This window comes from Mesoplodon bidens (genome assembly GCF_964165515.1).
Source record: "Mesoplodon bidens genome assembly, chromosome: 12".
NCBI lineage: Eukaryota > Metazoa > Chordata > Mammalia > Artiodactyla > Ziphiidae > Mesoplodon > Mesoplodon bidens.
This window is the reverse complement of record NC_138168.1, coordinates 85,734,548-86,022,905: the sequence shown is the minus strand read 5'-3', so window position 1 is coordinate 86,022,905 and position 288,358 is coordinate 85,734,548. Positions and strand designations below refer to the sequence as shown.

General features: G+C 45.6%; 1 protein-coding gene and 1 pseudogene across 4 annotated transcripts; one reads left to right on the top strand and one right to left on the bottom strand.

Annotated features, from left to right (window-relative positions):
• Nucleotides 1-84,919: 84,919 nt before the first annotated feature.
• LOC308625907 (coiled-coil domain-containing protein 86-like) lies at nt 84,920-86,221 on the top strand (annotated as a pseudogene). The gene has a single exon. The product of its transcript is annotated as a coiled-coil domain-containing protein 86-like (transcript).
• A 58,395-nt stretch (nt 86,222-144,616) lies between these two features.
• On the bottom strand, nt 144,617-245,315 carry FNDC1 (fibronectin type III domain containing 1). Of its 3 annotated transcripts, XM_081250946.1 has the most exons (23): nt 245,026-245,315; nt 218,740-218,934; nt 216,327-216,413; nt 215,833-215,901; nt 199,652-199,858; nt 194,951-195,049; nt 193,323-193,440; nt 191,202-191,389; nt 190,376-190,483; nt 187,515-187,703; nt 183,526-186,069; nt 181,653-181,753; nt 179,394-179,505; nt 177,896-178,282; nt 170,331-170,399; nt 168,749-168,892; nt 165,611-165,841; nt 160,011-160,119; nt 155,107-155,186; nt 151,156-151,185; nt 150,228-150,389; nt 148,750-148,872; nt 144,617-145,381 (listed from the first exon to the last, which is right to left on the bottom strand). In XM_081250946.1, the coding sequence occupies exons 1-23, from the start codon at nt 245,132-245,134 to the stop codon at nt 145,266-145,268; spliced, it is 5,577 nt and encodes a 1,858-aa protein (XP_081107072.1). In that variant the 5' UTR covers nt 245,135-245,315; the 3' UTR covers nt 144,617-145,265. The 3 variants fall into 3 exon arrangements, with proteins under 3 accessions (XP_081107072.1, XP_081107073.1, XP_081107074.1); XM_081250947.1 differs by lacking the exon at nt 215,833-215,901; XM_081250948.1 differs by lacking the exons at nt 215,833-215,901; nt 216,327-216,413; nt 218,740-218,934.
• Between the last annotated feature and the right edge of the window lie 43,043 nt (nt 245,316-288,358).

The following is a 288,358-nucleotide window of genomic DNA, read 5'->3' as shown; positions in this document are numbered from 1 at the left end:
GTTTTTATTTTATATCAATTATACCTCAATAAAACTGCTAAAAGAAGAAAAAATCTAAATTGTAGATGCTGTAAAGAAGAAAAAAATTCAGCTCTTACAATTAATTGCTTTGTAAGATTTAAATGATGGGATAATAATTGATTAGATTAGCTTAGAATGGAAACAATTTTCTGCATCTTATTTAAAGCCATGTGACTTCACATGATTTATATAAAATGATTTTAAAAATCTGCATTTCTCTTTCTTTCTAGAACTGATGCTCCTTGACTGAATTATTATTATTACTATTTAAAATTTTCCTTTTAAATGTATATGTACAATACATACAATTTTATTGTGTGCATATGTTTTATTTTTGTATTTATTCTAAATATAACCTATCTAAAGTCTGAGACAAAACTTTTGACTTTCTCTGAGCCATTTCATCTTCTCTTGTAGACAAATGTACCTCACATCGTTGGGTCAATCTGCTTTCTAGTCATAGTTGGTGGAAAGTTTTATCTGTTACAAGTCAGTTCATCAAAACCAGAATCAGAAATCTTGTGAATTCAGTCTTTATTCATTCATATTATGTGCTTATTATGTGACTTTACTTCCATTATGGATATAAAGATGATAAAAAAATCTTTGGATAATAACAACTACCATCTACTTCAAATCAGTAAACAGATAACAGCAATACAATGGAAATAGGTAGATATCATAGAATAGAAACTAAGTACATAGTGTGCAATGGCAGCAAAGAGGAAAGAGTGTTTGATTCTAAGACTTGGGTTGGAGAGTGATTCATGAAAGAACTGATGCTGGAATTGAGTCTTGAATTCATCACTAGATGAAGGGGGTGCCTTTGAGGGTCTGCTACAAATTATAACGGGAATGAATTTGAGAATTGCCTGAGGTCTCTGCTGAGCTAGTTCGTCTCTCTTCTTGGTTGAAATGCTCATTTTCTACTCTGTGTGAATATCCCAGTACTATAGAATTATAGAAATATGATTTTGGTCAGTGATGGATTAATCTCTTTATGCAATGCCATACAATGTCCTGGATTAAGGACATACACACTCTCACAAATCTCAGGGCAACTGAAGACGTAAATCTGTGTCTTGATCTTTGATCTTCTCCTACCTGAATAACTCCATCTTCTAGGTACCCATTTCTATCAATGATTCCATCCTTAAGATTTTTTTGGTGTGTATTTTTTTTGGCTGCATTGGGTCTTCATTGCTGCGTGTGGGCTTTCTCTAGTTGCAGTGAGTGGGGGCTACTCTTTGTTGTGGTGCATGGGCTTCTCATTGCGGTGGCTTCTCTTGTTGTGGAGCACGGGCTCTAGGCACGTGGGCTTCAGTAGGTGCAGCACAAGGGCTCAGTAGTTGCAGCGTGCAGGCTCAGTAGTTGTGGCGCACGGGCTTAGTTGCTCCACAGCATGTGAGATCTTCCCAGACCAGGGATCGAACCCATGTCCCCTGCATTGGCAGGTGGATTCTTAATCACTGTGCCACCAGGGAAGTCCCCACCCTTATGATTTCTTAGGTCGGAAAGCCTCAAGTCATCTTTCATTTGCCTTCATTCTCTAAATCTGTTGTTTTACCAAGATTTCTTTACATAAATTTCTCTGATTTCTCCTCTGGGGCTCCAGTCATCACTCTTGTGTAAATGAATGTGATGTCTTTCTACGAGTTCTGTCTGACTCTAGTTTCTCCAAGCTACTTGCACACTGCTTTCAGATTAATCTTCCCAAACCAGGGCTCTCATTATGTCATTTTTCTGACCCCAGATCTATATTGGCTCCCTATTGCCTCTCATATAAACTATACTCTTTTGTTGGCTATTGCAGAATCACCATAATCTGGTTGATTCTACTTATCTCATCTTTTTTCTATTATTCTTAAACCTGGAATTTCTGTACTAAGCTGGGAAAACCAAAATGTGGATATTTAAACAGAATTTAGATGAGCTGTACTAAGCACCCAGCTTAAGAGGCAAAATATTAAACAACAGAATAAACCCTGATTTGCCTTGCATCTTTGTTTCCCTCCAAGTTGAAGCCTTAATGATTTATAAGAGCTTTTTCAATAGACTGCAGTTTCTGTCTAGAGCTAGGGATTTCTGATGGCTTCCTGCATTTCCTTTTTGTGGCTTCCTTTTGTGATTAGATAGATAGCTATAGATATGATTCTTTGCCTTTCTTCTATTTGCTTCTAAGAGTTAATTTCTTTGATGCGTGTATGCTGGGTTTTGGTAAAAGAACAGATTTAGGTTTCATACTTATTTCTGAGAGTTTGTGTGTACAAGTGTTCACTGAGGATTGTCAGATTGCAAGCTGGTAGGTACTATCCTTCTCAAGACCTCTGAGAGGAGATAAGTATTTGAAGAGAAACATAGAAAACCAGCCCCCTTTTACCTCTCTTGATAAATGTTCTAACTATTGTGGGTCCTAACAACTTGTAATATGTTGTTGCAATGACTGGAATGTGCACAACTGGGAGGAGATTGAAACATATGTTCAGAGTTCCACATATGTTGGAAGTCTTGCTGCCTTATTTTATTATGTAGATAAGCATAATGACATATTATTTTCAGTAGTCTATGAGTCAGATTGAACCCTATTTTTTTATTCTACTGTGTACCCCAGGGATGCCAAATCTACTCAACAGATGTTTAGGGAATGAGAGTCCTGGTAGCACAAACACTCCAAGTGGGTTTCTTCATTCTCTCCTGTGAATGTCACCCTCTGAGTCACTGTCCCTGCCACCCCCATGCCTTCCTCACAACCTATCCAACTCCTGCCCCTTCTTGAAGACCAAGCTTGAACCAGCTTTTCTATGAAATCTTCTCAACTCTTTCATGCCCTTTTCCAAACTCTCTTTTCATTTACAATTAGTCCCTCATGGTTTAGTGCGTAGATTGTCTCCAAAGATGGATACTAGCTTTCCTGGTTCTCTCCCCTTCTTAGCACAGGGTAGGATTTCATTCACCTGCCCACTTAGAGTGAGGTGTGGCCACGTGACTCATTTTGGCAAGTGAGATGTGAGTGGACTCAACATGTGTCATTTCTGGGTGGAACCATTAAGAGACATCTTCTCCCTCTGGCACTGCAATCAGCAATTGGAGATGGCAGTGCTATTAGCCTAGGCCAATGAGTGACTGTAGTGAGTGGTGCCCCCTGCTGGCCATTAGACATGAAACATGGGCAAGAAATGAACCTTTGTTTAAGACCCTAAGGTTGTTGGGTCTTTTGTGTCGGCAGAATAACATAGAGCCTATCCTGACTGATCCAGGTTATTCCCCATCCCTCATAATGCAGTATGTCTATATTTTGAAATTGAATGCTGGGAGGCCAAAGAACTAACTTATTTACTTCTGCTGTAGATCGAATTCTTCTTGTCAGGCATTCACATTTTCTTTGGAGGTCCTGGAATTACTGATGGATAATGAGATTAAATACCATGGACTGATAGGATTCTGTATAAACCTTCCTTTCCTCTAAAAGAAGGCCCTGGAGGAATCATTGTTCCAAGAGACTGCCTCTTCTATTTCTGATAATTAAGGCCAGTGATCTTAGTTAAAGGAAAGTGTGGTGCAAGGAAAGTTTGTGAGATCACTACTTTATAAATTTCCCCAAAGCTTATCATCAGCCCAGATCACAGGTGAAGGATCCATAAATATTTGGATAGGTGGTTAGAAAACACAGACTAGTCTAATGAGTTGTGATGTTTCTCTGGACTTGGACACATTTTTGGCTCTGGTTGTCATGGCGCCCCTCCAGGACTTAACTCTCAGTTGATCAGCTTTCCCTGGATACCAGATGCTTCAGCTGCGGTCCAGGGCCTCCGGGGTACAGACCCTGGTGCTTCCTGTGTAGTCACAGCTGTCCTTTCATTTGGAGAGAGTAGGACTTGCTGGCGAATTGGTAGCTGAATTGCTTAATTTCCGTTTTGGAAAGTCTGGGTAAATCTCTTCTTTGGGTTAAGTTATAGCTCCCTTGAGTCTCAATTAATGCCTCTGGCTTTCTGTCATGTTCTGTGGTTGAGTCTTGTCCTAGGAGCTACCGGGTTAGTACTGAGGCTGTTATACCCATCATTGCTATAAAAATGCTGCAGTCTATGAAGGTGTCACAGGAAAATGTTGCTATGGTGAGCACTCCAAATGCTGGGAAACTCTCTACTCCATCTTCACTTCTGACAGCGTGGTCCCTTCCAATGCCATTTGGATATGCTCATTCCCATTGAATGACCACAGCCATGGTCAAGATCTCCATCTCATCAAGCCTGTACTACTTGTACAAGCTTCCTGGCCAGTCGTTTTGCTGCCACTGGGCTCTTTCCTCTTTCTTCTCCAGGGGCTCATATAGACTGTGCTAGAAAGAGCCCCATTTGGCTGTAAGGAACACCTGCCTTTAGAAGGTGGCACGTCCAAAACCTAGGGACAGGAAAATGGCTGCGTCTCAGGATTTACTGGAACCCAGGGACTTAGAAGCCACCAAGAATCTCTCTTCCTCCTTTCTGCTCATCATGCAACATTCTTCTCTGCTCAGCAAGCCAGAGTATCAGCATCCACATTGTAGGAATGATGGCCACCCAGCGTCAGTGATTCACATCTAACAGCTGCCGCACCAGGGGTGGGTCATAGAAAACATTGTTGCCCATGGAAACCATGTGGATGGAGGTGGATGGCGGGAAAAGGTTCCCAGAAGAAAGGGGCTGCTTGTCTGACAAACAAGAGGTGCCTGTTACCCCCAAGCAACAGGAAGAATCTTCCTTGAGTGCCTCCCACACCTGCCACACGCGAGTCACCAGCCCTCAGACAACCTGCCTGTTTCCATCTCTGAGTTTTATGGATATTGTTGGTTCACCGCCTTGAAATACCCCTGCTCTTTGGGAAGCTGTCTTCCTTTTCTCCTACAAAACTCACCTTCTGCACAAATATTTTCAACCACCTCTACTGTATCCAGAAATCCTTCCCACTCTTGCTTGTTGTAGAGTTGGCTGGGCAAATTAATATGTGTATACAAATATAAATGTCAGCTGTGGCTTCACGTCTCCTGCAGATCTTTGTACAAAAGATTGGAACCCCCAGTTCTCCTGGCTTTGGAAGCTCACAGCCCTCCCGAGCTCGTTACGATTCTCCAAGGGGGTTCAGGTGCCTCTCACACATCTCTACAGAGTTGATTCTGGCTTAAAAACCACCCCCCGTGTGTTCTAACAAACCAGACGAAACCAAACCTATCCATAAGCACTTGAACAAAGTGTACGTGGGCCCAACAGACTTTACCAACGCTGTGTGTGCAGAGACGGAAGGGGGAGGGCCTGCCTCTCAGCAGAACACAAAACTCAGAAGGCAAAGAATTCTCTGCCATTAACCAACGTCTGCTGCTCCACCATCGACCCTGGCCCATCAAGCATCCTGTTGGAGCTTTTCTACTGCTCTTCCCTCTTGCCCTCTTCACTCATCTCTTCCCCCTTCTTGGAAGCAAAACTGATCGATTGCCCCCTTTTCAGGTCATCTTGCTGTTCTCCATGTGAAACCGAAGTTGCGGCCAGAAACTAGATCCGAGCCACATCAGGGGTGCCTGGCTGCCCAGTGTCCAGCTCATGCGAGCTGCTTTCTGCTCAGGTACTCTAATCCCTGGTCCAATAGGCTGTGACTGGGCAGCAGAGCTGGCCTTCTGTATAACACAGAGCACGGGGCACGGCCGCTTATGCAGGAGAGGGTGGGTTGGGACCCTGCTCCCAGAACGGGGCTGCTTCCCAGAGGGGGGTATGGACACCTCCACAGTGGGTGGGTGACTCTGGGCAGCGGGTAGCTGTAAGGAAATAGCACGTGGATGGGCGTGAGTATTAATTTTTGTTTCCTTACTTACAGACAGCCATGAGGGGGTATTCCTGAGCAAGATACAGCCTTTCACCATGCACTGGAGCTGAGTATACATTTCTGAGGAGGGACTGTGGTGAGTCTGCCGGGGAGAAGTCCCAGGCTGAGGCAGATGGGCCAGGCAGGGGGCGGGCCCGGGATGGGAGGTTAGCAGAGCTCTCTGTGGACCCCACACACAGATGCAGCGGAGGAGCCGTGGGACCAGCTCAGCAGAAGGGCTTCCGGCGCAAGCGCAGGAGGACACGGAAAGGAAAGAATGGGATTAGGATTGAGGAGACCGAGAGCTCTGACGGACGCCGGCAGCCTGGCTCAGAGAGGCTAAGCCGAGAAGGACGGTGCCGGAAGAAAGGCTTCTTCGAGATGCCCTGGGGCAGAGCCCAGGCGACACTCTCTAAAGTGGCAACTGGAATGATGGTCAAAGCCAAGGTTCTCCCTGAAGTTCAAAAGGTGGGAACCAGACTGGAGCCCAGCGGGGAAAAGACCCCGCTCCTCAAGGGACCTCGAAGACTGAGAGAAGATGCAGGACTGCAGGGCAGAAGAGGGAAAGAACAGGGGACCCAGGGGAAAGGCGGGAGGGGGACCCTCAGAGGAGTGAGCCCCAGACCTGGCCGCGGAGAAAGCTCCACGGGGGGCAGGGATTGCGCGGGGTTTGTTTTGTGCTCGGTACAGTGCCTGGCACGTCGTAGGTGCTCAATGTACATCTGCTGATCCAAGCGTGAGTGTGCTCTAAGAAGACACATCACACAATTGATGCCGTTGCCAAATGCATTTGGGGCAAGCTCCAATAATGCACTTCTCTTCGGGAAATATTCAGGTCACACTAGCAAGCTTAAAGCTCCGAGGAATCCTGAAGGAAAGAACCCTGTCTAACTTGCCTTAAGCCAATTGTTGCCATACTTATATGGGCAGAGCCTTCCCCCAGCCCAGCTCCCGTGACACCTGTTAACACTTGGAGGAGCCCAGGTTCCTTGGAAGGGACAGAGAGGGACCCAGGAAGGAGCTGGCAGCTGTGCCAAGACCTGAGCTGTGGCCGCTGGGAGGAGGAGAGGGGGGCGGGCAGGATGCGGTGGACAGAGAGGGTAAGTGTGGAGCCAGAGGGGACAAGGGGACATCCTGCCTCCCCTTGGGCGGGTTTGCCAAGAGAAGTGGGGACAGAGCCTGCAACTGGGGAAACAGTGGGGGAAGGATGATTTCACAGGGTCACATGTTCAGCTCACTCAAGGGTGGGCAGGGTCCACGCAGCAGCCCTCGCCCTGACAGCTCACAGCCCTCTGTCAGACGTGGAGGTTCTCTTCGGAGATTTATCACATGGCTCCCCTGAAGCCAAGGAACATTTCCTGTCAAGTTTTAATATAATTTCTTTCTTCCTTCTTTCCTCTCTCCCATCCCTTCCTTTTCCTTAGGAAGGGGGAATTTGTGTCTCTTTTCCCAGTAATGTGGAGACCATGAGAGAAACATCCATCCTCCTGATCCTCTGACTCTGGGTGTATCCTCGTTCATTCATTCAGTATTTGGAGTGCCATCGAGTGGGGCGGGGGAATATAGCCCTCAAGTCTTAGGTGAGTAGCTTCAACCTAGCAATAATTAAATAATAATAAAAAAGAACAAGACAATCTAATTAAATTCCAAAGTAGAAAGTCTACACCAGTGATTTTTTATACTTGATCATTTAGAATCACTAGGGAAATTAAAAAAAAACAAGAAACAAAAAACATACTCCCGAGTTCCATGCCTGAATCAGAATCTCTGACTTTTAACTTTTAAAATTCTAACAGCTTCCCAGAAAATCCTTAGAGCACTTGCCCGGTCTGGCACGGTGAATTGGTGTTTGCAAAATGCTGTAGATGACAGACCAGCCCTTTGAAGTCAAGGATGGAGCAGCATCTGACCAGCTGGGTTATCACGTTTGTCCCATTTGCTAATGAGGAAGGTGCCAGAGAGGGATCTGGCCCTGGGGACCAGCCAGTCATCTACTGCACAGAGACCTGTTCATGTGTCCTAAAACTCTAGACCCACACACTGCGTTTCTGCTCTTAATGCCATGAAAGGGTGCCGGTGACCTGTTACACTTCTGTTTGGTGTCAGGGGCTCCCAGGAAGCTTCAGGCTCCAGACTTGCCTGTTAAAGTTCCATCTGTTTCCTCTTTTCCCCAAATTCACTGTGTGGGGCAATGATATTATAGACTTTCCTGAAAGCTGGGACAGATCATTGAAAATTATTGGGAAAATAACTCAATAATAAAAACAACAATAATTCTACTTCAAACTCTGCCTTCCCTAAGCATGCTTTTTACCTCCAGAGTGTTTTCAAAGCATCTGTGATTGCTTTGGGGCTGGCTTTTATTGTGAGCATCTTCATAACTGATACTTCATCTGAGGCCCCTTTCACTTTTTCATAAGTTTAGTCATACATAGAGATCCTACAGCCATAGCAACTCACTCCAAATAACTCCTTTAGGGTAATTACACAGAGAGAGTCTGTACCAGGTATTTTAATAATATTACTATATTATTGAATACTATCACACTGAACTGCATGTGAACAGTTCAGAAACTTTATTAAAATACTACATATCCTTCTCCGACACACACCTTTTAGTCTTTATTTATTGCTTTAGTTCATTCTTGGATTCTCTTCTCTAGCTGCGGGTAAGGAGAACCGTGGATAAATTCATCCTTTGCTTTAAAGTGGCAGCACTAGAAATGTCTGATTTCTCTCTGTTTGGAAAAATTGAGTAGCCGTGGAAAATCCTTAGGACAGTGTTTGCACAAGGGAGATTCCTCCTGCTCACCCTTCCTTCCTTCCACACTTACTAAATATCCATACTGTGTCAGACACTGTTCTAGATTCTGAGTCAGACACAAAGCTAAACAAAATACAGTCTGTAAAATTATCTGAAGATGCCACAGCAAGCCTTGGGGGATGCTTGCCTGGCTCATGGTTTCTTTTTCTGCAGACTTCTCTGTTCAAGGTACAAAACTCCTGGGTCAGAGATGTAGGATTTTATTACTCACAGCAACAGATGATCAGAATTTTTTTTGCACTAGCTTTGAGCTACAGTTCCCACAGGGCAACCCGAACAGGGCCAGATGACACCCATGACTGCAGTGGCTTGCATTATAGGAGAGGGTTTCTGAGTTTAGAGAACCCAAAACTTTTACAATGGGCAGCACACCTGCCCTTTTCTCCAAAAGAAGGTCTTATCTCTGTCTTCTGAGGCTGTCCAACACCCTTCTTTAAGTCCAAAGAAAAATAAAGCAGCTGACAAATCTGAAGCGAGGTGTAAGTGGATTTTCCCCCTCTGGGTTAAGGACCCAGATACTGTCCCTACTCTGCTCTATCTTCTCCTTCTGACTCTCCACCTAGTTCCATATTCTGCTTAAACCAGGAATACAAACCTTAACCCTAAGTCCTGGGCACCAGTTTTATATCCATTTATCAAGAGCCGGGGTTGGCCAACTACAGTCCACCAGCCAAATCTAGCTTGCGGTCTGTTTTTGTACATCTCTGGAGCTAGGAATGACTTTAAATTTTAAAAAGGTTGTGAAGGGCTTCCCTGGTGGCGCAGTGGCTGAGAGTCCGCCTGCCAATGCAGGGGACACGGGTTTGTGCCCCGGTCTGGGAAGATCCCACATGCCGTGGAGCGGCTGGGCCCGTGAGCCATGGCCACTGAGCCTGCAAGTCTGGAGCCTGTGCTCCACAACGGGAGAGGCCACAACAGTGAGAGGCCCACGTACTGAAAAAAAAAAAAAGAGAGAGAGAGAAAGGGAAGCAAACAAGGAGGAATATCAGACAGGGGCAGTCCACAAAGCCTAAAATTTTATTATCTCGACCTTTATAGGAAACATTTGCCAACTCCTATTCTAGAAATTGAGTCACATGATAGGAGAAAGGCGACCTGTAGAAAAATAGCAGCTACACCATCCCCAGGTTGGATGGGATGCTGGAGGCCTGGGATGACCTGCTGCTTTTTCATTCTTTGAGGAGTCCTGCTCCCCTCTCTGGTAGAAAGTGGACTGTGCGACCCTCTGACCCTCCTCCTGTCTTAGAAGTTGTAGATTTCTTAGGTTATAAAATTATACTCTCTCTGTGTGAATTGAATCAGGAAAGTGAAGAAGAGAATGTGAATTATTGTTCCGATTATGATATGTGATTTAAACAAGTGAGGAGCCTTGACTCATCTTCCTCTCCCGGTCAGGTGCAGCTACAGCATCAATTAGGATTTAGATGATGTTCTCAGATCCAGGGAATGAGTTGCCGAGAGCCAGGAAAATAATACTAAAGTGTCTGAGCATGCATGGAGTTAGTTGGACAGCTGCTCCAATGGGTTTCCTTTGTGTCGTCAACCATCTGAGCTCTGTAAAAATCCTCACTTTTCAAAATCATCCTGGAGTCCCTGAGCCTTCAGATTCCTGCAGTATCTTAGTTTTTTAACCTCTCCATTGACATAAAGATCTAAGATGTTTGCTCATACCTCCCATACATTGAAACATGCTCTCAAAAATATGGAAAATTGAAAAATATGCTTGAGAATATTGATGTTTATTTTATAATGACTGTGGGATACTTTCTTCCTCCAGGCCCTTTCTGAGGTTCACTCCAGCCTCTAACCTTGGCCTTGGAATGTGGCAGGCAGTGGAGTGATGTAGACCACAGGAGACTTGACTTAAAGTCAGATTTTGACTAAATCAAGAGTGTTATTAAAAGAAGTGGAAATTTGAATGATGGTGGTTTGCCACCTTGAAGCAAAATAGTAGTTTTAAATCAGAATATTCTATCATCTTAGAAACAGATGTTAGTAAAATGTGACATTTGAATGATACTTCAGAGGATTGGGATTATACTGAATATTTTTCTAATATTTATCTAATTCTCACTGGCTGACTACAGAGTATAGAAAGACAACTGGTATGCTCTAAGGGCTATGTATGTGTTAACTTAATTCCCACATGCCATGAGGAAGATGCTACTGTGATCCTCATTTGACAGGAGAGGAAACTGAGATACAGAGAGCAAATGGCTTAGCTCACATGCAAAGCCTGATGATTTATTTCCAGAGCTCGTAGCCTTTCTTGACCAACACCTCAAGTTCTCAGAATTCCTAGTTATGTGCTGGAAGAGTGATTCCCATCAATGGTCATAAATTAGAATCACCTGGGAAATGTTCAGAAAAATAATGTGGACTGGCTCTCACTCAGACTTTCCTATTGGGGTTGCTGCTACAGTTAGGGGCACCTCCTAACATGTGATGTGGATGGAGAATCACTCCTCTAAGGGGTTGTCTTAAGGTTCAAGTACATGCAATTGACACTTGGATTCTTATTTCATTGGTCAGGGTAGGAACCCAGGTGTTGGTAATATTTAAAAGCTCTCACATTATTCTCATGCATGCCTGTGGTTGAATATTAGAAACTCACTGCGTTTCGTTGGGCGACATTGAAGAGACATAGTTAATGTCACATTCCATCTAAACATCCTTAAAGACCATTTAATTAGGCAGCTCTTAACCTAAAGGAGCTTTCATGCCTCACACCAGTGTTTAAATCTGACTCAAACCAAAGACCTCTTTTAAAAGGAAATATTTTGTTTTACCAAATTTATACATAATGTCACTCACCCACAGAAGTCAATTTTAAAAAATCAATATAGGGCTTCCCTGGTGGCTCAGTGGTTGGGAGTCCGCCTGCCGATGCAGGGGACGCAGGTTTGTGCCCCGGTCTGGGAGGATCCCGCTTGCCGCGGAGCGGCTGGGCCCGTGAGCCGTGGCCGTTGGGCCTGCGCGTCTGGAGCCTGTGCTCCGCAACGGGAGAGGCCGCGGCGGTGAGAGGCCCGCGTACCGCAAAAAAAAAAAAAAAATCAATATAATGCCCTGGGTGTTCAATAAAGGGTCAATTAAAAATTTTATAATAAAATATTACAGCTTTAATGTTCAATATGTAAGTGCTCAGGCACAACTACATAAAGGGATGTAGTCGGGCTGTCACCCACACCATCTTGAATGTGGCCACTAGGAACACACACTGCCTCGGGAGTGTCACAGCGACTGCCATTCTTGAGCTGTGTTGCTGTGGGTGTTGTGATTTTTTGAAATCATGAACAACTCTTGGTAAAATTTTGAAGACACAACGTACAATTTTCTCGTTGACTTACATGACGGTTGCATTCTTGGAAAAGTCAGTGTCTACTAAAACTGTTAAAAAATACTTTCTAATTGGATGTAGAAGTGGAGTTGGGTTCCAGGATCAGAAAGCTATAAACAAGTTTCTCACCCTCATAACTGTCTGGTGGGACATTGAAAAGTTGTACAAAATTGTCTTCTGTGTTCCTGGTCTCCATCCCCTCAGTGCAGGAACACCCAACCTTCACAGTTATCAAAAGAAAGGCCCTACACATTTCCCAAACATTCCCTAGGGGGCGGTAGCCCTCCACTGAGAGCTGCTGGTTAGACTTGATGACTTAGAAATGACTTTTTTCCAGGCTAAATCCACACGGGTAAGTGTGTTATTGGCAAGCAAATGTCTACCGTCCTCTATGTATAAAGAAGCACGTGTGCTATGGAAGGAGCCAAGCTAAGGGAAGCCGGCCTTTGTCTGGACTCAGACGAGGCTGTCCCCGCACAATGGCACAGAGAGAGGAGACCGGAGGGGGTACTCTGCCGCCTTGGCCGTCCGTGATATTGGTGACTGAGTTATAAGGACACACGCTGATATTTGACCTGAGTCTGCTAGAATCCAATAACTTAGAAGTGGATCTGCCAGAAAATACAGAAGATGAAGTTTTGGAAGCTCCGTTGGAAACTGTGATCTGCTAAGGTAAGCGAGCTATGCTTTCCAATATCTCCATCAAGACAGACTTCCCTGGAGCCTGCGTACATGGGGACATTCTTAGACTTTCGCGTGGAGCCAAACCTTCCCACTTCCTTTCATTCTCTGGCTAAATGAGAAGATGGATGCTTCTGGGGGTTAAATGCTTCCCAACTACTAGGAAATTGTGATGGTGACTTGGTAGTTCATGAATCATGAAGGATTACCATGGGGACTCACAAAGACCCAGAGATGCACACCAAATACAGACACTAAAAGCACATCAGTGGTGTTGAGAGAAGTACCTCATTTTCCATTTTGAACAGTCTCTGTTTTAAGGCTATGAATAATGTCTCCTGCTTTCCAAATCATTTTCTTCTAGGCAGCCTTCATATTATAACACATATGTGCGTCGTCTATTTTCTTTAAATGCCATTTGCTATGGGGGAGAGTTGATTCTTTTTTGGGGGGGCTCTTTCTGTTTTCTTTTTTAATTAATTAATTAATTAATTTAACATTTTTGGCTGCATTGGGTCTTTGTTGCTGCATACGGGCTTTCTCTAGTTGTGGTGAGCGGGGGCTACTCTTCGATGCGGTACGTGGGCTTCTCATTGTGGTGGTTTCTCTTTGTGGCAGATCACGGGCTCTAGGCATGTGGGCTTCAGTAGTTGTGGCACGTGGGCTCAGTAGTTGTGGCTCGTGGGCTCTAGAGCGCAGGCTCAGTAGCTGTGGCGCGTGGGCTTAGCTGCTCCGTGGCATGTGGGATCTTCCCGGACCAGGGCTCGAACCCATGTCCCTTGCATTGGCAGGAGGATTCTTAACCACTGCGCCACCAGGGAAGTTCCGAGAGGTGATTCTTAACTCGTGTTACTCTCACACATTCTGGTGAGGGGTCGGTGGCATGGCTCCTATCTGGGGAAAGGAGTCACAGGTAGTTACGTGCTGGTTCTCTTGGTGAAGCTCCTGGCAGAGCCAAGCCTGCCACTCTGGACTCAGAAGTTCTCGTGTGTACCTTAGGCTGCTTCATTTGGCTCCAAAGGGAGGATTCTTGGGAAGTTCTGAACTGGGTGACGGCAGCATTTTAGGCTGTTCTTAATTCATGCTTCAGAGCCAAACTCAGAGAAAATACATCATGTTGACGTCCACCAGGTCAGAACTACCGATATTTAAAAATCTTTCATGAATACATTTGGGAAATATAATTGCTGGTATAAAATATTCTGGTTTAACCACTCACCATTAAAGGAAAAGCTTGAACTGAAAATCCTGATTTTGGAAGAGAGAATATAAATTTTGAAAGATAGTGGTCTGCTTTGTTGGAAAACACACCAGCTTCAGGATCCAGTAAGCCTGTGTTAACATCTTGACTCCCTTTATTTACCAGCCGAGGGACCTAATAAGTTACTTAATGCTCTGAGTCTCAGGTTCTTCTGTTTTTTGGGGTTTTTTGTTGTTGTTGTTGTTGTTTGCGGTACGCGGACCTCTCACTGTTGTGGCCTCTCCCATTGCAGAGCACAGGCTCCGGATGCGCAGGCTCAGCGGCCATGGCTCACGGGCCCAGCCGCTCCGCGGCATGTGGGATCTTCCCGGACTGGGGCACGAATCCATGTCCCCTGCATCGGCAGGCGGACTCTCAACCACTGTGCCACAAGGGAAGCCTTCTTTTTTTTAAAATTTATTTATTTATTTATGGCTGCGCTAGGTTTTTGTTGCAGTGTGTGGGCTCCTCACTGCGGTGGCTTCTCTTCTTGTGGAGCACGGGCTCTAGGCGCACGGGCTCAGTAGTTGTGGCGCATGGGCTTAGCTGCTCCTCGGCATGTGGTATCTTCCCAGACCAGAGCTCGAGCCAGTGTTCCCTGCACTGGCAGGTGGATTCTTAACCACTGTGCCACCAGGGAAGTCCAAGTCTGAGGTTCTTTACCTGAAAAATATGATTCAAAATATCTAATTTGCAAAGTGATGTTTTGCACAAGGCTAAATGTGAGAGAGAGAGACAGACAGACAGAATAGTCAAAGACCAAACTGTTAATCCTATTACCAGCCAGGAATAACAATTGGGAAATTAATTTATTACACTCTGTTTTTTTTTTTTTGCGGTACACGGGGCTCTCACTGTTGTGGCCTCTCCCGTTGCGGAGCACAGGCTCTGGACACGCAGGCTCAGTGGCCATGGCTCACAGGCCCAGCCTCTCCGCGGCATGTGGGATCTTCCCGGACTGGGGCACGAACCCGTGTCCCCTGCATCAGCAGGCGGACTCTCAACCACTGCACCACCAGGGAAGCCCCTACACTCTGTTTTATGGTTAACCAAACTAAATGTTTATTTAGCTAGGATATTATGTTTTGATAATGGTACTCCCCCAAAGAGAAAGTATTAATGATGTAGATATTATCTGTTACCACAAGTTTTGCATTGCACACTGGGGAGTTAAGTTTGGTTGTCACCCATTCAGGTTTTAACACTTTTGACTGTGTCAAAAATCAATGGTTCTCAGTAATTTGGGGAGAAACATTCCTTTGAGACTCTAATGAGAGCTCACCAAAAAACCCCAAGTGTCTTCAAAAATCCACAAAAGTTTGCATACGATTTTAGGGGCCTCACAGACCACAGAATTCCCTACAAGGATCTCTCTGGGGGTCTGTGAACCTTGTATTTGAAATCCCAGAACACACGCTTATTAAGAGAGCTTTTATTTTGGGGGTTCTCAATTTGGATAACCATTGCCAGAATTTTATTTTATTGTAAGCGAACATATACAACAAATTGCTTGTTAAAAGAGAACAGAGGTCGTGGAAAAAATAAATGTGCTTCCAAATTGTGTATAATCTGTGTTTGTTCTCTGCCAGCGCTTGGTGAGGAAAGAGGGAAACATTTGAGAGAGGTGTTTATGACTCTGGGTGTTTGTAATGAGCTGTGGTTTGAACATCCCTGAAGCAGCTCACTTTGTCTCATTGCTTAGAATGATTTCTTCCAGGGTCTGGCCTCTCGCAAAGGAGAAAGGGGAGGGGGTGGGGATGGGTTTGAATTACTGAACAAGGTGGATTGGGGACTTGGCTTCCTGGAGGCTTCCTTGTTGTTAGGTGGTTGCTCTCGGGAGGGTAGGAAAGGAGAAGGTGTGTAATTGACTAGCTCAGAGAGAGATTTTCCTTCCGTTGGAGGTTCATCTGAACTTACTCCCTGGGAGGATGATGCTTAGTTATCATTTACGCCTTTTGCCAATTGCTTTATCCAGATCTGGACCTGCTATTGGCCTTACTGAGGGAGAGTTTTCTTTGGGCTGAGCTGGAGAACTTCAAGGCCAGTTCTGAAAGTCTGGGCGCTTAGGGGAAATGAAACCTGCAAGTGATCTTGGATAAGGTCACTTCACCTCTCAGTTCTCTCAATGTAAAACTAACTGAAGCAAGACTTAATCATCTCCGCGGTTTACCCATTTGGTGATTTCATCCAGTTCAACAAATATTTATTGAGAGCTATTTGCCAGGAATGTTCTAGGCACTTGGAATAGATCAGCAAACAAAACAAACAAAATTCACTGTCCCCCTGGTGGGCATGGTGTGAGGGTCTGGGAGCGGGTATTGGGAGTTGTCATTGTTCATGGGACAGTGGGTCGTTGAGAAGGAGAGATGGGGCAAAGCTTTCCAGGCAAAGAGAACAGCCAGGGCAAAGGCCCTGAGGCTGGCATGACTGCTGCAGGTGGGGAGGGATAGTAGAGTGTGAGGTCAGGGATGTAATGGGAGGTGGACACAACTCCATACATGTCCAGATTGGCAAATGGAGCTTGGGCTGGGTTTTGAGCCCCATCTACCCCCTAGGCCATGAACGACCCCTCAGCATGGAACAGCCTACAAAATATGCAGAGTACGGGGTGCCCTGAGAAGCCGCTGATCAATTCATCTAAAAAGGAAAGATGAAAGTCACCTTCCTCTAGGTCATGATGGCTTTCGGTTCAACACAATTGCAGTGACTCGGTGTCCACTAGTAAAACTTCTGAGGCCCCAGGACTTTGCTCTTCTTCCATGAAATCCCCTACAAGGGGCTCCTGGGTGTCTCACATGTGCTCGAAAATAACCTCATCAGTCCTTCTGGCTCACCACGGCGTCCTTTTGCTTTGCCATTTCCAAGTTTGTCAGTGTCGCTGAGAACTTGTCATTGACCCCGGGGCATTCTGGTCTGGTCGCTCAGGGATCTTGGCCCAGGGTCAGCTGTCTGTCCCAGGGCTGCACTAGGCTCTCCTGATTGTTACTGGCCCTCTTCCAGACCCTCAGCTGGGACTCTTGCTGCAAAGACCTCCCGAGTGGAGGGTACAGAGAATGATCATTGGAGTCAAGAAAGGAAAAACCTCTACACTGAATCAATTTCACTTTTAACTTTGAACTTTACAACGAATTGGCTGTATAACTTGGGCTACTTACCCAAACTTTCTGCATGTGTAAAATGGAAATCATAATAACATCTTGTCCTCAGGGTACTTTTGTAAGGGGTAACTGACACAGTACACGTAAAGCACTTAGCACACTCTCTGGCACAAAATATGTGCTCAGTAAATTTATTTTTTAAATCTGAATTTTCTGGAACTGTACTGATTTAAATTTTTTCCCATGGTACCTTCAGAAATGTGTTAAGTATAAGTTGGTACAACGTTTCCATAAAAAAAGTTGGTGATGTATATGAAGAGATATAAAAGAATTTTATCCCGTTATACAGTATTTCTTTTTTAAATTAATTAATTAATTAATTAATTTTTGGCTGCGTTGGGTCTTCATTGCTGCGCGTGGGCTTTCTCTAGTTACGGTGAACAGGGGCTACTCTTTGTTGAGGTGCGTGGGCTTCTCATTATGGTGGCTTCTCTTGTTGTGGAGCATGGGCTCTAGGCACTCGGGCTTCAGTAGTTGTGGCTCGTGGGCTCTAGAGTGCAGGCTCAGTAGTTGGGGTGCATGGGCTTAGCTGCTCCGCGACATGTGGGATCTTCCTGGACCAGGGCTCAAACCCATGTCCCCTGCATTGGCAGGTGGATTCTTAACCACTGCACCACCAGGGAAGTCCCCTGTTATACAGTACTTTTGTTTCTTGGCTATGTTGTGGAAATTTTCAGAAGTGTGAACAAAGATATATGTTCAAGAATGTTTATCACAGTATATTTAATAATGGCAAAAAAATGATGGCAATCTAAATGTTCAGTGATACATGTAGTGCATAAAAATAATTATGGTATATGCAAAGATAGAATATTATGCAGCCATTAAAAGTAAGGCTTACACAGAATCTTCAATGACATGAGAAAATCCTTGTGCCATAGCTTTAATTGGAAAATCAGGAAGCAAAATTATATACAGTATACTACTCAACTTGATAAAAAAAATTATCTTCTGTTATAGGCAAAGACTGAAGAGGAATATGGATTAAAATGTAACATTTCTGGATGTAAATGTAAATATTTCTGGATGGTGGAATTACAGATGTTTTTAGTTTCTTCTTTGACTTTTCTGTAGTTTCTAAAATAAACATGAGTTACTTTTTTAAGCAGGAAAAAAGCAGCACATTTTATTTTTAATTTTATTTTTAAATAATGTGGTAAGTACATGTGTACTTATCAGACCATGTGTCTGGAATTTTATTTGGAAAATATGGTTACAGTAAATATAGGTCAACTACTTTCCAAGATTTCTTAATTGGAAACTTAAAAAAAATAAAAAAACTTCTAAATAAATTATTTCCTGGACTAGATCTGGATGTGAAGGGAAAATAAAATTTTAAAGGAAATGGAATAATGCCTTCAACATCCCCATGTACAAATAACTCTCCCCTTTTGGCCTTCAGGACAGTGTTAGGGTAGGGTTTCTTCTGTTTCTTTTGAGAAACAGCTCCAAGGCCTAGAAGAACATCTGGACCAAGGGACAAACTTAGCTTTAGAGAAAAATAGCTATCTTCGACTTTATCGCTGTAATGTCAGTGTGACAACAGGAAATGCGAAAGGAAATTGTTTTATCTCGGAGGGGCAGCCCTTGGCAGGTGTTACTACAACAGGCAACCATATTTCCAATAGTGTCCTTTATTTTTAGAGAGTCCTGAATAGAAGAGCTTGCAGTATATAAAAGCAGCATGATAAAATGATACGGTACAGGGCTTCTCAAATCTTAACACACGTAGAAATTACCTGGGGCCCGGGTTACAAAGCAGCTTTCCCTTCAGTGGGTGTGGGCAGGGCCCCAGATCCTGCATTTCTGTCCAGCTCCCAGGTGATGTGAGTCCTGCTGGGCGAGGACCACACCTTGTCCTATATGAAGGTATAGGACACCACAAAGGCTTTGTATGTTTCCTAGGAAGAGAGGAGGTGGGGGCTGGGATGCTGGCTTATCACTTCATGAAGATCTTCCCAGGGTACTATAGACCATGGTGCTCGTCCAGTGCTCTTAACTTTCCTGTACTGCAGGATCACCCAGTATATTTTAAAAAAAACAGAGTGAGATGCCTGGGTTCCACCTTACAGAGATTTTGATTCAGTTGGTCCTGGGCGTCCTTTTTTCAAAAGCTCTCCAGGTGGTTTTGATGGACACTGAGAGTTGAGAACCCTTACCTGGCCCCTTCCTGACCTACATTGACTGGTCAGCTTGGCTCAGGGGTGTTTCTGCTCCTCCTGGCAGCCCCGGTGCCCCTCCCCTTTCCTCAAGGGACCCCCTTGCTTGAAGCATATTCTCGGCCTTATGCATCTTGATTCCGGAAGAATCTTCAGAATGAGCTAGAGGGTCCTGACCCAGCTCTCCTGCCCCACTGCTAAGTGGGCATTTCCTGTGGTTGCCTCCTGATGGACCCCAAAAGCAGCCAGTTGGAAAGCGTTAGTAGAGTAATTTGGAATCTGGCATTTTTGTGACCCCCAGTCAACACGCAGGAAGGCAGTGGAGGATTTGGACAACAGTTCTGGCTCCGGATCTCGCCGGAAACTCCCGAAGATTCCAAAACTGGATTTTCTTTTAGAGGTAGAAGTTGATAAACACTAAAAACTTAACTCCCTTCCCTCTTTATTAGTAAAATGAAAGATCTGGGAAAGAAGAATTAATGATGCACACAAGAAAATGGTTTACATTCCAAAAGAATGCCTTCTCTGACCTCCAGTGAAATAGCTTTAAGAAAACTCAGTAGGGCTTCCCTGGTGGCGCAGTGGTTGAGAGTCCGCCTGCCGATGCAGGGGACACGGGTTCGTGCCCCGGTCCGGGAAGATCCCACATGCCGCGGAGCGGCTGGGCCCGTGAGCCATGGCTGTTGAGCCTGCGCGTCCGGAGCCTGTGCTCCGCAACGGGAGAGGCCACAGCAGTGAGAGGCCCACGTACCGAAAAAAAAAAAAAAAAAAGAAAACTCAATAATACCCCCGATTGGCAATTACCTTTGGTGGCACAGAAGGTCAGAAAGGAGAAATACTCAGTTTCCTCATTTACAAAAAAGTTGAGCTGTGGAAAAATGAGAACTGCAAAACTGTAGGAGGTGTTTATTTTGGGGTCAGGGCCAAATCAGAATAAGTTTGCATGAAATGAGTTTTTATTTATTTGTTTATCTAGCTCCCTAACTGTTTATGTTGTGGTGAAAACACATAACGTTAAATTTACCACCTTAGCCATTTTGAGTGTACAGTTGGGTTATGTGTATTCACATTGTTGTACAATAGATCTCTAGAATTTTCTCCTCTTGCAAAACTGAAACTCCACAGCCATTCAGCATGAATTCCCTCTCCTCCAGCTCCTGGCAATAACCACTCTACTTTCTGTTACTATGATTTTGACTCCTTTACATATTTCCTATGAGTGGAATCAGGCAGTATTTTTTTGGTGACTGGCTTACTTCAAAATGAGTTTATTTTTTAATGAACACTTTCAGAAATAGTCTCTAGACCAACACAAATTAGTCAATGAATAACTGCAAAGCTCTCAGGAGGGTGTCTCGAGCCGCACGGTGGCTGTGTAAGAGGGAAGGGGATGGTTGACACAGGGTGAGCCTGGTCAACGGGCCCGGTGTGGTGTAGGTGCTGCCGTGAGAGGACCAGGCACGCGGGGTCATGAGCGGCAGGCGGAGGCCACGGCTCCTGCAGGCGTTTGTAAAAAGAAGAGACCAGATGGGAATGCGGCAAAATGCTTCTTTTAAAGAAAAACAAATGAACAAACGGAAATCAGACCCTGGGATTATTTTAATAATCGCACCCAGGGGGTCCTGCCTAACGCAGGGTGATTCCTGTTCTTTTGCCATGTCAACCACTTGAAACTCACTTCCAGGCTCTCTGGAAGGTCACGGCCTTTCCACAGTGAAATCTCACTGTGACTTGTGAAGTCACAACAGAGCATCGTATACAACTTCACAATAAGTTATGAAGTTGGTAAAGAATGGCACAATTTGTCCTCTTTGATTTGAACTTGAATGTGCCATTTTTAAGCTCCCCAGACTGAGCTCCTGGAGGTAGAGTCTGGGTCTGCCATGTGGCCAGTGGACAGGCCATGGGACAGTGATGCTGGTGGAGCACAGGCTTGGCATTAGAGCCACACCGCTATTTTAGGTGAGGATGCAAGTCAACAAACAGCAGATCTTGAAGGAAAACTGGCCTCTCTGCTTCTTGTCCTCTTTGGCCAAGTGCAGAGATTCCAGAAGGTGAGTTCTTGGTATGAACACCAGGAAAATATTTCCTGACCAAGCTCACCAACCCTGACTTGACCAGAGTGATGGCTTAGATGTCAGGGAGGTTGGTCTTTCAGAGGTTGGTGTTGGAAGCCACTGAGATTTTGTAGGCAAGGAGACGTTGCACGAAGGAAGGGAATAGGAAACAACTTACAGAGCACTAGAAACCAGAGACGGGAAATTGGGAAGGACAAGTGGATGTGCATTATAGGGAGATGCACAAAGAGTGGCGGATGGAAGGAGAGGAGAACGAGGAACTTCCATCCGAACTATGGTTATTTTCCCAAAGGTCATGAGGGCACCCACATTGAGTTTAGCTTTGAACACTGTTAAGGGTCACCAACCCATAAGACATTCAGCCCTCTATGCTGCTTTGCCCTCTGGCTTTAACATTGGGAAGGAAAGAAGTCAAAGGGGAAGAACAAATTGAAGTCGCTGGATTAGACCCACAACCATATAGCAACACGGGGCTTGTCTGGATGCTGATTCCAACACCTTAACTGTAAGAAGACATCTCTGAGTCAACTGGGGAAATTTGAATGTAAAGTGGATACTACCTGGTCATGAGGAATCTTTGTTGATTTTGTTAGGTGTGACCATTTCAGCAATCATGTAAAAATCATGCTACCAGTTAGAGACACCTTCTGAAGTATTTACAGCAAAATGGCATGGTATGCGAGAAATGCTTTAAAACAGTCCAGAAAAAAGTGTGTGTGTGTGTGTGTGTGTGTGTGTGTGTCTGCGTGAGAGAGAGAGAAAGAGAGAGAGAGAGAGAGAGGTGTAAAAAGCAAACAAAGATCAGCAAGATATTGGGATAATTGTTAAAACTAAATAGGGGGCAAATGAGGGCTCATTGTCATACTTTCTCTGTTCTTGTCTGTTTTCCACAGACTTGTCTGTGTTTTCCACAGTTTTATTGTGGAAATTTTCCACAATAAAAATATTTTTCCCCCTTGAAAAAGTCTGTATTGATTTAATTACACAACAGCATCAACACATTAACTCCAGGACCCTCTAGACTGCACATCACACTTGGGAACTCGGAGCCACACATTCCATTGACCTGACTCAACGGAATGCACAGCACACTGTAAACAGATCTGCAGTTTATAGTTCTGGGAGAAGCGTCCATGGACACAAGTCTCTGCAGTCAGCCTGGGAAGTTGGAGGCCTCTTCTCTCTGCTGGAGATCTGTTTATTCTTTTGCAATTAATGCAATTTTAAAGATTAATGTATGATACAGTTTACCCAGAGGTCTATATTTTACAGGCGGCGTAAACATTCACCACTGGTGGCCCAGGGTGCTTGCCTATCTTGGGTCAGTCAAGTGAGATTCGTAGATTGGCTCAGAGGCAGCAAATGGAGGAGGTGGGCAGGTCCATCAGGGGCCTGGGCAAGACTTCCTGCGAAGAGTATCTCCTCTTGTTCCCAAAGAACCCCAGCAGGCGGCAGTCTTCCGGCGGGTGCAACCTAACTGTTTTCAGCCATTTTTCAGGCTTTTCCCTCATCTCCACCTCCTCTTGAGCCAGGTGAAAAATCCACTTGGTTCCTTTCTGACCCTTAGAATTTACTCTTTAAGGCTGTTTAACATCTTCCATCTGTCTTTTTTCTTTCCCTGCTCTGGAAACTGTGGTCCCTTTTGCTCCCTTTAGAGTTTTATCTGAATTGCTGGCATTTCTCTGGTTGCAGGGGCCAGACCAGCCAGGCCCAGCTGACACTGAGACTAGCAGCTTACGTTCTGGCATCTTGTAATTTATTTTTATGAACAGCTGATCCAGGAGTACTTTGAAAACATGTAAGTTTCTAGTATACAGTATTAATATCAAAACCTGCTAGTTTCGATACTAATAAACCTCCAGTTTATATTTTGTCTTTGCAGGCTAAGGAGTTATCCCTGGACAAATCATAGACTTCTAGTGGGTAGGAACCTTGGGGAATATTTATTCCAGTACTCTGGTGGGTACTGAAATCTCTACATGCATCGCATAGATCAAGTAATTAAGTCATGAATGATTTCATGATTTGAGCATCTTTTAGGGCTGGAAATGTGATGCTTATATAAGGGCACGTCCAGTGGGCACAAACAAATTCTAACTTACAAGAAGGTGGCAGGTGTAGGGATCAAGCTGCCTGGATTTAGCGTAGATCACAGGGTAAAGAGAAGGGCTCAGTATTTTTTCCATTATTTTTGTATTCTAATGTTTCTTCATGATCAATCACTTACACACATAGTCATTCAGTTCTTTCTTATAATATTTATTTCATTATTTCATTGTATAGACAATAGCCTATGTTTGCATATTAAAAAAAGTCTGTCACTGCTGGTTGAACAAATAAGAAACTGTTAACAGAATTCTTGGCAATAGAAATACAATATGCTTAAAAGCTGGTGGAAACAGGTTTTTTTTTTAAATTGAAGACACATTTTTAAAAATTAATTAATTAATTAATTTATGGCTGTGCTGGGTCTTCGTTTCTGTGCGAGGGCTTTCTCTAGTTGTGGCAAGTGGGGGCCCCTCTTCATCGCGGTGCACGGGCCTCTCGCTATCGCGGCCTCTCTTGTTGTGGAGCACGGGCTCCAGACGTGCAGGCTTAGTAATTGTGGCTCATGGGCCCAGTTGCTCTGCGGCATGTGGGATCTTCCCAAACCAGGGCTCGAACCCGTGTCCCGTGCATTAGCAGGCAGATTCTCAACCACTGCGCCACCAGGGAAGCCTGGAAACAGGTTTTTAAGCATATGTTTTATAAACATTATTAAATCACTTATCTGATAGGTTAATCCAGTAAAATAACTACATTTTTCTTAGGTATATCTTTGAATACCAAAAGGGCAAAACTGTAAACAAGAACTAAATATTAACCATTTTCTTTTTTTTTTTTTGCTATTGGTTAAGATACCATGCAGCTGTTTTGAAACCGACGTTTGTCTGAAAACATAAGTCAAAACTGACCGTTTAAAGCTTTTCTTCATACTTATTTTTATATTAATTTTCTTCATATTTTCTGGCCTTAACTGACTTGTTTCTCATGCACTCTTTGTTAATAGGTTTATGTAACTAAACCAGCTAAAACAGAAGCCAGCTAAGTATTTTCCCTGAAGATTCACATATGAACAAAGAAGCAAATTTTCTTACTGGAGTTGGAATTGTCTGTAGATTAATAAATTGATATACACGTGTATCTGTCTGGGTGTGAGTTTAACCTTTGAGTCAAGTTTCAAGGAGGTGAAATGGATCCCTTACATTGTCTTTCTTACCACCAGATGACAGTGCATATTCAGGACATCAAGTAAATTCCTGCCTATGTGTTGGTTAACTGACAAGATCGGCCCCAGTAAGGTAATGCTTTTGTCAGTTCACGTGCACAGTCCGTAGGACAATGGCTCCTAGTCACTTCTTTCATCATATCCTTCAAATCACATTACCTTGGTGGTAACTCTCTCATCTGCGTGTACCGGTTTCCATGCCTCTGTTTGAGAACAACAATGTTGGGGTTCTTTGTGTAAGAGGAAAACAAGGAAGGGGCACAGAGGAACAAATACGTACCGTAAATCTAAACAATGTGGATGTGAACCCGTCTCCATGTCAGGCAGGCTATTTAAACTCTCAGAGTCTCAGTTTCCACATCTGTAAAATGGAGAGAATGACATCTATCTCCCAAGCCACTGTGAGGATTAGCAGCAGGGTGTCCATGGAGTGCTGTGTGTAACAGCACACAGCATGGTAGTTATAGTGATCGCTATGATTATTCCACGAATGTTACTTGCTCAGGTGCTCAGTGTTGGTGATAAAAAGATGAATAAGACAGAATCACTGTACTTCAGAAGTTTCTAATCAACTGGAGAAAACAAACAGATTAATGCAGTGTGGTAAGTGATCTAATTAAGGATACACCCCCCTCCCCACAAGGAATGTGAGACTTGGGACTTTTGTGGTCACAAGATAACGACCAAAGACAAGAGATAAGACCTAAGCTAGGATCGCCCTGCCAATACCATCACGGTGAACACACGGGGAAGGCTCAAAATGAGGCCGAGTGTAAGACTGTAAGGTGAGAGCGCCATGGCCATCCTGGAGGGGAGGATCTTTTGGGGGTCGGATTCCTGAGAGGAGTGAGCCTTTCCGAGGTCTCAGTCCCAAAAGGCTCCATAAGAGGGGCAGGGATTGGGCTGAGTTTTGAAGTGTGGATTTCATTGCAAGAGTCAGTGGAATGGGGAAGATCCAGATCCGTTGGCTCTGTTTCTTTGACTTTGACCTTTGCTTCCCGTTGCGTTTGTTCAGTAAAAGGATGCTGTCTATACATAAAGGCCTGTCTCGGGGAGCCCCGCCTGAATGTTAAACCAAAGTGCCTTTGTTCAGGGAAACATCCTGACCTAGTTCCACCTGCCGATGGCTGCAAGGAAGAAGAAATGAACACATCCCCTCCCCGAGGCCGGCCATTCCAGGGGATATTTGCAAAACTGATGGCTTTTTACTTTCCTTCCTCATCTCCTCCCCCTCTCTGTTCTGTATAAGAAACTGGCATTCAGACCCGGCTAAGATGGTTTTTTGGAGACATTCATCTTCCATCTTCTCAGTCTGCTGGTTTTCCAAATAAAATTGTGCTCCTTGTCTCAACACCTTGTCTCCCGATTTATTGGCCTGTTGTGCAGCCAGCAGAGCGAGCTTGGGCTTGGTAACATCAGGAAAGGGAAGCTGGACCTTTTGCAGGTGAGATCGGTGGAAGGGGCAAATTGGCAAGGATAGGTTAAGAACAAATAGGTTGGTCAGGAAGGTCGGTTGGCACAGGAGTTTTAAGCACACGGGATGTCTGGCGAGGGTGTTTGGCTTTTATTCCATGGCTGAAGGACAGGTGCAGGAGACACTGGGGGTGGGATCCCAGTTACAAAGCGCTGTGGCCAGGTAGTAATGACACGTATGCTGTTAATGTTAGAGACAGAACTGTGACAGAAGGCGTGAAGAGGGAGGGACAGATCTGGAGATATACTGAAAAAAGAGTCAAAAGGGCTGGGTGTCCAACTAGATAACGGAGGTTCAGGGAGGTAGGAGGTAAAGGGGACTCCCTTTGTCACTGGGCAATTACTGAGAGGGGCTGTGCCTTCAACAGAAAATAGTGACATTGCGGGAGGGGCAGGGAGCTGGGTTTGGTGATGAGATAATGATGAACTTAGTTTTAATGTTAATTTTAAAGTAATGTCAGGTCCTCCAATGAGCTGTGGCCAGAGAGTCATTAGAGATGCAGCAGTGGAGATCAGGAAAGGAGGCTAGGCTGGATACTCAGATCCCTGAAGGAGAGGAGGTGCTGTCTAGGGTCATCTCACATATGCATTCATCTATGCATGCCTGTATGTCTGTCTGTATGTATGTATGTACTCATTTGCTCATTCATTCATTTATTTGTTCTTCATCCACTCTTTGTTTGCTTTTCATTTATCCACCCATTAATTTGTTCATTCATTCATTCATCCTATCTGTATTGGAATCCCCGCTCAGTGCTAGGTGTCATAGTGCTATTGAGAAAAGGGACAAGACACACTCCTGTCCCGAAGAAGCTCACTGCTGAAAAGTTCCAATCTTTGCTTGTAGACATCTTGACTTTTACCATCTCCTCCCCAATTGCTGCCTCAGTTTCGTTTTCTGTACGTATCAGCTGCCAGTGTGAGATGTAGAATCAAAATGCTTCAGATTTGCTGAAGTAATGACCCATGAATGGGAATATGGAGTTATATTTTCTAAACATTCTAGGACTTGTGTTCCTTTTAAATTTAAGACAGATAGAAAGGACATTTGCCAGCACAGAAAAAGCCAGTTTTCCAGACAGTGATCGTATTTGAGTTGGATTTCCAAGTAAGTGGAGCCCAAAGGTATTACCTTCCTGGAAGTTATATGCTGAGGACACACTGTCTTTGGGGCTGAATCCAAAGCAGCCCCCCTTCAGGCTGGTGCGAGCCTGGTCTTCCGTGGGCTTTGGGAGCCTGGGGCTTGGGAGCTGAGTCCCACAGGGTGGATTCGTCTGGAAAAGACTTTTTGGGTTCAGAATCCTATCTTGCCCCCTGTGCTCGATTTTGCACATGGATCTTCTCTTCGTGCATCTGGTCAGTAGTTTATTCCCAAGAACGTGAAGTCATTGTTGGCCAGAGAACTTCAGCCCTTGGAATCTGGTCTTTAACTCCTGCGTGAGTGTCTGGTTGTCCGGATTGCTTGTGTCCTCGGCACCCCCGGGGTTCGTCTCCAAGCAGGCAGGTGTCGGAGACAGAACCATGGGTAGATCAGGGGACACGAGAAAGGACACTTCCAGGGATTTTGGCTCTGGTGTCATGACTCGTAAATATGATCTTCATTTGTTTCATGTGCTGTCAGGGGCGCCTGCAGTGGTGCTTTTTTCCTGCCTCTTTCAAGCCCTAATTGTCTCCACTCCCCCGACCCGTCAGGTTCTGCCCCCCGGGAAGGGGCTGCACACTTGCTTTCCACTGAGCTCTCTCCAAGAGCTTTTGGAAGACCCCCAGCCCCTCTGTGGCACTTGCCAGGGGCAGAGCTTTCAGACTCCAGGGGACACAAATGCCCTTGTATTCTAGGTGAACTTTGCCCCCTTGGAGAGCAAATGCTCAGAATGTGAGGTGACTAGCGCCCCTGCTGTCATGGGATCTGGCGGTGGGAAGGTCTCTGCACGGCGCGGGGCTGCCTGATGCACTCCTTAAATGCAGCCGTACTTCTGTATGTACAGGAGGGAGAGCCTGGCGGTGGAAACCGGCCCATCAGCTCATCGGAGCTGACTGACTTAGAGGCTGGGACTGGGGCTTTCACCCCCTTTGTTCCAACCCCTCACATCACAGCACTCAGCACACACAAGACACATGCCCTTGTATGCTGCTGCTTGAGGTTCAGAGGTCTGTGGGTTCTCTGTGAGGCCTGGGATGAGAAAGGCAGTTAGGATATGCTCTGACTGTCTAGTGCTGTGTAACAAGCCCCCCATGCGGCCTGATCTCATAAACAAGAAGCATATTATTATGCTTATGGACACTAAGGGACAGAAATTTAAATATGGCAGATGAAGGCTGGCTTGTCTCTGCCCTGTGGTGTCTGAGCCCTGACCTGGGGAGACTAGAATATCTGAGGGGGTCCCGAGCAACTAGAGCTGGCTTCTTCCCTCACCTGTCTGGTGCCCAGGCTGAGGTGACATGAAAGTTGTCATGGGGGGCTCCTCCGCCAGAGCGCCTACATGTGGTCTCTTCACATGGCTTGAGCTTCCTTCTGGCGTGGTGGCCCCAGGGCTGTCAGACTTCTGACCTGGAGGCTCAGAACCCCAAGAGTGAGTGTTCTGGTAAACAAGTCTTTTCCTACCTGCTTTGGAGGCCCCAGAGAGTCATTTCCACCACCTACAGGTCAGAGTAGTCACAGACCCCTCCAGAGTCAAGGGGAGAAAGACCTCACCTTTGGAGGAAGGAATGTCAAAGCATTTGAGGCCATGCTGTAAGGCTGCCACAGATCCCAGCTGCATGAAGAGTCTCCCTCAGTATCAGAGACAGGGAGGTGATGGGTGGGAAAGGATGAGAAAGTCCTCTGGCCGTAGAAAGCAGTGAGCATTTTAGAAAGTTGTTCGCTAAAGGGGCCCCAACCCTGACTTCCAAGAGCTCCCTTGTCCACTTCGTCTTCCGGGTGGGAGTAGCAGCAAGGGCTCCTGGGGTGTCGTCAGCAGTGCCACCCCTGGGGACTGCTCAGGATCTGGGCACAGGGGCTTACATTGTCCTTTGAGTATAAGGCTCAGACCTCCATTCACATCAGCCTAAGAATTGTGAAGAATTTTCACTCAAAACTTCCCACCAGAAGCTCTTTCTGGTCCCCCAAGGTCAATATTTCATAGGAGTCCTCTCTGCTTTGGGAACATGACCCTCACAGGGCCTCTCCAGGGCAGCATGGACTCAATGGGGGACTACAGTCAGCAAGGTTTCGCTGGGAAGCCCCTCCCTCTTCCCGAGGCTTGAAGTTGGCTGGAGAAGGGCATTCAGGGGGAATGTCTTCCAAGTTCCACACCCGGCCTGGAGGAAGCTTGTATTTGTTTGATCTTTTATCTGAAGCTCTGTGGGAAGTTTCAGTTTCCAGCTGGGGATCATGGTGAGTGTCTGTGAAATGCATCATCAAGGAACTTCACCCCACGAGCATTACTTTAAATGCCTTAGAGAGAAATGTTATCATCTGTTCATCATCACGACTGCCAAGGAGCTAGAGAAGAAAACACTGAGGCTATTTTGGGCAGCATTTTTTAAACGCAAATCATTTTTAGTTCCCTCAGATTTACCAACTCCCCTTGGCTGTGGGGTCAGATACGGATGCCACTGGAAAAGCATTTTACCATTAGAAGGTTGAGTCCAGGAATGTCCTCAATGGGAGCAATAGGACTTAGGAAGGAATCTTCACTTATGACTCACACTTGCAACTTGACTCTCCCAGGAGAGGCAGCTGATTCTGGTGCTGGAAAATATCTGATGAGGACAATTCTCAGTTCTTCCTCGAGCTGCTTTCCAAGCTAAGGAGCCTTCATCAGCCTCTAGGACCTTAAGTAAGAGGGCTGCTAGGCGCAAGGCTTGAAGCTTCATGAAGAAATACCTTTATCCTTAAAGGAGTTCATTTGTATTTGGAGGGTAATTCAAGATTTAAAAGGGGGACATGAAATCTAGAGGGTAGGTAAAGCAAAGGGAGGTCGGGGGGGAGGGGAAGTGGACCAGGCAGAAGACACGTCACGGGGGAAGAATGGCACGTGCACAAGAAAGCATCTCAGCTCAGTCAGACCCAAGACAATGCCAACTCATTGTTTAATTCCATTGTGAATAAAATACTCAATTCTGATCCATTCAGGTGAAAGAAATAATTGTGCAGTTATCTCCGTAGAGGCAGCCCTTACAGAAATCCTGTGCAGAACTCTAAAATAATTCACCCTCTGTTCACTTCATTCCCAAACGCCCCCGCCCCCAAGCACGCCCAGCGTTGGATAATTAGACCTGTGAGCCTTTGGCAAAGCCACCTTCCTAATGTAAAGTATCCCTGTTGCAAATTCAGACGCTCTTTGGTAAAAGCCATCAGCATCAGATAAGATTGTCAATCCCTGGCGACTTGACTCGAGATCTCATTCTGGTTCCTGGCAGCTAGGTTTCCACACACCTGGAGCAGCAGATTGTTCACTTATTGCATTTTTGGCTGCAGCACAGAGATCAGCCGCTCAGACATCTTTGCAAGTTGCAGGCAGCGGATGCCTGAACCTCCAGGTATGATTTACCACTTCAAAAACTCTGGAGAGGGCTTCCCTGGTGGTGCAGTGGTTGGGAGTCCGCCTGTCGATGCAGGGGACACGGGTTCGTGCTCCGGTCCGGGAAGATCCCATATGCCGCGGAGCGGCTGGGCCCGTGAGCCATGGCCACTGAGCCTGCGCGTCCGGAGCCTGTGCTCTGCAATGGGAGAGGCCACAGCAGTGAGAGGCCCGCGTGCCGTAGAGAAAGAAAAAAAAAAAAAAAAAAAACTCTGGAGAAGAGAGTGCGTCACACACACAAGTAAAGAAATGGCAAGTTCCAAAATCTAAAAGAAATTAGAAACTACTGGTTGAAAAATGGTGAACTTCTAGATAGTGTTTGGTTTTCATCTAGAAATGTACATTCCTGTCCTCTCTGCTAGGCTGTGAGCCCCCCGCGAGCAACACCTCTGTGTTTCGGGGAGAGCTCTGCATGTCCACACTTGGATGGTCCACGGAGGACCTCGGTAATGGCTGGGGCATCAGTAGCAACCTTGTGGTTGGGTCTCACGGTTCAGCCCAGCCAAGCAGTCGGCAGGTTGAGGAAAGCAATTGTGTTTTCATGGACAAACAAGCTTACGCCAGCGGCAGAGAAAGGTTCTGGTCTGGGACTCCCATGGTCCATCCTGGAGACAGAGGGCTGCAGGGAGGACCAGCTCCTCTGACTTTCTTAGACCAGGGATGGAAGAAGGAGCGCGCGTCCTGCCCCGCTGAGGTGTGTGAGCGTGAACATCTCAGCACTGTCAGCAGTGTCTGGGTTTAGCTTCAGCGGGGTGGGAGCCCTGGGGAACCTTCTCATCCCTGGACTGGCTCCTACCATCTGACACTGTCAAGGCAGGCGGGAGTCCTCCGAGTTTCTTTGTGTTTGGGTTTTGGCATCTGCCCCTGGTAAACGGAACGCACCCTACCCTCTCCTGCTGCTGCCGGCGCCTCTGCTCTGCATGGTTCTGGCTCAGGTTCCAACTTTCGAGATGGAAAGGATGTATTTGTTCTTTTAAAAATCACTTCACATTTTAAAAAATTATGGACTTAATAACTTCCCAGCGAAAGTTTTATTTTCTAAGGCCTTCGAGTAGCCCAGTGTGACAGAATGCCTGGAAAAATGAGGTACTTAATAGGCACAGATGAATTGGCAACACATGTTCTTCCTGCTTTCAAAGGCCCTCATTGTCCCCAGAAGGGACATTGCTCAGCTCCTCTGAACACAGGCCCTCTCCTCTCAGGAGGCAATGATCTCTGGGCAGCAGGGGCCATGTCTGACTCACGGGTGCCGCTCCTTTCTACATTCGGGCCAGCCCTCAAAGGACACGGAGCCTGTGAACTAACTGAAGGGAAGGGGCCACCTCTGCCCTGCGCCACAGGCTTGGCTGCAAGCTGTCTTTGGAAGCGGTCCTGATGACACTGAGAAGGGCACTGGTAGCCATAAAGACCCAGCTGAGGGCTTCCTGGTGGCACAGTGGTTGAGAGTCCGCCTGCCGATGCAGGGGACGCGGGTTCGTGCCCCGGTCCGGGAAGATCCCACATGCCGCAGAGCGGCTGGGCCCGTGAGCTATGGCTGCTGAGCCTGCGTGTCCGGAGCCTGTGCTCCGCAACGGGAGAGGCCAAAAAAGAGAGAGGCCCATGTACCGCAAAAAAAAAAAAAAAAAAAAAAGACCCAGCTGCTTGGCATTGTACAAAGTTTTGGATTCTGGGGACGGTAGTTTCCAAAGATGGCCATCCCAATCCTAGCCAGTCCCTGTTCTCTTTTGCAATGTGGCTTTGTCTGTCCTCTCATCTGAAGGTGGAGCCCTTTGCCTGTCTCCTTGAGACTGGCTTGGCCCTTTGACCTGCTCTGGCCAACAGAAGAAGCGATGTTGTGCACAAGGGTACTTTTTTTTCTAAACCTGTGCACAAGGGTACTTTTTTTTTTCCTTGAAGATGCAGGGCTGGTGAGCGAGGGCGAGCTGTGGGCGCCTGTCACATGTGAGCAGCTCTGGTTCCTGCTTCTTCCTGTGAATGGATCACCAGGAATAGGACTTTTCCAGATCTGCAGGCTCAAATTGGACACTGTACAGGTTGGCTTCAGAGCAAGCATTCCCAGTCTCTGGAAAAGAAGGAATCATAATCCTTTGATAATATTTTCCTAAGAGCAATAAATCGTGTGTCCTCCTTTGTATGAAATCTTTCTCTCTCAGCTTGGAGCAATAGCTCAGCTTTTCACATTGCTAGTTAGCAATGTGGCCCTGGGCAAATCTTTTAAATTTAATCATTAAAATCTCAGCCTCAGCCTTCATACCTGTAAAAGCAAGGTAGCATAGTCTGTGCCCTGTGGAGGTGCTGGAAAATTGAGATCGTTGCCACACCTGCAGTGCTGGGCAGGGGCTTTGTGACGGCTGCTTCCATCTCTCCTGGGACCACTCGAGTTCGTCCACCCCATCTGCTGGCTTGCTCCATTTTCTAGACCCAACATCCATGTATGTCTTGGACTAAAATGTACTCTTACCTATCAAAATTCAACTCTGCTGCCATGTTCCTTCGTGGCCCCTGTGTTCCGTGACTTGCCTTCCAGGCAGCGTCCCTGAGGGCTCCTTTCCCCTCCCCCCCGCCTGGGGATTCTGCGGGCGGCCCCGCCCATTCGGTTCATCTTAGCTTTGAAGTTGAGACCCAGACACCCCTCAGCAGGCACAGTCGTTTGACTTCTTTCTAGAGAGAGGATTACCTATACAGAGTCATTCATTTCTTGCCAAAATCCTCTTCTTGTGTGTTTCTGGCCAAGGTTAAGGGAAAAAACAACAGTGAAAATCCTGGAAAAGAGCCCTTCTCTATGTTCTGTGTGATCATGCGTTCATTAGGTCTGTCCTTAACTCGAGTGAGACTCAAGAAGAAAGCCCTTATATAAAACGTCTAGGTTGGAGAAGCCTATCTCCCAGCCCCTGCCGCTCCGCAGGCCTGTCTCTGTTGCACATCTGCCTATTGTCTCCACAGCAGGCTCCCAACCTGCTTATGCTCTCCGCTTCTCCCCCTCTATCGAAACGTGTTCTCAGGAAGGGCTCTTAAGAATCCGTGTCTACTCAGCTGTAAACGACCATGACCAATGTTACGGTAATGAGTATTAATTATGATAGGGGATAAAGCTTGAAGTCAAAAGCATGAAGCCTAACTGCGGAATATCGACCTAGGGTGGCAAGGTGATATTGGATTGACGAGGGGGTGGGGTGAGAGTGACAGAGTCTTGCCACCAGATAGACTGAGAGAGTCTCTTATCACACACACTGCTCACTAACTACCTCCCGGAAGCCTGCTCCGGAGCTCACCAGCAAACCCTGAGAACCTGCACTGTGTTTAATCAGTTGACATATGGTAGGAGGTGCAGTTAGTGACTTTGTCATGTTCCCTTGACCATGTTTCTCCCCGGACCTCTGGACGCCTCTGTTCTTATCCCATGGCACTTTCCACTGTCGGGTGCACAGAACGCTGTCCAGTTGCCTGCTTCTTCTTTTCCTCTCCTCCATGTGTCTGTCTCGACTCTAAGCCCAGACACCCCTGCAGTGGTTTGTGTTGAGACTGGAAACCGTATCTGGCAAGTCCTGGGCCCCAGCTGGGCTCCCTCGTCCACCCTGAGCTGTGGATGTCCCGTGCCTCACAGCCCCAGCACCTGGGACGAGATCTGCAGGGTTAGTAAGACTGGCGGTGGGGAGTTTAGGAGACCCTACTGCAAACCAGCAGAATCAAGGTAATTGAGACGTTAGCATCTTGTTCATGATGGGTGTAAAGAAATTAGTCTTCCTTATCTTCACCTCTAATTTTTATATCAGTCATACATTTTTTCATGTTGATTTTAAAGCCTCGTTCCATGTGGAGATGATTCAATGAAAGTTCCTGAGTCATTCACACTTAAATATGAAAAAAGGAGTTGGAAGAACAATTAACTACCTGGAGAGTATTCTGATGGTTCTAGACCCCGTCAGAGTGGCTCTGCTCACGGATTGGGAGTGGAGTGCATGGACGTCCTAGGGTCCACTTCACTTTACTTGGCTTCTGCTGGTAGAGAAGACTGGGGTTATATGGCGGCAAAAACACATCCCTTCATTCTCACTCCCATATTTAAAATGTGGCTTCTCAACGGTGCAGGGACTAAGACCCAATTTTGGAGAGTTTAATGGATCCTGGGTCTTCCTTGGATAGGGAGTAACTCATTGCAGAAAAGAGGGAGGATATTTTGGTTATGGATCGGGGAGTGAACTTTGATAACATTTAATCTGAAATATTTTCTGTCTTTTGCTAAATTTTTGGTAAATGATGCAAACTGTGCTATCTCAGAGAAAGCGATATTTTACAAAAGGGAGATTCATCTTCAAAAATTACAAATATAGGGGGCTTCCCTGGTGGCGCAGTGGTTGAGAGTCTGCCTGTCAATGCAGGGGACACGGGTTCATGCACTGGTCCGGGAGGGTCCCAGTGCCACAGAGTGGCTGGGCCCATGAGCCATGGCTGCTGGGCCTGCGTGTCTGAAGCCTGTGCTCCGCAATGGGAGAGGCCACAACAGTAAGAGGCCCGTGTACTGCAAAAAAAAAAAAAAAAAAAAATTACAAATATAATGTAGTTCAGGATGTGAAATTTCCTGATCAAAACAAATCTGTACAGTATATTTAAAATATTCTATGCATTTTTCATCTGTAACTGGTGTTTCATTGGCTTTCTTTCTTTTTTATTTTTTTATTTTTAATTTTTTTTTGGTATGTGGGCCTCTCACTGTTGTGGCCTTTCCCGTTGTGGAGCACAGGCTCCGGACGCGCAGGCTCAGCGGCCATGGCTCACAGGCCCAGCCACTCCGCGGCATGTGGGATCTTCCCGGACCGGGGCACGAAGCCGCGTCCCCTGCATCGGCAGGCGGACTCTCAACCACTGCGCCACCAGGGAAGCCCTTCTTTCCTTTTTAATTGAAGAATAGTTGATTTCCAATGTTGTGCCATTGCCTTTCTTAATGCAGGATTCAGGACACCTGCAAGGTCCCCAGAGGAGTCCTGGGTGGGTCTCCAGGGAGCTCACAAGCAAGTCCACTCAGTACCCCTTGGCCTCACCATTTTCTTCCTCTCTTTTCATCTATTCACCCCTCAGCCCATCTTATTGCTCTTAGGCATTTCGAAGTGAGCCTCAGACAAGCAGCGCCCTTCATCCTTATGGGTACTATTAACAAGAGTTCAATATTGGTTCACATTCTTTTGTATAGTGTCAGTCATACTACCTTGAATGTTGACGTTGTCTGGAGTTTTAAGAGAAAGCAGCTCATTTTATTTTTACCTGCAGCCCCCATCTCTCCGCAGGAATCAGATATAAGTCCATGACGCGCTGGACCAGAGACAAGTCCAACAGAAAGAACTGCCTTTTCTCTTCAGCGACAAAGATGCTATGACTGACTGGACACACCTGTCTTTCTGTCTCTGTCTAGGTAGGATGCGTCCTCAGGAAACTAGACCCCTGGAAGCCGCTTCCCAACAGCCTTTAGACCTGAGGATTCCCAGCGGCAGCTGCAGTGGCTGCTGCCCCTGGAATCACTGCCACTCACCCCAGGAGCAGAGAGGAGATTTCCAAAGGCCCCTCATCCCCACAGCTGGAGTTTGTTAAGTAGATGAGTATTTCTCAAAGACTTGGTAGAAAGTCTAGTGAGGGTTGGAATGAGAAGTGGTCTGGTCATTCAGAGGTGAGCTGGAGACACTTAGAAATGATGACTTGTCAGTGTCATAGTCACAGCTATGGTACATTCACCACACCCCACAGCCTGGGCTGAGAGCTTGCCCTGTGTGTCTGTGTCAACTCACTGTGTTCTCACCAGTCACATTCTGTGATTATCCCCTTAACACAGACACGATGAGTTGATGACGACGATCTCGACAGCTATGATATATAAACCAACCAGGGGAGCTGGTCCGGAAAGACTTTTCTGGCAGAGGTTAACCATAAATAAATGGTTGGGTGTTTTAAAATGTAGGTTTTATTATTATTTGGGTATGGTGAGGCCAACAGATCAGGAGACAGTTGCCACTGAAAGGATAGTTTGTTATATGCACAGATCCCAAGAGGAGGGGCCGAGGCACCCTGCACAGGGCCACGTGGGGAAGCACCAGGGCCTTTACTGCACTTTCCACGGGAAGGAAGAGGTGAGGCAAAGCGGTAAACAGGCTTAGGGATGGCTAGTTTAAATGATTACGGAGGGCTCTGGAGTGTAGGTGCTGTCCCTAGTTGGCTGGTGCCCAGCCCTGGGGTGATTAGGACAGGTGAGTGTGGCCAGGAGTGTGAAAGCCCGGGAGAGGAGGTCGGGGTGGGGTGGGCTCTGGATTGGCCGGTTTGCATCGAAAGGCACACACCCAGCCATGTTTAAGACTTTTCTGTCTCTAGGAGTAGACTAGCTCAGGGAGGGGCAGCTTCTCCAGGGTCAGCAAAGCCCCAGATGGCAAAACATCAGAAACACATGGTTAATACAGTGGCGTGGGGCGGAAAGCACCTATCGGGTGAATGTGAATGTCTTATCCCAGGGAGGTAACCCCGAGCGCCCTGTGGGACTCAGTGGTTCCCTGTGAACTGTCAATCATATTCCTTGCTATTTGGGGAATTCAAACTTGAAGGCCTTGAACAAAACTCTAAAGCCTCATGGGACCCAAGCAAGACTGTAAGACTCTCTGTTAAGGATCACAGGGAAGCGTCCCCACATATGGGCCACCGGCTGCTGCCCTGGGGTTACCAGCTGCCCTCGTGCCTGCTGGTCTGTCTGCTGGTCCTCGGAGCAGAGTGGGCTATGGAACAGGAGCGGCACACATAGTCCCCAGGTTAGGGCCTGAGGGACTTCCCCGATTCTCAGCAGCAAACAGCCTCTGCTGCCCTGATCCTGATGCCTCCCAGCTCTTTGCCCTGAGTGTTGGGGTTTGGATGGAGTCAGGTCTCACAGCAGTGATTCCTTTCAAGTTGTTGGTGTGTGTTCATGGTCTGAGAAGGGATTTAGAGCCTATTCATAATTATGAGTCTTTCTGTCCAAGGAGATGTAGCAGAGAGACAAAGATGTACCCAACACCAGGGCACCACGGGGACAACGTGGTTAGGATGTGACCCTGAGCCCAAGGACAGATACTGTCAGGTCCACAGCTTTCCAAGCCTGGAAGACCACGCTTTGCGACTGACCATGTGAACCTCAAGTGGCTTCTGTGTTCCCTTCTGTCATCTGAGTTTGAGCCTTTTTTCTGTCCTTTATCAGCCTCTCTATAGTGTGGAACAGGGAGATAAAGGATGAAATGCGAGTTGCTCAATCTTGGTATTTTAATTGAGAAACTTAGGAGAAATATCTGGATTCTTTTGTGAAGTTCAGTATTCTGTGTTATTCATCCCCACAGAATCACGAAAGTCTTGCTGGCTGGAGGATCACAGAGCAGAAGAAGGAGGGAGACAGAGAGAGGCCCTGGAGGTACTCCAATCCACTTCCTTCATTTGAAGAAGGTTGGGGGTCCTCTTGGAATGCTCTGGCCACATTGCATCCTATCTGTCTGCCCCGTGCTCTGGATCAGGGCCACCTGACCATGGGTGATGGCCTCCTGTTTCCTCAGAGTCTGGTACTGTGCCTGGCACTTGGAATGTATTCAAAAACTCTTCGTTGAATGAATGCATGCATGAATGAATGAATCACTGGCCAAGCTCACACATCTAATCCGTGGCAGAATGCAAAGCAGAGGCCAGGTCGTCTCCTTCCATGTACAGCATTCCATCCTTCTGCACACGGCCTCAGCAATATTTCATGTCATTAAACTTTGAAATGGCTCTGAGGTTAAGGTTTACAAGATCTGATCTCTGACCACCTTCCTGAGGAGCGAAGGTGGCCCTCAGAAGAGGGTTAGTACAGAGTAGCTCTGGCCTAATGGAGAGACCTGGGTTTGAGACCCCCCTTTGTCATTTCCTGGCTGGTTACCTTGGGGCAAATCACCTAACCTTGCTGAGGTTAAGAGACATAGCCTCCAGTTTTTGACCTGTAAAATGGGAAGGTAGTTCTGATCCTGCCCATCTCCACAGGGTGCTGTGAAGTCCACGCATGGCCGTGGATTTGGTCGTACTTTGTAACCTCGAGCGGGCAGGTGCAGGACGGGAAGCTTGGGGCTGAGCTGCCCTCAGCACGGCAGCCACCGTGGTCTGCCCCATCCTGCCTTGAAAGGCTCACGCTTCATGCGCGGATAAGGGTGGTGTCCACATGGTCACCGTGATGTATGGCCATCAATTGTGGGAGATGGAGGAGACGGGAACTCTAAGGTGTTGGGGGAGATCAGAGGAGGGGAGAGAGAGGGGGAGCTCCCTGTGTGCAGCCTGAGGGCTCCAGGAACATCCCAGGGCGGTGGAGCCCATGGTGGGCCTGGAGGACAAAGCCGGCCTCTCTCAGGACACTGGACAGCGAGCAGGATAGCAGGGCCAGCCCCCAAGGCCAGTGTGCTTCCTCATCCTTTGCAGATAGAGCACAAGCTGTGTTGGTAAAAGCCGGTAAAATACTTCTCATCAGCAAAGAAATCACATGTCCAAGAATAAGTGTATCCAACAAGAAATTTAAAATGCTGAGTAGGGGACTTCCCTGGTGGCGCACTGGTTAAGAATCTGCCTGCCAATGAAGGGGACACGGGTTCGAGCCCTGGTCCGGGAAGATCCCACATGCGGCGGAGCAACTAAGCCCATGCACCACAACTACTGAAGCCCGTGCGCCTAGAGCCCGTGCTCCGCAAGAAGAGAAGCCACTACAAGGACAAGCTGGCACACCACAACGAAGAGTAGCCCCTGATCGCCGCAACTAGAGAAAGCCCGCACGCAGCAACAAAGACCCAACGCAGCCAAAAATAAATAAAGAAAAAAAATGCTGAGTAGGTTTTTGCGACCCTCCCAACATTCTACATAATGTTTAAATAATAGGCCAATTAGTCTTTTTAAAAAAGGCATCAGGCAAGCCTGCTGTTGGAATTCATAGAGATCCAACAATGGACCACTGTCTGAACACTGAACTTCTTAGCTTGTTCCTTTGTCGGGTGGTTGGCACAGCGGGTGTCTGAGTGAAGATATCTGCTCAGAAATCTCACTGAGCCACCGCCAAACAGTAGAGCCGTGGAACAGATCCTTCAGATGGCTGAGCATCGTGCTGTTGGAAGTGGGCTGTAGCGTCAGGGAGCGGAGGCAGGGAGGTATGCGCTGAGCGTCTTTCCGTGCACTGAACAACCCCCATTGCCAGTCCTGGCAGGCTACGGATTTACAAGAGAAACACCCATTTACAATCTATAGCCATCCACAGGTGATAATTGAAGCACGCCACCCCTCCAAGTGAGAGGGTGGAGGGCTTTCAATTTAATACGCTTGCCAATGCATTTACTTAGAAAGACAAGAAAGGTTCAGGGCAGAAATCTCTAATTACACTATCAGCCAATCTCAGGGGAAGGAAAGGAAATCTTTGAAACAATTGTGCATTTTTATGAAAGGCAGTTTTTTTACCTTTCGAGTGTGAATTTATAATACATTTCATCTTTCTTTTGGCAGTCATTTCCTGCAATTATAAAACAATATAAAGCCTGACTCTAATTAGGACAGGGTCGATGTTACTTTGGCAGAAGCATGAAAATTCTGAGTTATGGACGAACGGAAAAGAAATAAAGCCTTATTTTCTACACATTTTGCCTGTATTTGCTAAACTCCTCCTTGAATTTAATAATTTTATAACAGGATGCGGATTGGAAAGATCTCTTGTAATCTCAAAAGTGCTGAATGAACAGGTTCTCAGAAACATTCGTCATCAGTCCTTGTTCCTCAACAACATTAACACTGTTTGCCCCTAAAAATAGTTTATTCTCTTGCCTTTGTTAATGCCATTAATCTGTTTATAACCAACACAAAAAGCCCTCAGCCTAAGGTGTCAGACCACTTCTAACTGGTGGATCTAACTAAGTTAACGAGGTGTAATTTAATAAAGACTTCTTTTTAAAATTAAACTTCTGTGTTCAGTTTTGACAAAACCTAAGTTTTCTGCAAAATTTAAGTCGTATGATAAATTATAGAATACATAGTAAAACATCAAATTAGGGAGAAACTGTGGCCTCCCCATGTCCCTCACCACTGTCCATGTCTCTCTTCTCCATCAACAGCACCCAGGGTTTTGGGGGGAACTGTCACCTGTGGGGTTCTCAGCTCAGGACTGGGTTTTGATTGGATTACGCCCGTCAGTATATGTGGCGACTGTGTTTTCTGAAGATGGCTGTTCTTATAGATGTTCTTCTATTACCTTGCCACTCTTCCAACAAGAGGCGGTCTATGTACCGTCCTCTTGACTCTGGGTGGGTATCTCTAACTGTTTCACACAACAGCACAGGGGGGGGTGACAGTGTGTTATTTCCGAGGCTGGGTCATAAAAATGCCAAACACTTACACCTTGCCCTCCTGGGACACCGCCAGGCAAGCAGCCTGACAGTTGTGAGACCTCCATGCTGCGGGGGAGACCCAAACTGGCCCAACTGGAGAGACCACGTAGAGAAGCTCTAAAACTGAATGAAGAGAGCCAGCTCCCAGCACCATCGGACCGTAAGTCTATGAGAGGCCCCAAGCCAGAGTCACCCAGTCGAGCTTACTCAAACTCCTGACCCACAGAAACCATGGACGGTAATGAGATGATTGTTGTTTGAGTCCCTAAGCTGTGGAGTGACTTGCTATAGGGCGACAGATAGCTACAGCACTATGTCTCATCTCTTTGGCTACATTGATTGTTGTAGAATGGACATGTGACCCCGTCCAGTCTAATCATTGCAAGGCTTAAGCTGTTTACTGGGAAGGCTGGAACCCTTTGAGTTTGGTAGACTTGAGTACGCAGCCTCAGTAAGATGCTGTAGCTGTCTGACTGTAGCCAGTGGAGACGGCCTTCGGGTGAAACCAACACACAGAGCAAGCAGAGCAGAGAGAGGGATCATAATGACATCATTGTCCTCTGAATCAAGCTGCACCTGAAGCTACCATTTGATTTATTCATTACCCGCTAGAAGTCATCTACAGTCAAAAAATTTTGACATTTCGAGTCACCATACAGATTGCAGAATTCAATACCTCGTAAGATATCTGAATCTTTTCTATTTTATTTCTGACCCATGACCAGCCAGACATTAGACAATCTTCAGTGACAGGACGCTCACGACCATCTGGAGCATCAATTCCATTCCCAAGCAGCTTCAATTGTTGAGCCAAAATCTGTCTCTCAGCCGTAGTTTTCATGAGGCAAACTGTGAATGTCTAAGAAAGCTATTTATATATAAGAAGAAGAGTAAGTTTCAGCAAGTTCCTTAAGAAAGAATTTTATGATAGTCAAATTGCCAAGATGGAGTAATGTGGACTGGAGGCTGTAATAGCTCGATTGATAACTGGTTGATCACTTTCTCCTTAAAGAGCATTGATTCATTGATCAACTAAATCAGCATCAGATAACAATGACTGAATCCCACAAGATAAAATTTAAAAGAGACAAGCATAACTTTCTGCCCTTTAGTCCTCCCTCCTACCGTATAAGTAGGATAGAAATGAAAAGTGACAGAGTTCAGAGGTAACACATATGGAAAGATTTACTTGTCAAAAAGGCTTGATGCAAGACAAGAGGGTTATGTATCTATTTTAAAAGTTCATGTGGGGCTTCCCTGGTGGCGCAGTGGTTGAGAGTCCGCCTGCTGATGCAGGGGACATGGGTTCGTGCCCTGGTCCGGGAAGATCCCACATGCCGCGGAGCGGCTGGGCCCATGAGCCATGGCCGCTGAGCCTGCGTGTCCGGAGCCTGTGCTCCGCAACGCGAGAGGCCACAACAGTGAGAGGCCCGCGTACCGCAAAAAAAACCAAAAACCAAAAAAAAAAAAAAAAGTTCATGTGATCTTAGGTTGTTTCAGCAGAAGTACAGTGTCCAGAATAAGGCTGGTAATTCTCTTTCCTCTGTGCTGGTCAGACTTACCCTGGAGCACAATGCTTGCTTTGTGGATGCCATATGCTAAGAGAGAAATTGACCAGAGCATATTTAGAAGCAACTGTGGAATAGTGAGAAAAGTTGAAATCTTATCATGGTTAAAGGATATGGATATTTGCCTGGAAAGGACTCTATATAACATCTGGGCTTCTGGAAAGTCTGATTAAGTCACTGTTTTATCCTTTGTGGGGAAGAACCCTGGGGGAAGATTCACAATCACCTGCCAAGTGAGAACTTTAAAGCTACAGCTTCTAACATACATCTGCCTTCATCTACAGGATTGGGAAATCCTTGAGACGCTGATGGGAGCTCCAGAACCATTACCCAGAAAAATCACAGAAACTAAGTAATTTGTGAAATTTTCAGATTTATGGATTCCTCTGAGGTCCACTCATCCCATGTAGAGAAACCCTGCTGATTGATTTCCTTCTGCCTGTTTTCTCTTCTCCATAGAAGCAAATACTGAATATTATAAAGTCATTGCTTGAAACTGCTAAGAGTGGAAGAGCTTCTTTTGGTGATTTTATTTCACTTTCTCACCTTCAGAGCAATGCAAACATTATTCAAACCTTCTCTTTCGCTGGCAGATTTCTTTCATCCTTTCATTTCCAAGGAAAGAAGGCAGACAAAGCAAAAGAGAGGCATGGACATATATACACTACCAAACGTAAGGTAGATAGATAGTGGGAAGCAGCCGCATAGCACAGGGAGATCAGCTCGGTGCTTTGGGACCGCCTGGAGGGGTGGGATAGGGAGGGTGGGAGGGAGGGAGACGCAAGAGGGAAGGGATGTGGGAACAGATGTATATGTATGACTGATTCACTTTGGTATAAAGCAGAAACTAATAAAAAAAAAAGAAAAAAGAAGGCAGGGATATGGTGGCAGTGGCGCTGAGGCTGGGGAGCATGGCCAGAGGGAAGTTGGGACTGGCCAGGGGCTCTTCATGTTTCTTCCCTGACCTCTGACCCCTCCTTCCCTTGTCCATGTTCCGTCCGCCCTTTGCTGGGTCCCATCTTCACCCCAGAATTCTGAAGATTCTGAGACACTCAGATAGGAGCTTCTATGCAATAGCCATGCGGACTCCACCGTGAGGAAGATGTGGGCGTTGGGAGGTGCTCATTACTCATGTAAATTCTGAGCTTTGATAACATATGATTCCAATGAAAATTTTACGTTAACTTGAATTGTAACTTAATTTTTAGTTTTGTCTCTACAAATGGATTATAAATGTCTCATGGGCTGAGGCCTCATGCTGTATTACCTTTGAGCCTTTTATAGGAAATGGTAACATGGCTGATTTTACTGCCTCTGCTGTGTGCAAACTACTGGCACGCACTGCTCACATAATAAAAGATAATAATCCAGGCATATATCCAACAGAAAAAAACCCCATGATCTCAAAGAGGTATCTGCGATCTCACGTTCACTGTAGGATTATTCACAATGGCCAAGACTTGGAAACAACTTAAGCTTCCATCAACAGATGAATGGATAAAGAAGATGTATATTACATATATACATATATGTAATATATATACATATATACATACATATATATATAAAATGGAGTATTATTCAGCCATAAGAAAGCAGGAAATCCTGACATTTGTGACAACGTGGACTGACCTTGAGGGCATTATGTTTAGTAAAATAAGTTAGACACAGAATGACGAACACTGTATGATCTCACTTACACGTGGAATCTAAAAAAGCTGAACTCATAGAATCAGAGTAGAGTGATGGTTACCAGGCGATGGGAAGTTGGGGGGAGGGTACAAACTTCTATTTATAAGGTGAATGAGTTCTGGGGGTCTAATGTACAGCATTGTGATTGACGTTAGTAAGACGTATGATATACTTGAAACTTGTCAAGAGATCTTAAATGTTCTCACCACAGGAAAGAAATAGTAACCCTGTGACATGATGCAGGTGTTAGCTAACGCTATAGTGGTCATCAGTTTACAACATAATACAAGTACATCATGTCAACATGTTGTCCACCTTAACCTTACACTGTGATGTGTCAGTTACATCTCAATAAAGCTGGAACAAAGAAAACACCAAGTGATCAGCTCCTGGATACCTGAGTGTTAGCTAATTACCTTAGGACATGAGAGCACAGGTATGGAGTCACCTGCCAGACCAGAGTTGAATTCTTGTCACAAGCTACTAGGTGTATCACCTTGGGCGAGTTCCCGGGCCTCTCCGGGTCCCAGCTTTCCCATACATAATGTGGAAATCATACTATATCATGAGGCTTAGTGAGGGTTAAATGAGATACTTTATGTAAAACACTTAGCCCAGTACCTGAGGCCCATACTCAAAAAATGTTATTGCCGGGCTTCCCTGGTGGCGCAGTGGTTGACAGTCCGCCTGCCGATGCAGGGGACACGGGTTCGTGCCCCGGTCCGGGAAGATCCCACATGCCGTGGAGCGGCTGGGCCCGTGAGCCATGGCCGCTGAGCCTGCGCCTCCGGAGCCTGTGCTCCACAATGGAGAGGCCACAACAGTGAGAGGCCCGCATACTGCAAAAAAAATATATATATATACATATATATGTTATTGCTGTTTTCATGAATATTGTCTTTACATAGATTTTGGGGAATCTCAACAATTTGTAGCAGAAAGCACAATTTGCTTCAGACCCAGCTGTGTTTGAGACGCCAGCCCCTTCATCCCATTGATGCTGCAATGCAACTTTCTGTCATGACACAAAGGGATTAAGATTCCACGCAAGGAGTGAAAACTCATGGAGACCCTCCAAAAATCCGATTCCCATGAATATCTTACCCAAAGGGAATTGAAATGACTGACTGAGTTTATTCAGGTTATTTAGCCAACTGAAGTTATTCAGTTGAATTCAGCCAACTTCTGGATTTTCTTCATGTTCCGTTCCATGTTCCAATTTGTCCGGTTTTCTTAAACACTGTTTGGCCTCCTTTCATTTGTGAATATCAGGTGCAACCAAGCTACCTTAAGCAAATAAAGCACTCATTCCTTCCAGCCTCCCACCTTGAGCCTAATACATTCCCTTTTTCAGCTTCACTTCCTTGCTGACACAAGCTCGCCCAATGCTGCCGGCCAAGAGCCTAAGTGACAGACATCCGTCACTGGACAGGGACTGGCAGGGGGTGGCCGTGCTCCCCAGGGCCCAGGGCTTTGTCTGATGATAACGCAGGGTGTGTTCAGAGGATTCCAGATCTGCAGCAGAGAATCCAACACAGTTCTCATGAAGGGGAACCTATAAAAACATCATTTGTCTAAAAAAGGAGAGCACTTTGGCAAGGGGACCCTGCTTTCTCTCTGTGTCTGTAACCTGTGGAAACACCCCTGGTCTCTAGGACAGGCACACAGGGGACCTTGTCTGGCGATGGCAACACTGGCTCCATTTGGAATAAAACCCACAAGGAGAAACGTACAGGGGAAACTCTTCAGGAGTGGGAACTGGGTGTGTTTCAGACGTTAAGTCTGCAGAGAAAAATCTGTAGACTTTTTTTTTTTTAAAGAGAAACAAGCCCCTGTAAACAAACTTTTAGAGAGATGGTTTATGAAGGAAATCTTCCCAGAGGGGAAAAAAGAAACAGAACTAAGAAGCAATCAAATGATAACATCCTCTCCCCACTATAGCAGGAACAAAAGCAGGAGACAGAAGTTGAAGAATGCAAGGTTCACTGAAGCTCAGATAGGGGCCCTGGGTGTGCTGAGCAGAAATCCAGCAAGAATTGTCCTCGGTGCTGGTTTCCCTCTGTCTGTGTAACGGCTGCTCTGTGCATGCATCTCTCCTTGTGGCTGAGGAAATCACACCGTGTGACGACAGTGCCACTGGGCTGTTTCCACTCCCACTCACTGTCCTTCTTTGCCCTTGCTTTTTCTCTACCGTGTGGATAGTCACACCTTTTTTGTGTGTGTCTTTTTAAAAAATTGAAGTATATTTGAATTTACAATGTTGTGTTAGTTTCAGGTGTACAGCAAAATGATTTTTTTTGACACCTTCTAAGTAGAAGGGAGAACAAAGAATAAAATTGAAAAGGCAGGACAAGAGAGTGAGCTCAGGGAACATTCCAGGCCCACGGATCCTGGAGTCACACGAGCAAGTGTTACCACCGTGCCTGCTGCTCCCGCCCTCAACCCACCCCGAGGTGGGCAGCAAGGCTGAAGCCGAGGCCCTGGACCAGCTGGGCTCCAATATGGGTGTTTTGCTCACGAGATGCAGGACCTCTGGGAACTGCAGAGATCTGAAGGGTAATGCGCAGTCTGACGGAATCCTTTTGCACACTGAAGTTTAGAACCACTGGCTCTAAGATGCCCAAGTAGTTTGGTCAATTCAGGGCTAGCATCAAGTCAAATTATTTGCTATGTCACACAGAGAAAACAATTCATTTGTTCATTTATTTGATAAGTGCTTCAGCACCTACCCATACCCTTGTGCACCTCCTGCGAAGCTACAAAGCATTTTGCACCCTTAATGTACTTAAAGTTTCAGAGACGAGATACGAGACGAGATTGTTGAGCAAGTGTCCACTCCACCAGGAGCAGATGTCACCCCCCTTCATGGTCCAGGGTTTCCAAGAAAGACACAACCCACACAAGAGTTGGAAGGGGCCAAGCATCACCCCCGTGGAGGAGACAGAAGACTAGCCTGAGCAATGGGGCCCCAGTCCCCCTGGCCAGCAGCCAAGGAGGCCCGAAGAGATTTCCAGAATCCCTGTTGGCTTTAGCCTCAGGGAAGGCGAATCTGAGCAGGGTCTTGAGGCTGTTAGGTAGAGTCTGGGGTGGAAGGAGGCTCACAGGAAGGGCCCGAGACCACGGGCACCCGCAAGCTGAGCCCAGTGTGTGCTCAGGGAGCTGGGAAATCTGTGCCGGGAGGTGAGAGGGAACAGAACAGGGAGGGCCTTGGGCTCCCACTCAGAGTCGGGGGGCGAGGTATGAGCAAGAGAGGGCTGTCTGGACATTGTTCTGAGCTGAATTGCGTCCCCCCACAAAAGAAATGCCGAAATCCTAACCCCTTGCACCTGTGAAGGGACCTGATTTGGAAATAGGGTCTTTGCACATGAAATCAAGTTAAGATGAGGTCCTTAATCCAATATGACTGATGTCCTCATAAGAAGAGGAGAGACACAGAGACAGATGTGCACAGAGGGAGGGACATCCTGTGAAGACACGGGGAGAATGCCCGTGATGATGCAGGTCGGAGCCCATATCTCCAAGCCAGGGACCCCAAGGATGCTGGGAGCACAGACGTCAAGAGGAAGGCAGGATGCAGACCCTCCATGAGAGCCTTCAAGAGAGCGTGGCCCTGTCGACTCCTTCGATTTTGGACTTCTGGCTTCCAGAACTGTGAGAGAATAAGTGTCTGTTGTTTCAGCACCCGGTGCTTTGTACAGGTGGCCTTGGAGATGGACACAGGGAAGGTGGTTGGGTTTGTCCCTTTGAAATGGGACAACTTTGATGCCATGTGTGTGTCAAGTGACCTGCGGGTACTGTGGCCTGGGATGCAGGAGCAGATGTGTCACACACCCCAGGACCTCTCGTGGCACCAGCAAACTTGCTATGGAGGCAATTCTGGTCATGACATTGATGGCTCTTTTCCCTGACTGTCTGTGAGGGAGCACGTGTGTCCACATACAGTGAAACCCACTGATCCCATACCCTTCAATAACACCAGGTGTTCTAAAGGCCCAACCCACTCCCAGTATGTACTGTTTCCCATTGACAAGGTTTTCCTGTTTACACTCTCTTTCTTAGTCTCTAGGAAATATAATTAAATATTCATCGAATACATCTTCAGGAAAACACATTTACCAAAGACCTACGTTCAGCCAAAAACAACAAACTTACAGTAATGGGTCAAAGCATAGCCTAAAAGGCCTTGTAGTTGACTGCAGATGGTCACCGTGTTTGCAAGGACCTCAGTGTGGGGCGCTTCCTGCAAAGTCAGATACGGCTGAGCAACTCGCCTGAAGTCAGACCGGGGAGCAGAACCTACTGAGGGTGACCTCAGTGAGAAAGGGGACTTTATTATATACACACAAGCAGTGCTGGACTTGCCCAAAGGGCACACCAAGAAGGTGCTCAAAGCACAGCAGAACAGAAACAGAATTTTAAAAAAATGAATCTGCTATGTAGTTTTTAAAAAGTAAAGTAATTAGCAGGTGCAAATCGTAACTTTTCAGGACTTCTTTGTGCTTAGCTCATAGTTGAGCTCTATTTTTCTTTCTAGTGACTTGTGCAGCGGTAGGGAGGGCTCAGCCTTCCCTGGTATGGAGTGTCCCAAGGTGGCCCAGATTTTGGGATGTCCCATGGAATTGAGGTGGGCCTTTCGAGGAGGGCTCTTTCCCCCTCGGGTCTGCGTGTCTGCACGTCAGTCCTGGTGGGCAGGCTTCCTCACCGGCTCGGGGCAGGAGGGAGGGAGGATGCTTATCCTGTTCGCACAGCGTGGTTCTACCTCGTGGCGTCCCTCTCCCTCTCAAACACACAGTTTCAGACAAAGGACTCTTTTCCTGCTGGGTCAGGTCCACCATTGGATTAATAAACCTCAGCCAGAGAGAAGTCGAGATGTTCAAACAGAGAGGAGGAAAGACCACGTGGCAGATAACAGTACGGATTCGGGAGGTGGACTTTGCGCCTTCCCATCCTGACTCCACTGTGTCCTGATTATATATTAACCACGTTATTAAACCCCTCCTGCCTCCGTTTCCTCAACTGTCAGATGGGCAGTGAATAGACCCTACCTTGTAGGGCTTCTGTGAGGATTAAATGAGCCACTGAATACTGTGCCTGCACAGGCATAAATATCAGCTAAAATGATGAAAACCCTTCGGAGAGCCCGTCAGCATCTGGATCAGGGAAGCGTGTTAATGGCTCAAGGGCTGGGCAGCTGGCCAAGGGCATCCCCTACCGAGGGCTCAGGACTGGGTCAGGGTCAGCAGGGACGGGGTGGAGGACAGAATGGTGCCGTGAGAGACTCGATGGTCGGTGCAGTTGGACGAGGCACCTCCCCTCCCAACGCAGCTGCTTCATCCTCGGGCAGCGGACTCGAGGTGAAGGTTACGAGAAAGTCACTGTAGAAAGCGGCTTAGGAGAGTGGCCTGAGTCATTCCAAGATAAGACTGCGTGTGGGGTTGGTCGTGTGGGAATTGGGTTAGGACATCAACATCAAAAACGGGCTTGACTCTAGAGAACTGGAGGAATCCTTCCCCCCTGCCTGATGGCATCTTCAGCTTGTCTTGTTTGGAAAGTGAGTCATGAGAGGCAACTCTGGTGACCGGGACCCCTTGGCCCAGACCTCCTTCCTTTGCCAGAATGCTTCAGAGTTTGCAGACACTAAAAGAAAGCAGAGCCTCCTTGCCTTGGAAATGGAGTCCATCCAGACTGCTGAACTTGGCCTTGGTCAGATGAGAGGGGAAAGATCAACTGAAAGTTCAGCCTCCTTCTCAGCACTTTCTTTTCTTTCTTTTTTTTTTTTTTTTTTTGACGTGCAGGCTCAGCGCCCATGGCTCACAGGCCCAGCCGCTCCGCGGCATGTGGGATCTTCCCAGACCGGGGCACGAACCCATGTTCCCTGCATCGGCAGGCGGATTCTCAACCACTGCGCCACCAGGGAAGTCCTCAGCACTTTCTTTATGTGCATTTTCTCGTTAATTTCCAAACCCACCCATCTACAGTTAAGGAAGATGAGGCTCAGAGCGGTGAATTAGTTTGCCAAGGTCACACAGTAAAAGGCTGAGTTGGGCGTGGCTGGCAGATGAGGCTAATAATGCCTTGTCCCCGACTCCTTGGCACGTTTGGGTGGGTACTGGAAGCTTCTTCCAGCCCCACCGGGAACTTGCTCAGCCCGCACGCAGGGCAGTTCAGCCAGACTGGGATGGCCAAGGGGCCACCATGTGAGGATGTCACCAGGCAGAAACACAGGGCTTAATCACCCCCACCTATGAAGTTCAGTGGCAGGTTCTATAACAGGGCTACCAGGGACCCCTGACTGCAGGGCTCAGGCTTAGGATGAGGCCACTGTGCTTTGCTGCACAGGTGCTGTCGTCAGTTTGCTGTAATTCAAAGCCCCAAAGGCCACAGAGGCTCCCCGGCGGGACTGTGTCCCAGTTGCCCACAGTGACAACTTGCTCATGAGCAGACTCTTTATTGGCTTTTCTCCACTTCCTGAATGACCTTTCTTCTCCCGTACTTGGGATCCTTCCTGGGTTCCCCTCTCAAATAAGCCAAGCACTCGGGGATAAACCAGTGCCTCCCCTAAGACGGTGGCTTCCCTGACGGCAGAGGCTCATTGCACCCATCCACCTGCAGGGCCGTAGGGCTCAGATGTGGCTCAAACACCAGCCCAGGTGCAGCTGTGAAGGCATTTCTTAGATGTGATTAATATTTACGATCAGCAGTCTTTACGTAAAGCAGACGACCCTCCAGAATGTGCGTGGGCCTCATCCGACAAGTTGAAGTCCTTAAGAGCAAAGACTGAGGTCCGGGAAGAAGAGGCCTTTCTGCCTCAAGACTGAAGCGCAGAAGCCCTGAGTTTCCAGCCTACTGCCTGCGGAACTCGAACTCAAGACCAAGACGGTAGCATCAGTGCTCACCTGGGCCTCCTGCCGGCTAGCCTGCCCGGCGGGTCTCAGCGCTGCCAACCCCATGAGTGCGGAGTCAGTTCCTAAAAACGAGCCTCCCTCTCTCTCTCTCCACACCCACACCCCCCCCCACACACACTGACTGGTCCATTGAACTGCCACCTTCTCTGTGCTACGGCCACACTCACATACCCCTGTTTCCTTTCTGATGAACTTCATGTTATTTTTTTTTAATTTATTGCAATATTTAGTTTCAATTTTCCTCTCTCTTGATATTTAAACGATCTACTGACACGTGTGTTTGCTGCACCAAGCTGAGTCCCTCTCTGCCCCTTACACAGGACCTCAGCTGTCTCATGAAGAAAGAGGGGTTGGAGTCCTGGGCAAGGGAGTGGGATGATCACAGGGTGCCTGCTGCTTTGTGTCTGATGTTGAATGCCCACTGATGCTCTGAAAGGCTTCAAGCAGCTGTATTCATGGCCAACACTCCCACTTTTATTCATTTATTCACTCACAAGTGCACATCCCAGCTTTGCCATATCGTTCTTGGTTACCAGACACATGTTTCTGACGAAACCCCAAGTTCAGTGATTAGGCTGCTGTGTTACCCATCAGCCCAGCTGGGAAGCTCCTGCTAGGACGGCCATCTGATCTGCAGGCAGGCACAAAGGCTGCACGTAACACGATTGGGATTTTGTATGCTCTCAGCTTAAACCATTTACGAAAGGCTGGAGACAGGCACGGGGCCCCTACTCTCCTCATCTGACACATCTTTTTTTTTTTCAGTTTTTTTTATTAGTTTCTGCTTTATAACAAAGTGAATCAGTTATACATATACACCCGTTCCCATATCCCTTCCCTCCCACGCCCCCCTCCCTCCCACCCTCCCCATCCCACCCCTCCAGGCGGTCACACAGCACGGAGCTGATCTCCCTGTGCTATGCGGCTGCTTCCCACTAGCTATCTACCTTATGTTTGGTAGTGTATATATGTCTATGCCTCTACTTGAGGATATGGGGAGGGGGAAGGGTAAGCTGTGACACGTCTTAATGAATAACAAAACGAGGAAAACAGGCTCCATTCAGTACTTGTCCTGTGAGAGGCGATTTTCTAGTCCCAAATTGACTGTGTCAGGATTTTTCATCTCAGGATCCCGAGGGCACGGTTTTGAAAGCCTCAAGGGATGTTGACATCTCCACCTGCTCCTCCTCAAAAAATAGACTTTTCATTCCAGTAGAGAAAGTTTGTGAGATTTTTTTCCCTACTGAATTGTCTTGGATCCTGAAATCAAAGCTATAACATACTTTATTTACATGGTCCTTTCGTAAACAGATCTGAGGTTTCTGGACCCAGTAGATTTCTCTTGACAGATGGACTACTATGTTGTAAAAGAGAAAACCAAAGTACAAAGTGAGTGCGACTGAGAACTGACTTACGTCCAATTCCTGGGTGGTCCTAACACTGGAAATTCTCCTGTCTTCTCTAAAGATGTTAATTAATAAGGGCCATTCTTGAATATTTACGCCATGCCTGTCCTGTTCTAGGTAACTTACAAGATCGCTAATTTACACCTCAACAAATCTGTCTTCAAACGGGGGCACAGGGAAGCAACTTTAGGGGAGCCGCCCGGCTGGAGCCTGCATCTCGCTTCTGTCCCGGCCTGCCTAAATGCCACTGACTGCAAAATCCATCTCTCCCGTTATTTATTCTCCCTCCGGAATTCCTGACTTAAATTCCCACTGCCTACGGTGCCTCCACCTGGACACCTGACGTCCAAAGGCATCTTCAAATGGACCTTTCCCAGCCTGAGCTCTTCCTCTCGCTCCCTGCTCCCCGATCCTGCTGCTCTGCCAGTGCTTCAGGGAGTGGTTTCCCTGCCACCGGGATGCTCAAACCAGGGACCAGGCACCGCCTCTGCTTCCTCCCCCGAATCACTCCTCACACGGTTTGCCCTTCGTACTAACTATCCCACAAATGCCTCCTTTTGACACTAACCATCACTAGCATAATCCAGGCCACCATCTCCGCAGTTTCCATTCTCTACAGTGTGCCAGGGCTAATCTTTTTAATATACAAGGAAGAGACTGCATGTATTTATTATCTATTGGTGTGTGGCAAATTACCTCAAAACCTACCAACTGAAAACAGGGAACACTTATTAGCTCACAGTTTCTGAGGCTCCGGCATCCCGAAGCAGCTTAGCTGGGTGGTTCTGCTCCTGGGTCTTTCCTGAGGCTGTGGTCATCTCAGGCTTGATTCGGGGGAGGTTGGCTCCCAGCTCCTTCACATGGCTGTTGGTTGAAGACATCAGTCCTTTGCCACATGGGTCTCTTCGTAGGGCTGCTCACGGTATGGAAGCTTGCTTGCCCCAGAGCGAGGGATCAATGAGAGAGAGAGAGGCACCAAGATGGAAGCCACAGTCTCTTTATAACCTTATCTCAGGAATGCCACCCTATCATTTTGCTGTGTTCTGTTCATTAAAATGACTCAGGAAATCCAGCCCCACTCAGAGGGAAGGGATCACATCAGGTGTGAATGTCATGGGACGTAGAGACCACTGGGGGCCTTTGCGGAGCCCGCCTGCCATGCCTCACCTTTGCTTAACACACTCACTGAGCACCCATGGATTGTAGGACACAGTCCTAGCGTGTCTTACAAAGCCCTGAAGTGGGAACCCTGCCCACCTTTCCTGCCTCGCACGTCACCTGCTCTTTCATGTGCACCCACCAGCCAGGCTGACTCACCACGCTCTGTACAGGGGTGCATCCGTGGACTCAGCGTCATGGAAAGCCCCCTAAGCCACAAGATGACAAAGAGCATCCTTCTCCTTACTTAGGCTCAAGTGGCCATTTTTAAGATTATTTTTATCTAACTTTGCTCAATGATGGCAAAAGATTTTTTTCTTACAAAAAATAAATATGATGAATTTTAGAAGGCTTGCTAATCTTAAGAGGAGTATGAAGTTTCCTTTGAACTTAGTAACTGAGATGAACTTTCACCCTTCATCTCAGTTGCTAAGAAGTCATATTTAGAAAAAGCCGTTACGGAAAATGTATGAGTTTATATGTATGGCTTCACATATTGAAATGGTAGAGTTATTTTCCCAAGGTTTAAAACACTCTACCCAAATATCCGGAGGGTGTTAACTTATGTCTCTTCATCCTTTCTGACTTCTTTTCGGTCACAAAGATATTGTCACAGGAGTTGTGTTCTCACTCCCCTCCCTCCACAGATGACAGGGAGTGGGCGGTGGAGGGGAGTTGGCTGTATGCAGAGAACAGAGGGCACCCTTTTAAGCCCCCGTTCCCTGTGGCTTTTCATTTCACAATAAATGGAGATAAAGTGAGGTAAAGAGCGGAAATCGTCTCTTATACACGGCGGCATCTACAGAGGTTCCACAGGCAGCAGGGCTCAGAGGCATGGCTTGCTTCGGGGGCAGGGTGCTGGTAGTACAGCAGCCACACAAAGTCCGTGTAAAACACATCAGTCAGCCCAAGTCACCTGTCAACCTCTGGGTCTGAATTTCTAGAAGTTGGCCTCTGGACCCAATCTGTTCTGCCTACATGTTGAACTGGGCTTACGATCCTCGAGGTTCTGAGGTCAAACTCGTGATTGAGAGGTCACTGTTTGGAGATGAAGGAAAAGTGCCAACTAGGGCCCAGTTCCCATCCTCAAGGGACATAGAGACCACAGGCAGGGCTGGGAGGGAAGGGACAACCCATATCCTTTGGTGCTGGCAGTCCCCGAGCAACACAAGTGAGTCCTCAAATGAAGTTTCCAAGGTGGCCTTTTCTGCCTTCTTAAAGTCCCTGTAGGGTTCCCAGCGCTTCTCCAGCCCTTGGTGAAGCTCCTTGCATCGGTGGCTTGTGCCTCCTGCCCTTCCTTCCACCACCACCTTCCAAAACCTCAGAGCCGGCGCATCAGGGTATGTCCGCTCTGGTTTAAATAGAGCATTACAAATCTTGCCCCCGGTCTCTCTCAGTTTTTTGCCTTCTTCCCCCATGTACTGCTTGTTCCAGCATTCAGAAAACTTTATCAAATATCGTAGTTTATCATTTCCCAAGTATTCCTTTTTGGAGCAATTTGATGCCTCTGCTTGTTGAACAAGTCTCTTAGAAAGGGTGATCAAGCTCACATCACGTCCTGTGCTGTGCTGGGGGGTCCCTTGAGGGTTTGGTTCACTTTTATCCATAGGAATGGTGTTCTAAAATCTATTTCTCCTGATCTGAAGCAAAACTGGGTGCCCTTTCCCCACTCCCCCAACCCCGTCCAATTCAGTCTTAGACTAGCATGAACTTAAGTCAAACTCAATGCGGGCAATAGAGGTTTTACAGTGAAATGGCTGATTTGAGACTCAGGAGAACTCAAGGAGACTGCAAGCGTTTCCTCCATTTATCCCAGACCTGAGTGAAGCTCAGCTGTGAAATAGATGAGCGGTCCCCAACCTTTCTGGCACCAGGGACCGGGTTTGCGGAAGACAATTTTTCCACGGACACGGGGTGGGGTGAGGGGGTGTGTGGGGTGTTCAGGCAGTAATGCCAGCGATGGGGAGTGGCAGAGGAAGCTTCGCTTGTCCACCGCACACATCCTGCTGTGTGGCCTGGCTCCTAATAAATTCATGATCATGATGTGGGAATTTACCATATTTCTCTCAATTACTGGTAGGTCAAGCAGACCAAAATAAATATAAACACATAGAAAAAAATGAACAAAATAATCAACTTGCTAGATTTAGTGGACATTTACAGAATCAGAAATTAGGGAATACACATTCATCTCTACACTCTACACGTGGAATATTTACAAAAATTAGACAGACCTCATGCTAAGCCATTAAGTAAATCTCAATAAATTCAAAGAACTGGAATCATGCTCAACATATTCTTTGACTACTATGTAATTAAGTTGAAATTAATAACAAAAATATAAATTTGAAAACCTCTATATTTAAAAATTTAAGAAGTATACTTCTGAACAATGTATAAAAGAAGAAACAACATTTAATCTAATGTAAAGTTAAAATACTTACAACTGAATGATAATAATAATATATATCAAAATTCATGGGATTTGCCAAAGCAATATTTTGAGATATATTTATGCCTTAAAAGTTTGTATTAGAAAAGAAGAAAGGTAAAAACTTGACAGGCTGAGTAGCCACTGTAAGAAGTTAAAAAAGTAACTCCAGAAAAAAATTTTAAAAGCAGAAAAAAGGAATGAGCAAAAATAAATGAAGTAGGAAGTAAAAAATAATAGAATCAAAAATCACAAAAGGGATTTTTTAATGGATTAATAAAATAGACAAAGCTTTGCTGAGCTCAATCATGAAAAATATAGGGAAGCTGTATATAAAAAAAATAAAAATGAAAGAGTGCCATAAATACAGGCAGAACAGAGATATTAAGAAAGAAAGAATACTATGAACAATATCACATGATAAACATGAAAATAAAAATGGAATGAACAAATTCTAGGAAAATATAACTTATGGAAACATACTCAAGAAGAAATAGAAGACTTTGATAACTCCATTATCCTTAAAGAACTTGAGTGGAAGTTTATATAACCCTTCCTCAGAGACTCAGATGTTTATAGGTGACGTTTTTTTGGTTTTGTTTTTGTTTTTTTTATAGGTGAGTTTTTAAACAAACTATTAAATAATTGTTCATCCAATCTTACACAAACCCTTTCAGATATACCCAAAAGAGGAAGCACTCCCCAATGCATTGTAAGAGGTCACTATAATCTTGATCCCAAAGCCAGACAAGGACTGTATAAAGGAAAGTTGTCAGACAATCTCACTCATGAACAGGGATGCAAAAATCCTAAATAAAATATTAGGAAATCACATATAGGATTGTAATAAAAGAGAGAATATACCAAGATGAAGTTGAGTTTATCTCAATAATGCAAGGGTGCTTTAAAAATAAAAAAATTCTATACATATAACACATTACCTTCTGCCTCTCAATAGATGAAGATGAAGCATTTGATAAAAGCAAAAAAAAATTACAGTAAACTAGGAATGGAAGGGAACTACCTTAATGATTGATGAATGGTGTCTACCAAAGTGATAGCCAACATCATTCCCAATGGTGAAATGCTTGAAGCGTTCATTTTAAATTCAGGAACAAGACAAGGATACCACAATCACCATGTCTTTGATATAGAAATCCTAGCAGCACAGTAAGAGAATAAAGTTACAAGTCATGAGGGTATGAAAAGAAAAAACAAAACTATCATTACTGTTAGATGATATAGTTCAGTCTACATTAAAAACCTCAAAATATCTACAGAAATTTCATTAAAAATAAGTGTTTTTTCAAGTGATTGGATTTAAGATCAATATAAAAAGTCAATTGCATTTATAAAACACCAGCAACAACTTATAGAATATAATAATAGCTACTATTTGCAGTAGCACACACATACCCCCAAAATAAGGCACTCGAGATATATCTAACAAAAGATGTGCAAGAATTGTGTGAAGAAACATTTTAATGCTATTAAAAGATAGCAAAGATCTAAATAAATGGAGAGAGATAACATGTTTTTGTTTTCAAAAAACTATCCAATAAAGAAGTCAATTGTCTCAAATTTCTGTTTCTCAAGGAACACAGCAGTGTTCTTGTACAATTTAAATGGAAAACAAAGGCTCTAGAACTGTCAGTATACTAGCAGAGAAGAAAAATAAGGTCAAGGAAATTGTCTGAAATGGTATCTATATTTAAAGTGAGGATAGCTGAAACAGTGTGGTATTGGCTCAGTGAGAGGCATACTGATCCATGGAACAGAACAGAGAACCAGAAACAGCCCCATGCCTTTTTTGAATTTGAGATATGACACAGGTGGCCGTGCAGATTACTAGAAAAGGATTAACTGTTCCATAAGTGCTGTTGGGACCATTTGCTATTAGATGGGAAAAAATGAAATTGGATCCCGACATCACACCACACACAAAAATCAATTCCAAATGGATGTAAAGCCTTCAATGTGAAAGACAAAAGACTCAAACCTTAATAAAAAAATACTGGAGAGTACTTTTAAGAATTTGGAGGCAGAGAAGTTTACATTAAGCATTAACTATAGAAGAAAAATGGATATAATCAACTACTTTGAAATGAAGAATTTCGGTACATCAAAAGATAGTAAAAAGAAAATGAAGAACATGCCCCCATCTAAAGATATTTTTAGTACATATAAACAACAAATGATAATTACTCTTTGTATATTAAAAATTCCTTAAAGTTGTCAATAAAAAGACAAATAATGCAATAAAAATACAGATATGCTATGAATGGGTATTTCACAGAAGAGGAAGTATGAATGGTAAATAAGCATATAAAATATAGTCAATATCTTTTCTAATCAGGGAAATGTAAACTAAAAACATATGATATATATCTTGACAGAACTGTATTAATAAAAATCAATACCTCTGAAAATACCAAGTACTGGAAAAGATTTAAATGCTGTATACATGAGAGTGTAAGTTGGTAGTCACTTCGGAGAAAAATTTGACATTATCTTGTAAAGTTGAGAATACACTAAACATACTCTACAAGCCAGAAATTCCACTCCCAGGGGTGTGTGTGTGTGTGTGTGTGTGTGTGTGTGTGTACCCTAGAGAACACCTATGTATGTAGGCTGGAAGACAGGTACAGTTGTGTCCTTGATAGTGTTATTAAGACAAAAAAAACCTGGAAACAAACGTTCATTGTCAGGACTGGATAAATGTGTTATATGTACACACACACAGTGGAATGTTAAATAACAAGGAAGATAGGGCTTCCCTGGTGGCACAGTGGTTGAGGGTCTGCCTGCCAATGCAGGGGACACGGGTTCGAGCCCTGGTCTGGGAAGATCCCACAGGCCGCGGAGCTACTGGGCCCGTGAGCCACAATTACTGAGCCTGCGCGTCTGGAGCCTGTGCTCTGCAACAAGAGAGGCCGCTATAGTGAGAGGCCCGCATGCGCACTGTGATGAAGAGTGGCCCCCGCTTGCCACAACTAGAGAAAGCCCTCGCGCAGAAACGAAGACCCAACACAGCCATAAATAAATAAATTAATTAATTAAAAAAATATCTAAAAAAAAAAACAAGGAAGATAAAGGAATTTAGCAACATATAACAAACTGGATGAATCTTGGAAAAAATTCTGAGTGCAAAAAGCAAGTTGAAGAAGGTTGCATATTCACTACGGTACTATTTTTATAAGGTTCAAAAACAAGCCATGTACTGCTTAAAGATACATATGTAAACCTTTTTTTCTTTTTTTTTTTTTTCTGTATGCGGGCCTCTCACTGCTGTGGCCTCTCCCGTTGCGGAGCACAGGCTCCGGACGCGCAGGCTCAGCGGCCATGGGCCCAGCCGCTCCATGGCATGTGGGATCTTCCTGGACCGGGGCACGAACCCGTGTCCCCTGCATCGGCAGGCGGACTCTCAACCACTGTGCCACCAGGGAAGCCCATATGTTTGCATGAGAAACACAAAATCCAGAGACACTGACTTTTATTATCTATTGATCAAGTATCTGTTTAGTTAATTAATTTAGTTGTATCTGCTGGCTGGCTTTGCAGGGCTGTGAAGAATGGGGAGGGATTTAAGGGTGGGAGTGGATTTGAAGGTCATTGAAGGTCATTAAAGATGAAGAGGAAGTGACACTGGTTAGAATCATTTTCATCTGTTGTCTCACTGCCCTGGGACCACTGTGGTTTGGGGTTTCTCTGCTACAGCACCCATATTGAGCCATCCTGCTCCCATCTCTCTTTTTATGGAATATCTTGCTTTACTTCCTTTATCAAAATTGTGTCCATCCTTTGGCTCCTTCCTTCCAGGCATTTTGCTGGGTATCTAACCAGCTAATCTGTGATAAAGAAGTATGAGTGGTGCAATGCGTGACCTGTCCTTCCCCCCAAAACGTATTTTAAGGGAGGACCCAGAGAAGCCTTACTCTCGGGTCATGACCATCCATCCTCGGACAGGTGTAGAAGAATTTTTACTGGGAGCATGGGTGGTGGTGGTAACTTTTGGGGGGTCCCTCAGATCACACCCCATATTTGGCCACATGCAGGGGATGATGGGGAACAGAGGCTCTGGAGGTGGGTTCACACAGTCAAGTGGGTCTCATGGTCCTAGGCCTGGAATTGAGGACTGGCTGTCCTCACCATGTGCTCCAGCCACGTGGTGACCTCGTGTAGCCATGGACTCTGAAAAGTCCCCTTAGGGTCCGGGGAGCTAGAGGTAGGAGGAGTCCCCAGAGAGGCTCCGTTTCCCCCCAGGCCTTTCCTGGGCTCAGCCCTGCCCTGGCCATGGTCCCAGCGCCATGGCTGCTGAAGGAGGACGGTCCTGATGTCCCTGGGTGTGACAGGCTGCGGGGTGGTGGGATGGGGATGGAAGCCCCTGAAAGGACCCCCTGCAGCTGCCTGACTCCTGTTGGTAATTCCCACACAGAGTGCAGGGAGCTGAAGGTCAGCAGCCACGCGAGGGAGGCCTTCCTGCTCCCGCCCACCCCGTCTCAACGGGTGTGTGGGTGCAGAGGTGCTTCTCAAAGGGGCTGCCCCACAGTCCCCAGTCCCAGGCCCAGGGAATCCTTTGGGGCAGGAAAGGTGAGAGGGCCTGAGCCTGGCTGGGTGTCCAGGCCTGGAAGAACCACGTCCCTCCTTCCCAGTGGAAAAAAAATTAGGGGATTACTGAAGTACCACAGAAAACCCAGCCTAATTTTATTTCCAAATTTGGTGTTTCTATTAAAAAAACAAAACCAAACCCACTGAGGTTACTCCTTGGTGGACTTGCCAGTGAAGGTGGATTAACGCTCTTAGTCATCCCTTCCCTTAAGTGCCCTGCGGTTTCCTCAGGTCAGGTCCTCAGACCGTCAGGCTATGAGTTCTTTTGACCCTGCCCTGTTCTTCCCTGGGGTGGGAGGATGTGTTTTGATACGTTATGGTGTCGTGATGCCCTTTGACTTGACTATTAAAACTGCTCTTCGGTCACCAAGTATCTCCCGAGACTCCCTGACCATCCGCCATGCCCCTCACCCTGCTTGGGGTCCTTATATCTGTCACCATTTCACATCCCGAATCCTGCCCGCAAGATGAGAAAATTTTAAATATCATAGCGTGTCCTATATACAAAACTGTACTCCCCGTCGAGTATCTTAGAAACTTTAAAAAAAAAGAAAATTTCAAAGTGACTTTTCATACTCTGTTTCCACCCCCCTCCAGTCACTTGCAGATCTGGCGAAAGGTGAGCTTGAAAGGGGCAACACATGGTGAATCAAAACTCACTTTGGGGCTTCCCTGGTGGCGCAGTGGTTGGGAGTCCGCCTGCTGATGCAGGGGACGCAGGTTCGTGCCGCGGTCCGGGAAGGTCCCACATGCCGCGGAGCGGCTGGGCCCGTGAGCCATGGCCGCTGGGCCTGCGCGTCCGGAGTCTGTGCTCCGCAACAGGAGAGGCCACAGTGGGGAGAGGCCCGCATACCGCAAAAAAAAAAAATCTCACTTTGTAGCACATTCAAAAGGATCCTGTCCCCTCTTAGAGTGAGAGGTACTTGAGCAGTTGAGTCATCACAACAAGAGCCTGTGAACTCTCTGCTTTAGAGACGGGAGGGGGCAGCGTTGACGCCACACACCCGGTTCACCTCGAGGGCTTGCGGGGGAGGGTCTGAACCAGGGAGCTTAGTGCAGATACCCGGGGACATTTTTAATTCCTTTTAAGAGGACGAGCCATAAATCTCTCTGTGTTGTCACACATTTCCAAAGTGAAGGAGCCCTCTCAAGTGTCTCAGTCAGAAGATGTTTCTGTTGGGGCCAGAAAAGCAAACGAAAAGCATGACCATCCCGGCCTCGGCCGAGTGCAAGGCTCGGCCGCCAGCTGCAGTGGACACTCAGGAGCCAGGAGCGCAGAGGCCAGCAGTGACCTCAGCCCTGCTCCTGCTTCCAGCCCGGGGCCCGGGGCCTCAGGGCCTTGACCTTGATGAGGCCCGTGGCCTCTGAATCCCTCACTATGGCCCCAAACCCCAAGGCTCCCCATCCTTGAGCATCTGAGGAGGTCGGAGGGTGGAAACTTCTCACCGTGGGACTTTCCAGTTGGGAAGCCAGGCTCTTCTTCCCGTATATTACAATAATAAAAAATAATTACTGTTGTGATTGAATTCTTGTGCTAACCACATCGGGTCCAGACATCTACATTAAACTAAGCTGTAGAACCTTTGGTAAAGATTTTTCCAGAGCTGCAAAGCTCTGAAAAAACTAGGAAACATCCAACAGCTGCTGCAGCCACAAAAATATTACAGGAATGAAGACATTTCAAATAAGAGAAATGGCTGATTACACACATCTAAACAGCCTTAATGAAGAGTAGTTTCTTTTGGCTAATGTTACAGAAGTGAGGAATGAGCCATTAGTTAAAACTATGAAGATAAAGACCTTTCATTAATCAAGTAGGAGACTGGAGAAGGGGGAGAGAGGATTGGTCCCGAGCTGGGATATTACGTTCAAATTCAGCCTGAAAAGCATGCTGTTTTTGAGTATCCGGTTTAGTATCGTGGAAACTAAAAAACTTTATCATTACCCGATACTTGTAGCAGTAAATAGGTATGGTGGTCCTATCTGAGAGTAGAATATTTAATTAAATGGGAAACCAATGACCTTTTTTAAAAAGAGCACAAACTTGTGGCATTTGTAGAAGTGTCTCTGCCTCTCTTGCTCTGTGCACTCAGAGGTCACCAGGCCCGTGTGTCCTGGGCAGGACAGAAGGTGTCTTAGCTGACCCGGCCACCCCTCCCCCACTGTGGACTCCTTTCACCTTCCCGGGTTATCCTTCTCCTGCATCCTGTGAGATTATTTCAGAGGACACAAATCAGGGTTCTCTGGAGAAACAGAACCAACAGGGTGTATATGAGAGAGAGAGAGAGATTTGGGGTTGGCAAGTCTAAAGTCTGTAGGGTAGACCAGCAGGCTGGAAATTCAGGCAGAGTTCTTATGCTGTAGTCTTGAGGCAGAATTCCTTCGTTTTAGGGAAAACTCTATTTCTGTTCTTAAGGTTTTCAACTGATTGTATGAGGCCCACCCGCATTATGGAGGATAATCTACTTCAAGTCACCAGATGTTGACCATATCTACACAATACCTTCACAGCAACATCTAGACTAGTGTTCTACCAAAAACTGGGTACCATAGACCAGTCAAGATGACACATAAAATTAACCGTCACACCTCGTATCCGTTTCGAGAACATTCCAGAACTCTTTTGAATTCCCAAAGGAATCAGGTCCCCACAGCCACACTTGGCTGAGCACTGTGGAGAGCCAGGGTTGTGGGGGCACAGATCGTGGAAAAAGGTAAGTTAGTGGGATAGTCTTATTAATACTATTTCCCAGAGGCGGAAATGGAAATGTCATTTTCCTGTGTTCAAATTTTAATAAAATTTCCAAATTATAAACACTGAGAGGATACGACAAGGATTATTTAGGGTTAAAAGGATATTGCCATTTAAAATCAGGCAACAGGTTGCTACAGCTGTGAAACCAGGTTATGAAAGTGTGAAACTCTGCCTGTCCTTTGTTCACCCAGCCACGCCATTCACACCGGGTGGCTAGACGTGTGTGTGTGGCTGGAGAGACAGGCCTCCTGCTGCCCCTGGGCGTGGTGAGGCCAGGGCACCACCTGCGCTGCAGCCGAAGGGGATCTGTTTGTGGAAGGCGAGCTGTTTAAGGCTCTCCGGACTCTGTGTTTTGCAAAGCGCCGGCCAGTCCTGGAGAGGTGGGCTCATTAGCCCCAGAGCCACAGTCATCCTGTTGCTTCTGCCTGCAGAGCCCCAATTTTGCTCCATCCCTCTCGCCCTCGCTGCTGTCCCGGATAGGGACACTCGTGACTTCCTGACTTCTGGATTCTTGGTCTCCAAATCCAGGAGAAAAGATTTCTGGGATTCCTTGTTTCTTTTTGGGGGACAGGGTGACGGCGACTCTCTGCCTACGGAAACTTCCTCTTCCTTCCAGGGTGAGTGCTAATCCTTGTCTTCAGCTAAGCTCTCCGGGGCCCTGTAGCCAGGGCTGACCTCCCCCTCCTCTCATCTCCTTATTCTTTCCATCATTCATTTGAAAACCGTCTGATCTGGCTGTTGCTGATTTTTAGGTCCAGATTTTGTCTCTTCAACAAGGTTGGAAACTCTTTGAAAGCTTAGCTCAAGTGTCATAAAACCTGCCCTATACTGCACCCCGCTCTCCTGCAAACACACCCCCTCCCCACCTCAAACACACAAACAGCTACACCCACCCAGGCATGTACACACACACACAGACACACACACAGACACACACACTGTTCCCAGATAGAGCAGAGATATAATAAATACTTATGAGTGATGCTGATGACTTAAAACTGCTTCACAAACTGGCATAAAATTTGACATATAATGACAGTTTTTACAGAAAAGAAGTTTACTTCAGAGCATTATTTTATGTAGTTTTACCACCTTAAAATTGCATTTATTGAGCAATTACTATGTGCTAAGAATACTCTTTATGTATGCTGTCTTGTCAAATCTCACAACAGCCCTGCAAAGTGAGAACTCATATGCACATTATTTAAATGGCCAATGGTGACTTACCATGCCTAAATAATTTGTTCAAGGTCATGCAGCTAATAAATGATGGGATTGGGGGGGTTATACTTCTTTGCAGCTACCAAACCATATCTGTGTACAAAGTACAGTGTTGGCAAGGGGAGGAAACCATGAGAGATTCCCTTCACTGTGATATACTTCCATGTGGGATGGTAGGAAAAGGCAAGTCTGGGATCAAATGGTTTGACCCACATATGCATTGGAGGTTATATAAGCCTAGGCAAAATCTCAAAGTCATATGAGTCTAGAGGTTTAGATTCCTTAGTCTGTAAAATGGGGGTGAAACTAATTTTCCTACCCTGTAAATGGCATCAACATTGCAAAGTACTGACTATAGTTCCAGGGTTTACTTAGAAGCATCTTCTATTTGCTTTCATGGAGCATTCTTGATGTTACAATCTACCCAAGATGTACATTCTACATGAGATTTGACATTTGTCTCTGGATACTTTTTGCATCAAACAAACCTCTTGCCTTTCAGAGGCTGAAATCCGAAGATAGATGAATCATAAGGAAAGTCCGTCCGTCTGCTTTTCCGTTTTCTTCTCAATTCTTACTGTAACCACCTCTGTATCATACAGAGATCACTGCTGGTCTATTATTGTCATTTTCTATTTTAGTCTATGATTTTGTTTTTCATTTGTATCTTTATTAGGAAGTAACTTTTCTTCATGCAGTGCCACTTCTGAGGTAGTACACATTGGAACAGGCAAAGTCTGTCACACTGACATTAGCATAGTAAGTAGAAAAAGTCATTCCCAGTGTATCACTGATCGGTCAACAATAAACTGGCATACCAATGCAAACAGAGAATGGAGAAGGGGGCCCAGAGAAAGGAAGTGGACAGGCCTTTTAGAATTCATCAGGATATGAATACTAGAGTCTCTTTCCCTCTCTCTCTCTCTCTCTCTTCGTAACAAAAACAAGAAGCATTTTTGGGGGGGTAGAGTTCTTAAAGGTCTACTGCACATATGAGAGACTCATGTTTATTTTTTCTTCTAAAAATGGACCACTAAAATCATCATCAAATGGGGTACAGACTATTGTTGAACCAGACTAAGTGTCTGCCCACCCTGGTCGCCTCACCCCACCCTGGTTGAATCCATCCCCAATCACCACGATCAGAGCATCCCCTACTCCTCCTAACCCCCCCTAACTCCTATCTCTCTGTCCATCCCGTACCTGACCTGCCAGGGTATCATGGGTGAGTCTCAGAGGGGCCTACTGGCAACTATGGACACTAAGGCTGTTCTAAGAAGGAGTGTGTCATGGTGGGAGAAGTGTGACTCCAGATTGCCAACTCGTCCTGGTTTTCCTGAAACTTTCCCACTTGTAGCACTGAAAGTCCTGTGTCCGGGGAAACCCCCCTCAGTCCTGTGCAAACAGCTGGTCACCCGACACCATAATCTCTGTCCATTGAAGCAGGCCCTACCCCATATCCAAGAGATATACATTTTTAACTAGAATGGACTCAAATTTGACTGTGTTGGTTCTCAGATGAAATTATGAGCCTAAAGATTTTCTGAAGTCGCTATTTTTTTGTCTTAAAAATCTTCTATGGGGCTTCCCTGGTGGCGCAGTGGTTGAGAGTCCGCCTACCGATGCAGGGGACACGGGTTCGTGCCCCTGTCTGGGAAGATCCCGCATGCCGCGGAGTGGCTGGGCCTGTGAGCCATGGCCGCTCAGCCTGCGCGTCCGGAGCCTGTGGTCCGCAACAGGAGAGGCCACAACAGTGAGAGGCCCCCGTACAGCAAAAAAAAAAAAAAAAAAAAATCTATCTATTTATATATATATATATATATATATATATATTTATCTATAATTAAATATAATGAATTAGGTTTTGCCCCCAAAGGGCTTAAGGATAGTCTATCAATATTTTTTGTGATATATACTTGTGCCTCCTTGAAGGTGATTGTAGAAATAGGAATAGATCCTGAAGCAACGGGGTTTGTTTTCTGATTTTTTCCTCACCCAGCACACTCTGATTGTTAGAGCAAATATCCCTGCCCTCGTGGGGCTGATGCTCGCTCTCCCCACACTAGCTGTGTTCTCATGCATCAGCTGCATCTCATGATAAGCATCAGAAGTCTATTTCCCTTTTGGTTTGATTCTGTGCAGGACTGGCTTCGTGGCATGTGGTCCGTGTCATCACTGAGGCCCCCGCTCAGAAGGGCCTCATGCTTAGATTAATGCCCCGCTCTCTCCAGTCCGGAATTCTTCACACTTTCTGTGTAAGGCCCTCCCCTATTTCTTTAGCACTGGATCCAGTAGCCAGTTCCAAATTTAATCACCCCACCCTTGTGCTTCCAAGATCTCGCCGTTTTTTCTTCCTCATCACATCAGAGGATGTAACTAAAGAATGTGGCACTCTGCCTTCTGTCCTGACCACTCTTCTGTGCATTAAATCTCAGTTTTTATAACCTTTGGGACCTGGATAGCACTTCACAGCCAAGAACTTTCCAACCATCGAACTTCATTGTGGTTTGGCTGTCTGTGGGCATATTTTACCTCATTACTCCAGTTGGCAGAGAACAGGAAGAAAAACAGGATGCCCAGGTTAGGGCTGAAGGCGGCAGGAGAAATCAGATTTTCGTATCTCTGGTCCCCAGACCAGCAAGCCAGACAACCAGGAAGCAGTCAGGGGCCGCCGATGTGAAAATGCTGGTGGCTGGACGCTCAGACCTCTGCAGACGGGCAGTTTATCAGTGCTGCAGCCTGGAGAGGCCGTGGAGAGTTCGGTCTGGCTGCCTCTTATTAATTTGTTTTGGATGCTCCTGTAATTTACACTTGCTGCAGATTTGTGTTTTCAATAAATGACTAGAGTAAAACATATCACAGCTTTACTTGGCCAGGGTTGGCTGAAATCCACAGCTGGGGCTGGTATTCTTCAGGGCATGATAATCTTCTACATTTAAGATACTCACCAAATCTCTAGAGGTAATGAGGGTTTCCCTTACTTGTGGGATTTAATCCATCCTACCTTGTTATCAAGCTTTCTTCACCTCAGTCTGTTTTCTTGTTTATTTGTGTTGTATCTGTGTGTGTGTGTGTATGTGTGTGTGTGATATACATATATATATAGCTCATATATATAAATCATGTATATATAAATCACATATTATACATATATATTTTTGGCACAAAAGAGGTCTCAAAAATGTTTGTTGGATTCAAATCTATATTTTGATGAATCAGAAACACTGTTCTCTGAAAAATTTAGAAAAGACCCTGGCTATCTGCCTCCTTGTTTTCCAATTTGACTTTGTCTTTTGTAGGTCCGCTGAACAGGCATCATTCCCCTCCCTCTGTAACGGTTTTGTGGAGTTGTATTTTCCGAGTGGCGAAAAGCTTTCAGCTCTAAAGTTAGTGATCAGATTAAACTCAGGTGAAATGCCTCAACAGGATATCAGAAAGATCGATTTTCTATTTTGCAGTCTGTAATACCCATTTTAGGTAAATCACAAGTATTCTTATAATAAAGGCTATTCCCCTAACAAAATTAGAGGTGGCATGATCTTCCCTTTTTTAAAAAAACAAAACCCACAGCTTTCTCATAGAGAAAAAAAAAGTCTAGTACCCGTGATCACAATAGCCATTTAAATATACAACGGCAAGGCTCCCCTAGCCCTAAATGTACCCCCTTTCCCTTTTTAGAGCTCTAGACTTTCCTTCTTCATTCTCAAACATTGAAAGCAGTTCATAGATTTTCAGGAAAGATGGCACATTTTCAAACATTCCCTGGAAAGGGTGTAACCCTGCATTTCTCGTGTATCTACTCCCCTTACATCAGCCTGACACTTGCCACCCCAGACATTTTTTACTGCAGTTCATTCAAGGGTGAACCAGAGAGAATTGCCTTCTTACCCAGAGGGGAAAGCTGTGAGCATCAAGGAACAAGCAAGGTGTCCTCAAGGAAGCAAGCTTGACAAATAAGACATGGCTCCATTATTTCTATCCCTTCTCCAAAGCTGTTTTGTTTCTAATCCATTTTTTCCATATGTTATGACTCCTTCGGAAAAGTCTTGCTACTTCCCTAAGAAAAGACTCAGAGTGGAGCAAGCTTTCCAAGCCCACTGCTCAGTGTGTGCAGGCCAACCTGTGGGAAGCCGGTGGTTTACAGAAATGTGATACACTCTCGGCTTGTCCTGTGTCAACTCCTGTATCCCTACGGCTACTTCGCTAGCGTTGAGACTTGCAGGCATCTAAGGAAACACTTTTTGGAAGCCATTTATTCTCTGGGCTTCTTGACTGCTAGGATGATGTCGCCCACACTCCTCTTGTTTTATTCCAGATGTATAACAGTAACACAGACTTTGGCGGTCATTGCTTGTCTTTTCATAGCCCTCCAAATGGTTTGTACTTCCAAAGATGGAGCTGGCACCATTTCCAGCACTGACACAATCGGAGGTCCAGTGCACATAGGGGTGGGAGTGGGGATAGGGTAGGTCGACTTCCATTCACTGGGGACCCCAATAACATTATAGACCCAAGAATATGTCCAGTTGTCAAGTTAGCAGCTTATTTAGCACTTCTTAGGGATCAATGAGAAGAGCTTCAGACTGCTTTCACCAAGTTATGGAAGGGCTACTAAGTGCACTTACAGGGCTGCTCAACTGCAAAGATGCTTGCACAGGTATAGTGATTCTAACTAGCAGTGTCTCCATCATGTCCTACCTCAGTCACCCCACGGGAAAATAGCGCACTTGGGAAGCAAGCATAGCTTTGATACAAATCCCCTAGACCCTTCTTCTAGCCAGATGGTCGACCCCCCCATCCGTGTTATTTCTTACATTGAGGTGCACATATGCTGGGAGTGAAGAGAGTGTGATCTCGAGAAGGCAGTGTATTAGTTATCTGTTGCCGCCTAACAAATGACCCCAAAACTTAGTGGCCTAAACGATTATCCTTTATTATTTAGGACAGTTTCTGTGCATCAGGAATTCAGTTAGGGCACAGAAGGGGTGGCCTGTCTCTGCTCTGTGCCTCCTGGGGTCTCAGATGGAAAACTCAAAGTTGGGGGTTGAAATCATCCGAAGGCTCACAACTCTCATATCTGGTCACTGATGTTGGCTGTTAGCTGGGGGCCTAGCTGGGGCTGTGGGCCAGGATACCCTCATGTGACTCTCACCCCCATGTGGCCTGGGTGACCAGCTGCTAAGTGTGACCACCTCAAGACAGAGAGAGAGCCAGGCAGAGCTGTATGCCTTTACACCCTGGCCTTGGCAGGCCTGTGGCACCCTTCCCACTGTGTTCTACTGGCCAAGGCAGTCACCAAGGTCTGCCCTGGTTCAAGGGGAGGGAACATGGACCTCCCCACCCCACCCCGCTTTGCAGATGTGTCGATCATACTGCCTGAGTGTATGGGATGGGATGTGTATTGGTTCAGCCACCTTTGAGGAATTCAATCTGCTGTGGGTACCTCCATGTACACTGGCTCTCCAGTGGAAGTAGGGGGGTTCATTATCAACATTAAATAGCAAAGGCACCTCCTGAATAAATCCTACTGGAATTCTGTGAGACCTACAGGGGCTCCAGGCCTCCTGTGGGAAACAGAGGTCAGAAAGCCCAACAGTTCAGTGAAAGCCCTAGAAGACCTGGCCAACTGGAAACAGCTGATTGCCCAACTCTTTCCCCAATTATGCTCTTGGATAAACGTCTGGAGAGCACAGGGCTCAGCTAGTGAAGAGCCAGCGAAAGCAACACTGTAAAAACAACGTCCTACATTGGACTGTGCTTGATGTTTTTGTAAACCTTATCCCATCCGATTCACCAGAGATCAAGCCAGTTGAGGTGTGGATGGTCTTTCACAGAGATTCCATGGTTAAACAAGGAAGACACTTCTCTGTCCAGGGATTTTACTTTCTAGTGGGAGGAGACGGACACCAAACAAAACAGAATAAACAAAGTGATAAATGAGTGAGAAAATGCTAGTGAGGGATGGACATTTTGGTAACACTGGCCCAGTGTGGTGGTGGGGATGCACACAGCATCACACCTAGCACAAGTCTTTAAGAATTGTCGTAGCTTCCGTGGGTTCCCACCGCTTAATTCTCTCCCCTCCCTTCCTTAGCCCAGTGTTCTAGACATTACAAAACGGAAACCGATGAAAAGATGAGTAAGAGCTTCTGGCTGTTGAAAATATTTTCACATGGGCTTCCCTGGTGGCGCAGTGGTTGAGCGTCCACCTGCCGATTCAGGGGGACACGGGTTCGTGCTCCGGTCCGGGAAGATCCCACATGCCGCGGAGCGGCTGGGCCCGTGAGCCATGGCCGCTGAGCCTGCGCGTCCGGAGCCTGTGCTCCGCAACGGGAGAGGCCACAACAGTGAGAGGCCCGCGTACCGCAAAAAAAAAAAAAAAAAAATTTCACAATATTTTTGAGTTTCTCAGATAACGCTGCATATAAATGTTCTCTTCACCTGGAAGAAGGTAAGCTGCAACTCCTTGGGAACCTTGTTGAAAGTCTAGGCGTGAGGCTCCACCCTCCCCTGGGCTACCTTTTTCCTTCTTTTCACCTTGACCGATGAGGTGATCTCTCAGGGGGTCTCACCTCTTCATCTCCCACCAAAACCCCCAACCACATTATCTATAAAAGACAGCAAGGAAAACACTAGATGCTCACAGTTTGCTATGCTTATCATTCTTTTAAGGTGGTGGGATTGCGATTTCTAATTTTTGGTAAATTTTATTCATTTCAGCCTTCTTCTTAGTGTTTTCTGCACTCTCCACAAGTTTTCTTCAATGAGTGGGCATTACTTTGTACTCAAAAAAAGAATACACATTTTTTTAAAAAGCAAATACTGTTATTCCTCAGCTTAAAACCCTTCACTGGCCCTTCATTGACTCTCCATTGCCTGAAGCAGAAAATCCAAACCCTCCGGCTTGGCCCCTTCCCCTCCAGGACGTGGCCCCTCCTTAGCTACCTTCTCGCTTCTTTCCGGCTCAGGCTCCTTCCCACCCACACCCCACGCCCTGCCCCAACACCACACCTGCCCAGCCACCCTGGGACCTGCCAGGGCCCTGCCCCCGCCTTGCCCTCTGCTGGAATCTCCCCTTGCTCCCTGCCAGCCCCCTGCACCCCTCCTGGCACACTCTGTGCTCTCTTAGGAGGCATTTCAAGCTCACTTCTGCTGACTCTCCCTCTCCCTCTGACCCTCCTCTCTCACCCAATCTTTTTCTTTCCTTTTTTTTTCTTTAAATTTAAGTATAGTTGATTTGCAATGTTGTGTTAGTTTCAGGTGTAGGGCAAAATGATTCAGTTCTCTCTCTCTCTCTCTCTCTCTGTATATATATTCTTTTCCAGATGCTCTTCCATTATAGGTTATTCCAAGATATTGAGTAGAGGTCCCTGTGCTATACAGTAGGTCCTTGTTGGTTATCTATTTTATATATAGTAGTCTGTATCTGTTAGTCCCAAACTCCTAATTTATGCCCCCCTTTCCCTTTTGGTAACCATAAGTTTGTTTTCTATGTCTGTGAGTCTGTTTCTGTTTTGCAGATAAGTTCATTTTATCATTTTTTTTAAGATTCATCATATAAGTGATATCACATGATAGTTGGTGTGAGGTGACACCTCATTGTAGTTTTGATTTGCATTTCTCTAATAATTAACAGTGTTGAGTATCTTTTCATGTGCCTGTTGGCCATCTGTATGTCTTCTTTGGAAAAATGTCTATTTAGCTCTTCTGCCTGTTTTTTAATTGGGTCGTTTGGGTTTTTTTTATATTGGGCTGTATGAGCTGTTTTGTATATTTTGGAAATTAATCCCTTGTTGGCTGCATCGTTTGCAAATATTTTCTTCCATTCTGCAGCCACATGTAAAAGAATTAAATTAGAACATTCTCTAACACCATGTACCAAAAAAAAAAAAAAACCTCAAAATGCATTAAAGCTGTTTTGTTTCTAATCTATTTTTTCCATACGTTTTGACTACTTCGGAAAAGTCTTGCCACTTGACCAGACACTATAAAACTGTTAGAGGAAAACATAGGCAGAACACTCTTTGACGTAAATTGCAGCAATATTTTTTTGGGTCCATCTCCTAGAGTAATGGAAATAAAAGCAAAACCAAACAAATGGGACCTGATTAAACTTAAAAGCTTTTGCACAGTGAAGGAAATGGCCCAGCCTCTTTCTAAAACAATCTGCATGGCGTCATGCAGCCTTTCAGGGCTGTTTCCTCACTAGAATGGAAGCACCCTGACGGTGGACTCAGTGTCTTTATTACTTATGTAGTTTTTTCTCTCTTTTTGTCTTTGTGGAGTTCTTTGTCCCTAGCACAGTGTCAAACACACAGCAAGTGACCCATACAATTACTCACTGAATGTCTGCCTGAGTTTCAAGATGCCTACATGGCAATTATAGATCACTAGAGTCTTTTTTCTTTTTCCAGTAAAGGCCGCTTGGGAATAAAACCACCAAGAGTCCTACATGCAAAGGAACATCCTAGGGCTTCCCTGGTGGCGCAGCGGCTGAGAGTCCGCCTGCCGATGCAGGGGACACGGGTTCGTACCCCGGTCCGGGAAGATCCCACATGCCGCGGAGCGGCTGGGCCCGTGAGCCATGGCTGCTGAGCCTGTGCGTCCGGAGCCTGTGCTCCGCAATGGGAGAGGCCACAACAGTGAGAGGCCTGCGTACCGCAAAAAAAAAAAAAGGACATCCTAAATACAAATGGCTTTCTTGTGCTGTTGACTGAGCAAGGTTCCCCACTCTACTCGTGCTGCCTTGTGCTCTTCTAGGGGCCCCTTCCTTGCTTCCTCAACAGCCCAGAGAGCTGGGACTTCTAGACTGTTCTTTTCACATGTTTCCCCAGAAAGTTCCCTGGGGACTCTCTGACGGGTATACCATAGGTACTTGTTTAATGCTCATGGCAAGATGAATTTCACACTTAGGTGTTCCATGTGCCAGGAAGTGTCCCGTCAATATCAATACAGGCATTAAAGATGGATGCACGTGGCGCCCCTCCGAGAGTTGTGCAGTTCGCTTCCCGCACTGGGGCATGCGATCGGTGCAGTGGGCGGGGCTTCCACCCCATGCCAGCACCTCCAGGCCCCTGGCCACGCCGCGGGGCTGCCCGCGTGGATCCGGGGCGTTCTGCTTCACGCCAGGAGAAAGTAAGCCAAGCAAGCCAAGCGTTTGAGAAGCACCTGCCTTTCTTCCTTCCCACGTTAAACTCCATGTTCTCAAGGCTCCCCTGGTGGCGCAGTGGTTGAGAGTCTGCTTGCCGATGCGGGGCACACGGGTTCATGCCCCGGTTCGGGAAGATCCCACATGCCGCGGAGCGGCTGGGCCCGTGAGCCGTGGCCGCTGGGCCTGCGCATCCGGAGCCTGTGCTCCGCAACGGGAGAGGCCACAGCAGTGAGCGGCCCGCGTACCGCAAAAAAAAAAAAAAGTCCAGATTCTCGGTTACTTTTGAGTTCTCCTTCTCTGTCGTTTCTCCAGAGCTTTGCCAGTCCTGAGACTGAAGTGTCTCAGAGCGTCACCCTTCAAGAATGTGAAATGATTCTGTCCCAACACGGCTTTGCTTAATAACATACTCTGCAAATTCAGGGAGCTCATTTGGGTAAAACACAGTTTTTCCTTTTCACGTGTTTGCTGCTTTCTCCAAACAGACTCTCGGAAAGACGGCAACCTCATCAATTCAACAATTTGGAACTGAAAATTCTAGAGTCTGGAATTTTGTGTCTCTTCTGATTGAAAAAATAAAAAAAATTCTTTGAAGTGTATGAATTCGTGCTTGGCAGTGCTTTCAGCTGGCATCATTTCATTCTCACAGACCAAGCTAAAGTGGGAAATATTATTCCTCAACGCTTCCCACAAGATTCTCTGCCTTCTAGACCTTCCACACGACCAGGACAGGAGTCCTCCCTAAAACGGAGTTTGGGTTCCCTTCCAGCACGCCGACCACAGAGAAGAATCCCCCGACTGACTCCCCTTCACCTTCCTAACTACCCTCTCCCCATCCAAAGTGACACACGCTGCGGAACACAGCTCCTTCTGAAGTATCGGAGGATGGATGACGGAGCAGCATCCACCAGTCAAGTCTCCTCTGTCCTGGGCAGCGCAAGCATGGGGCAGGAGGTGTGTGACATTTCAGAGGAGGGGACCGTTCCACCCAACCGGGAGATGCATGTGCCTTGCTCCGTCCACGGACTCTGCCTTCCTGTCATGGTGATGATGACAATGGCCAGTCTACATGTCATTTCTGCATTGAACTGTGTGCACAGACACCACTAGACTCCTTTACTACATCCCAGAACAGCAGAAGAAAGTACCACTTGGAGTTTGGTAGAAGTAAGGGTCCACTGAGTATGTTAAAGGGCTGCTTTATCCTAATGAAAACAAACTGGCAACACTTGCTGTCCTAAGAAAATAACATGGCTGGGTTTCCTGAGCATCCTCATCACCCCGTGCTCTGGGGATTGTTTGAGAGTGCCTGGTGGGGACTAAACTATTGCATTATTTTGAAGCTGAAAGACAGAAGAAACTTTAGGAGCCAAAAAGGTTTTTTGCTTTTTGAGGTAGAGATCGGCATATCTCTATTAGAGACATTTGGCCACAGAAAGACTGCCTACGCATTGCCCAGAGGAAACCCTGAATGCAGCAAAGTAACCCAAACAAAGATGCTCCAGGCTGAGATGTTATGTTCAACAATATCATCTGAGCACATCACTGGCACCGTTGCCCCCATAGCTGGGCTGTCTTATGCCTGAGCATTATTGTTCTTAGGGGGGTGTGTGCCTAAGCACTTGTTCCCAAGAACTTGGGAGCTAAAGAAAAAGGCAGTGGGAACATCTGGCTGATCCTCTCTTCCCCTGACCCTGGAGGGAAAAGTATGAGAAGGTTAGGAACGGCGTGGCTCACACCCTGGGCTGGAGGTTTAGGTCTTCTGCATGGTGTTTCCTAAGACTGAATAAGTAGCACTGCAGGAACGGGTGGTGGATGATTGTGGACTTTCTTGCTTTGGAGTGTTTGATGGACTGTGATTGTCCTGTTTAGACCATGGAGCCAGACCACACACTTTAGGTGGGAAGGGACTTTGCCCTGGAAGAGAATGGGTGTTCCCAACCCAGTCACCAGAGGAAAGGTGAATCCTGAGGTGGGACATCTGGGGAAAGAAGGCGGTGAGCGAAGGAGAGTTGCGGCAGTTCTGGTGGTGGGTGGGATCCAGGGCCTGCTGCATGGCTGTGGGCTGGGATCCAGGTGGGGGCTGTCTGATAGGGCACCCCTGGGGTCACGCTGGGGCCTGTGTCTGGACCCTGAGAGCACACCCTCCAGGAGCAGCTGTGGGCTACTCTCTGAGCTGTGCTTTTCTAATCCCAAGGGCTCTTGGTAAAGTGTCACCATGGACAGACTCCTGTCTCACTCTTGATGTGGGGAACATGAGCATCAGAATGGTGGTCTCCCTATAGGGCCACCAGCAACCAAGACAGCAGTGGGAGCCAGGGAATAAGCCAGGGGGTCTTAGCAACTCATTCTGGTGGCGGGGTGTAGAAGGCAGCTTCAAAAATGGCCCACGAAGACCCTGGCATTTACACTCTTATGCAATCCATCCCCTTGACTGACTTGCTTCTAACCAAGAGAAGAGAACAAAGGTGACGGGGAGTCTCCTCTCTGATCAGGTTATATAAGGTTGTGATTCTGTCTTGCTAGCAGACTCCACTGCATTCTTGACTTGCTCTCAACAAGCCATGTTGGAGAGGCCCATGTGGCAGGAACTGAGGTGGCCTCTGGCCAACAGTCAGCAGGGCACTGAACCCTGCCAGCAACCACTTGACCTTGAGTATGAATCTTTCCCCAGTGGAGCCTTCAAATGAGACCCCAGCCCTGGCTGACAACTTGATTGCAGCCTGTGGGAGACCCTGAGGTAGAGGACCAAATTAAACCATGCTTAAATTCCTGACAGAACCTGTGAAGTAATAAATGTGTGTTTTTTAAACTGCTAGTCTGTGATTATTTGTTATGCAAGAACAGATAAACCAATATAGGTAGTGCCCCCAAAATATCCGGGAAGATGTAATTGGGAAATGCTACTACTGGCAGTTAGAGCACCAGGGAATTCCTACAGTGAAAATATGCTATTAAAAGGAAGACAAATTTATTTTATAGTCACAGGGTGATGAGGTTAGAAGAGACTGGTTATTGGAGAAGTTGCCTGTGTAGTATTTATCTGCTAAAACTCCGCTTCTCACCCTTTGCCCAGAACCCACCTCTACCCTCATTGTCATCCCATTACCTGGACCCTGCCGCCCTGCCTTCCTTGTTGGGCCAGTGCCTCAGCTGGACCATGGGCCTGTCTTTGATTTTAGTTTATCCGAATGTGGTTGACTTCCACTTGCTCTTTACATTGCATCTGGTGATCAAGGGCTGCTCCCCATGCCCTACAACCACCCCGTGCTCAGTTCTGGGTTTGGGGACATCATATCCCAAGTGGAACCAGAACTTCAGAGCCCTCATATGTCTACAAGGGAGATTAGACATGGTATGCAACTGTTCAAGAAAGGCTTATAGCAATTAATGTATAATCATTTCAAAATGCGTTAGTAACAGGAGCAAAGAACAAGATTTAAGGGAATATCATACAACTTTTAAATCTGAAGTCTTTGGAGGACAGCCATGCCCCACAGAGGATCACTGTTTCAAAAGGAATTCAGGGTAGAACATGGGACAAAATCCAGGCCAACCCATGCTGGCAACGTCACTTTGGCCTGTGGTCCTTTTACCAGATGTGATCTTTTGGTATCTGTTCATGACTGGTGGCAATTCCAGATGAGACCCAGCATCATGAGAGTCTGGAGAAAGCTCGGGGGAAGTTTGTCATCCAGGAAGTTGCTACCTCCTGTCACTACATACTTCTCAGCTTCACTCTGTCTCGTGAAGACCGAGACCTAATTTCTCAATGCGTTTCACTTGGTTGGAATCCAGCTGAAGTGGAGAATTTGGATATTTCAAAGTTTGAAGTTGGAATTATATCATCTTAATTCTTTATCAGCCTTTTTAGCTTAACTTCTCAGATATGGTACCTGATGGACACTCCCTTCGAAGTTGCCTTCTTGGTGTTGCAAGTTCTGACATAGCTACAGGGTTTGATGAAACACCGAAACACCTTTCAGCAATGAACAAAGTGCTGTGTTTAGGAAATTACCCACATTTTTTGTGTTGTCAAAACTATTTTTTCTACTTAATTTGCTTTATATCAAAGTGTTTGGATTAAGTTTATTTTAAATATAAACTGTTTGGCAGGCTTTCTTTACTACACCAGTCATTTGTACCTCCTCATTCTGAAAAATCATAAAAATACATCACCACCTAGAAAGGAAGAAAGATGAAAGGATGCACGTGTGTGGCCACGTTCTCAGGCTTGGCCATTACACAGACGTTCCTAGACAAAGCTTAAATCAGACAGTGAGGCCTGCAGCACGCATGACCTCCTGCAAGTTTTTGCATATCGCGTTTTTGGTCTTGGGAAGCTGGTTGGTTTCTAGACAAGGAGGGAAGTGAGCTGGGTGAACCTAGGGGTTAACAAAACTGGGTACTACAGGGCGCTGGTGATGTCATGGCTCCAGACTTAGTTCCGGGCCAGAGAATTCCCAGCCCTTCTGTCCTGATAAACTTAGTTGCCAAACCCTGTCCTTGTCCCACCACTGGAATGGGTGAGTCAGCAAAATTCTGTGGAGTAGGGTCTAGAGTGTGGGTGTGCTCATCTGGGGCAACACGAAAGTTCAGACAAAGGGAAAGAGCAAAACTGGACTGTGTGTGCTCAACTTCCTTTCCTTGGCAGTGGGTCTGCAGGGATCTGGCCTTGGCCTGGGTTCTGGGAGCTAGCCAAGCATGGAGGAGGGATATGGCTGCCGACCCAGAGCCCAAAATCAACATTCCAAATCAAACAGGCAGAGAAAGAAGAATAGGAAGGGCCTGGGAACAAAGGTTGCTGCATGAGCAACATGAGCAAGGCCAAGGGCAAGACGGAGCAGAGGGCAGAGACGGGGAGATTCTGTGAGGTGCAGGGACCTCTGTGGGGCCCTATGATCTGGTTTCTGGGTGGAGAGGGAGTGGGAAGGCAGACTAAGCACAGCAAAACCCGGTTCCCAAGCCAGGACTGGAGTCTGAAGAGTTGCCAAGATGGAAGAGAGGCCAGAAGCTGATGTCAAAGCCACAGTCTAGAGTTAGCAAGACAAGACCAAGTTCAAATAAGGACCAGTAGCAAGTGAGATGGGCTGGGTAGAGGGAAAGCGTTGGTCTTGACAGGAAGCCCGTTTCAGTTTCTGTCTGGATGAACAAATCAAACAGTACATGATGTATGGGTGGGTCAGGTAGGTATTGACAGGGTCTCGGCTGGAAGGGATACTTTATGCTTAACATGGTGGCTCCTTGCACAACCAGCAATGGAAAAGAGCATCAATGGCTCAGGACAATTTCATCCTCGTGGTGGGTAAAAGAAACACAAATCATAAGGCCCTGTGACCCTGAGTCTGTTGCTTCCCATTCATTCATGGGGAACAGCACCTACCTATGAGAATGAGCCATCTTTGAGGGCTACAAGACAGAGGCTGGATTTCATGATCTGGCCTGGAGCTCCAGGGGCCAGGCTGAGGTCCTGCAAGGTGGGGGAGGCAGGTTCTGAATTAGGACATTCAGTGGACATGTTCTGGAAGCCTGCTTAGTGCTTGTCATCCAGGCTGAACTCTGGGGATGCTATTGCTGCTGGAAGAAAAACTGCTGAGGAGGGAGGATGCAGACCCATAGGCTAGAGGATTCATTTTTCTTTGCTGAATTTTAGCCATTTTCAGATTTTCCTGCTTCAGTTATTTTGTCATTAGGATTTTTTTTTTTACCCTATTTTTTTCCTCCTCCCTCAGTAGGAAAATGTGTGTCTCACATTTCTCTTGAATGTCATCTCCACTTTCACCCAAGGGCAGGGGTGGATCTGGTTTTGTGGGGCCTGAAGCTTACACAATTTGGGTGTCGTCCTCTTTAAGAAAAAGAATATAAAAATTTTAACATGAAATTAGGTATATAGTGAAAATATTAATTTGGAATGAGAAGTTAAGCCACAGTATGTTACAAATTTTAAAAAGCTGTCAAATAGAAACCATCACTAGACCTAGAAAAATATCATACTATTTTTATTAATTAGCTGCCTGACTGTAATACCCTTTTCCTACTTTTTTGGCTGCATATTCTTTTTTTTTTTTTTGGAGGTCATTCATTCGGTAGACATTTATTGAATGCTTACGGTGTGCCAGGCCTTGCTCTAGGCTCTGAGGACACACCCATGAACAAAACAGCTTCTCTGTATCGTTCCAATTTTAGTATACGTGCTGCCGAAGTGAGCACTTGGCTGTGTATTCGGATCACCTCTTCATATAGCAACAATTTTATACTATTTTTTGTAGAGAAAATGAAAAACTACTTCAATCTTCTTTTGAGCTTGGTTGTTTTACCTTCTGATAGTTTAGAAAAGTTTCCTTTAGCTTCTCAACTCATTTTGATGATGTCGTGTAAAGTTTTTGGATTATTATCAAACTTGGGAAAACCTCTATCAATCTTGCTTTCCCTAAGGGCTGTTATGGACACACTCAACTTTTTGGATTCCTGCTGCAAGTTCATGCCCTCTGAACACAGGAGTTCTTTTTTTTTTTTCTCCTTACTTTTATTTTATTTGTTTAACATCTTTATTGGAGTATAATTGCTTTACAATGTTGTGTTAGTTGCTGCTGTATAACACAGTGAATCAGTTATGTGTATACATCTAGTCCCATATCCCCTCCCTCTTGCGTCTCCCTCCCTCCCACCCTCCCTATCCCACCCCTCTAGGTGGTCACAAAGCACTGAGCTGATCTCCCTGTGCTATGCGGCTGCTTCCCACTAGCCATCTATTTTACATTTGGTAGTGTATATATGTCAATGATAGTCTCTCACTTCGTCCCAGCTTACCCTTCCCCTTCCCCGTGTCCTCAAGTCCATTCTCCACATCTGCATCTTTATTCCTGAACACAGGAGCTCTGATCAATTCTATTCTGCACTGTTCCCAACAAAGAAAAACAAAGCTTCACAACATATTTATAATTCCACACACTGCATTATGCAGTGTAATCCTGGTAAGAGAGAATTTTAATTCTGAACAGGCATCAGGGAGAACTAAATCCTCTACTTCCAATTCTCATTCCTGACGCTGGAGGGACTTCTATGGGGTAATTTCTGATTCTATACATTTGAACCTTCTTTCTCCTCCACTGCTCACGAGCATCCAGGGTCAGGCACTGGAGCTCACATTCATGTCGCAATAATTCCTGAGTCTTTGTACATCTGTGTCTGACCTGGGGGACTCAGCAGGGGGGAGGCAGGAGAATTCCTGGAAGCTGCTCCTACATCAGCTGGCAATGATGTAATTGTGCGTGGAAACGGCTGTGAGATATATTTATATACGTGTGTGTGTGAGAGAGAGAGAAACGATACACATGTATGTATCGCACGAGGCTCCACTCAACTTCTCTTTAGACAGATCACCCACAGGCCCGCTGCCTTTCCAGTTCCACCTGATATGGGAGGAGGTGTGACAAAGGGGGAAGCTGAAGGGCAGAGAGACAACGGTCTTGGCCATGAGCAGCCAAAATATCCTACTTGTGTGCACTTTACCAAAAACATGTGATCTTGTGACCGTGTTGCTGAGGTCCACGCAAGGTTTTGGAAGGAACTTTAGTAAATGCAGAGCCCAAGATCAATGTGCTGGTAACTGGAGAGACAAATCTTTTCTCAGATGTACTCAGGAGTCCCGTTTTCAAGTTCCTAGATTACCTTTTCATTCTTAGAGAGAGCCGTTTTTCATTCCTTCTCTTTTTTTGCCCATTTTCTGATTTTTCTCCAGGTTTTCCTGGTAGGTACTTTGGCTGGCTTCCCACACGGTGATGTAAAGTACTTAGGATTTTTGATTTATGTTTATTGTTGTTACTTGAAAACTGCAAAGTTTTCAAATTCAGAAGTTGATTGTGTTAGTGCAGTACCGAAACGCAGGGAGCAAGCCGCTCATGTTCAGGCCACGTGGCCGGTGTCTGTGCTTGGGCATCAGCTCCTCCTCAAGGATTCAAGACAGTGAGTGATGTGACTATGCTGTGGGGCTCAGAAATGTAAGGTTAACACTTAAGTGGTTACATTGTAAATCACTAGATTGGAAAAAAAAAAAAACCCGTTTGAAGAATTTAAACCTCCAGGAGTTCTGAAATGTTGTAGTGTATATGTTACAAAATAGGAAGTTGGCAAGGGTATGGTTGTGTAAGTCCACCTGTTCTCACCGGGATCCGATGACTCAGGGTGCAGGGGATGCAGACCACTCCGATCTGCGTGGCCTCCTGAGCAACCTGGGTTCACCGCCAGCCACGCACAGCCTGGGGGCACCTGGCCGCTCACAGACCAGGACACGAAGTCACTTCCTCCACAGATGCACCTGCACCCGGGTCCTGAGGAGCGTGGGAGCTGCCCCAGGCCCTGTGGCTCCAGGTAAAACTCATTTAAAAATTAACTTCCAGTATTTCAGTTTCAACTTTTCAAAAAACATGTTAAAAACTATTCAGCTTTACTAATTAACATATATTAAGTTCACACATAGTCTAAATAAATCCTTTCACAATGCACTGTATGGTCCTAGCTCAAAATACCAATTGCAAGAATTCAGAGGCATTCTTGATATTCTGATATAAATGATCTGAGAATTGTGATTCTTACGGTTTACAAAATAGAGGTTAATTATTTAGTAAACATGGATGTATAATAATTTTATGACCTTTTAGGGAAGGGTTACGTATACTTTTCTATACCTAAGGAGGTAAAAGACCTGTACTCCAAAAACTATAAGACTCTGATGAAAGAAATTGAAGATGACACAAAGAGATGGAAAGATATACCGTGTTCTTGGATTGGAAGAATCAATATTGTTAAAATGACCGTACTTCGCAAGACAATCTACAGATACAAGGCAATCCCTATCAAATTTCCAATGGCGGGCTTCCCTGGTGGTGCAGTGGTTGAGAGTCCGCCTGCCGATGCAGGGGACAAGGGTTCGTGCCCCGGTCCGGGAAGATCCCACATGCCACGGAGCGGCTGGGCCCGTGAGCCATGGCCGCTGAGCCTGCGCGTCCGGAGCCTGTGCTCCGCAACAGGAGAGGCCACAGCAGTGAGAGGCCCGCGTACCACAAAAAAAAAAAAAAAAAATTTCCAATGGCCTTTTCCACAGAACTAGAACAAAATATTTTTAAATGTGTATGGAAACACATTTCTTTCTTGAGAAAGAAGAATGGATCTGGAGGAATCACACTTTCTGACTTTTTAAAATATTTTCAACACTAACACAAAAAGAATCTTCAGGAACTCCTTTTGTTTCAAGAAATGGATGTTCTGCAGTGTTTGTTCAAATGAGAAGGGTCTTGGGAGGTAACGTAGCTGGTTCCCCATTTCCCTTCAGGGCAGGACCACAACTCAGACCCCGGAAAAATATTTCCCATTGAAGAACCTCCAAGCAAGAAGATTCCAGAATGCATTCATTCATTTAGTCATTTAACAATCATCTACTTAGCATATTTGGTGCCACAGATGAGATGCTGGGGATGGGAAGATATGGGAACCGGCATGGGAAGATATGGGAACTGGCCTGGGAAGCCCTCCCAACTGACGTGGGGCAAAGCAGTTAGACGCACAGTCCTTGGGAAGATGGAAAGGGTGAAGAGCATCGCACATACTGGCGGTCTGTGGGCCACGTCTGGCTCCTGACGTATTTTGTTTGGCTTGAACAGTGTTGTGCTAGATTCGTTTTTAAAATTATGGAATAGTTGCCAACCTTTAAAAGTCTGGAAAATTCATGCACACTCATGAACAACTCACTCCCCACACACATTTACAACCAGATGTCCAATGTCTTTTTATAAACTCGGGAGGCCTAGAGACAACGGGGCCCACATTTCTGCCTCACTAGGGGCACGTACTTTGGTTCTCCACAGTCCCCCCCCCGCACTGCCCATGGACGCCCCAGAAGGGCCACCTGTGTTACAAGCCAGACAGATGCAAGCAATATATGTAAGGTACATTTTCTAACAGCTACATTTTTCTAAAAAAGGAGGAAGAAGCAGGTAAAAGTAATTTTAGTAATATATTTTGTTTAACCCAATACATCAAAAATGTGATGCCACCGATATAAAGATTATTGAGATACTTACATTCCTTATTCACACTAAATCTTCAAAATTCAATGTTATTCTTACAGCACAACCCATTCAGACTCTCCCCATTTCAGTGCCACAGGTGGGTGCAGACAGGACAGCGGAGGGTTACAGCATGGTACAAGGTGCAGGGCTGGATGGTGGAAGACTGGGCTGCAGAGAGAGGTTTACCCCAGATCATGAGTGGTCTTAAAGGGGTTGCTTTTTGTACTTCCTTTTATCAACAATTAGAAGCCACTGGAATTCTGTTTGGAGCCTTCAGTTCAATGCTTTGAAAATCCTTTATTGTGTCTAACGTTTCTCCTCTCACATTTTAAATCCACTTACTCATGGACTTCTGAATGCATATAGAGAACAGCGGAGCAGGAGATTCTAGAGGTTTCCAGACTCCTTCCTGTAGAGTGCTGGGGATTCCAAGTCGGGACCTCAGAGGGATGGGGGATGGGATAGCTGGACCCGGGCCCCACCTGGACACCAACCGGAGGAGCTTCCTCAGTTTTACATGTTGCAGGTATTATGTGCAAGATCTTACTTATAGAAAGAGCTCTACTGTTTTTTGTCTTTTTTTTTATTGCTTGAAAAACCCTTTATATTATTATCTTCCAGAATACATATAATAAAATAGTCTCTTTCATGTTAGCTGTTTAAGTACTGGGTGTGTTTCCCATTCTCTTCATATGTCTTTTATGGATTCTTCATTTACTTTAAATCCCTTTATCTGGGTTAGTCTGATAAAATTGGGTACCAAAAATACTCAAATTATGCCAAAAGAGGCCTTTAAAAAATATAGTCGCACGTAATGCCTTAAAATCCTAAAGGGGTTATTTAGTTACCATGCATCTTCAAAAATCTCATGTTAATTAGTAATTATGGATCTCATTGTATAATTATAAGATTTTAAAAGTAACTGTTCGATTTGGAAACTCTGGCCGGGCCATGGATACGCCGCGGAGGCGCAGCCGGCGGCTGGAAGGCCCAAAGCCTGAGTCCCCCGGGAACCCCACCTCAGTTCTGCGGGCCAGACGGGCCCTTGTGGAGCTCGAGTCGAACCCAGAAGAAAAGAGGGAGCCCGGGTCTCCTCGGAGGGTGCGGCCACCCGGCCTGGGGTCTCCCAGACATCAGCCGGAGACAAGCCCGAGATCACCCAGTCTATAGGACGGGGGAAGCTTGGGGTGCCCCCGACAGCGGCCAGAGCCGGGCCCAGGGTCCCCCCAGCGTCAGCGAAACCCAGGCCTGGAGTCGCCCCAAAGACAGCCGGAGTCGAGTCCTGAATCCCTCCGACCGCAGCTAAAGCCAAGTGGGGAGTCGCCGAAGTTTTCCCAGGACCAAGAAGAAGCGGACTCGGAGTTGCCCAAGAGTAAGGAGGAGGCCCCCGCGGGGTCCCCCCGACATCGGCTGCCGCCGGGCCCGGGTCACCAGAGTCCTACCCGGGTCCCGAGCCCGCTCAGCCGCTGCAGGGCTGACACCCCAGCGCCCGGCTTCCCCCGGGATCTGCGTGAGCCGAGGAAGCCACCGCCGGCCGGGCAGCCGGAGAGAGACGGCCTCGGGCCAGAGAAGCGAGAAGGCTCTTCAGCCCAGGCCCCAGCGTCCAAGACACCGAAGGAGGAGGACGTCCCTAAAGTCCCGACGGGGAAGCCCAGGTCCGGGCGGGTGCGGAAGAACAGCTCAAAGAAGAGCGTCTCCCAGATGGTCCTGCGCACATCCTGGCAGCGGAAGATGCAAGACGGGCAGGAGACAGAGCGGGCAAGGACTTGGCCCGGCACCTGGAGGAGGAGAAGGAAGCGGCGGCGCCGCGCCGAGAACCCGCAACGCCGCCCGGAGAATGAGCGGAAGGCGGAGATCGTCCAAGCGACCCGGAGCCCCGCCAGGCGCAAGCGGGCGAAGAGGCAGCCGCTGCGCTCCGCGGAGAAGCCGGACGCTGGCCCAGCTGCAGAAGCTCCGGGCTCTGGATGGCCGAGGCCTTCTGTGGCCAACCGCCGTGTCACACACGGCAGCCCTCAGGCCACTGGCCACACGCCTCTGCTGACCCAGGACTCCAACTCCGTGACTCCAAAGCAGGGGCTCCACCCGAGACGGGGCTCTGAGCCTTCCAAAGGGCTCACAGGCAGGTCTCTGTGGCACAGAGACCCAGAGGTAGCCTGGGACCTGTCAGAGACTGCAGGGAGGAGGGTCAGCTCACTCCTCTCCAAGTGCCTTCAAACCATGAAGAGTAATTTCTGGTTCCTCAGGGAGCTGTGACTGGAGGGTGACTCCCCAAAATATGTACGTTCTGTCTCAGAGTCCTGGGTCTAACCCAGGCCAGGAGGCCGGAAGTCAGGAACCCACCTCTCCTCACACACACCTCCCCAAAGGCTGCTTTGAGTCTCTCTGCATCCTCCCACTGCCCCTGTCACCCAGCGGACTGAATCCAGCTCCCCCCCACTTTTCAACACTTAAGGTTAAAATGGGCAGGTTGCAGGGGGCAGGGTCTATCTAGCTCCCCCTTTCCTGTACCAGACTCTGCAGAAGCCCCAGGGATCTGATTAACTCATGCCATCCAGTCTACAGTAGAAATATTTATTGAACGCCTGCTGTGTACAGGCACAATTCTACGTACCAGGGAATACAGACAAAAATCCCTGCCCTCAAGGATCTTTCATTCTGATGGAGAAAGCATAATAAACAAATAAAATGTAAAAAAAAATAACTGTTAAACTTCATTTTTATTAAATAAATCAGTAACAGATGATCAGCAACAGATTTTCTACAAAGAGGAAGTGGAGTATGCAGAATTGGCTTCTAAACCTTCCAACCAAACTGACCAAGCTCACCCACTCCCTTCCCCAAACCCATTTGTAAGTTGATCTCTTAGCAAAAGAAAGAAAAAAGACTTCCCAGTTTTGAGACTTATATGGAATAAAGAACACGCTCTGCCTCTAGACTGTGGCCAACTCTGACTTTCCTGTGATCTGTGCTTCCTCGCTGTGTGGTGAGAGGGTGAACTCACACAGGAAAGCTCTTCTGGATTGCTGGGGACGGACCGCTTGGGAGAGTTTATCTGCCTCCGTTGCTGAGTTGTCTGGTCTCCTTTCTTCCTCTTCTCCTCACAGGCTTTCTTTTTATTTTCATTGATAATTGATCATATCTTAGCTGCCAATCAACTGCAACATTTCATGATGGCTCCAGACACTCCTCCACGGCACCCGGCTGTTTGTTTTGGGGGATTCCCTGAATCTGATGTGTCCAGGCAAAGCCTGTGACAGAAACCCACCCAAACCCAGAAGTGTTGGCAAAGGAATTCCCCAGGGTGTGTTCAGTTGAAGGGCTTCTCTAAACCTCCTCTGTATCCCTCACTGTCTTCTGAAAAGGCACAAAGGGAAGCCACATGTGACTGTAATTTACAATGGCTAATGAACAAGGGCTGGGCTGGGGAAGTCATGCTGAAGGACTCCTAGGCGGACAGCGCTGTGCCCCAATACAGGTGTTCAGACATTCAGCCATTCATTCCACTAAATGCATTAAGGGCCTCATTAATCCAGGAAGGGATGGGCGCACAAGGCATCGACCAGAAAGCGAATCCAAGGCTGGAGAATTGAGTCTAGAGAGAAATATGGGGAGGACACGAGATGGTGCTCCCATGCGTGTCACACCCACAAGCAAGTCCCAGCTAGATTGCACTGATTCCACCCCTTCGCTCTTGCACAAGAAAGTGTAGAAGAATGCAAAGCAGAGTGCTGCTCTTGTAGGCATACATCTGAATCAGCTCTAATTTACATAAAAAAGTAAATCATTTGCAAATTTTAGTACCTGAATATCAGCCTATCACATTCCTTAGAAATGATCCCAACAACCTATGCATTTCGGCAACAAGTTCAAGGGTAAAGCAGACGCCAAACATCCCAGAAGGAAAAGATGGCACATTAAATGGGTATAGTTAAGTAAATTTTAATACTGCGATTATTTGCAAAAAATATGGGTAAGCTTAAATCATCATGGAACAGTGAAGCACAATGGGGCCAGATACAGCAAGGAGACTTTATCCCCCTAAGCCTGAAGGGAGAAGGGTAAAAGGCTCACCAGATTCCTGAGGGAGAAGGAGGGTCACCTGGTGGAAGCTGCAGCCTCTGGGGAAGCCCCTGACATCTGTGGCTCAGCTCCCATCTTCTGAGTTCCTGCTTATAAATGCGGCTGTAAGCAGAGGGCAAGGGATGATGCTGAAGCAGCTCATAGATCCCAGCGCCCCTGGGCACAGAGCAATTTGGATAGTAGTTCAGAGGATTAAAGGGAAAATGTCCAGCACAGGAATCAATTCCAAGAGGAATTGGGTGGGGGGGGGGAATGGGGGTGTTCATCAAAGGGTACACACTTCCAGTTATGATCTGAATAAGTTCTGGGGATGCACTGTCCAACATGGTGACTCGAGTTAACAATACTGTATACTTGAAAATTGCTAAGAGAGTAAAACGTAAATGTTACCACCACCACCATTAAAAAATGATAATTACGTGAGGTGATGGATATGTTAGCTAACCTTATTGTGGTAATCATTTCATAATATATATATACACACATATATCTGTAGGTATCAAATTATCACATTGTACATCTTACACTTACACAATATTATATGTCAATCATATCTCGACAAAGGTGGGGAAAAAAGAGTGTTGTGGAGCTAACCTATAGGTCTGCTTATCAGGTTTAGAGGCATTTAAGGAAGTTGGGATTGAGAGGCTTATTTGTATAGCTGAAATAGGGGTAATACAGTTGACCCTTGAATGACACGGGTTTGAACTGTGCAGGTCCACTTATAATGGCTTTTTTTCAATAAATGCATACTACAGTACTATATGATTCACAGGTGGTTGAATCTGAGGATGTGGAGCCTCAGATATGGAGGGCCAAGTGTAAGGTTATACTTGATTTTCGACTGTGTAGAGGATCGATGCCTCTAACCCCCTCATTGTTCAAGGGCCAACTGTATTCAAGATCCGAGACTTCATGGGACCCAGAGGTATGTTTAGAAGGCTATGGAACCCAAATGCTAGCAGGTAGGGATCTCATTGGGGCATGGAAGGTTGACTTATCACAGCCAGTAGGAGCGTGAATAGGTCTCTCTGTAGGCTGAACTATAATCTAAGCATTTTGGCTCAGGGCAAGGTGAAAGTCTGTTGATATAACTCTGACAGCCATGTAGACTATAACAAATGGGGTAGGCCAAGCAACAAAGGCAAGTAATGTTATGTCTGAACTTGAAAAACATATTCTGGGTATATAAACATACAAAATACATATGTTTGTAGGAATGGGAAAATTACAATAACTTATCCATTTTTCCTGGGGATTTAGGAAAATAAATTGCGTCATTTTCAGGTCCATTGTTTCTGGTAAAGTAACATATATGCACACAGATAAATATACAAGTATTTGCAACAGTCTGAGGTTTGCCACAGTAACTTAACTGTAAAATTTACAGTGGTTCTGCCTCAAAGGCATCATATTTACCATGGGGTGCTGTCTTTACTGAAATGCATTTGGGTGTGTGTGTATTCTTCACTAGAAGAACCGCCACAAATTCAGCAATGCTTGGGTGTGTCAGTTCTGCCAGAATCCAAGGACTTGGACCGATGAAGCTCTCTTCCAGGGCAATAAGACCCCTCACACATATGATATTCCTTTTTTTTTTTTTTTTTTTTTTGTGGTACGCGGGCCTCTCACTGTTGTGGCCTCTCCCGTTGCGGAGCACAGGCTCCGGACGCGCAGGCTCAGCGGCCATGGCTCACGGGCCCAGCCGCTCCGTGGCATGTGGGATCTTCCCGGACCGGGGCACAAACCCGTGTCCCCTGCATCGGCAGGCAGACCCTCAACCACTGCGCCACCAGGGAAGCCCCATATGATATTCTTAATAGAATTCTGTGGCTATCACCTTTGGAGATCACATTTAAGATAGTTATGATTTTTAGCCGTATTTCCTTAAGGAAAAAGTAAAAGTCATCCATAAAATTCACCATAGAACACTTCAACCAAAATAGTTTTTAGGAAAATGAGAATTGACTTTAATAATGGAGAAACTAGTAAGCTATAAAATGAACTCATAATATGGATTTCACCAATTCTGAACTCCTTTGTTGGGCTGTTGAAAGTGACCATGCTACATAAAACAAACAAGTTGTAATACGATAAGGAAGACAACTGAGGCATTCGGGGAAACTATCCACATCTTTTGTGTTTATATAGAACATCAACAGCCATGACAGAGTATTACCTTCAGATATAGTGCATTGAATAGTGTTCTCCCGGAAGATATACTGAAGTCCTAATCCCCAGTACCTGTGAATGTGACTTTACCTGGAAAGAGTATCTGCAAATATAATCATGTTAAGATGAGGTCGTTGTGGGTTAAGGTAGATCCTAAATCCAATGACTAGTGTCTTAATAAGAAAAGGAGAGAGAGAGTTAGATACAGAGAGAACACACTCAGAAGGAAGAAGTCCACGTGAAGACAGAGCAGAGACTGGAGTAAGGCAGCTCCAAGTAACACCAAGCGTTGCTGGCAACACCAGGGGCAAGAGAGGCAAGGAAGCTTCCTCCCCTAGAGCCTCTGGAAAGCCTGGCCCCGCTGACACCTTCATTTCAGACTTCTGCTCTCCAGGACTACAAGAGAATAAATGTCTGTTCTTTCAAGCCACCTGGTTGGCGGGCATTGCGTTGAGTCAGCTCTAGGAAACTGATACAAACGTAAACAAAAGTTTGAACAAACTAACCTTTTCTGTTAGTAACAGGAAGTCACCAGGGCACTTCCCTCTCTGGCACTCCCCATCCCCAGCCCATGACTGAGTCCTTTCAGTTTCCCCACCTTGGTCTCTTGGCTGGTCCATGTCTCCTTCTTCCCAATCACCCCAGTCTGGACCCAGGCTCTGGCACCAACACTGCAGAGTTCTCTCTCCAAACCTCCCTGCTCCCTTGCTTTCCCAGGCTCGAATCCTTTCTCCTGCAGCCAAGGTGACCCTGGCATGGAAATCCATTACACCCCATCCCACGCTCCCACCCTCCCCACTCGCTTTTGTATAGTTTTAACCATTTTGTGCTTTTCACTTCTCACAGAATAAACCCCCAAACCCTTGCTGTGGCGTCTGGTGCCCTATGTGGTCTCATCCCTTCTGGCGTCTCTGGTTCCAGCTCATCCCTCTCTTCTCCTTGCTCCCTGCTCTCGAGATGAGATGCTGCAGCCGTGTTTCTGCTCCCGGAATTCTCCGAGCTCCATCGTCTCCCAGGGCCTTTGCTTATGCTGTTCCTTATGCCTGGAGCAGTCACACCTCCCCTGTGGGCTTTACTCCATGTCCTGCCTATGGAGTTGATCAGTCTTGCAGCCTTTGAGTGCTCACAGCTTCCTGAACTCTGTAATGTTCCTCCCTTTTTAAAAGGAAAAAAACCCCACAAAAGATGTGCATTTAAGTAATCTTGATCCTTTGTACCATCCTTTCTTCTCACTCTTGTTCCATCAAACTTGAAAGAGTTTGTATACGATTGACACAAGAAAATGAATTTAGTTATACAATCCCAGGCTTGTGGGATTACTAAGTGATGAGTGCATTTATTGCAAAAAACATTTTCTCATTAAAAAAGGGAAGAGACCATAAAAAAGATCATCTCTTGTCTCTAAGGCTCTTCGTAAACACCAAGTGTCAAAGGGGCAGCTCTTTACAGCTGTCTGGTCTGCCTCTACCAGGCAGCTTTTCAGCTACTTTGCTGATAAGAAAGTTGGCTCTGATTATTCATGAGACCCAGTCCACAAAAGCAAATTTATAGGAAACTGCTTTAGCTCAGGAACAAGAATCAAGTTTCTGAAAGACACGCTGCTCCCCAGTTAAAGAAACCGGCCTCCCTGGGCAGTGCCGGGGCCTGTCCTCTCTCTGGTGTGTCTCCAAACCTGGGCCAGCTTTGCCCCCTGAACCCCCAAAACTGCCCTTCTGGGCAGCTCCTGGAGTGCAATCCTGTCTAGAAGAGTGGCCCCCAAGACACCCCCTCCCTACCCACTCCTCGTCCTCACACTCAGGACAGTTTACAATTCCTTGCAGATGACCAAACCCACTTCAAACGTCGTGCCGGTGTGTTGGGTGCTGCCATTTCTTTGCGGCAGCTGGAGGTGCTATGCGGACAGCAGCACTGGGGCTCTAGCCCCGGGAGAAGATATGGCTGTGGGGGCCCTGCTCCTTCCAGGCCTCCCCTAGGCCTCCAGGGCGGCTACTTCTGTCCCCAGATGTGCGCTCAGATGTCCACTTCCGTCCGAGGAGAGGGGGCTTCCTGGGAAGGGGCTTGCTGAGGGGTCTATGGGGTGGGGGGACAAAGGATGCTAACAATGTCCCCTGGTATGCTACAAAATAGAGTGTCTAACAAACAATGTCACACGCACAGCTACAAAGCCCCCCCTTAATGATCCCAAATGGTATTGCTTCGCTGGCAGACTGCCAAGAACAGATTTGTATTTTACTTGTTGGTTTACTTGTATTTTATTGGTTGCCTTATATATTACATTTATTTGGCTGGTGCAAATGTATATCCATATGCTCTTTGAGGTTATGTAAAAGATACAGGCCTAAATGAGGGTTTATTGCAAGGACCCTAAGGGGACAAGGAGTCACATGGGATGTGCAAGCTGGGGAGTGGAAGAAGCTTCACAGAAAACCAGAATCGCAGCTCAGGACAGTTGAGAACAAGGTCAAGCGTCTTGTGTGCGCACCTGGCCTCAGCCCCACCAAGGAAGATGGTCTGAACGAGCTGTCTGGCCACCACCCAGCTTCATTCAAGGCCACCTCGTGTCCCTCATTGTCTTTGGCTTGTGACGAGGGCCAGCAAGAGCGAATGCGCTGCTTGGAAGGCTTTCCCCGGAGGGAAGTGTGGCCCGGCAGCCGCAGGCATTCCATGGACGCTTCCATTCTAGTGCTTTGCATTCTTCCAAATACCTTAATTCTCACAGCAAACATAAAAACCAAATATCATTATGGCAGGTTTAAATATGAAAGAGCAGCAGCCTGCAGGGTATCAGGTCAGTTGTGGGTATCGGGAATTGGAACCAGGCTAGGATTTACCCCAAAGCAGAGCTCGGTGGGGGTGGGGGGGTGGGGGGGTAGGCAGCTCCAGCTCTGCAGGCCGCCCGGTGGAGTCCTTGTTATTCACACACAAGTAACTCACTCTTTTTTTTTTTTTTTTTTACATCTTTATTGGAGTATAATCGCTTTACAATGGTGTGTTAGTTTCTGCTGTATAACAAAGTGAATCAGCTATACATATACATATATCCCCATATCTCTTCCCTCTTGCGTCTCCCTCACACCCTCCCTATCCCACCCCTCTAGGTGGTCACAAAGCACCGAGCTGATCTCCCTGTGCTATTCAGCTGCTTCCCACTAGCTAGCTATTTTATATATGAGTCCATGCCTCACTCTTATAAATCCCCACAGAATCGACCGATTCATTTTTGTGTAGCAGGAACTAATTTTCACAGTCGCAAATTGGAGTGGGTAAAATTTAATTTAGTTTTTCATAATTAGCATAATTAGATAAATTTCTGGCTCTGAGCCCCATTCAGTTGAAAACTAAACGTATCCAGACATGATTTTCTTCTCGGTGTGTCTGGGAAACACCGTCAAACGTAGAGATTTCTTCGCAGTTGTGGGTTTAACGGCTGGTCTTAGCATCAGGGTCCCTGTCCCTTTCCTTCCTGGGTTACGCGCATGTGAGCCCAGCAGGGTGGGTATGGGGACGTCCCCATCTCAGTCTTCATCTGCTTCTGGATGCAAGTGCAGGTGAAGCTTACCCTGTCTGGTCCTTGTCATCAAGATGGGCTACGCCAGGTGTGAGGCCTTCCCGTGCTGACTGGACAACCTGTCAGCACGGATCCTGCGACGGCTCTGAGGGGTCCCTCACGCTCCTGATTTGCATCTCTTTGCTCAGGTCAGTGACCAGTGCACCTGCTCACTTGTTCTCTCTCTCTCTTCCTCCCTCTTCCCTCCGAGCCCCTCCCAATTCCCATGCTCCACTTGGGCCCATGGAAACTTCCAGATGCTATCTTCCCATACCCCTCTGGAGGAACAGACACTCCTTGGATCTGACTGTGGCCTCCAGAGCCCTCTGGAGCTGCTCTGACATGCCTGGGATGGACAGTGAGCTTCTGGACTCTCCAGGCTGCATCCTGGGAGCACAGTACCACTCCTGGACACCCCCAGTGTGGATCCCCCAAATTTCAGGGAGGGATTCCGTCAGGTGACCCCGCAGCCCTGCTCCGGCCGAGTCGTCCTTGGCCACAGAACTCCCTGCTCACGTCCTCCGCCCCTGCTTCATCCTCAGCTCTCTGCCCCCTTCCCAGCTCAAGGGATTGTTAACAAATCTGGCTGCCAGGAGGGAAGGCAGGGGAAATGATGATGCCAGAGCACACCGCCTTTCAAACCCTTTCTGTTTTATGCCTGACTTTCGAAGTTAATAGTGAATAATGTTCCATTTTTGTTTTCTGACCCCAGAGCAGCGGGGTATCTTAAACTGAGCTGAGCGCCAGCTGCGGAATGAAGGAGAATGAGGCGGTGTTAGGGAATCCCATGGTGAGGATAGGGCAGGGGCTATGTTGGCGGAGCACAGCCGCCTTCCATACTTTCTTAAGTCTCTGCTTGCATAACCACTAATCAGAGGCTTACCCCGACTGCCCCGTTCAAAACAAAGTCACTGTCAGGTGTCACTCTTTTCCCCTGAATGCTATTTTATTTTCCTTCACAGTAGGTATCACCTGCTGACATGTACATTTGTTCCTTTGTTCATTTTCTATCTCCCATTATGCCCTCTCCCACAGACATACTGAAATATAATCTCCTTGAGGGATGGGCTTCCTTTTTTTCTTTTTTTTCTTTCTTTAATACAATATTGTGTTAGTTTCAGGTGTACAGCAAAGTGATTCGGTTGTACATATGTATATGTATATATCTACATTCTTTTTTCTCAGATTCTTTTCCATTACAGTTTCTTACAAGATATTGGATATACCTCCCTGTGCGATACAGTAAATCCTTGTTGTTTACCTATTTTATATATGGTAGTGTGTATCTGTTAATCGCATACTCCCAATTGAGGGATGGACTTTCTTATGTTAGCTGCTGAATCTCTAGCACCTAGAATATTACCAAGCATGATATCAACTCTCATTAAGTATTTGTTGAATGAATTAATCATTTGAACTCCATAAACTCTCTCACTTAAATTGGGTTTACAATAAAGACCCAGTTTTAGTCTCACAAAGTTACTCTGTTGGAGATGGGCTGTTATATGCCCCATTGCCCCCAATCCACCAGCACGTGAGCAGTACAACACGAAGCCTTGACAATGAAAGGGGGTGAGGGTTTCCTTTCTTATCTTCTCATGGCCCATCAGATTTCAGGGCCCTCTTTGCCTCTCCACCATGTTGAAACAAAAGAAACCAATAGATAAATGCCGTCACCGTCTACATATTTCTGTGGCCTTGCTGTGTCTGGAGTACTTTACAGAGTAAGGAGCAGTAATCGAAAGTTGGGATAAAGCATAGAAGACTATTGGGGTTCTTCTATGGGATTTGGGTTGGGAAGTTGTTAAAAATCTAGTTGGAAGTTTGAACCAGGAGAGCAAGGTCATTGTTTACCATTTGTTAGCCAAATATTCCTTCCCAAGCTAGAAACCACATCTCTCAGCCAGTGGTGGTGTCAACACGTTACCCAAGGATTATCTGTCCATCCATTTCCATGGAGAATACTGTAAATATGGAAAAGTACAGCATTCCAGTTTGAATAACAACATTAACCTCACTCTGTTGATAATTTTTTGCATAGTTTTAAACATAATGGAACAATGGATTGACTCTGCAAAACTCCAAACATTATGTAACCATAGTTGCCAAATATCCAACATTTCAGACCCAATGCTCTTTAGCAGCAAGGTATAAATGGCAACATTTGAAACCATCAAAAACAGCCTTTTACTAAAGACGTGCTGTCTGCTGGTAAGTTGGACTGCATGGATTTCTGGTTAAGTCGTCTGATTCTTCCAGTTTTCAGCTTAGCACAGATTCCCAAAGTGGATCCTAATATTTTCTTGGCTACTGGCTTTACTATCCTGTCAATCAGCAACTCTGGCTTGTCCCCTTGACTCTGCTTTTATAGTCAGTTATGCATTTGACTTTCCACTGCTGCTTCTCTGATTTGGGTTTATGATGCTCCATAACTAGTTGTGTGCACTAACTAGTGAGGGGTCTTCCATGCTCCACTTGACCTCATCTAAAGTGTTCTAAGCAAGTAGAAACCCTATTATTGGTCAATACTTCATTTGGGCTGTGTAGGAATAGCCATACAATATGAGTAGCAAACTGAATACTCAATGTCCATTAAGAGTTTCATTTTCAGCTAAGTAAAATTGATGCCAAAGATAATATGATGTATCTGGAGATATGCATGGTTGTTCTCATGCTGTCTATATTTTTGACATTAATGTTAACTCAAACGTGTCAATAAAATATTAGCAATATCTTCATACCATCAGCTGGCAGAAAGAGCGAATCTGGGCAGAGGATGTAGTTTCAGCCTCTGGCAAACATGAGCTCCCTAAACAATGGGGTGCCTCTTCAGGAGGAGGGAGGAGAGGAAAGAGGAGGGAAGGCAGAAAGGCGGGGTCGGGTGGGTCCACAGGCACAAGGACCAGAGCTCTTGGACCTGGACCCTGACTCCTCAGTAACCAGGTGTGCTGAGACAGCCCTGAATGTGCTGGCCCCTTGGCTGTGGGACCAGTCACATTTTCAGGGGATGAGACGGAAGGGGCTTAAAAATTGTGCAGTATTTAAAAATAACTACTCCATACACAACTACTATATATAAAATAGATAAACAGCAAGGACCTACTTATAGCACAGGGAACTATACTCAATATCTTGTAATAACCTATAATGGAAAAGAATCTGAAAAAGAATAGATATATATATAAAACTGAATCACTTTGCTGTACACCTGAAACTAACACAACATTGAAAGTCAACTCTACTTCAATTAAAAAAAAAAAACAACTACTCCAGCTCTTTGTCTTCTAAAGTTCCATGCTCTCTGTCAAACTCAATTCCCAGCCCCCTGTATGATTCTAGAGGGAAGATGGAGCTTTTGTTGTCCTTAGGCTCCCTTCAGGGGAGGAAAGAGACATCTGTGCCTCTTTTCTGCCACTGGGAGAAGCTGTTACCATCTGAGAACGAGACAGCCCTGACATCAGCTTCTGCCCCAGTGAATCCTCAGGATGGAAGGTAAGTGAACAGTGAGAACACAGATGTCTTAGAAATACTGATGCATGAACTTATTCATGTCTGAGCTCTCAGACTCAGACCTCTCAACACAGGTGGCTTGTCTAACATTTCAAGAGGTGAAATAAAAGTGTTACCTAATTGGCTGGCTCCGGTGACTCCTTTAGGTACCTGCTCACTCATGCGAGGTCACTGACTGTTCATTACACCACAGGCTTGGATTAATTAGCCATTGGAATTACAGCTGAATATAACTTGTAATTTCATTTTGAGCTAAATTGAGTGCTTGAAATCGAGGCTACTAACAAAAGCTGAAAATTATTCATGAAAGAAAACTTAATGTGAGTAAAGAGTTTCCATGGGCCCTGGAATGACATCAAATCCAATTTGAATGAAACACCAGTATTGACCCGCTCCACTCCCTCTTCTAGCCTTTATAATCATCAGTCAAAAATCATGTGGATGGGGCTCCCCTGGTGGCACAGTGGTTGAGAGTCCGCCTGCCGATGCAGGGGACACGGGTTTGTGCCCCGGTCCGGGAAGATCCCACATGCCGTGGAGCGGCTGGGCCCGTGAGCCGTGGTCGCTGAGCCTGCGCACCCGGAGCCTGTGCTACGCAACGGGAGAGGCCACAACAGTGAGAGGCCCGCGTACCGCAAAAAAAAAAAAAAATCATGTGGACGGCTCAAGTGAGGATTTCTGCTCCCAGGTTCCACTGGGGAAAAAGCACGTCTCCTCTTCATTAAGGGGCTGGGACAGGGGATGCTTTTCTCTAATGAGGGATGCAGCGAAAGACAGCCTGGGATCAGAAGTCTTTTGACTCTCAGAAACTGTTCAGAGCAGCTGGAGGAGGAGAAAAGGGCCTCTTATGGGTTGAATGGTGTCTCCGCAGCCCCTACCCCACACAAAAATTATATGGTGAAGTCCCAAACCCGTAATAGACACATACACGAGCACCCTTCTCTATCTCTCTTGTTCTTGTAATCCTGCAGGCAGGAGGTAGGACTCCATGGATCACCATGCGTAGCTAACTGGGGTCTGTGTTTTGCCAACTAGGTCTTAAGAAGAAAACAAATCTCTCTTTCTGCTTTCCCAAATTGTGAAGGCTTATTGATTATGAGCCCTCTTATGCTGCAATGAATTCACATGAACCTAATAAATGGTGAAGGATCCTTGACATTAAAAAAAAAAAGATCCTTCTACTCCATACCTTCTGTACTCATTCTTTGCCTAAGCCTCTCTTTCTCCTCTTATCACCATGAATCATTATGAGCCACGTGTGCAACCTTTAACATGAGGTATAGATCTTCTATAGTTAACTAAGCTTTGAAGATCTGGTTCACGTAAACTGGACTGGAAACCAAATAAAATTGGCAGCTAATCGTTACTGATGGCCTCCCTAGTTTGCTCCTGCAGCTGTACTGTTTGCTAAAAGCTCAACACAGAGATTTTGTGGTTCATAAGAAGTATTTCAGGCTTTATCTGTCAGACCCAAAGCCTATATACCCTAGACAAAGTATACCAGTAAACGAGAATACATAAATATGGCCTGCCATATATGTGGATTGCTTAAGGTTCATGCATTTTGAGTGATTTAGCAAGAAGTGGTGGATATAGTTACCACTTTATTCTAATTAGTATAATCCTGGGAAATAACATTTTACACCTGAATGATGAATAGAGTGACAGTTGTCTTTTATCTCAAAAATGAGTTTGGCCAATGCTGTTATCCTATGCTCTGCAGAGTCCAAGTTGAGAAAAACGTCTGGTAGACATTTCCCTCACTCAAACGGACCCCCCAAATCTGGATCAGTTTGCACTGGAGAAGTGGGTTTTTTGGGGCCCAAGAATTTTGGGAGTATTCTTAGGAATGGTCATCTTTTGACTAAAAGCTTTAAAAGAACTAGGCTCTCTTTCTTAAGTCTAGCTGTTCTACAACTACAAATTATTTCACAGCCATTGTATTTGATAAAGACATACATAAAATCTCAAAAAATTGACAGCAAAATATACAGTAGATATTATTTTTTACCATTTTATAGATGACAAAACTGAGATTCATGGAAGTTAAGTAACCTGCTGCAAGAAAACCATCACCTGTGGAGGCATGATTCTCTGGACTTCGTTATCTCTACAGACCTTTCGTATTTCCAAAGTTAAAAAATTACGCAGGTCTTGGGGAGAAATCTGCCTCTGGTATTTAGAGAAAGAAAACTCAAACAGAAGTACTGAGTGCTTGTTAATTCAATTCAATTAAGCAGCTATGCGCCAAGCACTTGCTGAATACAGTGGGAATTACACTGATGATATGATACAGGTCCTACCTATCCTGCAGAATCTTACACAGGCATACCTTGGGGATCTTGTGGGTTCAGTTCCAGACCACTGCAACCATGGCAAGCTGCATGAATGTTTTGGTTTCCCAATGCATATAAAAGTTATGTTTACACTCTATTGTAATCTATTAAGTGTGCAGTAGCATTATGTCTAAACAAGCAATGGACATGCCTTAAGGAAACAATACTTTATTGCTAAAAAATGCTAACCATCATCTGACAACACTGGGTTACCACAAACCTTCAATTTGTAAAAAACCACAACACAAACTCTGCGGAGCACAATAAAGTGAAGTGCAATTAAATGAGGTCTGCATGTGTCTGTGAGGGAAGGGGAAGGGATGTGGTTGCGTGAGGCTCATACGGAAATAATTCAAACAAAGTTCAGACTATAATTGTCAAAAAAGGAACACAAGTGAAATGTTTTGAGGGCCATGTATTAGTAATTGTTGAAGCTGGGTGATGAGTATGTGGCAAAAGGTGTTCATTATGCAATTCTCTCTACTTTTGAATATGTTTCATAATTTCCAGGATGAAAAGCTTTAAAAAATGCTATGGGAATGTATGGAAGGAGGAGTTTGCCTCTGTGTGGAATCTTGGGAAAATGATTTCAAAGGAAAAGTGATAATTATGGGAAAGGTTGGAAAGATAGGAAGGATCTCAACAGGTGGAGATGGATTCAAAGAGAAGTTAGTTTCTATCATTTCCTCAGGAATTTCCTCTTTCCCAATCTCATAAAGCTGGCTGTCTTTATTGTTGGAATCCCTGGTGGTCCTGCATCCTTAGCTCTATCTGGCCTGGTGCACTTAGCCCCACTAATACCGGTAGCCCTGAATCTGCTGTGGGAATCCAAGTGGTGACAGGTCTGCTCTCCTGGGTCTGCCAGAAGCTCCCCTATATTTTGCAAGAATCTGCATTCTCCCCAGTGCTGCTGAATGGAGGTGGAACAAGCATTCTCTTTCAACCCAGCCCACCTGGCTGAATTTAACAATTCTAACCGTACTCAAGTTTTCAGTAAGTCATTTTCCTGAGCAAAGCTTCAGTTGAAACCATCTGTTCCAACTTGACAGAGGAGGAAACCCACTTACGTTTGGGCTCTAACATCCCATGCCATGGGAGCATTTATTCCTCTGGACTCTGACACTCCGTGACAGGCTGCATCCCCTGTATGGACACCATCTTTAACCCACTCGTATGCCACCATCCATGCTGGACCATACTCTGCTTGGACGTACTCCTCACCTTCTTCAGGCTTTCTTTCCAGACCACCAACATGGTGGGCCATCTCACACCCCATGTGGACACCTTCCTTGCCCTGCTCTGCATCCTAATCCCCACGCTGGGTTACTCCCAACTTGTATGTGCGCTTCCAACACCTACGCTGGGTCCTTCTCTCAAATGGACAACTCTTCACCCTGCTCAGCCTGTGACATCCCACGCTGGACCACCACCTGTGAAAGCTTTACTTACCCCACGGGATCTGACGCCCCACTTGTGTGGATGCCCTCTTCACTCTGTTTGGGCTCTGACTTCCTACCCAGGCACCTCCCACATGGTGACGTCCTCCTTATCCAGCTGGAGCCATGGCATCTCACAAAAGGTCACAACGTGGTGGTGGGGGTGGATGCCCCTGTCCTCTTCACAGACTCTGACACTCCCCTTGGCCGCACAGTGGCTCCTCTGCACGAAGCATGCATGCCCACCTTGCAAAGTCCACCGAAGTGGATCTACAGCTAAAATTTTTAGCAAAGAAGGGAGGGGTAAGGAAGGAGCAGTGGAATAACCTTGGGAAATTATTTTTTGTTCTTTTTTGGGGGGAGGGGTCAGAGTTATTGAAGTATGTTTTGCATACATTAAAATTCACCCCCTTTTAGGTGTACAGTTCTATGAGATTTTATAATTGCTGTGACAAGTAAACAAGGAAATATATCACCTCAAAAATTTTCCTCATGCTCCTTTATAGTTAATGCTTATCAATAATGCTTTCTTTCCCTAATTTTTCTTTAGTGGTTGCCCTAGGATTTACAATATATGTCTTTAATTTATCATAATGTACCTTCAAATAATATTTTACCATTCCACATATATTGTAAGACCCCTGCAACAATATATTTCTAATCCTTCTGTTTCATATTTAGTACAGTTGTTAAATATTTACTTTATATATGGCAGAAACCCAGCAATACATTGTTACTATTTTTGCTTTAGGAAATCAACTGCCTTTTAAAGTGATTAACAATAAAAAATATATTTTATATTTACTTTTTTTTTTTTTACTACGTCCAGCGTTTTTTCTTTGCGTAGATTTAAGTTTCTGTCTACTATCATGTTCCCTTTGCCTGAAGAACTTTCCTTAATATTTATCGTAGGGCAGGTCTGTTGGAAGTGAATTCAGGTTTTCTTTGCTGAAAAGCCTTTATTTCACCTTCATTTTTGAAAGATACAGTCTCTGGGTAGAGAACCCTGTTTCGATATTTTCTTTCAGTACCTTAAAGACATTAGTTTATTGTCTTCAGGCTTGCATAGTTTCTGAAGATAAATCAGCTCTAATTCTTATTTTTGGTATATTCCTTTGTATGTAGTAGGTCTTTTTTCTCAGGTTGCCCTCAAAGTTTTTTCTTTTTTTTTTAAGTTTTTATCTTGGAATATAGTTGATTAACAATGTGATAGTTTCAGGTGTACAGCAAAGTGATTCAGTTATACATATATCAATACATGTATCTATTTCAAGTTTTTTCTTTAACATTAGTTTCTTGAAGCTTGAATATAAATGCCCAGGTGTATTTATTTTCATTTTGTTTTTTACTTTTTTATTTCTTATTATTTATCTTGGGATTCTCTGAGCTTCTTGAATCTGTGGCTTAATATCTGTAATTCTTTTTTAAAAATTCTTAGCCATATCTTTAAAAATATTTCTTCTACTCCTTTATCTATATTTTTTCTATCTGGAACTCCAATGAGCTATATTGTTTTGCAAAACTTTGTTAGTCTGTTTCCTCTCTCTCTCTCTCTCTCTCTCTCTCTCCCAATACCCAAAGACTTCTCTTTAGGTTTGCTGATTCCTTCCTCAGTTGGGTCTAGCCAATGAGTCCAGCAGAGGAATTCTTTCTCTTTGACACCATTTTATTCTTATTATGTCTTGCATTTCTGTTTGACTCTTATAGTTTCCATCTCTCTACTGAAACATCCTGCCTTTCCCACTAGATCCTTTAACTCAATAATCATACTTATTTTAAACTTTATTTCTAATTGTTCCAGTTTGGGGCCATCTGAGTCTGGTTCTGTTGTTGATTGATTACTTTATCTCCTGATGACGGGTTAGTTTACTTTTCCCTCTTTTGTGTCTTGTAATTTTTAATTAAATGCTGGACATTTTCTGCAGAACGGTAAAGACTAAAGTAAATATTTGTCTGGAAATATGTGTACTTTTTCTTCTGTAAGGCCATTCCCACGTGAGTCAATCTAGTCAGGGGTTGAGTTGGGCTTGGATTTTTGATGTTGTTGTTGTTGATGCATTCAGAGCACCACAGGGTTCAAATTTCTCTAATGATGCCTTGTGCTTACGGTCCAATGCTTAGGTTCTGTATGGTTTTTCTCAGTGTTTGTGCTTCATCCTCTGCTTTAAAAGCCATCCCTGCGTACTTGCATCACAGAGGGTCTCTCTATCTCTTACACCATCCCCAGAGGTTGACTGCTCTTGCTTGTTATTCTGGACTTGTTACACTGGTGGGGGCAGGTAGTGCTCTCTGTTGCCTTGACCAGCCTCAGCCTTAGAAAGATACTGTTTCTGGACCTTGTGATGAGACTTTCTCAGTGTTCCTATTCCTCTTCTACCTGCCTTAGCAACCAAACTTTGCCTTGTATCTGGGGCAGATATTGATCAGAGGAGTGTCTACTGACCCCCAACCTGAAGTAGGACGTCTCTCATTATATTGGTATAGGATCCTGGGCCCTGGACTTTTCCCTCCCCTTCCCTATGGATAAAGGGGTTTGTTTTGTTTCGGTTTTGGTTCTGTCTTTCCCACAGCAACAATGAATCTTTACCTGTGTCCTGGGGATGACAAGATTTGATTTCCTTCTCTGAGAAGCTCAAGATGTTTGTTCTGTGAGAAAAGATCCCCAGGCAAGGGGCAAGGCTTCAAGCCTTTTTCATAGTGGCAGTTGTTCTACTTCCCAACATCTGCACCACTAAGGGGGGCTCTCTGTCTCCTACCCTGCCCCTGAGCTTCCTTGTGAGTCCCCAGTAGAAGTTCATGGACAAAATCCTGGGAGTCACAGCAAACTCCCCAGATGTCTGAACTTCCATGCATCCTATACAGTCATGTTAGCTTACTGTTGGCTTTTAGACATTCTTTAAAAATCTAGCTCATTTCTTCTTACTCACCTATGTGGCAACTTCCTTTCCTCCCATGTTCTTTCATAGGTGAGCTAGTCTGTGCATCCTGACTTTCTTGGGGAAGCCCATTCCTCCTGGATTTTGTGTTACTTACTTGCCCTGTGAGGTCAGTTCTCTGATAGGTCAAGAAACGCTGTGATATTATATTTTTTTTCTGCATTTTTCTCATTATTATAGTGGGCCAATACTCTTGCAACTTTTTACCTAGAGGTGGAAGTGGAACTCCAAGGAGGTTTTTAAAACTTGAGATGTTCTCATCAGAACTGTGATTTTGAAGGTATAGTGTAAAGTTACAATTAATTATATAATTATGTGGAAGGAATTTTTAAACTTATGACAAAGAGAATTACAACCAATCATTATATTTATAAATATAGCCCAAACATTTTTTATCTGCAAGAAACAAAGTATATCTTAATTTTCTTAATATCAGAGTTTCAGGTTTGTGTTCCCCCCAGATTTCTGTGTTGAAATCCTAACCCCACAATGTGATGGAATTTGGAGATGAGGCCTTTGGAAGGTGATTAGGTCATGAGTGTGGAGCCCTCACGAGTGGGATTAGCACCATTATAGAAGGTGTTAATCCAGAGAACACTCTCACCCCTTCTTCCACGTGAGGACACAGTGAAAAGACAGCCTATGATGTCTGCTGGAGAAATGGGCTTACTAGACACCAAATCTGTCACCATCTTGATCTTGGACTTCCTTGTCTCTAGAATTGTGAGAAATAAATGTTTATTTAAACCACCCACTCTATGGTGTTTTTGTTATAGCAGCCCAAACTGGAAAAAAAAAAAAGTAAGCTTGTAGGGACTTCCCCCATGGTGCAGTGGTTAAGAATCTGCCTACCAATGCAGGGAACATAGGTTCGATCTCTGGTCCGGGAAGATCCCACATGCCACGGAGCAACTAAGCCCATGCGCCACAACTACTGAACCTGCGCTCTACAGCCTGAGAGTCACAACTACTGAAGTCCACATACCACAACTACTGAAGCCCATGCGCCACAACTACTGAAGCCCACATGCCACAACTACTGAAGCCCACGTGCCACAACTACTGAAGGCCGCACATCTAGAGCCCGTGCTCCACAACGAGAAGCCACCGCAATGAGAAGTCCACGTACCACAACAAAGAGTAGCCCCCGCTCACCTCAACTAGAGAAAGCCCGCACTCAGCTATGAAGGCCAAACGCAGCCAATAAATAAATAAATAAATTTAGTTTTTACAAAAGTAAGCCTGTATATTCTGGAATTAATTTTCTAATACAGACTTATACTGTAAAGTTACATACACACACATATGTGTGAGTGTATACACAATGATTAGTTGATGATCTTTGGAAAGCAATACTTTTTTGTTAATACTTTATTTTTAATCGATGTGTAATATATATTTAGAAATGCACACAAATGTAAAACTCAACAAGACTATTTTTTACGATACATCTAACTTCTAAATATATCCTTGTGTTATTAGAAATTGATCATTGTTTTCCATGTGAAATACTGAGTGTCCACAATAGGAAGTAACAAAGGAGAATGGAAATAATTATTTTGTGAATTGAGCTGAATCTGGAGTTCTGCACGACATCTTCTATTTCTCAGCATATTTTCCCAAGTCCCAAAGACTTCTTGGATAAGGCTGAAACTTCTTGAGCATCTTTTGCCAAAAACTGAACAAGAATAGAAGGGGATATATTTAGAAGCAAGGGCTTGAATGAACTTCTCACATTCTTGCAAACATAGACAAAGTCGCCCCTTTGGTTGAAACGGGGGGACATCAGCTCCTATCTCCTGTCACCTGGCTGGTGGGTGGGTTATTAAAATTCGGAATTCCACTCTATACCAGAGAAAAGAGAACTTCTGGTTCACTCGTCTTCTTCCTCCTCTTCCTTTCTTCCTCCCAAAGTTCATCCTGGGAAGCCTCTACTTCAGACGAAGGATGTAGGTTCTCTTGAGCCTGACAGAGGACTGGTTTTCTTTATGAAACATGAGCTCCTATGGTTGACTTTGACTCTTTGAGGATGTGGCTGCCTTTGGCTGAAATAAGAGGCCTCATTCCATATTTTTCATCAAGCAACAGCTCGCATTAAGCACTTCCTGGGAGTCAAGGTTCCCTGGAAGCACGTGACTTCCTGCTTGTCAGGTTTCATTTTTCAGATCTCTGAGCCTGCCCTGCCATTTGTAATGTAATTCCCATCAGACTACCAAGAAACACTCGCAGAAATTTTGAGTTATTTTGACCTTATTCTCCAATAACAGCAGAAGAGTTCCTTGGGATTCTTGTGGTTCTTCAGAAAATTAGTCTTTTTCTATTAATTCACTTTTTGTGGATCCATCTAGTACTTCACTTTTTCCTCTAACACCTTAAATAAGTTGTCCTTGGTTTTTACTCTCCATCAGTGCATTCATTCCTAAATTAGGTAAACCAAAATGAAGAACTTGAGGTCAGCTTCATTCTGGAGTATAGGATCTGGTTGTACCAGTAGGTAGAAAGGGCCAAGGTTTGGTTTAATTGCCTGATTCTCCTTCTAGAAACATCAAGCCAAACCAGGCCTTGCCTCCCTGATGGAGCGGGTCTGGAAGGCCTTGGATTCCTACTCTTGTCTTAGGGTGGACTGAGTCAAGGATGAGGATTCCTGTATGTGGAGGTGATAGACAACTTGTAACACACCTGAACTTCTTCAACCCTGGAATCCAAACTCTCTGGGGAGAAGGAATCCCAGGTATCTGGGCAGGTCCTCTGTGGGTTTTAGTAGTTCTCTCTTCATGCACAGAAATTGAAGTTCTGATAATGAGCACTCACTCATCTTGAGAGACCCAGGATTGCCTTGTCTGACTTCAGCCCTTTAAAAGAGTCATCCCTACAAGCATGATTGAGCTTGATCTAAACCTTGGATAAAAGGCTTCATAATAAATCTGATCCCACTTAGGGATCTCTCTTCAGGCAGCTCTTCTCCCTGGCCTTCTTATTTTTGGAAGACTTACTGTCCTTTGGTTTCTGCCCCTCTGGTCAGCCAGACTGGCATCTCTACCCCTGATCTATCAGCCTCTCCTGGACACAATGCCTTCTGTGGACTAGCTCATCCAGGGAGGCCCTGGCTGGTCCGCTCAGCTCTTCCAGATACTTCCAACCTAATGGTTTCCAAATAGGTCTGAGTCCCCCCTCAACTGACAAAGTGCCATTGAATCAACCAAAATGAAGAGCTAAAAATTCATCTCCTTTTTCTGTAAGATCACTCTTAAGATTGTCAACACTGTTTTTTTTTATCAATTAACTTTAAAATACATTTTTTTTCTTATTAAATGCAATTATTGTTGATTGTCCTATACAAGAGGAATTATAGATAGTTCACACTCTTGGAAATTATGGATAAAGATATGTCAAATTGGAAGGCTTTCAGTGAATTCCTCTTCAATTACTTCTCTGGGAAATTTTGGACTCACTCTGCTGAAACTCTGAGAGCTCATTCCCAAGGAAACACTTGTGCAGGGGGTGTTAATGTCTTTTATTTACTTTTAATAAATTTCTTATTTATTTATTTATTTTTGGCTGCATTTGGTCTTCGCTGCTGTATGCGGGCTTTCTCTAGTTGCAGCCAGCCGGGGCTACTCTTCATTGCAGTGCACGGGCTTCTCATTGCGGTGGCTCCTCTTATGGAGCACGGGCTCTAGGCATGCGGGCTCCAGTAGTTATGGCACACGGGCTCAGTAGTTGTGGCTCCCGGGCTCTGGAGCGCAGGCTCAGTAGTTGTGGCGCACAGGCTTAGTTGTTCCACGGCACGTGGGATCTTCCCAGACCAGGGATTGAACCCACATTCCCTGCATTAGAAGGCGGATTCTTAACCACTGCACCACCAGTGAAGTCCCAATGTCTTTTAAAATGAATTTATCTTGAGATTGTTCTTCTGCATGAATACAATCACCCAGGGAGTAGAGAACTTTCTTCTAAGAAGTTTCCATTTAGTGGGTGAGAAAAAAATGATTTGGCACTTGATAGCTGCCAGTCTCGTTCCCATGAGGTCTAAGGCCACGAACTGAATATTCTTCTTGTCTAACATGGTTCCTTCATTCAGTATCATCGTAAAATGGAGATTCATGGGAATGAACTTCTAATCATGGGAAAGTTCCACAAGTAATAGGAACATATATGGCTTTGGTTCACACATTCTTAAGTAACTCATAAGAGCTCTTATTTATGAAGCCCTGGAGTGATGCTGAAGAGTATAGTCCCCCCCGCAACCCTGTGAGGAAGTATGATTACTTCTTTTCTACAGATGAGAAGCTCAGAGAAGATAAAGCCTCGAAGGCTGAAAGGCTGGTAAGTGGCAGCCACTGGGTTTGATTCCGAGTCACTGCCAGACCCCAAAGCTAGCGTCCTCACCGCTCTCCTTCCAGGTTTCAGCCACTGTTCCCCACAAGTATCCAAGAAGCACCCCTCCAAGCCTCCCAGCCTGCAGTGTCTTTGTGCCACATGACCAGGGATCAACATGGCTAGTTTGGAGTTTGCCAGTCCCAAAGGCACAGCTCACAAGAACAAATAACCCCCCAAACCAGGGAGCAAAAGTGTTAAAATGAAGCACGTCTGTCCCAAAGTCAGCAAGGTTTTATTAGTGACTATTGAGATTCCTGTTTGAAACCCATTATGCTTGACAAATGATCCTGGCTTCAGGCTGCTTCCAAGTTTCCATGTGGCTGGTGTTGGTTAAACTGCGGCCACAGTTTAGGGATTTGTCTTGTTCTAAGCACACTCTAATGTGGACCATTTTTAAAGTCTTTATTGAATTTGTTACTATATTGCTTCTGTTTTTATGTTTTGGTTTTTTGGCCACAAGGCATGTGGGATCTTAGCTCCCCAGCCGGGGATTGAACCCGCACGCCCTGCCCTGGAAGGCGAAGTCTTTAACCACTGGACCACCGGGGAAGTCTCTCTAAGCACCCTCTAAAGTGAAAAGTTTGTTCTTCCCCTCCCACCCTACTCCCATCCCCGCTGCTTCCCTTGCTTTTTGAATCCCTGGCTGAGGACACAGCTGCAGGAATCCACAGCCACCAAACAAAGCAGGACATCCTGTTTGCTTTCAGCTGTGGGGAGAGGCTGGGGCCTGTGTCAGAGCAGAGTGGGGACGTGTGCACGCACTTTGCTGAGTCCGCGGCTCTGTGGACTTTTTGTTTGTCCAGACCCCTGGACTTTCTTTCCTGGGGAGTTCAGTTTACACAAGGACTGCAGGTTGTTTAGCTTGAATGCAAAGATGAAAACAAAGCTTCTTAATGCCAACCCAGGGTCTGCTTTATAGCTCTCTATGAAGAGAAAAATCTATTTACTAAGATTTGAGGCAAGAATGTGCCTTGGAGCTAAAGTACAGATTCCCTAGAGATGTTACAGGGATTTGCTTTTATTGCTCAACTTCGCTTTGCTTTAAAAATTGTCCACTTGTTTGAAATTTCAGTTTCCCCCCGCCAACACACATATACCTATCTCACTTCACCTTTTTTCAACGCTTGAATATCACTTCCCCAAAGTCCTGATTCCCATACAGTCTCCAGTTAAACCTCTTCTGTCTGCGTTTTGGGTGAGATACACTTTTTTTTTTTCACAGAATCCTTTTAAAACTGCTCTTTTCCTATTTGTAGTACCCAAAGGCTGAACACATAATGGCCGAGAGAGAACTACATGTACTCAATATTAAAATTTTACAAAGGAAAGGAAATCTGACATTTTCAAAATCTCAAATATGGCTTTGAGGTGTTTTTTTTTTAAAGAATACTCTCTTCTTGTTATTGTTGTCAAGTTAAGGTAAAAATCGAGATTCATCCATTTCCTCATGCACTAGTTCAATCAGCATTTATTAAGCATGTCAGTCTGTATGCTGTGTTCTGAGGCTACACGGATAAACACGCCATGGTGCTATCATTGAGAAGGGAACACATATGCACGTAGAGAAGAAAGGCATGCATGCATAATAAATAATTGTGATAAGTGTTGCAAAATTGCAAAAGAGCACTGTGGTAAATTGTCTGCAGGATGGGTACCACCACTGATGAGTGTAAACAGGACACCATCCCATGTCTGTGTGCAACCCCTCCCATCAAGAGGTGGAATCAATTTCCCTTTCCTGAATTCAAGCTGTTCAAAGACTTGATAGACCAACAGGATGAGACAGAAGGGGTGACATGCTGCCCCTGAGCCCGGACATCAAGAGGCTGCACAGCTTTCCTCCTCTTTGAAGCCAGCCGCCATGTTGGAAACTCAGGCTGGACCCCTGAATGGTGAGGGTCCCAGGGCAGGAGAGAGGCCACGTGGATGAGAACTGAGCCACCCAGCTGACACCATGCGAGCAAAGATGAACCATCTCTTCTAAGTCCTGCCCAATTCCTGAAGCATAAGATCACAGGCAGTGAGACGGCTGTGGTTTTGAGCTCCCAAGTTTTGGGTGGTCTGTTATAGAGCAACACTAATGATAACCTGGACAATGTGGAATAAAAATATGAATAATTCTACCTACATCATCTGGGAATGAGTCAAAGAGGCCACATTGTACAAGGTGACAGAGAAACACCTTATCAAAAGTTACCATTACCAAGCTTCCAAGGCAGGAAATTGATTCATATACAGTGATAGTGAACACCTAGGTGATGCTTATTCCATGCCTGGTGCTGTTTTTTTGTTTGTTTGCTTGCTTGTTTGTTTGCGATACGTGGGCCTCTCACTGCTGTGGCCTCTCCCATTGCGGAGCACAGGCTCCGGACGCGCAGGCTCAGCGGCCATGGCTCACGGGCCCAGCCGCTCCGCGGCATGTGGGATCTTCCCGGACCGGGGCACGAACCCGTGTCCCCTGCATCGGCAGGCGGACTCTCAACCACTGCGCCACCAGGGAAGCCCTGTGATAGGGTTTTGATGTGAGTCTGCAAGCAGTTGATCTATTACGGTCTCTGTGCAGTCAGACCTCTCTGCTAATGATCATCTGTATTTGCAGCCGCTCCCCAGCACTTACATCACTGCCTCAGCTCCACCTCAGGTCATCAGGCGTTAGATTCTCATAAGAAGCGCGCACCCTAGATCCCTCACGCGCACAGTTCACAGTAGGGTTCCCTCTCCTATGAGAATCTGATGCGCCCGCTGACCTGACAGGAGGCGGAGCTCAGGAGGTTATGCGAGTGACGGGGAGCGGCTGTGAATACAGGTGAAGCTTCACTTCCTCGTTCGCTTGCCGCTCACCTCCTGCTCTGCGGCCCGGTTCCTAACAGGCCATGGACTGGTACCGGTCCATGGCCCGGGGGTCGGGAACCCCTGGTCCATAACATTTGAGAAAATTCACGTCTGAGAATCACACTGATTCCATGGAGTGAGGTCTACCGCCCACGTGTGTGTTATCTATATTTGATACCCACTAGAGGCCCCAGCTTAGCTTCAGCGCAGTAGGCTTATAAAGTTTTAGTTTCCTCCCATCGGCAATTGGAAGCAATTCCTCCCCCTAAGAGGAGGGCCCAGCGGGGAAACCGCAGTCTTGCCTCACGGTGACCAAGGCCTAGAGGCTCAGGCTTGTCTCCTGCAGCGTCTGGGGGCAGTGGAAACTGTCCTTATTGCTGCCCGGGGGTCGGTTTCAGGCCTCCTCAGACAAACCCCTGGAAACCTGCCCTTCTCTCTGGGGTCGCTGCCTCCTGGCTTTTCTACTCCATCCTCCACTGAGTTCCACCGCAGTGTGATGTCTGTCCTCATCCCCATTACAGTAAGAGTGTCTGCCTTGGATGTTCACAGCCATCTGTACAGAGAACCAGAAAAAGCGAACCTCCTCATTGGTACTGGCACCGCCCACATCTCTAGGCTTAACTCTGATCTACCCTTTGCTAAAAGGCAGCCTTCCCCGGGGGGAGCGGGGGAGAGGAGAAAGAAGGTCCAGAAGCCCGTCATGCCGGCTGGGATGGGCTGAGAGAAGCCAGTCTCCCCCCACATGGATCCAATCCTGGACCAGGCTGAGGTGAACCAAATTCCTCTTTTGTGCTGAGATTACATCAGCATGTGGCTTCAGGCAACTCCCCTTTACAAAGTAAAGAGAATCCTATCTGCTCTGTCAACTTTATACAAAAATTATCAGGATTAAATGAAAAAAGCCAAAAGTAAACATTGTATGTATCATGTACCATGTCGTTGTCATCTTAAATGATCATCGCGTGTTACAGGGAGAATTCATTTCTCACGTGAAGGTGTGGCCTTTTTTGTTTTCTGTTAGCGTTATATTTTTGGTAAGAGATGAAGCAGGGTAGGTTTAAAAATATGAATCATATTCCGGCCTATGTTTCTTCTAGGACACTACTAATAAAAGCCAAGTTCTAAATTGTTTTGCTGCACAGAAGAGAAGCAATGTATTTGACATCGTACTCTTAAAATGAAAATCCAGTCTCCACTGATTCTCCTCTTTTTCAGTAAATTGCCCTTTGCCAGGTCTCAGGAGCCCCCCAGCACGTCAGGGTCACCAGTTGGTGAGAAGGTGTCCAAAGCACCTGAATGGATCCAGGAGAAAACCCCTGACCCAGCAAAGGCGGCCGAGAGACTGGCTGCCGTAGAAGTGGACTGTGTTTTATGGGAAAGATGGTGGACACAAGCCCCGTGGTAGGGACACCAAACCCTGATTTAACCGGCAAGTCAGAAAGCCTCTGGCCTTTGTATCCTGAGGGATTTCGCTGGAGGGGAAGATGCAGGACCAGGAGGCCTGCATCTGCAGAGGCAAGAATGCTCATCTGGGAGAACACAGAGCTAAGGAAGTTTGTGTTGGAAGCTGGGACTGGAACACGTGTTTCTTGGCTTAGAGCAGCGCCCGCAGAGGGCGGTTACATTAACCAATCGCCTGTCGGAGCAGCGAAAGCCTGTTCCTTTGAGGTTCACCTCCTACCGAAACATGTTTTCCTAGTGTGAGCAGAGACGTCATGTGTCCTGGAGTTAGCGGGAAGGGGGTGTATCTGCTCCACTGCAGCTGTCTCAAGGGACCAGTGGCAGAAGAGGTCTGACCTTCTCCCCTGGACCCAGAGCAAGTTTCAGGAGAGGCTGGCAGGGAGCTGATGGCCCAGCAGTGGAGCCCTGAAGCCACGGGGCTCCCTCCAAAGGTAGAGGTCTGTCCTTCTCACCTTCAGGGCAGATTGCAGGGCCCATAGTACATAATCTTCCAAATTTACTTGACCAAAAAGCTTTTCTTTTCCAAGTTTATGCTCTGAAATGCTTCACCATGTTTCAAGGTGGTGTCTAGATATGGAAAATTCAGAATATCCCTCCCCTGTTCACATGGCTGCCTCTCCACACCTGTTCACGTGGCTGCCTCTCCACACCTGATCACTGCTCTGAGGGAGCTGCCGTCATGGGAAGAAATGTCCCCAGCATGGCAGGAAATGGAGAAACAATGTGAGGTCAACATTCATAAAAAAGAATGGTGATGTTTCCCTTCAGTTCCAGCATTTGGCCATTTCCTCAGCACATCTTCAAGTTTAAGAACTTTACAAACATTGCCACAGAATGCACCACACCCTTCATTAAAAGTTTTGAGCTTTGTGTTATGTTGGGTGTTTGATGAGTTTAGAGGCTCTTCTCTCTGGAAATGAAACACATGCCCACACAGCCAAATGCCATTCCTGCTTGAAGCTGGCAGGCTTTGGGCTTCATTGCCATGGTGGCAGTTTTTACAAGACCTCGTGAGTTTCCATAAGACACATCAGCTTAGTGAGGCTTTGGAGGATTACCAACAGCTGAGAGGTACCAGAGCCATTAGGATGAAGAGGAAGCTTCAGCTGTGTGTTTGCTTCCAGGCAGCTGCTAAAAAATCCGTGTTGTGCAGACATAGAGAATAGACTGGTGGTTGCCAAGGGGGACAAGGGGTTGGGGAGGGAAGGATTGGGAGTTTGGGATGCAAACTATTACATACAGAGTGGATAAACAACAAGGTCCTCCTGTATAGCACAGAGAACTATGTTCAATATCCTATGATAAACCGTAATGGAAAAAATATATAAAAAAAGAATGTATATGTATTTATAGCTGACTCACTTTGCTGTACAACAGTAATTAACACAACATTGTAAATCAACTATACTTCAATTAAAAAAGTAACAATTACGTGTTATGTTCAACAAACATTTCTGTGGCTCCCTGTGAGCCAGGCATTCATCTGAGCACGTTACAAATGCTAACTTCGTTCTCGAAACAACCCACGAGGCAGGTACTCTTATTTCCATTCTAGAAGAGGAAACCCAGACACACAGAGGCTGGGAACCTTGCCCAAGGGCTCAGAGCTCCCGAGGGGTCCAGCCAGCAGTGAGGCCCAGAGACGAGCCCCTCCCACACACCGGGACGACTGCCCCAAAAGGGCCCGCTCACTCCCCCAAAACACCAACTTACGGGAAAGGCTCCTGAGAGGATGACGGTCAATGCTGAGCAGAGATAACGATAACCCCTGTTAAGGTTTTAAATTATGGATCATTAACTATGGCTTCCCTGTCACCATCCCAGGAGCTACCACCTGAAATGAAGTGTCAGGTGACCTGCGAAACCAGCGTGAGGGAGACTAAATCTCTTGTGGGGAGAAAAACCCCAGATCTTTATCTCTTTTTGGAGTAAAAGAAGGAAGAAGTATTGGCCACGGAGGGCCGGGGAAGGTTTGGTTTTGTTACCTTCTGAATCCTCAGCTGAAAGGGTTTCCACAGTTGTTTTCACTGTCAAATTGGCTGTTATTTATTTATTTTTTAAAATAAATTTATTTATTTGTATTTTGGCTGTGTTGGGTCTTCGTTGCTGTGCGCGGGCTTTCTCTAGTTGTGGCGAGCAGGGGCTACTCTTTGTTGCAGTGCACGGGCTTCTCATTGTGGTGGCTTCTCTTGTTGCAGAGCATGGGCTCTAGGCACGCAGGCTTCAGTAGTTGTGGCACACGGGCACAGTAGTTGTGGCACACGGGCTTAGTTGCGGCATGTGGGATCTTCCCGGACCAGGGCTTGAACCCGTGTCCCCTGCATTGGCAGGCGGATTCTTAACCACCCCGCCACCAGGGAAGTCCATTTCTTTGTTATTTAACATCGTTCTTCCTTGGGGAATGTCGACTGAAAAAAAAAAAAAAAGCACAACCTAAAAGCTGAGAGTTATGTTTTATTTGACGGGCAAAACTGAGGACTTCAGCCCAGGACACAGCATCTCAGATCGCTCTGAGGGACTGCTCCGAGGAGGCGAGGTGGGGGGAGCCGGGATACACAGGAGTTTTTGCAACAAAGACCACGTAGCCAAACATCAAAAGATTGCTGTCAATTAAAGAAAACCAGACATCTCAAGTTAATGAAATTAGTGCTTTCTATGTATGGGAAGGTGCAAAGTCTGGGCTCACTGAAATCATTCCTTTGATACGCACCTCAGCTATCAGGGGCCAGTATCCTGTGCTTTTTCACCCTGAGTCTCCTCAAGGTGCACCGTCAGGGGTGGCTGCAGCGGCCGACTGCTTGATGGTGGGCATCCCGCCTCCTTCCTGAGTTCCCCCAGGGCCCACCATTGGGGGGGGCTGTGATGTGATGGCTTGATGGCTGCAACATCCTTCGTTTACTGACATGGCAGGCAATATTTTTCATTCACAGTAATAAGAGTCTACACTGGGGGCCTCGGTTTAAGCTCTAACCACATCTTTCTCATCTGGTGCCCATTCCCCACCTCACGGATGTGGATGCTTCATGGGCTTTTCCGAAGCAGAGATGTTCCTGTAAAACAGAGCGCTCTGGATTCAGCCACATGCAAGCTCATCTGACACCAGGGAGTTCTGGGAACAAGACATCTTCAGTGATGAACCCAGGAAAGTTCTGGGCAAACTGGGTGGACTCTAGACTGTGCTCATACCCATCTCTTTGCCAACGGAAAAGGATTTAAGCTATTAATCTCTATCTAATCTTAGCCCACTTGTGACAAGTACTGCTCTGTTTGTGAATCACCTGGTTGACACAGAGGAAAGACCCATTGGAGGGAACCCCCAGCTACCCTGGAGTCGGGCCAGATCCAACTGGGTTCGTGTTGACATCACTGAAAGTTCCATGTTGAAATGGGAGCGAGCGGGGGCTCCTGCCTGGAATACTCTAGTCCACAGCACCCTCATAGCACACCCCGCTCTGTAGCTGAAGTGAGGCACTGAGTAGATGTGCTTTGAAAAGAGAACCTTCACCTTTGGCTTCTGACCCCTGATACCAACATTCCCTAACTCACCTCTCAGCCCAATCATTCACTCCATGAATAGGGCAAAATGCACATTCGCTGCATTAATTATATTAAATACAATTATAATTATATTAATATATTACATTAATTATATTAAATATAATGTATTAAGTTTTAACATATGTATAAATCCATGAAACATTGGTGCGATTAAGATAATGAAAATAGCCATCACCCTGAAAGTGTCCCCGTGGCCCATTGTAATCCTCCTCACCACCCACTCTCCTTTCCCAGGCAACTACTGATCTGCTTTCCGTCATTTGAGTTGTTTGCAGTTTTGAGTTGTTATAAATAAAGCTGCTGTCAACATTTTATGTGCAAGTCTTTGTGTGGACATATGCTTTTATGTCTCCTGGGTAATTGTCTAGGAGTGCAATTACTGGTCAAGTTGTAGGTATATGTTTAATGACAACTTCTGAACAGGTTATAATATTTTACATTCCTACCAGCAGTGGATGAACATTCCAGATCCTCCATATATTTGCCTATACTTGGTAGGGTTGGTCTTTTAAATTTTTTTCAATCTAATATATGTGTAAGTTGTATCTTATGGTTTTATTTTTCATTTCCTTAATGATTAATGATGTTGAACCTCTTTCGTGTGTGTATTTGCCATTCATATATCTTCTTTGGTGAAGTGTCTTTCAAGACTTTTGTCCTTTTTTATTGGGCTGTTCATCTTCTTATTTTTGAATTTTAAGGATTCTTTATGTGTTTTGGAAACAAGTCCAATATAAAATGTATACTTGCTTGCAAAGACTTTCTCTCAGTATGTGACAGATTATCTTTTTTTTCTTAGCAGTGTCTGTTGAAGTTTTAAGTTTTGATGAAGTCTTAGCTATCAACTTGTTCTTTTATGTATTGTGTTTCCTTTGTTGGAAATAAGAAATCATTGCCTAACCCAGGGTCACAAATATTTGTCCTCTGTGTTCCTTCTAGATGTTTTATACATTTTAGGTTTTACAATTAAGTCTATAATCCAATTTGAGTTAATTCTTATATATGCCATGAAGCATAAATTGAAGTTTTTCTTTTTCCCAATAAGGATATACAATTGATCCAGCACTATTTGTAGAAAAGGCTGTCCTTTCTCCACTGAACTGCCATTGCAGCTTTTTCAAAGTCAGTTGTCCATATACGTGTGAGTCTATTTCTGGATTATGTACTCTCTATTCCACTGTTCTATATGTCCACCAATACCACAGTCTTAGTTATCTTTTCTTTATAATGTCTTGAAGTTAGATAGTGTAAGTACTCAACTTTGTTCTTCTTTTTCAAAGAGTTTTAGTTATTTCATGTCCTTTGAATTTCCATATGAATTTTAGAGTCAGCTTGTGAACTTCTATGAAAAAAAAGGCCTGATGGGATTTCATTGAAATTACATTGATCAAATTGGGGAGAATTGGTATCTTTAATTATGTTGAGTCTTCTGACCCATGAACACAGTATATCTCTCCTTCATTCAGGTCTTTAAAAATTTCTCTCAGCAGTGCTTTGTAGTCTTTAGTGTACAAGTCTTGGACATCTTTTGTCAGATTTATCCTTAAATATGTAATATTTGAGTGTAACTGTACATAATTTTAAAATTAATTTCAATTTCCAATTGTTCATTTCTATTATATAGAAATACAGTTGACTCTTGTATACATTCATTTGTATCTTTACAGACTTGTTAATCACTTATTATGTCTAGTAGCTTTTTTCTAGATTTCATCTGATTTTCTACATACATGATCATTTTTCTTTCCAATCCAGATACTTTTTATTTGTTTTTCTTGCCTTATGACACCGGCTAGAACAATGTTGAATGGAAGTGATTTCAGTGGACGTAATTGTCTTCTTCCTGATCTTAGGGAGAAAGCATTCAGTTTTTCACCATTAAGTGTGATATTACCTGTACATCTTTCCTAGATGCCCTTTGTCAAGTTGAGAAAGTTCTTTTTTCCCCCTAGTTTATTGCGAGTTTTTATCATGAATAGATGTGAGAGTTTTTTCGAGTGTATTTTTCTGCGTTTATTCAGATTATCATATGGTTTTTCTTTATAAGCGTGTTAATATGGTGAAATGAATAGAAAGATTTTTGAATGTCAAACCAAGTTTGCACTCCTGGGATAAAACACACTTGGTCATAATGGCCATGATTCTTTTTATGTATTGTTTATATATTACCAGACTCGATTTGCTAAAGTTTTGTTAAACAATTTTGCATTTATGTTCATGACGGATATTGGTCTATAAATTTCTTTTCATGTAATACCCTTGTCTGGTTTTATTACCAGCATAATGTTAGCCTCATAGAATGAGTTTAAAAGTATTCTTTTCCCTATAATTTTCTAGAATTTGTGAAGAGCTAGTACTATTTCCTCCTTAAATGTTTGATATAATTTACCAGTGAAGCAATCAGGGTCTGGTGGTTTTGAACTAAAAATTTGATTTATTTAAAAAGCATAAGGTTTTTCAGGTTATTTATTTCTTTGTGAGTGAGCTTTGGTAATTTGTACCTTTAAAGGCTTTTTTGACTTCATCTAAGTTGTGAAATGTACTGGCACAAAGTTATTTATAACATCCCCTAATATTTCCAGGTTCTATAGTGATTCCACCCTCTCTAATTCCTGATATAAGTAATTTGTACCACCTCTGTGTGTGTGTGTGTGTGTGTATATATATATATATATATATATATATATATATATATATATATATATATATATATATATATAAATATATATATATATATGACAAATATTACTATGTATATGTATACATATATTTCCTTATCAGGTTGGCTAGAGGTTTATCAATTTTATTGTGATTTCCCTTTTCTGAGGAACTTAAAGAAGATCAAAAATCGGGAAAATAAATTATTTTTTAACCCCCAACAAGCAAACCAACGCATAAACAAAACCTCAAAGATAGGTCCAAAGCATTTGGACCAAATCTGGATGTATCTTTTTCACCTTATAATCGTGAATCAAACCCACTCTGTGTAGAACTGCTGTTGCACCTCATAACAGAAAAAATTGGATCATATAATTTCATATAATTCTGAAGTTAGGGGACATAACTCTGTCAGCAATTTCCTTTATACGTAAGGATTGTTTCCAAATAGAAAAAATAGGAAGTGAAACCTTACCCCTGCAGGAATAGTAAAAACTAGTTGCTTCAGGTTCTCTCCTGTTCATGCTGAAGAAGAATGAAAATGTTTCTTGCTTTTGTAAGGACCCCAGAGACCAGCCTTGCTACTGAAGAAGGTAGCAAGTTTCCTCTCTGAGACAAACCCGAGAGGGGTCAGGTTATACAGCCACTCAGCAAACCTCACTGGAGAGACTAGGGTCCTTCCAGTGGCAATAAACCGTCTGCCATCAGGAAGATCAAGGAAGGAAGAGGCCAGGAAACTGGAAATGAGGAGGATCTGTGTTGAGAGAAGTGACAGGAAACACAGAAAAGCAATGACTCTCACCTCTCTGAGAATACTGATTGTGTTGCTGGCAATGATGTCCAGACCTCCAATCTAACTCATTCCAGTTCCTTTGCTGCTAGAAGTTAGACGTAAACACAGTGTCTCTAAGGGTGTTTTAACTGCTCATAACATTTGTTCACTTTAACCAGGAACAAGGACCCGGCCACCTTCCAACTCAGTCTTTGCAGACCATGATCTTCATACCACTGATCTGGATCGCTCATTTCAAATCCAGACGGAAAAGAAAAGATCAAACAGTGGTTGGCACCACAGGGAAGTTTTCATCTGAGCGCAGGGACGTTATTCCAGCAGGAAAACACTTCCTGTTATCTATCCCGTTGTTTCACAATATCCAAGACAGCCTTCCTTCCCTGCCCCACAAGATGCAGCTAGGACTGGACATTCGTAGAGGTCAGTTCTAGATAGATATGGAGCAGGGTTCTGGAAGAATGCTTTACCTTTAAATCTTAAAAAAAAAAAAAAAAAAAAAAAAAAGCCTAAGTGGCTGGAACATTAAAATAATCACAAGGAATACAAAAGGTTGTTTGGAGTAGATTTTTGATTGCATTAGCCTCCTAGAAAAATCTCTTTACCTCCATAACGCCTGGAAGATCTACTGACCCTAGCAGTGTGGTTTCCTGTTCCCTCTGCATTTGCAACTGGTTACCTCAGGCTGCTCTATACTGGGACCTTCTGAAACACTCCAGATTCACTATGTCAGGGCTCAGCTCACACCTCTTCTCCCCATCCTGCTTTTGCTCCAGAATGTCTGTGTTTGCATAAGTGGTTCAACCCACAGGTTGAAACATATCAAAGCCACAGTAATAACACCACCAAAGGCTCTCAGCAGAAGTGGCTTTCCAGCAACTCCAGGGGACACACAGCTGTTTAGGGGCAAAGGTGGGGTTAGAAAGTGTGCCTCCTGTCTACTTGCAAGACTCTTTCCAGCAGGATTCTTTTCAGTCTATCCTGCTCTCTAAGCCACTGTTTTTCCAAACTAGGTCAAGGTCTTGAGGGGACGGCTTCCCAGTCCCCTCATGGCCTCTGCATGGCACAGGGGCCGACCAGGTACAAACAACACTCTCGCCTGTGCTGAACCGGTGTTGCATTCCCAGAATTCCACCTCTCTGTCTGCTTTCAAGCATGGGGCAACCTGGTCTATCTCTGGCTGTTCCTCTTCCATTCCTCCCAGTTCTGGGATGGCTCTCAGTCACAAAAGCCTCGACTGTCCATGTTCACGAGGCAAGGGCTTACACCCTCACACGGAGCCCACATGGACACATGTGCACATGCACACACACACAGGAGAGCATGCAGCTAACAGCACAGCATCCAGCCATGAGCCAGGACCTATTCGGCCATTCCAATGGGAACAATTCATCTGGAACATCACAGGTGGGCTGCCCCCGCCCACCTCTGTATTCTGGGTCTAGCAGCTGGGGTGCCTCCAGGCTCCTCCAGCCTTAGGAGCAGGGCAAGAGGGGAAAGAGGGAGGACGTGTATGTGGACTGGTCTGAACAAGAACTCAGTGAGAATAGGGGCTGCAGACAGGCCCCCCAGCACATACGGCATCCTTGAGGGAGGGAGTAGAAGCTGCCCCATCCAGGTGGATGATTACACACAGACGAGGATGAATGGGAAAAAGGCTGCCCAGTGAGTTTGCCAGGGATCAGGGCTTGGCAGACCTGGCGGGGGACTTGGGAGCCTTCAGCCCACAGGTGTCCCTTGCCAGGGCACCCTCGTGCAAGGAGGAATCTGCCCAAGAGCAGACGGACCCCTCCAGTGACACAGTCTCTCTCTCCCTCCCCTTCCCCTGGAACATGGGGTATGAGAAGAAAAGTCAAATTATTCAGTGAAGGAAGAAGCCAGTAAAGCAAGAAGGATACATAAGCAATGATTTAAAAGATAACAGCCCAATTTTTCCAAATCATGGGACGGTTGCTGTTTCCACCTCTTTTACATAAGTGCCCCCTGATCTGGTGGTCATGACAAGGCTCCAGGAATCAGCACTGCTCAGTCACCACATCCGTGGACAAGAAAACACAGGGCAGTGTGTTTTCTCTTTTCAGAGAGCACCCTAGGAACATGGCTTTATACATATTTTGAGGTTTCCTGCAGTCCTGGGGTTGCCATTCTTACACACAGGAAAGCCGTTAGGTAAATTTATTTTCTTCTCTACTATCTGACCAGGCAGGAGATTGTCTCTGCTCACAAAACCATCTGTCATCTGTGCTGCTGGAAAGTTCATCAGTGATTTAGGACCTTCTTTCTGTCCCGTCCCCAGGTCGCACACGTGTCTTCACCTTTCCTGGCGAAAATGTCCTCCTCTGGTAAATTTCCCAGTGGTTGGCTGAGGTGCAGCCTCGTGCATTTGGACTTGAGCTCCTTTCCCATGTCCCAGTCAGCCAGCAGCCAGCAAGGCAGTCTAGTGAACAGCGCAATGGAAATTCAGCTGACGGGTGGAGGAGTTCCAATATAAATTTCCCTTTCTCACCACAGTTTTATAGAACTGTGCAAAGATGCACATCAGCACTTTTGCAAGTCCAGCTTTCTTCTGAAAAGAATCAAGCCCATCAAAGCTCTAAACTTTTATGCTGTTATTTTTAATGGTTCAATCAATTACCCGGCACATGACGCTCCTGTAACCCTATCCTATGCCATAAGAAGAGAGTTCGAATAACAGGGTTTCAGGAAAGTCTGTGCCACGTCAGCCAGAGTTTTATGTAACCCATCTCCCGCTCAAGGATTTACTCAGTGTATTTTCTCCTGCGTTCTCAGACACTGACCTTTCTCTTTCATCCTGATGTCTCATTACTGTGTGGTTTTTTTTTTTTCGTATATGGGGGAACATTCGAGTTCTGACTATGCAAGGCAGCATTTCCATAAAGCACCTCTCTAGCCTCTATCTGTAGGTGAATATCCAGCAAAGAGGGCTGGCTTGCTCAGGCGGGGTTTAATTCTATGTGGTAGGACTGAAGTAAGAAAGTGTTATGAACAAAGTGACAGCCCTCGGTAAGTTCTAGCAAATTCCAAAAATATTTTATGGGCTCTTGATCTCATTATGCCCTCCTTGGTAAAAGAAGCTTACTATGCAGTTATTTAATTTTTGTGTGCTTCTCATATGAAAACTTTGAGCTCTCAAGTGGGAAGATCAATTTCATGGGCTTGCCCTTACACTTCAAAGTGAATCAAACAATGGCGAGTGGCTAGAACACACTTCAGAGTTGATATTGTAAGTGTCCTTAATTTGTTTCCTCACTTCTGTGTCAAAATGAAAACTTGACAAGAGGAATTATTTTGATTTAGAGATATGACTGGTCTTATATAATATGAGCTCTTTGAGGGCAAAACTGATGTGCAATTATCTTTTTTTTTTCTGGACACCTCAGAGAGTAGTTTTTGTAACTGGATGGGACCTAACCCCAAGGGCTGGACAGTCTCCCAGACCTAAGAGGTCACAGCGTTCCTCACCCTTGGTCTTGGCTTGTACCTGCACCCGCCCACCCATCTATCCGCCAGGACACCGCCTGTTCATCTTTCAAGACCCAGTTTTTCCAAAAAGTCTTCGCAGACTTCCCTGCCCCCCCTACAGTAGAACTGATCATATTGTCCGTCGAATCCCCACTGCATCCTGTACAATCCTGACACCATCATGTGCTTAACACTTTTTTTAAAATTTATTTTTGATTTTTGGCTGCGCCATGTGACACGCGGGATCTTAGCTCCTCAACCGCGGATCAAAACCTCATCCCCTGCACTGGGAGCACGGAGTCTTAACCACTGGACCACCAGGGAAGTCCCATACTTTATTGCACTTACAGCTTTACGTGTGGATGTCACTTTCTCACTCGGGGTTTCCCAGTCTCTGTGTTATTGCCATTGTGGGCCAGATAATGTTTTGCTGTGAGGCTGCCTTGTGTCTTGTGGAATATTTAGCCTCATCCCTGGCCTCTACCTACTGGATGATGCTGCTAACATCTGCCTCCCCTCCAAAACTGTTGTCAGACAAATGTCCCTTGGGAGGCAAAATTACCCCAGTTGAGAACCACTGTTCTGGACTCTGAGATCAGAGGGTGATGACAATGTTTTACTTATCTTTAAATCCCTAACACCTAGAATATTCCCTGTTGTAGAGACGGCATTTAGTAAGTATTTATTGAATTTTGAGACTCAAGTGAATTAATACATGTTAATAAGTTATTAATATTCAAAAAGTGTTATTATTTATTTACCCATTAATAAACAGTTAAATAATTAAGAATCAATTATTAATCAAATAATTTAATTAAATAATAAAATAATATTAATCAAATAATTAATAAAATAAATAATTAATAATAATAATAAATTAAATAATAAATAGTTAAATAATAAATAAATAGTTCCAGTGTCTGGAACTATTGCCCAATCTCAGCTATAGGTAATGGTGGTAATACCCAGTTTCTAACTTTAGGGTGAGGATTAACTGCGAGGTGTAGGTGCTCAGCACCTGTGCTGTTCAGTATTTGTTGACTCTGAACTTGGGATGACCTCTGAGCGGGATCCTAATCATTGAAACTCTGGCTGAAACTCTGGACTCCTGCGCACAGGTTTGTGCCAGAGCCCTGGTAATCCTGGATTCTGGACCCTGTCTTAGGTATCGACGTTAGTTATGAGAGCTTGCTCCGACTTCTGACTGCAGGCCTGGACTGGCTATCCAGCTTCCAGACCGCTCACCTCTCCTGACTTCTGAAAAGGATGTGCCCCTTACTTGCCGTAAACCTGAGCCAAGACCTGTTCCTTCCTGTCTCAGTCACATCTGTTGAGTTAGCCCATGTCCTGGAGTAACTTGTTTTGCCATTTTCTGGGCCCTCTGATGAGGTTATTTGAAAACCGTGTAAACCCTGCAAGATCTTATACATTCACCCTGGTTCTGAGAGCCAGTTGAAAAGTAACCAGTTCTGTTCAACAGCTGAGTTTGGGGCTCTCTACCATGTAAAGTCACGTGGTACTTTTAGTTTCTGACTGCTTCAGTGTGAGAACATTGTTCATGACAGAATTCAGTAAGTAATAAACAATCAGAAGTGGGTCTCCTTTAGACCCAGGATAATGTAAGAAAGGCAATGAGATTGGCTCGAAGCTTGGGCAAGATCTGTCTCCTCATGACATCAGTTGCCCCCCTTTGAGCTGGAAATGTGACCAAGTAACCCCTACTCAGTGGAGTAAATTTTGACAAAATTTATGTAGTTTATATTTTTATCCATCTCGCAAATTCCACTCCTAATTTTCTTTCCTCCTTCCCCCAATAATCATAACAACGTACATCCCGTAATAAGGACTATGATGTTAGCAGAGATCAGAAAAGCTAACCTGTGAAGGGACTTTCACCGCCATAGCATTTCCCAAACCCGGCGGCTCATCTATTCATTCCCCTAGCCCTCCATTCATTCATTCACCTGTTTACCTATTCATTTATTTGTTCATTCAACAGATTGAGTAGCTGTGATGTGCCTGGTGCAGTGCTAAGACCTGACTTTCAACGGTGAGTGAGAATGACACAGTCTCTGCTCTTACAGAGTTTTGGTTGAGCGGGGAAGACAGAAAATAACACATAATCATGCAAATAAGTGTACAGTCAGCACTGCAGCCCATGCTACAGCAAAGTCGGGGAAGGCTTCCCCGAGGAAGCAGTGCTGAAGATTTTCCTTTAAAAACCTACTTATTTCTAGGAGCCACCTTCAGAAATTCTAATTCAGAGGTTTGAAGTGGGCTCCCGGGAAGGTGCATTTCCTAAGAGCACAACTGAGACTGCGCAGCCCTGACAGGCGGGGAGGCCACGCCCACTGAAAGCTCGGTCCAGCGCGCTGGAGAGCTGTAAACAGATGGGTGAGGAAAGCAGAAGAAGAAAATGCAGGTGAGGATCAGTCTGATACAGTCTCCAGCTCCAAACCCCACTTCCTAACACATCTGATTCTCTTCCAATCTTCCCCTTTTAAAGACAATTCCCATTAAAAAAAAAAAAAATCTATGCTCATCACCCCCAGCTCAAGGACTGATACCAGCTTCCAGTCCTGTTCAATGTTGCCCAAGCTCATTTCTCTTTATGTTCTGTTTGCTACTCACTAGTGTCTGTGTGAGGTCCTGGGTCCCCCGTGAGAGATCCAGTTCTCCAGAACCTTAGAGCTTGGAAAATTTGTTGTGAAAGTTTATCCGAGAAGAGATGTTCCAGGTTCTCTTTAGTTATTTACATGTGAGCAATCAAAAAGCAGGATTGTGTTCAATGATTTAATTTGCCTTTTTTTCCTTGTGTGATTCCAACCTAAAACCAGCAGGACTGAATCCATGAATGGTCTGATGTCACAAAGCTGTACAGGCTCCCCATAACCCCCGAGCTGTCAGGGCCTAAGAAACTCTAGAGCCCAGAATGCAAGAGCCAAATCACCAAATACCTATTCTGCTACCAGTAGAGATCAAAGATTCTGCTTCTCATTTATAACTTTTTTTTACTCTTACTTATACCAAAGAAGCGGTAGCCAAACCGTAAGTTTCAGAGGCTCTAATTCTGACCTTGATGTGTCAATGACGTGCAGGATCCAATGAGTCTGTATTTATGATAAATACAGCCTTTGGAAAGACTTTTAATGTGTTATTGAACTGGTGTCAAGGAGAAAATGTCAAAATACTAAAAATAGACTGAAGTTGAAAACCTGGCCTCCAAGTCCACTAAAAGTTTATTCATCTCTCTCATTTTATATACACAGAAGTGATCTCACACTGCCACATGGTAGAGGGAGCAAAGTAATAGGAAAACAGTCAGATGGGCTGCACAGAAGTTCCTAGGCCGGGACCTTGTGAGTGATGAGTGGCCCGAAACAGCACAAAGGATTGACTGCCTGCTCTACCTGCTCAAATCTTCCCTTTATATAAATGATTTCCAGAGTTTGTTATTTTTATCAATGCCATCACAACTGTATTGAATCAGATCTAGCTGATTTACACTCATTAACCTGTGTAGAGCTGGAAGAATATCTAAAGAATCTCTTGTCTAGGAGTCTTCAAAATATGTTCCTCAAATTGCTAACGTTCTTTGCAGGTATTTCAGGGTCTTCCATGAGTTTGAGGTGGAGGCTGAAGGGCAGATAACAGGGATCAGGGCCCAGGCTCCAAGCCTCAGCTTCAACCAGGAATGTTGCATTTGTATCTGTTACTTATATTAGGATGCTGAATTCAGATTATTTTGAAAAAATTGCTGTAAAAACATTACGCTTCCCAATCCAGTCATGAGGCTCAAATGACCGAAGCGTCGAGAATTCCCGAAGATCACATAATTGAATAGTGGTAAAGTACGGTGGAAACTTGTGCTTCTGGGTCTCAATACAGCTTGCAGATTTTGACATTTTAATCTCAATTTCAGATTTCAAAACCCTCTGATTAGTCTCTCAAATGTTTCTTTGCAATACTGTATAAATTCATGCTGTGAATTGACTGGGAAAAACTCAGTAAAAACTCATGTTGCTCTAATTCATTCTTGAACACCAAATCCTTATAATTCCCAAGCTACTTTATTTTCTTAAGCAAAAAACTTTCAGGCACAAACCCAAATGAAATTTTCCAATTTGGAATTCATCTGAGCACTTATATAATTTATTCCAGGGATAGATAAGAGGCTCAGTTAACATACCAATATGGATTAATTGATCGTGACTGACCAAGAAAGATCTTGAGGTCACCACTGGCCACAGAGATAATGCAGCAATGATTAGAAATGTCTGCCATGGACATGGGAGGAAAGTGTGGTGAGACTGCTTCATCTTTGTCATCCCCAGCCTCTTCTGATTACTATGCTTTGGCTTACAAATCATCTTGGAGTTGTTCCCTTTCCCAATTCAATGACGAATTTTCAAATTCAGGGACCATGACTGGATGCCTAGCAAATTGCTATATGTAAATGTAGATGCTAATAATCACCTACATCAATTCCATCATACTAAATGATATCAATTAGTATGATGGAATTGAGTTGAGTTGAACAGAATAAAATCAAGCTGAATCAAATTGAATGAAACGGTTCATCTAGATAGGATCATCAAAGTAAATGCTCAGTGGAGAACGCATATATACTCAGAGGCCAAAAATATTTTCAGCAATACTTAAAAATAAAAATATTCTAGATTTCTTCTGAGAATATCTCTCAACAAGTTAATTTAAATTGACCCATGGTTTCTAAATCTTTTTTTTATCTCCAGGGTATCAAAGCATAATCTTGGAACACAATTAAATCTAAACAAAATTAAATGTATTTTGTAACTGTGCTGTCCTTGGCTGCTGAGTTATCAGTAGTCATGAAAAATGGGGATGTAGATAATGGAGATCATGGAAAATTGATTTGTGAACATTTTTAAAAGAATGATTGGAAACAGGAATGAATTAGTTCACAGAAAGGAGCCAACTGCATAGAAATTTGCAAACATCACGAGACTGGATGCTGTCTTTCTACGATGATGTTTCTGAGTTAACTGTCCTTCCCAGGGAGCTTTGCTCTCAGCTCTCCTCAACAGCGTATCATTCTCAGCACAAAGCTGAAAATAGAGTAGAACGTGTCTGAGTCACAGATAACAGATAACATAGACTGGGTGGCCTAAACAGCAGACATTTATTTCTCACATTTCTGGAGGTTGGAAGTACCAGAGCAGGAGGCCAGCATGTTTGGGTTTTGGCGAGCGCTCCCTTCCTGCCTCGCAGATGGCGATCTTCTGGATGTGTCCTCACATGGCAGGGAGAGAGCAAGCTCCCTGGTGTCTCTTCTTATAAGGGCTTCACCTTCATGAACTAATCACCTCCCAAAGGCCCCACCTCCTGTCACCACCATACTGCATACAGATCCTGGGGGGACACAAACAGTCGATCCTTTGCAGGATGTGAGAAGAGAGATGGGTCTAAGGCTGACCCTGGGGGCAGTCTGGGCTTTCCAGACTCATTTGAAGAGGGGACCTCAGCAGAGGGCAGAAGAGGTGAGACCACGGAGGAGAGAAGCTGGGGGTGGGGAGTGCGGGGGATCACGGGGCCAAAGGAGAAGCCTGTGTCTTCCCCCTGCAGTGGAGCTGACCAGCTGAGGCACCTCTCTGTGCTGTCTCCTTCCAGGTCAGTGACAGACTGAGCCTTGATGGCTTATTTTTACTTGCAGCCACGTTAAGTTTGCTTTGCTGGCCTTCAGCATGGGTTTCAAGTACAGACTGTCTCCAGGAAGAAATCTTATTTGTGCCTAGTAGTTGTAAATCTCAGCCACTCGGTGACCAAAAATGCACCTTTGATTCTGAGCCTCGCTACCCTGATACCACCAGGCGGCAAAAACTGAATCTCCGTTCATTGGATGCCCCTCCCCTTTTCTGCAGTTGTGCTAAGTTCTATAGTGCGTACATTGAACCAAGCCATCGTGCATGTGGGAGGAGACAGGTCCGCATTAGTTCAGTGGTGTCTGCTCAACAGGTATCTGCTGAGATCTCCCTCTGATCGTAGGATCTGTGGTTATCAATCCTTGTAAGTCCTGTCGACTGGCCTCTTGCAGACCCAGGGGCTTAGCTGTTACTTCTATCCCTCCTCCTGGGGCACAGGGATAATTCTGCTCCTGGTTTGGGAACCTTGATGAGACTTGCCTTGTCTGCCTGGGTTTGCTGGGCCTTCCCCAAGTTCTAGCCACTTGGGCAGGGCTCCTGTGGAGCCACCACATAGAGCTCCCCTCAGATTCTTCCCAAGTTCCCCAGGCTTTGCTGTCTTGCCAGAAGGCGGGGTGCAGGACCACTGTCCAGGGAAAAGAGAAGACCAGCCAAATTCTTCTCAAAGTTGCTGCCATCCACTATCTTGTTGATGCTTGCACTCTCCATTTCCCAACAGAGACGCTGGAAACTCAAAGCCAGGAGAGAGCATAGGCTCCATTATTCATGGCTGATCTTCAGCACTGAGATCTGTGTCTGTCAGGTAGCTCAATAAGTAATTACAAAATGAGTTAATACCTGAATAAATGAACGGATATCTGCTCTTCACACCACCACATCCCCCTCCCGAGACAACGAACACAGAAGCAGTAGCCATGACATAGAGGGGGAAAAAGGGGAAGCAAAAAACTTAATATTTCCAAAATATTACCCCATCACATGTATTTTGACCTGAATTTGTAAGGAACTCAAAGACAAATCTCTGCTATGCTAATAAATAACCTCCATATCACAGGAGAAACACAACAGGTGTGGATCCTTTGCTCCTGCTGCACATACAGGATGAGTTGGAGATACTCCGCTCACTGTGGTCACCCAGAATCCGGGATGGTCAAGGATCCATGGCAACACTTGCTTTCATGACCTTCAAAGCAGGAAAAGGGAGTGCGTCACACAGGAAATTCAGTGCTTCTGCTTGGAGGTCGTGCACTTTGCTGCTGGAAGCACAAGGAGTTTGCCGTCCTGCTCAGTGCTCGGAAAGAGGAGAATAGAATACTTGGGAAGAGCACAGTAATGGCCATTGTCCACTTAAATAAGGACAATAATGTTCATAACAAGAAAAGCTCCGGATGCTATGGACATCTTTCTGCAAGAGTCACACAAACCTTACATCCTACTGACCCATCCGGGTCAACTTCTACAGCCACAGACCCAACTAAGAGGGAATGAAAACATCTCAGTGACCAGAATCCTCCTACTCATCATTGTTCCTCGCCTGCTTTTTTTTTTTTTTTTTAATCGGCGGTCTCTTAGGAAGATTCTCACTGCTTTATTGTACATGAATTTTCTCCTCACTCTGAAAGAGAAAAGAGACTTTGGAGTTGATGAGATTTAAGATTTTCCTTGCATCGCTTCCATTTGGAAGGTCCTGTGTCTCACCTAGCTCTGTGTCTGGTGGGACCCTGGTGTGTGGTCAGCAGAGAAGACATAGCAGACGGTGGTTCTGGGGCATTTGAGTAACTTGGTACGTTTAGTAAGCAAAGTACTTTGTATCTTCTCTTGTAAGTGAAAGTTAACAGTTCAATTTTATTTCACATTTGGCAACAGGTTTTTTTTTTTTTTTTTTTTTTTTTTTTTTTTTTTTTTCTTTTTGTGGTATGCGGGCCTCTCACTGCTGTGGCCTCTCCCGTTGCGGAGCACAGGCTCCGGACGCGCAGGCCCAGCGGCCACGGCTCACGGGCCCAGCCGCTCCGCGGCATATGGGATCCTCCCAGACCGGGGCACGAACCCGTATCCCCTGCATCGGCAGGCGGACTCTCAACCACTGCGCCACCAGGGAGGCCCTGGCAACAGGTTTTGATTATTTGAAATATGGGGAAACTAATAGAAAGCAGAGACTGAGTTCTCAAAAATCTTTTTAGGTCTTTCCACATTCTTGCTCAGTATGCAACCTATACACCGTTACATGTGTGATTATAGCAGCTCAGTGCATGTGTTCTGCAACAGTTTTTACAGACACCCTAAGGGGACGTCATTAAGTATAAGTTCCTAGGAAATTCTCACAGTGCTCAGGCCTGGCTGCGTGCTGGGTGTACAATGCTGAAAAAGTTATACAAGCAGTATTCACTCAAGAAGGCCTTTCCTCCAAAAGACACTACAACTAACTTGATTTTTCTGTCAAAATAGACATGTATAACTACATAATTCCAATCTGATACATATATATTTTATTTCCACCTTTAAGAAATTTAAGAAGTCATTCTGATGGCAGCAAAATTCAGGTGATTTTCTTTAAGGAGGGTCTGTCAGCAATATGTGATAAAACATTTAGAGAAGTCTTAGAGGATCTCGGTGGCTTTTGCGGGGGGGAGTAAATCTAGAGATATTTGCTTTACACTGGTTATCACGGCAGAAACCAAGGAAGAAGAACTCTAAGTATGAATCTTTTATAAGCTGAGGGCTGCTCTATTGGCCCAGATCAGAAGCCACTAAAACTTAGTGAGGTTAGGATTTCAGACTAAATTAAGATTTTTGTTATTTGCCAGTTGCAAAAAAAGTGACTTTAGCTTTTTTTCACGAGGAAAAGACAGTCTTCTTGGCTCCAGCTGAATAAAATTTTAATCATGAGATATAGATGGATCATTGATGTAAGAACAAAGTTTCTATTACTCGGTGGTTGACATTCAAAACTGCAGACAGAGGCTGTGCAAATGTCTTTGGGGTTTATTCAAAACCTAAGCATACGAGCAATGGTTCTGGGTGATTAATGAGCCCATAACAATACTGGGATTTCATCCACCCTAACGTGGCAACAGACACAGGAAACAGCCTGCATTTAGGAATGGTGGTTGGCTCTCAGAGAGCAGAGAACTAAGGGCAGACTGTTCGTCAGATAAGAATAGTTGTACTTTTTATTATCTCTCATGAGCATAGTTGCAAGAATGCTCAACAAAAATACTAGAAAAATTGAAATTAACAATATATTAAAATAACAATAATACTACATCATGGCCAAATGAGGTTTATTCCAGGAATGCAAGATGGGTTGTATATTTGAAATCTAATAACATAATTCACTATATCATCAGATAAAATAATAAAAACTATCTCAATAGATAGTTTGACAAAATTCAATATTCATTAATGACAATAATTCAGAAGAAACTAGGAATAAAAGGGAGTAAGTACAAGATAAAAGGAATCTACAAGAAAAGCTTACTGCTAACATCATGCTTAGTGGTGAAAGACTAAATGCTTTCCTCCTAAAATCAGGAACAAGGCAAAGATGTCTTCTTTCACCTTTCCTATTCATCATCACACTGGAGGTCCTAGCAGAGAGATAGGCAAGAAAAAGAAGTAAAGTGCATATATATTGGGAAGGAAGAAATAAGCCTGTCTCTATTCATAGATGATATGATTGCCTATGTAGAAAGTCCCAAGATGTCCAAAAATGTCTCCTAAAACTAATAAGTGTGTTTAGCATGATTGAGGACATAAGGCCAACATACAAAATAAATTGTAATTCTATATACTAGCAATAAGCAATTGGAAATAAATTTTTTAAGTACCATTTATAGTATTGCCAAAAAAATGTGAACTATTTAGACATAAGTCCAACCAAATATACACAAGATTTGTATCCTGGAAACTAAAAACATTGATGATAGAAATCAAATAAGATCTATATAAATCAAAAGATATATCAAATTCATGGACTGGGAGACTCAGTATTGTTAAGATATGAATTCTTCTTAAATTTTTCATTGATTCAATGTAATGCCAATCAGTCCCACAATACATTGTTTTGGTAGGAATTGACAAGCAGATTCTAAAATTTCTATGGAAAGGCAAAGGAACTTGAATAGACAAAATGATTTTACAAAAGAAGGGCAAAGTTGGATAACTCATATTATGTGAGTTCAAGACATTACAAAGCTACAAAAAAAAAAGACTGTGGTATTGATGTAAAGATAAACCAATGGAACAGAACATAGAATCCATAAATAGACCCACACATGCATATCAATTGAATTTCAATAGAGGCAATTGAATGGAGAAAGGCTTGTCTTTTCAACAAATAGTGTTAGAACATTTTTTCTGCATATGCAGAAAAAAAAAGAACATCAACCTATACCTCACATCTTCCACGAAAATTAGCTCACAATGGATTATAGACCTACAACTAAGAGCTAAAATTATAAAACTTCTAGAAGAAAACATAAGAGGAAATCTTTGTAATTTCTTAATTATTTCACTAAAATCACAATTCATAAAAGAAAAAACTTGATAAACTAAACGAATAAAATTTAAAACTTGTGCTACATAGAAGACACTGTTAAGAAAAGTACAGTCAAGCCACACACTGGAAGAAAATATATGTTAATCATGTATCTGACAAAACACTCATTTCCAGACTATATAAAACATTTATAAGTTTTATAGAGTAAACTTAAGTAAAAATAAGTAAACAAACAACCCGATTAAAAGAAATGGACAAAATATTTTAAAAGACACTTCACTTCAACGATATCTGGATGGCACGTGAAGAGATGCTCAACATCATTATTCATTAGGGAAATGCAAATTAAAACCACAGTGAGACATCACTCCACACCTGTGAGAATGGCTAAAGTTTTAAAATAGAAAAATACAGGTGCTGACAAAGATGTAGAGCGACTGAAAGTCTCACACATTACCAGTAAGAATGCAAATGGTACTCCACTTTAGAAAGCATTTTGACAGTTTCAGACAAAGGTAAACACACACACACTTAACATATGACTAAGAAAGTCCACTCCTGGAGAAATAAAAGCTTATGTTCCCAGAAAGTCCTGTACACGAACATTTATAGTGGCTTTATACACAAGCACCCCAAATCAGAAACTACTCAAATGTCCTTCCATCTGGTAAGTGCATAATCACACTGTGGCATATTTATACAATGGAACAGTACTCAGGAAGTAAAAGGATGACTCCATGTGGTAACACCAGGTACGAATCTCAAAGGCATTAAGCTCATTCAGAGTGAAGGCAGGCTCAGAAGTCTGTATGGTCCCTTTTACATGACATTCTGGAAAAGGTGAAATTATAAAGACAGAAAACAGGTCAGCTGACAGGGCTGGCGATGGGGAATAGGAATTTTGGGGGTGATGGAATTTAATTATATTGGTGGTTACATGACTGTATGAATTTGTCAAGATTCACAGAGATATACGCTACAAAGCGTGAATTCTACTGAACAGAAAAAAATTTTAGGTGAATAAAAACACATTATACATACACACACACTCACACAGGAATGTTATTCAGCCTTAAAAAAGGAAGACATGTTTGAACCCAGAGGACATTAAGCTGTGTGAAATAAGCCAGTCACAAAGGTCATGTACTAATGATTCCACTTATAGGAGGAATCTAAAATAGGAAAACTCATAGAAGCAGAGAGTAGAATAATGGTTGCCAAGGACTGGGAGAGGGGAAAATGAAGAGTTAGTAGTCTACAAAGTTTCAATTATGCAAGATGAGTAAGTCATAGAGATCCACTGTACAGCATAGGGGCTATTGTAACACTGTATTGTATACTTAAAAATCTGCAAAGAGCGTAGATCTTACGCTGTGTTCTTATCACATGCGAAAATAATAATAAATAAAGAGGGTGTGAAGAAACTTTCGAAGGTGATACATATGTTTGTGGCATAGATTGTGGTGTTGGTTTCACAAGTGTAGACTTATCTCCAAGCCCATCAAGTTTTATATATTAATTACACACAGCTTTTTGTATGTTACTCCTAGCTCAATAAAATGGCTTAAAAATAAAAAATGAAAACAAAGAATGAATCTGTACTTGGAAAGGTCTCTGGAACTTAGTAAGGACAATTGGCTATTATAGATGTATGGATGGATGTATTAATGGTATTCACCTTGTATTTGAACTGTGAAGCAGATTACAAGGTATATTCCAACTCTATCAGTACATGAAATATCCTGACTACAGACAAAGCCATGAATTTATACCAAGAAAATCTTCTGGACTGGTCAACAAGCTTTGTACCTCTCAGACCACCATTTGTTTTTCATTAACCAGAACATTCCCAAAGGAGAGACTACATTTTCCAATTCAGCATCAAAAGCTGAACAGAGCAGTCGTCACCAAATAAATATTTCCTATACAACAAGGCGGCCCAGAAACGTTGGAAATGGAACTTAGAGAGTCTCAAAGCAGCTGCGCTTCACACGGACATAGAACAATAGAGATGACGGCGCACAGAGAAAGAAACATAAAATACCCATCACTTAGATATTATTTCACCAAGCTTCGAAAAAAGTCCAGCTTTTCAAGTACTGTTTTAGGGTAGAGTGTGAACTCTGAGATGGGCATGAACTCTATGTGTTTGTTATTCATTCACACTCCCTGGCACTTGTTGTCATGGAAAGTTTGTTGAATTAAAGAAAGGATGGATAAACGCTGAACAGTGGAGAAAGCCTGACATTGTTGCTAAATGTCACCAGGTACTGAGGGCACAAGTTAGGTTGCATCCACTCTCCCGACATGGCCCTGGGTCTGCAGTTGGGTCCCATGAAGTCCTGGGCCAGAGTGGGCATGTAGTGCCTGGGAGCAGCTGGCCATACACAGCCATTCCTGAAGGAATCTCAGTTTAGTAGGGCAGGACCAGCTCCCATAGAGAGCTTTCAAGACCCATCTGTGAATTGCTCCACTTTTTCATCCTGAGACAAATCCATAAATTTCCAAACCTTCCAAGGTTTGGTAATGGGGTTAGGCTTACTGGGGTCTTGTTAGGGTGGCGGGTGGTCTGGAAGCGATGCCTGCGCAGGGCCAGGTGGGAGGGCCATGAAGAGTGTGTGCGCGGCACATGCGCAGGGATGGACGCGGGAGGAGACACAGCGCTCCTGAGTCTGGGCTCACAGGAGGCGGCTGGGAGGAGTAACCCCAGGTTCAGCCCCGCGCGAGGGCGAGGCGTGGGTGCTTTTCCCCTGAAGCTGACTAGACCTTTAAGGACAACAAACCCAGCTTCTCTCCCTTTGGCCTCAGCAGCAACCAGCAGAGCGCTGAGTACCCAACAAACGCTGAGCAAATCCTTGATAAATCGAACTAAATGAGAACCTGTTGCTGAACAAAGCCAAGTTTGTCAACTAAGGCAAAAACTGGGGTGGAAAACACTGAGTTCATTCAAACTATCATTTCTCTTCTATGCCAACCACATAATATGGGGCCCTGAGAATGAAAGTTTCATTTTTGTCAGGAATCAACACTAAGAGACATTGGGAATTCCCAGGCAGTCCAGTGGTTAGGAGTCCATGCTTCCACTGCAAGGGGCACGGGTTTGATCCCTCGTCGGGGAGCTAAGATCCCACAGGCTGGGCGGCATGGCCAAAAAAACAAAGCCCACGAGACATTTACAGGGATGAGACGGTGTAGTGTGGGGACCGCAGCATGTTTGGATTTGACTACGGGTGCTGTTCAACTGAGAGACGGCTGAGAGGGCAGCGTTGACAGTGATGCAGCTTCTTCTGCCTTGATCAACTAGCAGCGTCCGTCACAATCAGGGAAATCGGAGCCGTAGCCAGGTGCTCACACCTGCCATTCCTGCTGCTGGGAGAGCAGGGCCTGTGACTAGCTGTGTGCCTTTAGCAGGTGATTTCAGCTTTCCGGGTCTCAGTTTCCTTAATTATATAATGATTTAAACTAAATATCCTTGATGTCTCTACCAGCTCCAAGAAGAGAAGGGAGTATGAAGGCCCTTTCTATTTAAATGAGCTCTCTAAAAATTGTCTTTAACTAATTTTTGCTAATGGTATCCTAATGGGCTAAAAGTAACGAATGATTGCAAAAAATGCATTATCACTTCCCAGAAGCGGTGGATGCCTCTAATCGTGTCTCTGCAGATCTGCTCTCTTCCTTTCTTCACCCTGCTCTCTGTGGCGGGAGCCAACCTGTTTCAAGCTCATCAACCAGCCTCCTTGCCACCTGGCTTCCAGGTGGCTTTGGGTAAGAGGACCCTGGCAGGAAATAGGAGGGAAGGCGAGAGGAAGGGGAAAGAGGAAAGGAAGGGAGGAGAGTGAGCAGGAGGAAACCTGGGTTCCCTCCCTGAAGGGTTGCTTGATCCATTGACTGAGGTTATCACTTCTCTGAAGCTGGGCTTGTCTGTCAGACTCTCCTTCTAGATCCTGCCAACCACTCCTCCCTCTGGCCCTCCAGGCTGCAGGTAGCAACAGCCCACTGGTGCACTATTCCTTGTGGCTCCCCAGCTGCACCTACATAAGCAATCCCTTTCTTAAACCTCCTTTAATTATCCTAATTTGAAGGTGACATCTGTTTACTGGTGGGACACTAATCCATCATCCCAAGGCCTTCTACAAGTTAGTAAATAATAAATGTTTGCTTACTTAATGAAATATGTATAAGGTCTATATCTGCTCAAATGGCTGCATCATCTTTGAAGAAATGGGACAAAAGTTGCAGACAGCAAGGATAGAGAAGAATTTGTGGAGCAGAAACCAAGGTTTCTGATCGAGAGCAAACATCTGGACCAAACAGATGTGGTACCTGTAGACCAGCGTGGCTCTTCTGGTGTCTCTCTTGCTCCCTGAGCCTCTCTCTTGGTATCACTGTTGAAAATCTTGATGGTGTTATTCTCCCTTCTCTCTCTCTCTCTCCATCCATCCATCCATTCATCTATCTTTCTACTATCTACCTACCTATCAACTCCGGAAAGGGATATGTAATCTGATGGATGCATCTCAACATTCCCTACTGTCATGCTGTAGTTCCAGAACTGTTCTTGTCCAATGAGAATTGGACAGTGTAGCCAACTTTTGCTCCTTCACAAAGCTGCTTTTCTCAGAAAGGACAGTGGATTGAAGTGTAAATTGCAGGTGCTCTGAGGGGTCCTGTCCAGTACAAGTAGACTGCAAAGACATGAAGGACAGGCCAGAGAGGAGCAGGAAGGCAAGATGTCAACATAGAGATCCACCTTTAGAATCTTTCTCACCACCTCTTCCCTAGCCTGAGACACAGCTCCCACCCAGGCCCCTTCTACTACCTGGCATCAACCAGCCTTCTGGAAGACAGGGGAAGGAGTAAACTTCTTGGGACCCCTATGTGCATGGGTTTTTCCTCCCCTGCTCAATTTTTTTTTTGCCCAACTACAAGTTTCCCTGCTATCAGAAAGAAAAAAACGAAATAAGCTTGATTTACCAACCTTTTATATTCCAGGTTCTATGTTACAAATGACCTACAGTGTATCTCATCTCCAATTTCTAAATGGAAAAAAAATAACAGAAACCAAAAACATTGTCACAGAACTGGAAATAAGCTAACAGAGGACCATTGTCAGACACTGGACAGATTTCTCCATGCCAATGGGACTTCCTTGAGAAAATGATCTTGGCCTCAAATTCTCTGAGACAAAGTGAACAGGGCCAGCAGACTGAACAAAGTAGGACACATAGAAGAAATGCATGCAGGAGAGCACAAAGCACCAGGCTCTGTGTTAGATGGCAGGATGTGATATAGTAAATGAAATAACAGATGTGGCCTTGTTACCGAACCAAACTTGGGTCCGCTTGGTCACACACAGTAAAGCCAATCTACTGACACTGGGTTGTGCTGAAAGAAAGTGCAGCATTTATTGCAGGTACCAAACAAGGAGTCCAGGAAGCTAGTGCTCAAAAGACACGAACTCCCCGAAGAATTTCGAGGAAAGGTTTTTAAAGACAGGGTGAGGGAGGGGGATTGTGGGGTGTGTGATCAGCTCGTGGACATGCTTCTGATTGGCTGGTGGTGATGTAATTGGGAGTCAACATCATCAACCTTCTGGTTCCAGCCAGTCTGGGGTCTCCGTGCTTGTGGGCAGCACACAGTTAATTTCTTCCACCTGGTGGGGGTTTCAGTATCTAAAAAACAGCTCAAAGGTTATGGCTCAGGATATTGCCTATAGCTCTTGAGGAGGAACTAAAAGTCCTTGACTTTGTTTAATGGCTAAACTATTATTATTGTGTCTTGCCTGACTGTTTTCCTTTCTTTCTGCAATTTCTCACTTCTCTGATTAAACTTATTCTTTGACTAAAATTTTTCTACAGACCAAAGGCAGGCAGATGACATGGTGGTGGGGGCATCTGTTCTGGGAAAGTCCCATAGGATCCTGCTCTGTTACAGCCTCTGCCTTCATAAAACTGATAATTCAGTGAGTAGTGGAAATTGGTATGGCAAAGTTCCAGAAAAGGTAGACACTAATTAATTTTTCTGTTGGAAGGGAGATTTCAGCTCATCATGAGGTTAAATGCCTTTTGTTCTGGGAAAATTACAAAAGGACCCTTTTTCCACCCAAATATAAAGTCAGTAGCCAGTCACTGTTGAGAGGAGGGACGAGGCCTGGCTGGGTGATTCTGGGTGCAAGACCCCTGCTGTCCCTCTCCTCTCCCCTAGATGTGTGGATCTTGAAGATGGGTGATTAGTTGGATGGGTGGACTTGGATTGGGGTCAGCCCTCCCTTGGGTGGGACAGGAACAAGACGTTTTCCTTTATGGTGTCAAAGTTTTAGCAACATAATGGTTCAACTAGGTTAGTTCTACTGAATTCAAAGACCAGAAAATGAGCATTATTTTATTATTGCCTTTAAAAGTCAAGTCTGAGATCCCACAGGCCAAGGCAGAAACCCTTCGGTCTCAGGTGTTGCTGGTGCTCCCTCCATGCCCACCTCCCTCCTCTCCAGCCATTGAGGAGCCTCTTCGCTGCTTTAGGTCCCCACTTGCCCATGACACAGTCATCTGCTCTATTTGTCCCATTCACTTCCACCAGCTGACACCTGGTTACTGGCTTGTGTGTCTTCTGCCTGCTCTGCGAGGATATAGTCTCCACGAGGGCAGGGATCGTGTGTATTTTGGGCACCCTGCAGCCTGGAAAAGGGTCTAGAAGGATGTCTGGCATGTATTTTGGATTCAGTTGACATCTGCTTTGTGAATGAGAGGCATGGTTGTCACTAATGCAGTGTCCACCACCCAGGCCTCCATGGCCCTGGAAGGCAAACACCCTCCTGCTCCCAGCCCCGTGGGGTGGGATGGGCTCGGGTGGGGTGAGCTGGAAGCCTCCCTTCACCCAGGTCCAGCCTCATCAGCTCCCCACGGTCATCCTCACCCCGCTGTATTCCCAGGGAGATGGAGAGAGAGAGGTCTGTGGGGCCCTGATCATCCTAGAACCCCAACTAGCGTCCTCCCCCCGTCTTGGGGGGATGTCTCCTGCACTGCTCTTACCTGTCTTCTCCCCACTCCACAAAGAGCCCATAATACCCACCTTCTTCCTCCCCCACCTCAAATAATCTCTTTATGTGTTTAGGCTTTTGAAAGAAAAGCCAGGGGAGACAGTCGCCAGAGTTACCCTGAAACACCAAAGCCCCTTAAACAAGGACCAGGAAGGCTCGGATGCCTTTGGAGCTGGGAGGGAAGATCCAAGTAGGAGATGGCTCAAGAAGGACACGCTGTCAAGTGCCGCCGAAAGATCACAACAGAAATAGCCTGATCAGTGTCCACTGGATGTAGCCACCAGGAGAGACCTGGGAGAGCTGAGCTGCGAGAGGCCAGGGTGTGGCCGTGTAAGAAATACAGGGGAGTGGGGGGTGAGGGGATGGAATGGGGGTGATTAATTCAGGAACTGAACTCAAAGCCAGCACAGTGTGAAGGGAGTAGCTGAAGGGGACCACGGGTGTTGAAAAAAAATTTTAATTCGAATTAAAAACTTTTTAAGATGAGAAGCGCTAGAGCACGTCTGAATGTTGGGGGGGGAAGGATCTTTCAAGAGGGAGACACTGCAGTTACAGATCAGAGTCTGGTCCTGGGCCGGAGGGGGGCAGCTCTTTGTGAGGATGGCAGGATGGACGCAGCTGCAGGTGCGTGGAGATCTGCCATCTGCCTGGTGAAGTGAGGTGGGGTCTCCCGAACTGGGAGGGGAAGCGGATGGAGGGGAGTGGCGATGGGGGGTGGAGCGTGAAGACCATGGGCGTGGTCTGACAAACAGTTGCAGAAAACCACAGGGAGCTCAGAGGACTCAGACGGCTTGGCAGGCTGGAGGGGCGCGTATTTGTTCATTGACAGGGAGGCAAGGACAACTGCTCGCTCACCTCCACGACCCGGCAGCACCTCCTGCAAGTTATTCCCTGTCCTGAGACCACGGGGTCCAACCTCACTTAAACACTTTCCTTAACCCTTGAGGGTATTTCTGTTCTTGGCCAACAAACAATCTCTGCTTGAGAGAGAACTGCTTTCCCAATTTGGACCAAGGATTTTTTTGTGTGTGTTAAATTTATCAGCCTCCATTTCTGTGTTGATTTTATTTCCCTTTTATCATAAATCCCTATGTGCTTAGCTCTCATCATGATTTTTTAAATGTGTACATTGATAATCTTATAATTAATATTTAAACTCGAAAGCCATCCATGACAAGTACACTTTGAGTTTTCATACAATTTTCCTGACTCAGCCTAATCTGAGAATGGGGACATGGGGTGATTGGGAAGATATTTTTAGACTCACTTCTTGTCTCCAATTGCAAAATAGTTACATCTTAAGGAGATGATTTTAAGGCATCTACAACCTGTATTCTGTTGCAGAAGTGTGGGCTAATTCTATTGGTGGAATTGTTTTATTGTTGTTGTTGTTTTAGAATTTTGTAAGAAATACATTTGTGCTTTTCATTAAGGAAGGATTTTTGCATTGTTTGAGTTTTACTTTTCTACCTGACTTTAAGATAACTATATATACTGAAAGGAACCACTCTGAATCACAAGGCTCATTCTGGCCTGATCCACCCAGTTTGAGGCTGTGTATCCTTGAACAGTCCTTTTCTTCAGTTTCCTCATCTTTATTTTTTTGTTTTGTTTTGGCTGTGCTGTACAGCATGTGGTGTCTAGTAGTTCCCCGACTAGGGATCGAACCCGTGTCCCCAGCAGTGGAAGTGCAAAGTCCTAACCATTGGACCACCAGTGGGGTTATAATTACGTGTAGTGACTAAGATCTGTGTTCTGTGCAGAGAGGCAAATGTGTTTTAACCCCATTCATCACCACATTCTCAAATTCCCCACCCTCCTTAACTGACCAAAATATATGGCTTCAATAGGTCAAAAGGGGGGAAAAAATAAGTCAAAACTCATCTGGTAAAAGCTGGAAATGATGTTTTAACCAAATGGTTATATTAAATATGCATGGAGTCCCCTAGAGACCATAATACTTCCCGAGACCACAGCACAGAGGGCTTGACCAACAGGAAACTGGGGGACCCGGATCAACCGCTCAACGCAGAGTTCAGATTTGCTAGTTAGATACTAAATATAACTCAAGTCAGAGAAGAGCCAACAAACATCTGTTAAGTAGCATGTGCTAGTTTTAAAATCTGGACTTTGATAAAACCTTCTTGAAACCTCAAGAAAACTCTAATCTACAGCTATACAGACTTTGTCTTATAGGGTAAATATTTTAGGCCTTGGAACCACGTATGGTCTCCATTGCACATTATTGGTGTTTTTTTTTTTTTTTTTTTTTTTGCTGTACGCGGGCCTCTCACTGCTGTGGCCTCTCCCGTTGCGGAGCACAGGCTCCGGACACACAGGCTCCACGGCCATGGCTCGCGGGCCCAGCCGCTGCGCGGCATGTGGGATCTTCCGGGATAGGGGCACGAACCCGTGTCCCCTGCATCGGCAGGCGGACTCTCAACCACTGCGCCACCAGGGAAGCCCTATTGGTGTTTTTGCTTGGACTGTTTGTTTTGTTTACAACCCTTTAAATGCATAGAAAAACCATTCTGAGCTCACAGGCCAATTAAAAACAGGCTGAGGGCCTCAAATTGCAGGTTTAGACATTTCCAGCTATATTTAAGGTTTTTCAGCGACGAACATCTCAGTTTTTTCCAACAAGGCTCATCTGGTAATTCAACTCTTCTAACTTGACATGGAATGGTTTCCAGACCCTCTACTATCTTGAATGCCCCCTTCTTGGCATCCCGTTGCCAATGGAGTCCCTAAAACGTGTCCTCCAGGACCACACAGCACTAGAAACTTGATGTGACCGTTGTGGACTCATCTGAACTATTGCATAACCTAATTTGGAGAGAGTATTGAGAATACTGTCACCTTTTTGCATAAATTCAGTGTTTTTGTTTTGGTTGCGCTATCATCTGGGATTTGCAGTAATTTCTATAAAGAACTGCAAACATCTCTTTGTAATAAAAGTTCAGCTTTCCAGAATCAAATACAGTCTAAGGTTCCAGGTGGGGCTCAAAACACATTGCCTGAATGAACACCAGTGAAATCTTTGTATTTCTGGGAAGTAAGGATAAAGTCCTTCTGAGGGAAACGTGTCCTTTTGTGTATGAAATGAGTGTAAAACCTTTCAGGGCGAGGCTGACGGGGAACACAACGTTTAATGTATGAAAGTGTGAATCACGGGGGAGAGGTGCCTGCCTCTCTCTGTTGGATCTGGTCCCCCATCTCTTTCGTGGGAGGCCCCAGAACAAAGATGGGTTTATTAGGAAAATTCACTTATATTTAAAGATCTTATCCTTGCTTGTTATTGTGAAGCATGTTTGAATGTTAGTGTGGAAAATAGGCGTTTTTTAGACACCCTTTTAAACAATTCCCCTTTTATGTACAAGAGCCCCAGAAACCCAGAAGGTTCCTATCCTAGTATTTTCCCAGACTGTCAGAATGCCTGCGTTTTCTTCACTGTCGTTTGCCGTAGAAGAGAGAACTGTGGCCACTGGGGAAGATGTCAGCTCCCGCTGCCCCATCACAAAAATCCCGCAGTGACTTGTTTCCTGTTTTATCTTCAAACCTACCGAACACATCAGGCTTCACCTCAACACGCTGCTGGCACCGAAAATAACTGATTCCAGTTGGCGGAATGCTTTCTGCCATTACGTCATTTACGTAGTGGTACAGCCCCCAGGCCCCAGAAGTGTGTCTGCCTCTGGCTTGTTCCCACTACTGGTTCTTCTACCCTGAAACGTAGAAGACAAACCTTTCATTCCCCAGAGCTGCCTGAGGATGTGGAGGTGCCACTCACGTGGAAAGGACACCACGTTTTAAGAATTAAAGTGTCATTAAATAAACCCTGTCATGCTGCAGTTGAGAGGGGTAAGATGCTTCTATTTCAAGGAGTAGATACTGAGCTAGGCAGGAAAGGCGAAAGAAGTTTTTTTAAACTGGATTTCAAAATCATCTGGGACCTAACATCTTAATCTGGAAACGTACTGGATGTGTCCGCACAGAGACCACCAGTCCATTTTTCACGTGAGGATGGAAGGTGGAAATCACTCAGTTTGCCACTGGCTCACAGCTAGCATGGCTGCATCCCAAGCGTTTCCACAGCTCAGCAGCATTCTCAGAAAGAACACACACCTTGCCATTCTTGCCGTGTTATACAGAGACCTATTCTTTGGACCCTTCTAAGAAGATGTTAATAAACAGCATCTCTGCTCCAAAAAGTCCCACACACATTTATCTAGTGAACAAGTACAAACTTAGCAAGTTTAATCAATGTCTTTGCAGACAAGTGTGGATATGTATATGCATATATACATATATATATATATATATATCGAAATTGAGAATTTACAAGTAAGATTTGATACAATTGGTCTAGTGGTGGGTAAGTCCACAGAATAAATCTTAAGTAGGCTACATTTCCTTTGGTGGCATTTTTAGTAATTCAGTTCTACTGCACAGAAAGGGATCCAAAGCTTAAATTTAGCTACTTTTGGAGGGGTCCAGTGAGAAAAAAGAACATGGGTGGTGTTCCACAAAGCAAGCACCGCGTGTTTATGCTGATCCCGGGAGATATCAAAGTGTCTGAACTTTGTGCCTAAAAAGTATGAAAGTCACACCAGGCGTCCTGGTAGCTGTGTATATCTGCCGTCTCTGGGATGAGCTATTATAAGCAAAACATGTGGAGAAGCAAAGTTAACAGCAACATTGAATTCTGTGTGTGGTCCAAACCAAGAAGTAGGACTGAGCTCCAGATCAAAGATGCCTGAAGTGCCCGGTGTCCACCGTATGGCCTTGCTGACACTGGGGACAGTGAGGCTTGGGACACCATCTCTTCTCCTGCTCACAGGCCCTAGTGCAAGTTAGTCGAGGGGGCCGGGCAGGGCGAGCTTCCAGCACGACCGTCCTGTGGTTACCACTTCCCTGGGATGGAAACCCCACACTCGTACCAGCCCACGTAGTAGTAGGGGGTCCCAAAGCCTATGTTGCCAAAGCTGACTGGCTCCTGGCGGTACTGGCGATAGTAGCCTGGAAGGTAAAAGGAAAGAGAGGAAAGAATAACCAGCAATATTGTGATTTATAATTGGTCCTCATCTCCATTGGAGCACAGAGCTCCTGAAGCCCTTGGAACTTCCTGAGTGACAAGAGCTATACAGGTGTGTGGAATATTATTATATTCATAGTAAACCCTGTTTCAACCACCCCGGAGTTTATGCTAATGACGTGACTTTCGGAAAGCACCTAAGGATGAGGGCTGGTTGCCAGAGGAACCAACCGTGTGATTGTAGTGGGGGAACCTTCAGCCCTACCCACAACTTCCAGGGAGGAGAGAGGGGCTGGAGATGGAGTTCAATCACGAATGGCCAATGATCTCATCAACTGTGCCCAGGTAATGAAGCCTCCAGAAAACCCCCAAAGGACAGGTTTGGAGAGCTTGCAGGTTGGCGAGCACGTGGAGATTCAGGCAGGGTGGTGCTTGGAAGGGGCGTGGATGCCCCCTGCCCTTCCCCACACCTTGCCCTATGCATCTCCTCCACCCGGCTCTTCCCAAGTTACCTCCTTTTATAATAAACCGAAACTTAGTAAGTGAAATGTCTCTCTGAGTTTTGTGAGCCCCTCTAGCAAGTTAATCAAATCCAAAGAGGGGGTCATGGGAACCTCTGATTTATAGCCTGTCCTTATCAGAAAGACAGGTGACAATGTGGACTTGTGATTGGCATCTAAAGTGGATGAAGAGGGCTTCCCTGATGGCGCAGTGGTTGAGAGTCCGCCTGCTGATGCAGGGGACACGGGTTCATGCCTGGGTCCGGGAAGATCCCACATGCCGCGGAGCGGCTGGGCCCGTGAGCCATGGCCCCTGAGCCTGCGCATCCGGAGCCTGTGCTCCGCAATGGGAGAGGCCACAACAGTGAGAGGCCTGCGTATCGCAAAAATAAATAAATAAATAAAGTGGATGAAGAGGGGCAGTCTAGTAGGACTGAGGTCCGGAACTATGGCATCTGATGCTATCTCTGGGTAAATGGTTTCAGAACAGAGTTGAACTGTAGAGCTCCCACTGGTGTTGGAGAATTGCTTGGTGGTGCGGGAATGGAAGCCACACTGGGAAATGGTGTCTGTATCGTAGCATCAAAAGCACCTGAACCAACAGGAAGGATCCTCATCCTTACAACCTCCTTTCAGACAGAAGACTTCTGATAAGTTGTTCTTGCGACAAAAGTTACTTCCAAGTAAATACGGCCATTTTTGTGTGGAGTCACAATACCCAGCCTCTGAGGTTTATCCCAAGGATGATTTGTGGGGGTAATCCAGTCTCCACATGTGTGACACAGGTAGGAAAGGGTGCTCATCAGTCCTCCCTCCCTCTCCACAGAGGAAGATCGTTTTAGTCCATCACAATGGAGCACTCCCAGTAGGGCAGGCCCTGAGCTGCGCAAGCAACCTTAACCAAGATTCGCACAGAATCTGGGGCCCCTGACTTGCCTAGAACCTCAGGCCTCCAAGATGTACTTCTTGGAATCTGCGGTAGAGTTTCAGATCTTTCAAGTAAATCTCTCAGAGGAAAGAATCCTGCAGCAGTTCTGACCACTTCTCCTTTCAAGAAGAAGCAATGCTCCAACCTCCTCAGAAAATGTTGGCAACTCAACAGCTGCTCTCACCCCTTTGGCCCTGTGTCCTCTTGTCAGATGAAAGGTTACCTGCCATTCCGCCACTGAGTTTCTGATGAACCAGCACCTCTGTTCAGAGCCAAAACCATGACAACAGTCACAGAAACACAGTGAAATACAAATAAGGCATTTAATACTAACCCTGGGGCACTGCAAGATCCTGAAACAATTAAGACATGTGGTATATTATGTATGTTTATTGTGATTGTTAATTTTCTGTGTCAACTTGGCTAGGATATGGCATCCAGCTATTTGGTCAAATATTTTTCTAGGTGTTTCTGTGGAATTATTTTCCAGATGAGATGAACATTTCCATCAGCAGACTTTAAGTAAAGCAGATTACTCTCCACAATGTGGGTGGGCCTCATCCAACTAGTTGAAGGCCCTAGTAGGAAAGGACTGACTTTCCCTGAAGAGAGGGGTCTTCTGCCAGAAGCCTGCCTTTGGACTAATTGCAGCATTGGCTCTTCCCGGGGTCTCTAGCAGGCTTGCTGGCCCACCCTGTAGATTTTGGACTTGCCAGCCTCCACAATCATAGAGCCAGTTCCTTAAAATAAATCTTGTTCTCTCTCTCTCTTTCCCTCTCTCCATCTCTGTCTCTCTCTCTCTCTCTTTCTCCCACTGGTTCTGTTTCTCTGGAGAACCCTGCCTAATATACTTGTTTTACTGTTTTGTGTATTTTAATGTATCTTAATTTTTTGAAAAGGGGTAATCTTTGTACCACCTATGGTATTTTTTTTCCAAACTAAAAAATGTTAAAGATCCGAGCATCTTATATCTTAAAAAATGCCAGATCACTAGACGTGCTGGACTTCATTCAGTTGTTCTGTTTATTTGGGGGCTTGGGGCAGTTAGTAATGTCTTACAAGTTGTTAACTTTGAGATAATACACTTATCTTCACCTTGCAATGCCATCATGAAATAGTTGATACGTGACCTCCTGAAGCATACCGTGGTTGGTTTGTACTTGTCTATTTTTTCTTTCTCTGGACTCTTGTCCTGGCGTTCTCCACCTGGAAGGCCCTCTAACCTTCGCATGTATTTTTATGACTCAGCTCAGACTCTGGCTCTTCTGAAAACCCTCCCTGGAAGCCTCAAGCGGCAGCCCGCGCCCTTTGAACTCAGAGAGTAACTATAATCTGCACAATTACCTGACCATGGGACAATCACGTGACATAACTCTTGTCCTTATGTGTACTTTAAGTTGCTTTGGCTCTTAGTTACCTTTCACATATTTATCCTCCCTTCCCAATTACTGACCATGTTTCCTGCGAGTAGGGGTAAGGTCTTATATTCCTTTGTGTCCCTACCTCTCCAAGGCTCACCCTAAACCCAGCATGTGGTAGGAGTATTTTGTTTCTTCCTTGTTTTTTTTTTTTTTTTTTTTTTTTTTGCGGTACGCGGGCCTCTCACTGCTGTGGCCTCTCCCGTTGCGGAGCACAGGCTCCGGACGCACAGGCTCAGCGGCCATGGCTCACGGGCTCAGCCGCTCCACGGCATGTGGGATCTTCCCAGACCGGGGCACGAACCTGTGTCCGCTGCATCGGCAGGCGGACTCTCAACCACTGCGCCACGAGGGAAGCCCCCTCTTCCTTGTTTTTATGCTCCAAAATTCTGCTAATATCCATCTTCAAATGGTAAACCAAATGCGGAGCTACAGTGACTTTTCTCCTTATATCAGCCCTCCTCTCCACCCCCTGGCATAGTACCCTGGGCCTCTGCTCACATTACCTTGAATGGCAGGGAGGGCTTCTATGTAGGACTGAGGCCCTGTTCTTCCATCCAGGTGTGAATCCACAAATTGACAGTGGTCTTCACCTCTTCCCCAACTGTCCCCAATGCTGTAGAAGGTATCTGCATAAAGGAATACGATGAGTCAGTGAGGGCTCCAGAACTGCCACAGCTGGCTGAGGAATTTGCACAAGCTTTGAAGTGGGCACATGACTTAAACTCTGTGTGTCATACCTTCCATGTTTGAAAGAGGGTGATAATGGCACCGATTTCAAAGTGTTATAAGGATTCAGCAAGATCGGGTATGCTAAATACTTAGCAGGTGTTCATTAAATGGAAACTACTAAGATTATAGGCATTTTCAGCCTGTAGATGGGAGACCTTTCTACTCTTTGGTTTAAAAAAAAGGAGGAAACTCTGATAGGCAGAGACTGTATTATGAAATAATTGTGAAAAGTATGAATACCTAGAAAAATAGAAGAAACTCTTTTCATACATAACTAGAAGTAGGGTGTGTGCCTGTAGCATGAGGCGCTGTCCTTGGTCCTGAACCAGAGCTGCACAGTAGGGCAAAGTTGCTTCTCTCAACCCTGGGATACCAGACATGGCTGTGTAACCTCTCCCAGGAATTCTGAACCAGAGGAACAAAAGGGCGGTGTGTGCAAGAGGGAAAGAAAGAGCAGCAGGAGACAAACAGACCGGCTGTAGGGAGAGGCATACACACGGAGACATTGCAAGAGCGGGGGATGGTTGGGGAGAGTTTGACATTATCTAGAAATGATGAGCACTAGCAACCTATGACAAAATATAAACCAGCTGAGGGAACGTTTTCTTTCTTTTTAAATGTATGTACTAGAAAAATTAAAAGTTGTGCAAATTTTGAAATACAAAACAATTTTGGGTAGGTGGGTGAGTTAAAACCAGCAGGGTAGAAATGGCATTTTGAAATGTTAGTAGTTCAAGGTAAATACTTATGTTATTCTTTGTTTTAATCCCCTACCATGATGAAAACAATGTAATTTTTGGACACAGAACAAATAGTGCATCTCATATATGTTTCACCATCCACATTGTTTCTCTGTAAAGTTGTTCCAATGGCAAAAATCATAGGGGGTACTTTTCCTCAATACTTCCAGCTTACACTCATACCTTAAAGAAACTTAAAAGCCGTTTTTCTTCGTTGTTAATGTTATGGGATTAACAACAAAGAAAAACAGCCTTTAAGTTTCTAACAGAATTTTGGATTTCATTCCTAAAAAGTAGTCGATTTAAAATATGTACATATATTCCTGGGTACCAGTGTAAATACTAGTCACTCCAGAATAGAGCCTGCAAAGCTGGTTTGCACTTGAGCCAGACTGAGATGTGATGGGTCCATACCTCAAATGCATTCTGATGCACCTGCTACGTCAAGTTAGCATCTGATAAACTAAAAGCTTTCCACACCTTCCCATAGCACACCATCCCTAAAGACCTACCTTTCAGGTTATCACTGAGGTAGATCTTATACCGCAGTGAATTACAAAGAACGACTCCCACAAACTTTCTGTACCACGTCCGCTTCACGTACTGTCGGCCGTGGCAGTCCGTGTAGCCAGGGTCATGTTTGAAAGCAAATGGGATCCAGATGGGCTCACCACCTGGACGACACACAGCACACCTTCTAAGTCATGGCGTTTCACAGTGTTTATTCTTGCACAAAATACCAGAGAATCTGATTTATTCACTTGGACTTCCCCTTCTCTCAGGGCTTTTCTGAGCAGTTTTCCCACCTCCCAGTGGTCTCTGGCTGTCTTTTCTCTTCTTTCTTTGTACTGAAGTACAAGTGGGGAGTTCCTTGTACCTGAATGCAGTTAACGTATTTGCATTTCTATAAAGGATTCTCAGAGTAAGAAAAAGCCTAATTTAAGCCAAGGAACATAAGCTATAATGGCAAATTTGACCTTGCAGGGCATGTCACCCTACCTCCCCACCCTCAAAATCCCTCAGCACAGGCACCTCCTGTTCTTGTCACTCATAAGACCAACCCTGAACTTAAGCAATAGGTCTTTCTTGGTCTATTTGAAAAACAAAGTAAAATTTTGTCGTACACTTAATGCATTTTGCTATCTTTTCAGCAATTTAAAATATTCAAAGGGGTTATGAAAATAAAGTTATCTATTTTCATAGATACTGGCCACCCATAATGGTTTTTATAGATATTGGCTGCTATGGCCCTATTTTAAAATTTCCAGAACATGCTTTTCCCTAGATTAGGATGATGGGTGCAAAGAAACCATAGAAGTTGTCAGAAAATTATGAAAATACAAAAATGGTTCAGCGTGTCTACTTGTAACCATAAGAATCTCATATTCAATATTCAACTTGATTACTAGAATGTCAAGTTTATCAAGAAGAGGAACTTACCTGGTGGCCTCACAACAAGCAAAGGATTATCTGTAGAATGAAAAATAAATAATTGACTTCACTATTACATCACACAACAATGCAACTGTTGAAATGTGTTTTTTTTTTGTAATTAAAAGAGCTAACCAAGCTAGAATAGATAAAGAAAGTGTAAGATTCGTTTGACAGATGCCAAGACATTCCCTTAGTTTTTTTTTTTTTTTTTTTTTTTTTGTCCTTGGGTATTTTTAATGAGCCAACCAAAGAAAAACCAAAACCAGTGGACAGTACATTTGCAAGATCAGTAATTGAATGATATAAGCAAATCTACAGTGATTAAACTCATTTGCAAAATAAGCATTAGTGGTTTTGAGAATGGTGAGAATTTTGTAGGACAGAAGTTCATCTGAAATTAATGTGTAGTGTTGGATGAAGATTTATCTAACAATTGTAAACTGCAGTTTAAAAAATTATCTACTTATCTGTATACAGAATAACCAACATTTTGAGTGCAAAATCCTATGTATTGTTAAACAGTAACCGATTAATTTAATTATCATGACAACGTCAGGACTATTATTATTATTCCCAATTCTACCAGAAGAAACTGGGGCATAGTGAAGGTCAAACTTGGCCCAAGGTCACTTGGGGAGCCCAGGCACTCTGACACCTGACTTTTAATGTCTACATTATACTAAACTTGCATATTCAAAGCCTTACAAATTTTTAGATTTTTCAAGTTTTCCAAAACAGACTCTTTAAAAAGATTTGCTTTTATTTAAATAAATAGTGCTTATGCACTGAGTTAGTAGTTACAATTTTTAGAAGTTGAAATTTATAGCCCGTCTCATTTTATGGTTTTGAAAATTCAATAGAAGGTAACACAAGTCAGATGCCATCATCCTAGACTGAAGGACATCTCCATTGCACAGAAAGGAAAAGCTACTTCTATCACAGGAATATTTGTGCTATCAGAATTATTCTGTAACAGACTGCTCCTAGAGAGGAACAACATAAACAAGAAATAGAGTGGGCTCTATGTTCACGAACACCATGGTTGAAATACTTGAACTCTCTGAGCCTACATCATCTTTTATCCAATAAGGATAATCCCCGTTTTGCAAGCTTGTTGTGAGACACATTGTTATTATTAACAAGCTCTCTCCAGACGTGAGTCAGAAGCTCCGTGTCTCTTACTTAATCTTAGCCTATGAAATGGAGATCCTAATGTCTACCTCACAAAGGTGTAAGGTTTGAGCAAACATGTGAAATGACTATAATTTTCCACTGTGTTTTAAGTAGCTGAGCCATAGCTCAAGTGAATAGTGCCATTAGATACATAGCTCTACCTGGAGGTAGGATGCTAGTTTCAGGTCCTCCGTCTTTTCCAATTAGAACGAACGGCCTGGTTCTTCTGAAGCTACCCAAGTTCTATTCCCTCAGTGTTCTCTCTAGTCAGTGAACTTCGCGTAAAGCCCCTTCCTCTAAAGGGAAGGCAGCTTATGTGAGCAGAAGTGGGAGGGAGAGCATAGTCCCTTTGGACTCCTGATAACCCCCAGTAACACAAAGGGCCATCTCAGTTCCTACAGAGTATTCAAAAGGGAAAAATCATCTCAACCAAGCCCCTCTCCCTTAGTTTTTATTTTCTAGGCATTTCCTTTCAAGAAATACTCTTTTCCATTTATATTGTCTTGTTATTTATATAGAAGGTGTGGGTCCTTGAAGATAATATTTTGACATTGGGTACTACAAAATAATTCAATACTCATTATGTTTTAAAATGTGTCCATCTTGGGAAAACAGTTCAGTGGTTTCCTAAAAAAGTAAAAACACACACCTACTATGCAATCCATCCATTCTACTCTTGAGTATTTACCCAAGAGAAATTAAAGCATATGTCCTTAAAAATACTTGTACATGAATGCTCATGGCAGATTTATTTGTAATAGTCCAAAAGTAGGAACAATCCAATGTCTATTAACAGGTGAATAGATACAAACTGTGGCACATACAATGGAATATTGCTAAGTAATAAAAAAGAATGAACTACTTATAAATATGACAACATGGATGGATCTCAAAAGGATGCTAAGTGAAAGAAGCCAGACAAAAGAACTCACACTGTGTGATTCCACTGATATAAAATTCTAGAAAGTACAAATGAATCCATAGTGACAGAAGGCCCATGAGTGGTTGTCTGAGAAGAGGGGAGAGGATGGGCACACGGGGAGGGAAGGGAGGGCTGGATTGTACAGCAGCAGGAAGAGACTGTCGGGGTGATGGAGCTGTTCACCAGCATGACTGCAGTCATGGCTCCAAGGGTATAAACATACCTCAAAACTTCCTCAGCTGTACATTTTGAGGATGAACAGTTTACTGTATGCCATTTCTACCTCAATAAAGCTGTTTTAAAACATGTCTAGGGCTTCCCTGGTGGCGCAGTGGTTGAGAGTCCGCCTGCCGATGCAGGGGACACGGGTTCGTGCCCCGGTCCGGGAAGATCCCACGTGCCGCGGAGTGGCTGGGCCCGTGAGCCATGGCTGCTGAGCCTGCACGTCCGGAGCCTGTGCTCCACAACAGGAGAGGCCACAACAGTGAGAGGCCCACGTACCGCAAAAAAAAAAAAAAAAAAAAAAAAAATGTCTATATCTTAGCCCAAATAGTGCCACTTAATATGAAACTACATTATAAGGAATTCTGCTTTAGAAGAAGTTCATTTTTATAAAATACAGGCCAGGTAAACATGGGCCATCCTTTTTTTTTTTTTTAATTATCACAGAGTAAAATTACTTTTTTAGGGTACACATCCTATGAATTTTTTTTTTTTTTTTTTTTTTTTGCGGTACACAGGCCTCTCACTGTTGTGGCCTCTCCCGTTGTGGAGCACAGGCTCCGGACGCACAGGCTCAGCGGCCATGGCTCACGGTCCCAGCTGCTCCGTGGCATGTGGGATCCTCCCGGACTGGGGCACGAACCCGTGTCCCCTGCATCGGCAGGCGCCACCAGGGAAGCCCCATCCTATGAATTTTTAACACACGTATAGACTCATGGAACTCCACCACAGTCACACACAGCACATTTTCATCCCCCCAAATCTGCTTTGTGCTGCCCCTTTGTGCAGACCGTTCATTCTGACATCATCTGCTGTCTCTAAAATAAAGCGACATACCACTGGCTCTAAGTGTAAATGCTTGTTTCACTCTCCTGCTCTTAGGAAAGAATCTAACCAAATGGAAGCGACAGGCGTGTTAGTGTGGAGCCGACCCAGCTGGGCTTCTGTAAGTGCCTGTCCTGGGACCATGGGTACCAACTCCCCAGCCTGGCTTCCTATACAGAAAGGCTGCCAAGCCGGCACCTGCCACCATGGGCCAGCTCTGTGTGTACTGCCTCAGACCGTGACCACGGGGACATTTCACGGAAGGGCTTGAGAGCTCTGCACACCAGCATCCCAAAGGAGGGACATCCTCTGAGTGATATTGCTTGCAAGACGGACAGTGTTTTAATTAGACCCTCCATATTAAGTAGAGACATTTTTGTCTCCTAGTAAAGGAAGCAACTTAGAGATTTGACTAATTGAAAGAAGCAACTGGCCCTCAGGTCACATGACATTTATGCTCTTCAGCTGTTTGCAATTAAAAAACAAAAGGAATTTATCTCTGTAACTAAATCTCTACTGATAGATTCAAACTTATCTTCCCCACACGGTTGAAAACTAGACGTTTTCCCCCCCTTTTCATTGGAATTTGACCTTTTCACTTCCCAGGCAGTTCCAATGAAGATTACTTTAAATTTTATTATCCAACTTTTAGCTTAGCAAAGAAAATCCTGTTTATCTTATAAAATGACACCCAGTATGAACTGATTAAAGAGAAGAGGATTTAACTTCTTCAGTTTTTATTCTATTGTAGACATGACTTCAGATTATTTGTTTTTAAGAAAAGGAAAAAAACGAGAATATGAAGTCACCCATACCTGATTCTGTGACAAATGAGACTGAAGGGCTGATAGGTCCATAGCCGTGAGGATTTTTGGCTTGAACTTTAAAGTAATACCTGAAATTGGAAGAAAACATTTTTTGAAAGAGAACCTTGTTTAATTTTTGTGTAATGAGACAAACACCCAAACTATTCAGCACCTACCCTGTGGCAGGGTTCGAGTCCTATTTTTCACAAACGCATACACCACTGCTATTCTTCGGGTTATTTCTAAACTTTCTCATTTTCGAATAACTTTTCAAAACAATACATGTGACTAACGGGAACAGAGGGGCATACCGGGCAAACAGGTCACTTAGATTGTGTGTGTTATTTAGAGCATCAAGGGTTGAACTGCCCCGCGCGGGCCCGTCCTTGGATGCAATGGTCTCCTCTTGTCCCGTCTTGAGTTCTACTGACCCGAGAGAGAAGCTGGAGCGGTGAAACGCTTACCAAGCAGAATTCCAATCGTAACCTAATTCTCATCACTGGACTGTGTGTGAAAAAGCAGGATGTTTGACAGTGTGACGATGCAAACCCATTGTTGGCAGGGAGAAGGCTAAGCAGTCCTGAGGCTGGTCTCCCCGGGGGAACTAACATGACAGCAACGTTCCGGGTGCAGGACAAGTGCTGTGCTTGGCTCGGGAGCCTTAAAGTCACTGAGTTTCCTTCCAGCTTCTGTGCCTCGAGGAAAGAGAAGCAAGTCCGGGAAGGGGAAGTGGAAAAGGCCTGGAGAGGCTTTGCTGTGGATTAATCTTTTTCTTGGAACGAAGAATGTGCTAGAAAGCACATTGTCTGAATCAGCCTGTTCATCTAGAGGGAGAATGACAAGCCAGGTAGATTGGGAGTCCCAGAGCATCTTACTTTGGACTCTGATGAGCTATAGGACCAAAAGTGGTGATAAGAAAATACTGGAAACCAGCACAGTTAAGACCCACTCTACCTACTGCTCATCTCTGTGTTGTCCTCCCCTCTGGGATTCCAGGTGTTATCTGTGCTCTCTTGGTCCCTAACTATCAATACTTCCAGGTAAAGAAGGCGGGTTAAAAAATCCCTGTGAGGGGAAGCTCTCCACCACTTCAGAGAGTTCAGAAGGAGTCTTGGTTTCCAGCCAGCAGAAGCTACACTTCAATGCTACAAGATCCTATATTTGATTGTCAGACACACAGATCACATGCACTAATTAAGATACCCTCCATTTTTAAACGGAGAATTATTTACATTTAGAGAGCAAAGGCATGTGTCCGCGGCACCTTTGCCCTGGCACCAAGCCTCCTGAGTTTCTGAGCTTCTGAGAACCCCAAGGGAGCCTCTGGTCTCACAGTTACACAGAGATATTTGACTTGGGGTTTGCTTAAACAGAACGCAAAGAAAAGCCCATTCGGTAAAATCAAGCCTTCTTTTAAGCTTTCCAAGAAAGTATATTCACGTCTCATTTAGGACAGAATCCTTTTTTAACTTTCATTTTTTTTAATACAAAAGATATGCACAATTAAGAACATAGGAATTCCCAACTCTCAATTCACTCAGCATTTCGTGTTTTCTCAGTTGTGCGTCCTTTTCACCCAGCGGTCATGGGGTTGCTTCAGGCAGACTCTGCTGGTAGGTCAAACAGTGGGTTGGGTGCACATCAATGACAACAGTCCAACCTTACGGATACTTCTTTGTCCTTAAAAAAATAGGAGGGCTTCCCTGGTGGCGCAGTGGTTGAGAGTCCGCCTGCCGATGCAGGGGACGCGGGTTCGTGCCCCGGTCCGGGAGGATCCCACATGCCGTGGAGCGGCTGGGCCCGTGAGCCATGGCCGCTGAGCCTGTGCATCCGGAGCCTGTGCTCCGCAACGGGAGAGGCCACAGCAGTGAGAGGCCCACGTACCGCAAAAAAAAAAAAAGGAAATCGAAACCTAGAGAGTGACACTGATATTCCGAGGCTACCGGGGACCTTTCTGTTGAATATTTCTCAAGCCGTCCCTGGAGCCAAGCTGCTACCCCTTCCCCAGCTCCACAGAGGGAAACACCCTGTGCAGCTGAGGAGATGGCACAGGGATGACCAATTGGCTGAGAGAGACTATTGCGATTTCTCGGTTGTAACCATTGGGTTTGACCACTGAAACCTACGTCTTCTCCAAATCTACCCTCCTGTCCACACGATAATTCCAGTCCTCCACAAAGCCCACAGGGCCCAGTTCTAAAGACGTATTTCCACTTGAACACGCCTAATATGTCAAAGTAAGTTTAAATATGCTGAGCTGAAAAACAACATGGGATTAGGAAAGAAGTAAAATTCCTATTTTCAAAAACCACATTAAACTTTTTCTACGGACTAAAATGGATATTTCATACCCTGAAGAGTCTCTGTTTCACCCAAGTAACAAAAGCAATCCATGCCTTGCCTTCTTACATAAGCTTCTGGCACCTTCTTTTGAATAGCCTCCATGGTGACAAATCTTTGTACTTTAGGTATGGACTTAAAATATGAAGAGTCCAGAAAGTGATTCAGGGCTGAGTTGGGTGAATAAGGTGGACAATGCCCACTTAATCTTGTCAAAAAAGAAGATTCAGTTATAAAGAACCAAAGCCAGTTTTTACATCCTGTCTCCTCTTGGGCTGGACCGACTGCTGCGTCTCTTACGGGGACTCTGAAGGGGGACCTGAGAAGCCCTGAGGACTGTACAGAAGGTCGGGAGACGCAGCCTCCATGGGATAAGCACGTGGACGCTCCAGTGAGCCCATTGGAGATGCCCTGCGTTAGGGGAAACGCGGGGAAAAATGAGCGTCCTTACATCGTGGCACGCTTCCAGGGCTGTAAAAGCTCAGCAGCTGTTGTGGGGGGTGCGGAGGAAGCCTCTGTAGGAGGAAGCACACGCCCCGCTTTCCAGCCAGCCCACTCCCTCCGCAGGACGCACGAACCACGGGGCAGGGGCGGCTGCTGCTCCCAGCCTGTCTATCAGGGCGCCCAGTATGGGTGGACGCAGGACTCAAGCCTCAGGGGACACTAGGGCCCTCTGGGACCGGCTGGCCCAGGCTCCAGCCTCCTCTCCTCCCCACTTCCCCATCCCCCCACTCCCCCACATCAGCCTCCCTCTCTTCCTTAAACCCACCAGCTTCCCAACACCTTTCCTGCCTGGAGCAACTTGACCTGCTCATCCACCTTCTCCAGGTGAAGTGCTGTTTATCTTACTCCCCACGGAAGCTCACGTGACTGCACACTAACCCCCAAGATCAGGCAGAAAGCCCCCTATCATACCCTCAGAGCCCAGTGTACTTCTCACTCACAACACTGGCCGGGGAAAGTTCATACTTATACGTCGATAAACCATCTGCCTCCACCAGGCTGTGCGAGCCATGAGGGGCCACGGTGTACTGTGTGCCCCTGCCCCACGTGCTCCCCACGCCCACTGCTCTCTCCTGTGTGCAGCCCGGTGCCTGGCCTGAGCAGACACTCAGTTAGCACCTACCGGTGGATCGTGGACACTCAGTCATACCTACTGAAAGAATGAATAAACCATCCTACATAACCATGCCCTGATATTATTCACAACTCAGCATCAGTTTGGTACCAAAAGTTGCCACAGGAACGCTGGACTGCGGAGGGTGCGGGAGACTGGGATTTGCAAGGAGCCATGAGGCCAAACATCCCTAAGGCCTCTTTCAGCTGATACTGAGGCTGTAAAAACATTCACTCTGCCCACAATAAAAAGAAATGGGATGTTGACTTCGTTTTCTTTAGTTTTATTCTTTTCGTAATGAATCAATTTTTCGTTACTATCAGAGAAGAAGAGCTAAGACAAGTGCTCCCTCAGTTTCCTGTGTTTTATTTGCTGGATCTCAAAATTTATAACAGTTTGTGAAAGCGCAGTGCAAGGGAGCCCAGGACATTAGCAGGCCCTGAGGAAAGTTCTCCGCTAGTGCAGAAGTCTCTCAGTGCCCAAGGACATTGTCCAGTTTCTATCCCTTTCAACACATTTCTGTTTAAGGAGAGTATTTTGTTCCAATCTCCTCTGTGTTCCTCTGACTCTATAAAAAATGGGAGACCCTGGGTCCAAGTCACTTCACGTAAAACACTTTGCTATGGAAATACAGTGGCTTGACGTGACACGGTGTGCTAGAGCCATTCTACAGGCTTCAGAGAGCCAATCGTTAAATATCAGGAATTCCGCAGAGCCAGAGTTGCTCAAAATTGGCCACGGTGGGAGAAATTGGCAAATACCATAAACCAGCTGTTATTGTTTTGGGTTTTTCTTCCCAGAGAGCCAGTTTACAAGCATACCACAGCTCGACCATTGTGTTCTTTCCTGATGGCTGTTACCAACAAAACTACATAGTATAAAAGAGGAAATGCACACTCATGCTGTTTGTACCCTCGAAACAAGTTCTGCATATTTCACACTGGGGGCTCCCTCTCAGATGGCCCTCTGGCTAGTGAGCCACTGCCCCGACTAGGTTACACGCTTCTTGTAACCGTTATTAATGGGTAGAATACATCTTTCTTGAGTGATCTGAACTTGTACAGTATAGAGTCTGAGTAATTGCTGCTCCATCAATGTCACGTACAAAGCTTGTGCTGCCTAAGCCACCGTGGTTTGAGTGCAAACAGATCGATCCCCTTTCAACACACAGAGCAGCCTTTCCTTCCCCAATGGTGGGTAGTTTTAGTCTCCGGAAAATAGGGAACAAAATAGAAATACAATAATCTAACAATTACGGTGCCCACAGTGCTTTCTCCTAAGAAAAATACATGACATATGGTGAGCATTCATTGATAGTCTATGAGAACTAACTAGAGAATTCAAAAGAAACCATAAAAACATTTTTGATTAATCCTTTCCTTTTCAACCTAAGGATATATCCATGACCAGGCACATAGGTCTCATTTTCTGTTTGTAAATGACTGACACATCATACCTCGTGTTTGGCTTCAGGTTCTCAATGGGCAGGTGAGTTACTGATGAAGCTTGGGTGGACCACTTGTTCCTGATGAAGTCTTCATAGGATGCACTGTAAACCAAGTAACCTATAAGTGGAAGGGAGGCAGAACCCAATGAGCAACAAGGAACCACATCACACCAGAGGCATAACCCAGGGGAGGACGATGGGGAGGAAACAGTGGCGTGGAGGCAGCTCTGTGCGAGAAGTCAAGAGGGGAGTGTGTTGGGTCAGACGGGATAGAACGCTGGTACCCGCTGGTGAAACCAGATGCAGATGACGAAATTAAAGACTCCTCCTGATGACTAGCTGGTTCCCTACTTCTCTTCCGCGTCCTCATCTCCCACGTTCCCTGGCCTTCCTCATCTCCTTAGAACTGATCACGTCTGTGAACGCGCAGCAGAGGAAAAGAGCAGTGACCTCCACACAAGTTTTTAAGAAGTTCCCGGTAGAGATACATACAATTGTCCTTCACGTGAAACGAAGAGACCGTGATGGTGAATGCCGTGTGTGTGGCTGGAGGACCCCAGGCTCACGGCGGGTGATCTCCTCACGTGAAACGAAGACACCGTGATGGTGAATGCCGTGTGTGTGGCTGGAGGACCCCAGGCTCACGGCGGGTGATCTCCTCACGTGAAACGAAGACACCGTGATGGTGAATGCCGTGTGTGTGGCTGGAGGACCCCAGGCTCACGGCGGGTGATCTCCTCACGTGAAACGAAGACACCGCGATGGTGAATGCCGTGTGTGTGGCTGGAGGACCCCAGGCTCACGGCGGGTGATCTCCTCACCTACTGCTACCGGCTCTCCTTCAGTTTCCAGTTGTTGAATATCTCTGCCTGCCCTTGACCTCGATGTCTAGTGACAACAGTCAGGCAGCTCTTTTCTCTGCCTTATCTGCTGCTAATGGGCCTCAGCGGGTGGGCCCTCAGCCCTGACACCTGCCCAGCCTTCAAGGCTGCCTCATCAGGCCAGGCGAAGCTCACGTCACAGCTTCACACATTCTTTACTTACGTTGGAAGGAAATCGTTGTCAAGTACTTTCTACGTGCCAGACATCAGGCCGAACCCTTTGGATTAAGTTTTACTTTGATGAATTCTCCTGGACATAGGTTTCCCTGCCCTCATTCTGACACATGAGGAGACTGAGTCTTAGAGAGGGGGTAAAAATCTGGTCCAAGTTCACATTCGTTAATTCATTCAACAAATATTTACTGTGTGCCTTCTATGTGTCAGACACTGCACTAAGTGCTGGAGGTCAAATGGTGACTCGTTTTATCTAAAACTCCAGGAGCAGTAGGCAGGCAGGCAAACAGGATGATACAGCCGTGATGAGAACTAAGAAGGAGCAGCCCATGTGCTGGGGGATACGGGGTGGGCAGAGCTTCCCAGGGCCCCGAAATGGGGCTGATGACTGAAGGATGGGAAGTAGCTAAGATGCATGGTAGGAGGTGGGGTGGATTCCAGGTAGAGGGAAGTCCTGGGCAAAGATGCTGAAGAGGGAGGAAGCAGGAGAAGGCGGAGCCTCCGAGTGGCAGGGTGGGAGGAGGGGGCGATAAGAAATGAAGCTGAGGAAGCACAAAATGGAAAACATATGCAGGGCCCTTTGGTCACGAAGGTTTTGCTTTTCATTCTAGAAGAAAGGGAACACGTCGAAGGGGTGACACAACAAGACTGTCTTCATTTCTCTGGTGCAAAACGGAGAACCGACAGGGTGTGGGCCATGGATGGGACGGTCTAGCTAGACAGCTGTCACAATATCCAGGTGAGAGGCGGTGACAACTCAGGTTCCGTGGTGTTAATGGAAGGAAATGGACGCATGCAAGAGAAATCTGGAAGGTGAAGCTGACAGGATTTAGTGATGAACTGAATATGGAGGGGAAATGAAAGGAGATTTTATGATGACTCCAAAGCTTCAAGCTTGCAAAAATGCATGGAAAAGTGAGGGCTTCTCTGAGATAGAAAGCCCAGATGAGCGGGTTTGGGGCTCTGAAGGATCATGAGTTTGATTGTGGATATGCTGAGTCTGAGATGCTTTGGAGACATCCCGGTGATAATGTCAAGTAGACATGATTTTACTGTTTGAGGCTCAGAGGAGAGGCAGGCTGGGCCTTGAGCTATAAACCAATGACTCCTCTCCCAGAAAAATTAAAACCGTGTGCGTGGGTAAAATGCTGGAGCGAGAGAACACAGAGTAAGAGGAAAAGAGAACTTAGGACCAAGCCTTCGGCAAGTCTGATCTCTAATGTTTGGTCAAAGAGGGTGAGCCTGTGAGGGAGACTCCGGTTGAGAGAATTGGATCGCAGGTCAGGGAGGAAAAGATCCATAGCATCAAACGCATCTAAGAGGCAAACAACTTTATTCAGCAACCTGTTCTCTCTGATCGCCTCCATTAAGACCTATTCTGCTGACGGGAAGAGTGGATTAGAGTCACACAGCGAATTACCGAGCGCACAGTGGGCAGAAGCAGAGGCACTGGGCTCCGAAGCCTTCCCACGCTGCTTTCTGGAGGAATTCGTTCTTCTCTTTTGTCAACAAATATCTCATGGGGACCTGGGAAGGGCTGCTGCTCTCTCCACAGGGCTCCCTCCTCCTCTGAGGACGGCCACATCAAGCCACACATGCTGCATATAACAAAGGCACAGCCTCACACACGTGCCCGAGGAGCCCTGCTTTGACGGGTCTGCCCGGCTCATCTGCCTTGAAATCAACTCCATTAGAACCCTGTGCTTCGTCCCACATGCCACGCAGGTTTCTCTGCTTATCCTTGGGTCTGAATTTTTCTAATGTGCTTTCTGAGCACGTGTAACTCCTGCTTTCTCTGTTCTTATCAAAACCTGTCCTGAGGGCTTCCCTGGTGGCGCAGTGGTTGAGAGTCCGCCTGCCGATGCAGGGGACACGGGTTTGTGCCCCGGTCCGGGAAGATCCCACATGCCGCGGAGCGGCTGGGCCCGTGAGCCATGGCCACTGAGCCTGCGCATCCAGAGCCTGTGCTCTGCAACGGGAGAGGCCGCAGCAGTGAGAGGCCCACGTACCACAAAAAAATAAAAACCTGTCCTGAAAATCTCAGAGGCCATTATGTGGGTGATTTCCTATGGAGTCACTCCTGATGGAGTAACTGCCTCATTCACTGCGACTGATCAGGGAAAGCAACGGGTCGCAGGCCTTCTCACTCTGCAGGAGTTTCATATCGTCTGGATACCACCTGGTTACATGCTGACCCAACCGCTTGTGCAAGAAAGTACAGCTGGTGGAAACTAGCAGAGTGCTCAGTACCTCACGGAGCTACTAGGACCCAGATGCCCTGCAGTGGGCCCAGAAGTGTGATGTTCTGTTTGGGTCTAGGAGGTATCTGTGTATCCACTTTGCCTCGCTGCTCTACAGCTAAAAGAGCTGATGCTTGATTCATTTGCTGAGGAAGAGCTCCCACGATATTCTCTTTTAGCCTCTGGGGTCTAAACAGCCCTGCCTATTGCAGGGCTGTCGTGCGCTGAACTATTATTCCACAGTAAACAGCTTTGCAGAATCAGCACAACCTTCTATTGGGAGTGCCCGAATCCTTATAAATACTTCAGCCATATTATCTATGCTCGTGGCATGAGTACTCATGATTAGGGCACTGAGGTTTGGTTTAGGGTTAGGTGTAGGGTATGTGTTGATGAGATGACTTCAAAGGCTCCAGGGAGCTTTGGAAGGCTGGGGATGTGAAGTTAACAAGAGCATGTGTTTCAGAAGCACTCCCTCTATGGGATGATACAGGAACTGCTCCGGAGTTAAGTCCAGTGACATTTACCGGGAGTTCTAGGAAGGCTCCTCACGCTGCAGCCCTTGAGGCATGTCTAAGGTGGCTGGCGCTCTCATCCTGTATCCATCCTTCTGTTTTTCAGAAGCCCCGTGGCTGAGGTCACAGTGGTATATTTATTCTAAGTAACATCTGTTATGCAAGAGATCAAAAGCTAAATAGCTTAAGATAAGATTTTCCATTATTTTTTTTTCTGTAGGCTTACTTGCTTGCTTTTCAAAATTGCCATTCATAAAATCATATTCAGTTAATAAAAGGATTTTCTGGCTGTTTTGACTACAAGCTTTCCTCCTTCCATTGATTTATTCGTTTTCTATTAGGAACATGCTGGACTTCACAGAAGCTGGCCTCTGCAGCCTCTGCAGCTCACAGGTTGTGGGGGGGGACCATCACTTACAGTTACACCAAGACTCCGCCCCCTTGATCTGTACCCTCGCTGTGCCCTGGCCCTTCCACCTTCCCTGGCACAATACCCAGGCACTCTTTCCTGTGTTCCTTATCCTGGTTTTTGGGCTGCTGTGCAAACTCCATTAGAAAAGTTGTTCTTTGGATGTGCTTGGATATTTCCTTATCTTTTTTTTTTTGCGGTACGCAGGCCTCTCACTGTTGTGGCCTCTCCCGTTGCGAAGCACAGGCTCCGGACGCGCAGGCTCAGTGGCCATGGCTCACGGGCCCAACCGCTCCACGGCATGTGGGATCTTCCCAGACCGGGGCACGAAGCCGTGTCCCCTGCATCGGCAGGTGGACTCTCAACCACTGCGCCACCAGGGAAGCCCTTTCTTATCATTTCAAGAGATAATATTGGGGACATAACGCAAAAGCACTAAAAATTTTGAATTTGATGAACCACACTAGCATAATAGTGACAGATAATATGTCAAACTCTGACTTACAGCACCGTCCCCAGTCCCGAGTCACACACACACACATATGTTCCTTCCTCTTATATAACTAACTGACCCAAAAAGAATCCTTTGCAAAAGAAGGGTCTATTCAAAAAAACATTAATTCTTTACTGTAAGAACTTAGCTCAAAAATTTATCCTCAAATACATCCTTGGCAGAATCAAATGAACTCATGAACATCTCACAGGCCAAGACCTAGGAGGCTCAAGATCCCTGGGCACTTTTCCATCACATCTGGGGCCCGTCTAAGGAATTCAGGGACACGGAGACTGGTCTGGAAGCACCCAGCAGACAGGGAAAGGAGGGAAGAGGCTGAGTCACGACCCCAGGGTTGACTGTGACTCCGGGTAGCGCACAGAGGAGCTCTTTCATCACCCGTGCTGTGGGATCTCGTCTTCCATGTGGCTCTGTGGACTCCCTGGCTGTTTGCAGGATTACAGAGTATAAGAGATGTGACGACATTTTGCATAGGAGGAAAGCAAGGTCCAGAGAGATGAAGTAGGAAGCTCAAAGTCATAAAAACCAATCTGGGGCTCGGATTCAGGACTTCTGACTTCCGTCTAGTGCTCTTCATGCTACCCCACAAGGCTTCCCGTACTGCCCCTGTTTCATCCTTTTAAAAGAAGACATCTGCGTTCATCCATCCAATTCATCATCCAGGTCAGGCATCTGTCCATCCATTTAACCTATCCATCCATCCTTGCATCCATCCATCATTCATTTATCCAATCCATCCATTCATGTATCCATCCATCCCTCCCTCCACCCATCTATTTTCCATCCATCCACTCATCCATCATCCATCCATCCCTTATTGTCTGTATTTCCCACCTACTGGTTGACAGGAACTCGAAGCATCTGCCTTGGACACACCTGTTATCATATCTCCCGGGGCCGATTTGTCCCAGTCCACAATGACAAATGAGTGGCAGCCTTCCACGGCGACCACAGTGATGTTGCGGGGGGCATGCTGAGGAGGCAGGTCACTCTTCTTCAGGTCGTTTGGAATGATTTCATCCAGGCTGTCCACTTGGAAGTGATCCAGAGCATCAGTCAGAGAGCATGGGGCAGATGGGTCTTTATTTAGGTATGTCACATAAGGAGCTGGAAAAGAACAAAGATACCCAGTCAGATTGCTGAAGGCTTTCTCTGGAGGCAGAAACATGATGTCTGCTCCACGGAGTAGACCCCCCGATTCAGTCTCTTCCTGCTAAGCATCCAGGGTCATCAGCCCTGATGCCAAACTCAGACGCACATCCCTAGCTCTCTTGTATGGATCTATATATTTATATCTTTTAACATCATGGTGTCAAAACAGCTTATTGCCCCATCAACATCAGTGATTATGACCTCGGTGGTTTTGAAACATCTCTGAGCTACAATTTAATGTAACATAAGCCTGCAGCATTCTGCCATTCCTATGCCCCAAAACTTAGAAGGGTGTGAATCAGCCCGACTTAGAGTTCTCTCAACTCAGTTCATACCCTAGGCTGTCTTGGGACCAGAAAAAACCATACACTGATCAAGATACACAGCCTTAGCCTCAGTTCTGGGTGGCCTTCCCTGGGACTTCAGGGACTCACATAACTACCTGCAATGTCTGCACAGGCCAGGCCTGAATACGCTTCTACATTACCACTCAGGACGATAACAGCTACCTCACGTTTATGGATAGGCTCAAGCTTTCTCTATACACGTGATCTCAGTAGATACACGGGCCCCAGAATTAAGGCAGGACAAGAACTGATAACCCACACTCCAGCTGAGCCTACGGATGCTGACAGAGGCCCCCCAAAGTAGGGGGCAAACAGAAGCTTTTCCCTCTAGTCCACAGCTCTTCTTATTACATATGCTCTAGAAGTTAGAAAATCCAAGGAATTGGATTTGAGCTTTATACATTCAAGACCCCCAAATGCTCCCAAGTAACAATTTCTAGAACTTTCTAAACGTTCCATTGCATCTTTTCATACAGGTTCTCATTCTCAGTGGCTGTGAGGACTGAAAGCAATTTTTAGATCCTGTATATTCCAATACTCTGTATAAAATTAGGCCTTTGGAGCTTGTTCATGATCTCATCAGGAAGTTTGGGGGAGTCGTCTACTATGCTTTATAGAGTTATAGGCATATGAAAATAGCCAGACAATAGTAAGCCTTTCAGTCTTTGAAGAGTTCTTTGGAGCAGTTAATAATAGCACTGAAAGCATTTCTATTTCTGTCACGGAGCTATAGAGAGAAAAGTCAGCACATTCGGTGGATTCAGCCAGGCTGCTGCGTGTCATGGGCCAGCATTACCATTTGCCTCAGGACTCCTCCTTCTAATTAAGATTCTTAAAATTCAAAAAATTTAAAAAGTACTTCAAACAGATAACACACACACACACACACACACACAAAGATTCTTGTTCTTCAAGTACGTGTGGTTCAGACACTCAATATTACATCTTGGCTGGCAAGAGTTGTTCTCTGCTAATGGCAGAACATATGTTTTGGAAACAGAAAAGTGTGATATTAGTTTAAGCTGTTGCTTGTCTCCACTCAGTAATAACTTATTTTTTTTTTCACTTAGTAATATGTTAATCTGTCTTGTTAGCAAAGTTCATTAAGGGCATGGGAAGAGAGGACTCCCAAAGGGAATGAAACACAGTTTAGTGAAACAGAATATCCTCCTGCAATTGTTTTAATAATTGAGAAAGAAGAATAAAATCAATTTCTAGATCACAAGTCCTTGAGGCTAACAAAAACTATAGGAAATAAACTGAAGGGCAAACGAACCTATTTACAAAACAGAAGTTGAGTCTCAGATGTAGAAAACAAAATTGTGGTTACTGGGGGGAAAGAAGAGGGAGGGATAAATTGGAAGGTTGGGATTGACATACACAGTACTATATATAGAAAAGCGAATAAGAACCTGCTGAATAGCACAGGGAGCTCTATTCAATACTCTGTAATGACCTATATGGGAAAAGAATGTAAAAAAGAGTGGAAGAAAAAACTGAAGGAATGGGCTTCCCTGGTGGCCACTGGTTAAGAATCCGCCGGCAGGGCTTCCCTGGTGGCGCAGTGGTTGAGAGTCCGCCTGCCGATGCAGGGGACACGGGTTCGTGCCCCGGTCTGGGAAGATCCCACATGCCGCAGAGCGGCTGGGCCCGTGAGCCATAGCTGCTGAGCCTGCGTGTCCGTCCGGAGCCTGTGCTCTGCAGCGGGAGAGGCCACAACAGTGAGAGGCCCGGGTAGAGCAAAAAAAAAAAAAAAAGAAAAAGAATCCGCCTGCATATGCAGGGGACACGGGTTCGAGCCCTGGTCTGGGAAGATCCCACACGTCGCGGAGCAACTAAGCCCGTGCACCACAACTACTAAGCCTGCGCTCTACAGCCCATGAGCCACAACTACTGAGCCCATGAGCCACAACTACTGAAGCACGCGCCTACAGCCCATGCTCTGCAACAAGAGAAGCCACCACAATGAGAAGCCCACGCACCACAACTAGAGGAAGCCCGCGCGCTGCCACGAAGACCCAACGCAGCCAACAATAAATTAATTAATTTAAAAAAAACTGAAGGAAAACAGCTTCAGCTCTTTGAAACTCTAGTAGCTCAACTCAGTAAACTGCTCACCTTTTAGGAAGAAGTTAATGAAGTGCAGGCAAGGCCTAGTGGAAGTCTCATCTCAGAAAAGTTGGCTACAATAAAAATACTCATATTCCCTGGACTGGTGATTATCGAAAGTGCTCCTTCCTCTTTGTCCACACAAGGCAGCCTCTCTAAACTCTATTCTGTCAGATACCAAACGTTCTCCAGCATTCATCCCCGCTCCTGACTTCTGCAGAAAGCAAGTTCATGTGCATCTAAACAGGAATGACTCGCTGAATCAGCCCAAATGGAAAATTCATCTGGGAACATGAGCTACCGCGGCAAATGCGCTGCCTTGGCCAATCCAAGGGATTAGTTGTGCTCTTCTTCAAAGAACGAAAGTTAAAACCCATGGCTCTCTGATTCAGGAAGTTCTATTTACCAACAAAGCGTTTCTTTCCAGCCAGATCGAACTCTTCTTCGGGGTAGGAAGTGATGGAGCCTTCTGGGGGGATGACAGCAGGAGTGGCAGCAGGGGTGGAGGGCTGGGTGGTGGCCGGCAGCCTTGAGGTCTCAACTTCATAATCTGAAACAATGTGACGGTTTTGTAACTGGGCACTTCCAGAAAAGGGGCACTGTGTGCCATCAAAAGATACCTTCTTAAGATTGATCTCTACACGAAAGCACGTACGCGCGCACACCCCACCACGCCGTAGGATAAGTGCTACGCCTGAACAGAATTTGTTGCTAACAGAACAGTATTTCCTCCCATTTCAGTCGTCTCGGAAAAGCAGCTCCTGATAAAAGAAAGGAGGGAAAAAAAGAAACACAATGACCAGAAAAATGAGATTTTTAGCATCAAAGCTGGACAGAACCCTAGAATTCACCCCGTTTTGCAGCTCCTGTTACTGGTCCGAGACCATTCTCTGCCTAAATAATTTTCCCTTCTAAAGCCATAAAAAATCCACATGAGAAAAGAAACTTGATTTTAAAAAAAATTTATCTTCTGTGTATGGGCTTTTCTCTGGGGAGGGGTGTAGGATTAATCCTATTCAGAGAACTAATCCGTTAACAAAAAAGAAAACTCTGCTCCCTGTCAACAGCTCCAAACCATAAGAAAGGTGCTATTTTCAAAGATGCTAAGAAAGCTTCCTTTGCTTTCTCACATCTGCTGTTTTTCTTTTAAGTTCATTTTATTTATTTTATTGAAAACTGGTGAATTAAACCACTACATGGAACAATCGTGATTGCATCCAAGGTGACATTATTCACACATTCGTGATTTAAGAGCCTTGGAACTACAGACAGCAACAGGCAGGCAGAGCACAAAAGTGGGGACAGATATCCCGAGTGTCAAAGGCCAGCACTGTTGAGGGGGGGACAAGATTTCCACGTGAATTCCTTCAATTTTGGAGGCAACTTACAAAACACACAGAACAATCACAGGGTCATAAGTACAGTGACAGGATTAGTTGCCATTGATGGAGTGACTGCTCCAGATGTCATGCAAGGCATGTGTATTCTTTATCTTAGAAACTTACCTTGACTTGAAAACATGCTATGATAAAAAAAAAAAAAGAAAATCAGCGCATCTAGAGCACTGCATTGTTTTATGTAATTAGAAAAGGAGAGAAAGGAAAGAATGAGAATGGGAAGGGTCAAGGCTGGAGGCGGAGACTCGGTTAAACCACGTCACTTTACTAACAGTGTGGATGGGGGACAGGAAGCTCAGAAGGAAGCAGCTCCAGAATTTCTAGAGGAAGGAGGGGTTGAGAGGGAGGGAAAGGGGGGCTCAGGGAACTTGTCTGGAAGCTGCATCTGTGTATCAAGCACACTGTTCTCCTTTAGGTTAACCTGTAGTGGGGGGTAACTTGGAGGGGGACGGTATAACCACCCTTCCCTAAGCATTGCCACCCACCCCTGAGTTCTGAAGGAAACGGAAATAGAAGTCATCCACTTAGTCATTAAAATAAGATTCTCCCATCAGAAAACTATCCAAATTATGTGTCTAAAAACATTAGTACCTTCATCATAGATCACGTACGCCTCTTCCGTGGGCACTGCCGTGTCGGTCTCCAATCCTGAGAACTCATCTAGTGAAGGAGGAGAGGGGAAGGGTCAGCAAATGCCCCCGGGTTTCTTCTCAGCATCACGCCGAGGGCACAGTGATCCAGCCCCATGATGGTTCCAGGGGAATAAGCGCCCCCTGCCAGGGGCTCCTCAGCTTCCTCAGAAGGAAGGGAGTTGGAACCCAGATTTTCTCTCCTTTGTACTCAGAAAAGGGCACTGGGGTGCCCTCAAGGATCAAAACAAAGATACCTCCCCAGCATTCCTGACCAGCGCAAGGGGCTGTTTCTGACCTTCCTCCCACCTCTGCGGTGCCCAGGCTCCCCCTGGCCAGGGATGTTGCAGGCCTGAGAACAGGCATTCTGGGAGAGCAGAGAGCAGCAGCTGGTACCCAGGATGGGGACAAAAACCCTCCTTCCAGGAGCTCCTGTGTTCATGGCACCCTCATTCTCTCCAACCCCTGGATCTTGCCACTCGCATGTTCCAGAAGCAGGGTGACCTCCTGCCTCTCCTCTTTTCCAATCTGGCTTCACTGCCCCTCTAAGCTCCCACCCTCTCTCACCGACTCAGGAGATAAATCTGTACGGATTAGACTTCTTAACTTGCATATGAAGTTTGGAAATAATATTCCAGTGATGACAAACTTCTTTACAAATGGGGAGGGCTTTATTTACAAACCCATGAGATCTATTATGACTGCAAAATTATCCTCTAAATGCAATTAATACACTTTTATATGTGATTTTTTGATGTCTTCCAGAAAGCCCTAATTATAAGAACCATTGTTAAAATGACTATTATTAATGACTGAACTGACATCACGAGCATGGACGACAACTTGGTTAAGAAAGGTGAGTGAAGGCAAAAAACACATTTTTTGCGTCCACCATCTGGGCCCTTTCAGCAGAAGCTTTTTTGAGAAGGTGGGAGGAGATCAATATATTACTTCTCGACTTGTGGGAGGAAAACGCAGCTGCAAAAAGGAGACCGTTTCTTTGTAGCTGGTAAAAATCTTGAGGCACCTTAAAAATTCAGAAGAATTCTTTTCTTCCTTTTGACCTGAAGCCACAGCAATTATACAGAACTCTCAATTCAAGGCACACTTAAAAGGCAGAGGGGGTGAGAGGGGACAGCAAGCAGGAACCAGGATTTATCACTTGCCCTCTGGGCATCAGGCACTGTCACATATGTATGGTTCGAGTTAATCCTCACATAAGATAAATGGGGTTCATTATACCCACTTCTCAGCCAGGGACACCAAGGATTTATAACATGCCTGGAGTCACACAGCTGGTAAAGGACAAAGAGCTGAAACAGAATTGGACTTGAAGGCCTCGGCTCCAAAGGCTACGTTCTTTATACTTCATCAAACTGCCGCCACTGTTTAGAAGTTGGACTAACCAGTCTTTTGCTTGTAAACCTTAAGGCACTTTATTAGAATCGTCATTCCGCAGCATAATGAAAGGGGAATTGAGAAAGCATACCGACCCCCTTCACTCAAAATATTACAGGCACCAATTTTGAATTGTTTTCTTGCTAGGAAATCATTGATCATTCCTGAGAAATACACCAATGTAGTCATTCTACTAGCCTTGTCTGAGCCTACTTTGAATAACTTCATGAATGCGATGCTGCCGAAACAAACTCCACCAGCCGAGGACAGTGGCAACCTTGCCTCGCCTGTCTGGCCCCTCTGCGATGAAGAGCCCCGCATACACCCGAGGCCTGTGACATGCCCCCCACCTGCCTCACCATGGAGGTGGTGATGCGGGGGATGTTCTGACAGGGCCAACGAAAGTCAACAAAGAGAAGTTGTAAATGATCTGCCTCTCAGGATGGGCATTTCGAGAAAAACGATTAGACGCGATTTTTTTTTAGGCCATTCCAATGTCAATATGTCTGGATCCAAGAGGAATGACTTCTGGGCCGGTTTAAATTAGACAGTTCTCAGGCTGACACCACCTAACGTGTGGAGTTATCTGGCTGTTGTTCCCCAGAAACCATTTTCCTCCCTGTGTCCATTTAACTTTCAAGAATGTAGTCTTGTTGTACCTCATTATCAGCTCAGGTTCATTTCCTTTCATTATTATTTTTGGTCAGGTCAAAATGAATAAACTGTACAATGTTTGCATCCCGGAGTGAACGAGAAAAGGGCAAAGTATAGGGTTTCCTTCATGGATTCCTGATACTAAATACAATTCCTTGAGGAGCTGAAATGCTCTGGTCCAGCACCCGGCCACAGAAACGATGCCTTTCACCTGCAAACTTGGATCACTTCTTGAGATAAGTGACAGTTAAGTCTTCTGGCAAACGTAAACATCCTACTGAGTGATTTTGTGCTCCTCTTTTTGTTTTAAGACCAAATAAAGTCAGGCATAATTTTTCTAAAATAGCACCATCTTGATTCCAAGTAAAAGAAACTTCCAGATGTAATGAAATAGATTTACAATTTGGGGGGAAAAGCTGACCCTCAGAATTTGCCCCACCTGAATGCTTTTGAAGCATTTGGAGCTACATAAAACTGGATGTTTTATAAGCCAAACCAGAATCAATGTCAAAAGCTTCCACCTCTTCATATAAAAGTAGCTGCGAGCCACCAACCATGTGGTACTCAAGTTTATTTTCTTGAGTAGTTTATCCAAACAGTCATGAAAAAAAATGAGCACAAAATGTTCGGGTCTTAGCTCCAGAGATATTTTTTTAAAACTGTAGAAAAGGTTCTCATTAGAAGTTTAGAGAGAAGGTAAATTCCAGCCGTTTGAAACCCAAGGATATTTGCAAATTATTTGGTTGGTCCAGCTCAAGTGAATTTTCAATTATTCTGTTTGTATTTTCTGTCTTGAGAGTGAGCTGTGGCAGGAGGGAACTGTTTTCCACAATGATTGATGTTCTTCTAACACATGCCCCAAGGTCATGTTACAAATTGTTGAAGACGTTCAGCTGGCTCGTAACATTTCCAGACACACACGATACCATCAGATCTGCTGTCGAAATGAAACCTGAAAAACAAGGATCGCTGGTAAAAGACTTCTCAGTAGAAAACAGAGAATGCCTATGGCTTGGGGTATGGTGTAGATATCCAAAGATGCATAATTAGGTACCATAAGGAATCTGAGATGAAGCAGAGGACGCTGCCTCTACTGCAAGGAGTTTATTATTTAATAGAGAAGTCATAGCAAACAAAATAGTGTGCGTGTGTGTGTGTGTGTGTGTGTGTGTAAGAGAGAGAAAGAGCACTAATATGCTGGAAACAAGCATATAATATGCATCTATGCTTACAGGAATATGCAAACAATATGGCCTCTATAACAAATGCTTAAATTACTGGAATGAGTTAATGACACAAGGTTATTCCCAAAACACTATTTTAAAGCAGTGTTTTCAAGGGAAAGAGGGGCATGATTTAACCAGGGGAGCCAAGACTAAGAGATGTGAAAAGACGATTTTAAACTTGGAGTGCTAGAAACAAAATGTTAGGACTTTGCCAATGGAAGATAATGACAAATGGTCGGCTATATGGGGGTTGAAGAGGGGACTCTTGGAAGGGCAGGTATTCTCTCAGGGATCACAACCCAGGTTCTAAATCATCATGCCTACAACAGCAATTTCAGGTTACTAGGTTGCAAAGTGCCATGGCCAAAATTTGCTTGGTAAATAAGTATTGGTTGTATACACATGGAGCCCCAGCACTTGTGGGTGTACATTATAAACTGAACTACAGTTGTCCCTAGATATACACTGGGACTTGGTCCAGGAGCCCCTGTGAATACCAAAATCTGTGGATGCTCAAGTCCTTTTTATAAAATAGCGTAGTACAAGGAATCCAAGTTTGGTTGAATCCGTGGATGTGAAACCCACGGTACAGAGGGCCCACTGTACACTGAATACAACAACGAAAAGTACTTGAGAGAAAACACGAACACGAGAGCAGAGCAAGAGGCAGGGAGACACGGTACAGGTGGTTCTGGGAGTGAAGTGTGAGGGGGAGAGTTGGGACTGTCGCTCCGCTGACATCAGCATCCATTTACAGGATGCGTTTTTGCAGGTCGAGGCCACTGGAACGTGTTCAACTAAGAAACGGCAAACTCTACTGTACTTTATAGATAATGCAGAGGATTTTCGTGAATAATTTCGACTGTGATTTTCTAATTACAAGCCGTCTTTAGAAGCTAATTCCCCCCTAAGATGCTCCCTTCCACCTCTACCTCTCTCCAGGATTAGCCCTGACAGTTGCATTCCAGTGGTGGCTGAAGCGGGGACTATGTTTTCTATTTCTCAGGCAAGCGCCGTGCTTGGCTCAGAGTCTCATTCAAGGAATGTGTGTCGAGCTGCACATCTGGATAGGAGGCGCATGGAGGCTGGTGTAAGGAAGCCCAGTTAGGAGTAATAATTTGAGTATTGGGCCCATAGGGTCAGCCTAGCAATGGAGGTATGAAGTCTAAGAAATGTGACGGAGGAAGAATCGGTGGGAATTGATGAGACCTGACAACAGAGATGAGAGAACAAAAGGAGACACGAGACACCAAAGCCTCAGGCCTGGAGAAACGGATCTTTATCCCATCTTGCTCTACCATAAAGATAAAAAACTTGGTTTCCTAATGAGAGGGAGCTGTTTCTCTCGACTGTAATTTCAGGTAGATTGTGCATTAGATTGTGACGTTTCAGAGGCACGGCTATGTCACCGACTTTTCTATGTTTCCCACAGAACCCAACCCATGTGGAGTAGGTGATTAATGATCATTTGCTGACATTATTTTCCAAAATTATGAATGAAGCCAGAACAACAAAAACAAGAGCTACTCCATCCTCTTCAAATTACCACAAGGGTTTTCTCATAATGAAATCACTGTACAATGATAAAGAAACACTTATCAAATGAATTCACTAAATCAGGGTTTATCTAGACACAAGACTTAATCGTGCTCACTTTCAATTTCAGAACCTATACACAGAAAGTATAAAAAATAGCTATGTCACCATCATTAGTTATTAGGGAGCTATGAATCTAAACCACAATGAGATACCCCTTCACACCCACTGTGAATGAAAAAGACGGATAATAACAGGTGTTGGTGAAGATGGAGAGAAACTGGACACCTCATACATTACTGGTGGGAATAAAAATGGTGCAGCTGCTATGGAAAACAGTTTGGTGGTTCCTCAAAAAGTTAAACAGAGAGTTACCATTCGACACAGCAACTCTACACAAGAGAATTAAAAACAGGAATTCAAAAAAAAAAAAAAAAAAAGAACAAATCTGAACACAAATGTTCATAGCAGCACTAATCATAATAGACAAAAGGTGGAAACAACCCAAACGTCCATCAACTGATAAATGGACGAAATGTGGTCTCTCCACACAATGGAATATTAATCAGCAATAAAAGGACTGAAGTACAGACATCTTCTACAATGTGGATGAGTCTTGAAGACAAATTATGCTAATTGAAAGAAGCCAGACACAGAAGGACACATTTCACATGATTCCATTTACATGAAATGTCCAGAACAGGCAACTATAGAGACAGAAAGTAGATGAGTGGTTTCCCGGAGTTGGGAGGAGCAGAGAATGGGGCGTGACGACTCATGAGTATAGGGTTTGTTTTGGAGGGTGATGAAAATGTTCTGGAATTTGATAGTGGTGCTTGTTGCACAACTCTATGAATATGCTAAAAACTGTACACTTTAAAAGGGAGAACTTGATGGCATGTGATTTCTGTCCCAAGAAAGCTATTATTAAAGATGTTTTTAATAAAAGCAACTATGATTAGAATTAATACTAGGAATGAAATGTTTAATAAAGTTGTTAGTGGAGCAGCAGAAATAAAGAAGGTAAGCCATACAGAAGTATTTCTAAAATCATAAATTATAGTACATTATGATATTGTTTGAGGATGATAGGTTGCTCTCCCCAAATTTAATTTTTTTTCCAAGACTTTGTACTTATTTTCAGAATGCTGTCTAGAGGTAAATTATTACTTTTTTTTTTTTTACTACCATTGCATTTCTTTTTTATTTCTTTTTATTTTTTTATTTTTATTGGAGTATAGTTGCTTTTAGAGATAAATTATTACTAACACTTGGACACTAATTTGGCTTGGGCTAGGCTATCAGACGAATGGACAGGAGTGAAGTAAAAAATACACATCTCTATCATGATCTGTAAAGAAAAGAAGAAACAAAAATACCAAGAAAAATATTGACTTTCATGCCAACTAAAAAGCCCCGAAATGCAAAGAACATGCAATAAGGCCTACATCAGAGGAGAAAAAAGAAAATGTAAAATATTAATAATAATAGTAGTAGTAATTAGAACCAAATCCAAAATAGTCACTCTTCTGTTTACAACCAATTATTAAACAAATATCTGTTCTAATTATACTTCAATTAAAAAAACGAAACACACCAACCCATGCAGAAGTAAGGAAGATACATAATATTTTCATACCGGAAACCCAAAGGTAAATTCCAATTCGTACTCACTGGGTTAGTTGGTAGTGTGAGAATTTTCTTCCCAATCATCCTCTTCTCCAGTGTGTTCCTTGTTCTTTGGTGTGAATTTTTCAGATATGTCAAATGTTCCTGTTTCTTCGGAACTTGTTCGTGGAAAGACTAACTTCAAACAGAATTCCCAGTTTGGAGACAGCATTCATGTTCAAACTGATTGGGTTTATGAGGTGAATGATGCTATGTAAGAATTCGGGGCATGAGTGTGATTTCCTGAAATGAAGGGTCTTCACTCTGTGTTAGCTTAAAAAGACAGAAGCTTTACAGCCTGCATTGCAATTCATTTCAACCCGAGGGAAAGGGGGTGAATTTGCCTTCTCGAGCCTGAGGCAAATACAGGATGACACAGCAGGGGCGCAGGACAGCCCTGGCTGGGTGTCCCAGAGCAGGGAAAGGGCTCAGTCTTAGCCAGTGGACGACCCCTGCTGCCACGCAAGGATAAGCATTTTCCAAAGGGACTGCTGATCAAACGTGCTTGGGAAATGCTACTTTACTTGAAAATTCACATTGAGACTATTCCACGGTTAGAGTCCAACAGTAAGAAATTCCTTTAACCTTGTTTACAGCACACAGCTAATCACAGAACCTTTTTTAAAAAATTACTATATAATAATAATTATTATTATATTTTAATTATTATTATAACAAGTACTAATCTACTAATATCCAGTGGGACACACTTTGGGAAGCACTGGTCCAAACTAACAATGTCCCGTGTTTCAGCCAGATTTTTGACTGGGGTGGTGACAAGGGTTGCCAGTTAAAACAGAGGATGCCCACTTAGATTTGAATTTTAGAGAAGCTTTCATATAAGCACGTCCCACGCAATATTTTTGTTTGCTGAGTCTGACCACCCCAGTTGTGACACAGCGTGGTCAGTAAACCCCGTGAACTACAAGCACCTGCAGCTGCACCTCCACCGTGCAACCCGACTCACCGCCCCGCAGTCTCTGCGGCCCTAGTCGGCAACGCAGCGCGCCATCACGTGAGTTACCGGTACAACGAAGACGGTTACCTTCCTCGGGGTGGCACTCCGGGATCCCATCTGAGCCCACGACGAGGTTGCCATCCTCGTCGTGTCGCTCCAGGGTCCCGGGGCGACAGGTGGGGATGCGGGCGGTGGGCTCGGGGGTGGTGGTAGTGGTGGTTGACTGCGTAGTGGTTCGGGTGGTCGCTGGGCGCGTGGTGCTGGTCGTGGTGGGCCGAGGGGGCGTGGCGGTCGGGGGTCGCGTGCTGGCGGTGGAGGCATGGGTGGTTGTCTTGACGACCCCCAAGCCCACCAGGGGCTTCCCTCCGAGGCTCAAAATGGGCTTGTCCTGGGGACCGGCCAAGGGTTTGCCATGTCGCCCCTGCCCGAAGAGGGGGAGGCCATCGGGGCTCACCACGGGGGTCCCTCCCAGATCTGAAACAAAAATCAAACAAAAGCTGTGCAACAAGGTGAAAGGACACAGGGAAAGCAAAAAGCAAGCGGAAAATGCCTTCTCAGAGGCTTCTATTTTCATCAGTAAAAGGCAAAGAAATAATTATAGGGACATCAGGTGAGGGAGCAGTATCTGCTGCTATCCAGAAATTTCTAGGCTATTTATATTATCCATGACTCTGTACTACCTTATATAAATATATAAATATTTCATTGCTATGCCCCATTACCTGCAATAACTCGAAGTCTCCAGTAAGGAAAGTAATTCTTTCCCCCTCTTCATTCCTACCCCTAAAGACTTAAGTGTTACTATGGACAATCAGGTGGCAAACTTATTCTGTAAAGGGCCAGAGAGTAAATATTTTAAGCTTTATGACACCACTACTCAACTTTGCCACTACAGGGCAAAAAAGCCACAGACAGTACACCAACAAATGCATGTTTCTATGCTCCACTGAAACTTTATGTATGGATAGTGAAATGTGAATTTAATATAATATTCACATGTCACAAATATTATCATTCTATGATTTTTTGGCAGTCATTTAAAAAAGTAAAAACTATTCTGAGCTCCCAGGCTATATAACAACAGGCAGCAGACAGGGTTTGGCTTTAGAAGCTGCTTTGCTGACTCCTGCTCTCGGCTGCCCAATCCCAAGAATGAAGTCAAGAGCCACCTTTTCTAGAGGGTGGAGTCTGTAAGAAGACAGTTGGATCAGGGAAGAAGCTAAGTTCTGCCCCCTTCTGAGGCACCTCCTTTCCACATGGCTCAAGGGCCCCCATTAAAAATGAGTAGGGGGCTTCCCTGGTGGTGCAGTGGTTGAGAGTCCGCCTGCCGATGCAGGGGACACCGGTTCGTGCCCCGGTCCGGGAGGATCCCACATGCCGCGGAGCGGCTGGGCCCGTGAGCCGTGGCCGCTGAGCCTGCGCGTCCGGAGCCTGTGCTCCACAAAGGGAGAGGCCACAACAGTGAGACACCCGTGTACCGCAAAAAAAAAAAAAAAAAAAAAAAGAGTAGGAGGAGAAAGAGAGAAGATGTCACTCTACAGCTAAGTCAGGACACTTTTGTTCCTTAAAAAACACTCTCACTTACCCACAATGGTTCGACCATCTCCTCCTAGTTTAACTCGAAGGGGATTTCCTTGTGAATCTTGAAGGTACCTTCCTTCTCCGTTCAATACTAACCCACGATCAAGATCCACGACCTAAATCCATGACACAGATTAAAGGATATATTGAACATTTCAAAATGTTCACCTTAATCCAACTACATGAACATATGTGAATAGGAAACATTATTTTTGTCAGCATCATTCATAAGGTTTAATAAGAATAAAGTATGAAAGTCACATTTCATATTATAATTGCTTATCTATATAATATGTAAATTGTTTTAAGTTTCTCAAATATTCAAAAGATATTCAAAATACTTTTACCATTTAATATGTTGTAGTATGTAAAAAGTAGGAAACAACCTAAGTGTTCATCAACAGAGGAAAGAGGTTAAATAAATTATGGTCCATCCATCCAGTGAAATACTATGCAGCCAATGAAAAGGATTTGGAAATTCTATATTTATTGACATATCCTGATGCAGACTTAGATTATAGGACTCATTAGGTTGCAGAACTAAAATATATTCATTTGTGTATATAAACTTAAAAGTGCAGAGAGAAAATTCTGGACAGATTATATCCCAAACTGTTAATAGGGGTTATTTCTAAGAAGTGGTTTGGGATGCTTATCTTTTTCATATATTTCTGAATTGTTTTAACTTCTTGCCATGAACATGACATGTTTCTATTTGGCTGTTAGTGTGAAAAACCAAAGTTGCTATAACAAAACCAATTTAATTTGTAATTAAATTGCCTAGTACAGTATGCATGAAAAATTTTCATATTCTAAGGAATTATAAAACTTGAACAAAAGGTATTATTATCTCTGTTAAGAAACAACTCATGCTCTACACTGTTGGTTCTCAAAGTGTGGTCGTGGACCAGCTGCCCCAGCCTCACCCGGGAACTTGTCGGATATGAGAATTACCTGGCCCTACCCAGACCGCACTGACAAGCCCCCCAGGGATTCTGATGCTCACCAGTGTTTGAAAACCTTGACTCTGCACAATCAGGCCATGGGAGGAGCCCCTGCAAGCAGGCCACTTTGTTGGGAGCTGTCTCAGTAATTAAAATAGAACTTATTTATATAAACCCTACTTTTGAAATCTACTCCATACCGTTTCAATTCAAAATTATTTATAATGACACTTTGCTTTAATATGCATTCTTCCTTCCATAAATTTCTGTTCCTTTGAGAAATGATAAAATGGATCTTTAGGTCACCTGTGACTGAAAATTCTTTGAAGTTCTTCAGTATGTTTTCCTAAACCTTATTGTTTTAAATGGGAAGTTTTGACTGGGAATTCTACTATAAATAATTTTTTGAGTCTCCGAAAAAATATTTTAAAACTCTGAACATTGTAAGGTGTTCTGCCTGTCACCCCCAACCCACCAAAAACTCCTAAACATTTATCTTCACCCCAGGAAGTTAAAGTCATTTAGCTTAAACATACATAAAGCACTAATTCTTATTTTTTATTTTGGTCAAATTGTTGGAAGATTCAAAAGGTGATCTGATAAAAACTGCCTATTTGGGGCTTCCCTGGTGGCGCAGTGGTTGAGAGTCCGCCTGCCGATGCAGGAGACACGGGTTCGTGCCCCGGTCCGGGAAGATCCCACATGCCGTGGAGCGGCTGGGCCCGTGAGCCATGGCCGCTGGACCTGCGCGTCTGGAGCCTGTGCTCCGCAACGGGAGAGGCCACAACAGTGAGCGGCCCACATGCCGCAAAAAAACAAAAAACAAAAAAAACTGCTTATCTGATTCAGGGATTTTTGGTTTGTTCAATTGTTTTTACCCTGCTTCCTTTTACAAAGGATTTGAGACAATTTACAAGAAATATGTATACTCTTTAATCAAACAATAACAAGAAATAAAATAAAGCTATCAGGCAGGAGTGGGAAAACAGAAGTTCATTTGAGAGGCTGTGCCTCAGGTTTTCTGTAACTGGTTGGCCCAAACATTTGTGTGACCTTCCTAACCAATCAAGGCAAATGGGAACAAAGGCCCATGTCTGACCTAATTAGTTATGAGAAGAAAGCAAACTAGTTAACTCAGGAGAATCAAGGGTTTTTCTGAGCACTGGAAGAAACAATATAGTATAAGTATATTGACATACAAGTGGTTAAAACTAGAGAAAAAAAAAAAGACCGCTTCATTTTTTATTATACAATGCCCACCATTTTTCTCTTCCCAACAGCATGAAAATAATCGGTATGTGTAAAGAAGTTTACCCTACCCACTTTGTTCCTTGAGGGCCATTGATAATTCTTTGTCCACTTGGTTTTCCATTACTACCAGGAAGTACTCTCCCTTCTGCATTTGGTCTTCCATTATAACCTACACAGTACAAAAAAAAAAACCAAAACAGAAACAAAAAAAATCCAACAACAGAACCTGGTAAATTCATCATTCCTGGAAAGTTGGCTTCATACCAAACTATATGTAGTAACACACCTTTTCAAACAGGAACACTAAACAGAATTTTAAACCAATAGCTCAAATATATTAGATAATGATAGTCTTAAATTGTGACTTCTTCATGACAAATATGAATGTCTATGAAAAGTATGGTGAAGTCACAGTTTTCTGACATTACTGGGGGAATAAGCGTGTTCAGCATAAATAAATTTTCCAGATAAGGCTTAAGACCTTAAAGCTAGTAGCTGTAGCTTTATTTTAGCCAGTTGGAAGGTAGAGGGAAGGAGAGTTGGAAGGATGGGGAAAATTCTCTCTAAAGTGTACGAGATGCTGTCCTGCTCTCCTCCACACATTATACTTAACATGCCCACTATTTCTAGCTGACTTGGGTCCCGATCGTCAATTGCAGAGCATAAACCCACAGAGCTGACTCAAAGCTTGACTTCAGTGGGGCTGCTTGAGAAGTATTTGCTCAGAGAGGAAGTGGTAGGCCCAGCTGGCTGGCCTTAGTTGCTGTCTGTCTGCTCCTTGCACCTGCCCTCTCTCTTCACCTCATGCCCTTTCTGATCAGCTGCAGTTTGGTTGAGGCCTCCACTGGGAGCATTCTGCTCCAGCCTGGCCCACCAGATAAAGTGCTTGGGCTTCCTGACAGCTATTTGCGGGTCAGAGACATTTCTCTCGCTCAAATAGTTAATGAAAATTTAAAATTTATTGAGTTTTTTCTATGTACAAGGGAATGTGGGTTTTACCTCTATTGTCAGGGTCTTAGGTTTTTGTGCAAAAGAGTCCGTTTTAATGGAAAACTGAACTCCACGTGGGATACTGTTCTATGTCTTTACGCTGGGCTAAATTAACAACATATTGCACAGATTAACAAATATTAATACATTCATTCAAAAGTGTTCTATTAAGCCCTGATGCCATGCAAGGAGAGGGTAAGGCACCAGTTAACTGAATGCAGATTTCGGGTAAATACCTTAGATCCTGCCCTGGGGTCCATGTAGACTCTAGTTCACAGCTGCCTACATGCTGTCCTCAACCTAAGTCACACATCGGCCTGCTACTCCACTGTGTGACATTCGTCCCTAACATGCCTTTTCTGGAGGTTTGAAGCAACATTCACTGATTGCAATGTCTGAGCAATCCTCACCCAAGACATTTGAGTTTGTCCCGGGGTATTTTCAGCTGAGGGTTTTATATGCAGAACAAGCACATGATCCAGCCCACACAGAGAGGTACTCCTTCCTGTGGACTCCTTAATATGCCCTGGCACAGGGACAACTAAAAATAACATAAAACACAGGAACCTGAGTTTGGCATCATGGCTACGACATATTTTCAGATTTAGAGCATACGTTAAGGAACTCAAAGAAGCAGTATGGGATAGTGGAATGGCCGAGGGCTGTGCAGTTAGTGTTTGGGAATGGAATTGCAGCTCAGCCACTTCACAGCTGTCTGGCCTCCAGCAAACCACTCAGACCCCTAAGCACTGGTTTCCTCATCTGAAGACCAGGAGAAGCAATGCAAACCCAGGCGATGGATAAGAGGATGCACTCATGTTACATCTGCAAAGCTCCTAACACAATGCTTGCACAGAGCAGATGCTCGATAAAATAAAAGGCTCTCGGGAATTTCTACGAACACTGCTGAGAACCGTAAAGAAAATGTTAAGTTAAAAACAAATTAATTACCTTGTCTGGAAGGGGGTCTCACAGGCGCGCGTGAGAAAGGGTTCCGGAATCTTGAGTTCATCATGCGCTGGCGCAAGGAGAGCATAGGGGTGGTGGACGAGTAGACGGCCGGGGCGCGCGTGGTGAACCGCGGCGGGGAGGGGGGGGCCTCCGTGGGACTTGGGGTGGCAGGGCTGCGAGGGGGGTGTCTGGGCGGGAGGTGCGTGGCTCTCGGGGAGCTGCCCGGAGGTGGGGGAGGAGGACGCTTCACCGGGGTGGCGTTCCTGTCCTGCGGGGAGCTCACTCTGGGAGGCGCAAGCTCTGCTTCCCCCTTAGCGATGCTCCCATCCACGTGCTTCCCGCCCCTGGGGATGAAGGAGGAGGGCCACTTTGGAACAGAGGAAGACAGTGGGTCCTTGTCCTTGTCCTTTCCTCCTTTAAAAAACATCACGTCTTCGTCTTCCTCCTCGGCCGAGACCGACTGCTGCGATTTTGACGGCAGGGGCTCCCTTTTGGGTGGCGAGGCCTGGGACGCACCGGCCTTCCCCACCGCCTGGGGCCCTGCTCTGCCGGGGACCCTGGGGCGGGCTTGGGGGTGGAGGCTGCCGGGCCTGCCTAGGGGTCTGCGCAGGTGACTGTCGCCGGCGCTTCTTGCCGGAGCCTCCACCTGGCGGTGCTTCGGAAGGGACGGGGTGGCGACCTTGGCAGCCTCCGAGTATGCGGGCGCCCGGATGCCCCTGGTCTCCGCTTCTGCGCTGTCGTCGGAATCCTCGCTCTGATTCTGGGGAGACGTGGGGAGCCCCCCGTGGGGGCTGCCTCTGGACGAGTAAGGGTCTGAGAAGGAGGCGCTTTCCTGCGACGTGGGGTGGGGACGCCCGGCCTGGGTTTTGGAAGGCGGACGCCCCTCTTCCTTGCTCTGCGGGCCGCGGGGCTGCTGCTGGGACGCAGAGATGGCGGATGAAGGCTGCTTTTCCGGAGCGGCGGACCCGGCACCCATCCTCCGGGGCACGCGGGTCCCGCGGTGGTGCTGCGAGCGAGGCGCGGGAGGCAGCTGCGTCTGCAGAGAGCTGCCCTCCACGACCGCGTCGGTGCTCTGTTGAACATCCTGCGCCTTAGAGGGCGGAGATTTGGCCTGAGGATGCGCCCCTGCCCAGGTCGCCGCGGACTTGGGGTTCTCTTCGAGGGGCTCCTTCCGCTGCAGGCTCGCCGCTCTCTGGGGCCCTCTTCTCAGGTGGTCCGCCCCCCGGGAGACAGGCTGCCCGGAGGACGATGACGCGTGGTCACTCGCCACGGTGGCCGGGAGCTGTTCGTCCCCTGCCTCTTCTTCGCTGTCTTCATGGCCGCCCAAGCCTCGCCTGTGGTCAGAGGCAGGGTGAGAATTCACCCTCGAGTGAACCCGGGGGGCCACGGTGGACGGCGGGGAGCTGGAGGTCCGTAACCGGGGTCCTCGGCTGCCACCAAGCCTGTGCGGATATCTGCCGGGGGCAGCGAAGGGCCTGTTCCTGAGCGCACTGAAATGTCCAGAGACAGGCGCCCGGGACCGCACCGTCGGGGCCGTGGCTTCAGCCTGCTTCCCTTTCTCTTCAGCATCACTGTCACCGCCGCCGTCCGACTCATCTCCGCCTTCAGAGGCCTGTGTCCTTGAGGAGAGACGAGAGGAGACCGAGGAGGGCTGGGTAGCCCGTAACGGCGCCGTGGACTTGGCGGCTGGGGCATCGTGACCATCCTTCCAGCCCCTGGAGAGCGGGGGCCCGGGCTGTGGTTGGGTGGGCAGCAGCCGAGATGGCCCCGTGTGGGATGGAGAAAGTCTCGCGGGTGGGGCTGAAGCCCTGGAATTTTCCTCCCCATCCTCAGAGTGGGGCGCCCTCCGAGCGGGCAAGGCTGGTTTGGCACCGTGGTTCGCGGAGCCTCCGTCGCGCAGGGCGCCCCAGGCTGGGTGCCGGCCGGGCGCCAGGGCGGGCCGGGCGTGCGCTGCGCTCCTGGGAGGTGGTTGAGGGGAGCCTGCGGCTGGCCCTTCCTCCTCTTGGCCCTCGGAGTCATTGTCATCAGAGCTGGAAGGGCGGTGAGCGGGGCCCTCAGGGGGTCTGGCTGGGACCGAAGAGGCGGAGGGGGGCGAGGAGCCACGCTTGTCCGCGCCGTCCTTCCGGGGCAGCCCCGGCGTTCGGGCTCTCCCTGGAGCCCGCCCCGCAGGCAGGACCGGGTGAACAGGTCTACTTGGCGGCCTCTGCTGGGGCTTCTGGCCTTGGGTCTCCGAGGGCGAGGTTGGTGGGTGCCCTCGGGAATCCAGCGCTTCCTCCTCGGTGATTTCTGTCGACTGAAGATCCACCCCTCCACTCTTCCGAGGGGGAAGCTGGGGTTTTCTGGGCAGCCCACCATTAGCCAATATTTTGTTCTTCAAGTCAAGAAGCAGGTTCTTGACATTTCTCCCTTGGGGAGAAACAGGCAAACGAGTGTGTTTTGAGGAAGCTGGAGCTTTGGGCGAAGATGAGGAAGGCGCGGGCTCTCCAGGCTTGGGAGGATCTTCCGTGTCTGCTTTCTGATGAACATCAGACTCACTGGTAGGGGCTGTAATAGATTTTAAAGAATTTGATGTCAAAGAAGAGAAGAAATATGAAAATGAGCCAGATGGCAGTATGGAGGTGTTTAAAATTAGTAATAATAATTGATAACTTTAGACATGACACTTTAGACATGACACTTACTTTCCCAATTATAGCAATCTCTTTTAAAGTTCTATTTTGCTTTAAAGTAATATAGTCCTAGAAAAGAAGTGTATTGAGTTTCTATAAATTGACTCAGGCTGTGTATGCCACGTCTTATTTGAAGCCGGGCTTTTCAGGCTTGTGATGAGTACTTGGAAGTAACTGAAATGAGTACTTGGAAGTAATTCATTGATTTTGTAAGCACAAAATCTTATATAGGACTTTCTTAATATAACTGTCAAGATATTACAAGTGCATTATAGTCATTCTTTACAATGTAGGCAAGAAATACGCACAAGCCTGGCACAAAATGTTGAATGATCTATACTGAAAGCTATACAGGGACGTGTTGTGTGTAATTTTCAAATGACTGGGGCGAGCTACAAATTTGTAATTTTTGAGGCATGACAAAGAGTCCCCTATTCCACATAACATGTCCTTACTTGCCTTTTTCTTGCTTAAAATCCCTTTTATAATGGATACATTTGTAATCCCACAATAAAGCCTAAAATAAAAAGACCCCTGGGGTAGGCAAAACATTATATTACGTGTACCCTATAATTTACCCTTTATTGAGAGCAGGATGGAATGCGGGAAGGGATGCTGTAAGGGGAGAAGGACTTATATAGCAATGGGGGATCCAGAGAGAGCAAACTTCATCTATTTCAGGTTTTTTAAATGATAGAACTGTGTAATAATGCAGTATACTGTGGATCCTCACAGCATATAATGAAGGAGAAAGCTCCCAATATCTGGTGTAAATGTAGACAAGCAGGAAAGAAAACACAGTCCAGAAACACCCCACTCCAATTTTGGTTTTTGTTAACCTGCTGGAGTTTGATACTGAGCAGATAAACAAGGTAACTGAAATTCTTCTGAGTAAGGTTGCACCCCAAAATAATGGCATACAAACGATAAAAATTTTATGTGCCATTTATTCATTAAAATGAACTAAAAATGTCACATTCTGCCTGTAAAAATGTTCTTTCCCTGTCATCATAAACCCCAAATTACACAATGATATGAGATGAATCACATAATGAATATATTAGTCACATAATTACTACATAATTCATAATTACTATTATAATAGTAATCAATGTTATTAGCCATCAATAACATTTTAGCATTTGGGGAGACCAATTTCTAAAGGGACCACAAAAATATTAGAGACATCAATAGGGTACCTTAACCCCAAAATTCATCAACAGAGCAGTTCTAAACCCAAGAGCATGATTCAAAGTAACACACCACAATTAGCAGTAATGAAGAGAGAGAAAAAGCCACAAATACACAATGCTTACTTACTTGTTGGCAGCGCGACAATGAAGGCTTTGGAATGAGGCCCCAATCCTCTCCTGTTTGCGGCCCGGATTTTGAAAAGATAGCGTTCCCCAGGCTGCAGACCATCCACTAGGGCAGAAGTAGTCTCTCCAGGATAGGTGAGGGACTTTGCTCCAAATGGTTTGAGAGCCGGGGCGTATGAAAGAATGTATTCTGAAATGATTTGGCAGACGGTTGGAAGGAGGAAACTGAAAACAGTCCTGTGTCCAGGAGACAGACTGTATGGGCAGGATGAATTAGAACGTGCATTACTAAAATTAATTCTCTAGCGATGCACGCCAAGTCAGTAGCTGGAGCATAAAGACACAGTAGAAGGTGAACTGGTAATTCAATCAGGCTACCAGACAGGCCTGCGGGGTCAGTCAGCTGGCAACTTTCCATTTACAGCAAACTAAATATATGGACCCCAGGAGGCCAGTCTTCATACATTTACCAAAAATATTTACCCTTGTGTTTGGGTTTTTTCTTCATTGTGTTTATTTACTAATTTACTATGACAGGCTGTATGCAGAAGACATGAAACCACAGGAAAAAAGATGACAATTCCTAGGAACTGATTCTGAATAGCTGCTGACACCTCTAAGAGTTCCATTTTATTAATCTGGGCTATCTGCATTTGTGCATTAAACCAGATAAATTCCATATTTGGAATATAATTTCACTTTTGTAGGAATTACGAAAGTTCTTAATATATTCGGATAAAGATTTTTCACAGTATTTAAAGCTGGGAGGAAACGTTGCTGAGTCACGGATTTATGTGATGTTTAATGTCTCCATCCTTAATTGGCTATATCGATAAACATATAATGCCCTGGGCCTTTGAAAATCATAGCAAATTCAGTCCAAGGGACTAATATATCTCTATGCTTAAATGGAAATACTGCAACATAAGGAAGCCACATTTTAAAGCATAATTTTCACCCTCAACTAAAAACTGCCTATTTTCCTGCCGATGAACTCAAGATTTACAAAACTTATCAAATTAATATGAGTAGGAGCTAACCAAGAAAAATAATTTAAATTACAGAATGACCAAGCAATTACCATACTTCCTAGGGGAGCATGGATGATCTTTCCTTTTCCCTAAGCTCTCATCTTTAAAAAGTACATTTGTCTGAAAAACAAAAAACAAGAAAAACCAGCATTCTTTTCTCATTGAAAATGAACAAACTAGTCATTTGTGGTGGTCAAAAGTAAGAATTCAAAGAACCCACTGTCTACAAAATTTTGTAATTCTGATATTTTTTTTTTGTGGATTCAATTCATCTGGAAAAAATTTAACCATGTCAAAGTATATCCTTCTATTATGTTTTCTATTTCTCAGGCATAAAAAATGCCCCAGGATAATTATGAATTTACAATCCTACCACTACGACCTTTAGGTTAGTGAGGTACATGAGTTCTTTCGGACATAAAAACTCAGTAGCTATTTATTACTTCTGGCAATATTTAATTGACTACCAGGGAGCTTCTTTTGCCAAAGAGCTATAAATATAAACTAAGATGTGGGAAAGAGGAAAAAAATAAGTGGCATGGTAATAAGGTCACCAAAAGAGCAATAACTTTTTTTTAATAACTTCATAATTTTTTTATAAAAAAGGTAGTCAGCTAAAACATGTCTTTATTCGAGTTTCAGAAGTCTTTTTAGCATCACAATAATGATACAGAAGCCAATGTTCAAACTGTCATAAAAAGAACAATTAAAAGGGGGTATCCTAACTATTTTTTCTCTTCATTTGTTTCTGATTTATTCCACTGAAAAAAATGAGCAAGAATAGTACAATGTATTCTTTAAAAACGTGGGAAGTGAGAAAGCATTAAGTTTAGAAAATACTATCCTACCTCTACCTTCCGTAATTTCTACCGTTCAGTGAAAAGATATCCTTGTAGGTCAGAAAAGATAACTTACAGTTGACTATAAAACAGAACCACCCAACTTCTTCAATTAAGAAATTCTCAAAGACGATCAGTGATAATTTTCTGAATTTTCTTAAGCTTACACAAACTTTCCATATTATAGTTTTCTTCCAAAATCAAGCAACAGTAAAAAGTAGCCTTAGAGTACATTTGTATAGGTGATGACAGGGGAACCCTCAACACCACCGTTTTAAGTGTCTCCAGATAGACTTCCAAAAGGTTCTTAAATGTTTTTACATTAAAAAGAAATTATCTGCGCTTTTATTTAATGTTCTCAACAGACTATTTTAATATTTAGTTGTGGATATTCTATGCTATTTTCATTTTTTTTAATCTGTAGTATTTTTTTCTATTTTAAGGTCATATTTTCCTCAACCAGCCCCCCACCCAAAATCAATTGTTCAAAATGATGACAAATAGGGAAAAAGTCTATTTAACATTTTATTTTATTACTTGATTTTCAAGCCCATTAAATATTTATAGTCCCGTTCGAGACATTTATGGTCCCATGGGACTTCTGCTCACTCCTACCTGCCATGATCTTACTGGCACCATGAAAAGGCCCACAGCGTGAAAAACAGGGTGTCATTTTGTTTGGTTAAAGGTTATGATGTCACATCCATACAATTAAAAACAGCCCTCTTGATAATAGCATCAAAATACCTGCATAGAGGGAAGATGAAGAGTCATCCTCATGATGACCTGGGTCTTACTGACAATGAAAATCCCTCATGAAATACCCTTGTCCATTTCATTAGCACCCCACATAGGTATGTTGCTTCCCTGTTGCTTGTGCAGTCACCAAGCCTGCGATTAGAACCAGTTTTTATCAGAGTCAATGGACACAGCTCTCTTTGGGGTATTTCACTCTCACGTGCTTCTTATACTTTAAGTAATGAGGTTCCTACCTTTCACTTTCCCCTCGGTCTCAAGCAGTGCATCCCAAGCTACAGTGACAGCCGTAGGTTTGCCATTGACTGGCCAGACGGTTAAATTTTCAGGAGCTGTGGTAGGAGCTACAAAAGGACAAGGATCCAAAGTTTAAAAGTGCCCTTATGGGTATTCTAAAAGTAAATGACACGTGGTCCCTACATACACATTTTTTATTGCAGAGCTACTGTGTTAATTTTTATTGTACACGAGAGAAAATTCTCCACTTGCTCTTTGTGTGACTTATATCAGTTTTACCAACTCATATAGTAAGGTTAGACATACAGAGGGAAAGGCTTTTAGGAATTCAGAATTTCCCTCGTTGCTGAATATTGAAATATACAAAGAAGATGAAAATCCAAAAGTTTCAACTTCTTTTGAATAAGGTTTCTAAAGACACAGTTTAAAAGAAAATAATTGTAGTCTTAAATATAGAACAAATTTCTCCCCCCAAATCAAACACGACCTCAGCCTTAAAAGAGAAGAGTCTCTCCTCTATTCTAGAGCCATGTGTTGTCCAGGGGCACTCACACATACAGTGGGGATTTATGGAGGCTCCACGTGGTTTTAATGTGCTCCACATGTCAGAATAACATGCTCATGAAAATAGCCAGCGAAGAATACAACATGGACCCAAGGAAACTTGTGTTCATACATAGAAACGCTTCCAAAATTTAGGGTTAATGTTACTTTGAAAAATGCCTCTGCTGCCCTTTATCACTACTGGCGTCTTAAACTGTCTTTAAATCTTCTTTTAGTGGTAATTCCCAAGTTGAAAGTCCAAAGGCCATTTTGAATACAGACCAGATTCTGGTGTTCTCTGGAAGACAGATGTACTCCATTTGCCGTCTCGTTCACCCTGTGAGATGCGGACTGCAAATTCATACATGGTGTCTGGAATCAGGTTCTCTATCAGCACTCGTCTGTTGGAGACCTGCTTGTAATCCCACCTTGCGGACTCCCCCTTTTCTCGGTAGCGCACAGTGTACTGTCTGTAAGAAAATGCAAGGCAACAGCACACCCCTCTGACCAATTCTCTGCACCTGAACACTGGATTCCTTGACGTTTTCCCTTCCCCACAGTGATGACTTTTGGAGGTAAGTAGAGAAATCAAAGAGGAGAAAATTCTAAACTTTTGACTTTGTTACTGGCTCAAAGATCTACTTAAGTTCCAGGGAGATGTGTCTACAATAGCCCAGAAGAGATGGACCTTATTGTCTTTTCAACACCAAAATGTCTTATTGCTCAAAAGGTCAAGCAGCGATTAAAAGGAAGGGATGGAAGGGAGACTGTTTTTCTGAGGCAAGGGCCTTATTAGGGGTGTGTGTGTGTGTGTGTGTACACTGTGTGTAAGACGCAATATTAAGAACCAGAACTGGCCCAAAGTACCTTGGCTCTCCAGAAAAGAAAGACAAGAAGACTCATTTCATGCCAAAGCAGGCATGTTTTCTATAAGTTCTATAAGGAAAGGCACCATGTGGTTTTGAGTAGACTTATTACCATGAGATGGAACAAAAATGTGTAACAGAGCAGGAGAGAGGCGCTTATGAAAGGAACTCTGCTGTGTGATTATCAGGCAGAGAAGTACGGTGTGACCCAACATGGTCATACTGGGCAATCCCCGACATAAGACATCCTCAACACTTGACATTAAGAGTTGCAAATGACATTTACTGCACTGCTTTTCTAAGAAGTTTTCTTTGTGGCCACTTTACAGTAGAAAGCATTTGATGCATTAAAAGTGTGCTATTCATTACGATATTTAATTAGTTAGGATAAGACTTCAGTTGCAGACACAGCATACCAATTTGCAATAAAAGTTCTGCTAAGAAAACTCAAGCCCTCTTGTTTTCATCAAGATGTTGGAAATCAAAGTCCAGTGGTAATCAGGAACACTTCATGTTGAGGGAGGCCCTATGGCTTGGGAGAGAATCACTATGCATTTTCTGAGGTCTTTGACAAGAAGCAGATGTCTTTTTTTTACTAGCAGACAGTAACAGAAGCTCTATCTAGTACAAATAATATATCTAATACATATCCAATGTATAATATCTCTCTATATAATATATATCATATACACACACGCACACACACTCAGCATTATATTCCATTCATCTTCTAAAGTATAATCACTTTTCCTGGTTGCAAATAGGTTCAAAAATTAATACATAGTGACTAGACCACCAAATCTTTGGCTTTCTCTTGGCTATGTACACTACTTAGTCATTTAACACACAAAATTTTTGTGACTCTGTTAATCTACCACTAACTAGAAATGGCATTCACCAGTGGCCTTTTTAGCACAAAAATTATTTTAACCTTATGGTTTTTCCTCCATTGCTATTGCAAATGAATGTAAAAACCAGAATAGCATAAGATCGTGGCTTAAGACAAAATATGTGCACTTTGTTACACACAGAGGAGCTGGACAGGAAGCAGTGCAGTGTCCGAAGACTGTCTAAAGAAGAACCACTGTGTGCAAGGCATCAGACAGACGTCCACCACTCTACATAGGACCCTTCCTGCTGCCGCTCTTCCCAGATAACAGGAAGACGGTAAGACTCCTCCCAAGATGGACCCACATCCCCTGTGCGTGAACAGAACATTCATGAGACAAAGCAAAACACAACTGGGGGCAAAGAAAGAAACAGAATCTAGGAGAATACCAAACACAAGTTAAGACTTTGAACACATGAGAGGTGAGGTCCTGCTGTGTGTCTTACACAAATCTGATTTGTGGGCAATGTGTACCACACTCGAGATTAGCTAGACTGTCATACAACAGTCTACCCATCAGCTACGAAAGAGGTCAGCGTTCACATATGTCCAAAAATACAATCGTTCAAATAGATACACATCTCTTCAGGGCCGGAAAAACCATGTCTCTCATATAGAAAATAAAGACAAAGAAAGAAGGAAAGGTACCTTGATGCAACAGCTTTCTTCTGTTTTTCCAAAACAGGATCCACCCAGGCTACCAGCACAGATTGGGACGATATTACCCGGACATTGATGTCTTCAGGTACATCCAGTTCATCCTCTTCTGCAATGACAGTTGTGCACATGGAAAGGCTGTCCCCAACAGTAGGCTCTGCCCTGAGTCCCTCTGGTCCCCAGAGTTTATTTTTTTAATTGCTTATGCTTGAGGTAGATAAGATGAAATGAATAGAAAGTCAAGCAATTATTTGACTGGTCAATGCAGAAAACCCCAAATCCCCACTCTTCCTCTTCTTAAACACATTCTAAGCTGCCTAACTCAATCGACGTAAGAAGAGTAGCACAAAAGGAGGTGTTTTGCCCTTGGTCAGAGATACTCCAAATCACTCAGCGTTTTCTCAATATACACTGTGAGTTTCTGGGAAATAATGCAATTTTTACAGGAGGCAAAAGTTTAGGGGAAGAAAGGGTCAATTCAGAGCATTTCCTGGGCAATCATGGCATGAAATAAAAATTCTAGCTCAACGATTGCACAAGTCACATTGAGTCCAAGGTCCTCACAATTTAGAATCTGTGATTCCAAGGCAGATTAAAAGTAATACCCAGACAGAAAAGAGAATTCAGTTTGCCAGTTTCCAGTGGAATACAGTAAAGTCACAAAGTTTATAGTTTTTGTTCAATCTGTAACACTGAGACTCACAAGATGTCTTCAGTTTTGCTTTTAGTCTCTTGGAATTTTGGGGGTTTTTCATTTGTTTTGTGTTTTTCTTTTCATCTTTCAGGGATCATGTTTCAAAAGGATGTGGCTTTCAGTACAAGTAGGGGAAGGTGGAAATATGTAGCCTGTTAGAAAAGTGATACAGGGACTTCTTCTGGAGCAGCAATTAAAGAATTTAAAAAGTGAAACAACATACATGTGGGATTTTTCTTATACAACGTACCATTATAATAATTATCAGTATTAAAGTATAATATATAGATATATGCTATATTGTATAATTCAAATAAATTGTGAATTCATGAAAATCATTACGCTGTAGGTTCCCTCTTTAAATTAAGGCACATGATCCAGAAAAGGTATATTTAATTTGTTACTATATGATTGATATAAAAAATATCTGTTGAATGGATGTGGAAAAAAGTATCCCTTAGTAAGTAACCAATGATCAGGCTACCAGCAAGACACTATTACAGTTTTTCTCACTCTTCTCAATGCGATTTTTAGGCAATTTTAGCTGAAATAAAGTGTGAGTGCGTCTCTTGCATGCTGCCCCCTCCACACCTACTCTTCTTTCTCTCCCTTTGTTCCCAGTCTCTCACCAAGGGCAGCTTATGCATGGATCAGACTGCGCCTGTTAAATGGAATAAATGCTTGGCACTCCTATCATGACAGATCTGAAGCCATTCAAACATACACAGAGATAGATTTCATCACAAGAACACTCTAGCCTCTGAGTAGAAAAGAAACACACATGCCTCCAAAATGTGACCAAGTCTGCCCTGCTGTTTCCTTTTATACTCAATAAAATCCATGTGCATTGTCGCTCAGCCAGCATCATTTAGAAACAAACAAGCCCTAGACCATGGCTTGACCAGACGCGTCCTTGGAGACATACCTGAAATCTTCCGCTTTGTTAGGGCAGCCCTGTAGACGGGCTGACTCTGACCCCGGGAGTTCAGGGACTGCAGTGAGACCACGTACACTGACTCGGAGGCTGTGGACCAACAAGCAAGGGATGAGGTTCTGCAGCTGGTTTTCTGGAAAGCACACCCTTGCTCATCTGTGTTCCTCCCCCTTTACCTTCTCATCTCTCTTGGGCATTCCTACTTATTCAGGACAACTACAGGTGAGACCAAGAACTGTAGGAACTAAACTCAAAAAGAACACGATTTATGTCAGGAAATGTGGAAGGGATTTTTACCTATAATTCCTGAAAAATGGGTTTCTAGCTCATTAGCATCAAAGAAAGATGAACAATGTTTAAAAAAGAAATGAATGGAATATTTACCCACACAATTCCCTAATTTTTTTTTACCTCCAAATATAGAGGAGGGAATGACCCTGTTTTTATTTGTCATCAAAAAGAAGGGAGAGAGACAAGAAGAGCCAGTGCACCAGGCTTGCAGCCCGGATGGGATGCTGTGCCCTTCGAACTGAAATCCTCAGAACGGGGTCTCCGAAGATTAGCTAAGGGCAAATGGAAGAGTTTAAATTCATCCTTTATTTCTGGATTGTTCTTTCAGTTAGTTCACCTCCACCCCACCCCCCAAATTGTGCATTGGGCCCACTAATGTCCAACTTACCCGAGACCTGAAAACTTTATTTGGAAACAAATTACAATAATGAACTAAAACTTACAACTCTCAAGTGCTATGGAATCACGGAGTCTGAGACCCCAGTGAAACCTTGGCTAGCTTCCAATTTGACCTTCTTAGTTTACAAATAAGGACACAAAGCCATAAAAATGGATTGATTTGCCTGAGGTCATACACCTAAAAGGACTCATAATCTTCCCTAAATCTAAAGTTGCTAATGCCCAACCCCAGGTTCTATCGACCTAGTTTCCTGTAACAGCCTTGATCAATTCAAGAATAAAAATGAGGCAACCTGACATACTTCTAACGCGGATAGTTATATCATCAGGTAGTACCTCAGCACATTAACAAGGTGGCACTAAGACCCTAAAGGAAACTTCTAACACTCGTGTTATGCCTGCAGGAATTGCAAACTTCCATATGGCAGTGGGAAAATAAACCTGTCATTTTTACAAACAGCATGTCAAGTTAAACATAAAAGGAGACCCATGCTCAAAAACACTCACACTGAGAGCCCTGTTTATGTAAAGTAAACTTCTGTAGTCTAATCACATTTCAAGGGAAGGGGCAATACTTGACAACCTGCTCCTTCCCGTGTGTGTGTGTGTGTGTGTGTGTGTGTGTGTGAGAATACACACACACATAGGGCAGGTGAAACTCATACTGTGACATGAATAAATTAGTTAGACTGAGGCTCTCACATCTTATTCTGTCAGAGAATTTTGAAATATATGTTTTACAAAAGGGAAGAATCGAGTTTGTAACGCCTGAATTCATAGAACATCAAACTGAGCTTCTCAACACTGGAGTCCTTTCAGGTCTGTTCATTTCTTGCTGCTATTGGCAAGTACACCAAATGTCCACAAAGGAAACACTCTGCCGTTCAACACAACCCAGGAACGTGTCTAAGTAACTAAATGTGAAAAGCAGTGGCTTATCATTGATCAGGAACCACCAAGAAAAGAATAATTTCCCATGACTGACTCTTTTACGTATCTGCGATGCATCTCTTAAAGTTCTTGGATTTGCTGAACGCCCAGGTTCTTGACTTGCTGTGCTCTCCAAGTCAGCTGGGCCCGAGATGATCTCGAAGGAACAGTCTACACGGCAGTAAACTGTAACAGTGGTTTCACACGTACTGGGTCTAGTCTCTGTGCTGCGTTAAGCGTTGCACATCAATTCTTCATTTAGTGCCAACAAAGCCCCACGAGGAAGCTACTCTCATTGTACCCCTTTCACAGCTGAGGAACCAGCTCAGTGGGGTGAGATGACCCCAAGGTCCTGGCCTAAATGCAGGACTGGTCTCACACCCAGCTCTGTGTGGCTCCAAACCCCAGGCTCTTACTAATGCAGGTGAGGAGGGGCGGGGCCCAGGGCTCACCGGGCACTGACCCCGGGCCTGAGAAAGTCCCTGACAGCTGGGTATGCACCAGTCCATCTCTTTTTCATAGAAATATAATAAAGACACCGTGGTATAATAGCACACTTCTTTCTGTGCTCCTGATGATTGAATAAAGGGCAGAAATAAAATTTCCAAAGTGATGGTAGCATCACCAGCCCAGGGACCACAGGACCCCAAGTCCCAACCCTCCCTGTCAGAGCCACCATTTTCGCTCACTTCCCAACCTCGGTGTAACGTGGCAGAAACTACTTCGGAAGGTCCGTGGAAACTTTCTGAAGGACTCCAAATGCACACCTGCTCATTCTTCATTACTGTCCGGCTCCCACCTCACCTGGGCTGGCTACCTCCTCTCCCTCTGTATTCCCATGCCCCCTGGGACTCCTTTGACCACAGGATTCAACACTGGCGCCCTCCCTCCCCCCGCAGAAGGCCCAGAGCTTCCTGCCTCTGGTGCCTGCTTTTCCCTCTCCAGCTGCTTTCACAACGGTGAGCACTACGCACTCTGGGTACCGTCTGCCCTTGTGAGGGACCGCCGGGGAGCTGGTACCCAGCATGATGCCTGACATGGAAGATGCCCAGGAGGACATGTTTAATGAATGACTCCGAGGGCAGGGTTTCTGCTGACAGGACCACAGGCCCACCACTTTTCTCCACGTTTCCTTAACATTTGGCCATTCCTTGCAGTACCACACTTTCAACGGCATCTTGGTCATCAATGGAATTAAAATCCTATGCAGGGGCTGCCCTGGTGGCGCAGTGGTTGAGAGTCCGCCTGCCGATGCAGGGGACACAGGTTTGTGCCCCGGTCCGGTAAGATCCCACATGCCGCGGAGCGGCTGGGCCCGTGAGCCATGGCCGCTGAGCCTGCGTGTCCGGAGCCTGTGCTCCGCAACGGGAGAGGCCACAGCAGTGAGAGGCCCGCGTACCGCAAAAAAAAAAAAAAAAGAATGCAAAACTAGTGACTACTTATCTGCTGATATCCTGGGTAGAATTTGGCCTGAATCACCAAAACAGAGCCACTTAACCTGCACAGTACAACCACTCAAGGCAAGGGGTAGGCCCAGGAATGAATGAATGAAGAGTCCCCAAATTATTCTGTGGCTCCAGGTGCTGAGCCTCTAGCTCTGGGTCTCACTGCTAATACTGAAGTCAGGCTTCACGAAGCACGGACAGCTCGGATTTCTCCATTCGCTCCCACGATCCCTCTTGTTTCCGTGCGGCTTTGGAGCAGACAGGTAGCTTGTCTCTTCTGGCTGGAAAAAGTCTGGAGTCTATTTTGAGGCTTCAATGCCATGCCTGGCTCACCGCTGCCTGTGCCACCACATGGAGACCCCATAAAGCCCACAGAACGCCAGGCTGACCCTGTGCCATGAGCACCCAACAGACTTTTCCAACAGTGGGTGTGTGAGCAGAGCAGCGAAGGTAACTTCGGAGAATCTTCCAGGGAGCGAGTCCAGCCTGGCCTCCTGCTCGGTGTCTCCACCAGCTCAAATCTGCCCAGGTCAGCCTCCAGCCCCTCACTGTGTAGGCTGGGAGCCAAGCCACGCCTGATGACCGTGTCGTGAAGAGACCCTCGTTCCCACTGGAGTCCTGGGAAGGCCCAATAAATCACACCCTCTTCCTTGCCTGAGCACTGATCTAATTAGAAAGTGAACAAGAATAAGCAGTGGAGGCCAAACTATCTATGGCTCGTACAAACTAAGCTGGAGAACACGGGGCAGGTGTACGTTCTAACACCAAAGCCCAGAGTCAGACAGACCTTGCTGCCCCAGGAGCCCTGGGCCCTCCACAACTCGAGCACAGAGGGGCAAAACAGAGTGTGTACTCTGCAGCCTGGCTTCCCCCAGAGGACACGATAGGGAGGGACCGGGCCACGCTTGCCCGGCGCCTCCTGCCAAACTCATCACGCAGGTAAGGGGGCATGAGGGAAGGGAGAAAAGCAGAAGTGTTGCATGAGTGTTGCAGTGTCTCCACCCCCAAGGAAGCGCCAGGCGTGAGGGATCATTGCTGCGCCCCTGGGAACGTGGTCCGGGTCCACCGTCCAGGCCTATCGAGGAGCAAGGCCAGCAGAGATCAGGCCTGGAACCAAGCAACCAAGCACATAACCTCTCCCGGTCACAGCCTCCATGGCCTGTGCTTTGATGCTTCCTTCACCCAGTGAGCGCTTGCAAAGAGGAAGGAGGGCAGGCTTGGTCCGCAGGCTCCATCAGCTGCCACCACATTTCATCTCGATGGGACGCAAGGTCCAGTATCCCAGGATCTAAGACGCAGCTTAGAGAGCAAAACAATGAAAGCAGAGCTGTGATGGAAAAGCATGAGCCCCGCCCCCTCACGTCCAGAAAAGTGACCCAGTGCAACTGGGTCCGGAAGCCGCTGAAGGGCACTTGCTGGGCAGCCCTGTCCCACCACTAACAGAAGGTGGGAAGAATGGAGGCATGGACAGAGGATAGAACAGAGAATGAGCTTCTGAATAACTGTTAATACCTGGAAGATGAACGTTACAACTGGAATACGACGCTCTGTCATGAACAGGCTTCAAAACCTTAAAATGACAGCCAACATCATTAAAACATCGAATAGCAATGAACATGAAACTCACCTAGCTTTTTAATTTCGTGTGTTCGCTCATCCCTCGTCAGTGGAACATAATTCATCTTCCGGCCACTTTCTCCATAGCCCAGAAGGAAGCCCCGTGATCTGCGTGGACTCTTAGCTCCAGACAGGTGAGGCGCCTTCCACGCCACGGACAGCTGGTCGTTGGAGGAGCGGACTCGGACCCGCAAGGGCTTGTTGGGCACGTCCTTTTCTTAAAGAGGACATGACACAGAGAGCATTAAACAGCACACCCTGCAGCTCACCATCAAGGATGGAAAGCATATCCAAAGACCGGCCACCACAATGAGCAGTTGGGCTTAAAACATCCATTTTTGGTAACCAGTTCTAGTAAGAACATCCTTCCCCCAAGGGCATCGACACTCCGTGTCCACGTTCTTCCCCACACTGCACACGGAGAGATCTCAAGGACTCAAAGTGAAAACATACTGTGTGTGAGACTGCCAGCCAGAAATCTTGGATGTTTTACAATGTTCCTTTTCATCTATTTCCTCTTGCCCCCTTAAAGCCAAAACTATATATCTTCTAGTGAAAGCAAAAGGTCAGCGTGAAATACAGCAAACACTTTCATGCTATTTTTAACTGCCCTCCTGGAAGCTTTTCCACTATACAGTTGAAAAAAAATGGGCTTTCCTTGTCTTTATGGCGAATCACTAAGAACTAAATACCGCTTTCTGGTCTTGATCTTAATTTCTCTTACATGTCCAAGTCTTGCCCCTTCAGACAAACCCAGCTGCTATTCCCCATGTCTGTTGTTGCCTTCCTGCTAAATGAATCCATTTAGAGAACTCTTCTTACTAAACTGAAAATCTCAAGAATCGCTCTAGGGACTTCCCTGGTGGCTCAGTGGTTAAGACTCCATGCTCCCAATGCAGGGGGCCCGGGTTCGACCCCTGGTCAGGGGACTGTATTCCACAGGCACGCTGCAACTGAGACTCAGCACAACCAAATTCAAAAAAAAAAAAAAAGGCATCTCTCTCACTGTTAACATTCTCAAGGCAAGGCATTCCAGTGGCCAATACTTAGTGTTCAACGTTTTGTTTTTACATCAACTTAGAGCTGATAAGCTTGGGAACAAGGGCTATGGACCATGTGACAACTACACTGCCTGGTTCTGACAGTGGGTCACATTCTAGCCCTTTCTGGGGATCCAGTTACCTAATGAGTTTCTGTATATCAACCCCGCCATCAGTTCTGACTAATTTTATTAAACTGGAAATTCCCACCTAAGCTAACATTTCAACACTAAGACAAAATACAAAAACAAATGTTCTGAGTTAGTGAGTTTCAATAGCATAGTAAATAGCCATTGGAGATGGTTATTCCGAAAAGCCAGACACCTGGCTCCGATGTCTTGAATCGAACCAAAAGGAATATCCTTTTGGATATTAGCTGGAGCTATCTAATCAGTCACTGGGCACCGCCATTCCTAAAGGCTACTGAGAGAATATCATATAATGGTTCAACAAATATTTTCCCCAGTACACAAAGTAGGGATTACTGAGATTTTTTTTGTTTTTAATCCAATAATGTAGTCAATGAACTAACTACACAAAACTTTGTCTTGCACCCTGGTGATGTGAGCGTAACCACTTTCGCTGGGGTTATACTACAATTTCAATTTTATTCCAACTTCAGGGGTAGGCTCTCCATTTCAAGGTCTAGCCTCTATAAAAATTAGGGATCACCAAGCAATTACGGAAATGACAAATATGCTTATCGCTATAATTCAAAAGAAAATGATTTGCCCAAAGTGTTCAGTATCAATAGTCCAAGTCGTTAATGGCACAGCATTGATGAATCGAATGAGTTCCTGAATTAATCCTATGAGTTGATTACTCTTATGAGTTCCTAGTGGGAATCTCCTGTTATATACTCATAACAATGTGACATCCAGTGTTTCTAGAAAGGTACAGGCTGGCAAATCTTGTTAAGCGTTGTGGGTGACTGTGGACATGGATTTTCCCCATCAGCATGTGTCACTGCTGAACAGACTTTGTGTGGGGCGAGGGTAAGAATAGTTTTTTAAACACAAATAGGGAAAATATCTTGTAAAAACCATTTATGGAAAGCAAAATCTGGAAACGGAGCAGCATGTTTATTCTCAATGAAGCTTTGGTTTGGTTTTTGAAGTTAGCACATTTTTGGAGGACATTCCTCAGAACAAAATACACGACCGAGTTTAACTTTTCAGGAATGGAGTTTGTGTCATTTTCAGATTTATGCAAAGTTATAAAACGAACTTGACATGAGCCATAAGCAGGGGAACAGAGGTCGAGAGAAGAAATTTTAAAGGAAGCAAAAAACCTTGCTTCATTCTCTTTACATCTTCTAAGTCATGTTTCACTCTGTGTGCCCCCGATACAAACTATCCCCACCCACAAAACTGTTTTAACAGAAGCCCCTCTCACGAGTGATGCCACGGCCTCTCCGAGGTGAACCCCCTGCGGTGGGTGTTTGGTTCCAGAGTGTCCAGCTTTGGGCAGGGGTCAGGGCTATGTTTTTTTTAAAAGTCTATACGGTGAAAATGATCTCTGCCAACAACATACGATGCTTATTTTACTTTTAAGAAAAGCTCATACCTCCTCGAGGGAACCTCAGTGACGCGGGTGTGAGAAATGACTCCTGTTCAGGCTGCCACAGGCCATTTGCTCTGCCTGTTTTCCCAGTGGGACTGGCAGCTTCCCCCCAACCAACCTGGCGGCCACAGCCTATCTCCCCAGCAGCAGCAGTCAACGTGGTGGGTGTCCACGGTGCTATCACCGACGCGACCGGCCTCAGGGCTGCCCTGCACAGCTCTTGTTCTAAGGCCCCATGGGACACAATCACACTCCCCTCCATTGCAGAAGGCAGCCCATCAGCGTGGGACTTCTGGGATGATCTCCAGCAAAATGGGCAAAGCTACCGAAAACACATGCATGGGTCTCGCAGGAGTCAGCTGAAAAATAAATTACTGACCAGAGATGGCATTCCCCGCTCTGTGGCTCTGACCCTGTCCTGGGACCCTTCCAGCCTCCCATTTTACAGTGGAACCAGCGTCCGTGGAGAGAGCACTTTTACTGGGGGACCTTGGGGAGTGTCGTAGGGCTGGGTTCCAGGACAAACAGCTCTGACACTCAATAGCAAAACTCTGAACAAACAGTAAAAGGAAAAAGACCACTGGAATGCCCCAAAATGACAGGGTCCCCGAGGAGGAGGAAGGCGTGAGTTTCCAGGGACAAGGAGCTCGGTCCCAGACGGCACAGGTTTCTGCCTGAGGTCCTGACCCACGCCAGGCCCACTCAACGTCGGCCATGCCACCCCCTCGGACTGTACAGGCTTTCCCCCAGGCTCCAGCCTGCTGTCTAACCCTCCACTCCAGGGTTCGAGAACGAGGCGAGGCCTGCTGAGCAAGCTTTGGGAACAGGGCTGAGGCTAGTACAGCCACCCACACTGAGTCCTCCCTACAGCACCTCCCAGTCTGTCACGAGCTCTTGCATGGTTCATTTTAATTGTCCTTCCAACATTTCCCGGGTGAGTAGGATTGATGTCATAATCCCCACGAGAAAACTGAGGTTCGAGAGGTGAAGTAACAGACCCAAGGCCACACGGCTAAGTGCCAAGCAGCGACCTGTATTCAGCCACTGATGCCAAGTTCCCTTCTCGTCCACCTACGCCTCTTCCATTCATGCTTTCCCCTTACCCACGAGCCATCCCACCAAACACTCAACCTCTTCTGCTAATGAATGTGGGACAAGGGTTCTGAGCTGGACAGGCCCCCTTCCGAGTGAGAGCGTAATGCCTTGCACAGTAGGCATTACCTTTGCATGTATGCGTTTTTTTAAATGGATCAGACACTATACTCAGCAGGTAGCTAAGGAACCAGACAAGGCCCCTCCCCCAAGACTGTCCCAGACAACTGTCCCCAGACTGCGCAGAGGCCACTGACTCTGGAAACCAGAGTGAGGTGACAATGTCATCCCTCAACACACAGCCCTCCATCCTTCAAATCTCTGAGTTTAGAAAAGCCAACCACAATTTTTTTCAAGTACTTTCAAATTTTCCTTCCTTTAAAATTCTGGTGATACATACTTTCAACAGCTTTTATAGATCTTTTATAGATCATCTGGGAGTCCTCTTTTAAGCTGATGCGCACATGAAGAAAAACTATTCATATGGTTCAAATTCACTCGCAAGGAGATTGTCTGTTTTCTCTCAGCCGTATGTGATAGCCTCACAGAAGCCTTCTGAAAATTTTCTAATATATCCCTGTAAATCTTTTATCTTGAAAACAGGAAGTCACAATTGCCAAGAGTAGTCAAGTTCACATCCACCAGTGCCGAGTGTATTTTAAACTTGGCAGGACACACTCCGTCCATCACTCTGGGTACCACGTAGCCAGGTAGACGTTGCACAGAACGGGTTGATCACAGAAGAACTACAGTGATTACACACCGTGGTGGTGCAGCGGTTAGGAATCCGCCTGCCAATGCAGGGGACACGGGTTCTAGCCCTGGTCCGGGAAGATCCCACATGCCGCGGAGCAACTAAGCCCACGCGCCACAACTACTGAGCCTGCGCTCTACAGCCCGCGAGCCACAACTACTGAGCCCACACGCCACAGGTACTGAGGCCTGTGCACCTAGAGCCCGTGCTCTGCAACAAGAGAAGCCTCAGCAATGAGAATCCCGCGCACCGCAACGGAGAGTAGCCCCCGCTCGCCGCCACCAGAGAAAGGCCGCACGCAGCAACGAAGACCCAACGCAGCCATAAATAAATAAATGTATAAAAATAAATAAATAGAAGAATGTCTCTCCCGATTTGTATCGCCAGCTATGCAAATTGGCAAGAATTCTGAAACTGGAGGGAATTAAAATCTGTTTTTATCACAAAGAAAAAAATCCAAAATTCAACATGACGCTTTGCCCATTTACAATTCAATGCTAGTTAAACGTGTAGTTTCTGAACTAGGCTTCCGCAGGCTCAGAAGTAGGGGTCTGCATCTGAGTGTACCTCTCACTCCTGTGTGATTTTGAGAATCCTCCCGAACCTGAATTTCCTCCTCTCTAAACTAGCGTCTAGCACACTGGGTTTTGTAATCGAATCCACGTAAAGCATTTCACATCGTACTGGCATCTATGAAGCACACAGTAAGTGCCTGTTGTGTTTGTGGTCATGATAAAAATGAAATCACCCATTTATCAGATTCAGTGGGTGGATGGGTGGCTCCTTCCATAAAGTGAGCTGTGGGTGTATCACAAAGGTTTTCGTGATGCCTGACACACAGTGGGCACTAAAAACATGGGTTCCAAAGAACCAGACGTGAGTGAGCAAAAGAGACGGACTTATTGCCAAAGCCTCTACAAATATGAGGCTGTCTCCATCCAGGTGACTTTTTTTGCACCATAAATAGAAAGCACTGTCCATTGCCCTCATCAGCATCTCGGTTACCATCTGAACGGGTCCCTCCTCTTCATTGGTATAAAAGTACACGGCCACTGCTGTCTGGGACCGCTTTCCCTGGCCTGGTCTCAGCTAGCAGGACATCCTCGTTTTCCAGGAGAATGTGAGGGGTCACTCAGTCTAGAGCTTCGCAGAGTAAGTGGTCTGACCCACTTACGGACCAACCTGACTCCCACTGTGCTGACCTCCAAGATCTGAGAAGATGGTCCTTATCCTCATCCCGGGTGCCTTCCGCTCGCCCAGCCTCTGCCCCAGGCAGCCTCCCTGCCCTCCCCAAGCAGCAGATCTCAAGGCCACCAGGGACACTGGTCTGAGGGTGGGCGGGATTCCAGCCACGAGGCGCCGTCCTCAGGCTGCATTGCGCATCAGAACACCTGAGGGCTTGTGAAAACACACCCCCCTCCCTCGTCTATCTGTCTGGGTGAGATTCCAGAGCCTTGTATGTGCTTTTGATGAATAAGCATGATGAGGAAGTGGAGAGGGAGCAGGAGAGGGGGAGGGACGATGCGTCAGAGGGGGTGACGTGAGCTGTCTCAGCCGGAGGAGACAGACACGCGCTTTGCTGCCTTCACTGTGAGTCTGGGTCCCCTGCCCCCGACTTGGGGGCAGGTCAGCAACACCTCACAGCGTCTGTCTGCCAAGGGCTCCTTCTTCCTGGCTGAATTCTGACACACAATCCTCCTGCAACACGTCTGATGAGTCCCAAAGCTCTGCAGGACCTCCGTACATTTAACGATGTACCGACTTGCTGTCTATTCGGACAGGCCCAGCTATTTAACAAGGAGAAAGGAAATCTCGTGGCTTCATTTTGGAATAGCGTCTGTCAGAGCATCACCAACCTTCCTAATTTATTGGATCCCTACCACGTAAGTCATTTGACAAGCATCCTCACAATAACCCAATAAACACCCCACTGACAGACAATAAAAGTGAGGCTCAGAAAGATTAAGGGAGAATCTTGAAGCCGGGCAGCAAAAGGCACTAAGCTGGCATCGGAACCCAGGTCTGTTGGAGCTGTGGCCCTGGCTCTCTGCACTGTTATTCCGAAACTCACGGTGGCTGCAGTGTGGGCGTCGCCAGCAGCACGCTGTGGCCTAAGCGTGGCGCCTGTCTGGGACGAGGTCCCCCTCGGTGCTTCACAGACACCTCTGGTGAAGGACTGGTCTGCAGAGCCAGGCGTCACCATCTAAGACTTTCATGCCGTGAGCACCCCTGCTTCAGAAGATGCCAGCTAAGTTCCTTCCCGAGGGCCTGGCTGCTCTTCAGGGCAGGTGGGTCCATTTGTTCCGTCATGATCCACTCATCACACTGTTCCCCTGACATTCATCTGTGTTTCTGTCTCCGAGGAGCGACCATCTGATGAAGAGCCAAGTACTTGGGCAGCTACCCCGATGGCCTGGCTGCCTGACTCACCCCTGGACACCAAGGGGAGAATGAGTGTGACAGGCACACATCTCAACGTCCTTCAGAGACACCAGAACAGCACCCCTAAACCATCGCCTGGACTCAGTCCATCGCTGCTGCTTTTTGAGGGGTTGGGAGAAGAGAGAAGGTCTTGAAAGAAAAAAAAACCCTTGATCTCCCCTGAGCTAATCAATGTCAATTATGAATAATGTTAAGGATTGGGGAAGCCTTTTATAAAGCATTTAAAACTAACTTTTAATACAGACAAACTAAAGTGCCCTCGGTTTAAGATTTCTGCCGCCCCCTGTCCAGGTTTCACAGAGACTCCTCTTTCCTGCTTCCTAGGATCATTCAGGGACAGCCAGGCTGTCACCAGATGAGGAAGCCACAGGGAATCCTACTCAACGTGGGGTATAGAAAGGGACGGTGCAGTCAGAGGCCAAGCCCACAGGCTGGCACAAGGCTGCCAGCATCTGTGTCCCCAGTGGGGTCCTCAAAATCCAGCAGGACTGTCTCAGAAACAAAGCAAATGCTTCAGCCAACCCGGGACCACTCCATTCCAACCATGTTGTTTTGTTTGGCTGTTTGTTTCACAAAAGTGCTGGCTCACTTTACCACTGAACAGAGCTCCTCAGACGCTTCACCAAGGTTTATGTAACAGCAAAAAAAATGAGCTCAATCCCCAGAAGCCTGGAGCATGGCAATTTAGCCCCAATCTCGGTTTTATCTCAAAATTGCATTTGAATTTTATAGACTACTCTGTAATATTTTGGTGTTTGTTTTAAAGTCAAAAATAACATTTTAAATGACCAACCATCAAGAAACCACTTCCCGTAGGATCTGCGTCGTTTATCTCATGCCTTCCTGGACTCCTGGCAGTGCCGTGGAGAAGTTCTGAGAAGCCAGTTTGAGAAGCCCCAAGAATGAGCAGTATGTCAGCAGCTTCAGGATGTCATCCAAAAATGTCAATCAGTGGCTGACTCTGACCCCAGTGGTGCTATGAATATCAGTGAAAATTACACCATCAGTGTCACCGCACAGGACTGAGGCTGCGAAGGCCAGGTCGCCCCACGATGGCAGCCAGCAGGACATTAACGACACAGGCAAACTGCACAAGTTGGCGATGAAGCCGTGCTCCACTACCAGAACAAAAAATCAGCAGTCCTCTAACTGTTTGCATGGACACATCCCTCAGTCTTACAGATCATAAGCCCTTTGAGGGGCGTCTCTCCCTACGTTAAGCCGATAGTTTTTCTCCACCACCACGAAGGCAGAGCTAAGGTCTCTGTGTCCTACTCAGGGCAGTGGCTCAACTACAAGCCTGGAACAGTGACACAGCTGCCGACGTGCTGAGCCTCCTGCACCAGGGCCTAGGGTGAGCCCTTGCCTGGGCCCAGCTCACTCGCTCCCCGTCCCTGACCCAGCCTCACCTGACTCAGGGTGGAAGGAAGGATGGGGACCTCCTGCAGATGACCCGCTGCCAAGCCTCCTCCACGACGGACGTGAAAGCGCATCGTTAGAAGCATCTGCTGGGCCCATCTGGTGGTGCTTCAGTTTTCAGCCACGCTTCCTGAGGACTCAGGAGGGCCACAGAAAGCAAAGGAAGCAAGCAGTCTTTCCTGAGCTCCTTAACGGCTGAAATGTGGACACCTGGCGTTGCCTCACCCCACAGAGGACACAGAGCCTGCTGGTCGATGTAAGCTAAGAGGAAGGCGTGTTAAAAATTCTAAGAGGGCTTCCCTGGTGGCGCAGTGGTTGAGAGTCCGCCTGCCGATGCTAGGGGACAAGGGTTCGTGCCCCAGTCCGGGAAGATCCCACATGCCGCGGCGTGGCTGGGCCCGTGAGCCATGGCCGCTGAGCCTGCGCGTCCGGAGCCTGTGCTCCGCAGCGGGAGAGGCCACAGCAGTGAGAGGCCCATGTACTGCAAAAAAAAAAATGTAGGTAACCTTTAAGGTCCCTCCAGCTTTAAAAAATCTGTGATAATTCAAGTATACTCAGGAAGCTAGGTATTAAAAAAAAAAATTCTAAGAAAAATTATTCAAAGCTTTTTTTTGGTCTGGTTTGTTTTAGTCTAAAGCTCTTCTGCATTTGTTTCATTTGGGAGTAGGATACTCAGCAATGCAGTTGTCTTCTGGGTATGAAAGACCTTTTTCTGTTGAAAGGCTATTCATGATTTCAATTTTTAGCGCCATCCAACATGTCATTTGCAAATGAAAGATCCAGTTACAATACATGAATAGGTTGACAACTGAGAAAAGAAAGTGCTTTCTTTCAGGACTGACCTCTTCCGCTGCAGGGAGCCTATATAAGAAGCTGCCACCCTCTTCAGTGACATCATTGCCCCTCCCACCCTCTGCTTCACTCAGACATCGAAAGAAAAGATACGCAGTCAGAAAGTGGCATCCAGCCCCCGGGCCGGTAGGTTTATTAACTACTGCAGGTTCCTCTAAGACTTGACGGCAAGGTCGGCCGACATTCCATTCAAGGCCACACACGTGGGGACAGTGGGGACAGTTCATCTCCCCAGCTGTCCACAGCCCCTGCCCCGCCCACTCGAAGCAGCCACTCATCAGCCTCTGAAATAAGCGCCCATCCATGGGAGGAAAGGGCCTCTCTCACAGTCGCTCGTTTCCTAACAATTCACTGAAGGGAAAATCTGTGCACAGATATTTACACTCATCAGTGTAGACATGGAGATGAAACACCACAAAATGTGGGTTTCAGCCCTGCTGTCCTGGAAGGCTGATCGCCACTGCTTCCTCTTCCGGACAGCTGGCCGGCGCCACCTTCCCACGGCATTCTTGTTTGGGCTGAAACTCCCGAGTTACCACCCAAGAACGTCTGGCTAAATGACATTAAACGGCTCGGCACACAAGCCTCTACTGCCTACTTTTTATGACTAAAGAACAGCCTCTAAGGTTGGTGAAGTCTAACCGCATTCTGATGTGAGAGGCGGCTTTGAAACAGGCACTCACGTAAAGAGACCTGAGCCCCAGGATGACCGTGGAGAGGGGTAACCCCACAGCAGGTGGATCTGACTGTGTCTTCACAGAGCAGCCAGCCCTGAGGGACTCCGATCTCCAAATGCATTCAACGCCATCCTTCCCCCAGGCCCCGCCAGAACAGGGGACAAGAACTAGGATCTCTGACTAATGACAGCACCACAAAGTGACGACACAGTGGCCTGCCCGGGGCCAGCCCGAGTCAGCAGCTAAACGAGACGGGGGTGCCCGACCTCCTGACACACTGTGCGTCCTCCAGAGCACAGGTGTGGAGCAGAAGCAGCCTCCAAATTTATTTCACTCAACAAACATGTCTTGAGCACATACTATGCGCTTGGCCCAGGCTCTGGAGATACAAAGATGAGTAAATCATTTTGCCCTGCCCCGGAAGAGCTCGCCATCCAGGCCAGGAACCACAAACCAGGTCTGCCCTGTGAATTGCACACTTAAAAAAACACTAATAATTGGGGCTTCCCTGGTGGTACAGTGGTTGAGAGTCCCCCTGCCGATGCAGGGGACACGGGTTCGTGCCCCAGTCCGGGAAGATCCCACATGCCGCAGAGCGGCTGGGCCCGTGAGCCACGGCCGCTGAGCCTGCGCATCCGGAGCCTGTGCTCCGCAACGGGAGAGGCCACAACAGTGAGAGGCCCGCGTACCACACACACACAAAAAAAAACCACTAATAATTGCATGAGAGAGCTACTGAAAATATGTCACAGACATTATTAATTCCCTGTGGGCCAAAGAATTGTTAAATTGAAACCAGTGTGTGCAAAGAGGACAGTCTTTGATCATAATTAGAAAGTTTGAACTGGGCTACACTTAAAGCTCAAGTCCAACACTCAGCAGCCCCAGGATCTTGCTCCAGGATTATCTGACGACCGCCCAGGGCGGCAGTGCTGTCTGTGGTTTGCCTATTGCTGTACCACACAGGCTACTCTTTCCCAGAGTCATAAACACACACATCAGTTTAAGTGAGTTAACACAACCGTCTCCTTGGCTCATCTGGCAGAAAGCCTGCCATTTGCATCCACAGAAGGGGAGGGCGCCACTTCCAGTGTATCACTGGAGACAGTTCTTTATCCTGGGCACCTTTGTGTATTCAGTCACAACCCCAACACCCAGAAACTATAATTCAGTGTTTCTTCCTTGGCTAATACGCTTCCTGGATTTGCTGACCTAAGACACTCCAAGTAGGGTGGAGACTAAGGCAAACAACCATTTCTCAGGAATGCTTCCCAACTGCTTGCAAAGCTTAGGATCACTCATTCAAAGTGCCTTAGTGTCATTAATTCATGAAATTTCAAAGCTGAAAGGAACCCTAGAACCTTAGAAGGAAGCTTAGAACCTGAGAAGGTTCTTAGAACTGAGCCTGGAGCCTTCCTGGGGAGCCCCATCATTATATGGCTGAAGGGCTCAGAAGATCAGCGCTCACTGTTGGCTGAGCCTGAGTCTGGGCTGCAAGAGTGTGCAGTGGAGATGATTATGGTTTGATGGATTAATTATGCTCTAAGTTAAGAGATTAGGGAAGGAGCCCATCTCAAGACAATGGGTTAGAATTTTCAAATTCCACATCAGTCACATCTATATAAACAAACTAGCAAGAAAATGTACCTGGAGATGGGTGCTCATTTTGATGAACTACTGATAGAAAAGACCAAAACGCATGCTCGGGGCACGCCTTCCTGATATGTCCACAGACATTTCCTATGAAAGGAGTGCCAGGGAAGAAAGGAAAGAGGCCAAGCTTTGGTTTTCGGGGTTTCATAGTTTCACTGTTTCAGTGTCAAATAATTTGATACCTGTTCAAATCAGCTTTTGAGCCAGTTCCTATGGGGGAGGGGAGGCTCCAAAGTTGAATCCAACCCCAGAACAGCCCTCGGGTCTAACCACGCTTGCAAAGAAGCTTTACCTGTCTGAAGTCAACCTTAAAGAGAACAGCAACCTTTCCTCAGAGCCAGGAGGAGGGAAGGGAGCCGTGAAGGTTTGGAAGTCAAGAGAGGGAAGACAAGAGATGTCACCCTGATGACCTTTACTTCCCAGGGAGGCAGGAAACAAGGTTACTTGCTAGAAGTGAGAGGAAGGCAGGTGGGGGAAGGAGCCTGAAGACAGTGGCCAAATTTTGGACTAGCCACTGTGGGAGAAAGAAAGGAAACTGAGTAAGACCAATGCCAAGCAGAGCCAAGGGCCCAGGTGAAGTTAGAAAACCAGCTCCAAGAAGCTGTCACAACGCGTATCAGCTTAGCTCTTTAGTTGTCCCACAAGGCTCAGCATTTAGCACACAGGAGGGAAAACCAGAGAGCTGGGGGGAGGGGGGTGTCTGGCATGGCCATGCTGACCCGCGTGCGGTTGAAATGCTGGGGACCCAGATAAACTAAGCAAGAAATGAGCCAGGAGATGGCTTCTGGACTCTGGAAGGGGGAAGGGTCTACAGACACAAAGCCTGATTGGATCTGAAACAAGCTTCTGACACGAGGGCACTGAAGAAGTGAGATGATGGGGAATTTCATGATTCTGGATTGTGGAGGGGAGCAACTTCATCTTAAGTGACAGGAGTGAGACCATCAAATGGACCATTGTCACGGAGGTGGGTGCAGTCCAGGACGTGGGTGTGGCAAGCGCACAGTAAGCCAAGTGCCCTCAAGCTACCTGGATTCAGGGAGCAACCTGGGGATCAGGGGGTGACTGTGATAAGGAAAGGAAAGGCTGGACCACAGGTATCATGCCAGTGTTGGTTGAAAATGGCCTAAGAGAATTGTGAACTCTGTGCTGAACTTGAGTCTGAGCTCTAATTTAACTGTAAAAAAAAAAAAAAAAAAAAGTAGTAAGCTTCATGAACTAAGTATAATGTAAAGAAAATATGAGGCATAAATCCGACTTTTATTTTATGTCTAGTTTGGGCACCATAGCTTAAGGAAAGTGCAAAGGACTAGGTTTTTAGAAAACCATAACATTATTAAAAGTACATGTGATCCTACTGAGAGCTAAAATTTCCCAGATGAAGAGCAAGTGAAAGCAGATGAATTGCCCTCTGAGTCCCTGGGCTGGCTGGAAGCAGAGGTGGACCGTGGTCCTCATCCTGGACCGTGGTCCTCATTTTGACTCCCAGTGCCTGGTTCTGCACAGAGCAGATTACCCAGGTCCCGTCACAGGAAAAGAGCTAGAACAACTTCAGAAAAGTCTGCAGGAAAGCTAAATAATAGGATTCCAATATGTGAAGGGACCTGTAACCTCTCTTCCCTGGGGACAAAACAAAGGGAGATGGGTTTACATCTCAACAGGAGAGATTTTACATTTACATACTAAGAACACTTTCTAACAAAAAGATATGAGATGAGCTACCCAAAGAGGAGGTCTAAACTTCTGCCCTAGAGTTGCATTTTTGCTTAGTCCCATCATTTTCTGAGAGTGTCCACATTTACTTGAGTGACCATCTGAGAATCACTCAGGTCCAGCCCACCTCCAGGACTCCCTGCACGTTTTTCCTCCCCTCCTGTGGCTTCTCAGACAGTCCCCATAGGGTCTCAGCCATCTTATTGGCACCTCCTAGGCTCCGCCACCCTGCTTGTTCTATTTCACAAGCTGTTGGTTTTTCAAAGAATTTATGATTATGTTACAGGCTACATTTTGTGTCTCCCCACCCCCCAAATTTTTATGTTTAAGACCTAAACCCTAGTTACCTCAGAATGTGACTGTGTTTGCAGACTGGGCCTATTAAGAAGTGATCAAGTTAAAATGAGGTTATTACTAAGGTGGCCCTAATCCCATCTGACTGGTGTCCTTAGAAGGAGCAGAAATTTGGACACACAAAGATACCAAGGATGCATGCCCACAGAGGGAAGATAAGCCAAAGAGAAAGACAAACCTGCTGACACATCAGGAGAAATCAAATCTGCTGACACCTTAATCTTGGACTTCTAGACTCTAGGACTGTGAGAAAATAAATATCTATTGTTTAAGGTAACCAGTCGGTGATATTTTGTTATGGCATCCCTATCAAACTCATACACGTTGTATGCATTAGTTTTTGCTTACAGGTGTATTATCTTTCTTTCCCACTAGAATACAGTCTTCATTAAGGCCATTAAGGCCCTTGTCTATCTTATTCACTATTGCGTCTTTTGCACCCAGAACTCTGCCTGGAAAGCCGCAGGCCCTGAATGAATTAATTAAATAATTAAAGTCCTGTTTTTAAGTAAAGACAATGAGGTCAAGATAGATTCCAGCCAGCAAAGGAGGCCTTCTGAAATCTGAACTGAAACCACTGTTTCCAGCAGAATAAAAGAACGGATTTTCCTCTGCTTTCAAATAAACACCGGAAGAACGTGAGGTATTACTGATCAAAGCACTAGAGCCAACCCTTGGGGCCTCACACCAGGTGCAGATGCTAATGTCTGCGTTTCTAGGACAAATCCCTTCCTTTGCATGAAGATACCTGGAATTCAGAATAGTACTTCTTTTGTTTAACAGGATTATCATATATTAACAATTTCCTCAGAACAATAGCATAGCATATTTTCCAGGCCATATTTAAAAAGGTACAGATGCATGTTGATCCCTTATTGATAATTTCTCATAAATTATTTTTTTTATTTTCATTGACAATGAAATGTAATTTTTTTCTGGAGCACTGTAACCAAGTCTATGCATTCTGGATATGCATTTTTTTAAAGTTCTGCTTTATATCATATACTGCAAAAGGTTTTGGTTAGCAATTTCTTCCAGCATCTTTTTTAACATAATGAATGGCAAATACAGAGTTATGTATTATAGCAGAGCATTCTTTGGCAAGTAGGGCCTACAGAGGCTCCTGCAGAGAAAGGTTAAAGGATCTCACAGTCCATAAAACCAAGAGTGAGCTGGGGCATGATTGTCTGTGGTTCCCAATTCCCAGGGTTTATTCCCATGTGCTTACTCAGAAAGGACATGCACACCCACTCTCACACACACACCTGTTTCTATTAAAGAAGGCATAAGAAATTAACTACTTAAGAAAAAGTAAGAAAATTACTTGTTCTAAAGCTGCCATTCAGAAAACTCTATCAGGAAGATGATAAAAATAAAATGGTTATTTAAAATACAAAGCATAAAATTCAAATACAAGGCACAGTACATCTGTCAGTAAAAGGTTTATGTGTGTCTGTGAATGTTTACATGTGTATCTTTAGGGGAAGACAACCTCTGAAATAAACGTCCTTTCCTATTTTGCACATTTTCTAGGTGTACTACCTTCTTGACTCTTTTACTGTCAATGTCTTCCAAGGTTTGATCCTTGGCTTCTACTCTTGTCTCTCCTCATTCTCACCCACTCATCACTCTCCCTACTTTAGTTCTCCCTCTACAGCATGACTCCCAAACCCATGCCTACCTCTTGCTTCTCACTTCCAACTTTCAGGCCCTCATCTCCAATCACCTGTAAGACATCGCCACTACATCCCCTCACGTCCAACGTATTTAAACAAGAACATATCACCTTTCCTAGAAATCCAGTTTCCTTTTCTGGTTGTTTTGTTCTTCCACTCCCTTTTTGTATAAAGCGGACTTTGAAAACTGCCTACACCCATCAAATCTGACCTGAGCAGCAGATTAGGGTCGTTGGTTTCCGCATACTCACCTTCCTCTCAACAACAATACCAGATTGATGTATTTAAAAACACTGCTCCTTGCCTCACTGCCTTTGGGATATCACCCAACCACACTCTGAAATAACTGCTTTCATTTTGCATTATCGTTTAACCATTAATCAAATATATTCATGAAGCACACAGGAAATGTCAACACTTCTCTCAACAAGTAAAACAATATGGCCAGACAACATCAACATCCAAATGATAAAACACACATATATACAAATATGGAGCGGAGATGGAAGGCAGGTTATCTAACATATCACAAAATATCCCATGGATAAGAAAAGACAAAAAGCCTTGAGGCTGCATATTAGCCAATGAAAGTCACTGTTTGGTGGGCCCCATTCACTTCTGCATCCACAGGTAGAAGAGCTGTAAATATCCTCATCGGGCCAGGACTGCCATCTCAACCACCATATTTGCCTGTTAACAGCGCAACAGCATCCCCAGATGTAGACGAAGACATGCCCCCACACCAGGACATGAAAGAGCAATGAGGAGTGAGCAACACTGGCTGCAGTCTGGACCTTCCAGTGCAGAGCAGATCGACCAAAACTGTGCGGCATGTGTGTTAGTTTAGCGATGGGAACCAAATGAAGGTTTGTGAGCACGTGTGTGTGTGACAGGAGCGCAGCCCTCTTTTGAGATGGTGCTTCAGTGAAGACACGAACCGGATGAGCAAATAGTACCTGTGACGGTTTCATTAAATGGTCCAGGACCCTTAATGGGAAAACCATCAATCTTGATCCATTCACCTCCTAAATTAGGAAAATGGAACTTGATAGTTAGAAAGGAGGACTGTTGGACTGTCCACATTTCAGTGCATCCCTAAACGCATATTTCAACGGTCTCTTCAACGATCTTCCAAAGGATCTGCTCAGGCCATACGAGTGACTAGGCCCCTAACCTGTATGGACAACACACATTTCTGGTCTTTTATACATAGTTTACTCTAATGAGTACTCCGAAATTTAAGACAAAACGCTCATAACCTACATCAAAATTATTTTAAAAGAAGGGATAAATCTCTCCTAGTTTTCCATCTTTCAGCTTGGCATACAAGTCTAAAAATTTCTTGTTTGGGAACTCTTTAATGATTCTAGATTTGTATTGACCTGACGAAGCAAAGAATCTCCCAATCTAAGTCACAAAAATACAGCCTCCAATTCTAGATAAGACTTACCAGGCAGGCTTTCAGCTCTGTAAACTGGACGGCTCACTCCACTGTTGTTTTCTGCAGTAACCAGCACAAAGTACACTACCCCCGGCTCTGAAACATATGGTTTATATCAAGCCACCGTTTCAAATCTCCAAGAATGACAATTTAAGTCAGCATCTTCCTTATACCAGTTATAACCAAATATAAAAATCTGAATTAAGTGACCAGTCTAACTATAGCTTTCTCTCTTTTCTTTAATCAAAATCACTGACATTCATCCCAGGCAACTGAAGCACACCTGACCAAAAGAACACAAAATTTATTTAATACAAAGTACATGACATGTGTAATAAACCTGCATTCATGAACAGTCAACAAGAAAAGCTTTTGCATTTTTTTAATGTGAAATCAATGTAGAAAACAGGCATGCAGTGTCCACTAGATAACTGGTTTAACCCACAGTGTTAGTAACTACAAAGAATATTTCCCAATGGAAACTCCAAATGGCAACCTCCAAAAATAGTGAGAAAATTTCAGGGTAACTCATAAAATTTAGTGCATGGGAAATCTTCACTGCAATAAATAAAGCTACACGGAATTTTCCTCTTGTCATAATAAAATATTTCCCTTACTATGTATGCATGCTGTCTTTGACTATTTCAACAAAAGTCTAGAAAAACATTTCCTGGGATCTTGGATATGCTAAGCTTGAAATAATTGGGCTTCACTTTTTGACGTGCATCTACAGGTCAAGGACACGTAGCAAAGGTATCTTTGGCTGAGATCCTGAAGTTGCTGGGATGCAAAAGGAAACCCAGACACCGTGTTACAAATGGAGGGTACCCTGAACTTGCAGCTTCAAAAAGCAAAACTCTAGTAGTGCTGGTTTTCCTCCAAATGAATTATTATCTTATGAAAGGTAAGTGAAGGTGCCAATTCCTTGAAGAGATGAAAGTTTGTGGGCATTTGAGGGCATGAAGGGTTGGAGAGGTAAGAGCTCTGTCCAAGGCAATAACGTTAATTGCATTGCTCAAAGTGAGGAACGTTCCTTTCACAAAACTTCAGTTCTCAAGCCAGAGGCCCAGGGGCAGCCACACATCTGGTACCCCTGCTATGCTCAAGACTGGTCCGCCTTCTGTCTGACCATGGCAGGGCCTGGTGGCATTGAGGGCTTGGCACGACCTGCCGGACTAACTGGGAAATGCTCTAGGTTCAGACAAAAAGCAAAACCAGGTTTCGCCAGGCACTTTCTCTCTTCGCTCTGAGCTTATTCGTATTTCAAAGAAATTTCATCAACGTGTCTCCGATTCTGTTCAGTTAACTCATCAGAAAGATGCTGGGGAGACACTCTCAGTTTGCAGTGAGTTCTAGGGCTTTCTTTCTGCATGTTTTTCTTCTCTGCAGCAACCGTAACAACCCAAGGGTTGAGCAAGCAAATGTGACGCTGCTCGTGCCTTTGGTGGGATAGACACTCCATTTAACCTCGCAGTAGGACTCTGTGGGGCCCTAGTGACGTGGAGAAGATTCAGATCCAGTGAAACGTATGTTTCGCTGGAACCATGAAGACGGGAATCTGTCCCTCTTTGTCTCCCCTCCGTGCACTTTCTGCTCTGCTACCCAGAAAGCTTAATATCACAATGCAGGAGGTGGAGAAGGAGTAAGTGTACTGGATGGTGACCAGGAAACTAAGAAACCACAAGCTGGTTTTGATCCACTGAAGGAACGCAGCAGAATGCTAACGTGGCCGGTGGGGAACCCGGTTGTCACAGGTGCTGACTTCTGTTACTTCCTATGATCCATCTTAAGGTTGGACCATGAGATGACTGTAGAATAAACAGGGTTTCAGGCCAGTGGGACCCAAAAAGCAGAAGACAGAGGATCCACTGGAGGCAGCTCAAAGCCTAAGTTCAAAACCACCTACATCTGCACTTATAAAAGAATATATTTAGGCAAAATGCTAAATACCCCAAACTTCCAGAATCAAATCTAATGGCGAGAAATGTTATATCTTTGAACCTCATGTGGCAAAGCATGACACATCACACACCCCTACAGGGACATATTATTTGAGTAATCCCTAATTATAAAATGGTTTATAAATTAGAAATCTCAAGATCAGGCTACAGACTTGTCCAGTTGTCAATTTCCTGAGATAAAAAAGGGTTGATGTATTTTCCAAAAGCACATCCAGAAACTAAAAATTGTTCCCTACATCAATGTGGAGAGAGATCCAGGAATACTGGACGTCAAAGGCAGGTTGGGGAAGCCCATGGGCAAGATGAAGGCTGTTGCTTCATAGCCGCTTGACCTTGGCTGTGCATCCCCAAAGAACCACTGGGTACCATTTTTGTCCCACAAATAGTCACCCTGAGAATTGGAAGGAGAATGTAGGTGTACAGTTAGTTCTGACAGGGAACAAGACCAGAGTGTCACTTACCCACATCCTCAATAAGGAAGGAGTGTGTCTGCGCATTCACCTCGATGTATTTAAGACTTTTCAGTGACTTCCCATAGGCAATGTTGTAATGCTCCACGGGTCTCCTGGTAGCGTCTTTGGGTGGGTCCCACGTGACCTTCAGGCCCATTTTAGTGGACAGCAGTTTCACATGCCTTGGCTTCAGTGGGTGGTCAGCTATGCAAACAGCACAACTGTGAACTCACGGGAAGGGCAGATTGGGAGAACGAATTGTTTCCAATGTTCTCTGACAGTGTTAGCAAAAGAGCAAATGCCTTTCAATCTGTCTGATCCCGAAGACTTTAAGCACCGTCACATGTGGACATCATTACAGTGCGCCAGCAGAACAGGCATACCGAACCTACAAGCTTTTATGCATTTCAGGGAACTGTGGGTGGTAAATTTAAACCACAAGTAAGATAAATCAAAATAAACTCTAGGCGATCTCCAGCTTGATCATGTTGCCTTGCTAGTGCAAGATGAACAGAATAGGAATTTGACATATTCTCCAGAAGCATTCATGTATTAAATAAATTCTTAGGATTTTGCATGGTACAGCTGGACAATCTTTCAAACAACTCTGAGAAAAATAACATAAAACTCTCACGATCAGGAAGAATTTCCACTGTATCCAAAGTGAGATAACAGAATCATTCGTTTCCACAAAGAAAACAAACCAAGGTCAACACCTTGAAAGAGAGGTAACCCTCTGGTTTTATCTGCATGTAGCTAATTTAAATGTTTCCATATTTTGTCCCAGAAGAGGAAGGACAAATTATTAAGAAGCACATTTTTATCTCCAGTTATGAAGTTCCAAAAGAGTGTTCTTGATTTTCAAAAATAACCAAAATGAAACATAATATTTTGTCAAACAAAATATCTCAGCTCATAATGTAACCGATATTGCAATGCCACGTAATATAAACAGATGCTAATATTCACGCAACAGTCAATTCTGGGGCAAATCTGGATCTGAAACTGATTATTCAATGATGCAAGGCATTCTCAGGGGGGGAAAGTAATCTTAAAAACCCAGAAACATTTAAACTTAGTAACATTAAGAAAAATGATTTTAGACTCTCATAGAAGAAGAAAGGGAAAAAGGAGTGTTTCGTGATAACACATAGATTGGTTAGTATGTGATTGTAACACTAATGAAGATTCTGAACAAAATAAGTGTGGCTGAGTCTAACATATATCACTTATTCTTCCCAAAATTACCCTGCTGCTTCAGGCGTAAAAATGATAAAAGAGAACTCCTGGAACCCCCACTAAAGAAGTTCAAGGAATGAAAAAAATAGAGTATGAATATAATAATTTTCGAGGCACTAGAGAAAGAATGTCCATTTTGGAGACAAAAACACAGTGTCAGAAGATGAGCACGGACCAGACCCCAGAAAGCATGCCTTCCGCAACGTCAGAGGTGAGGGTCCTGTAAACCCGAGATGGGAGAAAGCACAGACAAGACGCTTAACACCATCGGGGAAATTTTGAGTTGAGGAGACAATAAAGACAGCACTCTAGTGAGTTTCTGGATATTTAAAATTAGCAATCATGGCGACTCTGCCATAATTTTCACTGACCCTTCCTCGCCTACGAGAAACTTTTCAGAATTTACTTTGTCTGAGGACCGGGGCTCCCTTTCCTCAGTTTCCTTTATTTCTCCCAAGGCTTCACTACAAAAACCTCCCCTCCTTCTCTGCCACGTGTTTGACCTTTTCTAGTTGCAATCCCCATTTCCCACAATAGCAGAAATCATTCCCAGGAATCCAATATTTCACCCTGACCAAAATATCGGTGGAAACAAAGCAAGGACTCCAACACCATGAAAGGATGTTCATGGTTAGGTGATTCTCCTAAGGAAGAAAACAAATGAATGAATAAGTGAATAACGCTTTTCTTTACAGTTCAATTCCAAACCTCCCTTCAGACAGATGGTCTGAAAATGTGAGACTTGCGAAGCCCTAACACCATCACGTTTTCCTCTGGGTGCGAGTGATTCAATCAGTACACAACGGCCTGGGTCTGAAGATGATTTATGATCATTACTGACGTCTGAAAAGACGAACAATCTATAAATATGCTCATTGTTCATTCCTGCTCTGCCTTACATCTGTCCTTGGACACAGCATGGAATAATTTCTAAGTCACATGAGAATCGCAGTCAAATGGTTGCATCAGCCCAGCACAGGGGAACATTCAAAACCTCAAGGAGCTCCAATAAGACGAGGAAAGTAAAGAAGAAGAACAAGAGGCAAATCCCCCTGGGTCGCCAAAACCTAACGCGTATCATTGCATTCCGCTTACCCCATCAGTTTCCGAGCGTGTCCACGCGTGAGTCTGTTTGTTCTCCTCTTGCCAATGATCAAGTACCATCAGTGTGTCTCAACTCGATAACTGCCTGCATCAGCATTTGTGCACTAAGAAAAAGGCCATATGGTGTAAAACGACTCTCAAGTATAAAAATGGAAGAGGGAAATGGACAGGAAAAGAGGGCTTATTGAGTGCCTACCACCTGCCACCCTCTGCCCTGAAACTTACACTGCAGTAGGTGCTCTTAACACACACAGCCTGGGAGGTGTTATTTACTCCCTCCATGTGGCAGATGAAGAAAGCAAGGCCTGGAATAGAGAGGTTAGGAGAACTGCCCAGAGTCACACAGCTGTGTGGAACAGGGGTGGAACCAAATGCAGATCCTGCTGGGTCCAACTGCAAAACCAGGCTCTTCCCAGAGCTCGCAGACCCTCAGACCCTGTCCCTGCTCATAAATGACCAATGACCACACTCATGGAGAATTAATTCAGGAAGCCACTAGTCTCCTGAAACCAACTGTGAGGCCTCCAGCTGTGTTTATCATGTGATCCGCCATCTGTCCCACCTTCCCTTGCCGTTTTCCCCTCTGGGGGTTGCTCTGCATTCACCTACAGTCACCTTGCTTCCTGCTGCCTGTACCCATCCTCTCCTCTCTCTGGAAGGAATGGAGTCAGTGAACAATACTTGCATTCTTATAACAAAATCTTAGGCCAAAGGAACGACTTTCTAATGGTGACATTTTAGGCCTTGGAGAGTTACCTAATAAAGGTCGTTTTTGAACACGAAGACCTTGGGGACCCTGGAATCATCCCTTAGAGGCAGCCTTAGGGTGAATCTGCTTGTAAAATCAGTCCTGAATTTAAGATTCTCCAAAGGCTTTAGACCAATGTACCATAACCCGTCCCCCCACCCAACTCCCCAACACACACAAATTGGGCCAAGTAAACAAAATACTACAGTGACTTAATTAAGCGACATTTTCATTCCCTGGATTCTCATCAATTTTTATATTTAAAATTGGTATCATTGTTGATGCTGCCTAGTCAACATCACCCATGCCTCAGAAAGGCTTGGACGAAAGGAAGAACAGGAGGGCTACATGAAAGGAAATCTGTGGTCGGTCCAGGCCTACCCCTCCCCCCTCCAAGTGCCTGAGCTCTGAGAGTATTCATCAAACCAGCCTCTATCTAAGGAAGAACCATTCTAGGCAGGTACAGACCAATGTGTGTGAACTTGGATTACTTGACCGAAGACTTATTCTTGGGCCTAGAAACATGGCAGTTTGTTCTATTCCTGATCATCGTTTTGTAGGTCTCATGACTTCATTCCTTAAATGTGAAGTAGAGACATAAGGAGTGTGAAATTGGTTTCAGGGTCTGCAGACAGCATTCTGGGTTCCAGATCAGCATTCTGGTAGCATAAAGTTGATACATGACATACACTGGCTCCTTATTTATTTTTAAGTGTTCTTAGAAACTTAGAACAGACCCTCCTGTCTGCTAGATAAATGAAGCACAGAACCCTCTTGTAATAGTTTTCAGTATTCTCATCTGATGAAGATGATACAGGGGTTTACTCTTTAAAGCCATGTATGCCATGAACCGCTTCTCCAAAGAGAAGGACAAACCCAAAGTCAAGAGAACAGGAATCACATGACCCAATACAGGGGATGTTGGGAGGGCACCTCACAGAGTGTGAGTGACAGGTTAGGGCTGTGACAAGCTGTTTTTTCATCTCCACAGAAGGCAAAATGAGGACGTGAGCTCAAGCTGCACCCTAAGGGATTTCAGAGGGAACAAAAAGAATTTCCTGTCCGTGTCTTTCCCCATCACCCCCCATTCGAGGCTGTCTTTGATGGAGACAGATGGTAAGGTGCTCGAGACAGAAGCAGCAGCCAGCAGAGTCTACTATGACTCGAGCAATTTCACACCATGACAGAGTCATCCCACAGTTCATACCAGTAAACCTCATCCAGATTCAAGAATGTTTTACCAGGTACTGAGTGGCAAAATGGTATTTTGATGATATTTCAGATACCTGGTAATTTCCAAGCTAGACATCTCCGTGCCATGGCTCCCATGAGACCTCTACTTGTCCGTCTGAGAATGAAAAGTAGGGACAGTCAGCACCCAGAGTTCTTACTTTGGTCTAAGCTCCAAACTCCAGGTCTCATTCAAGAGGGCCCTAGCAGGCCAATTTGGTTGAAGGGTCCACGTATGGATCCACATCTGTTCAAGGATGGATTTCAAGATTCCAAGGGCTCCGCAATGTCGGTCCTCAGAGAGTCCTCAGAGTGGCCTCAAGGGATTCTCCAGGGCTGACGAAAGCCCTCGGGAAGGCAGGGTCCAGAGCTGGGTCCCACGGCCGGCCTGGTCTGCCCAACCTCTACAGGGCTCATTTATCATAGTGGACAGGGCTCAGTCCCTCACCTCTCCCTTCCCCATCTCCCCACTCTGGCACCTCTCTAGGCATCGGATACTGACCACACACTCAGTACTCACTTAAATGGCTAATGGATTGAAGAGAAAGAGGTTAGGATGGTTTAGACTAATGAGGTCAACCAAGGGTCCCCAACCCAAACACCTCCAAGGACAGGAAAATGAAGCAAATAAGCAAAGACATATTAAGGAATGTACACGCTGACCAAAGGCACAATTTACTTTCTGGCATCTGCTGACCAAAAGCAATTCAGGATCCGGATTGTCCAATATTCTGGGGATTTTTTTCTAAGAAGCTAGAAATCCTGATTTTTGTGTGAAGTCTCCCAATTTTATACTAATTCACTTAAGTTTTAAGAAACACTATATGAACACACACACACACACACACACACACACACACACCCCAGCTGGCCAGACTCAGTCCACTGGCAGCCAGCTGGTGACCTCTACCTTAACTCCAGAAGAAGCCTTTTAGTTGCTGATCCTGACAACTTCCCAATGTCCTGTGTGAATGCTGAGACTCGCGTGGGAGTCTGGGTCCATCAGTAAGAGCGCCAGGTCAAGGTGCATGCTAAAGTCTGGAGAAGAACCAGCACTAACCCAGCCCCTGAAGGCTTGAGGTACAGATCTGTTCAAGGACTCATTTCCCCCCTCCAGAATTCCCTCTCTCTCCCAAGAGACCCAAAAGCTGTGAAAAAAAAAACCTTGCCTAGGCTCCAAGGAAGTAAGGAGGACCCATCTCAGGATGAGTCTAGGGAGGGGAGTGTGAGGTGCTACCTAGGCTTCAACTACTCGTACAGTCAATGACTTCCACATGCCCAGCTCTGCCCTAATCATGCCAGACAGAGAGTCCCTACTGCCTATTTGATAGGCCCACGTGAGTTCCAAACTGAACGTGTTGAAAATGAAACTCTTGGTCCAGACTCACCACCCATCCTTAAGGGTACACACCTATCTGCAACAGCCGAAAATAAATACGTTCCTAGAAAGGGAGCTCTATCAAGGGCTACTTCTCAGATTAAGAGAAGGAGAGTTCAGAATCCATTCATACAATGAATCAAGGATAAAAGTGATCCAAAAAAATGACACAATCCATGGGGAAATCCTGCTTAAGACTGTGATTCAGAATAGTAGCTGGATCTTTCTGGATCCAAAGTGTTGTGTTTCTTTGTTTTGTTTCGTTCTACTTTTAAAAAATATCCTCCAGTTACTTCATTACATTCTCCACACAGGCAAAAAGAGAAGGGAAGGGAGATGGATGGCAGACGTGAGGGAGAAGTTGTGAGACCACCATTAACCTGCCTGCAAGCTTCCTCTGTACCTGCTCCATCACAGCTTTCCAAGTTGACTGACTTTAGTCAAATCCGCTACACCAAAGCGTCGGCACACAGAGTTCAACGAATATCAGAGGAATGAATGAATACTTTGAGCTGGATTTACGGTCCACCTACCATCTAGAAACAGAACAGCTGCTGACAAACAAGCTCAAATCCTTTCATTCCTGTGACTGCACTGGCCAGAGCAACCTCTCACAGAATCATCTAGACAAGGAGGCTACCCCCCAGCTGAGGTAGGAAAATCCACCGATAAAATGTTAATTGGTAGAACCCAATATTTTCTGAGACAATAACTGATGCAGTCATTACAAGAAAAATAAGCATTTCTTCTTTGAGTTTTCTACTGCATACTTACTGAGGGAAATGACTCAAACGATAGTTTGATTTGACTTGAAAATTAAATCTGAAAAATAGATTTGTATCTCAAAACTCACGGTCATATTGTACTACACAATGTATAGATTGACGTTAAATAGCAATGATGGACAATGATGAAAAAGGGCCTATATGTTTCTCCTGAGCTGATAAATAACAAATCACATACAATTTTATCTCAGCTGACTAAATGGGTGAAGGAGCTTTGCCGGGGTTTGAAGGGTAGGGGACAAAAGCGGTCCTTATGAACATCTGAGCTCAACCAATTTAAGAGAGTAGATAAAGGAGTCAGAAATCCAACTATCAGGTTTATTACTGAAGAGGCTGCACTGGAGAAGGTGGATCTAATGTGTGACCTCCATCGCGCCTCCTGTCCCCGCTCCCGTCCCCCCTCCGGTCTCCAGTTCTGGGTGGACACAGCTGAGCCTGCAGAGCAGACCAGCTCAGGACCACTGCCTCACAGGCTGGGTGAGAGCAACAGGCCTGGGCCTCCACCCAGCGCTCCCCATGGGTAAGCAGGATTGAAGCCAAATGCAGCCTTCCTACTCCAAGAGGACACCTGTGTGCCTGTCTCTTCTAATTCGTGAATGCCACCAAGTAGAGAAAGTAGACCAATGGAGACTGGGCTCTCACCACTCACCCCTCCAATCAGCACGCCTCAAGGAGGCGAGGGAGCACAGGATGAGGACAGAGGCCAAAGCAAACATCAGGAGAGGACAATGGAAGTCCCAGAGCATCCCCAGAAGCTTGTTCCCTCACCCCACTGGGCATGACCTCAACCTGAGGTCAAGTGTGGCTGCCTCTTCAGAGCGAGGGTCAGGACCGCTTGCCCCCCCTTCAGAGCCTCCCCCAGTACTAATCACTGTCCCACCATGTATCTTCTTGAGGTCGTAGGTGGGGACTGCCCCCCCCACCGCCGGGTGCCCAAAAAGCTCTGAAATGAGGAAGGCTCATTCTTTAACCAAGTCCAAAGCCAAGTTGACCTCTAGCCTGAAAATCCACTTCTGGCCTTTCCTATTTCAATCCCAAATTTTGCCCACCTCATGGTGTCCAAAATAGCCCACGGGATTTCAGCAATGAGATGAAATGACAAAATAAAGATACTCTGAAAATATAATACTAGCAACATAAAAAAGTCCCCGTTTCAATTTGTCTCTCCTATTACAAAAGTCCCAGGGAAAAGGTAAAGTCCAAAAGTGAAGGCTTCTCAGCCTCACAGCTTAAATAAAATAGAAAGATTTGAAGTCCAAATTGCTTTATTCCCTTACGTCTTATCCTGTTTAGCCTCAGCCAGAAGAGATTCATTCAAATGCCCAGAGGGGGTCAGGGTTCTCTCAGAACTGCAATCTCTGCCATCTTTCACTGGAATTGGTGTCGATTCTTCAGGATTCCCTGGACTAAAATTAATGGAATCCAAAGTCTCTCAGCTCCCTACATTCCTAAAGAGTCCTAGTAAGACCCTAAAATCTCTGCAAGGCAGGGAACCAAAAATGTGCTGTGTGAAGGACACATATTATTTTTCTCTACCCAGCGAAGCCTCCCCCAGTTCCCTGGTAACAGACCTCTGGTCCTGTGGCCCAGCCAACCCCCAAAACTTCACAGGAATTGTTCTCATTGGAGCTGGACCCTGAGCACTGCCTTTGCTTTCGGTTGGCATTGTGGGTGACCAGTTCCTGCTGTTACACGGCGAAGAGACCAGAGATGGAGAGAAAGAGTCCGGGCATCCCTAAGCAGGATTGTCATGCCCTTCCCAATGTATGGCTCCACAAGCCATGAATTCTGGAATTTAAATTAGTTCAAGCTGGGTTTTCGCCACTTGCAGTCAGAAGCTAATGGATTAAGAGGCTATTAATCAAAGTCTTCTATGGAAGTCAAAAATAACTTTTTTGAAGCTACCCCAGCAGCCAGTACATTTGGTCACAAAAGGCTGCCAGTGCAGACACACCCAAAGAAATTAAGGCAAATACCAGCCAGGGATGGCTGCCATTCTTAGCGGAGGGCGCCCTGTAGCCCACCCAGTCTGGCAGTGGAGGCTGAGAAGCAGGAGAGGACAACCTTGGTTACGGAGAAAACCCCCAAAGGAATGTTAAAAGCTTTGGAAAGAAACTGGTCCCTTAAAACCCAAGAATGCTAAAATTATTTCTTTATACCAAGGACTGCTCTTCAATGCAAAAAAACCTTCAGGTTTGTGCAAGTCCCTCTACTGCTGCTTTGTCTGAAATTCAAGTTTGACTTTCCACTGAAAACCGCCAAATACTTCCCAGACTCTGAAATGAAGAAAACACAGATCTCAGTGTAACCACAAATGTTTGACCAAAAATCCAATTGATACGCCAAAAAAGGTTAGGACATACTGAAATTGCAGTGTAGCTTGGGGGAGGAAGCAATGTGATCTACAGATCTGACTATGATTCCGAGGAAAGCTGGAAAATTTCAACAATTATCCATAAGATACCAGACAGCACAGACTATCCAGAAATGCAGAAACAACCAGATGGTTGGCAACATGTGGGCGAAACACTGAAATGACTGCTTTTTAAATAATTTTTCAAATGGATGTTGGAATTCTATTTGCCAAATAGTTATGACCCTTCCCTTCCAAAAAAAGGGGAGGGGGGAAGTAGGTGGTGTTTTGCTACTGTGCGAAGTAAAACTGATGCTAGTAAAATTTACAGGTGGCTGATTGAGTTTTCCACCTGGAAATCTGGGGCTGGGTAGACAGAGTATGAAAATAATGGCCTGGCTCCTCTTCTGACATTTCACGCTAGGCATGGGGTTCAATCCAAGTGTTCCCCACGGTTGGCATGGTTCTTTAGGTATAACTGAATAAAAAATGAAACCAAACTCTAGATCTTTGGGGTCTTCAAACGTAAAAAACACTCCAGGGAGCTGAAAGAGCTTTGCAGACAGAACCTCTGACCCCACCATGGGGATCCACACAATGCCGGCCTCACGCAGAGAGAAACACCGAGGCAAGCAGATGTTCCGGGTCCCTCGGGAGATCAAGCGTAGCCAGGGCTCTCTGGACTTTACCCCTGGTTCACATCCCTCAAAACCCAGTCAATTTCTCCAGGTTAATGGTGACTTACTGGATTCTACATTCTACCCCATGCCCCCAAATATGGCAAATATGTCCCGTCGTTATTTACCTGGTAAGGGTGTATGAGTAGAGAAGCTAGAAGATTCCAAATGGCCCCGGAATGGCCCGGGCAGCTCTTGTGTGTGGCTGGAGCATCAGTCCCAGAGGGGCCAGCCCTGGGTGCAACTGCACTCCTGCTCACCACGCCAGCAGCCTCTGCTAAACCTGAATTCCCTGCAAGGTCCCCGGCCCCTTGGGCATTTTCCAGTATTTTGATAACAACAAAGCATCATTCTATTCAGAGGAAAAGGCCAAATTCATATGCGTACATGCCACTGTGCTTATAAGGGTGCTGGATGGTCACTGAATACAACTGTGAATCACGTTTTTTCTCCATTAGCTCAAAGAAGCCAAATGGTGAAGCCATCCAAATCTCAAAATTCGAGCCACTGGCTAGTCTTTAAGTAGAGTTTGTCTGAGTCCATTTCCACCCTCTCTTGCTGGCAGCACCACTGCACCCACATCCAGCTCTGTGCAAGCCTCCTCCACCCTGCGCCAGCTTCAGGCAGCCTCGTGTCATGGGCTGAGCTGATCCCCACACTTGGCTTCAGGAAACTACTCCCCTTGGGGGCTGCACACAAGCTGGTCACGCCTGAGGCCACCAGGCACTCCTGTGGGCACATGGGGACTTCCCAAGGGAAGAGCCCAGTGCCACATGGGCAGCACTCTCTCCTTTGTCCCCTTCTCCACAGGAGATGGCCCCCAACTTCCCAGCCAAGGCCACTTTCACCCTCAACGCAGCCACAGTCCCTTGATGCTGGTAAACAACGCCATCATTCCAACACTCGCATCACCTCAAGGGTTAACAGCTCCCGATGGACAAAGTTTGCTTAGAATGTTCTAGATTCTAGGTTGTTTGTTTGTGTTGGGGGGAATACTGGGGTGAAGAGTGGAAGCCAGAATACTTGCTAATATAGTTTAACCTCATTTTAATCCCCTTCATTATCTGCTTTCTTTCTTCTCTCCTGACCCCCAGCACCTTGGGAAAGATCTACAAAGCAGAAAAACACAAAAACTGACCCAAAAATGAAGCAGCAAAGAATTCTGTTTCAAAACAAACAGCAAGCGGCGAAGCCAAAATCAAATTCTCAAGCCCAAAGGAGACTCTTAAAATGAATCTGCCTTTTCCCTCAGGATGTTTTCTGAGACGTTTTAGGTTGAATTTTTATTAGTCCCATTCAAGCCAAGTTTCCCAACTAATTAAGAACAGTTTAGCAGTGTGCATTGAATTCAGAAACTTCTGTATAGTCGCTGTGGGTTGGGTACCCAAGAGCCATGCCTAGCTTCTTCCTCCTCCCTTGCCTTCTTCTATGGTAGAGGCTGAGATACTGAATATTCCTAACGCCTCAGCTTCCCCTCTAGCTAAGGGTAGTCAGTCATGTGGTCAATTCTAGCCAATGACATATGAGAAAGTTCCCGCTGCCACGTCCAGGAAAGCATTATCAAAGGGTCAGGATCTGCTGTCCTATGCTTTTGCCCTTTGTATCTTCCTCCATTTCCCCCTCCCCGGGATGCCAATGTGATACCTGGAGATGCAGCAGCCATCTTGGAACATCAATCAAGTAACAAGTCTGAGAATGATGACCTGGCCTGGGGTGGCAGAGTGGAAATACAAAAAGATCCTAGGTCCCTGAGAACCTCTCTGCTCCCGAGTTTATTGCTGAGTAAGATAAACAATTCCCTCACCTGTTGAGCCACTGCTCACCAGATATCGTGTTATCAGCAGCCCAATCCATGGCTGCCTGATATCATCATTTCTGGATCCATAAAAACAAATCACTTTTTCTCTTGATTTCTAAATGAGAGCTGCTTTACCTTTAATTTCTTTCTGTTTGTTGTTTCTAAGGGATCCACTACAGGAATTTAATTTTTTTGTGATTTTATACATTTATGTGTCTATTTTTTTTTTCACACACACTGAGGAATTTAATTTTGACAATGTCAATGATTTATTTGTCAGTATGCCATGGACTTGAGTAAGTACTTCTACCCAGATCATGATGCAGCCAGAAAGGGTGAACTTAACCAGCAGAGCTGGCAGAATTTGAACATTTGGAGTTAAGGTTTTAAAGCCCTTGGCCATTTTATTCAGGAACCAATGTAAGCAAAAGCTACTATTCCAGAGACAAAAGCAAGAATTTTTCCCCACCTAAACCACCAGCTTCCCAGAATGGTTTAGGGAAATGTAATTGGAGGAATTCCATAGACATACTTATCTATGACAATAAGAAAACAAGGGACCCTAAAAAGAAAATGCCTAGATATGAGAAGGGAATATAGGACTCCTTCCTGCTGTTGACTGGCATCAGAGGCCCTACAAGAAACCAGTATTTTCCAGGCTTTTGTGGGATCTTTTGCACATTCTTCAAATTCAATTCACAGCTGAGAAATAGCTGGTGCAGCTTAAACTCAGCCTACTACAAACTGCTTGACATGCCAGCCAAAAACAACTCCCTGAAAATTCATTCCTTGTCCCAAAATGTGAAAGTCATTGTCTAACTATGTTAGACACTTGGGCATTACTGTCGCTATAATCACCGCTCATCTTACTCAGAGAGCTCCCCAAAAAATACCCTTAGAAGAGAGGCCAAGCAAATGTTGTGGAGAGAAAGGTATGAAACAGAGTAAAGGAGGCAGACATGACCAGAAGCCAACCCCACACGGACCCAGTGACAACCCAGATTGCTAGGGATAATCACTTTCTGAAATATGTTTTCATATTTAAAATGTTTAAATATTTCAGATAATCACTTACTGGTTACAACTGGGCAGAGGCAAATCATCTATCGATGAAGATGAAAAAATGCACAACACGTCCAATGAGCAAAAAGTTTTAAGTTTTGCAGTGGGACCGTTTGTGAAAAGGAAAAAACAGAGAAGCAAAAGAGAAGGAAGGAAATGAACATTTGTTGTGTACCTACTCAGTGCCAGCCATTTCATTTACTCCTGCAACAGATATTTACTGAGCACCTACTACGTGTCAGATTCTGGGCTACGCACTGGGGATCCAGAGGTGGTTAAAAAGAGTTTGCATGATCATAACCACTAGCTCTTGAATCTCTGTAATAACCCAGTGAACTGTGCTTTGGTGTCCTCATTTTTATTCAATATTTTGTTTTTATTAAAGCACAGTTGATTTACAATGTTGTGTTCATTTCTGCTGTACAGCAAAGTGACTCAGTTATACATGTGTATACATTCCTTTTTTATATATTCCTTTCCATGATGGTTTACCACAGGATACTGAACATATAGTTCCCTGTGCTCCACAGTAGGACCTTGTTGTTTATCCATTCTATATATAAAAGCTTCCATCTGCTGACCCAAACAGTAACCTCATTTGCATAAATGAGGAAACTGAGTCTTAGAGAGCTGAGTGACTCGCCAGGGGCACACAGCTAGTAAGTGATCGTGGTCACTTACTAGACTCAGGCCTATCTGAAATCATAGACCATATGCTCTTCCTACTGTATCTGGGCGCCTCTCAGCTGTCACTATAACTACAAGGAATAAATGTAGCCCTGGAGAGAAATCAGAACCAAAGGTATAAAACTGAAAGTCATTAGTGGAAGCTGAATTCCCTGGGACACATGAACGAGCTCTTGTAAGTGTCAGGAAGATGTCATGCTGCCAAATCCGCCTTCTCGCTCCTTCACTTACGCTGCTTCCAGCGACAGCTGAATCATGCTGCTCGTGGAAGGACCTCTCCTGTCCTCCCGGAGACACAGTCTCCCGCCTCCCAGGACCCCACACTCCCTGGTTTCCCTTCCCCATCACTTGTCTCCTTCAGCAGCTCCTCCCTCTTTGCCAGAACTCAAAACGTGCAAGTGCTTCCAAGCCCCGCTCTGGACCCCCCTCTTCTCCGCGTACCCTTCACTAAGTTAGCACATCCAGTCCCAGGACTGCAAACACCATCCATGTGCTGACGGCTCCCGAATTCACAACTCTAGCTCTGGCTTTTCCTCTGAGCACCAGCGCATCCAACTGCCTACTTAGCATCTCCAATGAAACCCAAAGAACACTGGTGTCTAAAGGATGACTGGGACCAAAATGCTTTAAATCTGAAACATTAGTGATAAAGAGGAGAACCAGGATTCAAATTGCATCATGGAAGACAGGAGTGGAGAGATTTTCAGGAAGAAGGGAAGGTCCGTCAGTGTCAAGTCAAGTCAAGGCTCAGAAGAGCTCATTTTTTCTCCACTTGTTATTAGGACATGTCCACTCCCATTCAAAGCCCCCCAGCCAAGCAAATATGCCACCGATGTTTCACTCTGCAAATATCGAACTTAATTCGTTCCTTTTCTATAGCTACCCTCCAAGGATTTTTGTGAGAATAAAATGTGAAAGAAAATCATAAAGCACTCAATAAATGTGAGATACAGAAGGACCAGTGTCACCAATTACAGCCCAATAGAAAATGACCCGGCAGGATTCCCAGTACCTGGGCTCTTGGCCAGCGCCCCCCCCCTCACACAGCAGGAGTGGGCTTTGGGTCCTCATTTCCCTCAATCTCAGGAAATACGCTTACATAATATACTTATTAGAATTTTTAAATCTTGAGAGTTGAGAGTCGGGTAATCTGATCCAATCTCCCCTCTTCAATCTGCCTATCAACTGTGCGTCTAAAATGGTCTTCAGTGCTTTCCATGACTATATGGTTCTACCCAAATTCCAATAGGTTTCCCCCACCTTCAAGGGTAAACATCTATGAATGTGTTACTCAACTGGGTGATGCGGGGTTATTAGGCAAGGCACTGCCCAGGGATACAAGTGAGGTAACCACAGATATATAAGAAAGGCAAAGGTCTTCAGTCTCCTGAGGGAAGCACTATACTGGCATCCAAAAGGAAGAGCAAGGGCATCCGACATTAAATATCAGCTGAGGGCTACTAACCATAAACATTATCAGGGCTCAGAAGGTCCTCTTCAGGCTAGGAGGATCGGAGAACAAAGTATGGCATCAGTGGAATTCAAGGACAGCCTTTGCTAGAGGTTTCTCCCATGAGTGGAGCCCTGGCGACTGCTTTCCACAACTTGAATTCTAATAGGACATTTAATCTCTTAAGGCTCTAACCCAGCCTACCCTCTAACCCTCAGAATGTTCCTGAATTGCTCCCTGCAAGGAAAGCTCACTGCAACTTCAGAGCATCATCAGACCCTATGGAACTCATTGCAGACACCCCTCATGTTCTACAAGAGACACACAATCTACTCAGACAGTAGCCTGTGCCTCATCTCCCAGACCTCTCTCTCCCTGGGTGTTACAGTCAAAATGTCGTCATGACAACCGTAAAGTAAGATCGGCCCGGGTCTCAGGAAAGTCAAGGAGCTTAGTATTCTCTGCCCCTCTTTTCTCTTCCCTTTGACTATGGTTTGCTTGGATATCTGTAGGTATGTATGTGGATTCTGAGAGTTAGTCAACGTAAGAAGATGCTTCAATCCTCCCAGTCTATCAGCACATAATAGAAAGAAATTGTTGGGTAGGGTAGAAAATAGTATTATAAACAGCAGGGCCAGGGAGGTATTACAGCAGCAAGAGAACATGGTGGCTTTCCATAACACAAAGAATGTCAGGGACTCAGACACCCTGGGAGAGCAAGGCTGCCACATCACACCACCTAGAAGACTCCACTAGAGAATACAGCCTAGATCAAAGAAAGACAGCAACACATCCCAATTGTTACTAAATAGGAGAAAAACGTAGATCGTGTCAACTCCAAAGTGCACCCGCCAGGCCAAGTCCTCGGACAAATCTGGTGATTTCTCTTGCTGATCTTATGATTCTATGTGCGTCAGTGTAAAAACATTCAGAACTTAACACTCTATCTGGCAGGTGGAAGTTGATTAGAAAGTTCTAGATGATCCTGTATTGCTACACTGATCACATTTGATGCCATTATTTATTGTTGCATCAATCCCAACCTCTTTATAAAGTCTTTGTAGCCTGTGCTGTAGCCTGTGCCTTAGAGCCTAACAGAGTTTCTTGCCCATAGAAGACCTGACTTAACTATTTAATTACTTATTTTATGAACGAAGGCTTTAGCCAGGCTGGATCTATGAATTAGGCTCACTGAATGTGCGTAGGTGTTTGGAGCTCTGGGCTGACAGTTCAGCACACAATACAACACAGTGACTCATATCTGCCCACTTCTCAACTATGGCCCAGTGCTGGAAGTTGTGTGAATTCTTTCACCTACTGTAAAGGAACTGTGTTGGTATGAAGGCATACCATATGTTGTGGGTTGAATTGCATCCTCCAGAAAGAAATGTTGAGCCCTAATGCCCAGTACCTGTGAACGGGATTTAGGAACAGGGTTTTTGCAGATGTAATCAAATTAGGATGAGATCATGCTTGACTAGGGTTGGCCTTAATCCAGTGTGACCAATATCCTTATACGATGACACACAGGGAGAATGCCACATGCCAACGGAGACAGAGATTGGAGTGACACATCTACAAACCAAGAAGCACCAATGATTCTGGAAACCACCAGAAGCTAAGAAAGGAAGGATTCTTCCCTAGAGCCTTCAGAAAGAGTATGACCTTGCCCTGCAGATTTCAGATTTCTAGCCTCCAGAGCGACGAGAGAATAAATTTCTGTTGTTTAAAGGACCACCCAGTTCGTGGCCCTTTGTTAGGGCAGCCCTAGGAAACAAGAATACCGTGTAAATAAAATTCTTCACTCCCGCTGCAGACGGGACTTCCAACACAAGCCAACATTCCTCAAAATTTGTGTGCTGACTCCACAGGTGAGTGAGAGGGATGAAAGGGCCTGCCCCACGCCCACCAACCACACATATCCTGCTGGCCTCAGGTCAACACACATAAAGAGACTGAATGTATATCATATGTCATTAATACCAAAGAAAGCATATCCAATCATTCAGTGAATATTTACTAAGTACCCACTATTTTCAGGCAGCGTTCCAGGCAATGGGGAGAATTCAGTGAACAAAACTGACAAGATGGAGCTTCTGTTCCAGAGGAGAAAGACAGGCAATTACCACCACACACGTGAAATACGCACACTCTCAGGTAGTGATAGAGGTTGAGCAGAAAAATAAAACTGGGATAAGAAGTGCTGTGGGGTAAGGGTAAGATTATACTGTTAAATGGTGGGGAGTGGTCAGGTGAGGCCTCACAAGAAGATGATACCGCATAAAGAACCTGAAGACGGTGAGGGATATCCCATACATGTTTATGGAAAGTTGTTCAGGCCACGGGAACAGCAAGTGCAAAGGCACTGGGGCTGGAAGGTGCCTAGCACATTAGGGAAGCAGCAAGGAGGCCCAGGGGCTGAAGCTGATAGTGAGGGAAGGCCTGGTGAGGAAGACGATCATGTGTAGGTAGCCTTGAAACTTGCTAGGACTTCGGGTTTTGTTTTTTTTTTTAATTTTATTTATTTATTTTTGCTGTGTTGGGTCTTCGTTTCTGTGCGAGGGCTTTCTCTAGTTGTGGCAAGCGGGGGCCACTCTTCATCGCGGTGCGCGGGCCTCTCACCATCGTGGCCTCTCTTGTTGCGGAGCACAGGCTCCAGACGCGCAGGCTCAGTAGTTGTGGCTCACGGGCCTAGTTGCTCCGTGGCATGTGGGATCCTCCCAGACCAGGGCTCGAACCCGTGTCCCCTGCATTAGCAGGCAGATTCTCAACCACTGCGCCACCAGGGAAGCCCGAGGACTTCGGTTTTTATCTGAGAGAGGTAGGAGGCTCTGTGACTTCATGCATCATGAGAATCACTGGGATGCTGTTTTACAAACGAGACTGTAGGGGAAGAGGGCAGGAGCAGGGGGACCAGAGAGAAGTTTATCGCAATAATCCAGGTAAGGTGGCTTGGACCAGGGTGGGCGTAGTACTTCCCTGCCATGCCAAATTACTCACCATAATATCTCAGTACACACAAAATACTTGCAAACTAACTGTAGTGATCTCACGCAGAAGGGGCAAAAATATATACTTTTTAAAAATAGGCTTTTACCAACCTCAAAAGGTTATCTACACAATTCCATTGACATGACATGACTTTTTTTTTTTTTTTTTTGGCCCTAGTTCCCTGACCAGGGATTGGAGCCCCCTCGCCCCCTGCAGTGGAAGCTCAGAGTCTTAACCACTGGACCACCAGGGAAGTCCCTGATATGACATTCTTGGAATGACAACATTACAAAGATGGAGCACAGATTAGTGGTTGCCAAGGAGGAGGGGAAGAAGGGAGGTGGGCGTGGCTATAAAAGAAGAGCAGGAGGGGTCCTTCTAATGGAATGTTCTGTATCTTGACCGTGGTGCTTGCACAATCTATACACACGTGTGATGAAATTACACAGAAACACACACACAAAAGCACATGAAACTGGTGAGCTCTGAATAAAGTTGATGACTTGCACCGGTGTCAGCTCCCGGACCAGGGCAGTGCACTGCGGTCATGCAAGATGTGACCTTCGGGAGAAACTGGGTGACGCAAGGGAATCTACAACTCTCTGAAAATAAAAACTTTTAAAAACCATTAAAACAAATGACCTTTTACACACATAATGTCGTCCGAAGTCCTGACCCTTCTGCCTGGGGCAATGCTCCCGTAAAGCTGTCTTTACACTGACCTACAATAAGTATAGTAAGCCCCCCTGGCCTCCGTGTGACAGGTTCACCCACGCTCTCCACTTTCTACATGGAAGCATCAGCGTGATGACCACACAGCTGGGCCATCGCTAGCCCGGAGAGCCTGAGCCTTCGCTGTAGAGGATTTTGTTTTATAAAACACTGTGAGGATGAGGTGGCGCTGCCCTCGTGAGATCGTGCCGGCAGCTTTCCCCTCTGTCGACCCAAAGTACCCATCGGTGTCAACAGGTCTGGTTCTTCAGATCCCAGCCAGCAGGGCCCACCTGGCCGGGGCCGCCCTCACCTGGCCTGGCCTGGCTCGGGTTGTTCCTCTGAGCTCCCAGGAGGCCACATGTGACCAAGCAGGTCTCCCGCCTCTTTGGCCCTGCCCCATGCTGGGTGGTCCAGCTGCGGCTGACTGTCAGTGGGAGATGCAGACAAATGCGGTGTCGTCTCAAATCAGGAGCCGTGGCTGCACACCTGCTCGGACTGTTTACTGCGATGCTAAGTGGTTCCAGCCACAGCACTAGGGTGCAGGGACCCACCGTCCACCCTTCTCGCAAGAGCGACACAGGTGCATCCCCGATCCGTGTCTGCTGGCCCTGGCCAACCATCTGCCTGCGATGACACAATACAGCTGTCCTGGACCTTCCAGTCCTAACACGCGTCACACTGTCTGTGCCCTCCCCTCCCCTCCCCACGCCCCTGCTGTCACAGACGGACTGTGTTTACTGGACTTGGCATTCCTGTGCTTGCTAAATGAATGAATGAATGAACGGACACCTTCCAATGGAAACTCCCACAAAGTGAGAGCTGGAAGGGGCCCTTCTCCAGATCTCTAGTCCAATCCCGTAATTTTGCAGATGAGAAAACTGAGGCCTGAAGAGTCCTGACCTGCCTAAGGTCACAGTGCAAATGAGCGGCTGGGTCAGGACTACTGGAGTGAATGAAGAGATGTGACACCAGAGAATAATTCCTAAAAGACAGATCCCAGCATTTAAATGACACATCTCTTCTGAGAAGTCTGAAACACTTTCACGCCCTTAGTAGTACAGTCTCACCGGGTGGAGGTCTGTCAACCCCACAGATGAGCTGCTCCTGTTTCTCAGCATTGTTCCTTGATTTAACCCTCTGCTGTAATCAAACTTGAATTCTGGGAGCCTTCTGGTGAAAATCCAAGGCCAGCGGTTCAGGGTTATGAATTCCATCATACGGATCCAACACCCACAGAGAACCCCTGTGTTAAAGGTTGAAGGGTTCATGTAACAAACTAGACACAGAGCACTGGCCTCCAGGGCCCACTAAGTAAAGGGCACTTGCCACAGTAAGGATCTTGCTTATATCCAAATGCCCAATCGATTTCGTAACAGGGAATAGGGTTCACTAAAACCCCATCTGAAGTTAAGCCCTCCCAGAGTTTAACATGCTTCCGTGTATGACAGGATCATTTCTCAACAGCAGTGTGACCAAAGCACAGATTTGGAAGGGCATCCAGAGCAAATCGGAAACGGTTGTACCGGCCTAACGAAGAGACCAAGGGGAACGTAGGAAACGTCCAAGCCAGCGGGAGCTGGGGCGTCTGTAGGAAGAACATGGGATCTCAATCCAGAAGACTGGAGTCCAAATCCCAGGACAACCACTTAACTAGATGTCCGACTCTGGGAAAACCAGTTAACGTTTCTTGAATCCAGTCCCCTCGGGGTAAGATGAGGATGTTACCAACTTCACAAGGCTGCAGTGAAAATTAAATGAAACGACATACAGGGAAATGGTAAACTGCGGCACCTTTAACTGCCAGTTCATATTAAAAAGAAAGTCAGTGCACACCTAAGAACTCATAAAGATGAACATAGGATTAATTAGACTGTACTTGAAGGATTATGATGATGTTATAATTTTATCATGGCCTTCACATACAGGAGGCCACAGGAGAAGAATGAGCAGCTCCCCAGTTACTTCCATGCACTTCTAAACCTGTCTTAGGATTTGCATTACTCTCTCTGGTTACAAAATGAATTCAGTGAGCATGGAGGGGAGATACTGAGAGAGACAGTTTCAACAGAACTCACTCAAAAGTGACTTCCAGTGCCCAGGAGGCAGGTACCTCCCCTCAGGGTCCCTGGTGCTCACCCATCCTCCAGCTGCTGCAGCTTTGGCCAGAACCTGCAGATATAACAGGGGTACCCCAGCAGCTAAAGCGCCGCGGACCCCAGCTTTAGGTTTAGGCTTCAAATTCTTTCTCACCAATGAGCAACTGAAAATTGCTAACTTGCAGGCATGTCCACGCTCAGTGAGTGATTTGTCCTTCCCAGCTTAATATCTGAAGGAAACGCCAATGAGTAGCAAAATTGAAAAAAAAAAAAAAAAAAAAAAAAGGCAAACACTAAGGGAAAACCAAAGCAGGTAAATGAACGTGTGTCCTAAGTTTCTTGTCTCTGTAAAGCCCCGGCGACGGGGGCTGGAACTCGAGGAGCCAGTGGGCGGCGGCAACTGGGCAACGCGGCGGGAAGGCCCCGAGCGCCCTCTAAGGGCCGTGGACCGCAAGTGCTGTCGCCTGCCGGGCCAGGAGCCGAAAAAGGAAGGAACTGGGAGAAAATTGTGTCTTCCGCATCTTCCACGTGGCATCACCTAATACTCAGGGGCACAAAAATTCCTTATTCAAAATTTCTAAATTTTAATCATCTGATCCATACTGGAGAATTTTCCTTGATAAGATGATACTAATGACACAATTCTCCCAAATTAAATTAAATTCGTCTTCTTTGTAACTAAGACAAGGATAATGTCTTAGGAAAAAAGGATGTTCACCCTGTGTTTAACCAATATCTCCCTGATTCCAAATGCTCTAAAATATGTCTACTAAAATAATGCAACAGGGACTACCCTGGTGGCACAGTGGTTAAGACTCTGCACTCCCAATGCAGGGGGCCCAAGTTCCATCCCTGGTCAGGGAACTAGATCCCAAGTGCGTGCCGCAACTAAGAGTTCACATGCTGCAACTAAGGAGCCCGCCTGATGCATCTAAGACCCAGTGCAACCAAATAAATACATAAATATTTTTTAAAATTATTTAAAATAATGAAATAATATCCATTCCCTGCCCTTAGCTACCCAGTTCTCCCCAAAGGCAGCCAAGGTCTCAATTGAGTCAGATGTATCCTAACATAAATATTCTATGGTTAAACACGTGAATACACATACATATATATTCTTTTCTCTCCTTTATCTTTATACATTTAAATACTCACGTCCATATTTTCTAACTGAAATAAAAGCTTCTGAATAGAAGTTTTATTAGAACTCAAGAAATTCCTAAATTCCATAGGGACCAATGAAGAGCGCTCTCTGCTCCTTAATCAGCAAATCATGATGGGGCCTTTCCTGAAAGGCTTGCATCTAGGCTCCCTTTACCCACACCCTCACCCCTTGCAGTAGCAAAATAATGGCCCCCAAAGATGTGCATGTCCTAACCCCAGAACCTGTGAATGTGTGATCTCACACAGCAAAACAGACTTTGCACATGTGATTCAGTTAACGATCCAGAGATGGGAGGTGGTCCGATGTAATCACAAGGGGGCTTCTAAGTGAAAGAGGGAGAAGGAACGTCAGAGTCAGAGAAGGTGAGGCATGGATGGAAGTGCAGTGATGCCATTGCTGGAGAGGTCACCAGGTGAGGATCGCGGGCACCTCTAGAAGCTGAAAAAGTCGAGAACCGGATTCTCCCTAGAGCCCCAGGAGGAACAAAACCTTTGATGTTAGGCCAGTGAGACCCATTGCAGACTTCTAACCTCCAGAACTATAAGATAATAAATTTGTGTTATTTTAAGCCACTAAGTTTGTGGTCATTTGTTATAACAGCAACAGGAAACTAATACACCCCTCCACCCCTCACCCCCAACAGGGCCGGTTTTCAGGGAACAGGCCTTTGTGTCTTAAATAGAGCTATGAATGGTCTTGGTAAGATGATGCTCTGGAACTGACCAGTGATAACTTTCCAAGGACATAAATTATCACTCTGCAATTCTATTACAACCTCTAATTCCTACTAATGAATTGTGTGCTCAGTTGACAAATAAAACAGTTCTTTCATCTGGGGGCGGAGGGGCTCCAATGTACAAGATAAAAGGAAAGGGTGTATTCACCCCCTCCTCTCAAAGAGGACAGAAATAGGAGCGGAACCCTACAGAGCTACATGTAGGTTGGGTCACAGGAAAATCTGTGAGGGCTTCTAGAGGTGGAAGGAATCTTTCCATTTGCTTGGTCCAGTGGGGATTGACTAACTGGCCCGAAGCCACACAGCAGGTGAATGGCAGTGCTGAGACTCAAACCCAGGCGCCTTGATGTTGAACCTACATCCTTTCTATACGGCAGTGGTTATCAAACTTCCTTTTCTCAGATTCCTATCTACTCTTAAATTAATGAGGATCTCACAGAGTTTGTGTTTTTGTGGATTTTATCTATCCATATCTACTGACCAGAAATTAAATCTAGGAAGAGGTTAAACTACGTACTTATTAATTCATGTTAAAATAGCAATAGTAAACCATTACAAACTGACACAACAAACTGTATTTTATGAAAACTAACTGTTTTCCAAAACACAAAGAAAATGAGAAGAATGGCATTTTTTGGCATTTTGGCAAATCTCTTTCATAGAAGACAGCGGGATCTCCTATCTAATTATGCCTTCAACCTATTGCAGTATGTTGTTTTGGCTGAAGTACCTGAAGACAATCTGACCTCATACAGATATGGGAAAGGTATTTTAATAGCCTTACAGATAATTTTGGAAAATCTTTGATACTACACCAAAACTCATCAAGTAGCAGTTTCTTAAAGGTTAGTTGCAATGTACAATCTGAAACCATAAAAAGAATTTTTCACATTTTGTTACATTAAAAATCCACTGGGCTATTTTGCACTTTGATGGACCTTTTAGCCAGGCAAGATTTTGTAACACTGTGCATCGGTCACTTGGATTTACCAGTTCACTTGCTTATGCAGAGCATCTAAATGTTGACACATTTTATAACACGGTATTTCAAAACCACATTCTTTTATACCACCACCTATCTTGTTAGAAAAGTTTCTAAGTATTGGGAAGCTTTCAAGCTTAGGACGTTGGAGGTGACATGGCAAAATTCTAATTTTCACTTGAGAGCTCAATTTTCTCACTGGCAAGACATACTAGCAGTTATTTTACCAGAAGTGGCAGACCGCCTTTGTTCATTTTTTGAGATGTCTGCCAAATACTCAAGTCAAAATAACTGGTCTGTCTGCAGCCATTCTTTCCGGTAAAGGTGGCGTTCCATGAAAAAAAGCAGCTAGTTCAGCTCACAGCTCAAACTACCACACAACTGCTTTTCTGCAGGATTCCTGATGAACTCGGGCACTCAGCAGAAGTGCTTTATGTGCCTTTCCCTTTTCCTCACACGGAATATTAAAAAGACACGCATACAAGGGTAGAGATTTGGTTAAATTAATAATTTTTACCGTTGCACCAAGGACATTCTTCATTGAAACTGGCATATCCTTTCTTAACTTCAAAAGCCTGAAAAATGCAGTGACTACCAGCTCACGACGGCACCAATGCTAAGAGTCACACTACAGCGCCTGCAGTTGAAGTTTTCTCACTAACCTTTTGTACCCTCACTACCGACGTCAACACTGTGAAAAAGGCAAATAGTATCTTAGTATTACTTTGAAAATCGCTTTGACCTTGCAGATTCCCTGAAAGGTTCCTCAAGCTTTAAAGAAAAAAGCTTTTAAATCACCCAAAACCATCCTAAGATAACCATTATAAATGTATGAGAGTATGTGTGTCCTCACGTGTTTTTAGAAAAACATATCTTATCAGACTTGCAAGTGCAGTCACAATTCTAACTGTTGCGTAGTATTTTATTGTAGGGATGGGGGGGAGCATGCATCACTTGCTTATTTTGTTTGACATTTTAATTGACCACCAAGTTGAAGGGTTTATTTAGATCTTCAGCCTGCCCTGCAAATCACCTGTTTTAAGGAAAGCTCCTCTGAGCTCTGATGGATCAGCCACTAGGAAGGTGGCTCTGGGTGATTTCATGACAGGGATTCTGATACCAAAGGTCTGAGGGATAGGAGAGGGCCTGACCCGAGCAGCTTGCTAAGCCCATGCATTCATTCAGTGAGAGAGGAAGCAGTGGGTCCACAGCCCTGCTGTAAGTACCAGAGTACAAGTCTGGAGCAGTGACTGCAGCTGTTACAGCAAGACAGGCAGGAAGCCTTCCAGAGAAGCAGATGAATAAATTACGTGCCCCCTGATTTCTTCCCCAGCACATGGAGCTCTCTGCAGGTGACGTCGCTTCCTTTCCTTCTATCATTTAAATGCAGTAGAAATGCATTTCAAAATGTGTTTGTCCTCCTTTGTCTGCTTCTAGTCTGGTCATCATTTTATTGCAAATCCCACGTCAACACAGTAGAGAGAAGTGCCAGCAAGCGTTCCAGCTCCCACATTCCACAGCTCAGTGATTTACAGAGCAGAAGGCGAGCCAAGGAGCAGCACGCAGAAGACAGCAGGATTCCGGGAGCGATCACAAGCCACCCAGACTTCAGACCCACTAAAATGTAAACCCATCGGGCAGGTGGCAGTGGAACCTAACAGGTTCAAGGCTGTAAAATGCCAGTGTGGCACTGGTTCCACTTTCAGTCTGTTTTTGATACAAAAACTCTTTCAAATTCAGAGAGTTTTAATTTAGAAAAAAAAGAAAAGCCACGGGTTGTAGGTGCGGAAGTTGAAAGTCTTTAAAATAGTTTTATTCTTGATAAGTACTATACAAATATTCAGTGAATGCTTTCCTAGAAGTAGCTAACAGAGACGAAAACAACCTACAGCTGGACCCTCGTTTTATGAAAAAGTGGCATTTAGCATCCCAGCGCTTGGCATAATCCTGAGACAAGCGTTATGCATGATGCACCCACCAAAAAGACTCAGAAGGCAATGTGACCCCCAACTTTTCCCCTTTCCCTTGTAGTAGGAGGGCAATCGAGACACTAAATAGCATCATAAAGCAAGTAGCCCTCCTTAGAATCGCATCTGAATTTTTATAAGTCAGCTGCGAGTGAGCAGTATCAACAAAAATGTCGACTTCTTGGATTCCTACAAACCGATGACATAAATAAAAGCCACGCAGTGTCAAGTGTGAAAATGCCTGCACAGGAGGTGGAAACAAGGGCCACCAACGGCTTAGGGATGAAAAATTTGTCTCGCTCTGCGGGAAACGTACAAGAAATCTGAAAACAGCGCGCTTGCATTTTCTGAAAAGCGTTGCTCACATTTCGGACCCCAAAGAAATCATCCACCCCGTCTCCAGCCTCATCCTTCGGGGAATGGTGAGCTTCTCCCGAACTGACCCTCCCTCTCCCCTCTCCCTCCTCTCAAGACAGATGTCCCCTTCCCAGCTCCAAACTTCCCACCGAGATGCAAAGTAAGAGCGCGGCTTCTCCTTGGGCACCGAGGTACCCGACCGCCCCGCAGCGGCCCACAGCTTTCCCCGTGCCCTTCTAGAACAGTCCTGCCTCTCTGCCTCCCTCTGGTCTCCCGAGTGCCGTCCTTCACCAGGCATCCCTGCCTCGGGGCACGTGAACTGGAGGAAAGAAGGTGCCCACGGGGAAATTCTGGGCAAAGGAAAGCGTCACCCCTCCCCCCACCGCAGCGCCGAGAGGTCGCCTTTCTTTTCTTTCCCCCCCCCCCCTTCTTTTCTTTGCCGGAATGTTCCCGGAATGTTAGACTGCTGAGTCTCCCGACTCCAGGCGTTCGACGGCAAAGATGAAACTGCTTTGCGCAGAGGTCCCCTGCCGCCAACCGTGTCCCCGGGCCCGCCTCCAGCGCGCGAGGCTCCGAACGCCCGGACCCGCGTCCCCAGCCGCCCCGACCCGCGAGCGATGAGGACGCACAGGTTAGTGACAGGACATGCAGCCAGTACAGAGCAGGCCGGCGGTCCCCCGAGCGACAGGCGGGTGAGCGGCGCACGGAAGGCGGACAGGGAAGCGGTGAGGAGGCGCGGAGAGCCGGGTGGCCGAGGCCGGGACTGCGCATACCTGGAGCCCTCGCCGAGGAGACGACTGGCAGCAGCGCGGCCAGGAGCAGCAGCGCCGCCCAGGGCAGCGGGAGCCGAGCCCGCGGGGACGCCCCGACCTCGGACGCCATCGGGAGCCCGGCGTGCGCGGCGGGCTGGGCCGGGCGGCTGCCGGGTGGGCACTGGGCTGGAGCCTGGGAGCGCAGAGGGGCCGCTGTCGGGTCCTCGCCGTCGGTGTGCGTCGGAGCGCTCTGCGCTGCGCCCGCGCGCCCAGGCCCCGCGCCGCTCGCTCCCTGCCCACGCTGCGGCCGCCGCGCTCCGCACTGAGGCCGCCGGCCGCCGGCCGCGCCTTTTAGCCGCGCGCGGGCGCCCCCTGCCGGCGTGCGGGCTGCGGGGGTGGCGAGGGTGGCGGGGTGATGGCCCGAGGCGGGCGGGGCGCAGGGCCGCGGCTCAGGGTCGCGGCTCAGGGTGCCCAAGCGCCCGGGAAAACCGCTGGGCGGGTCTAGAAACGCGGTGATTGCTGTGCGGGCGGGCGCTCCCGCTGTCTAACCTCTCCGGCTTTCCGGCTGCGGGAATGGCCCATCACGTCCAACCCTTGCCAAGCCCAGGCATGCCCTCTGTCACTTTAAATAAATACCTCTGGCTTCAACGCCGGGGACCCGAGCCAGGCCCCTTCACCTCTACCAGCCTGTTGCGGTCGTTCCTGCAGCCCTCCCCGGTCTTCCCACACCCCGCGCCCGGGAAAGGGGGGTTTAAGGTTCTCAGATACTGCTGCTCCCGGCTGTGGTTTCTGCGGAGCGCCTGAACTGGCTTCAAAGGCGGCGTTCCGTAAGCGCGGATCTCTCAAGGCCGAGCACTCGCCTGGCCTCGCTTCCTCCGGTCTCTAGGATGCTAACACGGCCTAGGGCTCCCTCTCCCGATTCCCACCTATCTGTGGTCGGCTCCCCGCCTTGGAAGCCTCGCCGCCCGCCGGAGCGGACTGGGAGAGCCCCCGGAGGCGACCAGGACGCCTGCGCCCGGGCAGGTCCGCGCTCTGGGCGCAGGTGCCGCCGTCGCCCAGCAGCGTCCTCGCAGACCTCATCGGACTGCAGCTCACAGCCTAAGGTCGAGTCAGCCCTCCGTCGTGACAGGCCCCAACTTGACCAGACTTGTGTCCTTCTGCACAGAGGAAAAGATTGCAAGACGAATTCTCGACTGACGAAAAAGAAACACAGCATCGCTTTTCTGAACGGAAACACCACATCCGCGCCGTTAAGCCCTGGCAGGCGCCGCTTGCCCAGTGAGCACCCAGGAAAGGCAGAATTCTATGGCCTTCCTTTCGGGAAAACATTCCCCTGGGTCCCAGTTCTTCGTTCATCCTGCAAGGTCTATGAGCTCCCGGAACTCTTCTTGCAGTTTGTAACCATTTTAATGTTTAATTACTCCCCAGTTTTGCAATGTTTCCTCACCGCCATTTAATGGAGCTATGGCCTTGGTCTGCCCAGCAACCCCCCCTCCCTGCTCTTATTCCGGGAATAATAGCCCCTCCTCTACTGCAACCAAGCGGCTCCGGTGGGGCCTGTCCCCTCCCAGCCACCCTCTTTCCTACCCAGTTGGTCCAAGGATCGCCAGTGGCCCAAGCAGGGTCAGTCAGAGTCAGGACTTTTCTCGTTGGAGCTGGTGAAAAAGTTTTTTTCCTCCGGTCATTCATGGATGCTAAAGGATGGTAGCTGAGGTAAGCTGAAATATGCCCCCCCACCCCCCGCCAAAGATGTCCATGTCTTAATCCCTGGAACCCGTGAATGTTACCTTATACAGAGCGGGGGGAAAAGTCTTTGCAGATGTGATTAAGTGAAGCATCTTGAGATGGAGAGGTTATCCTGGATTATCTGGTGGGCCCTAAATACTATCACATGTGTCCTTATAAGAAGGAGAAGGAGATCTGAGATGTATAGAAGAGGCCACAGTGTGTGCACAGAGGTAGAGATGGGAGTGATGCAGCCACAAGCCAAGGCACACAAGCAGCCATGAGCAGCTGTTAGAGGCAAGGACCAGATTCTCCCCTAGAGCTTCTGCAGGGAGCACAGTCCTGCCAGCATCTTGATTTCAGTCCAGTGGAAAGAATTTCAGGCTTTTGGCCTCCAGAGCTGAGAGAATAAGTTTTGGTTGTTTTAAGCCCACACACTGGTAATTGTTACAACAGTCACAAGAAATTGATACAGTAGCCAAGAGGGGCCTGTGTGTCTGGCTCCAGCCTCGAGGGTACCATCTAGAGACACTGAAGCCAAAACATGGAGAACAACCAATCAGGGAGAAAGAATCGCGCACGTGGGCAAGTCCTGGGCTCCAGCCCCAGCTCTGCCCTTCCTGAAGATGGCTTCTGGGAGACAAAAGTTTTCTTTGGCTAAGTTGGAGTGGGATTTCTACCTCGCAACCCATGAGTTCTAACCAGTACCTTCCCCCTGTCCTCAGGAGGATGAGAATCAAGATCTACCTTTATGTCCTGTCTGCCACCCAAAAAGGCCATCACAGTACCAAGCACACAGTAAATTCCAGGAAATACTGATAGATCAGTTGCCATTCATTGGCTCACTCAGCCAATATTTATTGTGTATCTACTTCGTGCCTGACACTGCTCTGGGCACTAGGGATCTAAAACACTAAAAACAGCAGCGATTGAAAGTTAGCAGGAGATAAGTTTTAAAAGACGGGGGACATTGTAGTAAGGACAATGCAGGCTACATTAGGGTTTAGGCTTTTATCCCACAGTGGTGGGGCAGAGGAGTGCATTGGAGGACTCTGATCAGAAGAGTGACATGACAAGGTTTATGTGGAAGCAGAAAGGCCAGTAAGCAGGCTTGATAATCAAGGTGAGGGAAGATGGTGCTTGGACTGGAAGGATAGCCATGGAGGGGATGAGAACTAATGAGACTCTCGGTACAGCTTGAAGGTACAGGTAGGATGGTTTTCTGACAAACTGGAGGAGAGGGAACAGAGAAAGAGAATTGGCAACACAAGAAGTCACACTGTTCTTACCCTGGTCATCGACTCTCCATTAAGACTTTTGTAATTTCAGGATTTCACTCTTCAGTTTAGTTTTAAGAAAATAATTACATCGCATAGCGTGCGGAAGCTCACAGGGAAGGCTCATCAAAGGGTAGTTTCCTTCCTTCCTTCCTCGTGAAATACACGTGCATTCACCCACCTCCCCAGCATGCTCGTTATTAGAGCCACTTTGTGCTTTGGACATCTCAGAGTAAAGTACCATGCAAGATAACCTCCAACTTTAGAGTTTTGATGACTAGATCAGAACAACTGGCCATGGGCTGTTCGATAGTAAATGAAATACCTAACATTTATGACTCTGGATTGTGATTTGATTACAAACTTAAGAGTGTGTTTAATCTTAAAAGTCCTAAGAGAAATTGTAAAGGTTTTTAAAATCTTTTAAAAGATCTCAAAACACCTGACCTAAGAGCTATGGTCATCTGTCCTGAATGTCATCATCTCAAAAATATAAGCTCTCTGAAGTGTCCTTCCTTCTGGTCATTTCTTTGTCTACTCTATTGTTGCACTTGTCCTGATAGACTTTATTATTTTTTCACATAATTTCTTAAGCTCGGGGTTGTTGCTTCTATTTTGTTTGTCAGAACAAAACAGAGCAATGTCATCTTTGGACCAGGCGGATCATCAGCTATTTAATTGCAATCCTTTACTAGCCTGCCTCCAAGTTATTTCTATGGCTTATTCCTAGCTTTACAAATCAGTCTGTGTCCAGGCACGCTATCTCTGGTTCTAGTTAATTTTTAAATAACCATACATTCAGGGAGTTCAGCACTCTCCATACACATTGTCATGGCATTCTTATGCAGCAAAATAGATTAAAATGCTGTTTTCCTGTTTCATGTGGAGAAATAGAAACCTAGTTCGGATGGCCATCCAGTACCAACTACAGTGCATGTCTCATACTGTCATCTGACATCAAATCTTGTTCAGGCTTCAGTCTGGCTCTTGGCTCTTGAATTCCTTTTTAAGCACCATATATGAATGTGTCTCTGTGCCGTGACGGCAGCAGGACATTGTACAATACCCATTACACAATGGTGATGTGCACAAAACTTTTTAAAGACTCTACATAGATGTAGAATGAAAGAGATGGCATACCCACAGTGCTTGGAGTGATGGGAGGAGAGCATTAATTCAGGCACAACAGACCTGGAGGAAAACATCAGTCTCTAGGTTTTCATAAACAGAGGGGAAAGGGAAAAGAAAAGAGCAAATCGACATAGGCAAGTAGATTCCACCTTGACATGGGAGAAAAAAGCTGGTTGCTTCTAACCAGCAATGAAATAAAATAACGCTTTATCAAATTTTCTTGAGTGGTAACCATCTTGTTCCACGTCCCACAAGAACCTCAGAGGCATCACTCTGATTTTACAGAGAGAAAACCAAGGCCCTGAGAGGTCACACACCTTGTCCACCCACACTAGTGACCTGTGAGGGTGAGAGTCCAACACGTCTGACCCCAAATGCATGTCTTTGCCACGATACCATGCATCTCCAAAAGCCCCCTCTCTATCAGATTTTCAATAAAAGCATCAGGACCAAGGCAGAAAGTGCAAATAAAAATATGTTTTGCCCGGCCTGCCCCATGTCCACTACAGATTTATCAGAGACACCTCCTTATCACCCAAATGGTGAGAGATCCTTCTGAGCCAACCATCACCAAGACCTGAATATTACATCATGCGTCTTCTCAGGGTTTGGAAGGTACTCCTTAAACAAACTGCTGTAAATCCATCACTGCCTGAAACATACTTTCTTTGCACAGAAGTTCTAATTTGTTCCCCCTGCAAGGCAGTGCCAAGGCAAGTTCTCTTTTGTACAGATATCCTGGGAATTAGCGAAACATAAAGGATTAAGATGTCAGATATCCAGTCTAGCACAGTAACTGTTAGGGATTCTGAGAATGTTTCTCTTGCCATGATATACAAGCCCACAGACCTGTATCCCGGGACCATAAGTCACACATACTGTACGTGGAAGCAGCTAGATACTCCAATTCTATCATCTACCTCTTGTCAATGGGCGTAGGGCTTGGGCTAAAGGGAAATCATTCATGAATCTATTCCTTTCTAGGACCTTCATTGAACAGATATTTTTGTGTCAAGTGATGTGTTAGGATCTGGGGATACACGTGCGGCTGAGAGTCAGGCAGCCCTTACCTCACCCAGCTCACACTCCAGGTCAGAGTGAAACGAATTACAACCCAGAGGGCTGCGATGTCAGCCCTTGAAGCTTACAGGAATTGTTCTCAGTATTACCTCTCTCTACCCTTCCCTTGTTCTCTTTTTTCCCCAAGGAGGCTTTAACCCTATGTGTGCTTTCCATAGGGGGACATCAAGTGCATCGACTGTAATCCTGTGGAATTAAAAGAGCCCAGTTGGGGCTGGGGGAGGCGTTAATCAATTGGAATGGAACAAGAGCTCAGGAAGGTCGGTCTTCAAGTTGCAGTTGGCAGTTTCAGACGTTGGCCCAGGCATCATGCTAAGAAAGCACATCTGGCCGCCTTCCACCTGCCTTTGTCTGACCCCGCCTCATGTCCATGATTGAACGGTTACCCAGAGATGAGACAGGCTTGGTTTTTTGTGTTTTCGCTTATTTTCCAGAAGGATTGTGTTCCAATTATTCCAAATATTAGTGGCTGAAAGCAATACTCATAGACTATTCTTCATAGTGTCTGTGGGTCAGGAATTTGGAAGCACCTTGGTGGGGCTGCTGGAGGTCTCTTGTGAGTTGCAGTCAGAATGTCTGCTGGGGCTGCCGTCATCTGAAGGTTGGACTGGGCTGGAGGATGCACTTCCGAGGAGCCTCACTCATGTGGCTGGCAAGTCCATGCTGGCTATTGGATGGGGACCTCAGCTCCTCTCCGACTGGGCCTCCCAGAGAGCTGAGTGTCTGCAGTTGGTATTCCATGGAGCAGGCAATGCAGAAGTCCAAGGCAGAAGTAGCAATCCTTTAACCACCAGCCTTGGAAGTCACCCACAGTCACTTGCAACATATCCTGTTGGTGGCACAGACCAACTTTGATTTAACGTTGGAGGGGACTACACAAAAGCATGAATACCAGGACGTGTAGATCATGGAGGGCCGACCTGGAGACCAGCTACCACGGGTTGATACTGTAGCAGCATCCCTGATTTCATGCAAATCCCCAGGTTCACTGACCAATGATTTGTTTCTCTTTGAATCTTTCCTCCAAGCCCACTCACCTTTGTTCCAGCTGAGGCCATGTTGCTGGGACGACATGCCACCTGAACAGGCCCCAGAATGCCTACTCTACAGGGTCACCAAACATGACGTTCTACCCTCCACTGCCTCCCCTTCTTATTTATGTCATTGCCTCTGTCAGTGTATCTCACTATCCTGTGTCCTTGGGCATGTTTTTAAACTAGATTATAATCTTCTGGTTTGCTTTCATGACAAGTATCCTTCTTGTGTGCTCATAAATATGACATATATTGCAGCTCCTAAATTCTATGAGTGGGCCCTTCCAGGATGGATTCCATTTGCAGCATCACTGCATGTAGCGGGGCCTGTATAGCATCCCATGGATGGAAATGATGCAGGGTTTTCCCCTTCGGTGCTCTACTAGGCCACCCACCTAGGCCACCCCTCCTCTGCCCTCTCATGTTCCTCCTTGAACCTAGAAGCCCCAACCCATCTTCCCTTCATCTAACCATCACTTCAACAAATGTTTTTTGCAGCTTGGATTCAAATCTTATGCCACCTCCTCCTGGAAGCCTTTCCTGACTAGCTCCTCAAAGAATTTCTCCCTGCAAATTTCGTAGCACTTATAGTCTGCATCACACAGTTTATCATCATGTGTTCCTGTTCCTGACTTCATGGCAAGCTCCCCTTCTTATTTGATATCCCATAAAACCATGAAGAATGTGGAGAACACAGTAGGCCCTAGAGAATCATTTTTAAATAATTCATTTCTTCAACAAACGTTCATGGAGTACCTACGATGTGTCAAGCACTATGAGAAACACTGGAGGCACAAACATGAGTAAGACACAGTGTATGGAATTATCTTTCAGAAAAAGATACTTTGGTAGTAACAAAGTACAAGATCCAATCATGTATCATTCACTTTAATGTGATTTATCTGCATGGTTTAATTAACTTTATATCAAACAGAGGTTCAAATGTAGCAATCAAATTGTGGTCACTTTGCATATTGTGATAGTTAGCAAACTCCTGAACAGGTTAATTAGGTTAATTAATCAAGCTGGAGATTCTCTTTAGGCCTTTGCTAGCTTGGTTTGTAGAGCCTAACATGAAAATGTCATTAGAATGTATTCTTAAAAGCAAGATGCCTTATTTTAACTTTTAGCAAAAAAGAAAATGTGCAAAGTTTCAGAGATCACAAGGAAAACTTGAAACTGCTGATCCAACCAACAGGAGAACTGTTAAAGGTTCTCCAGGAAGAGAGACTGCCAGGGCTTCTCACCTGAGGGAGGAGCATCACCTTGGCAAACACATCCTCTGGCAGGTGGACCGAGGGCCCACTGCTCTCACTATCTACATTGGCCTTGGCTAAGATACCCCTTGGATGTGGATGCCGCTACCAGACCTGTGTTCTATTCATTCATTCAAGAGTGAATCATCCATCCAAGACTGTATCTCTGGGTTTATTTTCTCCTTTTTCATACAAAACACAAATCAGTAGAAAGCCTGTTTAGCCCTGGTTTTTCAGAAGTAAGTCCCCTGGAGTAATCTGCTGAACACATCCCACTTCTAGACCCACAGTTTACAATCAATCAAATATGAGATCATAAATCTCCAAAGAAACACACACCATAAGAAGTGCAGACAGAAAAAAGACTTTGGTTCACAAATACTTTAGATATTAGAATTATTAGAGGGCTTCCCTGGTGGCGCAGTGGTTGGGAGTGCGCCTGCTGATGCGGAGGACATGGGTTCATGCCCCGGTCTGGGAGGATCCCACATGGCATGGAGCGGCGGGGCCCGTGAGCCGTGGCCGCTGAGCCTGCGCGTCCGGAGCCTGTGCTCCGCAATGGGAGAGGCCACAACAGTGAGAGGCCCGCATACCGCAAAAGAAAAGAAAAAAAAAAGAATTATTAGATTCAAAATATAAAATGGCAGAGGGCAGACAGAAGAAGCAAGAAGAACTACAATCCTGCAGCCTGTGGGAAAAAAACACATTCATAGGAAGATAGACAAGATGAAAAGGCAGAGGGCTATGTACCAGATGAAGGAACAAGATAAAACCCCAGAAAAACAACTAAATGAAGTGGAGATAGGCAACCTTCCAGAAAAAGAATTCAGAATAATGATAGTGAAGATGATCCAGGACCTTGGAAAAAGAATGGAGGCAAAGATCGAGAAGATGCAAGAAATCTTTAACAAAGACCTAGAAGAATTAAAGAACAAACAAACAGAGATGAACAATACAATAATTGAAATGAAAAATATACTAGAAGGAATCAATATCAGAATAACTGAGGCAGAAGAACCGATAATTGACCTGGAAGACAGAATGGTGGAATTCACTGCTGCAGAACAGAATAAAGAAAAAAGAATGAAAAGAAATGAAGACAGCCTAAGAGACTTCTGGGACAACATTAAACGCAACAACATTCGCATTATAGGGGTCCCAGAAGAAGAGAGAGAGAAAGGACCTGAGAAAATATTTGAAGAGATTATAGTTGAAAACTTCCCTAACATGGGAAAGGAAATAGCCACCCAAGTCCAGGAAGCACAGAGAGTCCCATACAGGATAAACCCAAGGAGAAACACACCAAGACACATAGTAATCAAATTGGCAGAAATTAAAGACAAAGAAAAATTATTGAAAGCAGCAAGGGAAAAATGACAAATAACATACAAGGGAACTCCCAAAAGGTTAACAGCTGATTTCTCAGCAGAAACTCTACAAGCCATAAGGGAGTGGCATGATATACTTAAAGTGATGAAAGGGAAAAACCTACAACCAAGATTACTCTACCCACAAGTATCTCATTCATTCGTTGGAGAAATCAAAAGCTTTGCAGACAAGCAAAAGCTAAGAGAATTCAGCACCACCAAACCAGCTCTACAACAAACCCTAAAGGAACTTCTCTAAGTGGGAAACACAAGAGAAGAAAAGGACCGACAAAAACAAACCCAAAACAATTAAGAAAATGGTCATAGGAACATACATGTTGATAATTACCTTAAGCGTGAATGGATTAAATGCTCCAACCAAAAGACACAGGCTTGCTGAATGGATACAAAAACAAGACCCATATATATGCTGTCTACAAGAGACCCACTTCAGACCTAGGGACACATACAGACTGAAAGTGAGGGGATGGAAAAAGATATTCCATGCAAATGGAAATCAAAAGAAAGCTGGAGTAACAATACTCATATCAGATAAAATAAAGAATGTTACAAGAGACAAGGAAGGACACTACATAATGATCAAGGGATCAATCCAAGAAGAAGATATAACAATTATAAATATACACGCACCCAACATAGGTGCATGCACCTCAATATATAAGGCAACTGCTAACAGCTATAAAAGAGGAAATTGACAGTAAAACAATAATAGTGGGGGAATTTAACACCTCATGTACACCAATGGACAGATCATCCAAAATGAAAATTAATAAGGAAACACAAGCTTTAAATGACACAATAGACCAGATAGATTTAATTGATATTTATAGGACATTCAATCCAAAAAGAGCAGATTACAATTTCTTCTCAACTGTGCATGGAACATTCTCCAGGATAGATCACATCTTGGGTCACAAATCAAGCCTCAGTAAATTTAAGAAAATAGAAATCACATCAAGCATCTTTTCTGACCACAGCGCTATGAGATTAGAAATCAATTACAGGGGAAAAAACGTAAAAAGCACAAACACATGGAGGCTAAACAATACGTCACTAAATAACCAAGCAATCACTGAAGAAAGCAAAGAGGAAATCAAAAAATACCTAGAGACAAATGACAATGAAAACACGATGATCCAAAACCTATGGGATACAGCAAAAGCAGTTCTAAGAGGGAAGTTTATAGCTCTACAAGCCTACCTCAAGAAACAAGAAAAATCTCAAATAAACAATCTAACCTTACACCTAAAGGAACTAGAGAAAGAAGAACAAGCAAAACCCAAAGTTACCAGAAGGAAGGAAATCATAAAGATGAGAGCATAAATAAATGAAATAGAAACAAAGAAAACAATAGCAAAGATCAATAAAACTAAAAGCTGTTTCTTTGAGAAGATAAACAAAATTGATAAACCATTAACCAGACTCATCAAGAAAAACAGGGAGATGTCTCAAATCAATAAATTTAGAAATGAAAAAGGAGAAGTTACAACACACACCATAGAAATACAAAGCATCCGAAGAGACTACTACAAGCAACTCTATGCCAATAAAATGGACAACCTGGAAGAAACAGACAAATTCTTAGAAAGGTATAACCTTCCAAGACTGAACCAGGAAGAAATAGAAAATATGAACAGACCAATCACAAGTAATGAAACTGAAACTGTGATTAAAAATCTTCCAACAAACAGAAGTCCAGTACCAGATGTCTTCACAGGTGAATTCTATCAAACATTTAGAGAAGAGCTAACACCCATCCTTCTCAAACTCTTCCAAAACATTGCAGAGGCAGGAACACTCCCAAACTCATTCTATGAGGCCACCATCACCCTGATACCAAAACCAGACAAAGATACTACAAAAAAAGAAAATTACAGACCAATATCACTGATGAATATACATGCAAAAATCCTCAACAAACTACTAGCAAACAGAATCCAACAACACATTGAAAGGATCATACACCATGATCAAGAAAGATTTATCCCAGGGATGCAAGGATTCTTCAATATATGCAAATCAATCAATGTGATATACCATATTAACAAATTGAAGAATAAAAACCATGTGATCATCTCAATAGATACAGAAAAAGCTTTGACAAGATTCAACACCCATTTATGATAAAAAAAACTCTCCAGAAAGTGGGTATAGAGGGAACCTACCTCAACATAATAAAGGCCATATATGACAAACCCACAGCAAACATCATTCTCAATGGTGAAAAACTGAAAGCATTTCCCCTAAGATCAGGAACAAGACAAGGATGTCCACTCTCACCACTATTATTCAACATAGTTTTGGAAGTCCTAGCCACGGCATTCAGAGAACAAAAAGAAATAAGAATACAAATTGGAAAAGAAGAAGTGAAACTGTCACTGCTTGCAGATGACATGATGCTATACACAGAGAATCCTAAAGATGCCACCAGAAAACTACTAGAGCTAATCAATGAATTTGGTAAAGTTGCAGGATACAAAATTAATGCACAGAAATCTCTTGCATTCCTATACACTAAGGATGAAACATCTGAAAGAGAAATTAAGGAAACACTCCCATTCACCATTGCAACAAACAGAATAAAATACCTAGGAATAAACTTACCTAGGGAGACAAAAGACCTGTATGCAGAAAACTATAAGACACTGATGAAAGAAATTAAAGATCATATAAACAGATGGAGAGATATACCATGTTCTTGGATTGGAAGAATCAATATTGTGAAAATGACTATACTACCCAAAGCAATCTACAGATTCAATGCAATCCCTATCAAATTACCAATAGCATTTTTTATGGAACTGGAACAAAAAATCTTAAAATTTGTATGGAGACACAAAAGACCCCAAATAGCCAAAGCAGTCTTGAGGGAAAAAAACGGAGCTGGAGGAATCAGACTCTCTGACTTCAGACTATACTACAAAGCTACAGGAATCAAGACAATATGGTACTGGCACAAAAACAGAAACATAGATCAATGGAAGAAGATAGAAAGCCCAGGGGTAAACCCACGCACCTATGGTCAACTAATCTATGACAAAGGAGGCAAGGATATACAATGGAGAAAAGACAGTCTCTTCAATAAGTGGTGCTGGGAAAACTGGACAGTTTCATGTAAAGGAATGAAATTAGAACACTCCCTAACACCATACACAAAAATAAACTCAAAATGGATTAGAGACCTACATGTAAGACTGGACACTATAAAATTCTTAGAGGAAAACATAGGAAGAACACTCTCTGACATAAATCACAGCAAGATCTTTTTTGATCCACCTCCTAGAGTAATGGAAATAAAAACAAAAATAAACAAATGGGACCTAATGAAACTTAAAAGCTTTTGCACAGCAAAGGAAACTACAAACCAGACGAAAAGACAACCCTCAGAATGGGAGAAAATATTTGCAAACAAATCAACAGACAAAGGATTAATCTCCAAAATATATAAACAGCTCATGCAGCTCGATATTAAAAAAACAAACAACCCAATCCAAAAACGGGCAGAAGACATAAATAGACATTTCTCCAAAGAAGACATACAGATGGCCAAGAAGCACATGAAAAGCTGCTCAGCAACACTAATTATTAGAGAAATGCAAATCAAAAGTACATCACCTCACACCAGTTAGAATGGGCATCATCAGAAAATCTACAAGCAACAAATGCTGGAGAGGGTGTAGAGAAAAGGGAACCCCCTTGCGCTGTCGGTCGGAATGTAAATGGATACAGCCACTATGGAAAACAGTATGGAGGTTCCTTAAAAAACTAAAAATAGAATTACCACATGACACAGCAATCCCACTACTGGGCATATACCCAGAGAAAACCATAATTCAAAAAGACACATGCACCCCAATGTTCACTGAAGCACTATTTACAATAGTCAGGTCATGGAAGAAACCTAAATGCCCATCGACAGATGAATGGATAAAGAAGGTGTGGTACATATATACAATGGAATATTACTCAGCCATAAAAAGGAATGAAATTGGGTCATTTGTAGAGACATGGATGGATCTAGAGAGTGTCATACAGAGTGAAGTAAGTCAGAAAGAGAAAAACAAATATCGTATATTAACGCATATATGCGGACCCTAGAAAAATGGTACAGATGAACTGGTTTACAGGGCAGAAATTGAGACACAGATGTAGAGAACAAACGTATGGTCACCAAGGGGGGAAAGCAGCGGGGGGTGGGGGTGGGCGTGTGATGAATTGGGAGATTGGGATTGACATGTATATAATGTGTATAAAATGGATGACTAATAAGAACCTGCTGTATAAAAAAATAAATTAAATTAAATTAAAAAAATCTTAAATTACATGCTTACACTGAATTCATCTCACAAATATAATGCTGGGCAAAAGAAGCTAGACATACAAAAAGTATTTACTACATGATTCCATTTATTAAATTTCAAAGATACATAGAACTCACCTATGGTGTTGTAAGAAGTCAGGATATTGGTTACCCTTGATTAGAAGGGGGACATGAGGGCTTCTGGGGTAATGCTCTGTTTCTTGATCTAGTCCTGACTATATAAATGTGCTCACTTTGTGAACATTTATTGACTTATACATTTATAATTTGTGTACTTTTCTGTATTAGTATTCTGCTTCAATAAAGTCTGTGTTAAATAAAGAAATAAAATAATTATACATGATATGATTAAATAAAAACAGAGTCAAAAATAAATAATGGTTTGAACAATAGCCAAAATAAGTCATAAATGAAAAATACTACCATGAATAATAAAAGCTGAGTGAATAGTTAAATAGCAGATTAGACATGGCAGAAGGGACAATTAGAGAACTGGTAGACTGGTCAGAAGAAATTACTAACATTGCAGCACATAGATACAAAGAGAGGGAAATATATTTTAAAAAGAGATATGGAAAAAAGAGTCCCAGAAGAAAAAAACGGAATAGAGAAGAAGCAATATTCAAACAAATAATGGCTAAAATTAATGAAAGATATAAACCAATCAATGTATGAAGCATATCAAACACCAACCTGGATAAATACAAAAAAATACACACCTACGTACATTGTTGTGATGTTGAAAACACAGACTGTAATGAGATGATTAAAAGCAGCCAGAAATAAATGAGAGAACACCTACAAAAGGACTAAGTTGAACAGCAATCTTCTCAACAACAGGAGGTTGAAGATGGTGGAATAATATCTTCAGACTTTGAGAGAAAATAACTTCAGATCTAGAATTGTGTGTCCAGCAAAATTATCTTTTAAGAATCAAATAAAATAAAGGGTTTTTCAGATAAATAAAATTTGAGAGTACCTACTACCTATAAACCTTTACTACAGGAACTTCTAAAAGAATGAGCTTAGAATAAAGGTCTGAGATGCAAAGACGAAAGGTGAGCAAAGGACTCTGGAAATATGTAGGTAAATATAAACAAATACCAGTTGTGTAATATAATAAAAATAATATGGGCTTCCCTGGTGGCGCAGTGGTTGAGAGTCCACTTGCCGATGCAGGGGACACGGGTTCATGCCCCGGTCTGGGAAGATCCCACGTGCCGCGTAGCGGCTGGGCCCGTGAGCCATGGCCACTGAGCCTGTGCGTCCGGAGCCTGTGCTCCGCAACGAGAGAGGCCACAACAGTGAGAGGCCCACGTACCGCAAAAAATAAAAAAATAATAAAAAAGGTTGGGGAGCCCACAGACATGGAGGTAGAGGGTCCCAGAGAATGTGAACAGATCCTGGGCACTGACCAGTATAGCAGCCCCACTGACCTGACAGGTGGACAAGAACTCCTGAAGGCAAGTGCAGACGCCGAAACACACCACGATTCAGTGGCTGTGAGTGTAAAAAAAACAGAGGGAAGAGAAGAAAATGTTTAAAAACTTCAAACAGGGGTGTGCACCCCTCTGGTTCACTGAGATCCTTTCATGTATAATAGCAGTACTGTGACTTTTTGAGCCATGGCTTTGGGCCAAGAATTTATCAACTCGAACTGCAAAATATCACACAATGCACATAGTGGTCGTCAACATACACAAACGTCAGCTGGCAAGTGCTAGGACACAGAGTAGAGAATGAATTTTATCTGAAATTCAATTTACAGGTATTGGGAGGTAGTATGTAAATAATATTTATTCATGCAGATGTGTTATTCAGTTTAAGAAAATACTGGTCTCATAAAAATTCCACAATTCTTTTATAATATTTTGCATAGGATATTTTAAAGGAGCACTCATTCTAGAAAATATGGAAAAGTTGGAAAGATTATTACTTCTAACTTTGAAGCACCTTTTTCCTTATTTAGAACAATGGTTCTCAGAGTGATATAAAGGTGGTTCCAGGTCAGTCGCATCAGCCCACCTGAAAGCTTGTTAAAAATGCAGGTTCTCGGGCCCCGTCCCAGACGGAGTCAGAAATTCTGGGGGCTGGGAAGCTGTCACACCCCACGATAATTTTAAACTAGTGTCTTATTAGTGGATCTATAAGTTGTTTCCAGCATTTCACTGTTATAAACAATGCTGCAGTGAACATCCTTGTACTAGGACCTTTGTGCAGTCAAGTAGATGTTTTGTAAATCTCCTCTCTCTGCACCTCTCTCTCTCTGCACCTCTCTCTCCCTCCTCTTTGTCCCTCTCAAACAGAAGCTTAAGAATGAGGAAACTACCCTGCCTCAGCTTCTTTCTCCCTCTTTCACTCGCTCTGTGACAAAGCCCAGAATACCTGCTGGGGACTCGGGCGGGAGGGGAACACAAAAATAAGATTGTATTAAAAACTCTCATTTCAAAGATCATATGAAGAACTCTAGTTTTTGATCCATCTCCTTGCATTTTCTTTTTACCACCTGCGGAAAAATCCTGCCTGCCTCTCTGGAAAAGTAGCCCATAATGTTTCCTGAACTGAACCGCAAGGCAGGTCTTGTCCATTTCTGTTTAAAGTTTATGGACGGGACTCCCAAGGGGGCAGAAACGGCTACTTCCTCTTTTAGGGTAAAGCAAGGAAGAAGAGAGGAAAAGGAACAGAGAGGGACATTGAAGACAGTGGAGGAGCAGAGAGTGAAAGGGGGTGGAAGAGAGGGGGGAACTTTTCACAGGCTTGGGTCATTAAGTGCAGAGCAAAGCAAAGCTGCTGCCTGGTGCCCCTCATCACCCGAGCACCCATTACACACCCTTTCCAGAGATACCCAGGCAACTTGTGCTTCCATAAATCCTGCAGCATTTTTTTCTTTACAACCTCAAACAAAATTCCATTTCTGCTAAAGTGGCTGCGGGCCATAATAAACACATCTCCAGCAATTTCAGCCCCTAATGTTGGCAGAGTTCTTGTGCCGAATTTAATCCAAAAAGCTGAAGTTGCAACCTCCTCGGCTACAAAATTTTAAATGTGTTTTCCCTTTGACCATATAATTGGCATAAGAAAGGTAACTCCCACGGAAATACTAACGTGCATCTGAAATTGAAAAAGGATTAAAAACTCATCCTTAGGCTAGTGATATAAATTCATCCACATCTTTTCCATCCTACTGTGTCACTTGCACCAGTAAATGCCAACTGCACAACTTTCCAGTAAACTTGCTGGAGTTATTATAAGTATTTAAAATTTCAAGAGTCACCTGAGCAAGAATGTGAGACTGACTAAAAATAATAATATGGTACCACCCTATCTGTAATGATGTCAGTTAGCTGTAGCTGGTGGCCTCATCTTCCACCTCTCCTCCTGGCTACCCACCAGGATCCCCTGCAGCCAGCCCCCCATCCCAGACATCTCACTGTGCAGCTGCCGGGGCTGCAGACCCAGCCCCTCTCTCTTGCCATTGGCTCCGCCTTGTAGAGTCTCCTTCCCGGTGCTGCCTGCTGGGCTTCCACCCACCGCATGGAGCCCACTGTGGGCCACTGTTGGGTTTGCTCCATGCTGACACTGGGTCGTGGGAACTGTATATCTCCCTGCCTGCCCCCCACCCAGACTCTGAGTCCTGTGAAGATGGGGCCAGTGTCTTCATCCTTGCTCTTTGGATGTGGGGGAGATTCCCCCCAAAGCCTCAATCCCTGGACCCACACCCCTTTGGGCTGGGAGTTTGCAGTTTCTTCCTGCCCTGCCAAGTGGAGTCTACTTCCCACCCGCTTGACGCTGGGCTTGGCCATGTAGCGTCTGGGCTAATGGGACATCAGCAGAAGCGACAGGTACCCCAGGAAGGAGCCAGGCCAGTCTGACAGAGAACAAGATCTGACATCATCCAGCGAGCACCCAGGAGGGAGGCTACCCTAGACTAGCCGCAGAGAGGTGAGAACTCATAAAGTGCCCCTGTGTGAGGAACAGTGGCTAGTTTACACATGAAAGGAGCGGGGACTGTCCTAGTTTTCACAGACTCTGGAACCTCTGCTTACATACTTCCTTATGTTGTAGATACAGGACCTGTGTCTGTAGGTCCTGGAGAGATAGAGCCGCACTTTCAAAGGTCACTCACTGGCTTTCGAGCTAATCAGCCTGGGATTAGGAAACACCACAAGCCTGTGTTTGGGGATTTGGGTTAGAGTCACATAACCTCTGGAGTCAGGAATACCGAAGTCGGGACTCGGGGTCCCCGATGGACCCTTCCTCACAGGCTGAAAAACCCATCCTCTACCCAGGAGGGCCGGACCCCGGCCACGCCTCCCACGAGCCCGTACTTGTGCACGCACAGGCACACCTGCGCCAACACATTCGCGCACGTGCAGACACTGGCGACAAAGGCCATGGGCCCACCTTGGCGGGAGGCTGCTGCTTTCTTAGCCTGGCAGACTGGGCCATGCGATAGCAGAGACGCTGCTGACAGAAGGAAACCCCGGCTGCAGGGGCCTGGGTTCTTCCCGAGGAGCCTAGAACGCGATCAGACCTCGGGAGCAGCGGGTTCAGCGGAGACTGAACTCCCCCTGTAGGCCATCCTGCCGTCTTCCCACGGGTGGACCTGAGGACCGCTCCCGGGCCACTTCCGGATGACAAGAGTGAGGCTCCAGAGCCCTCGGCAGATGCACCTGAGGTACCGAGGGAGTTGGGGGTTTCCTTCTCGACTTCCCAGGAGACTTTACAAAATGTTACTGTGGGGATGCAAGGAAGGAAAGCAGTGTCAAGGGCCACCTGGCAGGCTGGACCAAGGGGACAGTGTCGCTCCTTGACTGTCTTACTTTGCGGCACTATCATTAAATATTTTAAAATCCCACATATGTCTTCCCCCAAAATTTAATTTTAAACTGTTCTTGGGCAAGAATCACATGTTATACTTTTAAAAAGTACTAAGAAAAGTGTTATGAACAATGGGAAATACGCTTTGACTTGAATCAACATGAAAAGGAGGAACATACCCCAATGCCTATTATCTTTATAGCTTTTTTTTTTTTTTTTTGGCTGTATGTGGGCCTCTCACTGTTGTGGTCTCTCCCCTTGCGGAGCACAGGCTCCGGACGCGCAGGCTCAGCGGCCATGGCTCACGGGCCCAGCCGCTCCACAGCATGTGGGATCTTCCCGAACCGGGGCCCGAACCCGTGTGCCCTGCATCGGCAGGCGGACTCTCAACCACTGCGCCACCAGGGAAGCCCGCCTATTATTTTTAAATGATTACAGATCAGGTCTCCACTGACAAAGTGAAGCGGGCTTCCCTGGTGCAGTGGTTGAGAGTCCGCCTGCCGATGCAGGGCACACGGGTTCGGGCCCCGGTCCGGGAAGATCCCACATGCCGCGGAGAGGCTGGGCCCGTGAGCCATGGCCGTTGAGCCTGCGCGTCCGGAGCCTGTGATCCGAAGATCCAAAACGGGAGAGGCCACAACAGTGAGAGGTCCGCGTACCGCAAAAAAAAAAAAAAAAAAAAAAAAAAAATCCAGATAGTGCAGGTGGGTGGTGGGGAGCACACAGGGCTGTGGGTCTGAAAGCCTCATCCCTTCTGGGCATTTCCGGTTCCGCCCCCGACTACTGCTTGATGCTGGGAGAATGACGTCACTCACCTGGGACCCACATTGCATCATTTGGACAACTTTTAAAGGGAAAATTTTCTCCCTCCACCCCACAGTTGGATTACTTCATTTTCTGGAATAACACATAAATTTACACAATGATAAAGTAAGGTGTGAACCATTTAGGCTTATAGCTCTTAGGTATCACTAAAGTACCTGTTTAAAACATTTAAAAAATAAATAGTAGCAACACCACAAGTCAACGGGACTCAACCGGCAAAACCGACATGAGAGAGAATGTCACGTTTCTAAACAACACTGTGCCTCACCTCCCCCCTCACCTCCAAATGCAATATTGACCGTGTGAGTCTTTTGCACGGGGCTTGCTTCTACTGTAGTGGCTTCGTGCAAAACCTGTATTGTTACAGGGAGCCCGAACCTCACTGGGCCTCCCTTGGCAATTGAAGTAGGAATACGTGGCACCAGCCTGACCATGAGCACAAACACAAGTGAGAAAACAGAGCAGCAGGGCTGCGCTTAGAAGGGGGCCATCCACATAACCCAGAATACACACCTGTTTCAGATTATCACCGAAATCCAAACAAAGGTTTAATCTTGTAGAGAACTCAGAGGCATTTCCAGAATCTGTCACAACACTCCAGCTGGAGAAATACTGGAATCAAAAACCTCTAAAACCCTTCAAGCCCATTCTGTTCAAATCTAACCTCACTGGAGCCTCAGAAACATCCGTTGCAGTTCACAGATCTGCCACCAGAGAGAAATAGAGAGCCATCACAGTAAAGATGCGGCTGACGTGGAGTCACTTCCTCCTTCACTTGCCAAGCAAAGAGCTTGCTGGCAACTGTTCCTCCTTCTCTTCCCGCGGGTCCTAAAGATATAGTTTAACCAAGCTAAGTGTGATAGGGGTAGCAATAATATGAATTCATTCTTTTACTCAAATAAGAGGAGTGTTCTCTTTTTATCAGTTTCTTTCTATTTATCTGCATCTACGGAAAAAACTTTCACTGGATGCCTACTGCGTGCAAGAAAAAGACATGTGAAAAGAAAAAGTTGTTCACAGAATTCTAAATACATTTCTAAGCTAAACTGAGTTTACAGTTCTCAGAGATTCTCTCTCCAAAACTCACTAGTTAGGATCTTCACGGAGACCACGGAGTGTACGGTAGAAGGAGAAAAGGAGGCACCGTTTGAAAAAAGCAAAGAGGTATGGGTACCACGGGTGGCTGTGCTCGGATAGAAGGAAGCGCACTGCTTTACTGCGCCCTGGGCTCATCCCTGTAGAAAATCACTCTGCTTCCAGCCATTCATTCAGGTAACAGACAATTCTGGAATATCAGCTGTGTACTCAGAATGTGGTCGATGGTTTGGGTATTGAAAAGAAAAGTGAGACCAGGTCTCCATCCTCAAAGAGCTGCCTATATAACCTAGACGAGTAAACCAGACTAATATGCGAGACAAGAGGGAAATAAGTACTAAACTGAGTGGTGGGAAAAATAAACGAAAGGAGGAAGGGAAAGACGCCATTGTTAATTATGAGTGAAGGGACCCTTGGAGAAGGCATGGGAGGAATGGAGAAATGGGGACAATCATACCTGAAACGCACTCATCTCATGATGGTGTGAGGCGATGTGGCTTTATCAGATGTATCTCTATGACTATTTGACCTTCCTGAAAAACAAACAAAAAAATGATATCCTCTGTGGAGGGGAAGTGTCCCAAGGCCTCGCTTGCCTGCAGTGAGCAGCGAGGCTTGTGGGCATCAGGACCCAGGCTTCGGGACAGCCCCATCGCCCCGCCACCCCCGGCCCAGCCTGTTCTGCCCATAAGTACATGACAGCAACATCAGCACGACCTCCCACTTCCTGTGCCCTGTGCTTCCTGCTGCTGGGCTGGGCACCAGGTCAGAAGGGAAGAGAATGCCCCCTAAATTCTTTGGGGGACTGTGCTTCTGTGCCCCCAAACCACATCACCTGGGCTGCAGGTCTCAAGAAGCAGCTCCTTTGACCCACCACCAGCATCAGCCTGCAGAGCTCTCTCTAGAACGGTCCCCAGAGCCATCCTGCTGCTGCCTGTCTCCCCTCTCAACCCAGACTTCTCTGCCCAAACCTTCTCTCTTCTCTTCAGCTGCAAAAGAAAACCTCATCTCCTGTTGGCACACAAGGAGTCGCGAGCTAACTTGTTCTTCCGTGTGACCCTCAGAGAGTTGGCTGATCCTGGATACTGTGAGTGACTCGGACCCTGACAGCAGTGTATGCCCTGTGAAAGGAGCCAAGCAGAGAGACCAGGGTGAAGAATCAAAATCCGTGTGTAGAGCAAAGCCTGCTCCAAGAGTCGCTTCAAATCTAGTTTACTCACAGAGTTTTACATTGAGAGACAAACCCTGCCCTTCGGGTAGGCAAGTTTGGTAATGTTTAAATTGTCAGAAATTATGGTGTTGCTCCTATAAACTTGGAATTTCGATTTCCTCATGAGTATACATCCATCCGTTCTTTCAAAAACAACAAAAAAAGGCTGTATATCTACAAAATACCAGGCATCCTGCTGAGCCTAGAGCTACAGAGAGAAATACAACGTGATCTGCATCCTGGAAAACGCAGTGCATTGAGGAGACAGGTACACCCGCAAAGCATAATTCAGCTGAAGGCTTCGCACACGCATGCGTGTGTGTGTGAACGTGTGTGTATACATGTGTAAAATAAATCACAGTTAGAGACTTGACACGCAGTTTTCACTGTACTGGCTATTTTTATTTCATACCACCAGATTAAAGACAGCTAGGGGCCACTAGAGATGGAGCCACCACCTTGTGGGCTTGGATGAGAAACGTTCACAGATGGATGAGAGACCGGAGGACCACACACAGATGAGGCGTGGATAATGGCTACGGTGCCTGAGGAAGCTGAGAAAGCAAGGCCATCTGTAGGTTATGCCATTTTTTTGTTTAAACTCACAAAGAAAAGGTTTTGAATTGCTTTGTCTTCCAGACCTCCTTTTGCAGAAAATTACTTAGACAAACTAGATAAATGAGAACATTTGGGGTAATTTTATAGAAATAAGCCTTAACTCCTCCACTTACCATGAATTGATTTATAGGAGTCAGAGATGTACATTTGTCAGGAGGATTCTGGAGAGACTCACAAAAATCAAAATCAGAAAACACGTGGCCCGGGCTTCCCTGGTGGCACAGTGGTTGAGAGTCCGCCTGCCGATGCAGGGGACACGGGTTCGTGCCCCGGTCCGGGAAGATCCCACATGCCGCGGAGTGGCTGGGCCCGTGCACCATGGCCGCTGAGCCTGCGCGTCCGGAGCCTGTGCTCCGCAACGGGAGAGGCCACAACAGTGAGAGGCCCGCGTACCGCAAAAAAAAAAAAAAGAAAGAAAGAAAAGAAAACACATGGCCCCATGGGACCCAGTGGCTGCCGTGAGGGCCCCTCCACCTCCCGCTCCATCACCCCTGTCCGCCTCGCTCTGCTTTTCCCCTTTGCAGACTGACTCCCTCCTCTTCCCCAGAACACATGGGGGTAAGTCGTCCCTCGAGGCATCCCCAGCCTTTCCTCTCACAATTCCAATGCCCAAGAGGTGGTTTCTTCTCCTCATTCCAGTTGCAAAATCCTTCAGAAACAACTCTGTCCTATTTTGGGTTATTCCTGGAGCAAGAATTGACTGTGGCCGGGAGCTGTGTGGAAAACTATTGGCCCGGCCAGACCCAGGCAGCCAGTGGCAGCCAGGTTGTAAAACAGCTGCTCTCCCCAAGCTGCAGGACAGGCCCCAAAGAAAGGGATGGAAATGCTGTCACAGAATAGACTCCTGCATAGACTGATTGGCCAGAGGCTACATTTATTTCAGATGACCTCACCTTTCAATTGATAATCTCAGAAATACTGCCTTGCAGAAAAGTCTGGAAGAGAAGCTCCTTAACTCTCAGAACTGAGAACCTGTCCCAGTTCACTTCAGTCTCCCTTTTCCTGCCCTGAAATTGCCCTTTTCCTCCCACATTATTTAAAGAAAGTTAGAGACAAATGAGACATGATTTTTTTGATATGCGACCTTAAGACAGGGGCTTCATTTTTTAATATTTAACAGATTCTCTGTACTTGGAAACTACCATGAGTGTAAGTCTACACAAAGATGAACATAGTGGTTTCTATTTGCGGTCCGTGCCTGTCCTTCCATGCAGCACGCAAACTGAAGGCATCTAGAGCGTGCACCTTGGCATGGAATGCTGTCTTTTTACCAAATGCAAATGATAAATCCAGTAGCAGAGACTATGCTGTAATATGCTGGAAGCCGAAACCAAATCAGGCTGTTTGGAGATCTTGAAAAAATTACTGATTTTGAATCTTAGTTTCTTTATTTAGAAAATTGGGAGTTGGGGCCAGATTATCTTTCAAGTTGCAGCTAAATCTAAAATTCTGAAGGATCTCCTGAACGACTACAACAGTTACTGATAGAAAATTCTTAAGAAATACATGCTTTCTGTTGATTGCCAGTTAGAACTGAGTCGGTCAAAAAGCTGATAGTCACCAAAAACCAAATTTTTTAAATTAAGGCTCTCAAGTTACCAGAAGAAAGCAAGTCATTTATTAGAGCTTCTCTTCTCTCTGAAAATTTTGCTCTCGGCAAAGGCAGGGAGCCGAGCCCTCTGCCTTCACGAGGGGGGCTTGTACGGCCACCTGTGCGCGCTATAAAAAGCAATTGCTCGGGGAGCCACTTTCTATTGGACACTAAGGGGAACCGTGCACAGCTTTTCGCTCACTGGCTCACATTGCTCTTTTGGGTAAGAGTGTCCAACAATTGATCGAAACTTCTGCAGTGAGAGGGGCTGGATGACCTGTTTTGTTCAGGAATAAGCCTGTAAGTCACATTTGCTGAAAATAGACCCTTGTGGCATGAAGTTCTTTAGAACTCGGCAGGTCAAACCAAGTTGAGGGGGAAAGAGACAAAGAGATCGAAGGAAGGAATGAGAACTCACTACTTTCTAGCCAGCTGCAGATAGAGAAAGAGCGAGAGAGAGCAAGTGAGGGAGACCGAGGGCAGGTGCATGCACGTAGAGCCCGAGCAGTCCACTTGGAACGCACTTCTCACAGCGCCCCAGCCCGGAGCGGCCTGTGTGTGTTCTGGCTTCCCAGGTCCAGTTGGGTCATGAGACTCTAAGCTCAGCTCCTCGCTGTCCTGGAGCAGCTCCAGCATGCCTGGCCCCCAGTCTCCAAGAGCATCCCCAGGGAAAAGCCGTGATGTGGTCCCCACTCCAATGAGCATGGTGAGCAGGGAGACTTCAGTGTGAAGTCCGCTGGGCCCTCAAATACTAAAGGGATCGAGCAGAGCAAATCTGCTGCCCAGAGGGACCTAAAGATAGCCTCCAACTTAAAGACCATTGTTCATAACGGTATATATTGGTTGCCCCAATATGGGTTTATGTAGATATCTGGAATATGTTCATATGAAGGTCTGGAATAATCTCTACTGGAATGTTAACCATGATTAGCTTAGATGTAGGAATTTTTGTCAGTTTTGCATTTTCACTATTTATGTATTATCCATATTTATATTTTTCTACAATGAGCATATATTTCTTATTTTTAAAAGTTTTTAACGAAACATTTATTTAGAAATCTCAAACTAAAGCTATATGGGGAGAAGGGGAACATTTACTGAGGCTAAGAGTTAGTATTGCATATCCTAACCCCAAATCTAAACCTCTCCTCCATATGTTGGTGTCTTCTGCCCTTTCCTAGTTTGTTGTTTTTCCCTCTTCCTCTAAGTACTGGGGGAAGATCACACTGAATATTGTGATACAGTGCTCTCAAGGTGATTTTTAAAGTTCACTTAAAAAGAAACATTTAGGGCTTCCCTGGTGGCGCAGTGGTTGAGAGTCCACCTGCCGATGCAGGGGACACGGGTTCGTGCCCCGGTCCGGGAGGATCCCACATGCCGTGGAGCGGCTGGGCCCGTGAGCCATGGCCACTGAACCTGCGCGTCCGGAGCCTGTGCTCCGCAACGGGAGAGGCCACAGCAGTGAGAGGCCTGCGTATCGCCAAAAAAAAAAAAAAAAGAAACATTTAGCATAGATGAGAAAAAACAAGTCTTCATATTTTCAGGAACATAAATCTCTGAAGTTAGCTTATGCTCGAGAACGATCATAGTTCTGCATACAGGGCACCAGCCCAGTACGTATGATGTTAAATGACTGTGATTTGTTAATTCATTTACAAATGATGTTAAATTGAAATCCACAGTGTTTGTTGACCTTAAATTAATTTAACACTTGTTAAATGAAACTTCAGTTCATTTCAGGAGTGGATCTCTTTCTTAAAAACAGCCCTGTAGTCTTTTATGTGAAATGATATATCTTGGAGCAAAGGAAGGAGAAGGAATGAGAGGTTTAAATTTACCACCTCAGCCAAATTCAGAGGGTCCCAGATTTGATCTTGGCCCAGATTCAGCGGGCCTGGATGGTGGCCCAGAGGATGTGGTGCTTTGTGAGATATTTTGGAGGCAGAAATCAACAAGGTTTGCTGTCAGGTGAGGAAGAGTGGGTGAGGGAAATGGGCCATGATACTTGCACAAGCCTTTTTGGGGAAAAGGTCAATAAATTGATTACGAACTAGTAACGAACTACGCATTTGCAAGAAGAAAAAGACTGGTTAGAATTCAACTTTTAAAATCATCTTGTAAAAGCAAAAGTAGTCTAGGGCCTGTAATTTCATCAGCCAGCATTCCACCAACGAGGGCTTGATATCAGCCATCTTCTTCTGCTTCTCGTAGCCACCCAGCCGGCTTGACTCCAGGAACTGGCTCACTGTGACCCTGAGTGTGTAGTCATTTGGGGAATGAAGAGTCAGTCCACAGTGACACCCAGATCCAGCACCTCCATCACCAAGTCTGATGTTTGAGGACATCCTGCCCACCCCCTGACCCCTGCTTCCATGTGTCGGTGACGATCACCTACAGATTTATGGTGGCAATCCTGCCGGGACCTGACTCCTTGTTAGCACACACCACAGCACTGAAAGATCACTTCCATATGAGAGAAGGCCTGAAATCGCAATGATCGCTGTGGCTGGGTGGTTGTCTGAAATCCAAGCATTGCTGGTGGAAACTCCGAGTCAGGCTCTGGTGCTTTACACGGATCGTTCTGCAAATCCAAAAGGGGAAGACCCCTTGGGCTGTGTCTTAGAAAAGAAGCCATATGTTCAAATCTAAGGGTCAACCAGCTTCTCGTTCCAAAACTGTAACTTCATAGAAACAGGCTATGGAGAACCCCAGCCTTGCTCAGCGAAATCACATCTCTGTACCCTCCACCCATACAACTGATTTCCTTAAAATGTATTTAAAATGACAAAAATGCCTCTCATTTGGAAACTTTATTTCCAGTGGGGCACAGAATTAAGATATAATTCAAAGTATAACATTCCTTTTTGTTAACTTGTAACAAATTTAACAGAGAGGCAAATATAGGGGAAATGCGAAATGAGAAGCAATCTGAAAGAAAACAGAATGGAATTCTTTCCATCAGTAAGCTTTTCAACAACATGCACCTACTGTTCAGAGTCCATAAAATCTCAAGTACGTATAGAGCCCCCACTAAGTGCCGGGAACTGTCCTGAGTGCTCCGGTTACAGAACACAGACAATAGTCATAATAACTCTATGGGCAAAATACTGTCGTTATTACCATTTTACAAAGAAGAGACGGAGGCATGGAGGTGAAGTAACTTGTCCGAGGTCATGGCTGGTCTGTGGCAGAGCTGGATATAAACCTCTCAAGGCACAGGCTAGGCTCTGCTATCCTGGTCCTCTTCTAACGGCAAATAACAAAAGAAGTGTCTATTGTAGATAACTTTGTGACTCAGCAGACGCAGCTCAAAACATCTCGGCCAACGTCCTCTGGAAGGACCCCCATGGAACACGGGCAGTAAGGGTCCCGACTGTTCATCCCGTCTCGCGGCCCTGACCCTGGCCTCCCGGGCGCCGGCCTGCCTCGAGGTTTCCACGTCAGCCAAATCCACAGCTCCATCCTCAGAGTTACTTTTCTGGTGCCCTGATTCCTTTTCCAAGCAGTCGTGCTCTCCGTGTTGACCCTCTTGTGGGAGGTTAGAGGAATCTCTCTAAGGCGCCACTGACGGATGGCTGTGGTTAAGTGTTTGCCGTTTTAAAGAGGAGCTTCTCTGATGGGTAGAAATACAGGCAATGTGGCAGAGAATAAAGAATTCAATGAGGGACATAGTTTTAAAACAGATATTTTTAAATTGAGTTATCATTCGCATATGAAGTTGTTCAACCATCACCACTAATTCCAGGATATTTCCATCACCCCAAACAGAATCCCCAGACCCATTAGGAGTAACTCCCCCATTTTCCCCACCTCCTGGCAACCACTTATCTACTTTCTGCCTCTATAGATTTGCCTATTCTGGACATTTCATATAAATGGAATCATGTAATATGTGACCTTTTTTTTTTTTTTTTTTTAGATGTTGGGGGTAGGAGTTTATTCATTTATTTTTGCTGTGTTGGGTCTTCGTTTCTGTGCGAGGGCTTTCTCTAGTTGTGGCAAGCGGGGGCCACTCTTCATCACGGTGCACGGGCCTCTCACTATCGCGGCCTCTCTTGTTGCGGAGCACAGGCTCCAGACGCACAGGCTCAGTAGTTGTGGCTCACGGGCATAGTTGCTCCGCGGCATGTGGCATCCTCCCAGACCAGGGCTCGAACCCATGTCCCCTGCATTAGCAGGCAGATTCTCAACCACTGCGCCACCAGGGAAGCCCCTAATATGTGACCTTTCGTGACTGGCTTCTTTCACTTAGCATAATGTTTTCCACGCTTGTTGCAGCTAGCATCGGTACTTTGTTCCTTTTTATGGCTGAATAATATTTCATTGTAGGGATAGACCTCATTGTGTGTATCCACTCACCAGTTGGTGGACATTTGGGTTGTTTCCATTTTTGAGTGATTGTCAATAATGCTGCTATGAACATGCATATACAAGTTTTTGTGTGGACATGTATTTTCATTTCTGTTGGGTAGACACCTAGGAGTGGAATTGCTAGATCATGTTCTAATGGAATGTAGTATTTAATATGGAAAATTTAGAAGAACCCATTAAATCATAGCAGGTAGGTGACTGCCTACAGCCATCCTACTACTTACAGCTGTGTAACCTCAGGAAAACCAAGTGACCTCTCTGAATTTCAGGGAGTTTTTGTTTTGCTTTGTTTTTACTGTTATTGTTGTTTTTGTATGTTAAATGTCTTAAAACATTTGCCTCTCAGTTGTATAAATAAACTAAGATAATATACATAAAAGTGTTTATAAACAATGCAGTGTGAGATTCCTGAGCTACTGTCCTTGCATCCCATGTCGGGCAGGGAGGCCATTCACATGGACCATCCCATATGCTGGTGTTGGGGCCCAGGGCAGGCCGCCCCAAAGTGTGCCTCAATGGCATATTGGTTATTTTGAAATTGAAGTTACTTAAGAAACGGCCAATGCAAGAGGGATGCTCTGACCGTCCTTTCTGTGTCCCTGAAAGCAAGAAATAGATCTCTTATGTGAAAGGTGCTCTCCCTGCATGCAGATATAGAAGGACATCCTTATCACCAAAGCTAAGGAATTCAGGGCTGAGAAGCCTATAAATACATATAGGTTTGTTTATATATATATAAACAAACCCCATTACTTCTTTAATTTAGTACCCCAAGCCCAAACTCTGTTTAGATTCTCCACTAATTGGACACCCAAACCTACGTTTCTTTGTCCTGTCAGTTCCTTACAAATTTACTGTTTCTTTGTCTAAAAAGTATAAAAGCTGACTGCTCTCATTTCTATGGGACCTCCATGCCCATGAATTAAAATGTGTTTTTTTTTCCTCCTGCTAATCTGTCTTGTGTCAATTTTATTATCATCCAGCCACAAGAACTGAAGAGGGGCAAGGGGGAAATTTCCCCTCCTCAAAAGTGGGACTACCACCCCTGCCCCCGTGCAGCCCAGGCTCCGCCCAGAGAGTCCATGTCCTCCCCAGCCAGTGGCATTGCTAAAAACTGACCTCATGGGCTTCCCTGGTGGCGCAGTGGTTGAGAGTCCGCCTGCCGATGCAAGGGACACGGGTTCGTGCCCTGGTCCGGGAAGATCCCACATGCCACGGAGCGGCTGGGCCCGTGAGCCATGGCCGCTGAGCCTGCGCGTCCGGAGCCTGTGCTCCGCAATGGGAGAGGCCACAACAGTGAGAGGCCTGCGTACCACAAAAAAACAAACAACAAAAAAAATTGACCTCACGAAAGGCTCCAGGTGTGATTATGCCTTAATGAGTTAGCTCGCAAGCTGATTAGGAGGAGAAATATATCTTTCATGTGGGAATTCCGAGCACAGACAGAAGCCAGAGTGGGTGATGGGTCTTGCCAGAGCCCTTCCTAATTCCCCTTACGTCACGCCGTTCAGATGACCAGCCACCCTGCCTGGACTTAGAATGCATCCTGCACATTATCTCACCTAAGGAAACACTTGTCAGGTGGAAATGCCCTCTTAGAGCTGCTCACTAATGTGTTCATGAGGCCATTGTCCTGGTGCACGTTGACGTGAACGCAAGCTCACTGGACGCCCAAAATGTTTACTTACAGATCTGCTGTCCATTAACTGACTAATGCAATGAGACCTTTAGGAGGGGGAAAGTTTTTAAGAAAAATATAATTTCAAATTGAACTAGACCAAATCAAATTTAAATCCAAGACCTGTCGATTGGAGCAACGCACCGAGGACCCAGCAAGGACCAACACAGCTGCCCTCTGGAGCTCACAGTCTGGAGGTTTGTGACCTTGACCTAAGTTTACACACCCACACGCTGCACACACACTGTACACACAAGTTCACTGACAGGCCGGGTCTGACCACACTCAGCGGAAGTTCGCCCAAGACCAGACCATCCGGGCTCCCCTCTGCTCTCTGCAGGACATTCTCTCCCTTCAGAGAGCCATCCTACTCTGGATGTTCCATCCACATCCTTTCCTAATGTGGCTGCTTGTGCCGTTCACCTCGGCCCTGCTTCCCCTGCTGGTCCAGAGTTAGAGCCAAGGCTTCTGCTAAGTGGTAGTTACACCCAGAGGAGGCGGGAGAATGAACTCCAGCTCTACTGCCTACTGGCTGCGTGGACCCTCCGGGTTGCGGTTTCCTCCCGGGTACCACAGGGAGGATAATAGTACCTACAGCAAAGGGTTATGGGGAGGATGCACTAGGCTCTGTACCACACCCAGAACATGCCCCGCACAGAGTAAGTGCTGAATTCCTCTTAGCTGATACTTTTGTTATTATCATATGAATGTGCTCGTGGCGCCTGTCTTTTCGACCCTCCAAAGCAACTACGTGCAACTTAATTGGGGCCTTCTTGAGAGGCCTTTGTCTCACCAAGTACACCAGGTGGAAATGCCAGCCACGGAGTCAGGTTGGTGGGGGAGACTGGGAGACAGGTGTGCCAGTCAGCACAGGCAGGTAGGTAGATGTTCTATTTATAGTACTTTTTGAGGGTCTTTGCAAATGTTACCTGCTAGTTAGGTACATTCCGCCTCTCCCTAAAGCTGGTTTTGCTCACAGCTTTGTTGTACTAACAAAAATATTTATTGCTTCCATCAGTTTCCTGATCCCAAACTTTCCATGTTTCTAATATCATTTGAAACCCTTAACCCCTTAGTGATCTGGCCCATCCTTACTTTCCATTCTTACTTACTTTCTCTCACTTAAGCTCCAAGCAGTCTCACTCATCCACTGGCCTCCCGAACACCCTCTGCTCTCCTGCCTTTGCTAGGACTGCTCACTCCACCAACACACGTCTCCTCCCAACACCTGCCACATCGGCATCATCGACTCCAACATCAGCCCAGCTCAAAGGCCACGCTTCCAGCAAGCTCCATCAGATCTTCCAACGGTCCCAGCTCCATGCCAGAAATCATGTTTCCTCCCTGTGTTCCCATAGCATTCATAGCATTCTTCTAGAACATTCTCTCTGTATTGTGGTTATTTGAATACTTGTTTTATTACTGATACCACACTGTGGGTTATTGTCACTTTGTTATTATAATATTGTCCTTCATGATGTAGCATCACCAGGGGCTTGCAGATAGTAGGTATTTAAAGTTTGTTGAGTTGCACGATTTGCACCCTTCAAAACAATGGAGTTGGGGCTGCCCTGGTGGCACAGTGGTTGAGAGTCCGCCTGCCGATGCAGGGGACACGGACTCGTGCCCCGGTGCGGGAAGATCCCACATGCCGCGGAGCGGCTGGGCCCGTGAGCCATGGCCGCTGAGCCTGCATGTCCGGAGCCTGTGCTCCACAACGAGAGAGGCCACAGCAGTGAGAGGCCCGCGTACCGCAAAACAAACAAACAAACAAACAAACAAAAAACAATGGAGTTTTCACATTATGTCCTTAAATAACTAGCATCACCATGGTACAAATCTGTATCAATAAGAACTGTAAGTCCTGCATTCTATTGTTAAGAGTCAGCTCTGTGTCAGCAGGCACAACTTGGTTGATTCCTGGTTATATAAACTCAGGCACATTCTGAATTCTCAGTGTTCTGTTGTCCTCTTGGTTAAAATGGGGATAATAATAGTACCAACCTCATAGGGTTTCTATGAAGAAAACCACGAGACAGTCTACATAATCCCCTAGGAAGGTTCATGACATGCAGGAAGGCTTCAGCAAGGGCAACTTCCACCGGGGTCTTTCCCTAGAGAAGTCTGGAAAACGGCCATTTAGGTACTGTAGTTACCAACTCTGACCAGAAGGAGGCGCCCAGCCTCCAGGGCTGTGGTGATTTAGCTTCCAGATGGAGACCTGGAATAGAGATTTCCGTTTGGGGGTGGAGGCAGAGGTGTGTTTAGAAACATGAAGAAACCCTCAGGTTTTAAAGGTCACCACAAGGACATTCCGCTGCACCTCCTTCTCCGCCCACCACCTGTTTAGAAAGGGCAGTGGTGCTGAGGTGTGGGACGAGAGAGCAGGAGGGCGGGCCCGGGGACACACGAGGAAGAAGCTGGGTCTGAAGGTAGTGGCACATATATTGGTTTTGATACCACGATTTCTTCCAGGATTAGCTAAAATGTATCCACCCAGCCAAGCTCGTGCGGTCGCCTCCTGAATGTGGGATACAGTCCATGTGAAATCGCCTACCTAGCAGCTTGTTCCTCCATTTCATTCTCCAGCCAGATTGTTAATCTATTCCCTGGGCCTGAGCGTGGCCTGGTCTGCCCCCATCCTGCTGGTATTTCTAGTTCTAGCTCATAAGCCACCTCCTCCAGGAAGTCTGCCCTGACTGCTCTAGTTCAACAAGCTCCTCCTCTGCTGAGCAGCTCCCACTGGCCTTTCCACAGTCAGGCACTTTCCCCACTGCTGCTTGTCAGGTACTTGCCTTTTTATATAGTTCCCTGAGGACAGGACACACCTCCTTTGTCCCCTGCCAGTAGTCAGTGCAGGATCCTGCATGGAGCTCCACAGGTGTTGACTGGAATGACTAGGGAAGGGCCAGGTGTTTTGCAGGTATGTGAGAATGAATGGATGGCTCCTTAATCTCCACCATAAACAGAAAAACTCCCATTTTCTCCAACACTGTAGTCAAAGTATGACACGTGAAAGCCACTACAGTTATGTCTTATGTAGATACTGTACATTATCTGGGTCTGGGTCCCTTCCACTCTCTCTAGCAGTATGTATCTAAATTTTTTCACTTGTGGTTGGCTTTGTGCATTTAGCGTTTGGTGAGTAAACTCATTAGAGGTTAAATTGCTGGTCGCCCACTCTGCCGTCAGCCCTGTGCTGGGAAGACAGTGAGGGGTGCAGACATGCCCCTGCCCTCGGGGGCTTACAGTCCAACTATTCAGCTCACTAAACCACAACTTCTTGCACTTATACATGCCTGGCCCTGAGCTGGTAGTCTCTGGGGAGAGAAAATGGAATAAGAGGACACGGTTCCTGCCTTGGGGATGTATTATCCAATGGGGGACACAACTAAGCCATGTTCAAGGCAGTCAGGTCATCACCTTCTCAGATTATCTGATGAAGGTCTTAGAGAATAGACTTACCCAAATACTGTTCCTGAGACAAGAATACTTTACATTTTAAAGAGCAAAGTTGTAGGAATATTTTGAGGGCAAAGAAAGGAACAGTAACTCTTCACCCACACCTCCCCGAATCTCCTACCTGGTCTCTGATATTTTCATTTCCTTTCATAAGAAAATAATATATTTCACGTCACAAGAAATGAGGCTTAGAAAACTGACCTAAACGAATATCCTATTCCTGATGGGGGCAAGGAAAAGCAGGAGAAACCCTGGGGCATGCCCATTTTACAGATGAGGAGGCTGAGGCTCCATTCGGAAGGTTCACAGTTTGGCTGGGCTCACAGGGTGAGTCAGGGCAGGTGGGAACGCTCCAGCCCAGGCCTCCCAGGCTCAAGCATCCCTCTCTCCTGTTCATTTCACCCTACGTGCCAGCCCAGGGCACGAGTTACAGGATATTTCGGGCCCTCTGAGGCCTTGTGAGATCCCAGCAGGATTGACTGTCATGAAGCCAGGTGGAGAAAGGCTGGGGTGGAAAACAGGCGTGAGGCCGCCTCCACGCAGACGCCCAGGGCCCGGCCAGCACCTGGCCCACTGGTGCACTGAGCCAACCCGTGCTCCTCCAGACACAGCTGGAAGCCACACCACCACCGCCTCTGCAGCCAGGGAGCTCAGCCGAGTGAAACAAAGAATGCGATCTCTATCTGGCTGATGACTCCGAAGGGAGACCCGCCCACAGGGGGCGATGGCTGGCCCAGCAGTGGCATGGAGTGTGCCCAGGACAGCTCAGAGGCTGCCCACGGGCCTCTCCAGGTCCCGCCAGGCCCAGCGTGAGCGCGTTCTCACGCTCACAGCTTCCTTAACAAAGCTGGATTTCCCTCCGCTACTGGTTTGCCGTTTTGGAAAGGGCAGCAGAAAAAGAATGATGAGATTTTGGTGAATCTTCCAAAAACCCTTACCTGAACCTCAGAGCTGAACGGACCATACAAAGATGTGAAGTCGGACCTACTCAGTTTCAGAGCGCATTTCCTGCATCTTCAAATCCACCTCCTTTCCCCTCTGATGAAAACCTGCTTGTGGGACAGGGAAAAGTCATAGCCTGGAGGCATAAATGAATAAGAGCATCTTGCAATGTTATTTGTCTTTTATCAGGGGCAGGAAACCTTTTGGAAAGGAATGACTCTACAAGGGTAGCATTTAGGCATAGCTGGGACACAGACGGGTGACTTAGAGGAGAGAGGTTCATTCTTCACTCCCAGTACCAGGCTGGTTAGAAGCCACTTCCTCTGTCCTTTTTCCAGTTCAATCACACGGGTTCTTCATGGACCGGGCACCTGGTGCTGTAGGGAGAGGTGACCCAGCCCACCAGCACATCCTGCCTGGGGACCATTCCCCTCGATGTTGCCATCTGCCTCCTTTTGTTCATATGTATCCTGACTCCTCATTTTCCCTGTAAGTTCACCTGAGGCTAGAAACCATACCCCCTCCTCGTCACCCTTTATCCTGCAAGGTCAACATGATTGTTGACAATGAACTTTATTTCTGTTTGACCTTGGAATGAGTTTTTGCATTTGATTATCAGAGGGTCCGATATTTAGGGATTTCTGCTTGCAGTGAGATCTCATGATACGCCTAGAAAGAACCAGATCACTAAATTACGAGGACCACAGACTGGGAAGGCCTGGCTCACTGGGTGCCAGGAAGACGCTCAGTCCCCTCCGCTCCTGCAGTAGCTGCCTCGTCTGGGAACCGGCAATTGCCCCATTCCCTGCCAGGGGTTCCTTACTGCCTGCAAAGTGGGAGTAAATAGAGCATGTGGGATGTCGACAAAGCACAGTGGAGCGGAATAGATTCCCCCCCCCCCCCGCCCATTACAGCAGAACATACGCCAGAGGTCTGTGGCCTTTCTCAGTAAAATGCAAAACAAAGCTCATTAAAGCACACTCAGCCGGGCACAGCTGGGAAAACACTGGCGATCAGTATTTTGCACAAATAAAGCCAAAGTGCTACTTATTGTCGAATTTCCACATACGAAAGGGGCTGCAAGTACAACTTCAGTTCAGCATTAGAGCCGCTAAAATGGGCCCAGAAATCAAGGCTCCTGACTATACCAAATGGGCAGGAGGGGTCTGGAGAGCACATCGTGGGCAGAGCCTAGGCAGGGACTCAGGGACCTGACCCAGCTGCACAGAGGGGTTGGTGTGTGTGTAGGGGTGCTGGTGAGAAGCCCCCTTTCCCTGCTGTGCCACATGAGAGGGCGCTAAGGCCAGGTCCACCCGACGGTCCAGATGTGGACGTGCGAGCCTCCCCTTGCTTTCCCTCCTCCCAAGGGACTTGGCATTTCCTGAGAATGATGCTTTCCCTGCAAAGGGACAGACCAAGACAGCCCCGCTCTGCTTTGTTTCCGCAGCTCAGGAGCCTGGCCCAGCACTGCCCCTCAGAACCAGCGGCTGGACTGGGCAAGGTTTTAAGCAAGTTGTGGCCAGCCACCAGGTAGGTGAAGACACCCCCCCCCCGCCCCTGCAGGGAACCCATGGAGCCAGGCAGGGAGCCTCTCCGAGCGGAGGTGCCACATGGGTCCCTTCTCATTTCATCGCCCATCACTCAAGGGTCTGTGTCTCTGGGGCACCTTCCATCCTGCAGGAGGACAGGTCGTGCTGCGAAGGTGAACCTGATGGAGGAAGCCTCAGCTTACCCCCAGGCACCGGCCGCCCCCGGGGCAGAACATCAGGCTGCTCACTGGTTCACCCGGGCATTTTGGCATCATGTGGCTACGCTCCAAAAAGAGCCAAAGAGCAGGAAAGAAACAGTTCACAAAAGTGAAAAGTAGGTCTAAGACTGATGTTTAAATTTAATCTTTTCTTTGCTGAATTGGTCCGAATTGGATGAGTGTCCATGTCCCTCCCTGGGCTCCCACTCACCCCAGGAAGTAAGGGGCAGAAAAAAGGTGTGCAGCAGCTGCCCGTTCTCGGGCATTTCCCATACGCCGCCGCCCCCGCATCGCCACACTGCATCGTTTACCCTCCAACTCGCCTTGGGAAGTGGACCCAGTTATTATCCCAGCAGGACTGGGAGCGGTTGGTTAACTTGTCACAAGATGACAAGGACTGGGACCCCAGTTCAGATCTGAGTGATGCCAAAGTCTCCAGGCTTACCTAAAAGTCTTTGCACAAAGTGGGGTTAGAGGGACCTAAAGCAGCATGGCAAGGACCCTGGGAGGATGACCAAACAGAGGCCGCTCCAGGCAGTGGACAGTATGTGGCAAAGCCAGAGCGCGCTCTGCAAAAGGAGGCCACCCCTGTGATTACGCGGTGGTCCCTCCCTTACCCCCAGACCCCACACTTGGGCACAAAGCCCCCATTCCAGGACACCGTGGACACACAGAACTCGTGTCCACTCAGACACATGGAGAGCGTCCCCAACTCGTGCTGGAGGCCGGGCTGCTGCGTGAGCCCACGGGTTCCCTGTAGAGTGCTTCCTCCCTCGGAGCCGGCAGGCCACCTTCCTAAATGTGAAAGCTCAGCTCCTGCAGACAGGTAGTTTCTGCTTTTACACATGTGCTGGAAGCATTTCGAAGGAAGCCACATCACTTGATGGCAGACAGGATCTTCCCTCACTATCTCCTGTCATTTGAGAATGAAGGTCATACAGCTGTCATCCTGATGGGTGTCATAGGTTTGATATCATGACTTGTGTGAAAGGATGGGGGGAGATGGGAGGTCAGAAAAGGCCTGATGGGACATTGCAGACACAGCCCCCATCTCCACTGACTCAGCATCACCCACAGGAGGTGCTGGTACCCAGAAAGTGGTCCTGGCAATAGAGCCGGGTATGGTGTGATCAGGATCCGAGGAGGGGAGAGGAGGGTGCGGAGAAGGGGCCGGGAACAGAGCAGGACAGTGAGGGGGCTCGCTTGAGGGTCATTAAGCTGCGTCAGCAATCCTCAGCCACAGCACGCGGGTACAGGAGGAGACAGGACGGGTGATGGCAGATCCTCTGGGAAAGTTACCGGAGCTCATTTTCTTCATCAGGCAGATGAAGACGACTTTCTCAGGCTCTCCAAACGTGAGGGAAAGTTGACTGAAAACGTAGGTAACGCACTTGGCGTACAGGAGAGCAAGCGTGCCCGGGGGACACGGCATCCCACACTGCATTTGTTGCCTGGGAAGGCCACTCCTCATCCCTCCACGTGGAAGAAGATGCCCGTACGTGACAGGATAGATGAGGTCAGCAAAGGGGTAAGGTCACCCCTTTGAGGGTGTCGTTGGAGATGGTTGAAATTTGCTAGCCGGCAGCCAAATACCTGAATCCACGTGCCATGATCTTGACCATCATCTTTAGTGGTTAAAACTCAATATAAAGGTTTCAAAGAATATAAGGACTCTATCTGTCATAAGCTAATATCCACAGCAGGGAAGGATGAGAAAAATCAGGACTGAAAATCTGGTTTAGAGAAGAGTCAAATGGTGGTCGGTCTTGAGTAAAACCACTGCATGGTTAACAATATGAAAGTAAAGTGTGTCTGACTTCTGCTAATGCAGACGGATTTCATACCTTTGCTTCCACGTTAGTGCCCGGTTTACCCAATGCTTTCAAGTGCTGCTGTCTGTGATCAACAAATGATCTGATTCATTCAATCAAATTGCTCTCCTTCCAGTGACGTATAAAAGAAAACTGGCTATCTTGCCAATTGATCCTTGTGACCAGATGTTTAGCTTTAGGAGATGCAGGTACCTGTGAGACCATCGAAGCACGAGCACACTGGGTGCTCTGGCTGTGGGACCAGCTCCAGACCTCAAACTTTATATGAGCTTGGCCAAATCAAACAAAAGTTACATATCCTCTCAGAAGGGAATGCGGTAGAGTGCCTGGCATACAGGAGGTGCTCAGTAAGTGGCTGATATTTCCACCCTACTTGTCAGGGTGACCACACCATTCAAATGCAAGTCACAATTTTCATATGACATTTCACGAGTCCTGTGTGAATCAGGCTAGCCACGTCTTTTGACCTGATTTAACTCCGAATTGGTCTCATGTCAGCTCTTAATAGCCTAACCTAACTTCCAGGCTGTCAATCAAACACAGATTTACTGAGCACCTTCTGTGTACCTGACACAGAGCTGGATGGTGGGGATGCAAAGGTGGATACAACAAAGGCCCTGCTCTCCAGTTGTCCCCAGCGTAGGGACAGGTGAACAAGGAACCACAGGACAACCAGATAGGCGTTAGAGCCACAGCAAGGTGCTGGGAGGCTCAGAGGAAGCGCCCAGGTGTGCCCCAGGGCGTCAGAGCTGCTTGAGGGTGGAGGGGAAATGAATTGGACTCTGATAGATGAGCCAGGGTCGGCCAGGCTGGGTGGGTTCACTGCAAGTACAGAATGGCACGTCCTGCAGGGCAGCGTCCTGAACGCCACCACGCATCTCAAGGGCAGCGGGAGATGCCATCTGACTTCCTGAGCACAATATATGATCTCACCACAACTTGGGGACAACACAGGACCCCTCCAGTTTGGATGTAGTACATCATTTATATATTCATGAAATTCCTATGGAATAGTGAATCCTAAACAATCAAGGGACATGAAGTCCTTTGAGAATATGAATTTTTTTTTTAATTATGTCTCCTCCCCCCATGAAGCCACCCTTGGACTCCTGTTTAGGAAATTCTCGTGTAGGATACAAAGTGCTTCAAAGCCAGCTGAGACTACACCGACCTACATACAGCTCCAGCACAGGTACACCTGAGCTGGAAGCCGCGCCTCTGCCTCTGCCGGGCCACCCAAGTCTCCTTACACTCACACCAAGAGAAGCGCTGGGGTGGTGAGACCCGGCGGCGCAGAGCCCAGCGCCGCCCGAGAGCGAGGCTGAGCCGCAGCCTGCCGCAGGCCCGCCCTGGACCAGCGAACGTGTGTGCGCGCGCGGTCCTGCTTCCTGCCCCATGTGTGTATGTGCGGCCGCCGCCAGGCCGCCCTCCGTGGGTGTCTGCACGGGGCCCGCAGCCAACACCTCAGCTCACAGTGTGTTCCATCCGCCATCCTCACGCAAGCGGGAGGCTCTCTAGATGATAGTCTATGGAGAGATCAACAAAATAAACATAATTGGAAAGGCCGAAGCTCACACAAGATTTAGAGTCTGGAGACCTGGCTTTACCTCCTTCTCCGTCGACATTTATCTCTGTTCCTCACGTGTCTGAGCCTTGGGTTGCCCATCTGTCAATAGGGCGCAAGGATTCCCGTCCGATTCACAAGGTAGATGAGAATTAAAATCAAGTGAGATAATGCAGGTGAAGAGTACTCTTAACTCTAAGCCATGTATTAGTTTTAGAGAAAATATTGGAGAACTGGTGATAACATCACAGGGGGGAAAAGGGCATTTCACTGTTACCACCAAACAATATTTCAACATAAAAAAAAGAAAGCCAGACTGGGCTTCCCTGGTGGCGCAGTGGTTGAGAGTCCGCCTGCCGATGCAGGGGACGCCGGTTCGTGCCCCGCTCCGGGAAGATCCCACATGCCGCGGAGCGGCTGGACCCGTGAGCCATAGCCGCTGAGCCTGCGCGTCCGGAGCCTGTGCTCCGCAACGGAAGAAGCCACAACAGTAAGAGGCCCGCGTACCGCCAAAAAAAAAAAAAAAAAAAACAGAAGCCAGACTGCCAGTAGAGAGAATAAATAGTAACTGTCATTTGTTATAGGGTATCATAATTAATACACTTACTTTTTATTTATTATGCAATTTTAGAAAGGAAAAGGAAAGAAAAGGACCCTCCATATAATTCCACGTGAGAGAGAAGAAATTTCTACTTTGTTGGATCAGGTTCTCCTAGAACCCTGGCTGGTACACGTAGGTGCTAAGCAAAGGGTTGTTTTTATTATAAAAGATTTTGCTGGCCTCGGAGAGCCTCTGGGAGACTGGAGAGACTGTGTGTGACGAGCCTGGCCAGGCTGCTCTGTAACAGTGCTTAGTGCTGTCTTTCTTCACCCACCTGTGTCTCCTCAAGAGCAGAGCCCCGGAAGGAATCAGGCTTCCCCGTGGTTCCACAACCCGCTGCCTTCTCCCATCACTCCACGACTTTCCCCCCACCCCCACCCCGGCTACAAACTGGGTACGGGAGATAAGCCAGTAAAGGACAAGATAATGCCAGATGACCTCAGTGGAAAGCAAACTAAGCAAGACACGTAAAAGTTCACATGTGGTCAACTCATCTTTGCTTCATTCATTCATTTGCACATGGTGCATTTTCCACATCCAGGCACTATGCTGGGGGTGTAGAAATGAATCTGCATTACAACAGAGAAGATAGAGGAGCAGGAAATTAGGTGACAGAGGCTTGCAGAAGTCACCCAATCCAGACGACAAGTGGTCCCCGGGTTGAAATGTGGAGGGGGCATCTCAGCAAACAACAGAAGGGTCAGGGCTAACCACAAGAGCCCTGAGAATCTCAAAGGCAGTGGCATCTCTGTGGGATTTTAAGTCTGGGAGTGGTTCAAGCTTATATATTAAAAAAAAAAATCTGCAGATAGTTATGTGGAAGATGGAGGGGTTCAGAGAGTTGGGGGAATTAAGATCTGAGGCAAGGAAATTGTGAGAAACTATTGAGTCATGCAGGCAACGTGCCACCAGAGCTTGGAACTTCAGCAATGGCAGCTAAGATGAAAAGGAAAAGGGGTGAATGAGAAATACTTCAGAGGTGGAATTGGACACGTGGAGAAGGAAATGTCCCGACGCCAGCTCACAGCCCTGGCACCTGGTAACTATGCGATCTGCAGGTTACACCACTGAGTCTCAGGTTCCTCATCTGTAAAATGAGTCTAATTATATAGGAATGTTGTGAGGATTGAAAAAGAATGAGAGTAAAGCGGTGAACCTGGCACATAGCAGGCACGGAATAAATGCTAGCCCCATAGAAAGAAAGGCTAACTCGTGCCACTGGTAGGAGTCAACTCTGAAAATAAATGGTAAGAAAAAGGGAAGGAGCAGAGATGAGCTGCCAGGAACCCTAGTGTCGGGGAGACAAAGCTTACACCCAGACTTCGGGTGTAACGAAGAAACGATGTGGCTGGAGAGAGAGAGGTATGCCCATGACTTCACTCAGAGCAGCTCCTAATGCAGGAAACCCCGGGGGTCGTGTGGAATAGAGGACCCACATCTATGCTGCCTCTAAACCCCGGCCCTCTGGAAAGCATGGTCTCAAGCTCAGGCTTCCTACTGCTGAAACTAGTTGAACAGCACTTTCTTCCTTTTGCAGAGTCACCAGTCACTCAGAGAACCCCCAAATGTTTTATCACTGTCCGCTCCTTATGTCAAACCAGAGACAAATGAAGGGACTTCAGATCAGAGGGTAGGACGAGAGTAAACTGGTACCCTCCCCTTCCAGTGAGTGGCCCCTTTGAGCATGCTCACTCCGCTTCCATTAGAAGCTGACTGCTCTTTCTTCCCCCACTTCAGACATGCTCCCAAGCTCGCTCAGGCCAGGAGCTGACTCTGAATGCAGCGGGGGCCCTCAATACACTAGATCAGTTCTCAGGTCAGGTCAGGCTCTAGGGCAGCAGATCAGGTCTCAAAAAGTGCGGGCAGCCAGCACTTTCACTGTGAGAAGCCGCCATTCAGCCGCACTCAAGGCTGGAAACTCATCACCACATGGAAAAGCAAAGGGCAACTTTCCATTCACCATGTATTTGCTACATCACTGGTTTCCTATTTCAGTGCATTTTGAAAATTTCCCCTGGGGTGAGAGCCCTGAGGGCGACTTTGTTGTGAAATATGGTTAACACGAGGTGCTTTTTTTTTTTTTCATGATGTTGCTCAGACTAGGTCTCTGTGTGTAGGAAAACTAAAGCCCTGGTGAGTGTACAGTCCTCCAGGATCTCAAAGAAATGCAAAAAAAAAAAAAAAAGAGGGAGGGGGCGGTTAAGGGGAAGAGCAGTGACAGGAGAGGTGAAAGAAAATAAAACAGTGTCTAGACCAGGGTCAAAGTTGGAAAAGCACTTGGCAGAGCAGCATTCTCAAAAAAGAAACCTTACCTACTGCCTTTTGCTGGTCACAGATTATCTATGAGTCCATAGTTTTTAAAGCTCAAATGAATAATTATCTGACAGATTTAGATCTGTTACTCGCAATATGGTTTGTAACATCATATTTAAAATATTCAAATATTTTGCTCAAATCATCAGAGGCTCTATATCATCTGAATGTTTTCAGGTGCTCTAAATCTGCAGGTGACTAAGACGAATCAGGCCAGAGGTCAGAGCATTGTCCTATTGTGTTTAAATAAATGCTTAGAATTAGTTGACATTGAATAAAATTTTGGCTTTCTGGCTTTTTAAAAAATTGGCAGCAACACTGGGCCCACGTTCCTGCGTGGTGCTTATGGGCCACCCCTTTGGACACAGCATGACTTCTGCCATTTTCCACAGTCCCCGCGCTGCCTAACACTCACCTCAACCATTTACCTTTCCTGCCTGGCACCTCAGGCATTTGAGGGTGAAACCTCTGGGTCAGGTCGTGAAGCAGGCTCTGATGGGTGTCACCAGACAAAGCTGTGCTTTCTACTAGTGAGTTTTTATCCCTCAGATATATATAAATAATGAGGCATTTCCAAATAAACGCAAAGAAAACCAAAAGACATTTATTTATTTATTTTTAAACAATGTGGGTTTTTTTTTTTTTTTTTTTTAATTTAACCAGACTTGATATACAAGACTGTGTTCGTTTCAGGTGTACAGGTTCGGATTCTTTTCCATTACAGGTTATTACAAGGTATCAAATAGAGTTCCCTGTGCTATACAGTAAATCCTTGCTGTTTCTTTTATATATAGTGGTGTGTACCTGTTACTAGACAGTGTAGGGAGTTCTAGTCCCGGTTCCTAGGGTTTGAGTCCCCATTTCTCTACCCTGGTTCCCTCCCTACATAGTTAATGAGCCGTCAGCAAGAGCTGGAAATGCTCAGCTTCACCACCCCCGGGGCGTTACTTGCGGCCGTATCATTTCTGGACACCAGCTCGCGCTGAGAGTTAACTAAGCGAAGGCAGTGGGAGGTGTGTGGTGGGTGGAAAGGTCAGGAGGCAGAGTGGTACTAACGAGCGGGAACTTCTCATCAGGGAGCTCAGTCAAAGATTCGTGCCCCACCACTGATTTCTAGAAAATATTGAGAACTGAACATTTTCATGTTTGCTTTAAATAACAGAAAGGTGTCCTTAAGCCCCAACACAGCTGTTTTCAAACACCACATCTGAATTGAAGAGAAGGTTCCCGTATAAAAGATCTGCCTCCAAGAGTTAGTAGCGTCGCCTTTAGGATGGAAGGAGTGGGAGCAAAAGTTAAAGCGACCGGAAAACAGGCGAAGCACGCAGCCATCTTTGCAGGCTCATTTCAGAGCCACAGAGCAGGGTGGCCCACCTCGCCTTCCTTCCTTCCGCGCATGCGCGCATGCACGCACATAGGCGCGCACACACGCACAATGAGGTCGTCCATCCCTTCCAGAAACTGGGTGAGTG

Coding starts and splice junctions, on each gene's coding strand:
- FNDC1 (XM_081250946.1), bottom strand. CDS start 245,134: ATGGCGTCCGAGGTCGGGGCGTCCCCGCGGGCTCGGCTCCCGCTGCCC. Junction 218,935..245,025: donor CTCCTCGGCGAGGGCTCCAG/GTATGCGCAGTC, acceptor CTGTTTGCATAG/CTGACCACCCACTGAAGCCA. Junction 178,283..179,393: donor AGATGGTCGAACCATTGTGG/GTAAGTGAGAGT, acceptor TTTTTGTTTCAG/ATCTGGGAGGGACCCCCGTG.